The sequence below is a fragment of the Ambystoma mexicanum genome, chromosome 3p (genome assembly GCF_040938575.1).
Source record: "Ambystoma mexicanum isolate Mex_15411 chromosome 3p, UKY_AmexF1_1, whole genome shotgun sequence".
NCBI lineage: Eukaryota > Metazoa > Chordata > Amphibia > Caudata > Ambystomatidae > Ambystoma > Ambystoma mexicanum.
The window spans coordinates 1,116,613,974-1,116,902,331 of record NC_090925.1 but is presented as its reverse complement, the minus strand read 5'-3'; the positions used below and the strand labels follow the sequence as shown (position 1 = coordinate 1,116,902,331).

At 46.4% G+C, this 288,358-nt stretch overlaps 1 protein-coding gene across 2 annotated transcripts; it reads right to left on the bottom strand.

Moving 5' to 3' along the window:
* Positions 1-49,994: 49,994 nt before the first annotated feature.
* ZCCHC10 (zinc finger CCHC-type containing 10) lies at positions 49,995-262,351 on the bottom strand. 2 transcript variants are annotated; one of them, XM_069652486.1, is made up of 4 exons: positions 262,207-262,351; positions 161,949-162,110; positions 138,954-138,992; positions 49,995-55,591 (listed from the first exon to the last, which is right to left on the bottom strand). In XM_069652486.1, the coding sequence occupies exons 1-4, from the start codon at positions 262,245-262,247 to the stop codon at positions 55,321-55,323; spliced, it is 513 nt and encodes a 170-aa protein (XP_069508587.1). In that variant the 5' UTR covers positions 262,248-262,351; the 3' UTR covers positions 49,995-55,320. The 2 variants fall into 2 exon arrangements, with proteins under 2 accessions (XP_069508587.1, XP_069508588.1); XM_069652487.1 differs by lacking the exon at positions 262,207-262,351 and adding an exon at positions 259,755-259,798.
* Between the last annotated feature and the right edge of the window lie 26,007 nt (positions 262,352-288,358).

Here is a 288,358-nt window from a genome sequence, read left to right as displayed (position 1 = left end):
CCAACCGTTGTGCAGCGCAGCCTTCCTGGCCCTGTCGGCTGGCGCCGGAGCAGGATCTCTGTGGCCCCTCAGGATTAGTGTTGTTCCCTATGGGTGCCAGCACCACGTTGCCTGGGTCCCCGCCTAGCTTTCTCCTCCGTCTCCTGTGGCTCGCTCCTGCTGATACGAACTCTCCTCGGAGGGGGAGGGGTGCCCCTGCCCTGCCGCCGCTGTACTGTCACCCGCGGCGCCCACGCGGCCCCCCAGGCCCTGTCTGCTGGGCACTGTGATGACCTTGGAGTCCCCACGGACCTGGTGGGAATTTTGCCACCTCACACGGGTGCCGATCGGCGTACAGGTTGCCGCTGGGCTCTCTGTCCCTGCTTCTTCCTCCGCCCCCTGTTGCCTCGCTGTGCTGCGTGGGTCAGCTCTGGCAGCGATGCTCGGAGGGGGAGGGGCGCCCGTGTCTCATCGCTGCGGGGCAGCGTCTGCTCACTCCTGAGGGGCTATTTCCCCTTCTTTCAGTGCCGGCGGCCTCTGTATGTGATCGGCTGGATCATTTAGGTGCTGTTTCTCTTGGACAGCAGGGCTCAGTGAGGTGCTTTTGTGCGGCCCGGCAAGAGCGAGACTCAGTCGCGTCTCCCTGCGCCGGCGGCCATCTTGGAATCCATTTGCACTATTTCTAATCACATCTAGGCTGGGTTCCTTTGTCATCATATTTATTGAATTTGAAAAGTGGACACTTTTGCTATCACAATCTCTTGCAGACACAACTTTAGGCACTTCTCGCACCCTATCATCACTATCATATTCACACTTTCCACAATGTTTAACATGCCCATTATCCCTAACTGCCATGTGTTTAAGACCGGCATATTTGCCAGCCTTTCGATTACTCAATTGGGGATTTGCGGGACCCTTACTAGGATTCTCAATCACATTAGGCTTAGTAAGAGCCCACCTATCCATGGGGCCCTGCAATATCACAGTTTGTTTAGTCCCATCGGGTCCCAGATGAGTTACTACTTTCGCTTTAGTACCAATTACTACCCCATCACCCCGCACCATGCGTGACTCACTCCTCGCATAGTCACGGGGTAATACCGGTTTGAAGGTGTCCTTAACACTCACAGGAGGCTCATCTGCATACGTGGTTAAACATTTATTAGGTCTTTTAGTTTTCTGATTTCTCCATCATGGATATTTCGGCACATAGGGCATTAATAGCTTCCTCTTCCTTTTCTGCCGCTATGTTACCCGAATCTTGAGACCTCCAAGTTTTTACAGACTCATCCAGGGAAATGTGCTCATAACCCCCATCCAGATTATCCCCTGCACCAGACTCAATATTTACATCAAATCCACAATAATTTCCTTACCAACATCCTGAGTACTCACAGATCCATACTTTAAGTTACTCAGCATATTTTGCTTCAACTTGGGGGCAGAATCCCCCAAAACCTCAACCACATCAGTCAAGTTCTGCTGGATAATCCCTTGTTCAGAGGCCATGCTAGTACATCATTTCAATATCATCTCAATATGGCCATGATAATACTTATTTCACCATTGAATAGATCAACAATTTCCTGAACAGGAACAACCCACTCAGTCAATCTCTTAGTGTTCCCCTTTTCACCAATACTCCTTACCACGGTCTCTTCACCCAATTGCGTTAAATTCGGACTAGATGACAAATAACAGGACACATCAGCTGCCGTTTTTCTCTTGGCAGCTCCGTGTGAGTTCTGCTGGAAAATCATACACAAATTGGGTAAAGAACCATTATTATCAATACAGTGTGCTGAACCAGACATTGTACATGATATGTCCTTGTTTATACCAGTATTCAGATCAGAAATGAGGCACACATCCTCTTTTTGTTCCAGCTGCGCAGATGGAAATCCAGTAGATATATATCCATTTGAATCTTTATTAACCACTGGACTAACTGGCACCTTACTTAGTCCTGAAAAAGGCTATACTAATTTGGTTCACGGATTGTGGAGGATCCTTGTTCCCCATCTTACATTTTGGTAAATCCCTTATAGACTTCCGGGTATGCCCTGGGCTCCTCGAGCGTTTGCCCATTCTCTTTTCATCACTACGCAGCCCCACCGACTTCGAGATTGCGTTTCTATAGTGTATATGAGCTCTAGAGCACGTAGTTAACAAAAATGCAATTATACCCAATCCGTGTCACGTGGGCTTGTAGTAGTTTGTAGTTTGCACACAAAGTACAAAAATGTATATATCACAAATTTAAAAAGCTGTCATTATAACATAATCCTAAAATTTAATCAACCATATCAAAGATACCAGGAGGCAATTGTACCACTCACCAATCTCTGATAGAGAACTCGTTAAATATCTGCGTCTATCAGCAGATTCAGGGTACTGTGTAATACGCCCAGCACCTAGCACACAATACCCTATTACTCTGCTTTCACAGAGCTGTGATCAATAATGAGGCTCGAAGGTACGCAAATGTCAACAGTTACCTCTAAAAATAGGCTCAAATGTGTAACTCGCCCACTGACACCTATTTTCATATTTTCTTAATTTTCAAAAGCGCTATTAATAGAAAACGCTAGTTAGATCACAGCAGAACAATCAGTCACACAGGAATAATTATTCGTACAAAGACGATGAGTATGTCCAGAAGTCCCCCCTTCCAATCTGGATAGTAGTGGTACACAAAGCTGCTTACTAATTACACACCGCTAGCTCAGTTTATAAACCTCTGTGCCGTATAAAATGTCAATGTCCAAACAACAGGATTTAAAGTGTCACTGGTAATCTTTCACACAGCATGAAGCAATGGGCTTACTATGAGTAGAATAGAATCCTCGAGTCACAGATCTTTCTCACAGCGCTGTCCAAAACGTTGCCAAACACTTGCTCAAAACTTCTGCTATGCTTCGCACAGCTCTGGGATTTTATATATTTTGCTCCCCAGGCTTTTGTATTTTTTCATGAATATTCCATACCTAATTATGAAAATGTTCTTTAAGATGCTGGACGAAAAAATAGGCAAGCTGTTGTGGAATGCGGGGCGACAGAGTGTAGCGTTGCGAACATTAGTTGCCTAGTCAAGGACGCCCTTAATTACATTGAACAGAATAATCTCGACTTATGCGTTCTGACGGAGACTTGGGGCTCCAGAGCGGCTGGTCCTAGTCTCAAACTAACGATTCCGTCTGTCTATGTCATGATTCGTAAGGACAGATTGGAGGGTAGGGGGGGGGGATAGATCTTAGATGGAATTGATTCAATCTACATTAAAATCGGTATGAATGCAGAATCCACAGTTAATATCCTCCTTGTGTACCGTCCCCCTTCATTGAACATAAGATGGGCAGAGGCTCTTAACAATCTTGTGTTACCTCTCCTTTAACCTCTTTCACGTTTTATCCTACTGGGTTATAACAACCACTGGCTAAGGGAAACTGAAGACTTTTACGTTACTGAGTAACACCAATCCTTACTTGATCTAGGATTTATACAGCAAGTGACCGTACCTACCCATGTGCTTGGTCATACCTTGGACTGGCTGGCGGTCCTTATTGTTATTTGCAATAATGTTCTTATTATGCCCTGTTCGTGGTCAGACCATGCCTTTGTGCACTCAGTTACGTTCTGGATTGGGGGCAATTGTTGAATGAGCTGGCCCCTCTGTAAGGCATTTCCTGGGAAATGTGACAATTGTACTGGTGACGGGATGATAGGGGGTTGGGTGTGGCAACCAATGCAGGGAAAGGCTGTTACTACTGCCAAGCATTGGGGGTTATGGACGGTCGAGACGGGTGAGATCGGAGTGGTTCAGGGGACATGCAAAGGGGAGTGTCCCTTGTCTGATATTAGTGCTAGGAAGTGGAATTTGTTGAGGAGACTGTTATTGTTAATATTTATGAAACCTATGTCTGCATATGGTATGTTCGGTTTTCTTTTTTGGGAAAAATGGAATAGAGAAGTTTTTAAAAAACACAAGAATTCACAGTGGAAAGAGCCCACTGATCGCTGTCTAAGAAGCCACCTCTGGGAAACCACTCAGACCAATCATTGCAAACATCCAGAACTTTAAGAACAGAGAGAAGATATTGGCATTCTCTAGGGAAGGGAGGGTGGGGATTAAAAATGGCATCCGTAACTCTGGCTATCTCTCCAGAATATACAATCCAGATACAGAGGCACAGGAATCAGTTTGTTCCAAGAAAAAAAAGGCTGTGCCAACAAGATCTAAAGTACATGCTTCTGTGCCCAGCCAAACTAAAGGTCCTGTATAACAGGAATGCTCTTTCCTTTGATAACCCGGAGGAAATAAATCACTGGATGGACATCAATAAAATGACACCCAAGGTGGACAAGAGGCAGAACAAACGCTGAATAAGTATGCGCCCTGTTGCTGGACAGGGTGCTCTGGAGCCACAATGACTAATCACTCGGTCTTGAGAAGAAGCATGAGTAGGGCACTTGAACAGATGACACAAGCTCATACGAGCTGGTACTTCGGATTGCTTGATCGCTGGCTGGCGAGGCTCCCAGGTTACGTTTGTATTAGGATACCGGGGTATCCAACTGCCAAGTGCCACCGAAGCGGATAGGATGAGTGACAGATTGGCCAGAACGGAATGGGGCTGTTAGGGCGAGTAGTTTTTGTTGGTTTGCCCTTTAAGGATAAGAAAGTGCAGACAGATAATGAAGGACAGGTGGTCCTAATACATGTGTACTTGTACAACAGAGAAGTGTGCATAATCAATACATATGCCCCCAACCACAACGCTTCAGCCTTCTTTAGATTATATGCTAGGATAGCCCCCTTCAGAAGTGCCATGTCGATCTGGGGAGGGGACTTCAATTGTACAATAGACCCCAGACTGGATAGATCAGATAATAAACATACCAGACCGGCACCACCGGCTAAAGTGTGAGGAGGCTGCAGGAAGATCTGGAGTTAGTGAATGTCTGCAGGTTGAGAAATAGGGACGCTGGGGAGTATTTTTATCATTCTAGACTGGACAGCCTTTTTACATGAATAGATTACCTCTTGACAAGACAGGAATGGATAGTTGAATTTGCAAGGGCTACATATGAAGGAAGGACACTGTAGGACCACTCACCCCTATTTGGAAGTTGGGCAATGGGTATGACTCTTGTGAGGAATCTGATGATGTCATCACTCCTTTGCCGTGGGATAGCCTCTCCCCATGTGGCCAGGGGACGGCAGCCGCTACCTGATCCTAACCCTGAGGCAGCTATATGAGGGAGGACCACATGGCGGAAGGTGACCCTCAGGAGGATAACATTGCATCATCGGATGAAGGCACTTACCCACTTTTTCTTTTAGGTTTGTTCCCTCTGTATCCAAAGCTTTTATGGCTTATTGTAAAAGTTCCCGCACACTGCCCACAAAACCTGCTAAAAACCTCTTCCAGTATCATTTAGAAAGAAAACCTAGGAAAGCCCAACATTTCCATATATATAAGAATACTGAGATGAGGAAGCTGAAGGGAGAAATGCAGATACACGATGCAGAGGCTACAGAATGTGCTTTAGTAGTTAAGAGTGCTTGACAAGTGCTGGGAGAGTTAAAATGTGGAACCTGAATGAACACAATGAGAGCTACCTAGGGAAGCTGCGTCCAGCTTGAGTTCAATCGGGGCACGAATGAGCCACTGTGGTGCCAGCCATCTCAAGGCAGAAGGCTGCAGCAACCGATGTGCCGTGCTGGGATCCGCCCCAGAGAAAGAAGGCAAGATTGGTTGGGATCTGGAAAACAGCATCTCAGCCATAAGGAAAAAGGAAAGGGGCTCAACCACCAGGCAAAAGCCAAGAATGATGTGAAAACTGGTGAGTGAGGGCGATGGACACGCAAACTGGAGGTGGAGTCCCGAGACGCTGCTCCCTTTTTACCGTGAGGGAACAGAAGAGCGCTGCAGAAAGCCGGTCAGTCCTGGAGAGAGAAAGGAGAAAGAGAGGGACACTGGGGGGAAGAACGCTAAATAATTGCGAATGGAATGAAAGAGAATCATTTTGGGTGGCAAAGCCCAAGAGAGGTCAAGGGATGAGAAGAAAACCCCTCACCTCGTGAACCTTTGCAGAACCATATTAGTTGCAAGTCTAGGACCCGCATTCAAGGAAGACAAAGCCGAGAGAGGTCAAGGGGATTTGGGGGAGAAGAAAACCCTCACCTCGTGAACTTTTACAAAACCATACCAGTTACAAGTCTGGGACCCGTACACAAGGGGAGCAAAACCCGAGAGAAGTTAAGGGGAGAGAAAGAGAGCCCTTCACCTCGTGAACTTTTGCAAAACCACACGTGTGTGTCTAACGTGTACGATGTTGAAAGCCCAGGCAGGAGAGTACACCAGGCAAGCACAAGTCTGCAAGTGTGTATAAAGTGAACCAAGTTGAAAGTCCTGGCAGGAGAGTATACCAGGAAAACCCAAGTCTACAAGTATGTGTAAAGTGAAGCATATTAAAAGCCCTGGCAGGTGTGAGGGGTCAGAAATGAGAGGCGGACACAAAGTTGTAATGATTTCAACATTAGACGTCTTTGTGAAAAAAAGGGGGTTGGATAAAGGCCTTTCTGTGCCTATCCGAAAGAGAGTTTCCCTGCCCAGGAAACTAAAACTAAAGATCAGTCTGTCTCTCGTCGTCAAAATCATGTAAACTGCCCTTGTGTCCAAAGCTTATCTGACCCTCACACTAGAAATTAACTATAAAGTGCAAGGAAACATGTCTCTGATCTAGGTTTAGCAAAACGTATTCACATGTAGAGCAAATAGATAATTCCAACAGAATAGTCTCCTCCAATGAAGAGTCCTTGGATCGAGAGAGTGTTTCCCTTCCCCTGGATTATTCCAAACAGAGTTTCTGTCAAGAAGCAAAGGAAAAGGTGAGGGTGTGACCCCCTCCGCCGAATCACAGAAGCCGAATAGATCAACCCCCTCCCACCGTGGTTGGCACAGGCACCTGGATACTAACGTAACAGGGAACCATGTGACAGCCAATGGGGGGGAAGAGGGGTTAGGGAGAGGTTGTGTATAGGTAGGGGGTAGTAGGTACATCGGAAAAAGGATAAGGGAAACCTAGTTTGGATAGGGAATGGGGAGTTAGGGAAAATAAACATATATTACCTTGTTAACACTCCTGGCCTGTTCCTACTAGTAACTCAATTAGTATTAAGTACCTAACACACACTTCTGTGACATGAAACGTAAGCATATTGAGCATGAGCACATAGCACATTGGACATAAGCAAACATGAAGCTTCAGCATTAAACTTGGACTTCTTAACATAACGTCACATAAGATTCTTGCAGACTTGCACATATAAACAAGGTTTTGTAGCACACATAACACATATTAGCAAGAGAGCAAGCGTGATGTGAAACACAAGGGGTCTTCCCCTTCATAAAGGAACATAACACATGGCCCATAGAGCAAGCAAAATCAAAACAAGCTCAGCAGCACATTAACAGGTCCTCCCTGAACTGCATGTGCTGCCACAAAACTAAACTTGGCACCTCCGTGCTTAAAAGTAGAGTATTAAAGCGTGCATCCCTAACAGCGTGTGATGGGTTTCCCAGAACACGTAGTATCAGGCTTTGCACTCCAGACAACTCTCGCTCATCAGAGGAATGCAAGTCAAGCTGTCGTAGCCCCTTTGTATCTGAATGCTCGTCACTGCAAACGGCGCACGTTACACCCAAACCCCCTTCCACATAACGTATCTCACATTCAGCATCAAACACTTAACTGAATGTCCGGGCACCTCGCAAGGTGACCCGGACCCGAAGAAGTAGAACATTGAGTACACCGGACTGTCTCTGCGCTCACGGCCGCAGCCCGGGATGATGGTGTTAAGGCGTTCCTTCGGCGTCTCTCACCCTGTCCGTTTCCTTCATGCCAAACGCCATGACCATCCCTGCTGGGTTCTGCACGGGCAGCCGGCAGCATAAATAGAGCTGCCATTAATGACACCAGTTTGTTATGCGTGCAAAGTACTTGAACTACAAACCCTCCCAAAGGCTGATGGGAAGGGTAGATTTTTCCTCCAGCAGCCCCATTCACACATGTACTGCACGCCTCTTTCTGCCCCAAACCCAATTCCTTACAGTTTCCTTAAGGAGGGCTTGAATGTCTCTGCCATACAACAACTTCTCAAGGCTGGCAAAAGTGTCTCTTTTACATAACTGTTTCAAGGATGGCAAATGTGTCTCGTCTATACAACAACTTCTTAAGGACAATTTCCTGGTATACTCTCCTACCAGGAATCTTTCATTAGATTCTTTAGAAATCCTGTTATACTCCCAGGTATCTTTTCACACTGTCTTTTTCTTTCATACACTTTAAATGGATTAGCTGGTGTACTCTCCTACGAGGAATCACTTTCTGGGGTTTGTAGAGACCCTAGTATACTCTCCTGCTAGGTATTTCTGCCCCAAATGCTCCCTGTCTGATGTATTTCATTTATCAGGTCTTCTTTCAATGTTCCCCCTGTCTTTCAGTATAGCACAGTTGTATTGTTGCACTGTCTATACTTCATTGGCTTTAGATTCTACTTGTTCCAAATTTCCTCATATTAACATCTCATATATGGAGACATGTTCAAGTTTGTGTCTTTTAACTTCTTTAACAGTATTAATTTGCTTCTGGCAAAACTTGCTCCAACTTTCCTCATATTGACATCTCATACATGGAGACTTGAGCACATTTTTGCTTGTGCTAACATTTGCTCTAACTTTCTCCATATTGACATCTCATGCATGAGGATTTGTGCAAATGATGTCTTACTTGGTATTGAAAATGAGTTCTGAATTGTTCATATGCTTGTCGGTATACCCCGGCATCACTGGGCAGAATCATCAGTGTCTGATCACGTATCTGACCCATGGCACGTTGCTGTCGCAAAGTTTTCACTCGGGAAAGCATCTTCCGCTTTGCAGACCAGCTTTCAGCTCTGCCGCCAGCTCTGCATTCACTTGCTGGTGAAGCTTCTGCTGTGTGGCATGACTGCATCCTCGACACCGTCGCTGCTGCTCCTGATTCCTCAGCGGCAATCCCCCGGGGGCTTGCTGTGCTCCCCTGGGTCTTCTGCCATTCCCGTAGGTAATTCTTACAAGCGACAGCTTGAAAGCACCTTCCTTCTTCAGAACGGTCCGTTCCTGTGCGTCTGCCTTCATCTGCAATTCTGCCTCCCGCTTCGCCTGCTTGGCTTCTCTCTTCTCAGATTTCCAGTTGAAGGCGTAAGCCATTTTTAAATGTCCCACCCAGCTGAGCGTTATTGTAACAACTTGTCTGCGTGTTTGGCTCGGTTTTTTTTCCAATCCATATTAACTCCTCCCTCTTCCTCATCTCAGTACTTGATTTTTAGGCCTTTCAAAATTATATTGTTTAGGATTTTTGTTTAGAACAAAAACATCAGAGACAGGAGATGTTAAATGGGTATATGTATAGGAGGTATGAATGGTATTCCGCTCCGAGTGTTTTGCAGGAAGGGGTCTTTGGGTCCTACAATGGGAGGGATTTGTAAAGTGACAATCATCCGTTAAGAATTCAGGAATTATGCAGTCTTCCTCTCTGGGAAGGGAAGACTATTTCGTCTCTGCTGATGGGGTCACCACCTTTCCACAACAGCGGTCTCTTCCCCTTTTCCCTTTGAAAACCAACATATCCCCCCACCCCCCGAGCCTTCATGAGCTACTGTAAGACACCTTCCCACTTTTCAGTAATAGGACGAGGAAAAGGCGAACACCGATAGGTATAAGCTGGAGCAGAACACGCCAGGGATGAGAATTCTCGGATGATTGAATCCTACCCTGTGAGTGGTCAAGAAGCTCATACTTCGTATGGCAGAAGGCACGCATCGGAAGACAGAGAAGCGTGTAACTGTGATGAAAGTGCTCTTCGATTGTGACATGACATTTGAAGAGCCAAAGAGGCAGTTTGAAGCCCCGGTGGGAAACCAGAAGCAGCAGCAGTTTGCAGCGAGTTTCGCCATGCCGCCCAGCCACTTCAAAGAGGCCGGTGAGACACGCTGAGCCCCGAAATCCCAGACTGCTATGCACGCGAATGCTAAAAAGTAATGCTGCAGTATGGTTAAAATTATTCCCATTGTCTGATGAAGGAGCACTGTGAGTGAGCTGGTAATGCACTCCAGAAGGAGGTCAAGGTGACCTAGATTTGTGTTGAACTTTGGAAGATTGAAATCAGTACAAGTTGCTATGTTTAAATCTTGGGGAAGAGAACCAAGAGACTTGATGAACTGAAAATACGGTCTTGAGGACAGAGCCTCAAGACCCCTTTTTGTTTGAACTATGTGGCGTTGAACCTGGGGGAAGGGAGCACAGAGGATTGTGTGGAACTGTGTGCTTTGAACTTGAGAAAAGTAACCTTGAGACTTATGCATAACTTTCTTGAACTTGGGGAAAGGGCCCTGAAGAGGAAGCCAAGAGTTGGAAGAAGCTCAGAACTTTGTGTTGATCACCATTTCTTTTATTATTGACATCTGAACACATTGTTTGCGCATTAGTTGAGAGGGCAAGGATAGGTTTTGGACACAGACAGATTTTAAAGTTGAACTCTTTGATGCAGATTTTCCTTAGTTTTGTTCAGGTAGGGAAATCCCACCTTAGCATAGGTCAATGTAGGCCTTCTACCATCCTGATATTTGATTTAATAAAGCATGTTATTTTGAACTTTGAATCTGTTGTCTGTGTCTTACTTCATGATGCCTTCCCACAGTCCAAAGCTAAAGCTTGCAATTGTATAAAATAGACCACCCAAAGAAGTCCTGGCACAGGGATATGCCAGTTAAACCCATGAAATGAACAAAGTAAAGTTGAAGTGGAAAAAAAAGACAGGGGAGTGCACCATGTATCCTTTATAGTTGGAACTTATAGCTAAAACAGTTTTGGAATACACAGTCTTTTTGTTACTAACCAAGAAACCTCCAAGGAAGTTTTGTGCCTTTTGGAGTGTTGAGAAATCCAGAACAGCAACCTGGGGAAGGGATCCACATCCCAGAACTGTGAACATTATCCAACTTTTGTGTTGGAGTGCATTCATATTTCTTTTGAACTTGAGCATTTGTACACCTTTCAAGACTAGAGACATTACCCCTTTGCACATTAGAGTTACTTTAGAATGTAAGGGCACGGATAGGATTTCGGACACATGACAGTTTTGCTTTGGACATCTTGAAATTGGACAGACCCTTAGTTTTGGTAGAGGTAGGGAAATACCTCTTAGAACTAGGGGACAGTGAGGCATTTTCCAACCCCGTAGCATTTAATAAAAGTCTGTAACTACAAATTTGACTTCTCTGTTTCCACGTCTCATTCCTGGCTCTTAACACACACTTCAGGATTAATGAGGGTAGTGTGGGCAGCTGCAGTACCCTATGTGAGGCTGCAGTACCTTGTGTGAGGCATTCAAGGTGGTAGTGAGAGGTGAGGCAATCGCCAAAGTGCGAGGAGTTAAGCAGGAGCTGCTGGAGAGCCTCTGCAAATCGGAACTGAAGATTACACGTTACGAGAGTATATGTGAGAAGGATGAAATGGTGGCAGCAGAACTCCATGCACTCACACAGAACTGCTTGGAGGAATGGGAAAGACTGGGCTGAGATAACTATGCAAAGTACTCTGAAGGTTTACATGCTCAGGGAGACAAACCAGGAAGATTGTTAGGCTGGCTTTGCCGTCAGTAGACAAAGTGCACCATGATCAATGAGATGGTGGATGAGTCTGGAGAATTGTTGAGATCTCAGCGGGAGATTAATAGTTCAGAGGTTTTAGATTGTATAGCCAGGACATGGCACGGTACCTGAGAGACAGAGAAGATACTCTATCTCTGATCACGTTGCCCAGACTGGGGAATGCACATAGAGAAGCTTCAGGGGCACCACTTTCAAAGGAGAAATTACACGAGGTGATCAGAGCTTTACCGGCGGGGAAGACACCAGTGGGGATACGGACTGCTGGCGGAATGCTACAAAGAATGTATTGACATAGTGGTGTCAAGGCTGCTAGAAACCTTTGAGAAAGCATATGAGTGCGGGAAACTACCTAATATTATGCGCAAGTCCATAATTGTCCTTATACCAACGCCAAGTAAACCGACGCAGATGGTCAATTAGGACTGCAAAATCCTCACGGTACCCCTAGCGGAGAGGCTATGGACGGTCATTGGACAGCTAATACACCTGGATTAGACAAGATACATCCCGGGGAGAACCACATCCCCAAATTTGAGGAGATTACATATCGTAATTGATAGGACGAGATCATGGGATGACAGATGTGCAGTGATTTTGCTTGAGGCGATCAAGGCATATCGTAATTGATAGGACGAGATCATGGGATGACAGATGTGCAGTGAATTCGCTTGAGGCGATCAAGGCATTTGACTTGGTTAGATGGAGCTGGCTCTACGCTGCTCTAGAACATTTTAGTGAATGTGAAGCGTTACTTAGGGGGGACAAAGTACTTTATGTAGAAACTTCGGCTAGAGTGAGGACAAGCAAATATGCATCGTAATGATGGCACCTGCAGAAGGGCACTAAGCAAGGATGCCATCTGTCCCCTATGTTATTTATATTGGCACTCAAGCCCCTCAGTGTTCCTCACATCAGAATTTTGGATGTGTGACTGAAGGTGGATGGGGTGGACCACGTAGCCTCGCTATATGCAGATGACTTGGTACTGTATGTCTAGAACCCAGAGGACAACTAACCACATATCTTTCAGTAATTGGTTAATCTCACAGTGCTTTCGGGGATTACAGTTAGCAGGGATAAATCTTGCATATTTCCACTGGCGGGCTGGGCAGGCATGGAGGAGACAATTAGGGGGTAATATGATCTGTCGCGTTCTGGGAGAAACACCCTCTGTCGGGGATGGGGAGGATAGCACTGATTAAGATGGTGGTCCTTCCACGGCTACTGTATTACTTTATAAACGTTCCATACTATATAATGAGGTCTTTTTTAAAGAGCTAAGGGCTATATTGGGCCGATTCATCTGGAGTTCGTGGAGGTGCAAAATAGCTCTTGGGGCGTTACACAGGGATTATGCGAAAGGTGGTGTGAGGCTCCCACACCTACAATTGTATTACTTGGCATGGCAATTGCACAACATCGCATTGTGGCTCCTGGATGAGGATATGCAGGAAACTAATCTTTCACAGGCAGCCATAGAACCATACCTATGTAACAAATTTTGTATACCAGAAAAATTGTGCTTGTCCCTTACATTTAAGATTGTACTTTTAATGTACAGTTTGATCACACATTCTGTGATAATCCTTTCAAAGTGTTTCACAAGTACTTAGTGCAGAATATAAAAAAGGAAACAGTTATCAGTCTTGTGCTCCATTCATAACTTAACAATGTTCATGGTGTAAATCAAAAGGCTTAACACCTTAGCACAAATCCTCATACATGGGTGAGTGATTAGTTAACAATGCTCTATAATCACACCATCAAATAAAAACAAAGTTTGATCATATACACACAGGAGGAAAAGAGGGGGTAGGGAGGGTATAGACAGACATCAAGTGAAAATAAAAAATGAAGAAAAGAAAAAAAATGAAAATAACGATTATTAAATATCAAATGGTTGTAGCATATTCTCACAATATAATGCAATAGTATTCTATAGGCACCTCCATTCCAGTATCACATGAAAATTCCATCAGTGCACTAATTTCCCATAGTGACTTAGTCTCGGGAGGATCGCTCAGCAGCAATGTGCTCGCCTTGGAAGCAAGACGACACGGAGCAACACAGGTTCGATTCCCGGTCCGTGCTTAGAACCCTCTGGGTTTAAGCGCGTTATAAATAACCTATCATATCATGCTTTTTTTACGAGTACAGCTAGACACCCACACTTCAAAGTGAGTCGTGCTGCTGAACGTGAGATGTAAGTACTATTCCATGCTGACATTGAGTGGTTATCTGTGGTAGAGCCTTTCCACTTGTTTCTTTACCTGGAGGTGCAGTCACTGTAGTGGAACCAGCAGCAGGTACTTTTAAAAACCATTCTCAGCGCGGCGAGTGGTGCATTGAGTGGTTATCGGTGATTGACTGGGGTGATGGGGCTGAAGGGGAGAGTACCCCCCCCTTGTCTAGCCACTCCGACCTGAACACTTTTGCCAGTGCAACCTGCCACAGAACGGCATCGTAGATAGGAGGGGCGGGTCCACGCCACTTTGGATGCAATAGGTACCTCACTGGACGCTTTTCTGCTGTTATCCACCAATCTGGCGAAAGAACAAAGCGCAATGAAGTCAATCTTGACTCGGTGGGTGGGAATCACCCCAGCCTCTAGCCCAGGAGGCCTGTAGTACTGGTGCTAGATGAGCCCCTCACTTCAACAGCATCTATTTCATCGAGCAGCACTCAACCTTCACCTATTGATATATCTGAAGGAGTCAATCAGGCACCCAGTGTTATTGGTCCCACGATTGATTTGACAAGGCAAGCCCGTTCCTAGTCATGGCGCGGCCAAATAAACAGGGATTATTCAGATCTATTATCCTCCAGATACAGAGAATGAGAATGTCTTGCCTAAAGAACCGGGGAAGCCTAGCCTCAAAGTAACAAATCAAAGAGGACTGGTGACTCCCTGCCGTATGCTCCAAGGAAACCTATCCAGGACAACCTACAGCCTAAAGTCACAGTGAGATGGTCTCTCCTGTGCTCCTGAGGAAGTAGGAGGCACAAAAATCAAGACTGGGTTCACTACGGCCTCCAACTACGGTCACTAACATTCTATCTGACGGTACTAAAAGGTACGTTGATTTGCAAGGTCCATTGCAAAGATGGTTACTACTGGGCCAGGGAGCCAGCCAGCACCTTGTCAATTGTATCACATTCTGACCATGTATATACTTATCTGTTATTAACTGATATCCTTTGTAAATTAGCCACTGTATGTAAATGACTTATGCTATACTACTGTAAGAAATGGGCCCATATGCCTAAGGGGCTTGGTGCGCTATATAAATAAACACGATATACAATATAACCCTGGGCCAAGATGCATTACTGGGTGGAAGTACCCACGCCCCTTTGTTAGAATCTGTCATTGCTCCTGGGGCTAGGGCAACGGATAGCCCACGGGCCATCAACAGGATAGAACCAAAACTCAACGGCCCCAAATAAGTCAGCGAGCTGAAAGGTGTGCCAAAGGCTGGAAAAGAAGACAACAACAAGGTAGAGTCATACTATGACCAGACAGGTCTATACGGGAAGGGCATCAAACTGGAAGAACTTTCCCCATTGAACTCTCATCCATTCATGAACCACAGCTTTTTATTGAATCTTTTTCAGTATATATCAGCGCTCAGGAACATAACGAGCAGAGACATAACAAGGATTGTCCTGCCAAAAGTCCACAGTGCCACTAATTGGATGGTGGTGGAGTTTACCAATCCTGGGATTACAGCCTTACTGAGACTTCATCATCAGGACAGAAAACAACTGGGTTTACAATTAACAGTTTGTCAGAAAGCAAGTGACCCTGGACGCGATTCTGATTCGTTCTTACAAGCCTAAAAGAAAAAGAGTTTTTCACTTGTGCTGTATACCAGACAAATGTAAACGTCCAACTTCTGATGGCGGCCCCACTGTTAAGGGTCGTAAGCCGTCAATTTGGAGTCTGAACTCTTTTGATTGCCCGGGTTGGGGGGAGGGGGGGTAAGCATGAATACCAAAGAAGGGGTAATGCTGAGTTGGGCACCTTGAAACTCGCAGGGTTCCCACTCCTTTTTGCAAAATCCCAAGGGCCTCAAAATGGTAACTACTTACGATGTATTTTTATTACAGGAGACTTGGTGCACAGACAAATTGTATGTGGATGGATACAATGTTATATGCTCCTTGGCCAAGCAGAATCCTAGAAGGTGCCCAATGAGAAGCTTGGCCATAGGGGTGAAAGTCTCCCTAAATTTGGTACAGCTAGTGGTAGGCAATAAGTGTGAGGATGTCCTATCAGCAGGATTGGACGAGCTGGAATCCTCCAAGCCACAGCATTGATAATAAATCTATACAAGCCACCAAGAGTTAAGAATCCTGGTCCTATCAGCAGGAAAGTGACCACACTTAATGAACACATGTTTCCATCACAAGGGCGAGAGATACCACTGGATCCCCAGTGCAGGCAAGAGTATCTCGCTGGGTTTGAGGGAAGGATTCGCCCAAACATACTGCTGGAAACAACATCAAGAATCCTATAACTTATCCTACCTGAATACAGAGACGAACACTGGCCTAGATATCCAAAACACCTGGTAAAATGGAAGAATCCATTCCTGCATCTACTATGTGTCATTAGCCAGGAACTTTGGGGTAACTTCAGCCCTATCACCATGGTGAAATCCAATCTTAGTGATCACTCACTATTAACATGGAAGTGGACAATGGAGATGAGAAAAGAGCAATCAGGCAGGAAGCGATGCCCAAAAGTAACGGTTAATAATGCGGGCAATCAAATACATTGGGCTGATGAAAAGATCGAAAAGATGATTCCCTTCCTTAACGGCCATACTAAATTGATTATGAATAGGTTGGTTTCTTATGGTGGGAACTTTAAGGACACGTTGGGACATTTCTTTGACCACCTAAAAAATATGCAGTATAGTCGTGTTGAGGGATAGAGCGGTGCTTGCGCCCTTTGATACAGCCATACAACTACGAAAAAAGAACTATGTAAAGACCAGGCAGCAATCATGAAATAAGTCAACCTAACTGAATCAGCTTGAGTTGCCAACCTCACAGTGCTGTCCACCAAATACAAAAATTGGGTTCGGCAGCATCGTAACTTCCACCACAGTGCTAACAGGAAAAATATCTTCGACCTCCTGCACACAAATGATAACAGAGCGTTTTGGACTTTTTTTCCAGGTCCTACTTAGCAGGTTCCTCTGTTCAAGAATTGAACTCCATCCCTGAGGCTACCTGGCTTGCACACATGGGGTCACTGTTTTACGACCCTTCGATAGGTCACATTCTATGAATAATATACAGCACAGAGATTGGAGAGTGCTGCGATATTTCGAGGCCAAAGACATCGACATGGTAATAAAAAATCTAGAAACATTGCATGCCGTCGGAGTGACGCTATACCAAATGTGGTTTTTAAAGTGAATCCGCCAGCTTGGGCAGAAATTCTGCCTTTTTCATTTAAAAAGATCTTAACATCTGGCAAGATCCTGGGTAGTTGGAGGAAGTCTATTCTAATTGCAGTCTATAAGAGGGGAGACACAGGGGGCCCCTCCAACTACATGTTACTTACCATTCTCGATTTCTGCACCAAAATATTCGCAACGCTATCTTGAAACAATTAAAAGCTTCGGCTGAAACCACCAGCCGCTTGCATAGATGTCAAACTGGCCTTTGCAGGGCCCACAGTACTGTGCACAATAACTGCACTGTATACTTTTTGCTTCTGCTGGTAGACACAATCGCCCGTAATCAAAGGATTTATATGTGCTTTATATACTATTCAAGAGCTTTCTATACAGTCTCCAGAGTGAAGCTCTCGCACAAATTGTCCCAGTGGTGTCTGGACCCGGTCCTATTACACTTTGTCACGGCCCTGCATAGTTATAGAGAGGTAGCTGCTCGAATATCTTAGGAGGGGTACTTTCCAGAAAAATTCAAACCAATATAGGCTTGAAACAGGTGTGTGCGCTTGCACCACTGTTGTACAACCTATATACGTCAGACTTGGACACAAATTTGATGAGAATTAGAACCTTCCCTCTGAGAATTGCTAGTGAGCCGGTTCCTTGGTTAATGTATGCCAAAGACAGGATCCTTATGGATCGTACACAAATCGGCCTACAACGTGCCATTAAGGCATTGGGTGAATATGCCAGCATGAATGACTTTATCATAAACCCCTTAAAGACTAAGGTTTTGGTTCTGGTAGTAGGACAAAACACAGGACTCCTTTGCATGGGCATTACATGGTGTAAAGTTAGGTGTGGTCGATTGCTACACCTACTTAGGATTTCCCATCTGCTCTTTCCTGACCTGTGGGTACTTTGGTGAGTGCATCTCAGGACGGATACTTAAGGGGTGGCATTTGATAAGACAATTTGTGGCTGGTTCTGGCAACAACACAGAGGGGCTCATTAAAATATACCAGACAAGCATTATCCCAGCTTTGACACATGGCCTCGAATTACAATCAGAGGCTCATGTGGACTGGTTAGATAGGCTCAAGGGGAGGCTATTAAGAACGATCCTAAAGGTACCCAATGCTACGCCGGTTGAGGCCTTGCGACTTAAGCTAGGAGTGTGCTCGCTTCACGGACACTGGCTTCTCAAGAGATGCAAGTTGTGCTGTACACTAGGATTGAGCCCCCCAAACGACTCTAAGTCATTGAGACTGGTGGCCGCGAACCTATGTAGAGAACCTGCAAATACTTTTCTCAACTCGCTGTCAAAAACAGCTCTGGCCCATTGTGAAAATATTAGCTTTCAATTATCGCATCTCCTTGACATGCCGGACTATCTAAACTTAAGAAAAATACCTAGGAGTGGTATAGAGCTCTCTACCCAGAAACTAAGTACCGAAAGGCACTACCAGGGATATACGCAACAGGCATGTATAATAGATGGGCCCCACTCCTACCTTCTCAAGCCTTGTACGGTAAAGATGAAGGAATTCATCATATATCTCTGTCTAAACATGTGGAAGGAGGCTGTGAAGTACTTGCTGGCAGGTGTATAATGGGAGGAGTAAAAATAGAGTGAGTATTCTATCCACTCATTAGAAGATGTGTTCTGCCTGTTCGTTGACCGAGGTGATTTTGCACAAGTTAAGTTAATTTTAATCATGTTTTAGAATTTAAGGGTATGATTGTAATATGAAATTGTGGAAATTATGGAATTGTGGTTCTTTTCAATATTGTGATATAGTTTTGTGTTTACGGTTTTTGTTAACCAAAATGCACAATAAAAAAAACATTAAAAAAAATAACTATTGCATGCTCTACGATCATCTGGTTAGTATATTATCACTTTGTGCATTTATAATGTTCAATTCATGCCAAGTGTGAATTCCAGTGTCTCATTATGGGTTGTACTCACCCTATTAAATCAATGTGCCACGTGATTGGAGTAGTTTGGGCCTTTTAGGCCTGCTATCTTCAGTGTATATATTCTGAAGAATATATAAATAACAACATAATTAGGTACTATTAGGTATAACATGTGCCGTTGACTTCAGCTATTGTGTCTGTACTATGGATCCATACCGTTTACGCGCCATTGTTCCTGGTGAGATATCTTAAATTGAGGTTGTGATGCCGACTGATTGCGGCAATTGTGTCCAAGGTTAGCTGTAATTAGAAGTATATGGCCCATTGCAGTTATATTTGCCATACTTTACTGATGTCTGTCAAAGTAACAGTAGATGGTCTGGGTTACAGTAAAGAAGTTATTAGCCTTAATGCATTATGCTCACCTAGTTCCTGTATATGTGGATGTCCTGTCTGGAATCATCCCGCCATTGTTCTGCTTACCGCATGCCTTAATCTCGCGGTCACCATCTTGTTTATAGCCAATGTGTGACGTCACATATGCTGTATCGTGTTGATAAACATTAGTCTTCCACATTGCCTGCAATTCGTGGACATCCTAGTATCAACAAACACTGTTACATTAAAGGACTTGTTTCCATTGTTGTTTCAGTTGACTTTTAAGTGTATGATTATCAGTCCTGTTATATTAGGTGCTTTATTTTGATGATAAACTAATGTTGCTTTCCAATGTATTCCTATACATGTGCGTAATATCTTATTATTTTGATCTTGTCCATTCTGTTGTACTTGTTCTATATATGCACATGATAGTACTCAAAGCGTAGTTTGTTTCAAAGTTAGTTAGGTTAGGCAGGGTGTTCCTAGCATTTTCAAAATAGCGTATTTAAAGAACTCTATGGTACAGGTGTGTAGCTCCACTCATAATCTCTATTTGACCAATTCCATAATACAATATGGGCATCTAGATGGTATATCTACATTCTACTTTCAAGCAAACAAGCCAATTCAGATATTGAACATCTCATTCTTCATTAGTACATCATCTAGTAATATAGCTGCTTATTAGCATCTATTCAGTTTATCCTCAAAATTATGTTAAACATACAATATGAAGTTGGAAATCAGTTTGTTCACAAGTCATTCCACACGCATTTATTTAGTCCTAATTAGGAATAGTATTGCTTCGCTCTGATTAACATACATTTGAGATATATAGCTTAGAAGAGATTTTATTAACCAAGTGGAGAATGTCAAATTTGATCTTCACAGGAAAACATTCATTTCATGTTCTCTATTGAGACCAACAACAGTACATCGCAGTTTACAAATCAGTCTCGATTCCAATTGATTCAAAAGCAGTTTCTGATCACCTCTTCTTCTGTCACATGTAGCCCCGGGAGTCCAATCGATCTTATGTTGGTCTTGCCTCTCATTTGGTGATTCTCCGGCCAATGATTGGCTAGTGGTAGTCTAAAGTCCTGGTTGTTCATACTGGCCATGTGTTCTCTGATACGAACACCTAATTTACGAATCGTACTGCCCACATATATTTTCTGACAGATACAAATAAATAATAGCATATACTACATATTTAGTACTTGTGAAGGCATGATGAAGCAAGACACAGACAACAAAGTTCAAAATAAAATGGTTTATTAGATCAAATGTCAGGATGGTTGAAAGCCTAACTTGCCATATGCATAGGTTGGATTTCCCTACCTGAACAAAACTAAGGAAAGTCTGAGTCAGAAAGTTCAACTTAAAAGTATGTCTGTGTCCAAAACCTATCTTTGCCCTCACAACTAAAGCTAAACAATGTGTATGGTTGTCAATACTACTAGAAATTGTGATCAACACAACGTTCTGAGCCTCTTCCAGCACATAGCTTCCTTTTCAGCACCTCTTCCCCAAGTTCAAGTAAATTCCACAACTCCTTGAGGTTCCCTTCCCGAAGTTCAAGGCAATACAGTTCCACACAATACCCAGGGTTTCCTTCCCCAAGTTAAAGGCAACACAGTTCAAATGAAAAGAGGTCTTGAGGCTCTGTCCTCAAAACAGCATTGCAGTTCATCAAGTTTCAGAGTTCTCTTCCTCAAGACTTTAACGTAGCAACTGTTTCAGTCCTCCAATATTCAACACAAGTACAGGTTAATTTGACACAACTTTTAGATTGTATTAACAGCTCACTCGCAGTGCTTCTCCTTGGTTTGTTTCACAATGTCTTTGGCTTTCACAATGGAGGGATTCCTGGTCTAGGCGCAGTTGTCAGACCACACGGTCCACCCATCATAGGTCACGCAGCCAGGAACCTTAGGCTCTTCAGTCCACACAGGACTGAATCTATCTAGAATCTATCTTGGGGTGGGTTCTGCCCCTTTCTCCCTCCCTGTTCTGTCTCGCTCTGCTGCTGACCCTCCAGGGCTGTCGCACCCAGTGTGTTTGCTGCATCGCCGGGCCGGCCTGCAAGGCCTCCTCTCCCCTGCATCCCTCTGCAGCAATGTCTTCTCAGGTAAGTAGGGGCTGGGAAGGTGTCTGCCCACAAACACTCTGGCACCCTGTTTTTTTTTTTGGGGTCGGGCTCCCTCTGGGATGGACCCCTGACAGGGCCTGGATACACGCCCTGTCACAAGTGCTTCTCTATGTTCCTAAGCAAGGGCAGGACATTAGCAGGTGCTCAGAAAATGTTCAATGTCCTGGTCAATTGGTCTTTCAGATGCATATACATCAATGTAAAATTCCCTGAATTCCCCCAATTCATCAGAGTCTGACTCTAACAGGACCCCTTCCTTAATTCTGATTCAACCTATGTGCTTCAATGAGATAAACACCTTCAGTTTACATGCAGGTATTTTGCCTGCTCTGTTGCCCCATTCTTAGTATTTCTGTTTGGTTCTCAGTATAACATGATCTGCTATCTTCGTGCTAAATGTATTCAACCCAGTGCACATTTTTTGTAGCTAAGGAAAAGCCTTAGATGAGCCTACTCCTAAATCTTTTCTCCTGCTCATGAAGCTACTCCGTTAATGTATTTGGTTCTCGATGCCTCATATTATTATGCCACATCCCCTTATCCATAAGCAGGCCCCTTGTGTAGGCCTTAAACGCATCCCATTGAGTCCCCAGACCCATCTGTTCCAGAGGTTTATTTACGAAGAAATCAGATATCTCTGCCTCAACCTTTTTTCTCATGACACTGTCCCTCAGTAATCCTGGATCCATCTTCCACCAGTGGAGTCTCCTCTCATACACCAAAGAATCTAAAGCCATATATATTAGCGTGATCAGAAAATCCTGTATCGCCTATGTCTGCCTTATGCATGCCCAGAAGGCGGCTCCCCACAACAAAAACAATCAATTCTTCAGTAGACACAGTGCAAGTGAGAATAGAAAGAATAATCATTATCGTCAGGATGAGCATGTCTCCAGGAACCCACCTGACCCAAGTCCTCTAGCACCTTCAATGTAACATTGGAGGCCTGATTCAATACCCAGTAGGAGCTTTTTGATACATCCCAATTAGGATGATGCACCAGACTTGGGTCCCTTGCCAGAATTACATGACCCTTTGCAAATGCTATCAGCTCTGTGAGAGCAGAACACAAGAAGCTACTCTGTCTTTCATTTGGGTCATATATTATAGCCGTTACGTTCGCCCGTCACATAAAGATATCGACCCTCATTGTCTCTCTTAGTATCCGTCTGCAGAAAGGTCGCCTTGGAGAAAACATTTCCCTTGAAAAGATCAACAAATCCGCCCACCCCATCAATGACAAAACTTGCATGTGTAGTGTCAAGTACCTGATCACGTTGTAGTTGAGTTTGAGGTTGTGACGCTTCGGTCTTTGTCCTCCCTCGATTCTCCAGTTTTGTCGAGTGGCTAGTATGGCATAGGAGCTAACCCCCGAGCCCCTTCTGTTTAGGAAAGACAGAAAAGGAACCCAGAGGCTGACTGCCCATTCCACGGGACAGCGTCCCCAGATTAATGTGTTGTAGAGACTGCGCAGGTTGCTGGCCGGTAAAGCTGATTGAAAGTCAGGTAGCAAGGCACTGGTACCGATGATGCAGACGAAGAGTTAGCTATAAGGAGGCCAGGAGTAGCTGACCGACTGAGCGGGTATAACCAAGGCAAGGCAGGCCGTGAGGCACAGAGCTTCCGATTGGGAAAGGAAGATAGGAAAATAGACCAGGACAGGTCTGGGGAGATGTAAAGAAAGAGGCAGGATGGCTCGCAGAGGCAGACTGAAGCAAAGCAGGCAAACGTACAAAGGCCATGGAGACGCATTCGTACACCATTGTGCAGGTTTTAAATAGCCTGCTGCTCTTGCACTGCTTTAATCGCACCGGACGTCTTTACCATGGCAGCGCGTGACTAGGTAGGGCTGTCCTGTCCTCTTCTGCAAATTGAGGGCCACCACATCCTGTAAAATAAGCAATGACTGACCCTGAAACATGAGTTCCCATCTTTCTCGTGACGCTCTCAGCAGCTCTTCTTTTATGTTATATGCATTCAATTTCATAATGATTAACATGTAACTGTATCTCTTACCCTATGTATTCTGTACAACACTATCCCAGTCTTTACAATCTCAGAGAAAATCACCTCAAACATCCTGGAGTATCCATCCCTTGAGGTTTGCTCCATTCCTTTACACCTTCTATCCCCTGGTGTTCGTGGTGATGGCGGATTTCCACGTCTTCCATTGTGGCTACCCAGAGCTTCATATCTTGCTTTGCGTTTGTCAGTTCTCCCTGCAAACAAATGACATCCCGCGCCAGAAACTGAATGGAGGCCTCAGCACTACACATACAGGCATCTATGTGACAAAGGCCCTGAGACAGTTCGGACAATGTCACCTGTTCTCTTGTTTTAGGTTTTGGGCCAAGTAGTACTTCAGGTATTCCTGGAGGTCCTTCCTAGTAAAGGGTGCCGTGAGTAATGACCCTGCTTCATGGCTTTCTAGGTTCTGCTTCTGGTCTCTCCCTCTAACTGGTCCCACCATTTCTCGATGATACATAGTCTCTGAAGACCTTTTGGAAGATCTATGAGCAGAAATCAATTTATCTTGTTTTGAACCACTTCCAGCAGTAGTTGCTATCTCGTGCCCCAAAACACCTTTCAATAGTGTGCTACAGTGCAGCCGCAATTGGTTGCAGCGCAGCTATAGAAAGACATGAATCAGACATGTTTGTGCTGAAGGGCCTCCATATCAGACTCCCTCAGAACTGCTGAGCACCATGGACCGCAAAGAGACATTGGGCCTCATTACGAGTTTCAAGGTATCTAGGCGGTTAATCCACCCAGTTACCACCAAACTGTATTACTGTTACCACCACTTGGTCCTGTCATATTACCGCCAGATTACAAGTGGTGGTTTAAGTCCCCTTTCTTTTAGTCCATAGGACTAATGCGGCATTTTCGGCGGAATTACTGTGGCAGTGAATCCTTCAACTTTCCGTCCAACTAATAGTTGGGCGGTGCGGAAATGCGGCGCTATACAGTAATACTGCCACATTTAACCCACACTGCCCAACTTGTAATGAGGTCCATTGTACGCTACAGATGTTTTCATTATGAAAGGGGAGCTGCACAGCATCCTTCCCTGCTGCTTAAGCTTTGATGCAGTTGAAGAGTGTAGCACAGGAGCCCTCGGGTCCGGACACCAGACCAGGCATATTACTTTACCTCTGGATGGAAGACCCTCCTCTGACATGCCTTGATACGCTGCGCTGAGTTTGTGAACAGGAAAGGCCTTTGGATGAAATCCATAACCACAATGGAACGGAGTTGTTCGCAAAGAAGAATTAATGGAATTATTGTATGCGTAGGTGGGAGGGTCAGCTCAGAGCTGGGGGTAAACATGCCGAAAAAAATGCTGATTTTTGGTGCAATTACTGCACGGTAACACTGCTGGCAGTAATTGCGCAGAAAATTCCCCATTGGGTCCGTTTACCGCCCAACCCGTGGGTGGGCAGTAACGCAAATAAAGTTGAGCAGTGTCCCAATCGGCATACCGCCCAACTCGTGATGAGGCCCTAAGGCTGCTTTTAGCTCCTGCTTGTCCAATCTTAATTTTGATCCCTATTGCATTATGATATTGCCTAGCCTGAACTGCCCCTCTTAAGTGATGTTTCTTTTTTCCTCTTGAAATGTAAAGTCGATGGAAGCTTTTACGCATGATATATGCCATAGTAAGTTGAAGCATTTGCTACAGGGCATGTTTCCAGGTCCTGTCAAGGGAGGGGGGGTGCATCATTGCAGGACCCCTCCCAACCCCTACTTATCAGGACTTTCCATTCCCAGCCTGTGGACGGGAGCCACACAGTACACAGCCACAAATGCACAGTGGTGGACTGCTGAGTGGAGATAGAGACGCAAGGCCGGCTCTGCACCACAGGAACCAGCAGCCGAGCCATACACAGCGGCAGACCATCCCCAAATGAACATTGCAGGCGAGACCACCGGAAACGGCGGAAGGAGCACGCCCCCGCTGGTGAGTGTGGCCTCAGGAAAGGGACCTTGCTGCAGCGACACTGAGGAGGGAGATGGACAGCCCAGCACCGTTGCGGCCCTCCAGGGACCTACCTCCCTCATGGAGAGACCACAGCACAGAAAAACCCACTAAACCAGCGAGCTTCCTTTATTAAAATAAGGAGGCCTATTAGAAGGCCATAACAGGGGACAGCAGGCCCCAATGGACTCTGGTTGTACATGTCCTAAACGCAGTGCCACGTAGCTAAAAGGGGATGGGACATAAGTCCCTTTTAAAACTTTTTCAAGCCATTCCCTCACACGTAGATAAGAGGATTGGCTAGGGGAAATTAACCAATCCTAGGAGGGGGAGGGTAGTAAAAAGAGGAAACAGGAAGGAGTTCTAGTTGGTTAGAAGGGTGAGGTGGGAGGAGGAGAAGGAGGAATAAGAGCCCAGTAGGAGAACGAAGAGGAAGCATGTGGAGTTGGTTGGAGAGAGGGATACTGCAGAGTATGTGTATGAATGAGAGGAGAGTGGGGGTAGTGGTAATAGTAGAGATAGTAGTGAGGTAATCGTAGTGAGTGACTGTAGTAGAGTGGTAGTAAGAGGGGGTGTTAGTAGCAGAGGAGTGTTAGTAGTAGAGGAGTTTTAGCAGTGGAGGAGTGGTAGTAGTGGAGGAGCGTAGTATTAGAGGTGTGGTAGGACAGGATAACTGGAATTAGTGCAGAGAAGGTAGCAGTGAGAAGAGTGGTGTTAGGAGCACCAGAGGAGGAGGAGTAATAGTAAGTGGGAGAGAAAGTGACAACTAAGGATGGAGGTACGAGGTCGCAGTGGAAAATCAGAGGGACAGAAGGCTGGTATAGAGGAGAAAATAGGAGGAAGAACGAGTAGAAGAGCAAGTTGACAATGTGCGTGACTGGTGAGGGATTCCAACCGGGGCGAGAGCAAGGCACCGTGCCCTACTATAGAATACTAAGCAGGGCTAGAGTAGGCACAGTAGAAGACCACTAGGGAGTAAGCAAGCTAACGGCTCAGGGAATCCACTGCAGCCTTAATACAAAAGTGGAAGACAATAGGGGTTCGTAATCCAACAGGGGTCACATGCCAAGGCAAGGGTGGGGTTTTAACCTGATGAAAAATAAATAATACTTTATTGTGATACAATCCAGGAATTGGATTTTACACAACTCATATTTTTATACACATTTAAAACAAGCAAATCATACATATCAACTCAATTAAATTCTATATAGAAAAATATACATAAAATACATAAAATCACCTAACAGCAACCTAAATAATAAGAAATTGCACAGTCGTGAGAGTGCCCTATAGAAAGTAGATAAGAATAATATAGAACAGACGTACAATATGATATAGTATTATCAATCATTCATTCGTTCTATCATTGGATTCACTATCCCCAAATAACAGAAAGTCATAAGCCCATGTGTATCACTTTATTTCAGGAGTGGGAGAGTTATTATCACTGGAGTAAGGGCTTTATCTGATTCCATACCCTAAAAAGAGCTAGCTGTAGACTTAAGGCAACTGGGTTCAGGCATCCATACCAGAAAACTTAATCTTTTATCGCCTCATAATTATGAACCCATTTTTCATAAGCGTTCATATATATCAAACCAAGTTTTGAGCAAAGTGTAAAAACGTGCCGAGTTGTTTCAAGTACTCCAGATACCTGACAAATTCTACAGGTCCTGGACTCTCGGGGAATTTTTAACCTTGGCCCAATGATCGTGAGAACCGGGAGCTGGTTAGTTCTCAATTGCAGGAGAAATCGTCTAACTTCGGGCGCCGGGGATAAAAGTAGGTACACTTGGGGTCTTAGATATCTATGGATGACGTGGGAAACTGCCTCATAGCCTTTAAGTGTAACTAGGTGATCTGTCTTCATACACCAGTCCCACTTATTTAATTTATCTAGGAATTATCTTTTCTGGTGTTTAAATGGTAAATGTTTTAGCTTTTCATGAGGCCAGTCAATCTCCACAAACAATGATTCATTCAAATCTTTATATGAGCCGCCCCTAGGATGTTTTTCAAGGTCATAACTTTGTCCTGCCAACTTAAGCAATTTACATCGAGGATTTGCTAAGGCTTTCAGGTAGAAGGAACCTTGTGCTCGCAGTGCCATCCCTCTCAGGGAAATTAGTCCCAGTTCCAATCTCAGATATTGTACTGAGCAAGAGGGTCCTAAGCCAAAGACACTACGCCAATAGTGGCCCTCTAGTGTATTTAACCACGTCAAGTCTTGCATTGCTAAGGCCTCCAAGCCATATAGCACTGCAGGAACAAAACACTGCTGGTACAGCTTCATAATACCAGCCATACTAAAACCTGCAGCCCCCCTTAGCAAATCTGCAGGCCTGGAGGGTGAGCAATTTAGCTCTCCTTTTTTTATTTCTAATAATGCCTTCATAATCTGATAGCGCCTTAAAATCCAGCCCCAAATATGGGTATTGCTCCACCACAGCAATAGTTCCCAGATTGGTATCAATGCCAGACCGCCTTGGCCCTTTTCTTGCAATAGCCATTATTTTTGTTTTTTCCAGGTTTATGACCAATACCAGTTGTGCTGAATAGACCTGAAGTTCATTAAGTAGGTTCTTGATACCGGATAGAGTACGGTCAAATAGGATCAGGTCGTCTGCATATAGCATTCCCGTAATAGGAGTTTCCTTCAATTTCGGTGGGCAATTTGATTTAGATGCCATACGGTCTAGTAGGTCTGCTATGTATAGGTTATAAAGCATGGGTGCTGTTACGCATCCCTGCTTGACTCCTCTATTAGTGCAGATCTCCTCTGATACCTCCCCCCCCTGTCGTTAAGGCGAACCCTTAAAGAGGTGTTACTATGCAGGGCTATCAAGATGTTTAATATCCAGCTAGGGCACTCCATTTCTTTTAGCTTAAGCCACAATATGTCCCGCCCCACCAGGTCGAAGGCACTGGTGAAGTCTACAAAGACAATATATAATGTGGCATCTTTACAGCTCATGGTGTTATTAATCAGCTGATCTAACACCCTGATGTTATGGGTAGTGCCTGCCCCTGGCCTAAAGCCTGTTTGTGCATAGTGCAAGATCTGTCTTTCCATGACCAAATTTTCAATCTCTTTAAGGACCAAGGTGTTAAAGATTTTACTACTAACATCCAGCAAAGAGAGTTGACGGTAGTTGGCAGGTAAAGATCTCTCCCCCTTTTTATAGACTGGTATTAATACAGACTTCTTCCAAGAGGAAGGGATTTGGCAGGTTCTGCAGATCCTAGAATAGAGCGTAAGTAATATCTGCGCCCAGTTATGTGGGTCCTGCTTCAATACCGCATTGGCCAGGCCATTTGGTCCTGGGGCGTTTGAAGATTTTAAATTCAGAATCGTCTGTTTTATGCACCTATAACTAAGAGGGAGTGGCCAACTAGAAACCCCTGTACTGCTTTGAGTGTTGGTCATGTACTCTCTATGAAATTTATTGGAGATATATTCAACCCATTTTTCACCCGAAATAGGATTCAAGACCTTCAGCTTCTGTTCTCCCCCCGCACGTGTCAGTATTTGCCAAATCCTACGGCTATTTTTGCTACATAGGGCTTCAGCAAACTTTTGCCATTGGCTTCTCTTTTGGTACTAGCGATACCTTTTTAGCCAGCTACGATATTTGCGTTTTATCTCCAATGCCTCAAGGTTAAATGTATCCACCACACCATTAACAGTTTTATGTGCTCTTATTTCACTTAAGGCACGACGCATGAGGCGTTTCTGGTCTCTAATGTTTGCATCAAATATTTGTGTACCACCATTTTTCCAGCTCATCCTTTGAAGAGTGAGTGTGTTAAGTGGGTGAACCAGCTTTCAATTTCCTCTGGCTCTTATCCCGCATTAGTTGCTTAATGGTCTTATCGCTAGGGAATGTAATGGTAGTCATTTTTTCAATGGATCTTTTGGTCCATTGAATTTTGTTGCCCGCTTGGTTAGTTGTCAGCTCTCTGCAGGCGTCCACCTTAGTGCTATCCCCCCCACCCTCCATACATAATGTGAGGGTACCATGGTCACTAAAATCGTTCAACTTGATGTTTAGTTGCAGCACGTGTGGGAGGATACACTCTGACACGGCCATGTAGTCAAGGACTGCAGATTTTTCCCCCACTGACCAAGAATCTTTCCCTGGTATGTCCCCCCTTAGGCGGCAATTTAGTATAGTCAGGTTTCATTCTCTAAGGATATCAAGCCAGAGTCTCCCTTTGTTATTACTCTTGGGCCGGGACATATCACACATATTCTGGACGTATCTCTAAGTTCCACACCCTTCCAGATCAAGGCATTTCGCATTCAAATCTCCACAGAGTATGGTAGCTGACTTATTATCCCCCGTACACCAAGCGCTCAACAAGGTATCTAATATGTCCCCAATAGGTTCTGTATTCTGCTCACTTGGGGGATCATAAACATTAATAATCAGAACCTCATTAAAGCCTGCCCAACCTCCCGGCGGGTTTATTTGAATCGCCAGGACATTTCCTCCAGGGCTATCTTGGTAGATCAGTTTAGGGTTATATGAGGACTTAACACAAGTTAACAGTCCCCCTTTGGTCTTCCTCTATCTCCTTTTACTGCCATACATTGGAAGGTGACATAGCCATCAAATTCTATGGCAAAAGTTACCTAGGCTTCTTACAGTACGAATATATCAGCCGATAGTAGGGCATAGCGAGACAATCCCTCTCTTATCCAGTGGCTATGTCCCCTTGTATTCCAACTAATGATAGTAGAGGTTCATTCTCTTTTCTTCTGGGCAAACATTCCCTGTAACCACACCCACCCTTGTTCATCACTAAATTTTTGTGCCGCTTTTGTTGTCGTTGATACAGCAGCACTAGAGTTACAGGCGCAAGAGCATTTTTGGCACTTCTCTTCTCTTGAGACAGATGGTATAGGTACGTCTAGTTCATATCCCAAGTGTTCCAAAGACGACCGATTTGCCCTTAACATAGCGGCTGTCTCAGGTAAGCAGCAATGGACGGTTGTAACTTTTACTCCCTTTAAGCGCAACGGTTCAACAAAATCGACATTGCTGGTATTCAGTATTCTTAATGATGGTATTTTTGCAAAGAGGGCGAAGAGAGAGGATCTATTTAATTGAATGCCCGTTTTTCCTCCCTCAATAGGCGCTATGGTCACATTTTTGATGTCCAGTTTTTCAGGCCTCGTAGGATCCCCCCCCCCCACCCGGGCAAGGAGTTTTGGAAGAAATATCTTGGGGGGCCTCAGGTTCCCGTCTGGGTAAGGATATTGAGTTTTGGATAGCCGTGCCTGTTTCAGAGCAATTTGACAACTGGGCTTCCAAGTGCTGGCTAGGTTGCCCCGGTTGCTCATCTATTAGCCAGCTGGTTAAAGTGCCCACTGTTTGGGCTGATCTTTTCCTTCTTGCAGCCCGTTTCTGTTGTTTTTTAGATCGATTTTTAGCTGGTGGTCGAGGGGTAGAATTTTGTGGGGGGGGATTGGCGGGTTTATCCTCGCTTCTCTTTGCCTGTCTTTTCTGTTTTCTAGAGGGTTGGGCTCTGTTTTCCGGCACACCCTCGCCTGGAAGAGAGGGTCCCTGTTCCTCTTCGATCGAGGTTTCCTTATCTAAGGTTGGCGCTGGCATTGCCCTATCCCGTCCTTTTTCTGGGATGGCAGTGGTCGGGATTTCCCTCAGGTCGATACAGGGAATATTAGGTGTTTTAGTAGATGCACTCAGCAATTTGTAGAGCGCAAGCACCACTCTCCCCTGTGCTTTTTGATCTTCGTGAATCGTACCACAGAGTTTTAGCAGTATTTTAATGGCAAAGTTGAGAGTACCGTTTCCAGTTTGTGATGTATCATGGGTACTGTAGTCTGACTGTATCTGATCATGTAACGAATTTCCGGATTCAAAGGCCATGTTTGGGCTGGCCGATAGTCGCGGTACCTTTGGGGAAGGTGTAAGATTCATGTTTGGTAAGGAGGGGGGGTCTGTTTGGGAGGCCGAGGACACGAGAATAGGATGATCCTCGTCCCCTAAAAGGGTTTTTACAGATTCCTCCAATGTCGGGGTCATGGGCCCTTTTTCCTCAAGTGTATCGGGTATCATATCACTAGCTACAGGAGACACTGCCGCCTTTTCATCCATTTCTTTCCCCTCTTGTGTGCCCACCCGCTCCTGAAGGGCATAACATAGCTGTAGGAGAGAGTCATTATCTAGATCTAGCGGGCGGTAGCTGCCTTCTTCTATTTGCGAGGCATTCCCTTTTTTGGACCCAGTCGCAGGCCCTCCCTCTGTAGGTTTACAGGGAAAGTAAGCGTCCACAGGGCCCTTTTGGGGGGCCATCACTTTTCCTCCTGGGGCGTTGTTTTCCCCGTTTTCTCCCATGGGGTTTTTGTCCATATCTACGGAGGTTCCTTTGTTTGACCGTAACCCATATGGTTTTCTTCCCCTTACAGATGCCGTTTTATTTCGGCTAATTGCCTTTCCTGGCATCCTCACGTTTTTTCTGATTTATCCGAGCTGAAGAAGGGAGGAAAATAAGGGAGGATAAAGGAGGGAAAGAAGGAGGGAAGGGAGGGGGGAGGGGTAATCGGGATACAGCTCTTGACTTTTGCTCCACTTGGAGCCACCAAAAGACTGCAGATAAAAAAAGCTGTTTTTAGATAACGCTGCTACCTAGGGCTATGACAATATTATTGCCACACTCCCAGAGGCTTGCCAGAATATCCGGCAATTGCCAGCAAACGGTTGTTCGTCAGGCTACAAACGATAGTGCACAGAGGAGAAGAAAGGTTTGGCAGAGTCTTGCAAACTTTGTTTTTTGTAATATAGTACCTGTGCCTTTCAGTGTGCAGTCAGCTAGGTCGGGGCTTCCTCCTTACTCGCTCCCCGAGTAACACGAATAACACACTGCGCACACCGCGCGCTCCGCGTAGGAAGCCCTTTTTAAGGCTCCACCCTCTCCTGAGGGGAGCAACAACAAGTGTAGACAGACTCCGCAGCAAAGTCCTTGGGCACGAATAACACACTGCGCACACCGCGCGCTCCGCGTAGGAAGCCCTTTTTAAGGCTCCACCCTCTCCTGAGGGGAGCAACAACAAGTGTAGACAGACTCCGCAGCAAAGTCCTTGGGCACGAATCTCACGAATAACACACTGCGCACACACACATGGAAAATAAACAATGGAAGGTGAAATGTCTAATTCCAGTATTGCATGTCCAGGGAAAACATTTGTACTGGTTCTTGGAATTTAAAACATCCACACCGTTTAACATTTTCAAAAACACTATTGGAAGAAAATATCCTCTCTTGGTTTCGAGTGTGCATTGATTTTATGAAAGGCAAATGCCATTCGTCCTGTGAAATCTGGGTGGTTATGCAAAGCCAATTTAATGAAATGTGCATATTTCACCTTGTTATGCTAATTTCTGGTGACATCACATCCCATTGGGTTTTTTGATAAGTCCCCCTACTTTTATTTTTAGGACTTGACCGCTGCTCACGGTACTGAGCCGTGTTTAATATCCAGCTAACATCTGGGCGCTCCTAGTCAATCTGTCTCTAGAGCCTCTTTAAGTGCAGAAAGAAGAGGGGTTTGTCCATTTCTGCTTGGTCAGAATCTGGGAAACAGAGCTGGATCTAGGAGAAGCAGGAACACTGGGAACAGTAGAAGACCCAAAAGGAGCCAACGCCCTAGGGAAACCACTGTAACCATAAGACACAAGTGGAAGACAGTAGTGGTTGCCAATTTGGTAATATTTAAAAACGTATGTTAATTATTCCTCTGGAAGTCATAGCAGTCCTCGTCTTTAAGAATGTTAGTGGCTTCAAAAGGGGATTTCTTACTCCCAATATATAACTGGTTATTGTTAAGATGTATTTGTGAAGTCTGACCTGGTAGGCAGAGGTTCAGAAGGCCAGCCTAGTTTCTTGGAACAGGAACCTTGTGGACAAGCCAGGCCAATCAAGGTAGCATTGGCGGCAGTCAAGACTAGGTCTCAGGAGGTGAGAGTGATTGAAAGCCCACAATGAGCACACACAGTAAAGGACACTACAAATTACTCTCTGTCAGGTGTATATATCAAAAATACATATATCTTTTTTAAAGGCTTTTTAAATCAAACACAAAGCTAATATCAGCAGTAATAACTGAACCACCACAACACTACTATTAAACATATGTACTAAACATGGACTTACTTACATTTCAGAAAAAATGTTCTAAAACATATCATTGCTACAGCTCCTTAGCTTCTGACCTTAAGGATATGCCCGTGGCTCCAGCCCACTTGTATGCCCAAGCGATACACAAAGTATCTGACTAAGCATTGCGCATTTCCACACACCACTCATGCTTGTTCTTGTAACTACAAAAGCCATCTTATCTCCTCTGTATATTTCTGCACATTCTGTATACTCGACACCCTGTAATTGTTGTAAATGTTCATGTATAGTCAATGTATATTTGTAACTATGTAAGTTGTATATTTGTGTAAATTCAATGCATATTTGTAACACTGTAAGCCTCGCATCCTCTTACTGTTGCGCCCTTTTACCTACGGGTTTGGTGCGCATAACAAGTGAATAAACAAACAATATGTACAGTTACCAAGAGCCTAAAGGAATAGTGCACAGTAAGGGTCCACAACCTGTAAAGAAAAGGAGCATGCAGTATAAGTATGATTTAGGCAGTCCTTCACTTTTCAAAACTTAACTGAGAGGCAGTCCAATCCCTAAGATGAGAGGAGCCTCGTCCTCAGAAGTACTTTCGGTGCTGATGCACGCGATCATATGGTTGGGCCAAAACAGGGTCTCTTGCAGGTGCTGTAGCAGCTCAGGAAGGTGGGTGAGGCAGTGAAGAATTCGTTCCCACTATTAGAGGAGGGTCTCCCCAAGGGGGCCGAACAGACTACCTCGATAAAGAAGAGTGGCCCTCCGGGGGACACTCATGCGTAAAAATGGATGGGTGCACCAGGGGCCACTGGTAAGGGTTGCAAGTACTCACCAACCCTTGGCGCACTCCGGACCAAACTTTGGCAGCTGAGTCCACTTCGGTTGCAGGTTCAAATCCTGCAGTTGTGCGGTTCTGCAGCTTTCAGGGGCTGCGTTCCAGGGATGATTCTGTGGCAGGACAATGGCAATTTCTCTGCTCCTGATGAAGGGATTAGGCAAATTGCACTGCAGCGGGTATGAGGGCACAGGGGGGCACAGCAGCAAGGCACCACGCAGTTCCTCACCACAGCTGGGCGACACAGTGACCGCATATGCTCGGGTTCAGGCGTACTCTCCTAATTCCAGACCTATGAATGCTACGTGTACGAAACTTGGCAGGAGGGTGCCTTATATCCAGATCTTGCATTCTCCAAAAGTTTACGTGTGAACTCGAGCCAGCAGCGGTTCCAGTGCAAAGGTCCTGTGCAAGCTGGTCAGTTCACTGGCCGGTCCAGGACACTTTCGAGAAGGCTCACTTACAGGTTAAGTTGGAGGTGCCGAGAATAGTTAGTCCCATATTCCAATGGGTTCGAAGCGCCTTTGCCGACCCAAGTTCGATCAGAAACAGGGGGTCCAACGGGACGACAGCAGGCTCAGGGTGCCAAACTTTCGAGCGGTTCCTCGTCTCTGCTTCTTAGTTTCAGGATACGTAGCTCCTATCTTAAGTTCGATGAGAACTCAAGAGATCAACCTGGTATGGGAGTAAGGGGCCTTCTCTTATCCAAAATCTCCTTCGCGTCAAAACAAAAGAGGACCCACTGAGAGATCTGCTCACATACAGCCATCCTAGATGTGGACCAATCACGGACCATGGTGGTCCCAGTCATTCCCAGAACACCAGACATCCTGGCACCAAAGATGTGCATTGGAACTAGACAGTCCAGCCAACATCCTGGGGACACACACAAAAGGCATGCTGAAGCCAGAGAAAGCTTCGGTTTGCGTGGGGATCTGCTTGACCAAATAAGGATTTTCCTGGGTCTCCTCGACATGGGGAAGGCAAAGGGACAAGATGGCCAAAGGACCTTGTGGCATGGCCATCTTGGAGCCAGGCCACTGTCCTGGGCCAAACGCGGAATGGACCACACAAAAGGGTTATAAATATAAGAAATATTACAGCTGCCACCAGTTCTGTCCAAGGCATATTTGTACATCTACCGAAAAATCCTCTGAGGGTGTCTAGGGCCTTAACAATGAAACGAAGACCCCAGCGCACTGTACTGTAAGGTACTTTGTGCACTGTTTACATGTTGCTAAAACCTAGCAACAAAGTGAAAGACTAAGGGAAACAAAGTCTCCCAGTATGGACTGTCTTTAAGGGCATGTCAGTTTACCCATAATAAAGTGAGCGAAAACCCGGCGGAGTACAGCATAAGGCTGGGCTCCATTGGCAAAAGTTAGGCTAGGATGGTCAGACAACACAACTAGAGAGAAAATTACAAATACATGAAAATCTTTCCAAACATTTATGATGACTTTCACCCACACTGAGATAGTCATCATGGGAGAAGAAAAGCTCTTTCTGACAAGCAATTGCATATTCTGGTATTAATGATCTTTCCTTCCTTGAGGAAGGCAAATACTGCCACTCATCCCACCTTTTCCCCTGGAGCCCTTCGCCTTTCAGGTGATCCTCCCGGCTAATAGCAGGTTCAGGGTCAGGAAGCATCTGCCTTTCCCTGGCCACCTGGGATGAGACTTGCGGTAGGGTTTTTGTGAGGATTCCTTATAGGTTGCAGACCTCTTTAGTTTCCTTCTCTCGGGTCCCAGACACCTTTGGCTTCTCTTGCTTGGGTCCCACACCACTTTGGCTTCTTTGTCTCGTGACCCAGGCAGCCCTGGTCTTCCATGCTGCCAAAGACTGCCACGAAGAATATGGCTCTGGAGGCCATTCCGTATTGGATGTGGATCGCCAACCCGTTTCCCACTGGATTATAGTCTCTTTGGGATCCTAGAAAGCTTACCAGTTTCCCAATCCCCCTCTGGTTGCTCACCGGTCTGTCCCCTGTTCTGGGTCTCCTCCTGCTTGCGAGCTCTGCAGCGGCCTCATAGCGTCTTCCTGCTTCTGGGCGTTGCGTCCCAGGCAGGCCACGGTCTCCAGCTCCCACAATCAGCTGGCTTTTTGTCATCTTGCTTCCAGACATGACCAGACCATGGCAGCGCTCTCCTGAATGTCTTTGCTGATGGGTAAGTGTCTGTCCATGGCTGCCTTGTTTGGGTACTGACCACATGCTCTGCAGCTCCTGGTTCCTCCAGGGAGGATCTCTCACTGTGGTTGTATTTCAGTTGTGTCTTGGCCAATAGGAAGTCTATAAAGACTAGACCGCTCAGTATGGTTCATAGCGGTGCTCTTCATGCTTCCGCAGTCCCTCCTTACTTCAATACTGACCTTGAGGATTACCAGTGAGTCAGTTGGTTTCTTCCTCAATTCAGTATTCCCTACCTTACTGGTTTTAAGGAAACCAATAGGAATACTAAGGATCATGTTGCAGGGGGTTAAAGAGGAAGGTTGGTTAGTTAGGTGGGCTATAGGGATACCATGTTCTCCCCAGGTCGTCACTCAGCCCATAGGGGACTTTCCTCCCCATGAGATCCACCTGCTGAGTACCACCCCCAGTGGAACTAACGGGTAGCAGCCTCACCTCCCTGGCCTCATGGGCAGGGGCTCCCCTTAGGGGAGAAGTGACGACATCTGGGGATTCGGGTGATATACTGGCTTGGCCTTACAGTAGTGGAGAAGTTTAATATACTATCCAGAATGCATTGCTTCATCCGAGCACTCTCAATTACAAACCCTGAATCCTTTTTTGGGCACATTTAAAAAAAGGTCTTTGAATATCGTGTAGGAAGAAACCCTGTATATCTAGCAAATTATTAAAAACCTATAGAGAAAAGGGGGGGAATATAATTTCCAGACTTTACGGTTTATTATGATGTGCCCAGCTTTGGATTTTGTATAAATGGTCATATAGACACACTGACAAAATATGAGCCTTAATGTATCAGGCAGGCTTCAGCACATCAATAAAGGCAATCATGTTGCTTGCGTGAAAAGGTAGATCTAAAAGTATGCATGTCCGGTCAATGAAGAGCAAGGCAGGAAGGGGAAAGGTGGGTGTACAGGATTGATGGATGCTTCACCTTTAGTAGAAGATACTGAGAATTGAGTGAAAGAGTGAGTCAATATGAGCGTGTAGTCTGGTTGTAATTTCCTTAACACATTTAAATATACAAACAATGAGCATAAATCCAATTCAAAATGGAGGAGAAAAGCCGAATTGCTGTTTGGCTGAGGATTGCGAGGCAATTTAGAATCTTGGAAAAAAGACATTCTTAACTGCCTTTCATAAATTCCCTTTGAAAAAACAAGACGTTTTTGTTTTTGCTCTGCTTTGGGCTTAAGGCCTTTTGAACTTAAAACTGTATAAAAAAATATATATAGAAGTTGTTTCGTCTGCTGAAGTTCCTGCCTCCATTGGAAGGCAGGAATGGCGTATTCCTGATTTGTTTTTCTTCCTTTAAGAAATTATTTCGGACCTGAGTCGCGGTTAGCAGTTTCACGATAGGCTATTCGCCTGCAACTGTTTCAAAGAGATTTTCCAGAGTAGAAAGGCTCTGGCGAGAAGAATCATATGTCTAAAAGACATTAGAGGAAAGGACAGCGCCAAGTCTCGAGCGCACATCCACAAACAGAGAGCACGCTCTTCTCCGATGCGGTGACTGCGGGTGCACAAGCCCCTGTCATCTTTAAAGTGCATGGGCGCGTGTCATCTTTGAAGTGAGGGGATCAAAATGGCCAGAGTACAGAAACAAGCTGCAGTCAACCTCTCCCTTCAGTCAGATAAAAGTTGCAGTGACTTGAGGAATCGGTGAGTCACCTTTTGAAATTACACATACATCAATAAAATTGAATAATTAAGGCAGTGAAAATCCTTCTATGATTTCAAAACAACCAAAAAGTACAAGTTAAGGATATGCAACTATCTGAAGAAAAGAGATTATTTGTTAAAAACGTGTTATTTTAAAGGGCTTCTTAATATAGTGTGAGGTTGGCATCATGAAAGGAGACACAGACAACAAAGTATTCAAGTTTTACAACTTTTATGAACTCAAATGCTAGGATGGTAGAACGCCTAGTTTGCTCTATGATAAGGTGGGATTTCCCTACCTAAAGTAGACTAAGGATAATCGGATAATAGGTGTCTAAAAGTCCAAAACCAAATATCGGTCTGTGTCCAAACCTATGCTCGCCCTCACAATAACATAAGCAAAAATGTGCAAGGATGTTAACCTTAACAAAATAGTGTTCAAAACTCCATTCCAAAGTTTAACTTCCTTCTCCAAGCAGTACATCACATAAAGGAGTTCCAAATAGTTCACAAAACAGAAACAGTTCTTCTCATTGGGGTTTTCCCTTCCCTGTGTTTCAAAGATAGTTTGTATAGTAAAGGCAGTTCCCTTCTGAAATGGTTGACAAAACAAAGTATTTCTCTCCTTGAACAGTTCACACGTACTTTACTTTCCTTCATTCAATGCCGTACTCAAAATCGTCTCTGTGGCACTTTTATGTAGTTTGACATTCAAAGACCAAGGGAAAGCCACCCCATTTTGGAATAGGGGGGATGCGCACATCACTTTTCCTAGGGGACAGGGCAAGCGGGATGCCACTGGAGGTGCAACGCCTCCTTAGGAGACAAGGAATCAGAGAGAAAGTGTTTCATTCCACATCCCTCCCTTCACTTCAGAGCCCTAAGTATGTTTTAGTAATGTGGGGATTGAACAGGGCAGTAACGTACAGGGCCCTTTAAAAGTGCATAGCTTGGTTTCTGACTCGAACTTTTTGCCACCCTTTCAGCAAGAGTGGAACCAATGGATTCTGCCCTTTCATTCCAGGAGGAACATAAAGCTCCCTTGACTCAAATACAGGGTGTGAGAACTAGCCATAGAGCAATAAACGCCAGTAAGTGCAGCCACATAGCGAAGTGAGTCGCTTCCTCGCAGGAAGAGATTGGAGGAGGAACCACACCGTGGACGTGGTGGGCGGCTAGTGAGGAACCACACCGTCGATGTGGTGGGCGGCTAGTGAGGAACCACACTGTCGACGTGGTGGGCGGCTAGTCGAAGCCTGCAGAATGCTTCCGCTTGGTCGAAGGCTGTGAGCCCAGTGAGCTTGAAGCTGCCAAGGCAGAAGGAGGCCAAGCCAAGCCAGAAGCAACATCCTGGTGTCCCATCTAAGCAACGCCAAAAACCCACTAGTCCTAGAGCAGAGGATCTGATAAGGGAGGCCCTACCATGCAGAACGGAGCAAGGTTGGAAGCGCGAAACTGCACCACCCAACGAACACCATCACTGGAAAGAAGGTACGCAGCCACATACAAGGAAATGGTGGAGGGTGGTGAAGCCACAGCAGAGCCATAGCCGTGCCGAGTATCTGCTTGTCCTAAAAGAGGGTGAAGCAGACTATACCTGTAAGGCTGAGAATCTGTAACACTTTCTGTATGTGTCCTCCTTCCACTGAGGCTCAACACCACTGTAACAACTTTCTCGGGTACAACTGAAAGTTTGTTAAGGATTTCAGAGACTTTCGACAACGTTTTTCTTATAACACAGCAAATACGGAACCACTCCGCTACTTTGTATTACAGAATTTTAAAGTTCAACAATGGGATAGCCTTGGGGAAAGCTTGCGGTCAGAGTTATACTGGGAATTGCCTTTCAGTACACTCACCGGGCTCATGTGTAGGCTCCTTCAGATCCTGCTTGCCAACAATCAGGCTTCTAGTAATCAGGGGTTTCTATCCTACCCCTATGACACTCCCACACCTTGGCAGTGCCGTGGGAGAACGAGCATTCACTGAATTGATCAACAGATCTGCTGCATCAAAGAGAAGGACAATCGGATCCTTTCTAAAAAGACCGATATTTATACCCCAAGTTCCAGTAACTGAAAAGCACTGGACTATAAAAATTAAGAAGGAAACATAAAACTAGAAGACAGCACACACCAGGGCTTTAAAGTGTGTAGCAAAAGATACTCTCCTGAGGAGCCCTTTGATTTTAAAGGGGTGAAACACGTGTAGAGAGTTCTGAATATGAAAACCAATAAAGGATGTGCATATGTAAATGAAAGGAGTGGATTTAAGATTTTTTGGCTCTCACCACCAAAGTGCTTATGGTTTGGCGCAACCAGGATTATACTTGCACATGGAACCCATTCGTTGAATTGATAAAGGTGACGGCTCTTTCTCTTGCCACCAGCTCCAAGGAGATCCTGTTTCTCCTTCGCCAGGCCCTCTCAGACTTTCTGCATTCACAGACCTCGGTCTCTCGGCTTCTCGCAGGAAGCCCCCTTCAGCGTCTCAACTCTCTCTCCAGGCACGCTCCAGATTCAGGTCTCTCTGTTGCTCGTGTCTTGTTTTTCCCTTCTCCTTTTATACGCCTGCAACCGGCTTACAGATTGCAGGTGTGTTCTCTCAATTAGCCCTGCCTTACCCAGATTAAGAACATATAGCTGACCTTCATACCTTGCAGGCATCTTCTTCGTCCCAGTACCACCAAAGCGGTGAAAGTGGGTTTGTGTCATCACTCTCAGTTGTTTCTTCCTCGTCTCAGTACTGTTAGGTGTCCCAAGAGGGCAAAGATGGGGAGCCGACTTACAATAAACCATGTCTGGGAAGGTTAGGTTGGTCTTTACTAGGGAAAGGGGGATACCATTTCTTGCCTAAGGGTACCTCCCTCCCAAACCCCAAGGGACCTCCACCCAGGTGATCCTCCCTCGCTTCTCCACCCCCAGGGCTAGGACCCAAAAGCGATGACCTTTCCCTGGCCAGATGTGCAGAGGATCCAAAGGGAGTAGGGGTGAGAATAGCCTCAGGTTTCTCACAATAGCCATAGGGAAAGATAGTTGGGTACTTGGTGATCCAGTGCTTTGGATCCCTCATCAAGATGAGGTTAACAGATATCTTCTACATTACCAGAGTCTCCAAAGAAAAACGGAAAATACATTACCCATCTCCAGGCTAATCCGCAGAGATGGACAGGTATGAGTGGAAACCAAAGGGGTGGGGAAATATTCATAATATAGAAATATGTATGAAAACTGACTAGTGACTGTGTGGGTTTTACAGATCCTCAGATTACCATCATAGGGAGGACAGGAGCCAAACTGGAAGTAGCAAGTCTTTTATTTGATCCCTTTCCCCTCTCTCCAAGGGTCATGAGTGCATCTGGTAATTTGGACAGTTGCAGGCAGGACACCCATTGAGGGTCTCTGGGGAAAGCAATAGCTCCTGCAAGTTTACACAGAAACTGAAACCGGGTAAAGCATGGGATTAGGTGATGCACTTTGATGTACCCATTTCTTTACACAATGTATTAGAAGCACAACACCAACATTCCCCCAGTCCTGAGGGAGATATACTTTTGCAAAGAGACAACTAGGAGAATGTATTCTTTGATGGATGTAAGGAGGTAAAGACTTACCAAAAAAAACACAGTGATAAAGGATGGCATACATCTAGGTTAGAGACAAAGCGTGCAGGGTATCCCTACATATTATCCCCACCAAAAATATCACTGTAGATATGGTCGTCTGTAACGCCATAGGAGATATTTTGGGGGGGGATCATTTGTGGGAGTGAGGGTTGCGGGGGTGTCCCCCACACATTTACAAATAATGCAAGGGTTGCGGGGTGCCCCTGCAGGTTCCAGGCCTCAATATTGCCGCAAAAATATGGCAATATTTTTGTATCGCAATATTTTTGCGGGGATATTAACACATGGAGCCGCGTGTAGGGAACAAACCAATTGTGAGAATTTCAAGCAAATGCATTCAGGCATTACCCACATGATTAACTCACTTTATAAGAACTTTAAATAATCAGAGGAACAGAAGGACAGAGATGCACTAAAATTGGACAGGGCTCAGGGTAGACAGATCTTGGAGGATAAATGGTCACAGCTATGATAGGATTTAAAAATCAAAGCAACATGAGGAACATGAATAAACATTATCCACAACATACCTTTAACCCCAGGTAAGCTTTACAGAAAGCACCAGAACACCAACAAGATGTGTTGCTAGGGCTTGGGGGGAATTCCCGGCATATTTGGTGGTCATGCCTGAAGTAGACAGGATACAGTTGAGAGGCCATGGGCACAATTAAATCCATAATGGGCTTTCTCCATTCCAAATTACCCGGCTGTCGACATTCTGGGAACGGTATGACCAAAGGGGGGTGGAAATGTTTAGACCATCCATACTATTCTAGCCCAACTAGTAATAGCAGGATGGTGGCAACAAGGCAGAGACTACAGCCTACATAATATGGATCCTGAAGCTGTGGGAACGGATGGCAGCTGACCAAATAACATTTTCATTGACTACCTCTCATACACCATTCCTTAAAAGCTGGCAGCCTATATTAAGTCATCTCTCCACAGACCACCAACTACCGAGCTGCTTAGAGATGACACATTTTGACTCTCCTTTGCGGAGGGGGAAAGGAATTGTAATTTAAGGACGTCAGACTAAGGGGCCATGTCTTGTTGATTGACTTCAAATGTGTAGAATTAAGAGCATACCTGGAAACTGGACTGGTTGGGCCATGTGGGGTCTAGGGAGGTTAACTCATTGAGAACTTGATTTCTATTGTTTGTCTCAGTGTTTTATTTTTCTAAGTATTAAGTTGGCACAGTTTTCGAAAGTTGTCAAGTACACAGAGACTGGCAATGTTCTGAAGTCACTACAGTTGCTTTCTTTGTTTTGTGCTCTATTGCTTGGAAAATCCAATAAACAGGAATTCAAAATGCAATGTCACCAGCATTAGGGTGGTGAAAAACCAGGGACCCATTTTGGTATGGCACATAATCATGCCAGATTGCAGTTCTTGACTTTCTTTGGAATAAAATAAACTAACTTTCTAGGCAGATGAAATTGGTATTTCCAGAAAACCATGGTCTAACAAACAGGCCCTTAAACATATTCAAACTCAGCTAATCCAGAAAACTCTGCCGACAGGAAAGTTTGGTGGAAAATAAAAAGGTCCCCAACTTCTTTCTTGATTTATCCGAAAACACCTTTTGTTTTCCAGAAGGCTTGATATTAAAACATATGCATGCTTAAAATGGTCGCCAACACTAGAGAAGGAACAAGTTACTTACCTGTAACTGTTGTTCTCCAGCATGGGTCTGGCATGGATTCACATGCTCATGAATATTCCCCGTCGTCAGGCTGGGAATCCTCGGTAAAGAAAAAACCAGTATCAGTTTCGTTTCTGATCTGTCTTTCGTAGTAATAACCAATCACTGGTCTCTGCGTCATACTGACCACAGCCAATGACTGCCCTCTACCTAAGCACCGCCTCTGGCAGCCATCTTCAGATTTGGAAGCACGTGAAGTGGCAGTATGACCAAGTGAAGAGCCGCAGAGGGGTAGGCGGGAGGATTCGCATGTGAATCCATGCCAGACCCATGCTGGAGAACAACAGTTACAGGTAAGTAACTTGTTCCTTCTCCAGCATGGGGTCTGGCATGGATTCACATGCTCATGAATAAAGAATACATAGCAGTACACACATGCACAACCACGGGAGGTGGCAAAGGCTCAACATTAAGCAGTACATCAAACTCAACATTAAGCATCTTACCTCCTCACCAGGCTCACCTCAGGCGAACAGGCTGCGCAGCACTGCTTGGCCGACCCTGGACTCCTCCCTGGAATCCCGATCGACGCAGTAGAATTTCGTGAAGGTGTGCGTCGACCTCCACGTAGCAGCCCTGCATATGTCCAGCAGGGGCACACCAGAAAGGAACGCCGTGGTAGCTGCAATCGCTCTGGTGGAATGGGCTCTCGGACGGCCAGGCAGCGGTCGGTTTGCCAACCGATGACAGTACATGATACAGCCGGAGAGCCATCTGGAAATGGAAGCCTTCGAGAGAGCCTTCCCCTGATTGACAGGTCCAAAGTTCACAAAGAGTTGTGACGTCTTCCGAAAACACTTCGTGCGGTCCACGTAGAACTTCAGCGCTCTAGCCACATCCAGCGAGTGCAAAGTCCTCTCAGCCGGCGACGAAGGCGACGGGAAGAACACAGGCAGCACCAAGGGTTCGTTGAGATGGAAGTCCGACGGTACCTTGGGCATGAAGGAGGGGTGCGTCCTGAGCACTACCCTCGTGTCGTGAAAAGTCAAGTACGGGGCTTTGCAGGAAAGGGCCTGGATCTCTCCCACCCGTCGTGCGGAGGTGATGGCCACAAGAAACGCTGTTTTCCACGACAGAAACTTCAACGGGGCCGAGTGCAGAGGCTCGAACGGAGGTCCCATGAGCTTGGTCAGCACCACGTTGAGCTCCCACGCCGGGGCCGGAGCCTTCACCGGCGGGAACGATCTGAACAGTCCCTTCATGAACTCTTTCACCAGACGATGAGACCACAGGGACGTCCGCCCCGTGGTTCTGGTGTATCGGGAGATCGCAGCAAGATGAATCTTGATGGACGCGTGTGCCAGTCCAGCTTTGGCCAGCGTCAGCAGGTACGGCAGTACCTGGGGAGCTGTAATCCGTAGAGGGTTAATCTTCTGTGCGTGGCACCAGACAGAGAACCTCTTCCATTTGTGTCCGTAGCATTTAAGAGTCGAGGACGCCCTGGCCTTTGCAAGAACCTCTCTGCAGTCGGCCGGTATGTCGTATCCTCCAAACTCTAGCGCTGCAGGAGCCTGGCCTGCAAGTTCAGCAATTTCGGATCGTGGTGGAGGATGGCGCCTCCTTCCCTGGAGAGTAGATCCGCGTCCACCGGCAGCTTGATTGGCGGGGACGTTGACAAGTCCAGAAGGTCCGGGAACCATATCTGCCTCGGCCACGCAGGTGCGACGAGGATAATCCTGCACCGTGACCTCTTGAGCTGGTTGACCAGCCGGATTAGCAGTGGCAAAGGAGGTAACGCGTAGAGGAACAGGCCCTCCCAGGGGAACGAGAAAGCATCGCCCATGCTCCTCGCCTGGGGAAACCTGCTGGCGAATCTCCGGCACTTGGAGTTCGTCGCCGTCGCGAACAGGTCGATCTGGGGTGTGCCCCACCGTCGGAAGAGGCGATCCACTAGATCCTGCTGTAGTTCCCACTCGTGGCACGAGCGCAGCTCCCTGCTGAGTGAGTCGGCGATGGTGTTTTTTTTTTTTTTTTATCCCTGCCAGATGAAACGGCACCAGAAACATCCTTTGGGCGACGGCCCAATGCCACAGGTCCTGCGCTTCCTTGGACAGTGCTGGGGATCTGGTTCCGCCCTGTTTCCTGATGTAAAACATGGTGGTGGTGTTGTCGGTGAAGATCCTCACCACCTTGCCCTTGAGGGACGGAAGGAAGGACCTGAGGGCCCAGAACACTGCACGGAGCTCCAGGACGTTGATATGGAGGGACTTCTCCGTCGGGAGCCAGAGGCCTCTCGCGTGCAGATTTTCGGTGTGCGCTGCCCACCCTTCCAGGGAGGCATCCGTGGTCACTGTCTCCTGGTGGTCTGGGGTCCGGAAGTCCATGCCCGCCGTCAGATGCGCGGGTGCCCCACCACCGGACCGCTCGGCGGAAACTCTCGTCGAGTGTGATCCTCTCCTCGAAGCCGCCCGTCGTTTGGATCCAGCGCGCGTCCAGGAACTCCTGCAACGGGCGCATCCGGAGCCTGCACATGGGAATGAGGTAGATGCAAGAAGACATCATTCCGAGGAGGGACTTGATGGACCTCACCTTGGCCGCGTCGGAAGCCAACATCCGCTGTACCTTGCCCAGGATGGACCTGGTCCTTTCCTCCGACGGGGAGGCCAGAAGGGACACTGTGTCGAGCTTCGCTCCCAGAAACAGTGCGTTTTGCGCGGGTACCAGGTGGGACTTGGCGTAGTTCACGGAGAATCCCAGGTCCGAGAGAAGTTGGACGGTCCTTGCCGTGTGCTCCACGGCGAGCTCCCTCGTCTTGGCTCGGATGAGCCAGTCGTCCAGGTAGGGGTAGACGTGGATCCCCTCGCGGCGCAACTGCGCCGCCACCGGCGCAAGGCACTTGGTGAATACCCTGGGTGCCGACCGTAGTCCGAAGGGGAGGGCTTTGAACTGGTAGTGACGCCCTTGGACCACAAACCTGAGTAATTTTCGGTGCCCCTTTAGGATGGGAATATGGAAGTAGGCATCCTCCAAATCCAACGACGACAGGAAGTCTCCTTCCTCCAGCTGCCCCAGGACGTGCTGGAGGGTGACCATCCGGAACTTCTGCGCCTTGATGAACTTGTTCAGCCGTCGCAGGTCTAGGATGGGGCGCCATCCTCCCGTCTTCTTCTTCACGAGGAAGTATCTCGAGTAAACTCCGGAGCCCCGAAGCCTCTTTGGGACGAGTTTGATGACGCCCTTCCTGAGCATCGCCTTTACCTCCAGGAGAAGCTGAGGGACGCGAAGCTCTTTCCTGGCCACGGGGGGACGCGCGGGCACCTTCTTTGAAACTCGAGCGTGTGGCCCCGGGCTAAGGCGTCCAGCACCCAACGGTCGGTGGAGATGGACTCCCACACGCTGACGAAGCTCGCCAGCCGGCCTCCCACCGGGGTGCTTCGGTGGGGGCCCGACCCCACGGCCGGTTCAATCCTGTTTCGACGAGGCTTTGCCGCCTTGACCTCCTTGGCGACGACGGCGGGGTCCGCCAGACTTGCCTCGTCCTCTGTAGGCCTCCTGAGACGACGAGCGAGCCGCTTGACGGTAGGTGGAGAAACCGCCGCCGGAACCTTTGGAGGCGCCCTTGCCTCGGCTGCTCCGAAAGGGCGTCCGTCGTTGCTGCAGAACCCCAAGGGCCCGGGCCGTCTCAGTGTCCGCTTTAATGTCCTGGAGGGAATCGTCCACTGTTTTCCCAAACAGGTTGTTCCCATCGACCGGCATGTCCAGGACTCTGGTCTGTACGTCTTGACGGAAGTCCGTAGCCTTGAGCCATCCACGCCGCCTAAGGCACACGCCGTTACCCAACTGGCGAAACCCAGTGTCGGCGATGTCCGTCGCAATAGTGATGGCGTGGTGCGACGCCACCTCGCCTTCTTGTAGGATCTCCAGGGCATCCGCCCTCTTGTCGTCCGGTAGGAAGTCCAGCAGGGGAGCCAGTTTGTGCCATAACTCCCTGTCGTAGCGGGCCACGATAGCCAAGGCGTTGGCCGCTTTAATCGTCGTCGCTGCCGACGAGATGACCCTGCGTCCCATAGCGTCCAATTTCTTTCCCTCGCCGTCCGGTGGGGAAGTCGATGTGGAGGCTGCACCCCCCCCCCCCCGCTTTCTTCCTGGCCGCCGCGGAGACGACGGAGTCCGGGGTAGGCTGCGCCCGGAGGCACAGGGGGGCCGCGTCCGGGACCCGGTACTTCTTCTCGTACCGGTCTCTTCTAGCTGGCGTCGTGGAAGGGTTCTTGAGGAGGGCGAGGCCCTCATCCCAAATGTCGTCCAGTAGAGGCACCGCGAGGACCGTCTTCCTCTTGGCCTCGCGCCGTTGATAAAGGAATCCTTCCTTTTTCTTCTCCTCAGGGCAGAGCTGGAAAAGCTCGGATGCCCTGGCGATCATGGAGTGGAACGATCCAATCTCGTCGGGCCGAGAAGCCCTGGTGGGAGGTGACGACGGTAGATCCTCGTCGTATACCTCGTCGTCCGTACCCGTCGCTGCCGTGTCAGTCCCCGTATCATCCCCTCGGGTGGACGGGGAGGAGGGCTGGACGGGTCGCGACGGCTGAAAAGGAGGTGGAGGGTGAATCCTTCTTTTCTTGGGCGGGGGAGCACCAGAAGGTCCCGGTTCAGGATCCCCCGACGGGAGAGATTCCTCCGTCAGCAACGGTAGTCTCGTCCTTATCTCTGAACATAAGGACTGTATAGCCAACAAAATGGCCGCCGAGTTGTCTTGCGGCACTGGCAGAGGGGAATCCGACGGGCGATCAGGGGCCCCGTCGGCACCCTCGACGATGTCGTCGTCGCCTGCGTCGGGATCCATCCCGACAGGCCGGTCTTCTTCCACGCCAAGGCCGTGGCTTAAGACCTCAATCAGCTCTTCCTCTGAGGTTGAGGCCGAATCTACGACGACGCCCTGCCCCCCCCTTTTTCTTCCCCGCCGGGGGTTTCACGGGGGTCCTATCGATGGGCACAAAAGAGGACTCCCTCCGAGGTGGCAGGGAGACTGAGCCCCGAGGTCGCCACCACTGGTGTAGCCTCCACAGGCTGAGCCAGGGCCGCCGCGATAGTACCGATAGAGGGCTTGGCCGGATGGATTAAGGCCTTCACCAGCTTAGGTGCGCTCACCGCCTTATCCTTGATGGGGCCTTCGAGCTCGACCGGGGCCTCTCCAGGAGCTTCGCCGGGTGCTCGCCCTTCCTCTTACTCGACCCAGAGCGTTGGCTCGTGGCTGAAGGTGCCGGGGAGGGTGCGCCGTTCGGCGCTCCCGGTGCCAGCGGACTCGCGGTGCTTGGCCTTGTGTTGGACCCCCGTCGCCGGGGCGTCCTCAAAGGTCTTAGAAGACCGCTCGGATTTCTTCCTCTTCTTCTCGCCTGACGGGCTCTTCCCTTCCAGCCAGTTGGCGAGACGTTGATGGCGGTCCTTCATGGTCCGCTCCGACATGTTGCCGCAAAACGCACAGTCCTTCTCCACGTGCGTCTTGTCCTCATGTAAGCAGTAGAGACAAAAGGAGTGTTCGTCCTCCTTAAAGACGTTCTGCAGCTGGCATCCAGGGCAGATCCTGAACAGCTTTCCGGGCGTCGAGCTTCCCTTCTCCTGGGCCATGTCCGGGCCTGAGAAACTTCTGGAGTCCTCCAAAAGCGTAGCTCGACAAAATCTTCACCCTTGAGGGGCGCAGACGAATCCGACACGGGTCCCCGTTGATCGGATGGAGAGTCGGTGGAGCTTGAGGCTCTTTTGACTGAAAAAAACGAAGTTTTTGAGAAAAAAACGTGAAAAAATAGCACTAACGCTCGAGAGCAATAGCACGAGGATCCCAACACATGAACGTGCGGTAAAAATCTGAAGATGGCTGCCAGAGGCGGTGCTTAGGTAGAGGGCAGTCATTGGCTGTGGTCAGTATGACGCAGAGACCAGTGATTGGTTATTACTACGAAAGACAGATCAGAAACGAAACTGATACTGGTTTTTTCTTTACCGAGGATTCCCAGCCTGACGACGGGGAATATTCATGAGCATGTGAATCCATGCCAGACCCCATGCTGGAGAAAGGTGAATCAACAGTAAGGGAGGTGGTCAAAAAAGCATCAATCTCCCAAAGAGGCACACTGGTCCTAGAAAATAGACTGTAAAATTGGAGAATGAGCAGAGGGTCTCCAAGCAGGTAAGGGAAAGGCATGTCAAAACAGTACAGTGTTTATGCTAGTTTTCATGTTACATTCCTTTATAAAAACACAAGGGTGCAATTATCAAAATAATTCAGAGCAAGCAGTTCTACTTGAATAACTTTGTGAAGGCAAATACAAGCAGAGCGTGTTCAATAATTTATAGATGTTTATTGTTTTGGAAGGTACATTCTTTAGCACAAGTAGTTAAAGTGATTCTCTTTATTTACAATCTTTGAAAAGGTTTAACATAGAAATTAATATACAAATACTTAAAGGCAAACTCACAACATATATACACAAATGTGTGTGTGAATGTGTGTGTGAGAGAGAATGTGTAGATATATATATATATATATATATCTTCTGACACTTTGTAGGGAGTAAATATTTAATTTGTAAGTTATTCTACGCATTACTTTATTTAATACAAAATATAAAAATAGCTCCATAGTAATAGTTTTAAAGCCAAAACTAAATTCTTTCTAAGATGTTTACTTCTCGTTTACACACAAGTTCAGACTTTCAGCTCCTCCACCACAGAAAAAGGAAAAGTAGTTTGAGAGACATTCTCTTAGACTGCCCGCTACGTAGTTAATTACATTCAGTCCTAAACAGACCAAAGCAAGTTGTTTTCAACACTTGAACAGGCACCTGCAGGCATTCTCTCTACAGCTCAGAGTAGCTGTCCTAGAAAAGACAGATGCCATGGCAAGGCTTGAACAGTGTTGGTTGAAATATGGCCGTGGCATTGCAGCCGAAAGATCTTAGTCAGTGCCAATTTCATTTTTATAATATCTTGTATAGACATATAAAGAACAACAAAATGCCCACATTTCATTTACCATATTGTGGGGCACGATTCCTATCGGCGTAGACACTTATTAATAATTCTATCACAAAAACATAGGTTTTAAAATAAATGCTGGGCAACTTTGTTGTTCATAATAAATAAGACAAAGAAAAACTATATTATTGTACCTCAGTGTACATAAACATTTACAAAACATGGGTGGAGCATATTTTCCAAGGTTCATATATTCCAAACGTGACAATTATTTTCAGTGTGCAAATACTTAGTAAACAAATGGACCATTTTATCAAAGAAATAACATTAACCCCACTGTTGCTTAGGACGTGTGTTGACCTCCTGTACAAGCTATCTGTTGTACAGACATGGACAACCATATAATCTTGAAACTCTCTATGGGTGCTTGTAACGCGGTACAGACATATTTCACGACCACATATAAGTTTTAAAGATGTGGCTACGAACTGCTACACTCTAAAAAGGAAGTTCAAGTGAAACACAAATTGCCAAATCAAATTGGAGCTAAACCTATGAATACTGGGATGAGAAAAGAAAAACGAATAGCAAACACATGCTAGGAAAGGCTGCCAAATGACAGTGGTGTTCAAGATGTGTGTCTCTCTACTAGGTAAATGGGCCTTTTGAATGCATACAAACCTTTTTCCTGATACAGATTGACACATTCTGTATGCCCACTAGTGAACTTAGTGTAAACCTGTTAATTAAATAATTTGCAGAGTGGTCCCCTTTGATCCCGGATATTGGAAAGGTTAATTGATTCATAATTAAAAAAGACTATGAGAAACACACTTAACTATAATGGCCATGAGGTAGTTAACTTTAAAGTTTGTAACATTAAAGAATACCTGTAAGCAAAAGAGAAGTGATCAACTCAGAACAAACAGACGGAAAAAGTAGGGAACACCAATACAATTATTAGTAAAATAATAATGACAACTACGCTTTATGAAAATGGGAACGATAAACAGTTAAAAAAAAGGGGTTACATATACAGCAATATTAAGTAATGTGTTATTTATAAGAGTATCAGATTGTTTCAACAAATCTGAAGACCAATACCTCCCATTGCATGGGTGGAGAGGGTGTGGAGCATAATTGGTCCCAATAGCATATCTATACAAGAATGACAATCTAGATGCTCAAAACAACATGTTGCTGTTAACTGGTTTAGTGCACCTTCCATCCCCGGGGTCTCAGAATCCTTGGCAAAAAAATAAAGCTTTGTGGAGGGGTGAGGGTTTGGACAATGGATGCACAGAACCTGTTTTCTCCCAAAGGCCAAAAAGGACCAATTTCTATACCTTACATATACACCTCAAGGTCACACTAATGATTTTTTTCAAAATCAGGATGATCGTATAATAACTGATCTTTACCACATCAACTCTAAGAAATACTGCATCTATGGAAGTATTTTTTATTCACTCCACAATATGAGAAATAACATTCTCCAAGAATCTTTAGAAAGCCCAAACAAAATGCCACGCTATTGATTAAAAAAAGCAAATCAAAGCCTTTAACGTAGGATTTAAACAAATATAGAAGAAAACAAATATGCTGGATCGGGTCTAAAAGCGAGCAGATGCAGATATAACACCGTTTGGAAATAAATGTGCAAACGGAATATAATGCATTGTATTATTTATAAAAATATGGTCAAATGTGACCTTAGCATTTCACTAGAATACTCTAAAATAATGAAATGGTTATGAATGAAGCCAGTGAAGACAATACACCCTAACACTTTAAGAAACCTGTGTGGGGGCCATACTGAACGAAATGTTGATTAATTGCATATTTGAACCAACTCAAAGAAAATATTCAGAATTCATTCAGGCTCCAATTCTTGTGAATTAACTTTCATTCGTTGTCACATTTTCAGCAAATACAGGATTTGATTTGTTTACTTTAATTATTCAGTTAGGGTCTGATTTACAAAGCATTTTTCCCCATTGGAAAAAGCTTTTGTAAATCACGCCCCAAGTGGGTTCTTGCAATAGTTAATACAACGACAGTAACCGTAATACCAGTAGGCAAACAGAAAATCTTGTCTTTAGAGATATGACAATAAAAACATCGAAAAATAAAAACATATAGACTTTACATATTTGCAAACTTTGGCAATGAACGATGATATATAAAAAAAAAAAAAGGTTACTGGAGTATTAAGATTTGAATAACATTTATGCAATCCATTACCTGTTTATGAAACAGTAAAAAGACTATGCAGAATTCTAAGGACCATGATCTTGAAATTATCAAAATTAATGAATCATAATTAAAGACATCCTGAAATGCAAGGGGGCAGGTTAAATAAAAAAATCTTATCCTGAAAATAGACTAGACATATGTAAATGTACGTGGTTTACGAAATCTACCTAACCCACTAAAGGATCTATTAAGTGTTGCATGCTTAGCTACTGTGAAAAGTGATTTTCTTTGGATAATCGTGAATCTCTCGGTAGCTGTTGCAGAAGAATATGTTATAAAATTAGTTATGGTCCTATGACTGCAAATTACATAGGACAGACAGTTATGGCTAGCTGTTCAAATGGAAGGACTTGCATTGATGCGTCATAATGTATAGGGTCTTCATTGTGATAATACTGGCAGGTTATTGGAAAGGTTTTATACATATAATATTAATATACATACCAAATAGCAAAACCTTTTCAATTCCAAATGTGTGGCTCAAAAATACACATGCTAAACTAACTGAGACTGTAAAAGAAACAAAAACATCTTTCCCCTTTCCCAAATTATAAGCCTAGAGACAAATACATTATAACCACCCATATTGTACACATTGTGTAAAAACAGAGGATATTAGAACGTAATGACAAGTAGAATCACGGGATGAATGATGGATTGAGTTTCATGTCTTTATAACGAATACATAAATAACGAAAACTTTTTCAGTGAAAAATACAGAAGAAACGTTGAATTATTTTCTATTTTTAAATTTGGGCGAATGGGAGTGCCCCCCCATTTCCTCAGCTTTATTACCCTCCTAAATCCCCCAGCCTTTTTAATCCCTTATCCACCCCTCATATCTACTTAACAAAAATTCAACATTTTGTTTATTTATTTTTCGATTAAATAGCTATTTGTTATTTATTTTTGTAATAAACACAGTATACCAATGGATTGGTGTACATAATGAGTTAAAAAGAATATGAATACTGATTTGTAAAAAGTAATTGTTTTGCAATACACACATTTCTTTTAAATATAGTTACCATTTTCTGCTGAAAGCTATACAAAAAATAAATAGGACAAGTATAGATTTGTTTTATGAAACATACATTTTTTTCAGCATATCACGATATACTGAAATGGTAATCTGAAGGTCCCAACTTTCCCTACGTATACTAGATCTAAACAGGGAATATAAATTAATATGCTCCACCCATGTCAAAAACTGCATACACAAGAGGCAGTCATTGATTCAGAGTTCTAGGTTACTTGTAAACCTTTATTCATCATTTGCTTTTGATTCAGTCACTTCACTTACAAGAGCAACATCTCTGCGAAACCACTGGCCGACTAAGACATTGTTCTGCAACCTGCATCTATTCAGATGTTTTGGACTATGGCCTTCATGATCCCTGACCATTGAATAGGCTGGCCATGGCTGATGGGAGATGAAGTACAAAACATCTAAAGAGCCAAATGTTGCAGACCCCCAATCTAGAACATGAATGAAATGCAAGAGCTTACATTGATGAAGCACTGAGTGTGGAACAAGTCTATACCCAAGGCGGATTACAGATTACATAAAAGGATGTGGGGAAACTATTTTGGGGGGCAAATGCATACGCTTTCCAGACCTTGTGTGCACATATTTTTTATTCTGCATCTCAAATCCCATTCGTCAAAGGAATGGCTGTATCCACATTTCATATGCTGAAACCCATCTTTAGTGTTTATAACTTCTGCACACACCACTGTAGGTAATTGGAAAAACTAAACAATTTTACTAGTCTTCCATTTGGCAGCTCATTTTTATTGAAGTTTAAGGTTTTAAAAAGGCACAGGAATGGAACTTCCCTTTTCACTGAGAAATTTGTCACTTTTATCTCACTGGGTGTTCAGCACAATCTGAACAGAGGAAGCAGAGGACATTCACAAGATGTAACTTGTCAATATTTAGAGTAAAAAATAACATATTTACACTAAAACGTTGCTATTGATATCTGATCTAATGCATTTTAAAATAGCAGAAATCCAGGAAGTAAAGCCAGGCAAATGACCCACTGGATGAAAACAAAAGACTATGTATGCAGTTTTGTCATGTATACAACCATAAAATCAAGTCACTTTGGCGGGGGAACTGCACAAAGGATTTAGATCGGCAGCCATGTGGAAAAAGGTGGTTAAAAATCCTTAGCCTCATTGAGCAAAATGGATTACCAATATAGAAAAAAGGTTGGTATCTAATGCCTGTAACACCATTTGAATTGTAGGACATTTTTCAAACACTTAAGTCATTGAGCTTCAAGTTGCGAAGTAGATTTCCCTCGCAGGCAAACAACCTAGTAAACCAGTACATTGTCACTGGATTCATATTATTGTCTTTTACAAAAAGTTCCAAAGTTAGCAGTTTCGGCTATCAGTCCTCTTAAGAAAGTTGAATGCCAAATGACTATTTCTTTTTTTTCTTTTCTGGTGGCTCGTCCTCTGAACTACTGTCACTGCTAGTGCTGCTGCTAGAGGAGCTGGAATCAGTTTCAGATTCAGAGGAAGAGGAGGAGCTGCTCGAAGATGGTGAGGACGAGGAGCTGGAAGAGTCTTCATCACTGTCACTGTCATCTGAAGAAGTACTAGAAGAGTCTTCACTCTCTGATGAGGAATCGCTGCCTGTGCTGGCACTGCTGCTGCTGCTATTGCTACTGGAACTGGTCACACTCTTCGACCTGTTAACAAAAATGACAGTTTGTTCGTGCAAGATATTTTTGTGTGCTTATATGCCACGGTAACCACTACAGATCAAGAAATTCACTGAATGCAAAAAAAACCCCACTACTTTATCTTGAACTTGCACAGAGTTAGAGCACAAAATATAGCTTACCAGTGTTAGTACGCATATCAATGCAAGAACGTTCAGCAATATGCAGAGCAGGCATTACCAAACCATTTGCCTAACCAAATGTACATTTTGGAAAATACACAAATATCATGGAGATTATTGGCCACTTAAATTACTGGCAGGAAATCCTGACCAAAACTAAATATGTTAATTGACACACATACTTTTGCACGGCTTTGCTGATTTAGTACAATCTAAATAAGCAAAGGTTGACAGAATCCAGTTTCTGAAACACTGTAGACACTGGGCAGTCTTTCCTACTTGGCCAGGAGCACGGTCAGTGCAGCACATGATTTTGAGACTCTTAGTCCTGGTCTAAACCCCTGTCCCTGTGCAGGGTTTAAAATGCGCTACTGGGTTAGCTCCAAGTTATAGCGATGAAGTATTTTTCGGTATTTGTAGTGCGTGTGCTAAATGAGCCAGAAAACATGGTGCCGATGTGCAGCCATCTTGTATATTCACTTCAATGTACTGCAAGAAAACAGTAATGAAAGCCTACGTTTTCCTGGGCTCAGCTAGCAAACATGTATTTCTGCTGCAGAGACAAGGTCACATTTATGCCAGATGACCGAGCTGGGGATAATAGTTATTGCATTGTCTGCTGAAGGACAAGCTAGAAAGGGAGTCTGAGCACTCTGCAGGTGCAGTGTTAAGAGGCAGTGGGAATGACAGCAAGGAGGGAAGATGTTTTTTTTCCACTTCTAACTGGAATATTCCACTCTGTTTATGCCTCATGATTATTGTCTGCTCTTCGGCGGAGGGCAGTATGATAATCCAGGAGGGGCAGGGATCGAAAGAAGCCCCCATAAGAGACAAGGGTTTTTTCCCCTTGGGATAGAGAGTTAGAAGTTGGACCCCGTGTGTTACAGTCTCACTGGATGGGAGGACGCTCCGCTCCAGATTCCGTTAGCACAATCAATCTCTTAGCCTACCTGCTGTGAGACTAAGCAGTGTTGTTGTGGCTGAGGTGAAGGGGTCTCCTGTAGCGATCTTAACGATAAATTATTTTCTTCCTTTTGTTCATATGTAACCGATATGTTTATTCTTTCTGTTTGTATGTTATGATTGAATAAAGGGCCTATAACGCGCCATTTTTTATAACTATCACTGATGTGTTATGTGCAGTGCTGTGCCTATCTGAGCCCAGTGATTACTTTTGCAAAGGTCTGGAGAACGCAAGTACGGATCTCCACAAGAGACCACGATAAAGCAAACAGTATTTAAATTGTGGCTTTCAGAGACTGTATGAAAGTTGTAGCCTACCTGGTTGAGCGGAAGAACAGTTGACATGGCACATGTAACGGCAGAAACCCATTGGAACTATGTTATTTAGCAGGCTAAGCCGATCCATCATCATTACAATGATTGAGCGCTTTAAAAAAAGTTGTTTTTGCAAAGAGTGTTTAAGTGTTAGGAAAAGCATGCACCGTACATGATAATTTACAAAATAAATGAAACTACTGCATTTCACCCGTCCCTCCCCAATACAAAGTAATCAAATCAAAATGCCTACCCCTAGTACAAAGAGGACGTGACTACTTCAGCTCAAAATCCCCAAACTCAAGCAAGTATGAGTGTGTTAAACAGGCTGACTTCCAAGTCTATGTAATCAAAACCAAAACGCAACAAAAACAAAACAAAGAAATAGATGTATCCCACAAATTAACTTAGAAGATGTCAGCTCAAAATATTTCTATTTTAAACCAGAAGTACTCACAAATATTCTGGGGGTACAAAAAGTTTGGAATGGTGTTTGATCAAGAAGTACATTGGCCATTTGCCACTGTCCTACAGCATCCCCTATTTAAGGGACGTTGGAAACCAACCCAATGATTGGGTTGTTAATTATTAGTGGATTGTTTGAAAACAATGTTTAAAAAAGTTCCTTTTCAGAGTAGCTGTGGAAGGGCAAGAACTTTATAAGTGTGCTTACAACCCCATCACAAGGATTTTCTAGCAAAAATAACACTAACTGGCATAAGCATTGTAACATTGGTTAAATATGGTAAGATTGAAGGACCACCTTTTGGAGAGTTTTTGGGACTGTCTCCCAAGAAACTTTTGTGGAAAACAAAAGGCAAATGGTGATTTGAAAAGTGCACTGGATGTGTAATATTGAACAAATGCAATTTTAAAATGTATTATAAGTCTGTGGAAGGAGGAGACCGACACACAGGTGGTATGATTTTGGGCAGTTTATACCAAAAGAAAGAAAGAAAGAAACCCAACTATCCTAGCCTAACGGGGCGAGTGGGGCAGGGAGGGGTTTCCTGCCTCAACAAAAACAAAGGAGTTGTCACAATGTCCGTAACTAAAAAGTCCACTGTCACATGTCCAAATCCTACTTCTATCCGTTGCATTTATAAATGAACTAAACTGTATCAGTCTCTTCTTAGTCCAGAAGAATGTCTCCCTTCTTCTGGACGAAGACAGTTCACAAGTAGGGGGAATGTCTGACCTTTCTCATGCCCTTGGTGAATCCCTCCAGTGACTGACTTGGACAGACCTGGTATTCAACCTTACCAGGTACTGCGACAAAGAAGAGGGCTTGTTGGAGGTCCATGTCCTCATGCATGGTTGGGTCCTTCACTCCTGGGTATGCTCGACTGGTTCTTCACAGTATCCCCGGTACACTCCCATGCCAGAAATAAAGTCTTTCCTCCAGAGGGTCCTTGATCCTGTCTTTACGCATTCTAATCTTTGGGTCCCATGCCCTTTCACATTGGTTTCTCGGGTCCCAGTCCCCTGTTTCTGCATTTCTCTCTCTCGGGTCCCAGACCCCTTTGTATAGGCTTTCTTGCATCTTTTTTTTAATAAACTCTGTTTTTATAAGAAAATGCTAATAAACAAGGATACCAAACAATAAAAACTTGCACAATGTGGATTCCCCAAACCCTCCTTCCCCACTGCATCCTACTCCTTCACCCACCCCACGTCTCTGTTGCCTTCCCAGTGATCCATGATGCCTCTGATCATATGGTGCACCCCCTTACCCTGCAAAGTCCTCCCATTTCCCTCTGCTCCGGTATGTTATCTTTTCCATACTGCGGGAGTGCCCCATGCTCACCTCCCAGTTCATCATTATCTGCATGTCTCCGGAAGCCCCACCTGACCACCAGGTCTCCCTTGACCACCACTGCCATCAGCCTACTATCCCACCTATTCCCTGCTGGTGTGTAGGAGTAACATTTTGGGATCTTTGGGGACTCCTCTACCCAATACCCTTGTCAACTGTTGAGGGCTGTGTCCCAAAGGGCCGAGATCAGCCTACAGTTCGTCCCATAGCAAATGATAAAACGTTCCTTTAGTTTCCCCACATTTAAGGCACGTGTCCGTCTCGGCTCCACCGATCTTGTGGAGCCAATCTCTCGAGTAGTACACCTTGTGCAAGATTTTGTATTAGATCAGCCTCATCCGGGAGGGCACATTTATTTTTCAAAGTGCCATCATTGCCTCCACCCATTCCTCACTCTTAAGGGTGCCCAGGTCCCCTTCAACTGAGTTAATGGGGGTGGCTTCTTGCATTCCGATTCTTTTTCCATTCTCCCCTTTTCTCAGCTAGCCTGTTATCTGAGTGTTTTATGTGCTTAGCGCTACACTCTATCTTTGCCCTGTAGAGGAATGACGCAACTTTTCATCTTCATGAGGGTAACAAATTAAGTGATATTTAATTGAATAAAAGGAAAAGCATGCCTTTTACAGCACCACCAAACAGCAAACAACTGCAAAAGCATGGATCAAGTTGAAAACAAGTCACTACTCGTTATGTTATTACACATTCTTTTCCCATCCACATCTTACTTTTAGGCTCACTGCTCCTCCATTTCAATTATCATTCACTAATTCCTTATCGTTGTTTATTTCTAACTTAGTTTCTTTCCAGCTTTAAAATTGTTCCACTCCCCCACCCCCAAAACCGCTCCAAGCAATTTCGTTTGTGCACTCTCCCTTTCCAAGTATTTTTTCTTTCCTCCTCTTTGTTCCGGTCACACTTCCTCTTCCGTAAATCACTCATTCTTATATTGGGTTTGCACTCCCGCTCCCCCCTTCTTTTCTCCCTCCTTTTGTTTTCCTCCTCTGTTTGCCTGGCTTTCTTCCCCTTTATTTTCTCCCCATTTTCATTATGTCTTGTACCATCACTTCCTTGTTTTCCCTTTTGTTTCTTCTTAGCTGCTTCCATTGACTGATACAGGTGAATCGAACCAGAGGCTATTTATAACCTGCTAGAACAGTTCAACGATTTATTGAGCAAGCAAGGAGCTAAAATGTGGCACATCTCTGGTGTGCCTGAAAAGGCAGGGGAGGCTGGGCAGTGGTGATGCGAGGGGGCTAGAGAAAAAGCACTGTACTGCTTCAAAGAGCCCCGGGCTACATGGGAAACCATGCACTCAAAAACACAGGAAGCGCAGACCTACTATCAAATGCTCACAATTCACATTTTTCACTAGAGTAATATAAAACGCCATCACCATAACTGCTTAAGACCTTTCAACGAGTACCAACTTGTATCCATTTCACCCCAACTAACGGAATAAAATCTACATCAACAGTAATTTCCCTTTGCCAAGGATAACATCAAACCAATAGAATCACAATTAAAATCCAGACTTCTCCAACTTAAACTTCCTTCTCCATTTCACTGAACATTCCCAGTAGTCCTCAAACTAAGTCAATTTCTTTTGGCTCAGTCAGTCTGGCAGCCTTGTGCTGCTGTGCTGCGGTGGATCTGAAACCAGAAGAGAAACAATGGCGAGCATTGTTGGTAAGAGCCATAGTAGGAGACGTGTCCTGCACAGCTGCATATGGGCAACATGCGGGTTACTTCATCTTGGGCCCTACCAGCTGTTACCTGAGGCAGAACTGGACCTGGAGCTCTCTTCTCCTTTCCTGGCAAGGTCATAACCTCAACCCTGTCACACCTGGGAGAACAGTGCTAATCAAATATGTACACCTGAGCCAAAGAATCAATGAAGGAATATCAAGCGATATGACCGCAAGTCGGGAGGAGGAAAGAGCATGTGGCAGCAGGTCAATGGGGCAAGGCACATATTTATCAAGATCACGCCTTACTTTGTGGTGAACAGGCACATCAGTGAGTTGTTTGCAGCATTTTATTCTCTGGGCAGCCGCTGTGACCAAGAAGATGGAACTAGGTGCTTGGCTCTGGCCAGGGAATGCAGAGCCAATTGGCAGGCGAAAAATCCCTTTGTAGGGGAAAAAACCTGCACATGAAATAACAGCCAAGGAGGTCCTTAGAGAATACACTTCGAAATGGTAGAAAATGGTGGCAGTCCCAGGAAGTAAATGTCAGAGCACAGAAAAAACGAGCAAGTAAGAAGTAGGCAGGAAGTAGAAGGGGATTACAGACTGAAAGAGGAAAAAGGCAAGGAACAGAAGAATATCCAGTAAAGGCTTACCAGAGGGTAAGGTAAGTATCATGCAGCAACGGAGAACAAAGCTGCAACATACTGATCGTTGGGCTGGATGCCAACATATAGTGTTGAATGGTTCTGTGTGTTCCAGGTCTGTGACGTCATGACGCCACAGTGCATGTGCGGCGTATGGCCATACTGGAATGGGCGAACGAGACGCCAACGTCGCCATAGAGACTAATGTTGGACAGCTGGGTTGCAGCGGTGAATCATGACAATATTTGGCTTGGGGAGGCAACCAGGGGACGTACAGGTTATAGCAGCCTGTCAGCGCTCCCCTCCCGTGAGGACTCTGAAAAGTAACTGGCGGCCCCACTTTTCGCCCCTCCTCCCCACCCAGGAGCAGGCAACTCCCCACCAAGACGTCCGGAGACTCCACAGGCCCTGGGGGTCAACAACCTGTGGAAAGTCTGAATCAGGCCTGCAGCGGCGAAGGAGAAAACAAAGTGCTTTTGAGCCCAGGAAGGCGGGGAGCGCATTCTTCTGCCTCTCAGGCTCACCTCGAGATCCCAGCCACACAGTCTACCTCAGTGGAGAGAGGACCAGGCGTGGACATCAGCTGAGGGAGTTGAGTGCCCTCACCCTGAACCCCTCCTCCCCCCAGAGCGCCATGGGAACAAAGCTGCATACCGCAAGGCCTGCGGCGTGGATCCAGTGGGACACCTTGTCACACCCGCCACCCCCCTGTGAACGGACCGGGACGGATAGCCCAGGACCAGAGGGGGGACTGGGCCCCCACCCAGCCCAGTGCAGGCTCAGCATAGAGACCGAGGCAAACCCGGGGGAGCCCCTGCACCCCATGTGGGAACCCACAGTGATAGTGAAACCTTGGGGAGTCCGGACACCGCGGTGGGCAATGGTCCACCAGCAAGACCACACAGAGGAGTCCCAGGCACAGCCCACGCTGGGGCCTGGATCCCGTGAGTTGAGAGCTACTGCAGGGGTCAGAAGCAGACACCAAGCAGGGGACCGGGGCAGCAGCGGAGGGGCCCAGCCTCCCTATCTCGACCAGACATTACGCCACCCATGGTGGCGCAGCTCCCCAGAGAAAATAAAAGGTACAAAAGGAGCCCACGCGTGAATAACGTTCCCATCAGGACGCCGCTGCGAGGGATACTGACGGGCCTCTGGAGAAGGGAGTCAGGACCACCATCACTACCGCCCGGGGAGGACAAAGCGAGTTGGGAAGTGTGGGCCCCCTTATCCAGGGGCGTGTGCTCACCTCCCAGCCCAGACAGGTAATAGTGCACATAAGGTGCTACCCCCTCCCTGGGATGCACACCAAAGGATCAAAAGTAGGGGCGCAAGCATGGGGGGGCACCCAAGAACACAGAGGAGGTAGCAACCCGGCCGCAGCAAATTGGAAAGCCTTCCTGGCACAAGAATGGAGAAGCACCAGTCAAAGACCATGGGGCAACCACTCATCCTCAAGGACACAGGTGTGAAAGAGAAGTAGCACCTGGACGCAAGATTGAGACTAGCCTATTTTGAATATATCCCGAGAACAAGCAGAGGGGGGAATTGCCACAAGGGACACCAGGTTGGTGGTCGAGGAGGAATCGGAGGCCACCAAAAAAGACGTGGCAGCACTAATGGAGGAAAATCAGGCGCATGAGAGCCGACATTGTGGGTAGGGTCGACAAAATGACCCTAAGAATCGATAAAATGGCGGAAAGACTGGAGGAGGTAGAGCATAACCAGTCCTCCCTAGACCCTTTGGAGACCCAGATGGACCTGCGTCTCGTGGAGGTGGAGAGGAGGAGATTGTGCTCAAAATGGACGAACTCAAAAATCGTGAAGGGTGCAATAATCTTGGAATTTTCAGGATTCCTGACAAAGAGGGAGAGACAAAGAAGGACTTGGAGAACCCTCTATGAAATCACAAAACTTATCTTTGACAATGACACAATTGACAAGGCCAAGATAGAGAGGATCCAGAGGGCTGGGGTCGCGCCTGGAAGCCCTACATCGGTCCTTGTTCACTTCCACAACTACAGTGACAAACTCAAAATCCTGGAAAAAGTGAGGAAAAAGGACCCGGTCCTGGATGGTTCAACGAAGGTCACAGTTTTTCAGGATCCGTCATCACCGACCCTCTCCAAAAGAAGGCTTTGCTTATCCCTTACCAAGGGCTACATGAAAAAGGTGTCGGATACAGATGGGGGTTCCTGTTCTAAATCACCTTTGAAATGGATGGGTACAAATGTCACGGAGGAGGACATTCACAGGGTTACCAGGAAGCTCATGGGAGACACTGAAACCCCACATACATCAAAGGACAAGCATCAGAAGAGGAACCTTGGCAAACAAAGAGCTCGAGAAGGAGACTTATTCCAGGCTCCCAGAAGTTCCGGAAACTAACCCCCCCCCTCTCCCACCTCCAGGGGGTGGAGAGGGCCATGTCTTTACCATTAACTAGTCAAGGCGGGGGAGCAACATTTAGCGACACCCAGGCTAGGAGGTCCCATCTATGACCTTAGTTATAGTTTGTAGAAACCCACTCATGTTGAATTGTTGGGGATGGAGTGGGATGGGGATGAGAAGTTAGGGGAGTTGTACTAGATGTTTTGTTTTTGAGAAACCGTTAGATGGGGCAAGGAGGAAGGGCTGTAGAACAAGAGGTTTGAGTGAAAGGGATCCGACTCAGCGGGTGCCGTAGGGGGTTTGATGATGAGAATCCCGCTGAAACCGGTCGACACTGGTTGGACTGGGTTACTAATCCAACCCACTAGATCCACAATAACCTGGTAGAGATCTGGGATATAGGACAGACTTTTTAACAAAGCTAGTGGAATACTGCCACTAGAAGGTGATTGCTCCACCATATTTTTTGATAAGACACACGAAGGGCCAGCAACATTATTAAAAGTTAACGGCTGCCTGACCTTAGTGTGCAGCTTTTTAGTACAGGAAAGTAGTGAGCCAGGCTAGGAAGAGCATTACTCATTCTCCCTTTTTCCCCTTTTTCTTTGCCCGGATAGGCGACACACCAGCGCCTGACTAGCGATATTATACCATAAGGGACAGCAAGCTTGTCTTCTGGACAGGGACATCTAGCTAACAGCAGGGACTCAAGCGGAACGTTTAATAATTTTTTAAATAAATAACAATTGGTTCTGCTCGTGATGTGATGATATGAATAGGGAAGGAGACAGAATCCGAATACCCTTGAGACTTCAATTGTATTGATTGACACAGTCAGACAAGGCAGACATGAAAGTTAAGAGGACCTGCAAAGACCAGGCTATCTAGAGTTCTAGGAATCACTGGTGGGGTATGGGATGCGAGACATATGGTGCCACTTCCACCATGGCAAAGGGGCTATACCTTTTACTCACACCCACATGGGACATACACCAGTATAGACTATATCTATATTTCTGGAGACCTTTGGGAAGTAGCACAGGACTCTGCAATCACCCTAATCTCCTTGTCAGACCATGATATGGTGACGGTAGACCTACACTGGATGGGATTGACCCCCCAGAGGTGCAAAACGGAGGTGTAACGATTCACTCTGGAAGGACCCGGTGTTCCATTTGGAGACGGGTAAGGAAATCGCAGAATATTTAGAGACTAATCACGCAGGGAAGGTAGAGAAAAGAATTGTGTGGGAAGCAGTGAAGGCGACCTGGAGAGGAATCATGATTAGGGAAGGGGCAAGTAAGAAGAGGGAATGGTCTCTAGTTGAAAGCAGACAGAGCAGAGATTAAAGAAAAGGACACATCATCACACAAATTGTCGGAGACGAGAGGAATGCATACTCGAGGCAAGAGAGAAGAGGGAGGAACTGCGCTTCCTAGAAGAAGGGAAAATAACCTGTCATTTACATTTTCTGAAACAGAAATTCTATGAGAAAGGGGACAAAAAGCACACTCCTGGCGGCGAGACCGAGGGGACAGAGGGCAGAAAGATGGGTTGCAGAAATCAAAGGGGGACAAAGGAATCCTCGGGGGGATGGGATTTTGGAGGCCTTCACAGCCTTCTATGATAAACTATACGAATCAGAGGTTGAACCAGATGCAGGGAATGTAGATGGGTACTTGGCTGGTATTCGATTGCCCAAACTTTCCAAGGTTGACACTAATGTACTGGAGGACCCCATAACTGAATTTGAAATAAAAAACGCATTGGTGAGATTACCCCTGGGAAAGGCCCTGGGTGAGGATGAGTTCTCTGCACGGTTTTATAAGAAATTTCTCTCTGTTTTACTACCGTTTATGACGGAACTGTTCAACGACATACTGGACACCGGAAGGGCCCCGGAGTCATTCGTCAGGGCACTCATTACAGTGATCCATAAGGAGGGTAGGGATCCCCGAGACACCAAGATATATACTCGGGTTTTGGTAACTAGATTAGAAGGGTACATGCCGGGGCTGATCCACCCGGACGAGGCAGGCTTCATTAAGGGTCGACAGGGAGCGGACACAATGAGGAAAAGCATACACCTAATTCATGCAGCCCAGAATGGTCGGGGACCCGTCCCTTCTCTTATTGGAAGCTGAGAAGGCATTTGATAAGGTAGAGTGGGGATTTCTCAAGACAGTCCTCGTGAAGTTTGGTATAGGGGAAAGGTTCCTCCGAGGAATAATGGCACTCTATGCATCCCCCAAAGCATGTGTTATGGTTAATGGTGGGTACTCACGCTGGTTTAAACTGGGTCGGGGAACTAGGCAGGGTTACCCCCTCTTCCCGACACTGTACGCACTCTTGATAGAACCTCTCGCCCAGAAAATCAGAGCTGACCCATTGGTGGTGGGAATCTTGGTAGGGGGGTGGAATTCAAAGTAGCACTGTATGCAGACGACATGCTTCTAAACATAAAGAACCCTCTGAACTCCAAACCCCCACTGATTCAACTGATGTTGCAATACAGTTCTATGGCGGGACTAAAAGTCAATAGATCCAAGTTGGTTCTCTTCCCCTTAGACTGGGACAGGGACGGGGACGGGGAATTAGGGAGGTTCACACTATTAGAGATACAGGTCAGCCTGGACACGATGAAATACTTGGGTATAAACATCTCGAGGGATATCAGGGACTTATTCAAGGCAAACCTCCTCCCCCTGATTGCCAAAATAAAGGAGGACTTCTTAAAATGGCAGAAACAAATGGCCATTTAATCTATATCTGATAGACATTGATCGTATTTGGCGTCAAATACTTCGTTTCCCTGCGAAGATTGCCCATTTAAAACGAAATTGGTTGGCTTATGCGGATGACATTTTGTTATTCGACAAAACGTCTTTTGGACTTCAAAATAAATTGCAAGCTTTTGCTTCCTTCGCACATGATCACAATCTGCACCCTACTGTAGCAAAGTCAAAGATCCTAGTATTCTCGGGTGGGAAAAAACTGCCACGTTACAACTGGACCATTAACAATATTGCGCTGGAAAGAATTGCATCTCTAAAATACTTGGGCTTAGATGTTACAAATACCTTCTCTAAAAAACACTGGTATGAGTCCTTAGTAGTAAAAATGCATCCTCTGAAGTCTCAATTAAAGATTATATTTCATAAATACTGCGAATATTCATTAAGTCCTGCCATTCAATTTTATGTGTTAAAAATTGAAGCGGTTTTGTTGTATGGGTTGGATTTATGTCTTCATGACATTGACCAGATTCTTAACACTTTGCAAGCACGATTATGGAAGCAAACCTTGGGTCTGGCAAAATCAGTACCTAATGCATGTGTTTGGATACAACTGGGTTTATCAGGTTTATCTTCGTGTTTTCTGTAGCATCAGATGAACACATTTGCCAAAATGCCAGATCCCCCTAGGAACATTACTAAAGAAGATATTATACGTGTTGGCTATGCCAAAAAGAAAACTATATCAAATGGATTGGGTGGACTCCCAAGAGGAAATTGGCTCCTATGATTTATATCAGGAATTCGCACATCATTCACATAAAAGGTTACCAAGACTAATGTACATTGAGTGCTTCCCTGATGCCCTAATACGTGATATATATGCGATTTCCTATGAACCAGTTGCATACGTTAGAACGAATTAAACATTGGACATCTGCTGTTGGTGAGGGATGTAGATTCTGTAATGTGAAGTCTCAACCAGAATCCATTAAGCACCTGCTTATCTATTGCAGCTATTTTGACAAAGAAAGAATTGTATGTTTGGGGGAAAGGAATGTTATTAATGCCAATTTCTCGAGGGAATTTCTTTGGTCAAAATGTATGAATAACACCTTTAAATCATTCATGTGTGCATTGGGACGATTTCTGTTTAAAATCGAAGCAGAACTGCTAGAAAAAATGAATTGCGTTGTAACTGAATGACTTTAAACATACAGGTCTTAGAGGCGGGGAGGGCTTCAAATTGTAAATTTGAGCTTCTAAACCAATTCTTTTTGTTTCTTTGTCTTATCATTGTTGTTTTATCTTTAATTTTGGCTATGTTGAGTAGATCGCAACGTTCTACATGCTAAAGACAAAATATTTGATTTAAGTTGTGGGTTTTTTGATATTTGTATCTCATATTAATTTGCATTTGTACTTTTATTCTTTTTCCTACATATTTTATGGTGTGAAAAGTTTCTTGGAAACTGAAACACACGGTATTAAAAAAAAAGCCTCGTTAACCAAAAATCTAACAATAGCAAATCTCTTCTCCTTGTTGAAATTAACAAGTTACTCTCTTACCTGGTAACGTTCTTTCGATGGGATGGTCCGACGACGTATTCCATATCTATGACAGTAATCACCACAGCTGTGCTGCTTCGGAAAATCTTTCTGCGTCCTGCGTCGATGACGTCGATACGCCGCCCTCGAGGACCTCCTCCGACGGCCGATGTCACTGGATGTTATAAGTAGGACGCACGACGCCCTTAGCCTCAGTTGTAGTTTTTTCCCCAGAACGTGTGGCACCAGTCTTCTGCCAGTCTGACCACACAAAGCCTTACGGAAACGTAAGCTGCAATCGCATAAGGAATTCTGTAGCGGGGAAGGCAAGGAGGGAGCGATATGGAATATGTCGTCTGACCATCCCATCGAAAGAACGTTACCAGGTAAGAGAGTAACTTGTTCTTCGAGGGGATTGGGTCCTCCGACGTATTCCATATCTATGACAGACTCCCAAAGCAGTACCAATGCAAGGAGGTGGGAAAATAATTTAGAAAATAGAAATTTAGAATGCCCAGTCAAATTGCGGAGTAGAGGACTGCCTTGCCAAAGGCCAGATCCTGCCCCCGGATGGAATCGAGGGACAGTGATATACAAAAGTATGTACCGAAGCCCACGAGGCTGCATCACAGATGTTACGAATAGGAACACCCCTCTATAGGGCAGTAGAGGCAGCCATACCCCTGGTAGAATGTGCCCGTAAGCCGACCGATGGGTCCTTACCCACAAAGCGGTAACACTCAGATAGCCAAAATAATCCAGCGAGACAAAGTCTGTTTCGTCACAGCCTGTCCCAGCTTTCCAGCGTAACCAATGAAGAGTTGATCGTCCACTCTGACCCGGGACATGCGTGAAATATAAAAGCTTAACACTCTCCTAGGATCAAGCCTATGGAGCCTCTCCCATTCCTTGCGAGGATGTGGAGGAGGATAAAACGCTGGAAGAACAACCTTCTGGCCTAAATGAAATTCCGACACCACTTTCGGAAGAAAGGACAGACGAACTCTACAACCCTGTCCTTATGTAACACAGTGAAGGGTGGCTTAACTGAAAGTGCCTGTAACTCACTCACTCTGCGAGCGGAAGTGACCGCAACCAAAAATACAGTTTTAAGAGTTAACAGTCTCACAGGGCATGAATGCAAAGGCTCATACAGAGCACCCATCAGAAACTTGAGAACAAGGTTCAAATCCCAACCGGGCACCTGGAAAGGTGACTGAAGGAACACATTAGTGAGCCCTTTCAGAAACTGAGAAATTAAAGGAATTTTAAAATAGGAACACTTCAGACAAGCGCTTAAATATGGACAGCGCTGCCAGGTAACCTTTAACGGTACCCACTTGCAGGCCCCTGTGGGCCAAAGAAAGCAAAAAAGACAGAACTACAGGAATGTCATATGAAAAAGGATCCACATTCTTGACCCTGCACCAGTCACAGAATTTACGGCAACGGTACAGGGACTTTGTTGCTGGCCGTCTGGCCGAGAGCAACACCTCCATCACGTCTTCAGGGAGGTCCCAATTCTTATACCTCAACCTTTCAGAAACCAAACGTGAAGGTTGAGGGATCTGACCTCTGGATGGAGAACCTGACCCCTCTCCCGTGAGAGCAGATCGTCTCGGTAGGGAAGACGACGTGGAGGGCAGAATGACAAGTCGAGAAGGTCCGGGTACCACGTCCTCCGGGCACACGCCGGAGCAATGAGGATCAACCGGGAACCGAACCTCCGTAACCTCCGCAGTACTTGCGGGATGACGGGGACTGGAGGAAACGCATACAGCAGTGGGAATGACCACTCCACGACAAACGCGTCTCCTAAGGCTCCTTTCGTAGGAAATTCCCGTGAGCAGAACCTCTCGCACTTCCGGTTGACACTGGAGGCGGAGAGATCCACTTGAGGGGTCCCCCAAAGGGCGAAGATCTCCAGGAGAATCTCCCGAGCCAACTCCCACTCGTGAGAGATCGCGCTCTGCCTGCTCAGAACATCCGCCGTCTCGTTTTCGTCTCCGGCCAGATGAACTGCCAAGATCAAAACTTCCTGCTGGATTGCCCAGAACCAGAGCTGCATCGCCTCCCTGCACAGAGGAAGTGACCCTTCCCCCACCTTTTTGTTGAGGTAGTGCATGGCCATCGTGTTGTCTGTCAGGATCAGGACATTCTTCCCTCACACAGTCAGCAGAAAAGCCTTCAGGGCTAGCCTGACGGCCTTCAGCTCCAACAGATTGATATGGAGTCTGGACTCCGACGGAGACCAACGACCGCTGATTGTCAACTCGTTGGCATGAGCTCCCCATCCTGCGATGGATGCATCCGTCACGATCGTCACCTCCGGCCAGGGTAGCCAAAATGGAGCCCCGTTCATCAGATTGTCTTCGACGGCCCACCACAGAAGGTCCTGGGCGACCGAGGACGGCACCTGAACAGGGTCCAACATCCTGCCGGAGGACTGAGACCAGTGGAGCTTGAGTGCCCATTGCAAAGATCTCATCCGCAACCTGGCACCAGAAGAATGCAGGATGCCATGAGGCCGAGCAATCTCAAGAACTCCAACGCTGGGAGACTCTGGGCAAGCTGAAACTTGTGCACCATCTGCTGAATGTGATGAGCCCTCACCTGGGGAGGAAAACACTGCCCCAGGGACGTGTCGAGCACTGCTCCGATGTACTGGAGCCTCTGAGTTGGTGTCAAATGGGACTTCTTTAAGTTGAGGGAGAAGCCCAGCTTGTGGAGGGAGTGGCAGGTGACTGACAGATGATCCAGGACTTGCTCGGGAGAGCGCGCCCTGATCAACCAATCGTCCAGGTAGGGGTAGACGTGAATCCCACCTTTCCTGAGGTGCGCTGCCACCACTACCATGAGCTTGGTGAAGACCCTCGGGGCAGAGGTCAACCCGAAAGGCAGGACCCGAAACTGAAAGGGCGAGTCGCCAACCGCGAACCTCAGGTACTTGTGCTTTGGATGTATCAGCACATGAAAATAAGCGTCCTTGAGGTCGAGAGACACCAACCAGTCCTGAAGTTGAAGGGCCTGGAGGACTTCAGAGAGAGTAACCATCTTGAACTTGTCCTTCCTGAGGAGTTTGTTCAAACTGTGCAAGTCCATGGTGGGTCTCAATCCCCCATCTTTCTTGGAAATCAAAAAATAAGGGGAATACCACCCCTTGTTCCTCTCCGCTACAGGCACCAGTCCTATGGCACCTTTATCCAGCAGGGATTGAATTTCCTGCTCAAGGAGTGGATCTGAACTCTTCAAAGAGAGATTCCCCGGTGGATTGTCGTGAGGCCTCTGCCGGAAAGGAAGACAGTAGCCGTGGGCTATGATCTCCAGAACCCACACATCTGAAGTAATGGCACGCCACTCTACAAGATGCTGCGCCAGCCTTCCCCCAACCGGCGAACCATGGGACATGGCTTCATTACTGAGCTGAAGCGGCTGCGGCGTTGCCTGAGGGCAAAGAGGCAACTGCCCGAGTGGCCTTGGCACTTCGAGTACCTTGTTTTCCACCTCTGTCACTCCTACGGTGGCCCCTTTGACTGGCAGCTCCTCTCGCTTTACCAAAGGATGAGTAATAACGAAAGGAACCTCCCCTCCATTGCTGTCCCCTAGGACGAAAAGGCAGAGGTTGTCGACCTGCAGCGCCCAACGACTTTGCTGCAGCTTTCGAGGTCTGCAACCTCTTAAGACTCTCATCAGCCTTGCTGCCAAAAAGATGTTCCCCGTCAAAGGGCATGTTGAGGAGCCGGGCCTGCACATCAGGAGCAAAACCCGACTTCTGCAACCACGCAAACCTGCGTATCGCGGTGCTCGCCGCCATGGACCGGCTGACGCACTCTGCCATGTCCAAACCCGACTGAACGGCCTCACACATGGCATCCTTGCCATCCTGAACCATGGCAAGGAAACCATCCCGTTCGTCCCCTTCGGGAATATGTTCAGCCGCTAAGGAAACAGTTCCACAGAGTGTGCGTGAAACGTGACAAGGCACATACGGAGTTGGCCGCCTGAAGCGCCATACCCCCTGAAGAAAACACTTTCTTCGCCCAGCCGTCAAAACGCTTGTCGTCCCTATCAGGAGGGATGGTAGGATACGACGCCTGCTTTGCCGGAGCCGTAGCCGCCTGCACCACCAAACTCTCCGGAGTGGGGTGCTTGGACAAGTAGCAGGGGTTGCTACTGGCTGGGCGGTATTTTCGTGGCAAAGACTTGCCCACTGCCGGGAGACTCTCCAGAGCAGTCCAAGCCGCCGCCACCCTCCTCTGTAGAGCCCTATGAAACGGCAGTACCGGGTCAGTTGGTGGACCAAGGTCGGGTCAGTTGGTGGACCAAGGTCGAGGATATCCGTAAGGTCATCCTGAAGAAACTCCCCCGGGGGAGCAGACCATACCAAGTACTCGGTGACCCTCGATTTAAGGCGCCGGTACGAGGAGTCAGCATGAGTGCCAGGCTCAGGACTACAAAACTCCACCTCCGGAGAGGTGTCCAGCCCACTAGCATCATGCAGGGACTGCTTCAGGTCCTCAAATTGGCTATGGCCTGAGAGAATCTCGTCTGTCACCGTATTAGGAACCATGCCATCATCAGAGCCCTCATCCACCTCTGAAATAAACTCAAGGTGGCAGTAAGAAGGCACAGAATGTGAACCAAAGCCATGCTTGACCTTGGCCAGAGCCTTTCTAGGGGGTTCCACCGAGCCTCGGGGTACCCCCGTCGACACAGCCTCGAAAGGTGTTGAGGGCGTTGAGGGCATTGAGTGAATCGGCGTTGATGCCGAACGCGAAGCCGACAGCATCGATGGCGTCGACACAGGCCTCGAGGTCGGAGCCCAGAGCGTGTCGGTCGACAGCCTGGACACTGATGGCGTCGATGACGACTTCGGAGGCAGGGCCTCGAAAGAGTCCGTCGACGACCTCGGCGTCGACGTCTTCCTCGAAGACATCACAGGTTCACATGGTCTCGAGCGCGTCGAGGACCGGGAACTGGACAGGGCATGACGAGAACGATTCCCCTTGTCTGAGCGGGACCTCTCCCGCGAATCGTGCCGACCACCCGAGCCCAAAGGCGTGCAAGCTGTGTCTCTCGACAGATCACGACCGATCCCACTCGGAGGTGCGGACGGACCGGTGCCCTGCGATTCAAAAATCGCTAACATTTTCTTCCCGAAGGAAGCCCATTCCTCTGGCGTCGCCTGCTTGGTAGGGTATGCGACCCGCCGACGGGCGGAGTCCTCTAAAGAGGACGGGGAAGGCGACCGATGACAGTGCTTCCGGGAGTGCCTCGAAGAGGCAGAGGAGTGGTGGGACCGACTCCAGGACCGAGACCCACTGGACTTCGGACGACGACGCGGAGAGTCGCCTCTTGAATCATCCGTCGAAAGCCCTGCAGACCTCCACTTCCGTGGCTTAGACACCTTACCTACCGATAACAACTTCTTGCGCTCCCGCAAGGCTTTAGACGTGAGCGACTAGCAGTCGACACAGTCATCCGTGTTATGGGCCTCCCCGAGGCACCAGAGGCAGGCGTTGTGCGAGTCCGTAACCGACATCTTGGACCCACAGTCCCTGCACTTCTTAAATCCCGGACGCGGGGTGGAAGACATCCTTCACGAAGAAGAAACTACACAAAACTAACAGGTTTGAAGAACCGAGAAACAACCGAAACTCCAAAGAGTCGAGGCTTGCCAAGATTCCCGAAGCGAACACGTTCGCGGAAAAAAACGGAACTGAGGCTACGGGCGTCATGCGTCCTACTTATAACATCCAGTGACGTCGGCCGTCGTAGGAGGTCCTCGAGGGCGGCGTATCGACGTCATCGACGCAGGACGCAGAAAGATTTTCCGAAGCAGCACAGCTGTGCTGATTACGGTCATAGATATGGAATACGTCGGAGGACCCAATCCCCTCGAAAAGGGCTTTTGTGGGAAACCCGACTATATCCTCAAACCTACTCCCCTTGGATACTCTTCTCAGGTGGCCTGGGAAAGTGCATTGCTTTTGGATTCTGAACGTGGGGGTGGAGATGCAAGGGAGGATCACCTGGGTGGGGGGTCCTTGGGGATTGGGGAGAGGATATCCACAGGCGAGATATGGTATCCCCTGTTCCCTATTGACGACCAGCATAAACCTCCCCTGGCCTTTATGGGCTATTATAACACCTTTCCCCACAATTTCCATCATTTAACACACTATGATACTCAGACGAGGAAGAGGCCTGTAGAGTATTGTCAAGATCACGCTTGAATTATGGTCAGGCATCTGGACTAAGTGACCACCACCTGTGGCCACTTAGAAAGCCCAGCGGATATGAAAATGCAGGTTTTTCCGATAGAAGAAGTCACACAGTGGGCTGTAACATGGAGCAGGCCGGAGCTGGAAGCTGGTTAGCCGGAGAGACGGGAGCGGGCTACGCGAGTCCCAGGAAGCCCTATAAGACGGGGAACAGAGAGGCAGGCTCAGAGAAGGTTGGGAAGTCCTTTGCAGTCTCCATTTTGGGCGCAAGTAGGAGATGTGGGGTGCCGAAGAACTCTGGTTGTCGGATAGCAGAGGGAGCTCAAGCAAAATTCTCCCCGAATTCCACGAGAGAGAAGCAGAGGCCATGGAAGCGGGAAAGGCACTGCAAGAAAAGGAACACAGCCAAAGGGAGCTGCATTGTGAACCAGTGAGTGCAGATGGAAAAACACTCATACCAGGGTGCTCCGAAAACCGGCAATAAGTAGTTCTTGAATGTCGAACATTGTGGAAACTGTCATAAGTATTTCTGAATGCTGAAGCAAGTGCTCATAAGCCTAAAAGGACGTGAAGATAGTTTCAAGGGTGAAGCAAGTCTCTTTTTGACTACTGGATGAATTGAAAGCCTTATTGAATACCGTACAGAATTAAACCAACATGAAAGAAGGATTGAGTAAGTATTTCTGAATGCCGCAAAGAAACAAAACAAATTATGAGAATGTTCTGGAATTAAATAAGAGCAACGTGGTACAAGTGGTGAATACCACAGAGCAAGTTTACTGAAATAAAATAAAAGTGTTGGAAAAGCAAATAAAATCTCAAGAAGGATGTGAGGCACAAGCCAAGGGGGTCAAGGAACTAGAGGTTGAATGAACATCTCTATTGGAAAGGGCCAAAGAGGTTCCCAAGCATAACCAAGTGAATGGTGATCAAGCTAATCACGATAAAGCGTTGGAAGAGGATAATTCTGATGCAAGAAGTACTTTTAACTGTCGAGGGAGAGAAGTATACAATTGTGCAAAAGCTGAACAAGAGGGTTATCATTTGCATGACCTATGATGGGTGGACCGTGTCATCTGTTAACTGCGCCTAGACCGAGGGAATCCCTGCATGGGAATAAAATTAAAGAATCACAGCCAAGAAAGGGTTATCGGATGCGTGACCTGTAATGGGTGGAATGTGTGGTCTGTCAACGATGCTTAGTGCCCTGCATGAAAAGCAAGTAAAGAGAAGAATCAAGAGGGTGAATATCAAGCAGTAAGTCAATTAAAATATGAAAAGACTTGTAACAGAAGTGCATTGGTGAACCAGAGAAATCCCCCTTGCTAATAGGATTGTGGAGGACCCCAATCCTTAGGGAACTGTTTAACGTAAGCTGTGACATTTCTGTCTTTAACTTGGGGAAGAGAACCCTGAGAGTTTTGTGGAACGGTGTTGAACCTGGAAAGGGGAAGCTGAAAAGTAAGCCATGAGCTGGAAGAAGCGAAGAACTTTGTCTGAAACACTTGTATTGCTGAAATCGCTACACATTGTTCAGCTTTAGTCCTTCCTGACATTTAAGTTAAATAAAGTACGTTTCTTTGAACTTTTAATCTGTTGTCTGTGTCCTGCTTCTTGATGCCTTCACACTTTCCACTGCCTCAAAATAGCACCAATGGTATCCCAGCCACAATTCTTTGCCACCACTTCCAATAATCCAAGAAGACTTGCCACAGTTGAAAAGAAATACAACTTCAATAAATGTTAGTGAAACACAATTCTTTGTTAATAGTTATTATGTCACTAGTTACAAGATTAGGATTCACAGTATATATCTTTGTGAGGATGACTTCACAGTGCTGCTGCTTCCACTTCAACAACTTCACTTCAACTAAGGTTTACCATGAGACCATTCTCCTTTGTCTCATAGTCCTCCACTTTGATTGGGCTAATTAAGTCTTGCATCTACTGACAACCAGATATAACAGAACAGCTTTAGTACTTTGTTTATTTTCATAATGCGCACCAAACCCTCAGGTAGCAGGGCTCAACAGTTACAAAACTATTTAGAGCTTGGTTCAAACAGGCTTTGTGATTCAAACAGGGTTGTGTTCTGACAAGAATTATTCTAAGGCACTTCCACACCTTCAAGTAGGCAAGGCACTCTTCCTCTGAATATCTTTCTTCAAAAGGAGCAACCTATTTGCCTCTCTTGTCCGTCTGCCACAACAACACATTACTTTTATGACCCACTTCTCTCTGTTGCTTATAGTCATTGACAATACAGGTTGGGTCAACTTCAAACAATAGGTATGAGCAGCAAGTTCCCCTTCCCCCAACTTTGCCTTCATCTTTCTGCCAAATGTTATCCAAATCATTACCCAGAAGCCTTGATGCCACCCTCTTGGCTTCAGGTAATGCTTGCACAGTTGTATCTTAGGGCAATGTTGAACTTCTATTAGGATCACAACTGTAGATAAAATGTTTAAACACTTTACTTCTTTTATGGTTAGTTACGTTTGTGTTAATAAAGATGCAATGTTCACTCTACTCTTGGAAATAGAAATAGGCGAAGTGTCGAAGACAAGTGTTAGGTGAAAGTGATAACCGCGTTTGGATCCCTATGTGTGATCACAAGACTTTGTTATTAACTTTGACTTTTCCTTATGTTTGCTGCAAGAACATAATTGCTGCTGGCCCTTTAAGGAGGAAGGCTTTCCTATATATCCACGGACCCGCCCGAAGCGTGTGCGCAAAGTGTTGAAGCCAAGTGTTAGGTGTTCAGTGTGAGGCGTGCAGAGGCGGCACTATTTTTCACCTGCAGACGGCTAGCTCTTGTAGCGTCTTGTGTGCTACTTAGCTCCTCATCTACAATTACTGTGGAAAATAGGTGAGAACTACCTAATTGACTTGGACTTTGTGTGAATCAGGATTCTTCTAAGTCAGTGGAACAGTTTGATAATTAGACAGTCGGTGACTGTTGGCAAAGGCCTTTGAGCTGACCATTTGCGTTTGAATTGGTTCTGAACTTGCTATGATTACTTTTGATTTGACTTCTCTAAGAGCCTGTGGAACTGTTTGGCAAATAAACAGGCGGTGACTGTGAGTAAAGACCTTGGAGCCGACTGTCAGTAGTTCATTGAAATTAGTTACGTTCCAATTGGAACTACTTGCGACAGACTGCAACCTGCATCTGTGTCCTCAAATATGGATCGTATTGGAAATTATAAATGAACTGTCTAGCGAGTATAAAGTCTGGACAAATGACGTGCTTTTTAGAATGCAGTTTCATGACTGCATAGTGTAACTAGTTGACAAGTGATAACAATATAGATAATAGAGAAAGTTAAAGGTTAGCACAGGTTATTGTATGTACGGTAATTGCAGGGCTGGAAGTACTTGAGTTGACTGCCAGTGCTGTGTGCCGAGTGACCTATGCTGTATGGATTACTATTAGAAGTGTTTCTTTTCTTACCGAATTTTGCAATAGCTAAAAGATATTTTCCAAATCGATTCTTCTGCTAAAAAGTGTGTCAACTATAGTTTCTTGAGACCCTAGTAGCAATTCTTGTTCAATTTTAAACCTGCTTGTCTGCTATTACACATGCATGTAAAGAGCCATCTAGCTATCAAAGCTCAGTCTCGAGGATGATGTTATCAAAGGCATAAATAGCATGTGCAGCGCCCGTTGGCTTCAGTTCTGTTTTTTCAAGTAATTCTCAAGTAGAACGGAAGGAGCGAAAGCTGCAATAACATGGGAAATTCTACTGAGGGGTAGGTTGGGAGTGGCGATGAAGAATACGTGGAAGGAACATCTAGTCGAAAGAAGGTTATCAGGGGTAAGTAACCTGTTCTTCGAATGGATTGTTTCCTCCCACGTATGCCTCATCTATGATAGACTCATAAAGCGGTGTTCGTTTTGGTGGAGGGAGTAAGAATTTTGCCATCAATGGTTTCCATTAACAGAATAGAGGACAGCTTTCCCAAATCTTCCATCCTGACTTAAGGTAGAACCAAGGCAGTGATGATTATTAAAAGAGTATTGTAAGCGGATTCCAAGATGGCCGCCGGAGCAGGGAGACGTGAGTGAGTCTCGCTCCCGCCGGGCCACACAGCATCACCACACAAAGCAACGAACTGGAGGGTGTCGGCTCCAACACTATGCACCCAGCATCCCTTAGAGACACGGGATGTACACGCGAGGTTTTTTCCCTGCGGCTCGAACTTCGCCGACGCTGCGCAAGGGAGCGCCCCTCCCCCACCGCAACTCAGTGTTGTCCCGGCCTGGAGCTTGGGGCTGCGACGCATCAAGGCAGTGGAGCAAGGCGAAGTGGCCCCCGTGACACACAGCGGAGGCAAGCAATACGCTCCGAGCAGGACACAAGCCGGGAGTCCACGCACTGCAGAGCCCGTCGGGGCGAACGCTGAGTCGGCCGCCCGCGGGGGCGGACCTCGCGCCTTCCGACACATAACTGATCCGGAGGAGGGAGAGGCGGAGAGGCCGGCGAAGATACGATCACACGCTGAGGCGCGGGGCACCAGCGGAAGTCCCTGGTACAGCGGACCATAAGGTGAGGCCTCCCCGCCCCCTCCCACCGGAACATTCCCCACGGCCCTGGCTAAGCGGCAGACGGACCAGGGGAGCTGGGGGTGGCTAGTCAAAACCCCATACACGGCCACGCTCGGAAGCAGGCATCAGTGGAGGGCCGGCAAAAATAATTACAATGAAGGGAACTCATACCCCCCCACCCTCACATAAAGCATAAACGGGGGCTGGTCAGTGGACAGAGGTACGGAAGAGAGGGACAGGCCCTCTGGACCTCTCCCCCCCCGCCACTACCAACAACTACCAGCAGCCAAAAAATGGGTGTGAAGCACGCAGCAGGACATAAGGGCCACCACACTAGGGAGCGCCACAGAGCCACCCACCACTGGGTGGAAGACCAGGGTGCGTTCTGCGGCTCCCAGCGGGGGCCATGTCTAGAGCAAAAGGGAAGGGAGGGGGAGCCCAACAAAACCCGCAGCCTTCCAAACAGGACACCAGCATCATACAGAGGTGGGCAGCGGAGACACCAGTGGCGACCAGAGGTAGATCGCAGGAAGACCCAACCTTGCCGACACCGAACGCAGGCCACACCACCTCCAGCAACCTGCCCCCAACAAAAGAGGATATGCGTGCCTGGTTCGTAGAGCTCCAAGATAAGCTCATGTCGACAGTGCAGGATCAATTTGCAGCAATCAAGCACGGCATGCAGCAGGTAATCCAAGAAGTCAAACACAACATAACCAGCCTGGAAGAAAGGACAGACACCTTGGAAAAAATAGTGCAAAATGCAGAAGAGGAGGCCCTACAAAATAGCGAAACACAGGAACATTTAGTCCGTCTGACCCACAATCTGGAAATACAATGTGAAGACCTAGAAAATAGGTCACGCAGATCGAATATTCGCATAAAAAACATGCCAGAATCGGTCTTTGACAAGGACCTAAGGAATGTGGTGCAGGATGTCTTCAGGGATATCATAGAGGAACAAGACACAGATGTTATTGGGATTGACTGCATTCATAGAGTGGGCCCGAAACGCACTGGGGCACCAGGGGAGAGACCCAGGGATGTGTTGGTGGCTCTATCTTCTTACCCGCAAAAAGAACTCATATTACGGAGAGCGAGGCAGCTAGATCAAATCAGGATGAACGGGGTGGATATTCAGCTATTTCAAGACCTTTCCGCAGTGATTCCTAAAGAGAAGAGAAATGGCCCCAATTATCCGGGAACTATCTGGTCACAAGAGAGATGAAATATAAATGGACGTTCCCTTTTGGTCTGGTGTTCGACTGGGATGGAAAGCAAAGGAGGGTATCCACCAAGGAAGAGGGGCTAAGCATCATGGACATTCAGACAGGGGAGGCAGAAACCAGAAATGAGAAATCGAAGGGGGAACAGCAAAACAGACCCAGAGGGTGGGAAAGGGTCCACCAGAAAAGGAAGCGATTTGGAAAGGGAAACGATACGTCAAACACAACTGAATAGAGGACATGACTCTGCATAGCCAAAAAGGTTCAGGGTCCCGTGGCTGAACACTGTTTGCAGAACAGAACCCTATGAAGGATTTGTACTTAACAGATTCCGTTGGCCCGGTGAGGTATGGGAACGACTCACATCAAGGCCAAGGGATGGTGCGGGTTTATAACTCCCCGCAAAGTTAGCTTCGAGACTACAGAGGGCAGGGAGCGAGTGGCGTAACGCCAGAGCAACCTTAGGTACCCGGGCCCTCCTCGGGAGCAAAGTTGGACTAAAGTTAATGGTTGGGGGGTCAGTAGGGCAATTCGGGGGGAGGGGTGGGAGGGAGGAACATCCGGAAGAGAAAAGGGAATATAAAGCTCGGGCAAAAGGAGCACCCAGAAATGCTAGCTGAAATGGGGAAGATATGACTCGTAGCCTGGAATGTAAGGGGCTTGAACTCCCCAGTGAAGAGGAAAAAAGTGGAAAACATGCTAAGGAAGGAGAAGGCGGACGTGCTACTGTTCCAGGAGACTCACATCAAAGCCCAGGATAGGGGGAAATTACGCCTCAGAGGCTACGATATAATTGCACAATCCAACGCAACTGAGAAACGGGCGGGGGTGATGATTGCAGTTAAAGGGAGCCTGGAAGCAACGGTGATAGACAAACAATCTGATAAGGAAGGAAGATTCGCCTTTGTCAATATTAAACTACACAACGCCACGCTGACATTGGCATCTATATACGCCCCAAACACGGGCCAAGACAGCTTCCTGAGAGACACTATGGGGAGACTTGAGGGGTACGCGAAAGGTGAGATAATCATAGGAGGAGACTTTAATATGGCCTGGCACCCTCAGATAGACCGGAGCGCGGGTGGACCCCACCACCAGGGTGCCCCATCTGAGCGCCTCAAACGACGAATGGAAGGTATGGCACTATGTGATGCATGGAAGGAACAGAAAGGTCAAACCAAGGGATACACCCACTACTCGCACGTACACAATACAATGTCAAGAATTGACTACTTCTGGGTGTCAGTGGGGACCCTGGGTAAGATCCGAGACATGGAGATAAGCCCCATTTCTTTGTCAGACCATGCACCCCTCTGGATGGAATTGTCGACCCCACGGAAAGGGAAGGGGATATGGAGATGGAGATGGAAGCTCCCGCAGGAGGTGTTAGCAGATCCAGTGATGGGAGAATCCATAAGAGACAAGATCGCTGAATTTTTCAAACACAATGATACAGGGGAGGTCTCCCTGGGCACAGTATGGGAGGCGTTCAAGGCGGTAATCAGGGGTCAATTGATAGCCCTGAAAGCAACGAGGGACAAACAAAGACTGCTATGGGAAAGTGAACTGGAAAAGAAACTGTCAGATATCCGTGAAGAACTACTGACAAACCAAACCCCACCAGAGGCTTAAAGAGGACATTGAAACACACAGAGGGACAACCTGAACTCCTCCGTAACAAAAAGGTGCAGAGAAGCCTGCTATACCTCAGAGACAGTACATAAAAACCAACAAGGCAGACCGATACCTAGCTCGATTACTCTCCTCGAAGCAAAAATCAATGACCATCCGGAACATCAAAAATGCACAAGGTGACTTGCTGACGCGCACCGAAGATATTGGGGACACATTTAGGGAGCTCTATCAGAATCTATATGCAACAGAGCACCCAGACGAAGCAGACTAAAATAGATTTCTGGCGTCAATTCCCTTCTGGAAAATATCAGAAGAAGCCAGATCGCAACTAGATGCCCAGATAACAGAAAGTGAAGTGAAGAAGGCTATAAAGGATCTTCCACTCAACAAAGCACCAGGCCCGGATGGCTTTACAGCCACATTCTATAAAAAATATGAAGACCTCCTCACACCCATCCTTACAAGATCACTAAACTCCTTTAGAGACAGTGGGAATGTTACCCCATCCATGAATGAGGCTAAAGTATTGGTATTCCACAAACGAGCGAAAGACCCCTCCCTCCCGAGCTCGTACAGACCCATAGCCCTGATAAATCTAGATTAAAAAATATATACGAAAATCCTGGCAGCCAGGCTATCCCCGCTGCTACCCTCCTTAATTAACCCAGATCAATCGGGATTCATTCCAGGGAGGCAGAAACATGAGAAGGCTAATACACTTAATAGAAAAAATAAGCATGTCTCGCACCCCAGCAGTGCTACTGTCACTAGATGCCGAAAAGGCTTTTGACCGTGTAGAATGGTCCATGCTCTTCAACACGCTGGCACGCATGGGATTTGGGGACCTATATATTAACATGATCAATGCCAATTACTCCTCCCTCTCGGTAAGAATAGCGGTAAATGGGGAAATCACAGAGAGGGTGAAGATCTCTAGGGTCACGAAACAGGGCTGCCCGCTTTCCCTGCTCCTATACGCACTGTTCCTGGAACCACTGTTAATTAAAATAAGGGAATCGGACCAAATCAGGGGGATCGAGATGGCGGGTAGACAACATAAGGTAATCGCCTATGCGGATGACATGTTACTAGCACTCGAAAACCCCAAGCTCTCTATCCCGGGGCAATTCAACTACTCGAGTCATTTGGGAACATATCGGGCCTAAAAATAACCAAGTGGAAATCGGAAATCCTAAGCTTAGATGGGAGTAGACATACACTGAACAGGGAAGCAGGGCTATGGGGCTTAAAAGTAGCGGAGGAAAGTATCAAATACTTGGGCATAACTCACACACACACAAGGTTGGGGCATTATACAAAAGGTACTACCTCCCCACTCCTCTCTAGAGTTAAAAAAGATCTTGAGCGGTGGTGCCCTCTAAATATCTCATGGTGGGGAAGGATCCAATTGATAAAAATGAACATCCTTCCCAAAATGCTGTATTACTTTCAATCCCTCACGATTTTGATCTCTAAATCCTTCTTCAGAACACTGGCAAAGACAGTCTCCTCGTTCATATGGAAAGGGAAACCCCCAAGAGTAGCCAGAACAGTTCTCACTTCTCACATTAGGGAAGGGGGACTAGCGCTCCCACACTTCAGGAACTACTACCATGCGGTGCAATTATGGATCCTGAAAGAATGGCTGGGGGACGACCAGCGAACGATCTGGGTGACCGAGGACAGGGCGGTTGCTAGGACACCGCTGGAAGACCTCTTATGGAAACTAAAGCAGCACAGGCATCTAAACTTGCGCATCAGTGAGATCATGAGGGCCACGCTGAATGCCTGGGATGAGCACACAAGAAAGGGGAACATTAGCATGGCAACTGCCCCGTTCACTCCAATCTGCAGGAACCCGCAATTTCCACCGGGGCTAGAGCACGGCGCATTTGAGAACTGGGAGGAAGCAGGATGTAGGAAAATCGGGGAAATGTACATGGATAAGGAAGTGAGATCCTTCGCTGACTAAGTCATTTTGGAACCTCACAAATGTGGATAGATACACATACGAACAGCTCAGACACTGGCTGACAACACCCGAGATTGCACAGGTGGCGACCAGGGAACTTACCGCCTTTGAAAAATTTCTCCTTACCAACTCAGGAGACAGAAAACTAGTCTCCACTCTCTACAAGTTCATAAATACACAGGAAGAAGACATTAAATGGGCATACATGAAAAAATGGGAAAAAGACACTGGGAGAGGATATCACAACACAACAGTGGCAGTTGCTATGGGCCGACATCCCCAAACTAACACGAGCAGCCCAGACCAGAGAAATGTGGATCAAAATAGTAACACAATGGCACTATACCCCAGAGAGGCTAAAAAGCATGTACCAGCACACGTCAAACCTTTGCTGGAGGGGCTGTACAGACACAGGCACGTGGAGACACATTTGGTGGGACTGCCCAAAGGTTAAAGGCTTCTGGTCTGAAGTAATATGTGAATTGAAAAAGATGTTTCCAGAAGCGGATCAATTCGACGAGAAGATCTGGCTTTGTGGACTTAAGGGGCAACATGCCAAAACACTCACTAAGGCGCAATGGAGAAGTCTTATGGGCCTGGTCATCGCGGCATGGGCCACAATTGCACAGGGGTGGAACAAACAAGACCCTCCTATGCTATTTACTTGGTTACAAAAGGTATGGTCCCAAATGTCCATGGAAAAGATTACACATAATCTACTAGGAACGCAAGGCTCCTTCACAAAAGAATAGGGAGGAGTACTAGACTATCTCCAATCAGACTATATGGCCCAATGGTGCCCGCACTCCATTAGAATTACGACTTGTTCACCTCATAATCGATCCCGGGGACATTAGACAATGATATCTCTTCCAGATGGGGGTGGGTTGGGAGGTGGGGGGGGAAGTTAGGGAGACTGTTTATTCTCTGTAATTTGACTACTAATGAAACCAATAAAAATAGTTTTTTTTTTTAAAAAAAGAGTATTGTAGACCAAGTAACTGCATCACAAATATTTTTAATAGGAATACCTCTTTGCAGAGCAGAGGACGTAGCCATGCCCCTAGTGAAATGGGCTCTCAAGCCTTCTGGGGGATCCTTGCTGGCCAGACTGTAGCATTCGGAAATAGCTAGAATAATACATCTCAATAAGGTCTGCTTTGTTACAGCCTGTCCCAGTATATCACCCATGTAACCTATGAATAGTTGGTCATCCAGACGAAGTTTTGACAACCTTGAAATGTAGAAGCTCGGAGCCCTTAGTGGGTCGAGCCTGTGCAACCTCTCCTCCTCCTTGCCAGCATTGGGTGGAGGGTAGAAAGTGGGTAACAATCTTTTGGCCTAAATGAAAGTCTGAAATGACCTTAGGTAGGAATGAAGACTTGACCCTCAGGATGACATTGTCCTTATGAAATACTGTAAACGGTGGTTTAGAGGATAGTGCCTGTAACTCACTTACTCTACGGGCTGATGTTAGTGCTACTAACAAGATGGTCCTGAACGTTAGTAGCCTTAAAGGACGTGAATGAAGTGGTTCAAATGGTGCACACAAGAATAACACCAGATTAAGGACCCAAACGAGAACCTGAAAGGGAGATGGAGGGGACTCATTAGTGAGCCACTTCAGAAATTGTTATCACCTAAGGTACTTAAAGTATGAAGTGTCCTTAGACGAGCGCTTGAAGATGGAAAGCGCTGCCAAATAACCTTTAATGGTTCCAACCTGGAGCCCCAGATTGGCCTCGTACAGCAGAAAGGATAAAACCTCCAGTGTCTTGCAAAGGGTCCTCATTCTTGTCCCTGCATCAGCTGCATTTGTTCCAACGGGAGCGGTACAAAGACTTCATTTCGAAAGCAAAATCTCCATTACGTCATCCGGGAGGTCCCAATCCTTGTACCTCAACCTCTCAGAAACCATGCGTGAAGGCTGAGTGTTGTGACCTCTAGATGGAGAACACAACTCTCCTATAGCGAGAGAAGGTCCTCTCTTTGTGGAAGACTTTTTGGAGGGCAGATGGACATGCCCAGAAGGTCCGGTTAGCACGTCTTCCTGGCCCAATCCGGGGCAATTAGGATCATGGATTTCCCAAACGTTCTCAACCTCCTGAACACGTGAGGGGAAACTCCCAGTCCACCACAAACGTGTCTCCTAGATATCATCTTGGGGGAAATGACCTGAAGAAGTACAGTTTGCATTTCCTGTTGACAATGGTCGCAAAACGATCCAGTTGAGGGGTTCCCCAAAGGGTGAAGATCTCATGAAGGAATTGATGAGCTAGTTCCCACTCGTGGGAGACTGCTCTGCCTGCTCAGAGCATCTGCTGAAGTGGTGTTCTCTCCGGTAGGTGAACTGCCAACAGAGAGATTCCTTCTTGAATTGGCCAGAACCACAGCTGCATTGCCTCTGTGCACAGTGGTAGTGACCCTACGCCTCCTCTCTTGTTGAGGTAGTACATGGTCACAGTGTTATCCGTCCTTATCAGGACATTCTTTCACCCGTACAGAGGCCAGAAAAGCCTTCAGTGCAAGTCTGATTGCTCTCAGCTCCAAAAGATTGATGTGTAGTTTGGACTCCGACGATGGAGACCAACTGTATTACCCAAATTGTTGGGTGGGGAGTTGTGGGGGGTTTCCCCCCACATATATGTTACAATTGACCTTCACAATTCGGTCAATTGTGAAAAGGTCAATTGTAATTCGAACAGTTGTAAAACGAACAATTCGTATACAACCAGACCAACGGCCGCTGATCAGGTACTGGAGATGGATTGGCACATGAAAATAAGCATCCTGAAGGTCCAATGAAACCATCCAATCCGGATGTTGGAGGACCTGAAGAATCTGAGTGTGACGATCTTGAACTTGTCCTTCCTGAGGAACTTGTTCAAGCATCTCAAGTCCAAGACTTGACTCAGTCCTCCGTCCTTCTTGGGGATTATGAAATATAGAGAATACCATCTTTTGTTCCTCTCTGGCTCTACAGCAACTTTCTCTAGCAAGGTCAAAATTTCCCGCACAAGTAACAACTTGGGGAGTATGACCATTTTCAGCACAGCTACCCGGCCAATAAGAGAGATGGGAAGTTTAGCCCAAAAGCGAAGTTTAGTGGCCATTGTATCTAAAAGTAAATCATGGTTATTCAAAAGTAGGGAGGCCTTGTTTCCCGATACCATCACACCCAGGTACCTTATCCCATCGGGGGACCATTTTAAACTGTGTGTATTTATCGGACATCTGGTGGCCGGAGTTAAGGGAAAGATCTACGACTTGGAGCGGTTGGTTTTGTATCCTGAATATTCTGCAAATTCATGCACTGTTTCCAATACAGGCCCCAGGTGTGTGTCTGGTTCTCGGACATATAATAGGGCATCATCTGCATATAGGGAAATGGACTGGGTCAAGCCCGACATCCGTATGCCTCTCTGGTTTTGACGTTCTCTAATTGATGCTGCCACCGGTTCCAGAGTGAGAGCAAACAATATCGGGGAAAACGGGCAGCCCTGTCTCCTGCCCCTTCCCAGCTCGAACCATTCCGACATGGTGCGATTAGTCAATACTCTAGCCCCGGGATTAGTATATATTAGCCTAACGCTCTGACGTAAGTATGGACCTAGTCCAAATTTCTCGAGCACCCTGAACAGGTAGTTCCACGACACTGAATCAAACGCCCTTTCGGCATCTAGCGACATGGCCAATGCCTGGGCCTCCGGATTAATCTGAGCCATTATACCAAACAACCTACGGAGATTCAGAGCCATGGACCTGATAGGAATAAACCTGCACTGGTCCAGATGCACCAACTGGGGCATATGGGGTAGGAGTCTCGTGGCCAAGATCTTAGCAAAACATTTTGCGTCACAATTTATGAGGGATAGGGGCCTGTATGAGGACATCTCGTTTGACGGGCGTCTGGGTTTAAGGAGCACTGTTATTATAGTCTCTCTCATAGACGACGGGAGCGTCCCCGATTCCAGGGCCTCCTCCCACACGGATAGGAGCAACGGGGCCAACTCTTCACTAAGTTCTTGGTATAGTTCAGCCCCCAGGCCGTCCGAGCCGGGTGCCTTCCCGTTAGCTAGTGATTTTATCGCTTCCTTTATTTCATCAACCGTTATGGCCTGATCAAGCAACAGTTTATGTTCTGTTGACAATCTTGGAAGCGTGATATTATCCAAGTATTCTCCGACCTCTAGTGGTGTTTTCAGATCGTGGTTAGCATACAGATCTGTATAGAATTGGGTGAATTCTTTATTTATATCTTCCTCATTTGTTGTTACCGTGCCATCCACCGCCATTATACTAGAAATTCTGACATGGTATCTTTCGGCCTTCAACAAGTTGGCTAGAGTATGACCTGCTCCGTTTCCTTCGCCATATCTGCGCGCCCTAACCGGGGTTGCCATGTACAGCAGCTCTCTGGTGGCCAGTCTGTTCAATTCTTGTAGATTATTGTTAATTTCTGCCAGGACATTATCTTTATGTGCGGTCGTATACTGCATTTCTAGTTCGCCCAGCCGTCGTTCTATTTCTGCCAATTCCACCCTGACCACCCTCAGTAGCCCCGTGGACTTGGAGATCAATATCCCCCTCATCCAAACCTTAAATGCCTCCCATAAGGTTGCACTTATATTCACTGATTCCTTGTTTGTTTCAAGGAAGAGTTCCACCTCTATGTGTATTGCTTCTGCTACCGTGGGGTCCCTCAGAATGTCTGGTGGCATACGCCATCTCCTGGCCGGGGGCTTTATATTTTCCAGTGTTATGTCGAAAAGGATAGGGGAGTGGTCCGATAGAGTACAGGGGAGCACCTCACTGCTGTCCACTTGGTTCATAAGGGACGCAGATATTAGCCAGTAATCTATGCGGGACTCTGTATCATGCACTGAGGAGTAGAAGGAGTATTGTCTTTTATGAGGGTGGAGAGTTCTCCATGCGTCCACTAGTGTGAGTTGCGATAGGATTTGGTGTAGGACAATAGTGGTTTTGGTGGGGTTTCTGTGTCTGGAGGTGGAGCGGTCTAGTGTGTCATTTAGAATTGCATTAAAGTCCCCCCACCCCATACCACATGCTCGTCACTAGTGAAGCCTATCTCTTGTATGACACTCGTGTAGAAGTCTGGATCATCAACGTTTGGGCCATATGGGTTCACCAATATTATTTCTTCCCCTGCTATGTTTCCCCATACTATCACATATCGACCCAGTGGGTCTATTTTACTTTTATCATGTTGAAACCCAACTGAGGGGTGGACCAGGGTGATCACTCCCCTCGCCTGTGAGGAGTATTCAGTATAGTATCTTTGTAGGCCCCATCCTTTCAAAAGTTCAGTGTTAACTTTCTGTAGCGCATGCGTTTCTTGTAACATTACTATCTGGGGGTGATGTCGATTGACATAGGTCCCCACCTTTTTTAACTTGGTCCGATTGTTCAGGCCACGTACGTTCCATGTGAGGAGCTTTAGCCTCGTCCCTCGGGCCGTTACATTAGGATTAGCCATGTCTGTATACCCACATCACTCTCCATAGGTCCTTATTTCTCATAAAAGCTTCCTGTACTGCACTGTCCCCACATTTTTTGAAAACTTGTAGGACTCTTCCAACTGAGTCCCAACATTCCAACTCTCCCCAGTCATTCCCATATCGCTCAACGGAGCTAAACATTCTACAACATTTTAATCCCCCACCCACATCATCTACCCCAATTTGACAATGCTGCCCCGCAAAAAACATTCCCTTAAACAGGTGGAACTTTCCTGAGGGTCACTAGTTGCAGCCATCTGGCGCGCTCGAGACTGAGGCTCACAGCCCGAAAAACAACAGCCTTTGTTCAGTTCATCTCCGTTGCATAACTTCCGATTTTTGTCGGGTGGCAGGCGGTCAAGCCTTAACCCCACTCTTCACTCTGTTGGGTCTCGTCTTTCGCCCCTCGGTTATGAACTTGCATTTTGGTTTGTCACTCGGTCTCCTGGGGGTAATGGGATGGAAGTCTGTACATATGACATGGCATCGGTGGGGTTCTCGAAGAAGTGGGCTCTTCTCCCATGTTGTATTCTCATTTTCGCCGGGAAGATAAGAGCATAGGGCACATTTCGCATGCGTAGCTGTCTTTTCACCCCTTTGTAGGATCGCCTTTGCATTTGCACGTTGGTCTGGGTATATGTGAATTTTGTTCTCTTCATAATATAATCTTCCTTTTTCTCTCGACAGCCGGAGTATAGTGTCTCTGTCCTTGTAACTAAGGAGGTTGGCAATTATAGTTCGAGGGGGAGCTCCTGGTTTCGGGTGCGGTGCTAGGGTGGGGTGAGCTCTTTCAATCAGAAAGTGATCCGAGAAGGAGTCAGCTCCCAGGATGTCTTTCAACAGGGACTCCACTTGTCTCTCCATGGGACCCTTGCCAAAATTTTCCGATACCCCAACAATCCGGAAGTTGTTTCTCCGGGATCTCGATTCAAGGTCCTCACACTTGTTTTGAGTTTCGTGTAATTCTGTTTGGAGGTAAGCTATACCTCGACTGTGTTGTGATATTGTGTCCTCGCTTGCACTTATCCTGTTTTCCGCCTCCGTAATACGCATGCTTTCTTTTTCCACACGTGCCTTCAGGGATCCGATCGTCGCCACTATGTCATCCAGTTTTACGTTCACCGCCATGAATCCGTTCTGTACCAGCGTTGCCAGGCGCTCCATTGGGTCAGTCTCCTGGCCATCAGATATCAATGGTTCTCCCCCAGCTGCCCCCTGCGGTTGTGAGCTGGTGAAGGTGTCCATTGGGCCAATCTTTTTCCCACCTGCCCCCTTCCTCTCGGTGCGGCCCATGTGTTGCGGCTTCCAAGAAAGGATGGACTGTTCTCCCACGTAATTTTGCCCAGAGCCCCGCTATGTGGCACAGGTGTGGAGAGGGGGTATTCCTTTATGTATCCGCCCTTACCATCTGGTGCACTACCAATGTACAGGAATTAATTTTGCAATCCTGTGCTGGTGGGAGCCATCCTCCCAAACACCACTCCGGATCATATGTTAAGCGGCTTTATCGGGGGCCCAGCTATGTTCAGGAGTAACACGGAAGTTCCGTCCCGGCCGCGCGGTCTAGGGCCTGTGGTCACGGGTGTTTGTTGCACTCTTAAGGATATATATCCCTTCACCTGGGTGTGTTTTGATGGGCCTTTACGATGCGTTGATATAGGGCAATGATCTGATATAACCCAAGGTACTGCAGGGCTGCGGCTGCCGTCACCCTTTCAAGATTTATTGCCCCTGTCTCTGCGGGGGCGAGGTTTAGTGGGCCCAGTCCACAGTTAAGGCACACAATGTAGGGCCCCTCTTCGTTATAGCTACAGCAATCCGCTTCCCTATCCTTTAATGCGGAGCTCTCTCAACAGCCTGCAGCGACTTACTTGAAGGATGTGGGGGGGTGGCTCTGGCCCCACTCGCTGCCCAGGCCGACCCGCGTTCACTGGCAAAGACCGCGGCCAACCGCAAGCTCTGCCGCGAGGAGACGCAGGTCAGGGGACGGGTCCAGCAGCAGCCACAGCCCCCTCGGCAGGGGAGCCGCACACGGCCTCCACGGGGCTGCGGATAACACTGCGAAGAGCCGCAGGGCGTGAGCGGGGCAGAGCGGCTGCTGCGTCTCCGCAGCAGAGAGGCAGTCCACAGCGCCCGAGCCCCTCCACTCGCCTCCACAGGCTCCCGTCTCCCTTCACAGGACTCGAGGGGCAGCCGCAGGCAAGGCCACAACTGTCTCCGGGCAGTCAGTCACCCGGCCCCCCCCTCTTCGCGGCCAGGATGTCGTAAGTTGCATGCGCTCCTCCTCCACCTCAGTTTGCTGCCAGGTGTCTACGGAGCCCACAGGCGGCCCCACAGACCTCCACCAGTCGCTGATACCGCAGAACAGGATATTTCTGCACCTTGGTCCCAATTTTTCACAGTATTTTCCCAGTATGTGCGCTGGAACCTCTGCCACCGGAATGTGGCTTCCAATAGAGCCTGGGACGCTCCTGACAGGATTTTTTTAAAAAACGGATTGTGTCCGAGCTGGAGCACTTGCACTAGGTGGCCATCTCTGATGTGCGCAACAGCGCCCCCCAGAGGTAGCGTTTGCTGCCTGCACCACCAGACTTTCTGGGGTATGGTGCTTCGACAAGTAGCTGGGGTCACTACTTGAAGGGCGGTATTTCCTTGTCAGGTTCTTATTGACTGCCGGATTGGACTCCGGTGCTTCACAATTGGCACTTAAAGGGTAAAATGGGATCCCTTTGAGCACCTTTGTCCAGGATATCTGTACGGTCATCCTGTTCGAGTGGGAGGGCAGGTCTGCTCCATCCCAGATAAGCCACTGCCTTGGTCATCAACTGCCTGTAAGAAGCATCTGCATGCTCATCTGACTCAAGCTTTCCAAATTCCAATTCCGGTGAAGTGTCCACTCCACTGGCTGTCTGTACATTTTCATGTAGGTTTTTCAATCTGGATTCCACTGATATGAAACTTTCCTCGGTAAAGGAGAAAAGGTTTTCTATATCTCATGTAAAGGCGGTGAAGGCTTGAAGCCAGAGGCCAGTGGAGCCGCCAATGTCTTCGATGAAGACGTTTGACTTCGATGGCATCGCTAGTGCCGATTACCTCGACTTGTCTTTCGACTTATGGCTCAAAGGATCCCTCAATGATTTCTCATTGCATCGAGGCCTCAGCGGCTCTCGGTGGGAATCTAGCCTTTGTCCCGGGCTCGAGGGATTTGGCTCAAGCCCTTTTCTTACCGGCTTCAGAAGGCACGGTAGGAGCATGGCCTGCCTGCTTCGAGGGTTTCTGGCTCTCCAATATCTTAAGCAATTCTTGCCTGAATGATTCCCATTCTGCTGCAGTGGAGGCCTTAGTGGGACAGGATTTTGTCTTCTGAGGGGAGGAGTCGGTTCGAGGACATCTAAGTAGGCAATTTGTGGTGCCTCTTCTTCGACTTCCTCGGCGAGTGGTGGGAGCCACTCCCTGACCTGTACCTTTTTGCTTTTTTCGTCGAGGAGAGTCGCCTCTCGCTTCATCAGAAGAAGGCTTTTTTTCAACAGGGTAGTCGAAGGGCATTTCTTAGGGAATTTACCTACCACCAATTTCCCCTTATGCTCCTTAAGAGCTTTCACAGTAATCAATTGCCACTTTGAATAGGCCAAGGTCTTGTGCTCCACACTGAGACACCACAAGCATACACAATGCGGATCAGTCAGCAACATCTTGGCATGGCAGTCTTGACACTTTTTAAACCAGTTCTTCGGGGTAGTCGTGTCAAAGGCGTAGACATTTTCAGATATTTCTCGAGGAAATTTCAGAAGCGCTGTAGTTCTCGAAGCGTAAGCTTACTCAGAAAAGTGGAACTGAAGCCAATGGGTGCTGCGCTATATATGCCTTTGATTACATCATCCTGGAGGAGCCTCGTGTCAACTGCATCGACGCACAGCCCCCTCTGCTGAAAAAGTTTTGCTGAAGCAGCTGAAGCTGGATGTTGGAGATATAGCAAAGATGTGGAAGACGTGGTAGGACACAATCCAATTCGAAGGGCTTGATTGATGAAGTGGTGTCTGGAAATTTTGTGGCTGCTAAATCGAAGACTGGAAAACGGGCTGTGCAACCCCTATAATGCCACAAAAAATAACCAGGTGCAGGGTCCACCACTGAGGTCAGGTGTCTTGCCCCCATAAAAGTAAAACTTATGAAAGGGAGTAGACAATTTAACAGACCATAGTCTGCTTGCATGTGTGGGAAATGTGGGTTGCTTAAATCATGTTAGTGTGGATGCAACAGCTGAGGTCTCTCATCTGGTCTCCAATCATTAATTACCAGATCTGAAAATGTAGCTCTATTGGATCTGGGAGAGCCACTATCTGCCATAAATTCTGAAGGCACGCCTGATTCCCCTCTCAATTGATGGAATTCATGTATTTGAGTAATTTGGCACAGGGACCTGAGGGACCCGAGTGTAACGTCATGCACAATACATTATATGTTGACGACCAAATCAAACCATTGTAAGGAAGGCATAGTATCCAACAGTGACACAAGTGATCACAGTTGAAGGGTGTTTATTGAACTTCAATTGGGTTTGAAAAAAAGCTCATCTAATCCTAAATCTAAAGATGGGAGCATGATATGACCATCAAATAATAATAACGCAGTACTATTAGAGTCTTGTCAAAATAAAACGGTCTATTCTAATACACCTATTGCCAATCCTTAGTTCTCAATACAAATAGTGTGGGAAACAATGTTATGTAAAAGAATGTTTTCAAGAAATGGTATGTCATGATATTCAAGCCGTTGGCTTCCTAATGTTTTGAGCATGGGACAAGGCGGCACACCCGAGCTTAGCACACTCTCTGTCTTCTCTAGCACGGGGATGCAGTTCAAAGCCTCAACATCAGGGCCTACTGTGCCAAAGTCTCTATGCCATTCAAAGTCCCTTATTTCAGAGGGCCTGATGCAACACAACATACATTAAAGTTCCATTCTTTTTAGGATTTCACATGTACAACTCCTCAGGTGATTTACTTTTCACCCTGGGTCCCTCTCCGCCGGACTCAGACCCACTTTAACACAAAACCTTCAATTGGTCCCCCTCCACGGGCACAGACCAACGTGATCTACTTTTACAAACTTTCTTTACTTTTACAAAATCGAAGACTTTCGACTGTGAGCAGGATTTTTGCCCGACCCGTTGCAGGGCCACTTTGACTTACAATTACTCGTTCTACTCTTGATAGAACTTTTTTCCCACTTTCACTTTTGCCACTTCTCAGCTGGATACCTTACAGAGACCTTTGAGAACCCACGTGGTGCCGGACCACTCTGTCAAAGGTACTGTATCTTGCTTTTAAAGTTCAATCACTCATCAGCAGTTCAACTTTACTTGTGTCTCTTATCACACGCGTTTTAACAATGTTCGTTCCAGCACTCGCCATACAATGTTGCTGCTTGCAACCTTGGCTTCAACATAGACCAGTCTTGTATCTGTCTCCCCCAACTCACTGGCTGGATTTCATGATGCTGCTTTGTTCTTGGAGGAAAGGACAGTACCACGGCAGCTGCTGCTTCTCCCCGCCTTGATTATTGACGTGGGAGGGCCCCAGGTATCTGATACACAATGCAGGATTCTTCAGGCTGGTTTCCTGGTCTTAACGCTTTCTAATCTCGAGGGCTCGTGAAAGTAACGGCCTCTTGTCGTAAAGGTCAAGAGAATTGCCCTCCTTGCAATCCCCTCCTGTTTTGCCATCTTTCTTCTCTCATTCAGCTCCCGTCTTGAAACTGCTGTTTGCTCGTGTGCTCCACCTTTTATCCTTGTGGGGAAGCTTACTGGAAGTCAGATGTATGTGATGGTCAGTAATTGCCTGACCTCGCCGGACCATTGTATTGTGACACGTCAGGTATACCGCACGGGTGTTAGTCTGTTTTCTCCCATAGCGGCTGTCCGTGTGAAAAGTGTTTATGTTGTAAAAGGGGGTCGGGGAGTAAGAGTTCCTAAATATCCTAACTGGTAGCATGGGGTAAAGGTGTTACAGGGTAGAAGATACCGCATCTCACCATCCAGAGTCCCCGCTCCACGAAGACCCCTAACCCAGGTGATCCTCCCACACTGGTCCATCCCCAGGAACTAGATCCATAAGCGATGGTCGTGTCCCGACCACCTGGTTGACAGATCCCTGGGGAAAGTGGGTGAGACACCTGTTTTCTCACACTATCCTCTCCCTCTTTCTCTGTGCTAAATTCTATTTTAAGTGCTTCTGTTAAATTACATGAAAACATTTGTGATAAGGTACTAATCCTTAGTAAATTAAATGTAAAAATGTACATCCTTAGTAATTCATCTGTTCGAAATCCTGTAAAAAAATATGTAATCTTGGATAAACCGGTTGGAGTGGAGAAGGGCTATTGGGAAGTAGGTCCCCCCGGTTTATCAGATTGTGTACAAAATTAACCCATACTGATTGCGAATACTGTTTGTATCTGCCGAGGTGCAACTGAAGAAAGCTCTAAGAAAATAAAAATGGAAGAAGAAACCAACCAACCAAATAACAGAACATTTCTAAGTAATCTTCACTTGACGAAAACTGAGGCCAATTTGAATAAGGCTCCTGTTAGTAACGGTGATGACATGGGAAGAGATATGGCGATCTATTTGATGGAAGAACACTTAGTGTTAGACATGGACAGCCGGGAAACAACAGAGAGCCGAGCAAGCTATGCAATTAGCTGGGCCAACTGCCAAATGCAGTAAACTGGGCGACGCCGATAATATTCCTCAAGAGGGGGTAACGAACATACAGCAATATCATGTCATAACTAAGACTCCTCCTAATGTTTTAGAAGGCCGTATCGCATCAAAACCGACTAAAGCAACCCATTCGGAGGGAGTTGATTTGCCTAATAGTGTTGTGATAGGGAGCCCGGTGAATGTATTGCCTATCTCTAATGATCTAACTAAGCAATTGTCTCAAGTGTCTGCAAGGGAGTGCTGGGCCGATGTTAGGAAAGATTTCCATTACATGTGTAATTTTCCCTCCATTTGTGTACCCCCCAACTTTTTGCTGATGTTAAACACCATAGTCTGACTTTGCCAGAGAAGCACAGCACTACCCTGGCCTTTTCGCTCATTTTATTATGGGGAAACTGTTACGCTCACCTGGTCTCTGCAGAGGTGTTGGGGCACAGTTGCAGCCCTCCTGGGGGTGAGGTCGCTCGAGTCCGACTTCGTCTGCACTTATGTGGTGACTGGTGGTTATAGGTGATGCTGCTCAGAACTGCTCCTGCGTGGAGAATAGGGGGCATGAGTATGCCAGCTTGTGCGCCTGATCCCCTTCTCCCAAACCGTGATACCTGTGGGATTAGCTGTCCCTGGAAAGCTCACCTGTTGATTAGTTTTGGCGAGCACTCCGTCCTGCTGCTTCTGGAAGGGGCACTTGTACGATCTGGACCAAGTTCCTTCACTGGTCCCTTGCACGTGGTAGTCCAGTGCTGCTGTGACTAAGCTACTATACTTCAGGTAAGTGTTCCTGTTTGCCTTTGTCTTTCCTCGTCTGTTTTTGTTGTATTGTAAAGTTTGTTGTCTTGTATTGCTGTCCGTTCCGCTTTTGAGGTTTGCTCTTTTGCTTTCTTTCCTTGCAGGTGATGTTCCCAGCCCGGCAGAAGCTACGGCGCTAGAGGTGGCAGCAGGAGGGAACAAGGAATGAAGCTGCAGCGGTACAGTAGCTGGTAAATTGTTAACTAGGGGGCGCGCTGGGTTCAAATGCGGCCCTACGACGGATGTTCTAACCTTGTCTTTCTTCTTCTTCACAGGGTCTGAGTTGGTGGATGCGGAACGCGGTGCTGCGGCGTCGGGATCAAGATCACTGGATTTCAGGAGATGAGTCTGCAGATGAAGCGATGAAGCGCTGGTTTCCTGGAGGTGAGTATGCAGGAGAATGCCTGCTTTCAAAGGTAAATAAACTGGTCCAAGCGGCGGTGAGCGTCACATTGCACGCGAGTGCACAGTAACACGAAGCACCATCCTTAAGGATGGAGCAGCTTACATAGCTGAGCTTCTGAAGCCACGCCCACCAGGTTTAGCCTGCCTGCCACACCCGATGAGTCAGCACATGAAGACCAGGCCTAGGGAGCCACACCCAATGAGTCAGCACATGAGGATGTTCTCTGGAATAAAGGCTTTCAGCTCCTGGAAAGTTCTTGTAAAATAAAAGCACTCCTGCACTGAAATAAAGTGTTCCTGCTCACATCTCTATATGAGCCTGGCGCCAAAGGCACCAGGACTGAGTCCAGCCAGGGCCCCTGTGTTTATGGGTCCCAAAGGGACATACGTGAGTCAAGTGACCCATTTCCCCATCACTAGATGGTGTGGTTTTTGTGTTCCGAGGCCTGTGGCCATGACAGCAACTGACATGCCCTTAAAGACGGACAGTACTGGGAGACTGTTTCCCTGAGTCCTTGTCAATGTTGCAACTTTTCTGAAACATGTTACAAGTGCACAACGTACATTCCAGTATAAAGCACTTGGGTCTTCCTGTCATTTCTAAAAGCCCTAGATACTCTACAAGGATTTTTTTTAGGAGAAGTGCAGATGTGCCTTGGACAAGGCTGGCGGCAGCTTATCTTTTTATGTATTTTTAACCCTTTCCTGCCAGGTAAACCATGGTTACTGCGTTTGGCACACATAGGTGGCCTGGCGCCAATATGGCCATGCAACGAGGTTCTTCATCATGTCCTTTGGCCATCTTGCCCTATAACGCTCACCTGGTCTCCACGGGGACGTCACTGAGCCTGTTCTGACCTCTTACGACCTCGAACCCTTCCCTGGAGGCTATTCGACTGGAGGCTAGGCCTGAAACACAGGATTGGTAGAGTTTAACTTCCTATTGTCTGTCTGCTTGAATCCTTTTTTCCCCCCGGGGTCCAACCCTTGCTTTGATCCACAGCTCACCTTGTTTTCTTGGATAGTGTACTCTCTGTCCTGCTTTCAGCGCAGGGGCGCGTTGATTGATGAGGGCTTGTTGCTGCCCAGTTACTTCACTGGCAAGAGTCCGACAGGTAAGTATAATGAGTCTTTTGAACAGTTCTCTAACTTCGTTCCTTTCCTTCCTTAGATGATAGCCGGCATCCGGGGATGGCGGCGTGCTGCTGAGCTGAGTAGCGCTGAAGGTGAGTGAGAGCGCGATGCACCCCTTTAGTATTTGTATTGAACTGAATTCTTTTGCTGTGTCTTTTAGGTGCTGCGATGTTTTCAGCGTGGATGCCGGTTATGAAGAACAAATACGGTTAGTAAGTGCGGTATGCAGCGCCTCTAGATGTTTGCACGCTAACCTGGAGTGTCTTTTCCCTCTTGCAGATGGATGAGAAGTTCCGGAGACAGAGTTCCCCCCGAGCGGATGGGATTCAGGTAAGCGTTTGAAGCTTGTACAGTCTTTAAAAATAAGCGAAGATTTGCAGAATGCTTACTAATGCCTTTTTTCGGTTCTTTTCCCTTTTCCTTAGGAAGCGGCGTGCCTGGATGGGAATGACACCGCCGGAGTTGCCCGCAGAACAGAAGGAGTGATCAATAATGGGCAGAAGAGCCGCAAGGTAAGGCTGTTCCTAACCTTGTTCTTGTTCTTGCAGGAGCTGAGCGCAGAAGAAAGATGCAGGCCTACTGGAGACCGATCTGAACACCGAGTGTCACGCTGCAGGCGCAGAAAACGCAAAGCATGTTTCTCAGCCTGGGTGTGGCTTAAATAGTCTCTGGGTATCCCAGGTGTCTCTGGGTTGAACCACACCCAAAAGACTAGACTGCACATGCAGTTCTGGGAACCAAAATATGTGGGGGCATCCATCTTGTCCCCATCAATGCACTAAAAGTCCAATCCCCAATGTTATCCTATGGGAGTGAGTAAGTCTGGTGCCACAAGCGCCAAGTCTGACTCCAAGTGGGTCTTTGGAGGGATGGAGTAGCCCTTGAAGGCCATGTAGGCGATTGTGGCCTGGCTCCAGCCTGACACCTTGGAGGGCTGGGGACATGAGGGGCAGGAATCATGACATGCCCCTGGGTCAGTCCTTATTTGGGCATGCATTCTCCCGGGGGGGATGGTGGGGAAGAGAGTGAGAGAGTAGTATATATATATATATATATATATATATATATATATATATATATATATATATATATATATATATATATATATATAGGATACATTACTCACCGTAATCGTATTTCTGATGCTTGTATCTGCTTAGATTCACATGCTGTGCATAGGCCGACATCTAGTGGAAGCTGCGGAGTATTACAGTTTGTTTTTCGAAGATCGAAAATGGGCGTCGACACAGGGCGTGCCAGTAATACTATCCCTAGTGTGACGTCCACTGTACCCATGATCCCTCACGCGTCTAGGATCCCCAGATTGTGTTTTTCCTGACATGAGGTAGCATGAGGAGTAGCGTGAGTACAGATAATCCAAGCAGATAGGTAGAAAGGTAGGACTACAAGGAACCATGCGCCTTCTCTCAGAGGGGAGGAAGGGTGGGTCGCATGTGAATCTAAGCAGATACAAGCATCAGAAATACGATTACGGTGAGTAATGTATCCCTTCTGAGGCTTGTGGAATCTGCTTAGATCACATGCTGTGCATAGATTAGCGAGCAGTACCTGAAGAAGGAGGTGGGGTGTGAGAAGGGTCATGAGCAAATAAATGTCTTAGAACCGCTTGTCCCACTTGTGTATCTGTCTTGGAATGAGTGTCAATGCAGTAGTGCTGAGTAAAAGTGTGAATAGAGCTCCAAGTAGCTGCTTTGCAAATGGTGTCAAGGGGTACATTTGCAATGAAAGCCAGAGTGGCCCCAATACCTCTTGTAGAGTGGGCCCTAGGCGTGAAAGGCAGAGTCTTTTCAGCGAGTGAGTAACACAGCTGGATACAGTTAACAATCCACTTAGAGATGGCACCCTTAGAGACGCGATCCCCCTCTCTGCCTGTAGCTACGGAGACAAACAGCTGATCTGTTTTTCGTAACGGTCTGGTCTTGTTTACATAGTAGAGGACCGCCCTACGCACATCTAGTGTGTGTAGTTTCACCTCAGCCGAGCTTTGTGGGTTTTGGAAGAAAGCCGGAAGCTCGATGGACTGGTTTACGTGGAATTTAGAGATAAATTTAGGTGAGAACCTAGGGTGTGTGCGTAAAACCAGTTTGTCCTTGTGGACAGTAAAGAAGGGATTCTGCACTGACAGAGCCTGGATTTCACTGACCCTTCTTATAGAAGTAATGGCTACTAAGAAGGCTGTTTTATAAGTCAGATGTTTGAGACTACTTTTATGCATGGGCTCGAAGGGCGGGCCCATGAGTTTAGATAGCACCACGTTCAGGTCCCATCCTGGTGGTGGGTTGGAAATTGGAGGATGAAGTCTCTTTACTCCTTCCATGAAAGCTTTAACCACTGGTATTTTCCACCACGATACCTTGTTATGGGAGGTGGTGTAGGCTGATAGAGCTGCCAGGTGCACCTTGAGTGAGTTAAAAACCAGACCTGCATCTAGCAGGTGGAGCATGTATGTAACAATAGTGGAAGGAGTGCATTCAATTGGGTTGATTTGTTTATTCTGGCACCAAATAACAAATCTCCTCCATTTGTCAAAGTAGCAGTGCCTTGTGTTTGGTTTCCTAGATTCTTTTAGGATGTCCATACATCTTTGTGGTAGATTGAGATGTCCAAACTCTATGACCTCAGGAGCCATGCTGCGAGGTTCATTGAGTTGGGTTGAGGATGCACTGTTTGACCCTGGTGCTGGGACAGAAGGTTGTACCAGGTTGGAAGTCTGATGGGTTCGCACACCGCCATCCTGCGTAAGTGTGGGAACCAAGGTTGTCTTGCCCACATGGGAGCAATTAGGACGAGCGTCATCGACTCTCTGTTCATTTTGTTGACCACCTTCCTGATGAGAGGAGTTGGTGGAAAAGCGTACGCAAACATCCCTGACCAGTTCATCCACAGGGCGTTCCCCTGGGAGTCTGGTTGGGGGAACCTGGATGCAAATCCTGGGCATTGTCTGTTTTCGCTTGTGGCGAATAAGTCTATAGTGGGGCAACCCCACTGAGAGAAGATGTCTTCTACGACCTCTTTGTGTAGAACCCATTCGTGTTCCTCTGGGAGGGAGTCTCTGCTTAAAGCATCCGCTAGGGAATTGAGTTCCCCTGGAACATGTTGTGCTGACAGGAAGATGTTCCGTCTGAGTGCCCATATCCAGATTTTCTGGGCAAGCTTGGACAGATTTGGTGAACGAGTCCCTCCTTGCTTGTTCAGGTAGAACATGGCTGTTGTGCTGTCCGTCCGGATTTGCACTGCCAGGTTGAGCAGGTAGGGCTCGAATGCTAGAAGTGCTCTGAATACTGCCAGAAGTTCTAGCAGGTTGATGTGGTTCCTGGCTACTGAGGGAGACCAAAGACCTTGGGCTGTGTGGAGGAGATGGTGAGCTCCCCACCCAGTGAGGCATGCATCGGTAGTGACTATTGCCTGTACCTCGGGATCGTGAAAAGGTTTCCCCTGAGCAAGATTTACTCTTGTCCACCAGTGAAGGCTTTGTACCAATGTTGGCGAAACGACCACTAGATCGTCCCACTGACCCCTTGCCTGAGACCACTGTTTCGCCAACCATTCCTGCATGGGACGCATGCGCAGTCGTGCGTGGGGGACCAGGTAAATGCATGAAGCCAACATGCCCAGCAAACGCATTGCCCTGCGTACCGTTATTTGGCGACCGGCCTGATATTGCGGAATTTGCAGTAGTATATTCCGAATTCTTTCCTCTGAAGGAAACGTTAACCCTCTTTGAGTATCCAGGATAGCTCCTAGGAACTGTTTGGAGGTGCTTGGCACTAGGCTTGATTTCTTCTCGTTGATTGAGAAGCCTAATTCGTGAAGGAGGTCGATAGTCCTTTGAATGTTTGTCCTGCAAATCACTGGGGTTTCCCCCGTTATGAGCCAGTCGTCCAGATAAGGGTATACTGGGATAGCTTTCCTGCGTAGGTGTGCAGCCGCCACCGCCAGTACCTTGGTGAATACCCTTGGTGCCGAAGCTATCCCGAAGGGCAGCACTTTGAACTGATAGTGTTGACTGTCCACCTTGAAGCGTAGGTACTTTCTGTGCGCTGGGAGCATGGAAATATGAAAATAGGCATCTTTCATATCCAAAGTTGCCATGTAATCCCCCTTTTTTAGGAGGGGGATTACCTCTTGTAGTGTAGTCATACGAAACTTTTGGGGCTTGACATACTTGTTGGCAGGCCGCAAGTCCAATACTGGGCGCATTGTTAAGTCTTTCTTTGGAACAAGGAAGTAAGTTGAATAAATACCCTTGTTTACCTGGTGGCTTGGGACGATTTCTATCGCGTCCTTTTGGAGCAGATTGTAGATCTCCTCGAGGAGGATCTTCTGATGTTCTAAAGAGTGGACTTTTTGTCTTGGAGGATGGTTTTGGGGACGTTGCAGTAGTTCTATACAGTACCCATTGGATACCGTTGACAGCACCCACCTGTCGGATGTTATGCCTTCCCATGCCTGGGTGAAGCTGGATATTCGTCCCCCTACTGGGGTTGTATGGGAAGGGACCCTGAAATGAGCGTCACTGCTTTGGTGGAGGCGTGCCGCCTCCTTTACTGGGGCTGCCTCTGCCTCTACCACGTCCTCTTCTACTAGCCCTACCATACCCCTGGGTAGACTGTTGTGAGTTGGTGTTCCACTGTGTACCCTGGGTGTGGGAATAGCTATTTCCTCTATTGGAATTTTGGCCGCGGGGGCGACGAAAATTGCCGTTCCCTCTTTGGTTAGGTGGTTTTGTAGTTAACTGGCCAAGGGATTTGAGGGTGTCGAATTCCTCCTTAGCGTTTTTTAGAGCGTCCTCGACTGCCTTTCCAAACAGGAGATCACTTTCCACTGGTTTGTCTAAGAGTGCAGCTTGTGTTTCTGCTTTGAATCCCGACTGCCTCAACCAAGCATGTCTTTTGATGACAGTCCCCTCTGCTATAATTCTACCCGCATTGTCTGCGGCGTCCAAAGTTGCTTTTAAAATGCAGCCTGAGACGTTTCTTCCCTCTGCACAAATGCGAGATAGCTGGCTCTTAAGGGGTTCGGGAGCGGAATCTATTAGTGCTGCCACTTCTTCCCACTGATGGCAGTTGTAGCTGGCCAACAGTGTGGTGGAATTCGCGATTCTGGTTTGGTAGGCTGCCGTGGAAGCTACTTTTCTACCAAAACCATAGAGTTTCTTACTTTCCTTGTCAGGGGGAGCCTCAGAGGAAGATAATGGGGTTCCAGCTCTCTTGCGGGTGTTAGTTACGACTAGAGAGTCTGGCTTAAGTTGACCTCTAATATATAGAGGGTCCGACTGGGCTGCTTTAAACAGCTTCTCTACTCTCGGGTTTACAGGTCTTGTCAGGTTTGGGTTGATAAGGGATGGTGCTATTCTGCGTTGAATAGATTTCAGGATGGGAATGGTCTGGGCTACTGTAGTGATAAGCTGCTAGGCGCTTGCAGTAACCTGCATTTGCACTAACCCACTGAGCTATCTTGTGTGTATTAGAGCCTATTCGAAGCGTGGAGGAAAATGCTGACATCAACCAGGACTCTCAAACTGGGTGAGCCTGCATGCTTGCAAGGGGTTAATTGCAAAGGCCTTTTTTGAAGACATAAAACATCGTGCTTTAGCAAGAGGCTCCATGCAGTTCGTGGGAGCCAGGCATTGCTTTGCCCGTCTTCGCTCTGCAAGTCAGGTGCACTGATAAGACAAGAATGCAAAGAAACAGTGCCCGAAGCCTGGGAGCCAAGACTGGCTGTTTCCAGTCTTGTAACTTTCCAAGCAAAAAACATGTTTACTGCCAGGAGGGAAGAGCCTAGAAGCTTCTCGAAGAGCTGACACGTCATGATGATTGACGTGCAGCTCCTAATAAGAGAACTATACTTGGACCAGGGAGGGGGGACTCATCCTGGACTGTTGGAAAGACGTGCGTATCAAGGACAGTGCCTGGACGACCAGCTGTGCGCTATCAGGGCCGAGGCTCCTAACATCACATCCCTGCTCTGGTGTAGGACTGTGGGGGCTTGGCCAGTCCTCCCCTCCTCTGCTGAGGAGTGCCGGGCACCAGATAGCGGCGAGGGTCCTGGATGTGATCAGATCGTATCTTCATCTACATTTCATTAGGAGCGTAAGACCAAATAATTGCATATTCATCTGTGATTGATAATTGGCATTATATAGCTTGCACTCTCTATTTCCACATTATTATAAATTGCTGCTTAGTTTTCATTAGTCATTGTAGATAATAAATGCAAGCATCATATTCTGTGTGATTGGCTTTTTTCCAGACTGAGTTCATCGTGCTTCTTAAACCTTATTTGTGTGGGAAGGTAATTAGGAGTGATTTACTTTGCACAAAGGGCTGGATCCCAGGGAGGTGCGGGTACTGTTTATCACTACAGCTACTGTCTTCCTTTCCCCTATTAGTTCCTCCGCGAAGTCCCTCTCTTCTTGGACACCTTGTGTGTCTATGTGGAAGTGGTTAGCTGCCCGAGAGAGCAGTTCATTCAGGAGGGGCTGATTATCTATTGGGGAATCAGACACTGGGGCTTCCCTTTCGACTGGTGAGTCCATTCTGAAAATATCTGGGCTATTTTCTGGCTCATCCTCGTCTTCGTCCTCCCCGTAATAATCAGACACTGCGAGATCTTCTGGCGTCTCAAATTCCTGACCCTCTATAAGGGAAGAGTCTCCTTGGCCTGTAGGGAAAAGGCAGGAATAGGGTTGGACCTCAAAGGGGTCTGAAGCCTTTAATGGTGTCTCGACCCGGGGCCTTTTATTTGAAGGGATAGGGTCCCTTGAACCTGAGGGAGAAGATTCCTGAGGGTTTAAAGCTAGGAGTTGGTCAGGGTGCCTTTCGAAGAAATTTGCCAAGGAAGACATCCTTGACATTACTCTGTCAATGTCCTCGCATGACCAGAGTTCGGAGCTTGGGGTGACATTGCTGGAACTTTCTATGGACTGTCCCTGAGAAGACTTGGACGGGGAAGTCAGTTCTCTTGTTGTGGAGGATTGCAAGGGTTGTTTCCGTTGCTGCTTACCCCCTTCCCCGTGGGTGGAAGTGTGTTTACCATTTCCCTTATCTTTCGACGCCTGGCGTCGAGGATCGGAGGTGGAATGCCTGTGTTTCGAACTAGGCTTCGAAACTGGGCCCTCCTTACTTCCAAGTGATGTACCCTTTTCCTGGGGTGCAGGCTGGGGATGGAAGTCGTGTTCGTCTCCGGACGAGTGATCTTCCGTGATGTTAATGGGCGAGGCACTATGTGCAAGTGTGGAGGCTTGCCTGACGTCGTGCGGCGACCTCGACCGGGACCGCCCAGAGGACGTCCTTTCGGACCGCTCCTTCTGTGCCTCTTTTCGAGGTTTCGACGACGTCGAATCTCGGGTGGCTTTTTTGTGTTTAGCGTGTGTATGTGTAACGCTTTTGTCGCCGGGGGACTTCCCCATAGTCGCCGGGACGGACGACCTTCCGAGGCCAGGGGACGTGCGTTAGGCTGTCTTTCGACGCCTTGGTGCCCTCGCCGTCCGAAAGTCCGGCGTCGCTGCCGTCGCTGAAGGTACCCTCCGCCTCCATAGCTGCTAGCTTGGCGTGGTGGGCCCAACGCTTGGTGGAGCGGTCCTTAAGAGTTTTGGTCTTAAACCTACTACAGGCCCTGCAACCCGCCTCGGGGTGGTCTCTGGGCAGGCAAAGATTGCACGTAGCGTGCTTATCTACCCAAGGGTATTTCTTATTACACTTGGGGCAAAACTGAAAGGGCGTACCCTCCATACGCGCCTGTGGGCAGCGGGCAAGTGTGTGTAGGTAAGAAGGTGTCTATATGATTATATATATAACCGAGTGTGGAAGTGTACCACCCCCCACTCTCCCTACTTGTAGGGCCGAGGCCAGCGGCCCAGGCCCGAGCCGAGGCGGAAGCCTCAAGGCCCAATCCGTCGGGTATTCGACGTTGATCTCCTCCCCGGTTCGGCGTCGAGATGTTGATCGACGTAAGGGTGACAAAACGGGGCAAATTAGAATTAGTTTTGAGTGCAAATATGGCAAAGCCAGGGAACTCCGATGAAGTGCTTCCGACCAGAATGGCGGAAAAAAACAATCTGGGGATCCTAGACGCGTGAGGGATCATGGGTACAGTGGACGTCACACTAGGGATAGTATTACTGGCACGCCCTGTGTCGACGCCCGTTTTCGATCTTCGAAAAACAAACTGTAATACTCCGCAGCTTCCACTAGATGTCGGCCTATGCACAGCATGTGATCTAAGCAGATTCCACAAGCCTCAGAAATATATATATATATATATATATATATATCTCACTGAACGATGGATAGTATCCAAGTATCCTGAAACTAAGTAGCCGAGTCGAGGAACCGCTGGTGACCCACTGGAAGGTTTGGCGCGGTCTCCTCTTTATCTGGGCATCCTAGAAGGTCTGCAAAGACGATTTCCCCCATTGGAATAGTGGAAGAAAGGGGGGGTCTGGGAATCTCTCTACCAGCACGAACACAGACCAATGACCTGTTCTTGGGTGAATAACCCCTGGGAGAGACTCTACCAAGTCTTTAGCTCACTGTCCCTTTCACAGAGAAGAAATGTCACCGCATATCAGCCTTTGTCCTGCCCAGGGCAGTCCAGCGCCGAAATGCTAGGCAATTCTCCTCTGAACAAGAGTACATCAGTAACCCCATACACGTGTTTCAGCCTTGTTGGGCATCATCAGTGAGGTGAAACTGTTGCCTCTCTAAGAACAGTGAACAAGGGTCCACGTCTGGATCGCCCCGTTAACTTAGGGTGAAACCCAAAGTTAATTTATGCAAAACAAAGGGGGTCTGGGAATCTCTCTACCTGGAATAGTGGGACCAACTATTCTCAGCACCTTCAACAAACCCTGCAAGTAAGCCTTCTCGTAAGAGTCCCTGGGCCAACAAGCGGGCTGACCAGCTTGCGCAGGACCTTTGCTGTGAAACCACCGCCATTTGAAGGAGGCCCTTGAAACTTGGTACAACGCAAGCTCTGTGTTCACAGTACTCTCACATCAAATTTCATACACTCGGAGTTCCCAGGTCTGGAGTCAAAGGAAAGCGGCCAAACCAAAGTGCACGCGGTTACTGTGTTGCCCAGCCGTGGTGACTAACTTTCTTTTTTAAACATATTTATTTTAAACCAATACAAAGGTGACAGTGGTAAAAAAAAAAAGTAATTAACATTTTGTGTACAACCCCTTACAACAGTCCGCCAACAATGTGCCAACGTTTCACATGCCCAGGGCCTCGCTTTAGCCTTGCCCCCCGCCCCCGGTATCTCCCCTCCCTGATGCCGGTATCTCCCCTCCCTGATGTCGACCTCTCCCCTCATGGTCCCGGGGGATCCCGCCCTCGGGAGGTCTCCCTCCAAACCAAGGACCCTTCTGACCCCAGAGGGCATATTAGTCAGAGCCGGAAAGTTCTGATCATAGTCCAGGAACGGTGCCCAAATATATATTTGTTTTTTTAAACAGTGTAGGAGGCCTACTTTGGCTGCCAAGACTTTTTCCACTATCTATCAGTATGTCCCACATTTTCAGTCACCAAAGAGAGATAAATGGCCCCTCGGTTGTCTTCCAGGTGCGGCCCACTGTGATTCTTCCGGCCAAGAGACATTGAGTCAGTAGCTTGGCTCGCTTACCAGATCTTGGGTATATTCCCGTGACCGGTGCCCCCAGCAGGACCGGTTCTGGTTCTAACAGGTCCGCCACCTGGGTGATGTTTTCAATGGTGGACAAGCATTCACTCCAGAAAGTTTTTACCTTGGGGCATAACCAGCACATGTGAAAGTAGAAGCCTGTGTCTGCAGAGACGCCAACAGCAGGGGCCCAGGGCCTGATTTATACGGTGAAGCCTGGGGGAGCGGGGGGGGGGGGTAGTACCAACGCAGGAGCACCTTATGTGTGCATTCACTGTTGCTAATGCAAAAGGACGAAGAATGTGTCCGTGCCCAAATGTCTACCCAAGCCCAACCCTCCAGGGGGTGTCATAAGTCTGCATCCAATTGCACCATATGCCGGGCCCTTGTGGAAAGGAAGTCACCCTGTAGAAGTTTATAAATGGCAGAGATTTTCCCCCGTGGCGGGAGATTTTGTAGGGTGAGCTCGAGGGAAATGGGGGTGCGTGTTGCCACTTGGAGAGTTAGAGGGTTGGAGCACCAGTGCCGCAGTTGAATATAGGGGAATCTGTCCGCTTCAGTGAGTTGGAAGGCTGCCTTACATTGCTCAAATGAGCGAGGCTGGACCCCTCCTCCCCTCCCCCCGAAAGGTTGTGCCAGGGTTTCCAGACCATCCACAATCTAATTCTTAAAGTTTAGGGTGTGGTACCCTGGGGAAAAGGCTGGATTATGGCAAATTGCGCAGGAGGGGCCCAGCCCCCTCGGAAAGCCCCTGCGCCTGAAGGCCCAGTCCCATGTACTCAGGGTACATGTGGTGGAAGACAATAGTTTTTTCCAGTGCTGGCGAAGTGGGGGTGAGATATGTGCGAGGAAGCGCAAAGGAAGCGCCATGAGGGATTGTGTGGTGACAAACTTTGCAAACTCATTGCAGCTGTGCTCCTCTGTGCCCTGAAGCCTGCTACAGCGGAACTGGCCTGATCCATCCACTAGGAGCGGAGAAATCGCCACTGTCCCGTTAGTGAATCTACGCTGTAACTTCGTCGCTGAAAGCAGCAGAGCTGCGATAATGCTGCATTTGAACCTGCAACCGAAGTGGACTAGACTGCCGAAGTTTGGTCCGGAGTGCGCCAGTGAGTAATTGCAACCCTAACTGGTGGCCCCTAGCACATCCATCCATTTTTATGCATTAGTGGCCCCTGAGGGCCCCTCTCCGTTCCACTGCTAGTGCAAACTAGCGAACTATTCCCAACTCTTGGAACCTGCTATGCCCTGTTGGGGAGACCCTCCACGAATAGTGGGGACTTATTCTGCATCACCTCACCCACCTTCCTGAGCTGCTACAGACCCTTCAAGAGACCCTGTTTTGCCCATTTGCATTACCGCGTTCGCCAGCATTGCAAGTACATTTGAGCAATGGGCTCCCCTCTTCTTAGGGACTGGACTGCCTTTCAGTTAGGATTGTGTTTGATGCCGAACTGCCTAAAGACTATTTGCACGACCTGCTTCCTTCCCTTTCTAGGTTGTAGACCCATTTCGTGCATTAACCCTTTAGGCCCCTTGGTCTTGTATAGATGTACTTTAGTAGGACTGTGTTGGTTTAAAAGTATTACTGTAAATGACTATTGTGTTGAAACTCAAAGGCCTTGAATAAATGTATTTGTATTTTTGATATATATATATATACCTGACTGGGAGTTATTTGAGGTATTTTAGTCACCCTCACCCCTCCTGAGACCTAGTCTTGACTGCTGCCAATGCTACCCTGATTGGTCTGGCTTGCCCAGAAGGTTACCCCGTTCCAAGAAACTAGACTGGCCTTCTGAACCTCTGCCCATCAGGTCAGAGTTCAGAAATCCGGATTAGCAGAGGAAATATTTAAATTACTGAAAAAATCTGTTTGAACAAATATAAGAGAAGGAAGGAGTGGGACAATATCAGAAAAACAGGGGGGCTTTAACGCACATATGCTAGAAGCTGTAATCCAAAACACATCACCTAAAATTGGAGAAACAAGATTGCCTGGATCAATTGATTTGGCATGGGTAGAAAAAGAAAGAGGCCGGAGGAGAATATCTGTAGGTATAGGCGTAATCTTGAACACACATTACTTGGAACAAGCTGGAAAAAATTATGGCCGCCTTCTCAGCATTTTTAGAGGAGAGGAAAAAAGAAAATCAATGTAGAGGTAATATGCCTGAATCAGTGGCCCACTGTTCCAAGACTGTGGTCATACCTCAGCTAGGAGGGGGTCAGAAGGATTGCATGAAACCTAAAAAAAAACTGTAAACAGCAACTCGGTAGTGAAGAAAGATTGTTCAAATAAGATCTTATACTTTTAATTAGACCCAGAACTTAGCTCTTCGATTGTAGTGAATCGCTCCAACATTCTGAAGCTTCTGGATAAAGTCCCAACGCTAGATATAGTGTCCACCTGTGATATCGATCATATCAGTTTTGTTGATGAAGGAAGAACTTACTTAGTAGAAATTCTCCTAAAATTAGTATTTGGTAAAAGGACCATACTGTAAGTAGGAGACGAATTGGAAAAATTGGGTTGCCAAGTCCATACTTACAGGAAGCATACCGATGCACCATCTAAGGAACCGAGCAGTAGTCCGAAATCCGTCTCAGGTACGCTATTAGATAGTGAAACCTGTACAAATGAACTAAAAGCCATGCAAAATATTCAGAAGAACAGGAAGGATGGGCCTGGTTGCTTGGCATTTTACAGCGAGAGACAGCTAAGAATAGCATACCTGTGAAAAGCCTCTAACAAAAATGCAACTTAAAATAATAACTTGCAACACTAGAGGCCATAAAAGCTTCTGGTGCCATGAGCAGGAAAATACATTTTTTACAACAAACAAGAAACCTGGCTTCGGAAAGAAATTAGTATTGACGGTTTCACCACTCTGCAGCAAGAGGCCACCGAATATTATGACGGAAGGCCTTCTGGCGGCCTCTTAATTGCAATGAGAATTTCTCATACTAGGAACGTTATCATAATCTTTAATAGTGTTCCATGTATACTTGCGGGACAAGTAGACCTCATCCTCCAAGGGACTTGTACCAGTGTTATAATCTATATTGGAAACCGGTGTCAATAGTCCTAGATATTATTTAGGGAGAACATCTCTGCAATCATAGGTGAGTGGTCATCCACTAATGATGCAAATATAATTTTGGCTAGTGATATTAACACAATTGATTAAAAAAATCCTCTTCCATAAAGGCAGAAACATTTAATTCCTGGTTTCTTGAATGGGATCTGCCCGTTACTAATGGAAACATAGTGGGTGATTTAGTACTTCACACCCTATGGAAAAGTGGTTCCAGTTCAACTGTTATTGATTACATGATCATGTCTAGACCTTTATTTGAAATATATATTAATTTAAGGGTGAAAGAAACCTCATTAAGTGATCATAATACGTTGATAGGAATGTTGCCCATTGAAATTACAACAACATTGGGACATAATGGCAGTAACTTGGTCAATCTCGGAAAAAAATGTATTACAGATTATCGGAAAGGGGCGCCTCTCATTAGAAAACTAGAGAACGTTGTTTCTACTAGTGAGAAGGAAGAACTGCAGGTATGATGCACTAGTCAGGAGTTCAAAACTTTCTTGTGGGATACAGAGGAACCAGCGTGCCGTAGTACTTTAGTACTGACACAAACACAGGTTCGACAAAGTATTGTATAGGCAGCAGCTAAGGCAGTTAAGACTGTCCATTTAAGATATTAACTCCTATAAACTGTGTACAAAACCAGTGGAAAGAAAGTACAGAAATTGGCTTCAAACTCATAGGCAGAACTCATTTCGAAAAGATGGAGAAAGAATGCCAAGTACTCTGATTGAAAAGGATACCCGTATCTTTTGGAGTTTAATTAAGGAACTAATTCACAAAAGGATTTCCAAAGTTGTTCAGTTAGTGAGAGTAGTGGGTGCACACATTGGAATAGTATGAATGCCACATATATTAAAAGGGTGGGTCTATGTCAGGAAAAAACATAGAAAATAATTTTTCAAATGACTCGATATTGCACGTGTGATAGCTCGTGCTTCTAGTTCTAGAGCGGCAGGCCGTAATGGGCACACCAATGCTATTCTAAAAATGAATAAAGATGTGTAAGTGGAGCTGCTGTTCTTATTATTTGAAGATATGATGTCTAGACGAAAACTGCCTGAGACACGAAAACACTCTATTGTCATTACAATATTTAAGAATGGTAGTCAGCTGGATCCAACGAATTACCGGCCGATCGCCCTTCTAGATGCAGATAGTAAGATAATCCCAGCTCTTGTCTTGGAAAAGTTGGAGGAGTGGATTGCTGATAGGAAGATCCGCTCTAAAAACCAAATAGGGTTTGGTAAAAATATGGGGATGGCATTAAATGATTTAGTGATGACTACAATGCAAGACATTGTGTGTTCCAATGGAGAGGTGTCTTTGTACGCAGCTTTAATGGACTTTGCTGAGGCGTTCGATACTATTAACCGGCAGATCTTGTGGCAAAAATGAAGGTGATGGGGCATTCTTTATTCCCTTTTGGCCATTTTTGAAAATATACATTCATATAATCAAATTCAAATTAGATTCAATGCTGAAGGACATCTCTGATCCAATCAATATTATGAAAGGCCTCAGACAAGGATGTATATTGGCGCCATGCCTTTTTAATTCGTATTTAGCTGATCTGCACAAAACTTTAGATGAAGCATCATTCAGGAGCCCCAAAATGGGTGTAGTACATATCAGTTGGATAGCATTCGCAGATGATGTTGTGTTAGATTGTACCCCGATTGGCCTCCAGAGGCTATTAAATGTTTTGGCTAAGTATTCACAATGTAATGAATTGTTAATCAATTGAAGTCCAATATGATCCATTTTGTTACGTTCCCTAAGAGAATCGAGAAATTCAAATGGCATATGGACAAAGTCACAACTGAATCAATAAAAAACTCTACCTATCTAGGCTTCAGTTTAACAGCCCGGCCGGATATATCTCATCAGACTAAGATAACAGAAAATAGAACGGATCAGTTAACATATCAAGTGATGTAGATCTACTCCAAGTTCTGTACGTTTCATATAAAGCTACTAATACGATTTAAAGTTGGGAAAGTAATCTCAAAATGACTATATGATTCAGAAGTAGAACCTGCCTTTCATGGGATGTCATGGTACAGGACTGAAGGCAGAATCTGAAGAAAATTGCATCATTGCGCTTTGAACTTGGTCTCCAATCACTACGCTCTTAGTTCAAATGGCGGGTCACCTGAGAGTAAAGAAAACATTTTTCCAATTAAAGCTACCCAGCATGAAGATCTACAGACCAGCAAATGTATGTTAAAAATAGAACAACTTGTGAATTCTATTCTCTTTATCTATGGGAAATCACTTGAAGATTTAAAGGTAAATCCTAAACAAGTAAAACGTAGTGTTCGAGAAAAAGACTGGATGGATACCATTGATTGGACCAGAAATTACCATTTACATTCTACCTTCTCTTGGGTAGATAAACAGTCAGGTATGCTGGCAAAATATCTTGAACAATACCTACCTCCTTTTTAGTGTGAGCAATTTTTAATATTTTTTTTAAATATTCTGCCAACTGGAGAAGTTTTATCAGCTAGATTAATTAATACTGTTTTAACTCAGGATAAATGTGTTTTTTGTCAAATATTAGGGGCACAGACTTTGCAGCAAATCATGGTAAAATCTATATGATTGTCAAAAATCTGAACTAAATATCTGAGCTGCTTCTTTACGAAGTGTATTTATGGACACTGACGATATGTAGGAAAGAATAAATGTGGGAAATTAAGAGTTCTTAACAGAGATCGTTAGGAGACAGATATTGGACTTATGAGCAAAGTGAATATGAGTTTTAGTACTTAAATTTTGATGTATGATGTATTGCAATTAATTTTGTTTGTCTTTTTAATGAAGCTTGTTTTGATAAATTGTACAAAAATGAATGTTTTAATTTGTTAAAGATCAATGTTTGATCATAACACAATACATTAAAAAAAATTAGGCACATGCAAGCACTTCTTTATAAGGTTTACAATGTTTAAAGTGTTTGACAATCGTATTTCTGCAGCATTTGCTCTTCACACGATTTAAAAGAGAAATTACCAATCACACGCAAGTGCTACTTTTCCATTGTCCCATTGTAAAAAGTTAAACTAACAACTTCAGCGTGCTTCTGCTTTTACGAGAGTGAAGATTGGACTGGATACTGTTGCCGGCAGTGCTTGCGCAAGAAACCAGAATGACAGGTTTGACTCACTGGCTTCTGTGATCCTTGTACTGCGGGTTTAACAACTTCCATTGCTTTGGGTACAGCTTCTACTGCTTCTGACTTCACAGGGACACAAACCCTTCCTCTCTGAAGGCGTCTTCGTTGGGGCCACTCAATCAAGAAGCCCTTCTCACTCCTGAGACCCACGGCTTTACAGCAGCTCCTCGGTCTCCGACACACTTCTGCCACGGCAATCTCCACAATTAGGCTCACATGGGGAAAGGTAGTCTTCCTGCACGCCTACCGGGGGTATATGGGACTTGTAGCCCCCAACAACACATTTAGTTCTTTTAAGTGACGGCTTGATTTTAAGGGGAGATTTACTTGATTCATTTAAAGATGAACCATTAGAATGTGTTACAGGAGAAGACAATTTACTTAAGGCTATATTTCTAGATTATTTTCCATATAACTTTGGGAGCAAGGAGCGCGTTTATCCTGAAATACCTTTAATGGTCTTTCTGTAGGAAAGGCTTGCTCAGTGTTTATGGTATTTGTGCCCAGAGCCACAGATCTTATATGTGGTTCAGGGACATAATAATGGCAATAAGCCATTACCTGTTTTGGTAACCTTGAAAGGTTTTCTCTTTCAAAGGACAAATACTTTGTCTCAGCCCATAAGATCTCCTCACCACCCTGGGCCCCGTCTCCTCCCAGGTGATCCTCCCGCAGCACACCATCTCCAAGGTAAATAGGCGCCTGCCTTTCCCTGGCCACCTGGGAGGAGACTTTATGCAGGTTTCAGTGAGGGTTTTGTGGGAATTATCAAAGTACCCATCAGTACTCACATTGATGTAAAGGTATTTGTTGCTGTGGGGTTCGTTTGATGCTCTCTATGATTGATTTGCTCATTCATGGAACATTTTGGTGGCAGGTGGAGATTGGTATAAGGTATTTTTTTTTCTCATTTACTTCCCTTCTCCTTGTGATGTTGTGTTTTGTCTTCGTGGTGTTTTGTGTGTGTAAGGCTAGACATTTGGTGAGGTTCATTTAGCTGACTTTTGAATAGTTGATTTTATTGCAAGATTTGGTTTAATTGGTTTGTTCGTGTTTTCATTTGAATTGAGTGCTTTATTGTTTGTTTCAGCCTATGTGGAACTGATGTATTGTAAACCTAATAAACAGAAGTTATAAAAAAAAAATACTAAAGAAAATCGGATTAATTAAATCTTTTATCACTAATAAAAGGGGGTTATTCTGTATAAGAGTATTATTACAACTAGTATTTTGTATGGTTTGGATGCTTTTAAAGAAAGGGAAATAAAATGGCTTCATTGACTTGAAGGTAAAATCACTAGAGGTAATTTGGGATTACCCAACTGTGTTCCAGTTGTTACGAACTAGGATTCCCTTACCTCCTAGGAGACTGGCGCAAAGTGCTTTTTACATGAAAAATATGGCTGAGGATGTGAATACCTTTTCGCTATTGAAACTTTTTGCACTGATGATGAAGGGAACGTCAAAAAAATCAAATACTTTTAGTAAATCTGAAGCTAAAGTGGTAGATTTTCATAGTGAGATTGGTTCTGTTACTGAGAAGCCTCAATCTTAGTATTGCAGTATTGCACGAGAGAGCTTTAAGTTGAAGGCTTATCAGTGGTATAGAGGCATGCTACTGGAACAATTATCACTGAAAACTAAACACTAGGCTTACACCAGACAGGGTTTTTCTTTTTCGCATCCTTTTAGTTATTTAATCAAATCACAATGTGCCTTATTAAGGAATCTTATTATGCAGATCAGATTTCATTTGTTTTAAACCTCTGAAATGTTAGGCTCATCGGCTAATATTCCGTATGACTGAAGTGTATGTAGGTTTTGCCCTTCTGAAGTGGAAACAGACATGTATTAACGAACTGCACAAAATTAAGTGCCTTGTATAAGAAGGGATATGCATTATTTATTACTGACTCGAGTCATATAAAGCTAGATCAGTTTTGGAGCACTTTATGTTCAGGAGAATCACTAGTGATTACATCTGTGGCATTTCCTATCTGGAAAGAGTTTGAAATGTCTTATTTTTTTATTTATTTTTTTAATACATTTGTTACACGCCCAGACCCTGGGATATCACGGCGTGGTTACAGACATCTTAATAATTAGTCTTACAGTAAAGGAAAGGCTTGTAGAAGGAAAACAGGAAGCATGTCAAGGAGGCATACGAGTCATACATTACATCGGTACATACATCATACAGGTTAGGTACAATCCGGGTTGCTGATTAAAAAGCTAATCATTGGGCTGGTGCAGGTGAGAGACGGGTATTAGTATTGGTTGAATAACCAGGTTTTCAATTGATTTTTGAAGCTGGGGAATGTGGTGTCTTTTTTTATGTGGATAGGGAGAGAGTTCCAGTTATGTGGTGCTAGTACACGGAAACTGCTTCCCCCCCGCTCTGGTGTTTTTGTAGCGGGAAATCATTAGGTAGTGGTTGTCATTAGAACGTAGTGTTCTGATGCTTTCTTGTTTCTGTACTACATTAATCAGATACATGGGTGCTTTTTTAGTCAGGCATTTGTGTGTAATACATAGGGTTTTGAAGATTATTCTTGCTTCAATTGGTAACCAATGTGCATTTTTCCTAATCTGTGAGATGTGCTCAGATTTTTTTATTCATAATGCTGCTCTTAGAACTTTGTTTTGCATAAGTTGCAATTTACTGATGTTAGCCTTAGAGCTACCTAGCAGTAGTACATTGCAGTAATCCAATTTAGATAATACCAGCGCTCTGGCTAATGTAAGGCAGTTGGTTGGGGTCAGGAATTGGCGGCTTAATGCAATCAGTTTGGACGTGTATGCTGTGGATGAAGAGAGGGTGCTGATGTGTTTGGTCACTGTGAGGTTAGCGTCTAGGTGGACCCCTAAAGTTTTGACTTGCTTGAGAACTGGGATTGGAGATCCGTCTATGTTGATGGTGGTGTAGTCCGGGTGAAGTGAGGCGATTTTAGTTGGGGATCCCACAATGAGAATTTCAGTTTTCTCATCATTGAGACAGAGACTGTTCAATGCCATCCAGTTTTGGATGATTGTGTATATTGTGTTAATGACTATGGTGTCTTGGTCATAGTTGCCTGTGATGGGTATGAGGATCTGGGTGTCATCTGCAAAATTGGTGTAGATGACACCCATATTGTCAAGGGCAGAGAAGAGGAGCTTGGTATAAGCATTGTAAAGTCTAGGGGAGAGGCATGAGCCCTGGGGAACTCCTATGGGTACTGGTATTGGGTCGGCAGCTTCCTTGCCTATGGCCACTCTGGAGGTACGTTCAGCCAGGAAGGATTTCACCCACTTTGTGGCATCGTTAGAGACATTAAAGTCATTGGCTAGGAGAATGCAGAGTTTACCTGAATCTCTAATAGTGTCCATCTGGATTTTAAGGTCTAGGAGTGCCATTTCCGTACTATGGTTGGGCCTGAAGCCCGATTGTCTGATTCCTAGCAGCTGGTTCTGTTCAAGGTGTGCTTGAATTTGTGTATAAGCTATTTTGTCGATAATTTTGAGTAGGAAAGGGAACGTTGTTATAGGCCGGTAATTTGTGGGTACTGTGGGGTCTAATGATGGTTTTTTGAGGAGTGGGGTGACCCATGCTTTTTTGATGCTGGCTAGGACTGAATTTGTGTTGAAGGAGGAGTTGACAAAGTTGGTAATGATAGGGGCGAGTGTGCTTGCGCAGTCCTTCACTAGTTTAGCTGGGACACTATCGCCTTTGCAGTTGCAAGCTTTGAGTTGGGTGATGGTGTTGAGTACAGTTTCTTGGGAGACTGGACTGAAGTGGAAGGGAGGCTTGGGTTTATCGCGGGAGGTAGGTGGGGTGGGGTTTGTGTCTATAGGGTTTTTGTCAGCTAGGAGCTGTCTTTTAGTGGTAATTTTATTTTGTAGTAAAGTAATTTTTGCGGATAAAGCGTCTTGAATGGTGGTGCACCATTCTTTACTGGCCTTTTCTGAAGTGGAGTTGGGTATAGGATTTTCTAATTCTCTGATGATAGAGAAGAGTTCTTTGGCATCAGACGAGGCATTGTTTATACGTGTATTGTAAGCATTGGCTTTGTGGGATATGATTGCTGACTTGTAAATTTTATTGGAGTCCTTGTAGGCTTTTGCAGAATCAGGGGTGGGCTGTTTGTTATGGGCGTGTTCGAGAGAACGTTTGATTCTTCTTAAGGAGGCTAGTTCGTCATTAAACCAAAAGTGGGCCTTTTTATCAGTGAGGCAGGTTTTACTTTTGATCGGTGCTACTTCATCAATTGTGAGGGTGAGGCAATTGTGGTAGTAGTCTGAAATAACACTGGGATCTTCACTAGTGACTACGTTGGAGAGGAGGTTTTTTTTAAGGTTCTTTGTTTAACAAACTTAGAATAGGCTAGTGGTATAGATTTTATAATGCTATAATTACTAGTTTTGTGTGTGATTATAGTGATGCATGTATTCATGTTTTATAATTATGTGTTAAAGGTTTGCAATAAGCCAAATGCAACTTTTTTTTTTTTAAATAAACAATTATTGCAAAACTGATGAACTTGAGGAATTACAGGAATGTGCTCCATATACTGAGAAAAAAGCATGGAGTAGAGTTGGCTGTACTCTTCACAATGATAAGCTATGGCAATTGCAGGAATTATATTGCACGTGTGCTTCACAGGAATCGCACACGTTGCAAAGATGGAGGTATGGTGGCAAAAATACGAAAGCTTCCAAGTTTCCCTACCTAAAAACAAACTAACTAGGGTGCTTGTCAGTCATCATTGAGTCCAAAAGAAAGATCTGCCCTCTGTCCAAAATGAACATTCTGTCCCTACCACTAGAAAAACTAACTAAGGCACAAGAGAAGGACTCCCTTCTCCTGTGGTCTGCTTTTCAGCACAGACACTTTGGTAACTTATTCGTAGATAGTCGGCAACTACTTTAGTACTTACGGTTCGGAAATGGGGCTCTTCAATTTCTCCATTGTGTCCTTGATAGCTTGGTTCCCCCTTCCGAGATTATTCTTCTTTCTCTCTTTGTTCATCACACTTGCCACTTTTTCTCTATACAATGTCCAGTCTTTTCCCTGGCAGGGCCAGATGGAAATAGTCCCAAAAGGATTTTCTCTTTCCTCTAACACTTGACAGCTACTGGGACGAGTATGTGGGTTCCAACAACGATTCACACTTCTTTATCCTTACTGGGACTAGTATGAATGTTCCAGTAATGATTCTCTATTGTTCTTTCCTTATTAGTGTTTTTGGTGACCACCCTTAAGGTAAGAGGTGCCCGAGTCTGTCCATATCTGTTTAGACCCAAAATAGTTCAAACATCAGCATTCTGAATGCTTGATTCCTTCCTCTTCTCCTGCTTGTGAGAGACGGGCCTCAACGACCGGTGGGGGGTGTCTGTACTTCCGCTCCCTATATGGTGGAGGAGATGCACAGGAGACCCCAGCCAATATTCTCCATTCGGTAGCAATGGTCGAGCAATCAAGGCCTAGCTTCTCAGGAGGTGATGCAGGCTGGTTCTTAAGTACAGTGTATCCCCCAAGCCCCCACAAAGGAATATCCACACTCTGTATTGGTTAGAACACAGTCTTTATATAATCAATAGTTAAGGTTATGTACATTTATCATGATAACTCACTTTGTACTCTGGCAAAATCTACAATGACAAATATTTACAATCCTAAAGTGGTACCACCCTAGTGCATGAACAATACTGTACAATGTCACACAGACCAATAGAGTGAAACCAGCAATAGAGAGAGGAGAGAAAATCAGATGGTTGAGCAATAGGCAGAATGCTGGCCCCTACTACTGGACGCAGTTCTGTGTGGAGATCCCCCCCCACCTGGGCAACCTGTAAATGAAGATATAGCACAAGCCCAGTCCATATATTGCTCTGCAGGTCTTATTCTCTCCTATAATGTTTTTACCCCCCCAATGTACCTGGTGGAGTCGGGCTCCTTGAAGAGACGTCGAGGAACTCGTTGTTCGGCGACGGGGGATCGACGGCCCTTCTTGAATGCCTTCTCTTTCAAGCGGGAGGCACGGGGCGTCGAACGTCCGTCGACAAACAAGGTAGAACGATGTCGAAGAGGCAGCAGCTTCGTCCGAGCGGTGCTCGTCGGCGTCGGAGCGTCAGCGTCCTGCAAGGCGGAGGTGTGCGGGGCACCTCTATGACAATAGTTCTGGACAGCAAAGATTGTAGAGACGGAAGCCTAGCAAGGGCGTCTAGTCGTCCGAGTCTTTGAGGTTGTCGGGTGGCGGGAAACCCACCGGCAGGTTTCTCCTCGGCGCGTTGGTCGTCCTCGACTTTCTCCGGCAGGATAAGCGGTCGACGATGCGGTCGAGAGAGTCCTTCGATTGAATGTTCTTAGGCAAAGGAGCGGACGGCTCCAGTCGTCGGCGGCACGGCGTCAAGTGGTTCCCACGGCTGGGCAACACAACTTCGACGGGCCTCCAGCGGTTTCACAAACCTGCGAACCCTGGTCGACGGCAATGGACTTCGACGGCGTCGATGTCCGGGTGCTTCACTTCGATCTCCTCAGCGGTCCCGTCTCGGGTCGACAGCCTTTCGAGGGTCTGTCTTCCAGGGCGCTTCGGCGAAGATGGAGCGGTGCTCGATGGTCCCTCGGAGCACGGGAAGAGGGCGCCTTACCAGGTCCTCTCTCGGGTCAGCCCTCGACGATCTCGTCAGCCTTCGGATCGGTCGAAGCAAATGCCACAGCAAGTCTTCTTCTTCCAGCCGGACGTCGAGGATCAGCAGTTCCAGTTACTCGTAGAGTGGAGACTCAGCTCCCTGGCTGCTTCAGGAGCACAATGGTCGCTTCTCAACAAAAGGTCCCTTCTGAACACTTTTCCAGTGGTGAGAGGTCCCCAGATATACTATCATCTCTCTCATCCACGCTGCTGGCACACACTCAGCAGCCAATCATACTGCAGGGCATTCATGCAGTCATTCAGCCAATCAGGCACACAGTGCATTCAGGCCACACTCCTCCCTTCCAGACACTCATAACAGGGAATGTGGATTGGGACAAGGACCCAGCCATTCAACACTACACACTGCATTCAGGCCAGTTTCGGGCAGGGCTGTCTCAGTCTTTGTCTCTCATGCCAGAAACCAGACAACCACAACAAGAAGTGTATATTGGTCACACACTCCATTCACCCAGGTCCCACCCACAGGAGGTACCCACAACATACAGACACTGGGAAGGCTCCATCTAGTCTAGCTGGGCCTTCACAACAATACCATACATGGAACTTCCACCCAACAGCCAGTCAGGGGGAAGGGACAGAGACAGGGCTTCCCAGGACTTTGGGAAAACAAGATAACAGGCAATAGAAAGAAAGAGGCCACAGGGGCCATCTTGTTTTCTATTAGGAATCAACTGATCCCAATGGCAGGGCCTGGGTATCCCAAAATGGAGGACACCCGGAGCACCTGTCAAACTCAGCACGGAGCTGCCACCAGCCCATACCCTGCTCTGGGGTCACCCACAGGTGCCCAAAAACATACACTAGGGGCACAGGGTTGTACCCCTACCCATAGGTGCCATAAGGGTATCCCATGGGTTAGTTCACCAAACCAAAAGAGAGCTGCACTGCCAGGAGTCCCACATGGACTCCGGGGCAGAAAACATGACAGAACACACGGTAAAAACAGAAAAAGGACAAGGATTCAGAGGCCCTGTCCCTCAGATGCATTTCCAGCATCACACTGCTTCTGTACTGGCCCCAGCTCTCTCTCAGGTCACAGCCCTACTTCTGATTGGCCGTCGAATAGCCTGGTCTACTGATTGGCTACACCTTGTTCTTAACACACCCTCCCAGGGCAGCCCTCTGCCCATGCAAACCCTGTGGCAAAGGGCGGCTCCAACAGAGGCGGCTCCAGATTGTGTGTGCAGGTGTCAGCAGGGGAAGCCAGTGGCCAGCCGTCAACCAGCATCTACATTCAAGGTAGGAGTGGCCGGGTTGGGGAGTAGAGAAATCACTCTACCCTGGAAGCTCTATCACTTAGCAAACTAGCCTACACTGTGATAGTACTGTGAATGTAGGCCTGCACCACACTGTGATAGTGTTGTGGATGTTGGTCTGCACCGCACCATAGGGAGTTGTTCAGACTGACTTGAATCACATCCAGAAAGTTCCACACTGTGATAGTACTGTGAATATTACCCTGCGCCGCCTCCTACTGTCTGAAGCCTAGGTCTCTCTCCCGCTCTCCAGGAGCCTTAATTCTAGACGTTCTAACTACTGCCCGCCACTCTTTGAAACCTGGGCCTTCCCCCCGTTATCTAGGTGTCACAAATCTAGCTGCTCTAAATACTGCCTGCTACTGTTTGTAACCTGGGCCTCTCTCGCGGTCTAGATCTCTAAAATCGAGGCGATTAAGTACTGCCGGCCACTCTTTGACAGCCAGGTCTCCAACCCAAAACCCAGGTCTGTCAGTCCTAAAATGTCCTAAAGACAATTAGCCATCTGTGATTCCCAGGCCCCTGTATTGATAACTAGGCATAGCAAATGTAGGCGTTTAATTACTGTCTGCCCATATGTGAATACTAGCCTCCCTCCCTTTTGCAAGTGTACCGTATCTTGGTACTCGACCACTGCCTGCCACTCTAGGAAGCCAGGGCCTCCCCCCTGTCGACTAGATTTCAAGGAATCAAGGCACCCAAAAAGAAATCTTCAAAATCATAAACAAAATAAAAAATTAAACTGGCTGCAACAACATGCCAATACCATTGAAGAAACTATGCAATGACCTAGCAGACCACTTTCAAAACAAAATCATTACCATCCAACAGACCATACAAAACAGACCATACGAACAAACTACAGAACCCACCTACCCCGACGAGGAATCCCCAAACAAACTCCGAAGCTTCCACGAAATATCAGTGGAGACTTTCGCCAAACTGGTAAATCAAAGCAACAAAACAGGTTCCCCTGCGGATCCCTGCCCCCTGGACATATACAAATGAATCCTCAAACAAGGAACACCCATGGAATACCATAGGAATGTCTTCAACATTTCAATCTCAACAGGGAAAGTGCCACAATCCTTCAAATCAGGCTGCTACTCAAATATACAGCAGGAAATGAAGATGGCCTCGCTAATTACAGACCCATCTCCAACAGCCAATATCCAGCTAAACTCCTTGAAACTTAAATATATAGAACAACCCAAGAATTTGTAGAAGAGCACCGCTTACTAGACCAGGAACAAGTAGCTTTCAGACCAATGAGAAAAAAACGGAATTGGCACCCCTCTCAATATGGGATGACCGAAAAGCAAACGCAGACTCAGACAAGAATACTGCATTGATACTTCTAGGCCTGTTTGCGGCATTCAACACAGTTAACCACGACATCCTCATAATGAGATTGGAAGAACTTGGAATCACTGACCGCGCTCTACTGTGGATCAAATACTTCTTAAACAGAACAAAGACCATATGGATGAAACCTTTCAAATCCAACCCAAGAGAATCCTCATGCGGAGTACCACAAGGATCATCCTTCTCCCTGTTATTATTCAACATCTACCGGTCTCAACTAATCAAGATAATCAAAAGACACAGCCTCATCTGCTACAACTACGCTTATGATACACAAATAGTCTACAAAATACAAGACACTCATGAAGAAAACACAACATTAGATAACTGCCTTCGTGAAATATACAACTGGATGAACCAACTACCTCAAACTCAACCTAGGCAAAACAGAAATAATGATCATCACAAAAAACTGAGAAGACAACCACTACATACCTTGGCCAAGGGAAATAGGTACAGCCCCTGCCCCATTGTTCACAGTAATAAACCTGGAAGTCCTAACGGGCAACAAACTTACTCTGGAGCCACAAGTGAACGCTCTAATCAAGAAATGCTTCTTTCTCCTGCGAATGGTAAAAATGATCGTACCATTCCTGCCATTCGCCAACAAAACATTTACCGTCATCGCTCTCGTCATGTCCAGAGTAGACTATGCCAACAGCCTGTTTCTGGGTAAGCATGAACGACTTCTAAAAAAATTACGCATACAAATTGCGGCGGCCAGACTGGTCCTCAAATTACCCTGAAGAGAACACATCACACCAGCGCTGAAAGCACTACATTGGCTATCAATAAAACTGCAAATCAAGTTCAAATCAATGTGCATCACGCACAGAACAATCGACAACCAAGGTGCAGAGTTCCTGAGAGACAAATTAAGCCTACATCGCCCACCAAGGATCCTCCGATCAAGCAACGACATCCGCTTGGAACCAAAACCCTACAACAAAAGAAAATTCAGAGGATCTTCTTTCTCTCAGCTCGCACCGAAAACCTGAAAAGATTTACCAAAGAACATACGTAACTCAAGAAATCACTTACTATTCAGAAAACTCCTCAAATCCTGGCTCTTCAACTCATAACTAGAAGAAGGTCTACAAGGGGATATAGAGAGCTGAAACTATGATGAGCAAAGAAATAGATCCCGGATCCCCTAAGCTATCGTCTATAAACAGAATCTAAGGAAGACAATCCACATCATACCAATTTACCAACTGGGAGACAGATAGGATGAAACTATGGATTAAACACAGCTACATTGGGAGGAAAGGACACGGACGATTTATCAATAGCACCCTTCCCCAATTACACACAAGCACTAATAGACCATAAATGGAAATAGACAGCAAGGGAGTAGGTGACTACTAACTTACAACACCAATACTAGAGGGGGGGACTAGACACACCCTGTCCCATTACACTAAGTGCAATACACCACAGCCAGGAACGTACCACGCCATCACTCATAACAATTAGATGGACAAGAAAAAAAAGTGGAAATCAAGCCCATCTACAAGACAACTGAATACATAGAACAAGATATGTAAGAACTAGGATATATAACCCACTAACCCTAAACTCAATTCTCTGCATACCTAATACACCCAAAATTCCACACAATTATCTTCTCGCTCAGCAAACAGCACGCACTTCACCACACCGCAACAACAAATAAACCGCACCAACATCACACAAGGTCTTGCATCGTTCCGATACTCACACCAAAGCTCAGCGCATGGTGAAAACCAAACTAAAGCCGCCAACAGCAACTTCTCTCACTTTCCTACTCCCTCTTCACCCGACTAACCTAACCCACCTTCTTGTTTACAGATCCACCTAAGCACCTGGGGACCAATTCCGTTAGACGGTGAGCGGTATAAATACCTTTAACATTTAACATTAGTACAAACATTTAACATTAGTACAGGTATCAGGGTTCAAATAATAATTCTCAGCTTTCTCCGTTTTTTGTCTTCACTGAGATGAGTACGAGCATTTTCATATAACTTCCCAGTATTCTTTGGTGATCTTAACTTCGGGTCGGCACTAGGACAAGTATGCTACTTCCATTCATTAAATTTGGTATCCCTCCCGGGTCTCCCGCCTTCCTCTTGGGGTTAGCGCCACAAGGCTTGTCTTCAGGATGGGATCCTTTCCTTTTTTCATCATGTCGGCTTTGTGGACACGGACACACAGTGAATGGGTCTGTGGTCTCTGCGCCGTTGTTGGACTTAACAGTCCACCGCTTCGTGGTCACGCCGCCAACCAGGCTTAGGTTGCTAGTCGGAGGTTTCCTTCCTTCTCTTGCTGGTGTCTGCCGTGCCGGCTTTGCACGCCAGCTTCCTTCCATGCCCAGAAGCTGCATGTCTGGGTCTCGCTCATATCTCCTCACACACCTGAAACTCCCAAGTTTCTGTCTCTTCAAACAGGACGACGACTTGAGGACAGATTGTTGGGTCTTCCCCGGCAGAATGTCAAAGTTCTTCTTCACTGTTTCCGGAGTACTCTGCATTACTCACACTTCCCAGTATTACATAAATATTCTTCCTCATGTTAATTTAATGTTTCGACTTCAAAATAGCGTTGTCTTCTTGTAGAAGCTGTTTGGAATGGGAGTCCTTGTCCCCATTGAGGGAGTCTCTCCCGGTGAGGTTACCGCTTGCCTCTATCCCTAGGAAGGGTATTGCGTAGCAGGCTAACTTCCCTAGCCTCACAGGGAAAGGCTCCACCGTGGGGAGAAGTGACAATCCCGCGATTCATCACACTTCCCTTTAAACATCTGTTATATATCTGGCCTAAACTGGGACCACAAGTGTCATCAGGCATGGCCGAACAAGAACTCTGCGTAACACCCACAGGATTTGCGGCAGATGGGTAACGGGAGCATAACAAGCCCTTCTTTGGGAATGAGGACACATTTCCTAGATTGCCTGGGTGTCTGCCCCTGTTGGCAAGTTTCAGACACCTGGCATTGTCTGATATGGCAAAGAGATCAACTGAGGGTTTGCCCCATGTGTTGAAGCCATAATCAATCCGATCCTTCTTTTGAGCAGTTGGTGAAAATCGATGTAGGTCACATGGCCCAAGCCCCGCCGACCTTCTTAGGCCTGCCTCTTCCTTTCTACTCTCAACGGTTATATCAAGGGCCTCTCTCACCCAGGCGTCCGAAGTAAAGGGAAGACTAAGAAAAGGGCCATTCCTGTTTCAACTTGTTCATACCTGGAGGACCCAGAGTCTGAACTCCTGCTCAGACAACAGGTAAGTACGCACTGACATGCATTTTCTCCTTCCATCCCCATAGGCTATCCCCACCAACACCAGGCAACGCCTATGTCAAAGACCTCGGCCCTCCTACAAGGCATGGACTCCACAATGCAGCAACCTCACCCACATTAGCCTCAAGCCCATCAGCATCCGCTCACCATCCACAACACAGAAGTTGATATTCATCAGCGTCTGCTCAGCTATCAACCGTACAGCAGACATTGCCAACCTCATCCCTACACACAACTGTGACACCATCTTCATCACCAAGACCTGGCTGACACCCACCTCCACACATATCCTAGACGTCCTTGTCCCGGACAGCTACAGCATCCAACACAGAGACTGGCCAAACGAGACAGGCAGCGGCCTTGCGGTCATCCACAAGACCTTGTGGCCCTGCACCAGACTGGACGTCGACAATATTAACTTGTTTGAAGTCCTCTTCTGCCACTTCCTACTCTCCCCGACGGATAGGGTCACCTTCCATCTCATCTACAGACCACCCAAACCCAACACCGCCTTCATCAGACACTTCATCAACATGGTCACCACCATGCCCCTCATACAGGCCAACAACATCTTGCTAGGCAACGTCAACCCCCCCAGGCAACAAGGCCACCAAACTGATGAAGGAAGCTCTCCTCGGCCTTCTCAATAGCCTCAGCCTCACATAGCACACGAAACACCCAACGCATGAGAAAGATAACATCCTCGACCTAATCATCACTGCACTGACTTCCCTCCTCTACAGATCTACTTTGTCGCTTCACTGGTCTGACCACACCTTTCAACATCATGCGCACCACCCCAGTCAAGCACTCCCAGCAGAAACCCATCAGGCAAACCCTCAGGTCCTTCAAGTACTTCCCGGGGAAAGACCTTGCCAACCTTCATCTCACAAGTACTGAACACCCCTAAACGAACTGCGACTCTACTAGAAGCACTCAACGCAATCCCCTCTACTCCATCGACCGAACACACCTCTGAAACAACGCCCATGCAAACCAAAACAGTCAGCACCCTGGTACATGCAAGAACTCAACCTCAGCAAGAGAGTCATCAGAAAACCTGGCACCACTCCATGACCGCATCCAAACTGGCGCTCGTCAAGGAACTCTGAGCAACCGGCTGACAACTAATCAAGACAGCCAAGGTCTCCTACTATCATAACACCATAGCAGAAGGAGACAACAAAAGAAGAGCCCTCTTCAAAGCGGTTAAGCACTGCGTCAACCTGCTACTTGACTCCACGATGCAAGACTCCATTGAAAAATACACTGCCATCAACACCTTCTTCATCGATAAAATCAGCAAGATTTGCCAGCACAAACACGAGCTCTGCAAACACAGACTCACCTCACACCCCTCCTTGCGAAATCAGCACACCCTGGACAACATTCAAGAAACACTCTACAGAGGGCCTGGTGGACACCCTGGCAGCCCTCAAAGCCACATCGTATACAAACAACATCCTCCCAGAATCCATCCTCAAGACCCTCCAAGCAGAAGCTCTTGTACCCTACCTGCAGATCATAAACAGCTCCCTAAATCAATGCACCTTCTGATCGACCCTAAAGACAGGATAAATCCTCCTTCTACTAAAGAAACCTACTCTGGATCCAGAAAACCTAGTTAATTATCGTACCAGCACCCATCTTCCCTTCCTAGGTAAGATCATGGAGAAAGCAGTAGCTGCGCAAATGCAGCAACACATCGACATCAACAATCTCCCCCAAACCTATCAATCCAGGTTCATACCCAGATGTAGCATGGAGACGGCAACCATAAAGGTGGTCGATGACGCCCTTAACATCCTTGACAACGGCCACCCCTGCCTCCTGGTTCTACTTGACCTCCCGGACAATTTTATAAAGTAGACCACCCTGAACCGGCGCATGTAGATCAGCGACCTTGTCCTACACTCATTCAAGCCCTACCTCGCCAACCGCCAGAAGTTTCTTCAGATGGACTCCTCTAGATCGCAAATGTTACCAGTCACCTGTAGAGTCCCACAGGGTTCCATCCTCTCCCCAGGGATCTTCAATCTATACATGGAGCCACTGGGAGTCCCCCCAGCCACACACAACATCCACATTCACATCCACCAATACGCCAACATATATCTATACCTCAAGATTCAATCCATCAAGGACATCCACAGGCCCAAAACCTGCCTCTCGCTGATCTAGTCTTGAATGTCCAGTGCATACTTGCAGCTCAACCCCTCCAAGACAAATTCCTACTCCTCACCAACAACACCACACACCCAAATATACAGACCTCGCTAATAACCATGTACCCTAAGGGCTTCACACCCAAGCTCATCTCCTGCGTGGATCTATGCGATTACTGCAACCAATTAACTACGACCACTGAAAATGTTGACTTTTTTGGAATTTTGACCCTCTTTCCAATATATATGGGATACATTACTCACCGTAATCGTATTTCTGGTGCCTGTATCTGCTTAGATTCACATGCTGTGCATAGGCCGAAATCTAGTGTAAACTGCAGAGTATTACAGTTGTTTTCGAAACTCGAAAAGGGACGTCGACTGGGTGTGCTAGTAATACTATACCTAGTGTGACATCCACTACACCCATGATCCCTAACGCGTCGAGGTCCTTCAGATTCTTATCTTTCCGACATGAGGTATAATGAGGTGTAGCATGAGTACAGTTGTATCCAAGCAGATACATATCAGACAAGCTCATTAGCATCCATGCGCCTTCTCTCTAAGGGGAGAACGGGTGGGCGGGCGCATATGAATCCAAGCAGATACAAGCATCTGAAATACGATTACGGTGAGTAATGTATCCCTTCGGAGGCTGTGGAATCTGCTTGGATCACATGCTGTGCATAGATTAGCAAGCAGTGTTAGAAGAAGGTGGCGGGATGTGAGAAGGTTCATGAGCGAACCGCTTGTCCCACCTGTGTATCTGTCATGGAATGATTGTCAATGCAGTAGCGCATAGTGAAAGTGGTATTGAGCTCCATGTAGCTGCTTTGCAAATGCTGTGTAGAGGGACATTTGCAACGAAAGCCAGAGGGGCTCCTGTGCGCCTTATGGATGAGTTCTGGGTGTAAAAGGCAGTGTCTCGTTTGATAGGGAATAGCACAGTTGTATACATCCGACTATCCAAATAGAAATGGCATTCTTTGAAATGTGGTCATCTTCTCTGCCTGGCACTATGGAGACAAATAGTTAATCTGTTTTTCTTAGCGATCTGGTCTTGTCCACATAGTAGAGGGCCGCCCTCCTCACATCTAGTGTGTGGAGTTTTACCTCAGCGGAGCTGTGGGTTCCTGGAAGAAAGCCGGTAGCTCAATAGACTGGTTTATGTGGAATTTAGAAGTGAACTTAGGGGAGAACCTAGGGTGCGTACGTAAAACCAGCTTGTCTTTGTGTGGAACAAAGAATGGACCCTGCACTGACAATGCTTGAATTTCACTAACTCTTCTAAGTGATAGCCACTAAGAAGTCAGGTGTGAGACTAGACTTGTGAATCGGCTCGAAAGGGGGTCCCATGAGCTTAGAAAGTACAACATTGAGATCCCATCCTGGCAGCGGGTTCGAGATTGGAGGGAAGAGTCTCTTTACTCCCTCCATGAATGCTTTGATGACCGGCAGCTTCCACCATGAGACATTATTGTGGGAAGTGTTATAGGCTGGCAAAGCTGCCAGGTAGACCTTTAAGGAGTTGAATACTAACCCTGCATCTAGCAAGTGGAGCATATAAGTTAGAATGTGGGAAGGAGTACATTCTATGGGGTTAATTTGTTTAGACTGGCACCAAATTACAAATCTCCTCCACTTGTCAAAATAACAGTGCCTAGTGTTAGGCTTTCTTGATTCTCTTAAGATCTCCATACATCTTTGTGGCAGTTTAAGATGTCCAAACTCTATGACCTCAGGAGCCATGCTGCCAAGTTCATTGAGTGAGGGTGCACCGTTAGTCCCCCGTGCCGAAAGAGCAGATTGTACGGGCACGGGAGTTTGATGGGATCGTACATCGCCAGTTTGCGCAGATGTGGATATCAGGGTAGTCTTGCCCACATAGGAGCAACTAGGATGAGCGTCACCTGTTCCTTGTGGATGTTGTTCACCGCCTTCCTCATTAGAGGTGTTGGCGGAAAAGTATAAGCAAATTTCCCTGACCAGTTCATCCATAGGGCGTTCCCCTTGGAGCCTGGCTGAGGGAACCTGGACATTGTTTGTTTTTGCTTGTAGCGAATAAGTCTATTGTGGGGAAACCCCATCAAGAGAAGAGGCCTTCTACTAGTCCTTCGTCTAGTTGCCACTCGTGTTCTTCTGGTAGGGGAGCTTTGCTCAATAAGTCTGCGAGAGAGTGGAGTTCACCTGGAACGTACTCTGACGATGGGAATATTTTCTGTTTAAGGGCCTATTTCTGAATTTGTGGCGCAAGCCTGTACAGATTTGGAGAACGTGTGACCCCCTGTTTGTTGATGTTAAACATTGCTGTAGTGCTGTCTGTCAGAATTTGCACAGATTGGTACGCTAGGTGAGATTCGAACGCCTGAAGGGCTTTGAATATTGCCAGTAGTTCTAGCAGATTGATGTGGTTCTGTGCTGCCACGTCAGACCACAGACCCTGAGCTGTGTAGTGAAGGTAGTGAGCCCCCCCCACCAGCAAGTGAGGCATCCGTCGTGACAATCGCTTGTACTTCCGGAACGTTGAAGGGTTTCCCCTTCAGCAGATTCTCTTATCCACCAGCAAAGATTTTGTACTAGAGTTGGCGAAACGACCACTAGATCGTCCCACTGACCACGCAGTCGCGCGTGAGGAACCAGGTAAATGCAAGATGCCATCATGCCTAGCAAATGCATAGCTTTGCACACCCTTATCTGGCGGCCAGCCTGATAATGTGGTATTTGCAGTAACATATTTTGGACTCTTTCCTCTGATGGAAAGACCAACGCCTCGTGTGTCTATGACAGCTCCTAGGAACTGTTTGGTTGTGCTTGGCACTAGGCTTGACCTTTTCTCGTTGATGGAAAAGCCCAATTGGAAGAGTAGGTTGATCGTTCTCTGAATGTTTGGTCTGCAAATCAGGGCGGACTCCCCAGTAATCAGCCAGTCGTTCAGGTAAGGGTACACTGGGATTGCCTCCCTGTGCAGGTGTGCTGCCACCACCGGCAGTACCTTCGTAAATACCCTTAGAGCAGATGCTATTCTGAAGGGTAGCACTTTGAATTGGTAGTGCTGGTTCACTATTTTGAAACGCAAGAATCTTCTGTGCGCTGGGAACATTGAAATATGAAAATAGGCATCTTTCATATCCAGTGTTGCCATATAATAACTCTTTTTTAGTAGCGGGATTACCTCTTGTAGCATAGCCATGCAAAACTTTTGTGGCTTGACATATTAGTTTGCAGGGTGCAAATCTAATACTGGGCGCATAGTTAGATCTTTCTTTGGCACAAAGAAGTAAGTTGAATAAATACCCTTGTTTACCTGGTTGGCCGGGACGACTTCGATGGCAAACTTTAGTAGAAGCGTGGTGACTTCCTCAAGGAGGATATGCTGGTGTTCCTTGGAATCAGTCTTTTGTCGTGGGGGATGGTTCCGGGGTTGCTCGAGGAGGTCTATGCAGTATCCGCCTGTTACAGTGGACAGCACCCTGTGGTCTGTGGTGATTGCCTGGCATACGTGGGTGAAGGTAGATAAGCACCCTCCTACTGGAGAGCCGTGGGAGGGCACCTGGAGCGAATAGTCACTGCTTTTGAGATGGAGTGCCACCTCGGGAGGAGATGCCTCTATCATGTTCACAGGATCTACGAACTCCCCTTTGGGTAATTCTGGGAGGACTGACCCCGATTGCTTCCCCAGGCAGTACCTTGGCTTTGGCTATAAGTGGAACCCCTCTGTGAATTTTGGCCGTGTGAGCGTCGAAAATTCACGTTTCCCCTCTTGCCAGTAGGTTTATTGGTCAGTTGGCCCAATGATTTAAGAGTATCGTATTCTTCTTTGGCCGTCTTTAAGGAGTCTTCGACAGCCTTGCCAAAGAGCACATTCGACTCAACTGGCACGTTGATGAGGGTAGCTTGCGTCTCTGGTTTAAAACCCGATTGGCGCAACCAAGCGGGACGCTTGATAATAGTTCCTTCTGCTATTATCCTGCCTGCGTTGTCCGCGGCATCAAGAGTGGTTTTTAATAAGTAGCTTGATACTGCTCTGCCCTCTGCGGCCACCTGGGCAAGCTGAGACTTAAGTGGTTCCGGGGCCGATGATATTAAAGCAGAGACCTCATCCCACTTGTGGCAGTTGTAATTGACCAACAGGGTAGAATTGATAGCAATCCTAGTCTTGAATGCCGTGGAGGAGGCCAATTTTCTGCCCATACTGTTAAGTCTCTTGCTTTCCTTGTCAGGCGGGGCCTCAGAGGAAGGTAGTGGATTACCAGCCCCCTTCCTTGTTGTAGTTACAACTAATGAATCGGGCTTCAGTTTCCCTCTGATATACAGTGGGTCAGAAGGGGCAGGTCTAAACAGTTTCTCTATGCAGGGGTTGACGGCCCGCGAAAAAATAGGGGTCTCCAGCGATGGCTGTATCTTTTGCTGAACGGACTTGAGGAGAGGGATAAACTGCGTAACAGCTTTCTTATCTCCTAGGATTTCTTCTACAAAATCCTTATCTTGTTGTACCTCCCGAGTTTCTATCTGAAAATGCTCTGCCGCCTTGACGAGCACTTCATTTAGAAGGGGTTGGTTGTCAATGGGCGAGTCCATGACCGGGGGATCCTGATCAACAGGCGAGTCCATGGGATACATATTTGCCCTCAGGGTCTTCATCATCCCCGTAATAAGGGTCTGCTGCCTCTTGAATAGAGAGGTCTTCATGGTCGGAGTCCGGGTCATAGAGATCAATGACTGTGCCTTGCACTGGATTCTCGGAGCGAAGCCTCTTAGCAGGGGGTTGAGGAGGGATCTGTGACCCAGAGGGTGCTGTAGTGGGGGGAGTGGAGTGGAAACTTATGAAATAGGCAGGGTCCTTTTCATAGAAGTTGGCCATGAAGGACATCCTCCTCATGACCCTGTCTATATCCTCAGCCGACCATTGTGGGAACTAGGGATGACCAATGGTTACGAAGGGAGCCCTAAATCTTCATCTGTTGTAGCACGTAATACAGGTTCTTTGGGCCTAGCCTCTTGAGATTTCTCCTTATGAGGGCTGGGCCTAGCCTCCTGAGATTTCTCCCTATGAGGGGGTTTTATCCCTATGAGGGGTCTTTTCCCTATGAGGGGTCTTAGAGGTCTTTTTCTTGGACTCTTTCTCCCGACCCTGGCCCCCTGAAGTGCGTTTCCCCGACTGTTTGGGGCCTACTATCTGACTTGATGCAGAACGTTGAATTTCGGTTGCGGGCTGAACCGGAGCCTCGTCCGCGGATGATAGGCCCTCATGGGAGTTTATCGCGCGACATCCATACCGTCCTTTGACGGCCAGGACCTGTCATGGGGCGATCTCGAATGAAAAGACTCTTTTTGTGTTTTGAACTGTGTTGCTTGGAACTTGTGGAAGGGAGCCACGAGTATGGTTTAAAGCTGTATTATCTTGAGAATTTTTGTGGAACTGTTTTACACTTGGGGAAGGCAGCTGAAAGAAAGCTGTGAGCTGGACGAAGCTCAGAACTTTATTTTGAACACTGTTTCTTTGGCTACTGACATCCCTGACATCCCTACACAATGTATTGATTTAGTTGTGAGGGAAAGTATAGGTTTTGGACAGAGACAGATTTTTAAGTTGAATTCTTTGACTCAGACTTTCCTTGGTTTCACTCAGGTAGGGAAATCCCACCTTAGTATAGGACAAGTTAGGCCTTCAACCAACCTGGCATTTAAGTTTATACATATGTTATGTTTGAACTTTAAGTCTTACAGAGCGAGCGTGTGTGTGTTTTTATAAGAATTGGTACTTCCTCCAGATAAAGGTCTCTGTGGGCCATTGTAGAGGTCCTGCCCATCTCCACAGTTCCACCCATTCGCATTTACTCATGCACTGGTTTAGCTAGTGTAATGGGTGTGCAAAGACAGCCTGGGGTGGGGTGGGAGTAGGCTTGCGCGAAGAGATTGTTTAAAGGTACTTAGATGGATTGCCAGTGTTTAAGCAAATCAGCGTTGTCATTGACCCCCTCATCAATAGGCAACATCTATGGGCTATAGCTCTGTCGTGAGATTTTAGTAGTTTGGAGTCACTAGGTAAAAAGAGGTACAAGATCCCAATTTTTCAGATTAACGTTTTTCAGACAGACTGGCTTTATTTTGTCAACTATTTGCACTTTTTGTGCTCACAGTATGCATGCAGTGTGCGAGTAAATGCGAATGTCTGGACTGTGGGGATGGGTGGAGCCTCTACGTTGGCCCACAGAGACCTTTATTTGGATAAAGTACAAAGTACAAATTATGCCCTAGATTATTGTATGATGTGACGAATCCCCGGAATCTGTCCCTTTTCCTCAAGGCGCCCCCCCACCCCCCATCCTCTCCACGTGGCTAGGGAGGTGAGCTGGCTCCGCAACACCCTCCCTAGAGGTCGATGCAAGTGGGACCTCACCAGGAGAGACTTCCCTTTAGGGACAAGGACTCCCTAAGAAAGCTTCCAACAGCACCTCCAGTAAATGCATCCAGTAAAGAAATGTATGAAGAAAATATGAGTATGCCTTATTGCCATCAGAAAACTGATTACTCCCTTAAAAGAAAGAACACTGTTTACTGGGAGGAGGAGGACCACCTGTGGAGGAGGAGAGAATGCAAAACAGACAGGAATATGAGACTGCGTTGGGGGAAGGGACACAGCTATATAAGAAGGGAGAGGGGAGGAGATTGGAGAAGGAGAGATTAAGTCGCAAGTTACGAATTTGCTGGCTAGCTTACATAGAGGTAAGGCTGAACGTGCTTGTTAGGGAGAATTCTCTGTTAAGGCTAATTTCCCAAACCTAGTGAGTCCTTTGACTTTGTAATGTGTTTTATTCGCTATGGGGTCTTTTACTCCATAGGGTCTCATGTATTTTTGGTAAGTGTGTTACACAGCACCCTCAGTGCAGTAACACAGGGGTGTTATAGTGACCCCCAAACATAGACTCCATACCCTGGGACTGACTACTGTCTCACCGGGTATGTAAAGTCACCATTGACTTTACTAGTCTTAAATTGTGAACAGAAAAAGTACAAACCATCATATTGTGGAAGTACTGGTAGGGGTAATTAGATTGCCCCTGGGTCTGTTTTTCAAGGGGCCAATGTGCAGTCCCCCCTTGTCGAGTTTCTGGCTGGTGGCAGTGGTTACCACGCAAAATATTCCACTGGAATATTTCCTATGGGATTTTCCCATTCATTTTAAACGTACCACTATTTTGGTGCAATGTTAAAGATACCGCCGGGTTATTTATTTAATATTTATTCCCCGGTTGGGTCTTTTTGCCAGGACTCGGTTTTAAAATGGCGTTTGTGTTCGCCTCTGTAACTCCAACCCAAGTCGAGCCCTTTGTTCCACTTTTTGGTGGGCTTCTGCACAGAAGCCTCCAAAAGTGGTGCCACTCTGTCTGGGTCTACAGGATGTGTGGGAGGGGGGTTTAGGCACCCTGGACTGAGTTGCCTCGGCAACTCAAGTCGCACTCTTGTGTGATTGGCCCAGTGGTGAGCCGCCCGGCTCACCACTTAGCATGTTTGAGTGACAGCTAGGGCTGATGAATGGGGGTTTTCTGCATAAAAGCAGGGCTTTGGGGACTGAAACTTCAGAAGTCGCCAAAGGGCCAAAGAATCCGAAGAGGGAGAAGCTGAGCCGACCTGCAACGACGACACCACCGGTGGAGCCCTGCTGAACTGCCTCACCACTTCCCGACGACAGAGAAGATCTTCATCCCGGAGAGTCTTCTTCCTCTGAACAGGTGGGGATAACCAGTTCGCCCTCTTTTTCGGCTTCCTGGATCGTCTCGTGGTCGAATCACCCGTGCCAAGCACCCCTGCCAAGCACCCCAGCGGCTGGATAGCCACGCTTCACCACTACCGGAATAAAAGGGTAGTACCTTTTAACCGGGAAACTCTGCGGCTGGTTTCTTCCCTGGCAGTGCAACGACCTCCAGCTTTCCTCCACGTCGAGATCTTCTCTTCCCCTGAACGAACCACCGACTTGCACCAGCTGCCAGGAACAACTGCCCCCGCTGGGGCTTTCTCACCATTTCAGGTATTGTGTCCTGCCTGGTCTCCCTTGCAACAGATTGTTCAAGGTGTCCCGTAAATCCTTGACTCTCGATCCTTGGGTGACTTGGGACCTGCTAACTAACTTTTCATGAACTGATCCATTCCTTTTTGAACTATCCGCAAAGACTTTTAAAAGTATTATTCAACTGTGTGATCTTGGACACATTCTGCCTTGCTCGCTCCAAGAGTGGGCCTGGCCTATGAACTTTATTGCTCTAACAGTAGACTCTGCCTTTTCTGACTTGCTGTGGTTCTTTTAAAAAGTGCTGGTATTGTGCTGTCCTAATTCTACCTTTTGCCTCCCTTTTTAACTAACTTACTGGAGTGCCATCTTAGGTTAAGCGCTCACCTCTGTCTGCAAATAAGTGGTGTTTTAACAAAGACTTGTTCAGTAAGTAATCAGGGATGTATGTATATATTGATAGTGACTGTGTTTGAACTTGCTTGCCATATTAGTGTATTTTATAAGTGTGTTTTTAAATAAATAATTATATACTTTTATACCCAAGCTCTTTTCAGTATTCACTTGTGCTACTGTATCTTTGTACCTATTTTGTATACTCTATATACTGTCTAACTCTTCTTGAGAGAAGTCTGGCTGCTCAGCCACAGCTACCAGGTAAATCTGGGTGGCACAGACTGCTACCAATTGGGTTTCCTGCCAACACCTGTAGTCCTAAGCCTTTTGCAGTGGTCCCTAAGGGAACTGCGCAGGTTTCTGCCCAACAGTGCTGTGTTGTGTTGCCCAGTGGAAGCAAACTGCATAAGTCGACCCGCAGTGTTGGCAAACCAGAAAGAGGGGAGAAACCATTGCGGGTGCAAGGCATCCTTACTCAGAGAATTGAGTGGTGGTGTGACCACAACAGAGCATTCGTGGATCAGAGGCTCACTGACCAAAGCTGATTCCACTCCGCTAATGTTAAAGCGGAACCTACCGGCATACGGGATACTGAAGAACCCGTTTGTGCAGCAACATGAAAAAAAGCAGCAGAAGAATCTAGAGAGGCCAACCTGACAAACCGGAGAGCAGGTCTGCTCTGAACAATAAACCCAGTGAAGTTATCCCTGAACAGTGCAGGTAACTGGGAAAGCAGGAGTCCCAAGAGGGGTACAGAGAATCATTACTGGTAAACTCTTCCTCGTTCCAGTCAAGATAAAGCATTGACATTTAAAGAAGAGAATACGAATCATTATTGGAGTGCACATAATTTTCCTAGTAAACATGTATTAATGACATTTGATTAAGTGAATGAGAATCATTATGGGGATACACATACTATCAATACAAAATAAGAGTGAACATGCCTCAAGACTGGAATATTCATATCGGAACAGAACCAAAGATGGTCTAATTAAAAGAAGAGAGGTATCATAAAAAAGAAAAAAAATGAAGATAAGGCTGAAACAGAGAATAAAAGGAAAGACCAAAAAGAAACCGGAGACTGAATTATATACCAAAGACCAGAGACCCAAGAGGAGAGCCCTAAGTATTTAATAACATTACCTTGGGAAAAGAGAAGGATAACTAGAAGTAAAATAAGTCAAGAAAGGCACAAGGAAGAAACAGAATAGTCAACAAAGAAAGAAGTATCAGAAGTTGAATAACCCTGTGACTGAACTGTATAAATTGATAACACAGACACCCACACCCCACACCCTTTTTTGAGTTGGGTTGTTGGCACCCGCTGCAAGAGCGAGAGGAGCAAACAGTGCAATATGCGTATATTGGAATACAAACATCTAGGGCAAAATTGGTACTTCACGGATGAAGTACCAAATTGGGCCTACATTTTTGAATTCAGAGATTATATTCTCTAAGGGCCAATGTAGAAGCTCTGCACATCTCGACAGTGCAGCCATGCGTGCATGTAGTGTGTGAACATATGCAAATGGCTGGACTGTAGAGAAGGGCACAGCCTCTTCCTTGGCCCACAGAGAACCTCACTCAGATGAAGTGCCAATTCTGCCCTAGATTTCTGTACGTATACACATTCTATATAAAATATTGAAATGTGTTTCAAACACATTATGTATATATTTTTAATACTGAATAAGCCTTTGAAGACCCATAGACTTCAAAGTGGGCAGTTACCCAAACAACTTAATAAAGGGAAGCAACACCTTATTCTGGGAACTTAAACACACACTACTAAACAAAAAGCATACAGGTGAAATGCTGCAGTTAACTTCTTCAATACCTTTTCTTCATCTTTTTTTCTGCGGTGCTTTCTCCTATGCTGGTGGAAAAAAGAAACAAATGATAAATAACATTAAATATCTTCAAGCAAAGATTATATTTGCTAAATGACAGCAAAAGAGAGAGAGACAATGTCCGAAATCTGACTCTTTTTTGTATGTAATCTTAAGGGTTCAAAATTCAGATTGGATAAGCAGGAGTTAAAAGTTGCTCCTCAGTAGCCCTCATTAACCAGTGACCAGGAGCTACCAATGTGGAATGAGAAGCCAGTAGCATTCCCCAAAGCTAACTATCACATAAGACGCTAATATATAGTTTTGTCCATTATTAAGTACTTGTAAAGCTTTAAACGTTGTACAGAAGTGTCTTAATGCTTATTTGTAGATTGTCCAAATGCACAAAATTAAATTCACCTAGTTCCGTTTGTTCAGCATAAGTTGCTCTATGGAGCCAAAGGTTTCTCCTGGTGGCCGTTGGTGCCAAGCTCACCAGGCTCTACTACGCTACAAGCAGGAGCTAAATAGCTCCCAGCTCCTCTCAATTTTGAACCCTGAATCTTTATTTTAAAATGTTCACAGATAAAATAAAAGTAAATAATGTTCACAGATAAAATAAAAGTCACAGCAACATAAACAATTGCCAAAATAAGCATGTGCTATGGTAGCTTTGAATAATATATGCATCTAAAAGAACCTTACCACAGCTTCCACAAACCTTCTAACCTTCCCACCAAGAGGAGAGTACTAAAGACAAAAACATGTTCTTAATAAATACGAAAAAGGGTCTTTGGTACCAGAAAATGTTCCCTTTTGTGCTGCGCAAAGATTGGAGGGTCATTAAGGAAGGCTTTGGACAATGTGGTTAGGACATAACGTACTGTGTAGCATCACCAACTGAATAATAGCTCAACTCATTTAACAGACAATCAGCTCTCAGGCTTGTTTTGCAAGAGAAGTCTCCGATTGAGCAACTTAACGTTCCAAAAAGGGACACCAGACTGAGAGAAGCAACTTTAAATCTCTTTACAAGGCGAATGACTGTTTTTCACTAATTATTATTGTACATTTTGTTCCGAATGCCAATCTGTCATTTCTGGGATGTGCATGGATTTCAATACCACCCTATCAATATCATTGCTGCCTTCAGTTAATTACTTGGCAATCAAGTCGCCTGATCTTTGAGTAAGCAGGAATGTTGCTTGGACTGTTCATACAACAAATATATTGCTGCGTCCTTCAGAAGGTGTGCGCACCTAACCTTCTTTCATCTTTCCAAGAATCACCACCCATTATTTCTGCAGTTCGGGGTATTGCCACCAGAAGTGCAATAAACCGGCAGTCTGCAACCAAAGATGCTAGTCTCTGTCTTATCACTCATTTCGAGTAACCATTGAGATTGCCATGATTTTCATCCTACACCGCTTGCCGGAGCCTAACCTTCAACCTAGAGGCCAGCCTGCAAAATCGCACCTATCTGACACATATGCTGCCTGATGTAGCCCCTGTAACATGAGGCGAGGCTTTGCCAGTCTGTATACACACACCTTTTTATATCTGTAACCATAGGTTAACTCTTGCACTTCACCAATGTACCATGCACTTTCTGTAACTAGCGCCTAGATGCCTAGGGGCTTTGTGCGCTGAAATAAATGGATAAATAAATAGAGGCAGTCAAAACACCCACCTGAGGCTATAGCAGGTTTTGCACTAGACTAACCCCTAATTTTCAGCTGTTTTACCAATTTCATGCCTAACTGTGAATGTTAGATCCACATTTGCTCACATTTACATGGGACTATTTTTGATTCTTTAACAGGCTTACCTTTGCTGCCATTACTGAATGGGATCTCTTCAGAAGCCTGTGAACTACTGAATTCTTGGGGGCAGTGTATTGATCTTGGGCTTAGCAAAGGCCCGTGAAACCTCAAATGCCACTTCCTTTTCTTCCTTCCTTTTTCCTGGTTGGCCCTTTGGGTTTATCATCTCAACCTACTATGTTCTGAGGCGAAGCCATCACTGCTCTCGTCCCTCTGCGCCAGAATGATTCATGGTTTTCGTTACTCGCAATGTGGCCCTCGAGATGTTTTGGACTACAACTTCAATGACGATTCATCTGGAGGGCCTCATAATGAGTACCCATGGTCTATCCTATCAGCAAGTTTTTGATGTCTGCTCACACCAGGATTATCTTTGTTTTTTTTTTTTACTTCGGACACTAAAATATATGGTCCATTTTAAAGCTCTATATCTAGCTTGTATAGTAATGTTCACATTTCTTGTTAAAACACTGTCCAGCTTTGATACCTCTTTCGAGGTGAGCCTCTTTGAATGTGCCATCCTTTACAACAACAAATATAGTACAATACAACACAATACAATACTGCTATACCAACCAAAAGGCTCTGAAGACAGTTGGACTTCTCCACTTTGTATCACTACTGTTAGGCAGAATCCTGTGCAATTCCCTTAGGGAGCACTACAGAAGATTAAGACTAGAGGTATATGCAATAAATCCACTTTGGTATCAGTCAGGTTTAGTTGGTAGCTGTGGCTAAGCAGTCAGACTTATCTCAAGGGAGAGATGTGCAGTATTCAGGGTTTACACATTAGGACTACAATACTATGGAACAAGGAAACACTGACCAAAGCTTTGTGTCAAAAAGAATATATATATTTATTTTACACACTCTGATGTTCACACACAAATCACTATTATAAAAGCAAGTTAAATCCATCAAGAAAAGGATACACAACTCTCTATTTAAATTGTAGACAAGGCAAGTTTGAGCAAGAGTGAAAACTGAGCAAAACCGCACAGTGTAAACCCAGCAGAAATGGCACTCTAACAATTTCTCAAAAGGGAGGGAAAGGACAAGTTATACATAAATATACTCTTAAACACACCAGCAATACTTCCCAATAAGATTGTGAACAAGTTAGGCAAGGCAGTACTTTAGCATGTATAATACTGGAGGTGAAAACCGAGCAAAATGGCACTTCACAACTTTAAAAAGAGGGAAGGAAAAAATGGTTATAAAAGTTAGGTGCACCAACACATTTCTAGGTGAGAAGCAATCTAGAGAAGGCAGTTGTAACAGATTTAGCCAGAGGAAGTAGGCCTGTGCTAGAGTCAGTGGTACAGGGCAAAGTGTTCTTGTAGCTGCAGTCAAGTCTGTGTTAAACTATTTGAAAAGGCGGTTGCAGAAGGTGAAAGACAATGTTAGATGATAGGGGCGGCCAACCCAGTAGGTAAGTAAAGGATTTAAAACACCTTTAGCAGTACCCAACGAAAAGGGAGGCCTGGCAGAACAATGTACCTTAAAAGTGGAAGAGGCTCCTGTGGTGGCGGTAGTTCCTGGCAGTTCCTGCAGTTCAGGAGATCCAGCAGAGGAAGAGAGGCACTTGTCGTGGAGGAAGGTTCGAGTAACTGCACTGCACTGCCCAGGGATGAACAGGGATGAAACCAGCCGCGGTGCTGCCAAAACAAATAAAAAGGTATGCTCCTTTAAATCGCGGTCCGGGTGGACTGGTGCCTGGCTATCCGGTCTCCTAGTGCTTGGCACTGGCGATTCGACCAAGGCAGGTCCTGGAAGGCGATTGGCAAACTGGTTGGCCCCACCAGCTCAAAGGAAGAAGACTCTTGCAGGTGAAGATCTTCTCGAGTCGTCAGAGAAAAGCGGTGAGGATCTGCAGCAGGGCTTCACCGGTGGTTGAGTCATTGCAGATGTCTTTGGCTTTGCTCCTCTTCGGCTTCTTAGTTCCAGTGGCAAAGTCTTGTCCTCCAGTCCTCAGGACCCTGCTTTTATGCAGCAAGACCCCCATTCATACAGCCTAGCTGTCACTCACACAGTGGGGTGGCTCTCCTGGCGGGAGAACCCCCCAGCCTATCAGGGCAGAGTGCGACTTGGGTTGCATAGGCAATCCTGGCCAGGGTGCCTATTCCCCCTCCCACACATGCTGTCTACCCCAGACTCAGTGGCGCCTAGAAGAGGGCTTCTGTGCAGAAGCTCACCAAAAGGACGAACAAAGGATCCCTGACCTGGGTTAGTACTATAGAGAAAGACACGAGAAAGAAATTAAATCGAAGTTCTGGCAATAAAAACCTACCAGAGCAAAGTTAATATTAAAATAAACCGGTGGTATGTTAGAGGCTGTCAGTAAATGTGGTAGCCTCGAACAATGGGAAAATCCCATAAGGAAATATTTGCGGTCGAATATTTACGGTAGTAACCACTGCCACCAGCCAGAAACTTTTGAGAGAGGGACTGTAAGAACTCCCTCGAAAATGAACACTAGGGAGAAACTATTAACCCTTCCCAGTACCTCCATAGTAAGATGGGCTGTACTGGTTTTGTTCATAAGAATTAACTAATAAAGTCAATGGGGACTTTACATGCCCTTGGTGACAGTAGTCAGTCCCAGGGTATGGAGTCTATGTTTGGGGGTCGCTACGACACCTTTGTGGTACAGCATGGAGGGTGCTGTGTACCACACATGTAAAAAGATGATTCCTATGAGGGTGAAAAAAAAACAGACCATAAGCACACAAGATAGCCTTAAACACGCACTAGCAATCTGTCTAAGAGTGGGAAAAAAAAAGAGTCTCACTCTTAGCAGGAGAAAAAAATAAACCCCTCAAATCCAGCAAAGCTGCTGGGGGACTCTATGGTAAGGGGAATTAGCCATAGAATGAGAATTCTCCCTAACAACTACCCAGAACACCTGATAGTTTCACAGTCATATGACAAAATTGTTGTGGGCCTACCCTCAGAACATCTAGAAACCAATTCTTATTACCCTTGTGTAAATGAGTAACATTAAATACCACTGATAACGTACCTACACTGTATTATTAAAACAGACATTTTCACTTGCCTCTGTATACTCAAACAGAACGCCTAAAAAGAATGCTCTCTTATTTAGCACTTCTATATATTTATTCTCTTGCTGTGATAATGAGCATTAAAATAGTGTAGTCAGTGCTCCCACCCCCAGACCCGGGCTGCAGCCACACAACCCCTTACTCCACTAGAGCTAACAGTGAGCGACCTGCCGGCCCGGGGAAAGATCTCAACCCTCTATACGCTGCTACAGGATGACCCCTTTAGTTCCAGGCCCTCCTATATGTCTCAATGGGAGACGACCTTGGACACGCCATAGAAGACCACACGTGGGTGGACATCTGGTCCAGAACGCGCACAGCTTCCCGCTGCATTACCAACCGGGAGTGCGCCCTTAAATTGCTCCTGCGGTGGTATTAGCCCCACTCCCCCTCCGCCTCCATCACTTCCAACAGACCCTGGACCCTCACCGCTGGCGTCTCTGCGGCCTCCCAGGATCATACTTTCATATGTGGTGGACCTGCCCCAGAGTAAAGGAGTTCTGGACTCACTGCCTAGCCACTATAAAAGGACGTCACCCAGGTGGCCATTCCGCTCACGCCTGAGCAAGTCCTCCTGGGGATCCTGCTACCAGACGTATACCCGAGATCAGGGAGGAGAGCTGCCCTAGTATCCCAGTTCTTGCTGGCAGCCAAAATCACGGTGGCCCGCACTTGGAAATCCACGGATGAACACTTGATGACCATCTGCTGGGTCAAACTCTGGGACATTCTGATCGCTGAGAAGGTCACGGCAGCTAAAGCAGGACTGCTCGATCGATTTATGTTGAGTTATAAATAAACACATTTTTTAAAAAATAGTGTAGTCAAACAAATAGTCCCGAATATTACCAATAATTTAGTTGCAAATACTCTTCGCATCCTACACTTTTACGATTGCCTTCTCAAAAGCTAAACCATGTAGCCAACCAATGTGTGTAGCCACCTAAAATGTCATAGTAAAGCTAAAAATATGTTCACAGCAGTGCCGAGAGGTCTGGTGAGCCAGTAGGAAGTGGAAGTTATTCCAACCACTGTAAACCCGTTAAACAGAAAGGGTTTGAAAAAACAAAACATCAGATCACCATGGTTTCTAAGGGCAATGGCCTAAAAAATAATCTAAAACCATGGATTAAAAATAAAGGTAAAATAATTGAAATGCACTACTGGATTCCTCCCTTCCATCTATACTGCATGGGTCTGCAATTTGGGTCTCTCCAGATGTTTTGTTCAATTACTCCCATGACCGCTCACCATTGATTATGCTGCATGGGTCTGATGGGATCTGTAGTCCAAAACATATGCCGAGCCACAGGCAGCATGCCCCTGCACTAATGCAAATGCATAAGGCGGTTCTACTTATCTTGCCTATGGAAACTGCAAGGAGGAACATAGGTTTTGAAATGAAATGTGCTTTGCCAAGTCTTGACACATACCACGTGTTAGCGTTTCTCCAAATATCAGAGGCCAGTTAAAAGCCTAGAAAAATACATCATGGCTACCTTTGGTTTTTAAAGACAATGGAAAAGAAAGGTATGTGTAAAAAAGCCATATGTGAAAAATGGGTAACAAAGGATTTATTTAAGCTTCAAAATATAGAAGAAAAGATTTAAATTGATATTTTTACTAGTTCGGCTACTTTTTAGGACTAGAGATAACCTGTAATCTCTTCTTGTATTAGAATACAAGAATGTATAAGAATAGCTGTTGCTGCTTCTTACCCGAGCTTTCAGTCCCCTCACAGAGGTGAGAGGACTGAAAGCTTGGGGCAGCTCTACTCGCAAATTCCGCCTGCATATAATCTGCTCGTCAATGCATTCAGCAAGCTGCGTCAAAGCACTGCCTTTCAGGGCTTACATTTACAGGGTCAATTCAGGCTAATCTAAACATCACGTTTTGTGCCTGCCAATCCTGGTCTTGTAGTGTTAATGTGTAATTTTTCCTTTATTATTTCCCGAGACTGGGCAGTTGTGAGAGGGGGTTCAGGAAATCAGACAAGACCTTCTACACATGCACCTGACGGAAGAGATGATATACCCCCCTCTAGCCTACAAACAACATCTGGGATTTCATAGGGGATGAGGCACAGCACATATCCAATGTAAAGGCTACCCAAATAAACCATAGAAGAGAATGCATGTCATCAGCCTAGACTCGGAGCAAGTCGGGTTACAGGCTCATGACCTTGTCAATCTGATTCGATCAACTATAAAGCAACACTAAAAGCATAAGTACATTAGAAAAGTAGATCAGTAAGACCATTATAAAATAAAATAGGCCTCCATTACAAATTCCACTCCCTGTCTCTTAGGGGGAGTAGGGGGGGGTGCCCAAGGGAGCAGGTGATGCCACCCGCTATGCAATGCTGGCCCAGAGACACTAAGAGGATGCCCTGCAGTGGCAGGCCACCACACTATTGCACCCCCTCATCTGAGTGGCAGGTAGCACAGTCTCCAGCGTGCTTTATTTGCACTGGGGACTGTGGTGCCTGCCTCTGAGCAGGGGCGTCTCCCCCGCAACACATTTGACTTTTTGTTTGTTACAGAGCTATTTGGACTGTGCAACCAATGTAGCACGTTGTAATGAGTGGCAGTATGGTGTCAGCCCCACCGCCTCTCATTTTTGCACTAATAGTGTGGACGCTCTGACAGTCAGACATTGCAAAGACGAGGGCCATCAGTCCTCCCTATGGCAGCACTGGTGCATGCGAAGGCTGTGAGCAGTTACGCGTGTGTGTGTTTTTATGCATGCGTGCATGCAAGGAGTTATTTGAATGTTGTGTCAATGCGTGGGTGCAAGTGTGAGTGTGTGCGCGCCAGCAACCACCTCCAAATGTACAGGTGTAGGGGCATGGAATTTTGTGGTTGCTTGATGCATGGTAAAGAAGCTTTATTGTGCATCAAGGGTAAAGCAAACTTGTTAAGTGTTATTAAGTGGCTAGAATGGCCTACATTCATAAAATGTAGGCCAGTCTAGCCACATAACACTTCTCATGCTTGGTCGGGCACATTGGTAAAACATTTAACCTGCATCAGTGGCATGGTATCACAAGTATGACACTGACAAAAAAGGTACAATTTGTAAAACCTTTATTGAAGTTTCAATGGGGTTGGAGAAAACCCTACTTTGCCCAATAGCTAGGATGGGAGTAGTGTCGACCATCAAATAATAAATAAAACTGTACTAGTTGAGTCAGTCAAATCAAAACTGGCCTATACTAGCAAACCCAATGCCTGCCCTGTATCTCATGCAAAAAGTGTGAAAAGGAGAATATGTATGCAAAGGAAAGTCAGTGTTCAAATATAAATAATAAATGTGGCCGAGTCAGCTCACCTCCCCATGTTGGACAGCACGGAGTAAGGTGGTCCCTGTAGGCACGATGACACTCTGGCAGTTCAAATCGTGGATCGAGGCCCGCCTTATCTTCCACGTTAAAGTCTTACTGTCCAATTTCCAAAACATAGTCAACCATAAAGTTCACGTCAGCCCTCCTGTGTCGGGCACAGACCCCTTAAAGCAAATGTGCACGTTGGTCTCCCTCAGCCGGGCTCAGACCTTTCACAGCAAAACAAAACACTTGCAGGGGTTCCCTTCCTCAAGCTTAATTCACCTCCTTTAGGAGTTCCCTTTCCCTAACTTATTACACTTCCGGACACCCTCAGTCGGGCCGGACCGCTTCCTGATGCCGAAGACTTTCAAATGTGCGTGGCTTTTTCTACAGACCTCCGCAGGACCACTTGGACTTTGTAGTTTTCAAATTCACACTCATCTGTTATTTGCCCCAGTGCTTCCTAGTCTGGGTAGTACACGGTCTTATGCATCAAAGTTAAACGTTCACCTTTAACTTTCCTCTTCTCTCTGGGTTAATTCTGATCACCTTGTTTTTAGAGTTCATTCACTTTATCGCTACAAGCGTTTCACCTTTCATAGAGACTTTCGAGTGGGCTACTTCCTTTTGCCAGTCCACTCCGTTACTCAGTATCGCTGACTTTACAGCTATTGTTACTTCAAGGTTCATTCTCAGGTCTGCCTTTCTTTGCGTTTCAGCCACATGTGTTCAGCCTTCAATTGTGCAACATAACGTTGCCACTTCACAGGGTAGCATGGATTATGGGAGAGATGGTTTCTGGATAAGATAGATTCAACGGGAGGAAGAGGAGTAAATGTATTACAGCCTACAAAAGCCTCAGGTGCGTTGTCGTCCTTCTTCCCCCAGTACGATACCGCTGCTGACCTAGTGTATTCCTCCAAGCACAACCCCGGGTGATCTTCTACCCCGGTGATCCTCCCTCGCTCGTCCACCCCCAGGGTTGGGATTCGAGAGCGCCAGCTCTTCCCTGACAACATGAATAAGGGATTCTCAAGGTCCACTCGGGGGAATACCCTCAGGTTTCTCACAGATGTCTGGAGAGATATTCAGGAGCAATAGCAGATGGTCTACTTTTTTTCCAGCTCCTTACTGGTATTAGCTTTTGACAGTTTTCCAAGATGGTATTCTTGCGTGCTGAATGGAAAGGTAGCACAGGTTCTTTTAGCGCTACTCGAGTTGGAATCTCGCAGGCCTTATGACTCAGGTTTTTAAGCACGCAGGTCAAAGCCTTTGATGATTTTGTTGCTGGCTTTTGAGGGTGCAGTGGAATTGGTAGCCTTTTTCGGGTCATTAGAGGAACTACGAGTAGTCGCTTTTGAAAAGACGTCCATCATTTTCTGACTGAACTTCTCCCAATCGGCTGCCGAGGCCGTCTCATCTGGGAAACATGCTTGTCTCTTGTCGGCGGGGAGTCAGAAGACGAAGAACAATGGTGTCCCTTTGATTTCCTTCAAGAAGACGCGGACGAAGAATGACGCAAATCTCTTCAGGACATCGAACGCTTAGAGTGTTTTGAGAGTTTTGTATGCCTTTCAGATGATTTGTCCCATGAACTCTCACCGTCAGAAGATTTCCTCTTCGAAGGAGTAGACAGAGATTTTGAGACTGCCCAACCTAGGGCGAGTTTGTTGTTCCCATCTTTGAAGGCCTTGCTAGTCATCGACTGACGGGAGCCGCACTCACTTTGTGCTCCTTACCAAGGCACCAGAGGCATATCCTCTGTGGATCTGTGATCAACATTTTCGAATAACAGTCTGCACACCTCTTAAAACCAGTCTTCGGAGTAGACATACTCGGAAGAATTCAAATAGGTAAAAGAATCGCTAAGGCGAGTCGAAATGTTCCCAAGTGTGCTTCACGTCAGAGTGCGGGAATGGAAGGCACAGAGGGACGACTTGACGCTGCACAACGCCCTCTGCTGTTAAAAAAGTTTGCAAGCAGGATCTCAGTCTATCAAAGATGAGGAATCCATGGGAGGACACATCCATTAGAATGTATACTATCACCCTCCTACAAGTGAGTGCCCTCCCCTCTCCACTCAGTCCAGTCAATACAATAGTCCTCGAGTTCTTGGTTCACCACCCCACATTTTCCACTGTTAAGGATTTCAATCAGGCGCCACACACATTGGTCTCGGTCTAGCATGCAGCGCACGATTGAAATGCTTAGGTTTTTATGTTAGATTCAATATTGAGATGGTACATCACTCATATTACACCCCCTTTTCAAATACCCTGGGTCACAATGTACCATGAACCAGGCTGGTTGGTCAAATATATATTTATTTGAAAATTAAAAAGAAAACATACACTTTTAATATGGGGCAGCAATCACCAATGGGGTGATAACAATAGGACTGTAAGCAATGCACTAGTTTAACCTTTATTGACAAATCTACAAAACACCAGGGAATAGGAGCACTTTTGAGTTTAGGTAAGATAGCACTTGAGTTAGAATTTCCCCCTGCAATGTTTACTCAACCCGCAAATAATACATTCTAAATGGATAAACAGAAGCAGCAGGTAATCAGGAATGACCAACAAGAAACAGAATTGAAATCCGACCTTCCTCCCCAAACAAGAGAGAAAAACAGATTTTAAACCCTGGCAATGCTAAAATTGACACTCGGAAATGGATGAATAAAATAACGAATGTGTGTAAAAACCTTGAAACAAATACAGTTCCTCACTACAGCGACATTGTAAAGGTGCAAACAATCACAAGCAATGGATTATCCAGACATACAGTTCGAAAATGAGTGGCAGGGTTTTAAAACATGTTTTTTTGATTGATTGATATTTTATTTCTATCGCGCTCGTACACAAGTGTTTCAGAGCGTGACAAGGCAAGGCAGGGGAAAAGGGGAGAACAAAACATCAATCTTACTAGGCCCAGTGACATTGAGAATGTGCAAGTGCATGGGAGAGGGGGAGGGGAAAAGTGCATGGAAGGAGGGAGAAGTGGAAAGTGCGAAGCAGAGGAGAAACAGATAACAATAAATAAATAATAAAGGCAACAAACAGTGGTAATGCAGCCAGCAATTTGCAAGTGCTAGGTTTAAGGTAGCAGACAGGGTAGGTCTGATAAGTGCAGGAAGAAAAAGGGGGTCTGTAGGGGTACAGATACAGATCCCAGTGCAAGGAGTGGCCCGGAGGCAGTGCGGGAGGGTGGCAGGGTGAGCAGGTACCTGGGCCCGAAGGACAGAGGGTGGCCAGGTGCACAGTGCAAAGAGAGAACAGATCAGCAGGGGAGAGGGGGAGCGAAGGCAGAAGAAAAGAGGAAGGTCTTGAGGTGCTTCCGGAACCGGATATGGTTCTCCTCAAGTTTTAGAGTGGCAAGGAGGCTGTTCCAGAGGGAGGCCCCAGCCGAAGACAGAGATCTATCCCCAGCTCGTTTCTTTGAAAAACGACTGACCCTGAGGGAGTTGGAGGTAGAGGAGCGAAGAGCTCGAGAGGGGAGGTATTTGCGGAGGGATAGCTGAAGGTATTTGGACCCAGGCCCCAGAAAGCCTTGTGGACAATGCAGAGGGTTTTGAATTTAATCCTTGCATCCACTGGGAGCCAGTGGAGAGATTTCAGAGCTGGAGAGATACGATCCCAGGGCTTGAGGCAAGGACAAGTCTCGCAGTTCTGTTCTGGATTAGTTGCAGAGGGCGGAGAGTAGAGGCAGGTAGATTTAGAAAGCGGCTGTTACAATAGTCCAAGCTAGAGAGAACCAGAGCTTGGGATACCATGAGCTTCTGGGGGAAGGAGAGGAAAGGCAGAGTACCTGTGAGGAGGTGCAGTCGGAAATTTGACTTTTTAGAGACCTCAGAGATGTGGGGGGAGAAAGAAAGGCTTGAGTCAAAGATGACCCCGAGGTTCTTAGCCTCGCAGGTGGGGGTAGGAGGAGGGCCAAGGGAGGCCGGCCAGAGAGTGAGAGTAAAGGATGGTGAAGGTGTGCCGATGAGGAGGATCTCTGTCTTGCTGGCATTCAGACAAAGATCATTGGCGGAACACCAATCTTGAATGGCAGTTAGGCAATCAGAGATGGGAGAGGAGGTGACAGAGGGCAACCTGAAAATGAGTTGAGTGTCGTCAGCGTAGCACTGGAAATTTGAGCAGAAAGTGGCAATGCAGTGGCCGAAAGTTGCCAGGTATTGGTTGAAAAGCCAGGGCGAGAGGTTAGACCCCTGGGGAACACCACAGGTAGAGAGGAAGATAGATGAAAAGAAAGACCCAAGTTGGACCTGGGAGGGTCGATCTGAGAGGAAAGAGGTCAGCCAAGCCAGAGCCTGATCAGTGTTACCCAGGTTTTCACAGAGAATGTCGAGCAGGATGGTATGGTTGACCGTGCCAAAGGCAGAAGAGAGATCGCAGAGGATGAGGACAGAGGGAATGTTAGAGTCAAGGTTGGAGAGCAGATCTTCACGGATGTTTAGGAGAGCAGTTTCCGTGCTTCTGGCAGCTCGGAAGCCAGACTGGTGGTCATGGAGACCGCCAACAGAATTGGAATGAAGGTTAAGCTGAAAGATGGCCAACTTTTCCAGGAGTTTGCAAGAAAGGGAGTAATGGAAATTGGGCGATAGTTAGCAGGACAAGAAGGATCAGCTGTGGGTTTCTTGAGAAGAGGATGCACAAAGGAGTGTGTCATGTACGGGCGTGCAAGCAGTGTTAAGAAACGGCTGCATAGCCCTTTAATGACGCTGCAACCAGGTGCCTGGAAGTTGGCATGGCAACGCTAGCGTCCTCTCAGTGTTTCCTACGGCCGACGCCGGAATCCGCGTAACGCTGTCATGTGACCTTTCCTTTTTAGGCACCGCCTTCACTTCGTATCGGTGCTTCTGATTGAGAATTGGTGGCGCCTTGTACCTTGTGCTTTGTATCCTGTTCCGTTGAACCCCTGTTGCAGTACCCTTCCTCCTCCCCATTCCCTCCTGTGTTCCTGATTGCCTCGTTTCCCCGACCCGGACCGTTACCTGGCTTTGATTCTGGACTACCTTGTTCTTGTATGCTGCCTGTATCGTGCTTCGACCTCGGACTGTTCACGGACCTCTTTGCCTTCGCCCATTTGTTTTGGTTGCTCTTCGTTTGTCTTCTGGATCCTCACTCACCTGGATTGCGTCTGGGGAATTTTTGGGATTGTTGAAACTTGAAACTTGGACTTCCTGGCTACGTACACTAACTCAAAACTGCCAAGTGTGTATTAGGCGTCCTCGTGCCGGCGGGATAGGTGGTTGGGCTTTTCTTGGACTCTGGATTGTGGATTTCAGATTTGGGTTTGTTTCCCTGCCTTTTTCCACCTGACTCTCCCCGGCGTTGATCAAGACAAAAGCACGGTACGCCATAGTCTCGCATGGGAAGGGGCTTGTTTTTGGAATTTGACAAACACGTATTGCATTCTTGATCTGTTGTTTTCGGGTCTGGTCAGAAGGGCGGTTGGTTATACATTCTGTGTTGTGTTAACCCCTCACTTGCAGATCCAACGCCTGTCCTCGGCCACTTGTACCACCCTGGCTTCACCGATAACAACTCCTGCGGCACGTGTCATCATCTGAGTCGTCTGGGTCTCATCTGGCATCCTTTCTTTCCTCTGATTGATCGCTCTGGTTGTCTATTCCTGGAGCCAGAGGGTTCCATCAGGAGGAAGAACTCATCGGCTACACGACGTGGGCAACTCGCATCTGACAGAGTGCTTCAGAGGGGAGGGGAAGGATCCCGAGGCAAAGGAGTGGTTGCAAAAATCAGCACGGACCAGAGCGAGGGTGTCAATGTGGTCAATGACACGTTGGAAACTTTGCAAACTTTGCAATTCCCACCTGAAATTACCAAAACGTTTTTTTAATATAAACGGGTAAAATATTGCAAATCGCAATGCAGTTTTTGATTTGGGGTGTAGCTATGGATCATAGGTACAATATGGAAGTGAAATTAGGTGTCTAGCTGGTAAACTGAGTCATGCAAGATCTAGACAGGTGTGTTTTGAGTCAAATGGAGCTGTGAAAAAGGAAAAGAAATCAGTTTTGACAAGACCAGTTTTACTCTACGCTAGAGCACTCAGGCTAGGCTACCAAAGAGGGGCACAGTAAGCTCTGGGGTTGATCCGCAAATTCAACCCTAGCTCCCCAGCGCCCGCCCTGGCGGAACCAGTCCGATCACTCGAAATAGGATTAATAGTTCAGGATTTACACAACAAATTACTAAAGAGATGGCGCTAGCACTAGAAATCAATGGCAGGGTTGCAAAAATGATTCTGACGGTATTACAAGTTATTGTTACGCTCATCTAGTATCCGTGGGGACGCTACCCAGCCCTGGTTGGATGATTTGCACTCTCGAACCCTCTCCCGGTCCCTTGGTAAGGCCTCTGGTTAAAGATGGGTCTGCAATATAGGAGAGCTGGATTCAATACCAGATTGTCTTTATGTTTTCCCACCTCCCTTGGCCTCAACTCACCTTAATATTGTAAAAGGTGGATTCTCCGTCCTGCTCCTCGTGGCAGGGGCGCGTAGATGTGGGGGGCGAGCAGCGGCCAAGTTACTTCACTGGTGCAAGCCCCCTGTGGGAATCCAGGGCTGCTGCGACTCTGTAGGTTTGCTGCTTTACAGTCTTTATATGCAGTTCTTATGTTCCTCTTAGTTCAAATAATTATGTCTTGCTTCTTTCCTTTTAGGTATGGAAAGGTATTTTGGTGTTGTCATGCAGTTTGAAGATGAGCATGGGCCGGTAGGCGAAAGTGCGCGATGCTGTCCGGTGAGTAATGCGCGGTGCTGTTTCGCCTTTTATATTGCTAACCTGTGTCTTTTCTCTCCTTGCAGGTCGCGATGTTCCTTGCCGAGCGCCGTGATGTTCCAGCAATGATACTGACCAGGAGATGACTACCCAGGTAAGAATTGTGTGGCTTTCTTTGTTCGGGAGGAAACGTGAGTAAACGCTTATTAATGCTGGCTTTTTTCCTCCTCTTTCCAGGTTATGGTATTCCGGGATGCATGCGGTGCCGGATGATGGAGTTCATACCTTCAGGTGGGTTGAACTGAAGTCGGGGATGGATTGAAGACAGGATACTATTCGAGGTAAGTTTCATAGTGTTCTTTCTCTCTCTGCAGGTCCTTGGTTTCAGGTAAGCTGGCACCAAAGAACTGGACACAGTGAGCGTTACGCTGCCCACAGCAGTTACAGTCCCTTGTAACTGAGCTATGTGTGTGCCTCCATGTTGGTTGAACCCCCCCGCCCCCCAAGTTAAATAGTTCCAAGTAAATAGTCCCATTCGAATGTTGGTCTTCATGATGGTTATGAGCCTGGTGCCAAAGGCGCCAGGACTGACTCCAAGAGAGTCTTGGATAAGGTTTTAAGGCCTTTGACCTTGCCCTAACTGGAGGGCAGACTTGCCAGTGAGGGCCAAGGTTAAGGGTCATGACAGTTATTAGGGTAAGGATAGGATGACTTGGAGAGGGGAACTAAGGACAAGGCAAGGTATACTATGGTTTTCTATGGTTCCTATTGATACTCACAGTCTACTTTAGTTTAGGATTTTGGAACAGTCAGTGTTCGGGTCACCACACGGATCTGGTCTAACAAAGGACAAAATCAGCAGGACAGGATCAGCTGGACAGAGACTGATTTCCGGGTAGCACTTCTGGACTGGCAATTCTGGTCACTGGATAATATAGGTCATTAGGGTAGCAGGATGGCAGCAGCATGCAGCGAGTGGCAGCAAGCCGATCAGGATGCCAACGGTACCACAGTTTCCCCTTGTTAATAGGAAATTTAGTGGGTTTGTTTATATTGTAGGCCTTGCTGGGAATGGGATCAGCACTGCTTGTGTTTTGCAGTGGACCCCGGAGTAGGGTCAGCATTGTTTTGGCCTTGTAGTTGGGATCTGGAGTCTGGATGGATGGAACAGGAATGCAGCGCGAGACATCGGGAAGAGTCTCCCTGGTCTTGTCAGGGACCCTTATTTATAATGCCTAATGACATTATCCAAGTATATGACTGGGACAGGCTTCACTAAAACACACCCCTAACAAAGGGCTTGAACAAGGGTGTTAGTCTCCGACTCGCTCTCAGTTGGTTGGATTTCCAAGGGAATGATGTCAGATTTATGAGGCGAGGTTCACAATGTCCAAAAACTCCCACATTTACTTTACTTAAAATCTGATTTTGCCAAAAACATACATTTACACAATTGCAATCTCTCTGCAAATTATACACACAGGTTACATGTTATGTGCAGCACAGATCAGCCCAATCCTCAGGTCCGTGGGACCTTGTTTCGACTTTGATACATTTGGGTAATTGTAAACATGAAAGATTTGGCCTAGAAGTCCGTAACTTTATACACAGATGCGCATTATCCCTATGGATGTATGTACAGCATTTTATGTTTGCAACATTAATACTTTCCTTGAGAATCCGTCATATTTTGTAACTTCTGTTTCCCATGCAGCAAGGAGTTCTACCAAGTTTTAAAAGAAAGCCCATCAAATTATATTTGAAACTGCAAACTTTTAACATTTTTACTAATCCTTGCTGCAGAAATAAAAGTCTTTAAAGTTTCTTTATAAAATAGTCTTTGGCACCAAAAGGCAGTTCCTTTGTTGGGTCATTTTATTTTCTTTTCTCCCACTGCTGCCAACTGTCATTTCTTTCAAGGCAAAGTGGGGGTTTCTCATCTTAATTGAAGGTTTTATTGCCCCTTCGCACGACAGGCGAGTGTCCCAGGACTGCTATTGTCCCAGCCTGGAGCACAGACGAATGTCTAACGAGCGTGTGAAATTTCTTTGTCCTGGCCCATTCAAAGTTTTTCAAGCTGGCAATTATCAGTTTTATGTCCTGGACGTTTATGGTGTGTCCCCCTTCCTTGGGGAAGTTTCATGGCTGGCAACTGGAATAACAGGTTTTTCTGAGAGCTTGCAAATTTAGCCCATGTATTTTAAACTCTTTAATTTCTTACTTTGGGTCCTGAATTAAAACAAACCTGTGAAGGAAGATAGCCCATGTGTGTATTATCACTACTAACATAATCCCTTTACATTGCCAAGTAAGCAGGCTTTCATTCACAATTTATTTTTAAACAGGCCAAATTTTTCTTCAGTCAGCAAAGCCCCTTTTTCCACATGTGTTAAAACAGCTAGCATTTCATTCTTTAAATTCAGTTTGGCAGCTCCCTCAGATGCCCATACGGTCTTCGCCGCTGTAGTCATTTCCTTGAATGCAGGAGTTTTATCTAAAGAATAGATACATTTACACTTGACCTGGCTCAGAGAGTTAAAGTCTCTTTGAACTGCTGAGCCTGGATACATTTGGAAAGAAATAAACGCGTGTTCCCGTGCAAATGACAGTGAAGTTGCTTATTGATTTCTCTCAGAGTTGGTTTGACTGGGACTGTCATTCAGGAATTATGACTGGTTTTGGTGAATCACAGTGAAATATCCTGGGCATGGCAGGGCCTTTTTAATCATAGTGGTTTTAGAATGAACAGATGGAATTAGCGTCAAAGCAGCATGTTTAAAGGGTGAAAATGTTCCATTTTGAAGGGGATTTTTGGCTTTTGCAGCAATGGCAGACTTTCATTTTCACTTGATTCCATTTACAGGTTTCAGAACGCACTGGCATACTTTTTCAGTGTGTCCCCTTGTTTCATCTTGCCTGAAGTGCGCTAGGCAGGATGGTGCAGCCATCTTTTTGTTGCTACCAAAACGCAGTTGAGCTCCTGGTGCGCACATGAGCTGGCGCAGCCATGTTGCTGTTTAATGCACCATGCGGCTTAGTGATGTTGAGCAATGCCGTTGAGTAGGTCACTATATCCCACAGCACCTTGTTGACAATCGTCAAGGAAGGCACAGCAATATCACACTTGGCTGAAAAGACCTCCAGAGATCACTGAAGCAACTCTAAGTTTGAAAGGTGATTAAGGACCCGGCAGACAAGCAGCCTACTTCATCAAATGCCACTACCAACTGTCCCCAGCACATTCTCCAAAAGAATCTCAGTGATGTGCAAATCAGTGGCATTTTACTTCTAGTTCTGTGGGTGTACAGGAGCCTCTGAGGATTGCAGTGAAGTGATCACACTGACTTCATTACATCTACGAGGGTGTGGTACCCCACGGTCAAGAACAGCAGCTGTAAGTTGCAAGACAGGTATGGTATCAAGAGATGACACAGACAGATAGGTAGATTTTCAAAAACCTTTATTTCAGTGGTCAGGCTCGGGAAATGCCTAACTTGCCCTAACTCCAAGGTGGGAATGTTCCATAACGAAAGGTAAACTAAAGGAAGTCTAAGTCGTTCAATCAAAAGTAAAACTCTCTGCGTCAAAACCTGTTTGCCCACATTTCTACAGAATAACCGGGTGTATGGGATTTGGCCAACTCAATTATGTTCAAATTAAAGTCAGGGTAACAATGGAACCCTTCCATAGCTCCCTTCCCCAAGTTCAAGGCACGCAGGTAATCTTCAAACTTAAAGTTAGTGTACCAATGGAGCTCTTCTGCAGCCCCCTTACCAGAGTTCAAAGCACTCAGGTTTAGAAAGTTCCACAGGGTCCCAGGATTCACTCAGCAACTCAGAATGGTTTGACAAAAGTTTCAAATACCTTCTTTTGTTAGGATACGCCTCTGCAACAGGTCTTTCGGGATTCCCTCACCCTAAGATAGGCCCCCAGATTGTTAACAAATCCTCAGTTGGATCAAGGTTACTTCTTGGTAAACACAAAAGTTCAATTCACAAAGTCTTACTATCAAAATGTCACTCTTCCCCCTTGGTTCCTGGTGGGACTCCCTTCCCCACTGTGAACCAAGTCCTTTTGTTTTGCCACCTTTGCACTTCTGGCAGCTTTCTTTCGCAGCTAAGACTCCCCTGGTTGTGGCGCAGCTGTCAGACCGCACGGTCCACCTACCGCAGGTCGCGCAACCAGGTGTCTTACTTTGTCAGTTTATTCTATTCTCCACTGTTCTCCTTCTCCTCCCAATGCTTAACACTCTTGTATCGGAGGAAAGTGCCTTTTACTTTGCTTTTTGAAGTTCGCTCCCACTTTTTGCACAGCTCCCCTTTTCTTGGAGCTCTGTTTTGCTCATTTTTCAGCACTGCCATCAGCTCCCCTTTTCTCACAGGAGCTTCCACTTTAATGACAGAGTCTTTCGACAACATGCACTCCTGCACGCGACCACTCGGTTATTTTGTTTCCCACTTCCATTGTCCAATTGGTTCGCTTCACTTAAGCTAGGAGCTTTTCCCTTAGCATGCCACCTGCACGCGCTCGCTTGGTTACATTGTAATTTTAGCAATCTTTACTTGCGTACCGGGTTTCTCTCATTCAATGAAATGCACCAGTCATGCGGTTGCTCTGGCTGGCTTCTGCTTATACGGCTGATGTGCAGGGGTGGAGACCCCTGCACCTCAGACACTCCTTGACTCTCTCTCTTGCAGCCCAGGGGAACGAGTGACCTTTTCGATATTGTCAGAATCAACTCGCCTCCCAACCTTGCACTTCTGCTCCTTGGAGACACGGCTCCCTCGCCATGCTTCCTCCTCCCAGTCTTGCTCTGCAGGGGCAAGCGTCGCAGCGTCCCGCTCTCCGCCTTCGGGTCCTGGGATACTCAACTGTGTCTTCTATCCAACCTCCTACTCGCTCCAACCATTGAGTGCCCAGGTGCTCTTTATACGGTCTTGAAAACATTACAGGCTGCAGGAGTGCATGATGAAAGTCAATTGGCCGACTCTGCCTAGCCTTGTTAAGGGCACACAGAAATTAGAGAGGTTGATGTGCCGTGATCTGCATCATCTTCTCAGGACTACAATGGTGTTTCTCATAGGGAGTCTGTACTCCTCTTCTTCATCCCAGTACTTAAGTATTGTTTTGGGGGAAAAAGAGTACAATGGGTCCGAATACATCCTATGAAGGCTGAGGGTGGTTGGGTAGGTCCCCATCAAGAAAGGGGGGCTACCATGTCTCACCCTCGGGTATTCCCTACCCAATCCCTGAGGACCCTCTACCTAGGTGATCCTCCCTCACTTGTCCACCACCAGGGTTGGGATCCAAAAGCGATGGCCTGCCTCTGGATACCTGTGTAGTAGATCCCCGGGGAGTGGGTTGGAAAGACCTTTAGGTTTTTCACAGTGTAATGAAAGCATATGCCTGGACATAGACCAAATATCGAAGAATTCTTCTTCTGAATGAAAATAAAGCAGGGATCCATGAAGAGGAATCATGGGCCAAGATAGGGACAGAGTACACCAGAGACACAGGCATGTCACTATCCAGAAAGAAGGCTGCTGGGTCAGAAGGGCCAAACTTATGTGAATAAACCTACAAGAAAGGGACTAAATGTCCCATAATCACTCTTTCCCAACAGAAGAAAGACCGGCCTAGATAAATGTACTTACATATTTGGAATCAAGAAGATAATGGGGAACACCACAGTAACCGACAGAATTGTTTTCCATCCCCAAAGGGGGCAGTGTTTTTGCGAACACACATCCCTTACCAGTTAGATATCCACAGTGGCAGTAAAAAGCCCAGTTCTCGCTCATAAAAAGTTAATAGAAACAAAGAGCTCCACTTCCTGCAGATGTTAGTAGGAACAGTCTGGAGAAGAGACCGCAAGTTTCTCTCACAATTGCCAGCACAAGGGAGACAATCTCCTGCAGCCACTCCCGCCATTTCAAGCAAGAGTAAGGATAGCAGCACTGGATAAAATAAAGATTATTTTTCAAAATCCCCACACGAGTAATGCTCAATACACATACTCAAATGTCTGGCACAGGAGGTCATCAAAACAAAATTCAGAGAAGGAAACCAATAGCTACTTTGCAGCCGGCCAGAAACATAAAAATGGAATCCAAGATGGCAGCTTCCTCATATAAAGACTCCCCCCATGAACGCAGGGGTACAATGAATTAGTGCCATGGTGCATGACCAGAGCGGGAATGTTGCGAATCCTCTAGCCAATCAGCAGTAAACTAGACAGTCCAAGCACTAAATAAAAGGGCCAGCACCCATGACAAGTGCATAAGGGAGTTTTATAGTTTCGAGAAGGCAAGCTGCTGGTGTTAAAGAAGAAGACTGCAGGAGCATAGAGGAAGTCTGGGAAGGCTATAAAGCATTGAGTTAAAGGACAGATAGCAAAGCATTGAGTTAAAGGACAGATAGCAAGGCCCAGAAAGGAGTGGAAGATGGTTGGACAATGTCGTAAATCCAGGAGAGGAGTAGTGCACTTTACCTCCAGTAGAAGGGAGGTTGATTGTATGAACCACATAAGAGAGACTGACAGTAAATCCCAGAGACTGGAGGAGATCTAGGGATAAAACAGTACAGAAAAGGAAAGAGATTGAAGAAGACACCAAAAGACAGGTGACCAGAGAACCGACCACATGTCTGGATTATTGGGTTAGGAGCTGCTGTTTTCTGCAGTGATTCACTTCTTCCATTTGATGTCACAAATATGTCACAATAGTGACAAAATGAATTATGGTAACTGCAGATATAACAGAATGACAGAACAGAAGAGAGAAACAAAGTTTTCTGTTTAGGAGCTTTCATTGCAACCTTTTAGCTTGTTGGCATCCGATGGAGGTCTAGAACTCTGCATCATCTACATGTCAATGGGCCACATTTGAAGACAGTCCAACGTTAGGATATCGTACATGGCAAGTTCCAAAAGTAAGGCTGCCCACTACTTATTGCATTAACTGTGGTCTTTAGCCAAGAAACAAGTGCAAGAAGAGAAGGAATGTAGGTTCCTTGGTGGGAGTAATGAAGAATGACAATCTTTTGTCACTGATAATTTAAGTAGTATGCATTTGGCCAGGGGAAGAGAGTCTATGTGGTGGCTTACTACAGTTATGTAATGAGGGTGGGAAACTGGATTTGGACAAGGAAACCATGCTGTGGGTTTACAAAATCCTCCCCGACTAGAGATCCCAGGAGTAGGTTGGTTTCCATTGCCTACGGAGATCAGTCAGGCATTCAAATTTCCAAAGGGAGACGCAAGCACAGTTCGCCTTACGAGAATGAGGTGGTCAAGCGTATGGTTGGAGAGCACAATGCCTATTCGTGAAGTGAGAAGTCAAAAATTGTTGAAAGACAATTCAGTGTTCAGCTGGCGGAGTCCATGTTTTTTTCAGGACAACACAACTAGTGTCAACAAGGATGGTAAACAATCCCAACTCTAAGCACAAACAGTAAATACTAAACCCTCACACATACAAATGACCACCTATTGCCACACAAATCAACAGCATGATTTTCCTGCCAATAGAAGATGTGAGGAGCTTATTGATGTCAGACCACCATACCAGAACTACTTACTTCTCTGACCCCACAAACTTACAACCATGATATTCGGCACCTGCCCACCATCCCCTGCCTGCACATTTCACCTCACCTAGCTCAATGATGTATACCATGACATCCTTCTCACAATCCAGATCAGTGATCACTCAAGATGGTCAACAGTGCCACAAACTCAAGTGAATTGCAGAGGTGTGCCATATAAATCCTATGTACCATAGCATGATCTTAATTGAAAGACGAATGGCAAAAAAAAAAAAAAAAAAAAAAGTACAATAGTTATTTTGTAGCCTTGATAACAATGAAAACACAACTGAGAAGTTAAGTTATACAAAAATAAAACATACTCTGCTATAGCTGAATACTTGTAAACTTTCTTTGGAAACCAGATGAAGGGTACACATGGTATTCAGTACAGCAATAACTGTAAGTAGCTGCTACATGATTTTGTCTATCAACACTTGACAACCTCACTTTACCTTTGTTGAAGGACTAATCTAGCTTCTTTTTCTTTAAGTGTTTTTTTAAGTTCTGTCGTTCTTGACGGTCTGTAGAGATATTTCCTTTTCCCCGTGCATTCGTACGACCAGTGGCCCAATTCCAAACATTTTTGGCATCGTACATTCTGTTTGTTTGCTTCCCTGCAATGAAAATACAGAACATTTAGAGCACATAATCATAAGGCTTCTCCAACTGAAGGACGTTAGAATTTAGATATAAAAACGATAGTGTCACAGCAACAACACTATGCTGATGGTAGGAGTGGTCGGAGCATTTGGAGCGGAAGGGGAAAGAAATGTTTTCCACTAACCTTTGACCGAATACATTAGAGGCCCCAACTTAAACTATAGTTAACAAAAACTGAATACTATACCCGTCCCTATAGTTTCATCACCTCCTGCCCCGCTGCAATCCCACACCCTCCTATGCTCGATGTAGCCCACGTTACTGCTGCTCAGGCTTCACTGTGGCCTGTCTTCAGAGGGCGCAAACATCATTTGGACTAATGCATTCCATGCTGTGATATTGTTGCTGACCTCTCTGTGTCCCCTGTACACCGCCCTGTGCCAAACCACTGTTTCTGCCTCCACCCATTTCCTCAGGTCTCCCCACCATGCCTCCATACGGGGAGGTTCCGCTCACTTCCAAACGAGTGTTATCCTGCACTTAGCCAAAATGCAGATGAGATCTTTCATTTTTGTTATATGTGCATCCGCGCACCGCCTTGGGAACATCCCCAGCAAGCACGCCTCCAGTGGCCATTCATGCATTTCTATCCCTCCCCTTGAGGCCTTATCTGCAATGTCCTGCCAGACCCCCCTCTCCCCCCGACCACCCAGCATAACCAGAACCTGTGAAGCATATCTACTGACTCAATTGTGCATCCTGGGCCTCTCTGTTCCCACGGAAACCCGTGAAATGGCATGTAGGGTCATGTATGCTCGGTGTGTAACTCGTAACTGTATTTGTTTAAATCTGGCATGTATACAGCATCACCCTAGCACCTTCCCCGCCCGTAAAGGCTCCGCCTACACCCTCCTCCCACTTGGCCCACATTCCTTCTGGTTTACTGAGAGAATCCAATATCATGTCATAGAGCCTGGAGATTACATGCCCCGCACCCTCTCCGTTAGGTCAAAGAGGGAGTCTTGCATAGCGTCCCCCGCAATTCTTCTAGATGTCCGGCCATCTGGCTGTGGCAATTTGAATCACCCTATGGTATATCATGGCTCTCACTCAGTTCAGGGAAGCTCAGCAGAACACCGTCCTGGCACAGGTCCCCCAGAGTTATTACCCCATTCGGCTCCAAGTGGTGTCTAATGCTGCAGACCTCCTCCCAGTTCCTCCCACAGATTGCTGCCAGAGGTATATTAGCAGAGTACCGGTATTGCCTGCCCAACATCTTCCATAGTCTTTGCCACAATTTCCGTCCCAGGGCCACTAGTGCACGCTTCACCACCAGGCCAGCGCCCTCCACCCAGGGCACTTCCCTCAGATAAAACGGTGTGACTTCATCCCGCAACAGACCATTGTCTAAGGAGACTGTCTGCCAGCCAGATCATAATGAACTGCAGCGGACCAGCATGGTAATATGCTTCGAAATGCGGCAGCCTGATTACCCAATCCCTGTAGTCCCTTCTCAGTGCACCCAGCGATATTCAGCACCTCTCCCCAAACCCCCAAAACCACCCCTGCCCCCCATACATCCTACCGAGTCGAGTTTGCGAAAGAACAATCCTGGGATCTCAGAGTATGTTCACAAAGTGACACAACAGGCGCAGCAGCACCACTATTTTGAGTAGCGCCGTACAACCCATCATTGATAGAGGGAGCCTCTGCCAGAACTCAATACGTTTCTCAACTCTGCAGAGCGCCTTCATTGGATTTGTCTCGTGCTCCCTCCTAAGATCATGGTAGAGGTCCACCCCCAAATACAGAAGGTGTCAACAGTCTCCTTAAATTTCAGTGCTGCCAGGCTCGCGAGCAGGAATAGCCTCAACTTCTCTTTGCTTACGGTTATACTAGATAACCCTGCAAAGCCACGCAGTGCTTCTAGTATGTATGGCAGATTGATTTCCAGATTCTGAACATAGAGCAACATATCATCCTGGTAGAGCGCAAGCATGTGCATGTCGCCCTCTATCGGTATGCCTGCTTCCTTGAAGTCCATCCTGAGGAAGGCCGCAAGGGGTTGCGCAATGCCAGGATGAACACCATGGGGGAGTGCGGGCACCCCTACTTGGACCCCTTACTCAATTTCCATGCCTCTGAGACATGTCTTCAGGTTCTTACTCGGGCCAATGGTTTCTTATACAACAAGTGCACCCATTGTGTGAAGCGCGGCCCTACTCCAAAGCACCACAGCGCTGTGTGCAGCCAGTCCCACCTAACAGAGTTGAATGTCTTTATCGCGTCCAGCAAAGCCACGGCATATTCCACTTCCACCCCCTTGGTTTTGTCTATTACGTGGTGCAGCCAACGCAGGTTCCAGGATGTGTTCCTTCCAGGCACATAGACCGTTTGATTGGGTTGTATCAAAGTGCCAATTACATGCCTCAGTCTGTTCGCCAATATTGCAGCAAGAATTTTACAGTCTTGGTTTATCATTGAAAGTGGTCTGTACGAGACACACTCAAGCAGCGGCTTGCCTGGCTTAAGTATCAGCACTATGATAAACTCCTGGAGGCTCGCCAGCAGCAAGCCTACCTCTAATGCCTCCTCTAGCATCTGCAGTAGGTTCAGCACAAGGTCTCCTGTGAACTCAGTAGAATTCCGCTGGGAACATGTTCGCGCCCAGCGTTTTACCAGAGGGCACCGAGATTATGGCTGCCTGCAGCTTCTCTACATTGAACGGTGCATCTAGTATGTCTGCCTGTTCCTGCTCCAAATGGGACAGTTCAATCTCCATCCAAACCTCTTCTAGGTCCCTGGCACAGCCCTCCTCACCAGCGTTATATAAGCGCCGGTAGAAGCAGCTGAAAATGGCATTAATCTTGGTCTGGGCCCTCCATTCCTACCCGCGCTCATCTTTAATGGAATTAATCATACTCCTCCTCTCCTCTGCACGGCACAGCCAGGCCAGCAGTCTTCCGGGTTTAACCCCACTTTCGTGGAGTCTCTCTATGTATTTGTAGTAGTCCTATTTGCGCAGTCGTTCCCAAGCAGCGATGCAGACCTGCCTTAGCTCAATTAGCTTTTTATCGCACCATGACAATGGTCCCCCCATGCCTGCCAGTGCCTCCTCCATCTGCGCCTCCGTGCTAGAAATTAGCAGAACGTCCTTCCGTATTCCACCCATCTTCCCGACTGCCTCCCCCACATTACCACCTTAAAGGATTCCCAAACAGTCCTCGCACTGTCCACACTCCTTGCATTATGATTGAAAAATTCCTCTAGCTTTTCCCCCATATGGACTTTAAACTGTTCAACGAGCAGCACTTCTGCTCTGAATTTCCACATCGGGGATGGGGTGTGTACATGCCGCTCTCGGCCACGTCACAATGAGTGGTGCATGGTCCGAGAGGACTCTTGCCCTGTAGTAAGCAGCCACAAATTCACCCAAGGTTTCAGTGCCCGTAAACATGTAATCTATACGTGTGTGCACCCCATGCAGACTTGAATAATAGGTGTAGCCCCTCCTAGTCCCATGTAGCTGCCACCATATATCAGACAATCCCAGCTCCTGCAGTAATGTCTCCAGCGTCATAGGCGGTGGCACCCGTTTTTTGCACCTGCCATCCGACCCATCTAGTACCGGGTCCAGGGTACAATTAAACTCCCATTCCCAATGCACAGGGCTGTATGGCGCTAGTTGGGGACCTAATGACCCAAAATAACCTGTGGCGTCATGGTTAGGAGCATACGTGTTGATTATGCAAATCTCTCTCTGTTCCAAGAACCCATACACAATAGTCAACCTGCCTTTTTTAATCACACTTACGTTCCAGTGCCTGAAAGGCACTGAGGGGGCCACCCACACAAGGGTGCCCGGAGCATACGCTGAATACAGTGATCCATGTACTAGTCCTCCCCACTTCTTAGCGATTGTGGCCGGCCTGACCGCACTGAGATGCGTCTCTTGCAGGACGGCCACTTACACCCCCGTACTGATCAAGTATGTATGTACCCAGTTGTGCATGACATGGCTGTTAAGCCCTCTCAGGTTCCTGGAGATGTCTTTGATGTTGGTCATCTCAATCATGCAGTCCCCATCCCTCCTGGGCGTCCCAACTCGCACCCTCCCAGTCTGCCACCTCGCCCGCACCCTCACTTCAAGTCGGGACCAACAGTATACCCCTGCCCAGCTCTGAGACTGCCTTCGGCCCTCTCCCTCATCCCCTAACCAACCCCAATCTGGTGTCCTCCCATATATGTGTATGCAGTGCATCTGCGCCAGAAGACAGGTCGCAGGACGGATACGCAAGCTATTCAACCCAACATAATGTCCCCTAAACAACCCCAACAAATACCCAACGGCTCCTAGGCCGTTCAGGCTCAGTCGCTTCTCACATTTAATCAGTGTTTAACCCCGCCCTGCCGGTCTCACATGCAGTAGCAGGCTGCCTCTTCTTGGCACTCCTGAAATGAAACTAGAGTTAAAGACAGGGGCGTACAGCACCTGCCAGTGAACCGCTTACCCAGCAGTCCCAAAGCCAACTTGTCCTCTCCCCACCTTTCCAATGAGGTGCACGGTCTCTTCCTCCCGCCATATGTTAGATGCTTGTCGCCCTACTGCATGTTCCAGAGGGGCCAGGCAGGCCGCTTCATCACTGCTCCTCATGGGGCTGTTTACGAGCGCCACCAGAGGGGCGCAGTTTCTATCGCGCCCATCCATGCCTACGGCCCATCCGTGCTGTCAAGACGTGGGAGGTGTCAATGTACAGTACTTTTAGCTTAGCAGGATATATTAGCATGTACTTCAAGCCCACAGGCTCGCTTTTGTGCGTCCACAAGCTGCCCTCTGCACCATCGTTGTGTAATCAGGATACACTGTGATCTTAGCAGACCCGCTTTCGATGATTCCTCCTTGTCTGGAGAATGCCAAGATTGCTTCCCTGTCTCTGTAGTTTAAGAGCTTCGCAAATCAGCAGTCTCAGGGGTGCCTCGGTGGGGGTCTTCTAGCCAAGGACCTGTGGGTCCGTTCCACCGTGAAGCCTTGCGACAGGGTGCCTGCCCAAACTTCCTGCATCAGCATATTTTCCACATATGTCATAGGGTCCCTGCCATCCGTCACCTCAGGCAGGCCTAGTATAGTATACTTATATTGTTCCGCCGTGCCCTTCCTTCAGTGTCCTCAGCTCTATTTTCCAGCGCTGCCACCTTCAATTTTAGGTCCTGCACCTTCGACAGGGCCCTCGCTATATATTGCTCGTTATCGTCAGCCTGTGTATCCACCGACTGCACCCTGTCCGTCAGTGCCTGGGCGTCCTGGCGCAGCAACCCCACATATATCCGGACCTCATCTATTCCCCTGTCCAGAGTAGTTTGTAGCATCGCAATGGCTTTCAGGATTAGGTTCTCCTCTGCTTTTGCACCAAACTGCGTAGTGCAGCCTTCCTTCGGGGCCTCTCTGCCTCCCTCCCCTTTGCGTGTGAATGCTTTCATCCTAGTTTGTCTAGTTTTTCCCTTGTTGCCTGTCCAGCAGTGTTCTGTCCTGGTGGCACCCTACCAGCTACCGTCCGCACACCCAGTTTCACCCTTAAGGTGTGATTTGTTTGTTGCCTCGGTCCAGGCAAGTCCTGCGAGATATGTTGCCCCCTGCTGGGGGAGTGTTTCCCAATGTTCCACAGTGTCCCTGGCGCAGTACAGTTTGTTATGGGTAGACTCCCAGCAATGCCCGGTCACTTCCTCGTGGCACTTCCTCCCCTTCAGGCTACTATGTCAGTGTCGTCCTTAGTATGCTAGGCGTCCCTAGCTGTGCAGGCGCTCCCCTGTGGCCGTGCCCTGTCCGATGTCGCAGGCCATCCTTTGGTTCTCAGGCGTCAGTTTGCCTGTGGCCGGGCGTCTCTTCCTGCTCTCCCTGCTCCCGTCCAGCTACTTTCACTGTTCCATCTTGCTAGGCTTGCCCCATCTGTGGCAATCTCTGCTGCAATGTCGCCCTCTAGATTCAGTGTGGCCACCCTCTGCTTATGGCATGTTTGGGCAAGTGCAGGCACTGTTGCTGCACACTTCTCCCTTTCCCTTCTGCCTCTGATTCAAGGGTGAATTGGGCAGAAGGGATAGGTCTTTCCTGCAATTATTCAGCTTCAATTAATCTTCCTGCGCATTGGATTATTGTGGAACGCTCTTGTGTGGATCAAACAAGGCATTATTGATGTTTGGGTATTGGAGTGACCAATGGCTTGGTGATGGGCTCAAGAGCGCATTTTCTTCTTTAGGCTTCCCAAGCCAGACTTAATGCTATCCCCCCTCCTCACTGGCCTTTCCCCCCCAGCCCCCGCGGGTGCCCAGGCGCTCCTGTGCTTCGTGTGTGTGTGTGGTTACCCCTGCCCGGAATCCCCTGCCTTCTCACGGTCTGCACCTGTGGGCTGTCGCTTCCATAAGCACTCTGGCTGAGACGGGCTTTGATTCTGTGCCACGTTTCTTCCCCTGATCATGTTCGCCCTGCAGAGCTAAAGGGATCTAGTGTCCCTCCCACCGCTACCTGCTGCTGCACCTCCTCTTACTACCACTGTCCACGCTGCACAGACATCATCCCCTCCACTTCACTCGCTGCCGCCACCCGGGGCTATCTGCGCTCTTCCTCTTTGTGTGCGGCAGGGCCAGCTCCTCACTTGGACCCTCCCTCAGCTCAGCAGACTGCCCACTCGCCTGTGCCTCCCAGCCGGCTGCTTCCCACTGGGCGCCCTGCTCCGCTGCTCCACTTTTGCAGCTGCCGTGCACTGGCGGTTTTGGTCGCAGCACTCTCTCCTGGCTCTCTCCTCACCCCTGCTCGGCGCTCGCTGTTGCTGCGATCCGCAGACCGCCGCCTCACTCCATGCACCAGTGGATTCCCAGGCATTCGAGAAGCTTCCCAGCATTCGCTTCACCTCCAAGTGGCTGGCGCCATTTTCTTGCTACTGGCTCTGCACTCACAGGTCTCGCTTTCTCAGCACCTTAGCGTCCCGCGATTTCTTCGTCCCCCCTCTGCAGTGGTTAGCGAAAGTAATTTAGTGTTTTCAGCTGCGCTTCGACGTTTCTTACATGGCAGAGCTTATCTGTATTAACGGATCCGGCGGAAGCTCTGGGCCCACGTCTTTAAAGCATTGCTTCTGGACATGCCCCTTGCATTATTACGTTTTCCATAAACTCAGAAAGCTTCACCCATGCAAGGACATCACAAAACTATATGCTTCTTTTTTTGCCATTCACCTACAATGGAACTGGGGCATAATGCATAAAAACCTTGAAATCCAATTTGCTAACCTCAAGATATTAATTTTTTGGGAGGGAGAATATGTTTATTAGATGTTATAACAAGGTATGCAACATCATACCAACAACAATTTGAAACAGTATTTTTGTATTGTATAAACGCATAACAAGCAAACTAAATAAATCTCAGCAGATTATGGATAGCAAAAGGATTCACGTCTGGGAGAAACAGCCAACAGACAATTTTAAAAGTCAAGTACGCAAATGAAAGTCATATAGACTACAATACAATGTCACAATTTTTGCTTGTTTTCGTCCCTCGGGGGCATGATTTAGGGTCCCTTCCCTATTAGACTTGCGTTCTGGACCTTTCAATATCAGAGCGGTCGTGATTTGGAAACTCAAACCATATTTTCGCATTCCTCTCATCTTCGGGGCCCATTCCGGGTTTTGGGCGGCCAGTGCGCTTTTTTTATTCAAAAGACTATACGTCCCAGAATTCCTTTCCCACTGCTTTATCTTCACCTTAGCAGAACAAGGTAGGGTGGAGGTTAAACACCACGTGTGGCTGGCTAGCAAGCATCACACCTGAGGCACGCACACATTAGTTAGCCAGCTTTAAATGCACCAGTTTGCTTTTATGTTCAGCATTGGCCACTGTTGCAGTGTTCCTGGTTCTTTATTATTAGTTTCTAGTTCCTTTTTCTGGATCAGTGGATTTCGAATTTAGTGTGCTTATTAGTATTTTCTAATTCCTGAAATCCTCTTCTGGCTTCCTCACTTTTGCAGTCATGTTGTTGCTGTGCATCTCAGTTTGTCTCAGTTTTATATTTCTTTGAACTTGCTCTGTTCTGCAGTGTAAACGTTATCCTTTTCACAACCCTCATTGAGAGAATTCTTATTTTTCTACCCTTTTCCTTCCCTTTCATTGACGGGAGGAGGAAGATGTTAGGCTTGTCATTTAGTCTACTGTGCTGCGGTTCTTTGACTTCTTCTAGGAATCTGTTCCTGGTTTTTCCTTACACTTCTCTCTTATTTTCCAGTTAATTGTCAGGTGTGATGTGCTGTGGTGTACAGCGGTTGCCAGTCAATTCGTCGAAAAAAATTGGTCGACCAGACAAATGGTCGAAGCAAATTGGTCGAAAACCATTTCGTCGAAATTTTTTTTTTTCTATTTTAACCCTTTTTTTTTTTTTTGGGGGGGGGGTCCCCCCCAACCCCCTTTTTTTCTCTAAAAACCCCTTTTTTAACTAAACGAAAACCCAAAAAATAAATATATAAATAAATAAAAAATTTCGACGAAATGGTTTTCGACCAAATTGCGTCGACCAGTTTTTTTTCGACGAGTTGACTGGACACCGTGTACAGCTCCAATGTAAATGCCACATTTTCATCACTATCCTGTAAGCACCATCTCTGCCTGACCCTTGCCAAGAGTCTTATGTATTAAGATGTCCTCCTGTTGCCGTTATAGCCTTACTGGATCCCTGGTTGATCTGCAGGGTTTGTGGGCTTCAGCAATTTTCCAGGTAAGGTTTCTAGTCATCGCGGGTAGTGTCTAGGTTGCCTTATAAAATATCTTCATGTTAGCCCACATATAGGGTAAAGTTGTATTATATAGCACTTTTCTGCCAATGCTGGCCTCTCTACACATGGCTATTTAATAAAGGGGGGCATGATGTGTTAGATAGCAGGAAGGCAGATGCAGACACCTGCGGTGTTGATGGATGCAGGCCAGAAGTACTCTTTGGCTGTGTACCGATATGAAAATCGCTATGTTGTTTGTTGACATAACATGTCCACAAATGTTGAAATATGCACATGTATTTACAGATAAAACATCTATTCCAATGCCTGAGGCCAGCACATCAAGTACTTTGACTCCAAATTCTAGCATCACCAGAAGATCCTCCATCTGTACTGTGAGGGGCCAGAAATGAGAGACTGACAAGTAGACAACGTTTTCTCACAAGTAGCCAATTTATTGAACAGTAAGGGTGACAAACACCTAACTCTCCCTCGCCGAACACATCCAAAAACAAGAAAACTGACCTATGGTCCAAATACATTCATAAAAGGGTCATTTGACTGTTCAAAATCCACAACATAACATTTAAATGCATACAGAGAAAATATAAATATAAACATACATCCTTGTATCCAGGGTTGAACCCCCTTCCACTGGATCAGTTCAGAGTATTTTTTTTATTTTTTTTTTTATTTGTATGTGTTCATTTAGAACTTTACAAAGAACTGAAGAAAAGACAAGAAAATGACTTTCACTGAAGTAGCCCAGAAAGAGTCCAGAGGTTTCATGAGGGATGGGGCTGTTTGGACTCTATCCTCTGCATGGTGAGTTGCAGAATTTTGGTTGGAGCTAGTAACCAGCAGTTTCGGTCCCCACCTATCAGTCTGTTCCAACACGTTGCTTCATCCCATCCGTATTCTTCTGGGCTAAAGTGCTTTATGTAGGCTGATCTTAAATCTAGGGTTGTTGGGCATGAGATCAGTAGGTGCCTGATGGATTCGGTTTCGACGTTGCACAGGCGGCATGTATTGGAGTCAGAAAGGCCTCGAATGTTCAGGATCTCATTTGTTTCCAGTAAATTTAGCCGGATTCTTAACATGTAATTTCTTGCTCTCCTGTTAGGAAATTTCCGGAGATATTTCATCGGCTCATTTAATTTGGAGAGCATGATGGGAAGGTGGAGAAGGAGTTTGTTTTTGTTGACTAGGTCTTGGGTCTGTATCCAGTCTAATTCTTTCAGTTTCTTATAAACTCTCAGAGGGTTTGTAATGAGATCGGCTTCCGTGCACGTCACTGATTTTAAGGTGGACGTAATTTTGTTTTTCCAGGTTTTTAGCATTGTAACTTTGCCGCTTTGTAGTTCTGTATTCAGTAGGCCAAATATTTGGTCAGTGTCAGCCGTAATGCATTTCCTAAATAGCCTAAGTGAGTTTAGGGTTGCTGTTGCTCTTAGTGACAGTAGGCTAAGTTCCTGGCGAATTGCAGCAATGGGTGTTGACTTTGGAAGGTTCAAAACTGATTTCCAGAACTTACTCTCCAGTTTTTGCCAAATTCTTTCAGGAATTGTTGGCATGGCCTCTGTTCCATAGGTAATTGAGGGAACGACTTTTTTCTTGTAGAAGTCTATTACAGGAATGCACGAAAATTTACCGAATTTTGTATCTATTGCTTTTGCTTGTGAGGCTAGTTTCCCCAACTTTGTTTCCAAAGCGAGCTGCATAGATGTTTCGTTTTTTGAGGAGTCAATCTGGACACCTAGGTATTTATAATCAGGTACCGGCTCGATCTCTTTGCCCTCTAAGTACCATTTGAATTTTTCGGAGGATTTGTTGTTCTTCCGTCCTCCTCCCAGAATCATTATTTTTGTTTTTTCTCGATTTATTTTTAGATGATTTTCGGCTGTGTATCTCAGGAGGTTTGTTAGTTGTCTCTGGAGGCCGATCTGGGTCTGATCCAGGAGGATTAGATCGTCAGCATACAAAAGGTAACTTATTTTTGCGGATGCAAGGGATGGCGGAAACGTGTGCTTCAGGTCTACAGAATCGCCGTAATCTCCGAGGTATGCAAGGAACAGGGCGGGTGCTAGCGGGCATCCCTGTTTTACCCCTTGCCCGGTCTGGATTTCGTCTGACAGGTCGCCTCTTCGGGAGAGTCGAACCCTGAGGGAGGTATCCGTATGGAGAGCTTTGATTGGTTGGAATATTTCTTGAGGGCAATTCCAGCTCTCCAGTTTGTCCCATAGGCGGTGTCTGTCGACGAGGTCGAAAGCCTGCGTTAGATCGATGAAGGCGATAAAAATCCGTGATTTTTTTTCCCAGGCTTTGCTTTTTAGGGTGCTGATCGCTAAGATGTTCGCCGTCGTTCCCGTATTTTTCTTAAAGCCCAATTGGTAGTTGTCATTACAAGGGGCTTTTTCGGCCCAAGATTGAAAACGGTTCAAGAGTAAGCTTCCGAAGACTTTACCGATGCAGTCCAACAGGGCAATAGGGCGATAGTTTCGGGGGTCGGTGATGTCCCCCTTTTTATAGATCGGGACGATGATAGCTTTTGTCCAGGACGGCGGCAGAGATTGCTGCTCAGAACATTTCTGAAAGATTGAGGCTAGCAAAGTTGCCCATTCCTTGTAGTTGTTTTTCAGATCGATGTTTGAGATCCCATCTGGACCCGCAGCTCTAGAGGTCTTCAGTTTTTTTATATGATTGCTAATTTCTTCTCGATCGTTTAGTTGAATCCAGGCTGACTTCTGGGCTGTGTGATCCCGACAGGTGATTTGAGCGGGAGCTTGGAAGACCGAGGAAAAGTGCGTGATCCATTTGTGCTCAGGCATGGCATTGATTGTGGAGTTGTTCATTGAAGGCACTGTGGCTTTCAACAGGGACCAGAATTCTTTCGCTTTGTTACCATTGATGGCTGTTAGCATTTTTTCAGCGTCTTGTTGGTATAGACGGTAACGGTGTTCTTTCACCCATGATTTGTAGATTGAAGTTGCCGCTTTTAATTTTTCTTTGTTTAGCGGGTCGTTTCCTAATTGTCTTTTAAGTTTTCGCAACTCCCTTCGTTTTGCCACCAGGGTGGCATCGTAGGCATGCTTTGGGAGTGCATGGGCAGGGGTTTTCTGTTTTGAGTTAATTCGGTATTTTAACAGCAAAGGTACGTAGTCAAGATTCTTTGCGCCCTTGGGTCTGTCTTCCTCGGTGTAGTTTGCCAGCAGAGTTTTAACCGCTCGGGTCGTCAGGTTTAATCGGTTTCCACGGGCGTTTGGTTCTACTTCCATAGAGTAGAGTTTAGGCGCCTTGTGATAATTTGCCAGCGACATTGTCAGCTGGTTATGGTCGCTTGCTGTAGTCTGTCAAACTTCAAAAGATTGAACTTTGTTCAAAAGCGGTCTCGAAACATAGATATAATCTATGGTCGCTTTTAGTGGGCCTTGTTCCCAAGTTGGCAGACGGTTATTGTTTGGGAAGGCGAAGTTTAGGTTTTCGAATTTTCTAGAGGACATCAAGGAAGACCATAGGAGACCTCTTTTCAGTGCTGTTGTAGTTTGCGAGGATGCATCCAATGTTCGCACTTCTCTGGGGCAATTGGCATTCAGGTCGCCACAGATGATGATTGAAAAGACCTGACGTGTTGCTTGAATGTCATCAATCAGGTTTTCCATCATTAAGAGGTAAGACTGATGATTTATTGCCGCCGGGTTCCAATAAGTGTTTATCACCACTATTTGCAGCGGTTTGGAGAGGGGCTTTTCAGACCATTCGCATAATACTGCTAAGATTGACAGATTTGCTTGGAGGGTTGACTTGAGGGTCAACCCAATTCCCTGTCGACAGGCCAGAAGAAGACCTGAAGTCGGCCGGCCTAGGGCTCCTTTGTTGGCTGGGGCCAGGATTGTGTCGTACCCATCCATAGCTGGATTATTTCTGAGCCAGGTCTCTTGGAGGCAAATAATGTCAAATGAAGCTAGGTTTGCATCGCCCGTTGTGGTGAGATGTAAGTGGCCTCTCGTATTCCATGAGCAGAAATTTAGTGAAGGTATAAGCCGGCTGACGTTCCGTTTGCCCTTGGGCTCTACTGAGAGACCTGCGGATTGCTATTTGGATTTGGACCCTTGTGATAGGGCCTTTGGGAGCCAGGCCCACAGCTCCTGTAGTTTTGCGGTTGATTTTTGGACTGTAGAGGCGGTTTCTGTTTGAGCTCTGTAGGTTGACCTATTGGTTTCCGCCATAGACACAGTCTTAGTCGAATTTAGACGATCTACTTTTGGATGTTCCGGCTTCGGGGACGTCTCTTCTGTGGACTCGTTTGCCTTGTCGCACCTAGGGGTGACGGGTTTAGGTTCTCGATGGCTCTCAGGTAGCTTTGAGAATGAATTTACCACTGTTCGAGTTAGCCCTGGAAGCCTTTGTGGCTCCACTTTTTGCTCTTTCCCCGAAGTTTTGGACTTTCGGGTCGATTTTTTTCCTGGGTTGGTTTTTTCCATGTTTTGAGGCTCTCTTTTCACTGTATAACCTAGCGCCGCCAGGTCGCTTGATGCATCCTCAATTTTCGACCTTATATACTTCGAAGTTGGATGAATATAAGCTTTTGCTCTTTCGTTTGAATGATATGGATCAATGATTTTTAAATCTGAGGACTTGATCTTCCGGAGGGACGGTATCAGGCTAAATAGCGTGAGGATCCCACGTCTGTTCAGAATAATATCATCGTCATTTTCAGCGTGTTGTTCAAGCTTGATCGGGGACTCTCCTGTAGGGTCCGGTCTTTTCCGATGTTGTTCGGACCTTGAAATAAAGTGGGGCCGCAAGTGTTGCCCCCTCTTGTCGGATTTTCTTGATTCTGAGTGTGTGTTTTCTTTGGACTTTTGATAAGGGTCCCGAAATTGTCGTGCATCCTGTGTGCTAGAATGGTTGCTAGAGGTTAGCTTTTTTCGAGTTGGCCCCTCGCAAACTGGAGGACATGTGAATGACACCACTCTAGAGCTCGTTGGACTACAAGAGGTGGCAGGTTTCCGACGATGGAGGAGTTTCCTGCGCTCTTCCAAGGTGATGAAATGATATGGAGAGTCCTCTTCTAACAGTTCTTTTGGGTTTTCTTTTTTTGCGACTTGATCTACTTTAATTGAAGTAGACTGCTGCTTTAATGGTTTAGGTGTTTTCTCATATTTTTCAGATGGTAGATCTTCCATGTCTTCAAGATGTTGGGAGATATTCATCAGAACCTCGTCTTCTAGGAAGTTTTCTAGTGATCTAGGAGAGGCTTTTTGGGTTTGTTGAAGTGCGGTCAAGCTCCGGGCCGAGGTTTTTGTTTTTTCTTTCTGTTTTACTGGCCCAGAGTTTAGTCGCAGTGCTAAGGATTGATTCTGTGTTTCGGATTTCCCTCCACTGGGGTTGGTTTTTTTTGTTTCCCGTCTCATGCCTATGAACAAAGGGTAAGAGAGATCAGGCTCGCTCGCTGGCTTGTTCAGTGGCAGCGGGACGTTTGCCGTTTCTTCTGTGATATCAATCACCTCTTGTTGTTCCGGGCTTGATGGACCAGCGGCCAGTTGGTTATTGATGAGAGTGCTGGGTGATGACGTTGAATGTTCGACTGGGGAAATTTGAACTCTCAGTTTTGTCCCTATGTCGGGTGGAGTAGGAGGGTTTTCCATTCCTTTGTGGCCGATTTCTATGGCTTGCTTTAAGGTTTTGAATTTTTCATCTAAGGCGGTGATGAAACCTTCCAGAAAACTTAACTTCTTAAGCATTGTGGCTTGAATAGCTGAGTTGTCTTTCAGATTTTCGTTTATGCTTTCATACAATTTAGTAAACGGGTTCATTGCAATGGTGATAGCTGACATTATTGGGAGAAGGTCTCTCTTGTGCTGCGATGCCGGCTCCGTTATAGGACCCTGGGGAGGGGGGCCTTGTTTTGGAGCGGGCGAAAGTATACTGGACTCGTTTAGAATCCGTCTTACTGTGGGTGAAGAGGGAAGGTCCGGGAGGCCACCACTGAGTCGCCCAGGAAGGTGTAGGTTTGAGGGGAAGGCGGGAAGTGAGCCCGCTTGCCTGTTGCGAGTCAGCCGTTCCTTTGTTTGGCTGATCGCAACAGCTTTATTTGGGAGCATTTCAGACACATGGTCAGGTTGAGGGAAAGTTTGCTTTCGTGGTTCAGAAGGTGGGTCTTGCGAGGGCTGGGGTCCTGTCTGCTCTATGGTTTCTAGTGGGGTAATTGAGTTGAGGTGGTTTGACAGTGAGGGTTCTTCACTGGCTAACTGTCTGGTTTTGCAAGTGGCTGATGCCAGATTTTCCCTAAGTAAGGCTGGTAGCGTCATATCGTCGAACTTTTCAGAGTGGACGGTAACTTGGACAAGGTCCGTAGGTTGTTTCGGTGTGGTTTTCCTCTTGGGTGTGACCTGGGGACCCGGTGTTTGATGTAAGGGTGGGGCTGTTGTTTGCTGGTTTCGCCTGTGAGGCTTGTTTTAAAGGAGATGCGGGTTGAATGTCGTTTGCGAGATTTTGATGTTGAACACAGGTATTTAATCGGGACGAATATTTTTCTCGCTTTTTCTGGTGGTTGGCACGTTTTTATTGCCTCCAGTATTTCCTCATCAGTGAGGTCCGCTTGCCTCAAGTGCTGCTCTGGCGCAAAAGCATGGAAGAAGTCTGTTACGAGAGTGGCTACCGATGGTTTTGTTGGTTTCGGGCCCCGGTGATTTTTTATTTTTTGACCATTTTTTTGGTTTTTTGACGTAAGTGGTTTGGTTGAACTTTTTAGAGTTTTTTTTGTAGTTTTTGATGGGACTTTCTTCCAAATGGAAATTGCATTTGCTGTGTCCGAAGGTTCCGTCTCTTTTCTAGTGCGTTTTTTTTTGTTTTTCGAGACCTCCGGGGGCGCGGGCAGTGGTTGCGGAGGTGCTTCCGGAGCTGGGACCTGCTCTTCAGTTCCTGTGTTTCCTGGGGCTATGTGCTCGACTGCTGAGTCGCAGGAAAAAGTGTTCAATGACTTGCTTAGGAGCACTTGGGGTTTTAATTGTGTTGATGTCTTGTTGGCTTGGTTGTCCTTGATTTCTCCTTGGCTTTCAGAGCTTCTAGGCTCTACTGAGGGGTCCATTTGGCCATTTCGTGTTGGCCGAGATGATTGAACGTCTTCTTCGGCAATGGGTGTGTCCCTTTGGCCTTCAAGCCCTCCCCACTGTGCGTCACGTCCTGCCGTGGGGTTGGCGCTGGAAGTCGGCCCCGCCCCCAGAAAGACCCGCGGGTGCTCAGCCTCGCTAGGGGCCATTTCCGGGGGGGCCGTTGCCGGGGCCGTTGCCGCGGGGGCCGGGCTTCGCTCGTCCTCCAGGACACTTTGCGGCATGCGATCCGCGCTCCCCGCCAAAGCGAGCCCCTCCCCCCGCACCCGGTCCTCGGTCCTCCCTCCGGAGGCCATCGGGTCCCGGGGCTGTAGGGGTGGGAGTCGCAGGCGAGACCGCGGTTTGCAGCCGCTGTTTTCCGCCGTGGCCAGTGCAGTTGTTTGCCGACGCGGGCCATGAGGCACCGACAAGTCGCCCTCGGGATCCAGGCTCGGCAGGACCAGGGCCGGGAGCACGTCCTCAAAGGTCCGCCGGAGCGGGTCCTCCGTCTCCCCTGGGCCCAACTCTTGGTGAGTAGTTTCTAAATTTGTGCTTGAAGTACTGGGCCCGGATCTTTCTAAGGAGTCCTGTTTCCAACGGGCGTTTACAGTTGAACCTGTTAAGGTTTTTAAGTGTTTGTGAGATTTTCCCGGCGTAAGATGAGATTGTACGCTGTATTGTTGTAGGTTCTTTTCAACAGTGGGGCGTGAGTGCGCACTTCGAAGCTGGCGACCCTCTTGTGTGACCTTTGAGTCGCGGTCCGTGGTTTTGGCTATGGGGGTGGAATTTACTGGTGGTGCCGCTGTTTCCATTGTTTCAGACGTGCACAGACTGCCGCAGACTGCAACTCTACAGCCAAATCTGCGGCCGCTCCGCGGCTGGGTGGGGATTTTATAGGTCCTCCCACGTATACGAGTAGACACGGTAGAGAGACTCCTGTCTCTGGAGAAAAGGTTTGGAGTGACTGCCGCAGACTGCAACTCTACAGCCAACTCAGTTCAGAGTATTTCCAATTTAAAGTCAAGATTAAGCAAGTTCTTTCAGTAGTTAAGTTCCAATCAAAGTATGACACAATGTCTTGTTCCTTCAATAGATTCTTTGGTTGGCAACACAATTGTCCTATTGTGCAATAGGCTTAATCATTCTCCACGATAATGTTCAAAGTGTCAACGGTATTGTTGTTTGATAAATTAATGACTTCTTTATTTACAAACACTCTTTGGTCAGGATGGTTTCACTTTAGTTCAACAAGAACACCATCTCTGTTGTACTCTCTTTCAGTCACAAACTCCAACCACACTGCAGTACTTCAACTTCATCCTCCTCTTCTCGCCTCCCAGGACAAAAACATCTACAACTACTATCAGTACCTAGTGGTGAGGTTTGCTCGAGGCTTTCCACACTTTAATACTAAAATGGGAAAGTTACATCGACACTGGTTTCAAATATGTTTCACTTGCTCTCAGCAATGCAGAGCATACTTCTGTAAGGAACTCAGGGTGGCAACAGTAAAGACAGACACGTGATCACAGTTCAAGGGTGTTTATAAAACTGTATAGGTAGGTTGGAGAAATGCCTAGTCTAAACCTAAGTCTAAGATGGGAGTAAGCTACAACCATCAAATAATAAGGCAGTCCCAGTGGCGTCTTGACAAATAAAAGGGCCTATACTAAAAAAAAAAACGATTGCCAAACCTTACAACTAAACACAAAAAGAGTGTGGGATAAGGTTCGCAAGAAAGAAAGAAGTGTTCACAAATGATAAGTCAGGATGCATTAGCCAGGGTCTCCCTTCCTCACATATGAGTACGGGACAAGGTGGGATTCGGAGCACAGCACACGCTCTAGCTTCCCCAGCACGAGACAACAGTTTCGCTCTCAGCCGTCAGGATCCTTGGTGGTTAAGTCTCTTTTCTACAAAAAGTCTCTTGCCTCCAAGGACCTGATGTGTTCCAAAATTATAAACAAAAGTTCCTTTCTGCGTGTACTTGGGCGATGCATTTTTCACCCCTGGATCCCCCCTTTTCCGGGCTCAGATCCACAAACAGTTCCTTTCTACAAAAATCATAAACAAAAGTTATTTTCTAATTACACTTGGGTGATGATTTTTCACCACATTCAAAAGATTTCTCTGTTGTAGTCGCCATGTCGGTGGGTGATGGTTTTCCACCCCTGGGTCCCCCCTCTTCCAGGCGAAGACCCTTCGCGACTGTCAGCCTCCATCTGTCAGGTTCACTAAGGCTCCTGTCAACTGAAGTTCACTTATGGCATTCACAAATCTTGATGTCTTTTTAAACACTTTGCTGGGACATCCCTCTGCCGTGCTCACCTTTGTCAACACACTGTTCATTGGGAATTTAGGATTATCCCCTTTCCATCAGCATGCCTCCGTCAGGTTTACTCTGGCAAAAGTGGCAAATCGCACAGTTCCTTCTACTTTCTTATGATGCAGGATTCACTACCCTTAACTTTACGATAATCTTCTGCTCAAAGACTTTCGACTGTACACAGGATTTTGCTAGACCACGTTGACCCCTTTTTCGCGCCTTTCCCAAGGCCTTTCTGGTAATGGTAGTTTCAACAATAGAGTAATCATCCAGAGCTTCTCGTGTGAGCACCTGCGTGGTGCCGGACCCCTATGAAGCTGGTTTTCCCCCTCTCGTATTAACAGTTCTTTGTATTTTCCTCAATTAGCCGTTTGTTACTTTTGTTCAACACTGTTTCGTTTCTTATCAACTCTCCCCTTGACTCATCAGCTGTCATTAACAACTTAGCTTTTCTGGTCTCTGGAGTCAAGGACGGTTCCATGGTAGCAGGCGTCTCTCCTGGCTTGGTTATCAGCAGAGGAGGGCCCTGTGTACCATGGACATCTGCTGCAACACATGCTGGCTATTGTTCACGGTTTTAAGAATCCTTCCACAGAGGTTTCACAGGGCAAGGTCGGTTTTCACCTTGTAACCCTTATGGTTCTCACCGCCTTTCTCCTCCTCTTGAACTGCCGTGCTTGGATATCTCTCGCCGTGCGGTCTGCCTTGCTCATATTGTGCTCTCATGCTCCACCTTTTATCCCTTGGGAGAAGGGAAAGGGCCGTCAGGTGCGAGTGATTCTGGTCAATTGCTTGACCCTGTGTTGGGACATGTTGGGTAAACGGCTCTGGTTTTAATTCGTTGTCTTTCGTGGTGTACTAAAGTGTTTGTGTCGGAAGGGGGATGGGGAGGGGGAAGAGTGCCCGAATATCCTACGTGGTAGGATGTGAAAAAGGTGTTATAAGAAGTGGGGTTGGTAAACTCAGAAGGGTGAGATTGGTAGGGTTTAGGAAACAAAGGGAATGACCGGGATAATTATCGTGAAATGAACAGGGGGGGCGGGGATTGTGGGAAAAGTAGTTTCTGGGTGTATCAGGGTTTGGGATCCTATGGGATTTGTTATGTATTCAGGTGTTGTGGGATTTGGGCCAAAGAGTTGTATAGGGAGGAAGAGAGACGGATGTGGTACATACAACCTACAAAGGTCTCAGGGATCTCGTCTTCTCCTTCTCCACTATAATACCGCGTCTCAACTGGGGTATTTCCCCCGAGCATAACCCTGTGTTCCCCTACCCAGATGATCATCAATCGTTTGTCTACCCCTAGGGTTGGGATTTGAGACAGCCAGTTCCTCCCTGGCGACATGAATAAGGGATTCACAGATCTACTTGGGAGAATACCCTCAGGTTTCTCACACTTCTCTCCCCCTTGACAACTTATCACAAGGAGGAATTCTGTTCTGCCAACTTTGCCTTCCTTAGCTTGCCTTTTGTCTTAGGCAATACTTGTTACAATCTCCTTCTAACAGTAATCTTTAACACTGTACAGCACCTTTACCTTGTTGGAATATTATTCTATTTTGGCTTTGGTATTGATGGTTACAATATTTTGTTTTACTGTGTTTAAACCAATGTTTCTTTTCACCTTTGTAAAGAATTGTCCCCTCTTAGCTTGGACCATAGTGGTTACAATGGTTCTCTTCACTTTCCTTCTTACAGCGATAATTGTACCCAAAGTGCCTCACTTCATTAACTCGGTACTCAAAATCTGTCTTATTACCAGTTCAGTATTCAAAAGCACTATGCTGTATCAGCAGTCGGGTTAGGATCGCCCCGGGGTCACCTATGCAAGGCAACCCACCGGTCCTCTTACGCATCTCCTCCGAACCCGCTGTCTGAATTCCTGTTTTTGTCAGGGAAACCCCTCTCTTGATAGCTCCGGTCAGGTTTCCTTCTCTCGCGCCTTTCGCAGATGGAGCTGCTTTTGCTCAAAGTACGCTCCGGGGAACGCCAAACCTCGGAGCAGTGCATAGAGCGTAGAGAGCGTCTCTCCCTCTCCGGACAGTTTATTTAGTGCCTCCCGCTGTGCACAATCTGCACTTCACAGGACTCTCGACTTCTGTTACAGCTATACCACAGCGTCCCGCTTTCACATCAGCTGCGACCTCGTCTCCTGCACTGCATTCAAACTGCTGCTTCGGCTGCCATAAATGACTCCTGCTTCGCCTTCACTTCATTATGGCCTGCACCTGAATAGGTTTTAAACATTTAAAATTCCCTCATCAGAACAACTAGACTGAACATTGCAGTTCTGCACCTCTGAGCCCCTCTTCCTCGTCCCAGTACTTTTGGCATTATTCTTAGTTCGTTAAACTCAGTTTAAATGATGTATCAGATATATAGTGAGGGGAGGATTTTGAGTAAATGAATAGTGGCTTTTTAACTTCATAATTCGGATATAATAAAGTATTATGATAATTAGAAGTGGAATTAATTCCTTGATTTCTGTCTCCATATTTCTCATAAGGGTTCTCACACTTCATGTTCAGAGGAAGTTTGAATGGGGATATTGTACGATAACAACAAAATAATCAGGCACCAGAGAACCCTTACTCTCGTAATTTCCGTGACAGACTTCTCACAGTCCCCCGATTGCCTTCTCCTCCCATGTGATCCCACCCGGCTAATACCACCCCCAGATCAGGTAGCGGCTGCCTTCCCCTAGCCACATGGGAGGAGACTTTAGGCTGGAAGTCTGTGGGGCGTCTCCAGGATTCATCATAATAATTTAGCATTTATATCATAGTACACTTCTTAATTCTATCGTCAACTGGGGGGTGCGGCAGGGGGCGGTGGAATGTTCCATTTCCATTACACACATTTCTCCATAGGCTATAATGGTAGTTACACATCCTCCAGATCGGTGTAAGCTCACTCCTGCAGCTTAGGCTGACAACACATGGAGAACATACAAAATCAGCCAGGAGGCTTAAATGTTACATCATACACCACATAAATTCCAAACTACTAATTTTATATTGCACCTAAAGACACAAACATTTGCAGTTACAACTGACAGAAGGCAATGCCAAACAACCACTTATGTGACAACACAACAAGAAGCACCATAACAATTTCTTACAAAAGTAGCCCAATTAAACACCAGGATAAAAAGAATTCTAAAGAAATATGAATAATTTTAGCAATTAAAATCAAAACTTGTGTTACTATAACACCATACCAGATGCCTACAACAAAAGCAGAGCCCTCTTCAAAGCGGTAGCAGACCATACCATAGAACACTCCATCAAAAAATCCACCGTCATCAACACCTTCATTGCCAAAATCAGCAGGATTCACCAGCACATAGACATCAGATCTGCATCCACAGACCCACCTCACGTCCCGCCTCGCAAAATCTCCAAACCCTGGACAACATTCAAGACACTCCCTAAAGAGGACCTGGTAGAAACTCTGGCCATCCTCAAAGCCAAATCTTATACAGATGACATCCTCCCAGCATCTGTCCTCAAGACCCTCCCTGCAGAAGCTCTCCTCACATACTGTCCTGATACATTCTGGTTTCACCATCACAGTCTTGTGGACACTGCTGATTTGACTTTTATGGACTTCATTCATTCATGGTGCGTCACCCTTTCTCAACTCTCATGCTGAACTTCTTTTGCATCTTGTACTCATGGTGGCCCTGAATCATGCTGTTCCAATCTTCATCTTGTATCCTGGCTTGCAACATTATGTGTTACTACTGACTTCTGCAATTGTATTCACTCTCCCCTCTTGCTTCTCCGCTCTTTTGAATGCTAACTCTCTGTTCTCTCCTCCTTTCCCTTCTCCTATCTCCTCCCCTTACTTTCTTCTATGCACTTACTCTATCAAAATTGTCCCTGGACCTAGTATGATAGCAACCTCGTCTGTCTCCTCCTTCCTCCCCTTACTGGTTTGTTCCTCCCCAACCCCCCTCCAGTACTATCTGAAATGTCTCAGGCCTAATATGATAGTCGCTTGTTTTGTTCCTCCCCTACCTTTCTGCACCCCTCTCCCTCACCTCTTGTTTTTTTTCTGGCTCTACCAGAAATGTTGTCAGGCCTAGTACGGTAGTCGCCTGTCTGTTTCCATTTCCTTCCCACTCTCCCCCTCCCTTCCTTCCTTATCTATCTTTTAGCTCTTGCACTATCTGAAATGTCGTCAGTCCGAGTACGATAGTTAATTTCACATCCTTACTGTTCATGGCCTGTAAGAATGTTATTGTTTTTTCCCTTGTTCCCTCCCTTGCCTTGAAGCGCTTTGAAACACATTGTGTATAGACGCTATATAAATAAACTATCATATCATATCATATCATGCCTGGAGATCATCAACAGCTCCGTAACTCAAGGCTCCTTCCCATCAACTCTACAGATAGGACAAATTCTCCTTCTACTAAAGAAACCCGCTCTGGATCCCGACAAGCTAGGTAACGCTCAACCAATCTTACCTAGGTAAGACGATAAAGACAGCGGTACCCATGCAACTGCAGCAACACATCAACATTGACAATCTCCTCCAAACCCATCAACCTGGGTTCAGGCCCAGATGCAGCATGGAGACAGCAACCATACAGGTGGTCGATGACACCCGCAACATTCCTGACTGCCACCTCTGCCTCCTGGTTCTACTCGATCGCTCGTCCGCTTTCGACACAGGAGACCATCAGGCTATCACAGGCACCCTAAATTGGCGCAAGGGGCTCAGCGACCTTGTCCTACGCTGGTTCAAGTCCTACACCGCCAACCACCAGCAGTTTGTTCAGATGGACTCCTCTAGATCGCCAATGCTACCCTGTCATCTGTGGAGTCCCCCCAGTGATCTTCACTCTATACATGGAGCCGCTGGGAGCCCTCCTAACCACACACAACAACCACCAATACGCTGACGACACACAGGTATACCTAAAGATAGACTACATCAAGGACATCTACAGGCTCGAAACCAGCCTCTCGCTGATCCAGTCTTGGATGTCCTGTGCATAATTCAACCACTCAGGAACAAATTCCTACTCCTCAACAACACCACCGAACTCTGAGACATACAGACCTGGCTATCAACCATGAACGCTGAGGGCTTCACACCCGAGCTCATCTTCTGAACCAAGTCCCTCGGGTTCCACATCGACAAACACCTCTTCTTTAAGATGCACATAGCTAAGAAAACTCAGACAGCTTGGTATTAGCTCTCCCTCTTGTGGAAAGTCAAGACCTTCATCCCTCCAGACAGCTTTAGATCCACCGTTCGAGCACTGGTCCTTTGCCACTTAGATGGGGGAAATGCCCTCCGCAAAGGCCTCCTGTCGTGTTTCCATGTGTCCCTGAGAAGTGTCCTAACGCGGGTGCATACCTCATCAAGGGTCTACGCAGATACGACCACATCACCCCGGCCCTCATCGACCTTCACTGGCTCCCACTGCATGCATGAATCACCTTCAAGACTTGCTGCATCATCTATAAGACAGTCTCCCTCCAATCACCCAGCTACCTCGCAGAGAAACTGAGCATCTCTGCCGGACAGCGCACCACCAGAAGCCAGGACACGTGGAGACTTGAAATCTGCACCTGCAAAAAAGAAAGGGCCAGAAAACAAGCCTTCTCTGTCTACGCTACCCCAAGACTATTGTGGGGACTCAGGAATGAAACACGGAAACAGAAAGGTTAGGTTTGTGGTCATAAACTTTTATTAAATGAAAAAGGGATTGGAAAAGGCCTTGCTATCCCCAACCTGGGAGGGGTTTCCCTACCTCAACCAAAACTAATGGGTCCGGATGGTCTTTGATTCTCAAAGTGCACAAATGTTTGAATCCAACAAAAAGGGATATATTCAACCAAAAGGTTCCAAGTTGACAAGGTTCACAGCTCCAGGGAATGGCTCTCTTTCCCAAATTCCTTTATATCAAAATGTAAAGTTCCAATAAAGAATAACCAAGTTCCTTGTAACCTGAGAGGATAACTCTTCTCTTGGTGTGTTCACAGTACCTGGGGAATTGACTCGCTTCCACAGACTTCTCTTCACATTCAAGATACTTCAAAAATCCTAAGGGCCTATGACTTTCTTAGGATTGTCCTTTGGCTTTATTACAATGTTGGTGTGGGTCCCAGACTCAAAGATCACCCGGTATACTCCCCTGCCAGGCTTTTTTCCACATTTACAAATATCCACAATCTCTGAGATTCTCTTTTCAGACACACTTGACTTTGCCCGGTATATTCTCCTGCCAGATATTTTAACCAGGTAAAGCCTAGCGGGTGCAAGAAAGTGAAAGACTGTATCCAAGACCTGGCAGGACTTTCATGTAGTCTTTCAAAAGCTTGGATTGTAATTTCTTTACATACATTTGGCTTTTGCCTCGTATACTTTCCTGCCAGGACTTGCAAGCAGTTACCTAACCTTTGTATTCACTGGGTATTAACCTTGTTTAACACAGTTCATTTCAATATTTTGCTTCTTTTAGATATGGGTTTGCACTGTCACGCGGGTTGGCTTCCTGCACTCCGGTTCACCCTTTCTCCGTCTGCATTCACTTTCAAGCCGCTTTCCACAGCGTGCTTTCCCTCAGCGTTCTGACCAGTGTCAGCACAGACTGCGGTACAACACAGCCTCTGCAGCTCCCTCCCGCATCTATCAGCTGTCGCAGACTTAAACTTCCTGAGATGGTTGAACAACTTCCAAAAGACTAGACCACTGTGTTGTTCATCTTCATTGTTCTTTCTCGCTTTCTCATCTCAGTTATTGTTACATTGTCCCTTGTATGATGTTGAGGAAGCTGATGTTGGACCCACTGGGAGTAATCATTACTGCTCCCTGCCTCTTCCTCATCTTCATTTCAGTTGTTGGCATGCCATTCCTTGTGTGATATTGGGGAATACTTGAAGTAGGTTTGGCCAGTGGTTGAGGGGAGAGTTATAATATCCCATGAGGGCATGAGGAATGGATGGAACATCCCTAAAAGGGAATGGGAGGTATGAGACTTCCTTTAATGATGTCATGTTATTCCCCTGTGGAACGCCTCCCCCATGTGGTCCTCCCTCATATAGCCGCCCGCAGGATCAGATTAGGTAGTGGCTGCCGTCCCCTGGCAACATGGGGTGAAGCCACCCCTGGGAAAGAAGTGATGACATCATCAGATTCATCACCTTATGGAAACCTCCTCCCTGTCGGCATCAGACTCGCCCCCACACTCCAACAACTAAGAAAATAACTCAAGACCCACCTCTTCAAGGAGTCTCTCCTCCCCAACACATCACCCCGACGCTAGATGCCTTCTGCCCCTCTCCTCCCCTCCATCCTGTACAGCTATTCCCCGCCTCTGTGCCCCTTTGTATCCTACCCCTGCTGTATATCTGTTCCGTTACCTCTGAAAACAGCTCCTTTATGCATCTGTACTGTTGTATACCTCTGTAAAGCGCTCCATTGCTTCTCAATGGTAGGTCAGTGCTCCAATACCATAATAATGAAAATAATAACTATGCTTACGGGAAATTATATTAGTAATGAACTGCATAACTGCTGTTCCTAACTTACATATATACTAAGTACGTTAACATGACTGCAAACAGTTTGTAAAATATGATTGTAGGGCAGTGTTCTTCAATCTGTGGGTCACGCCCCCCTGGTGGAGCTTGGAGCCATGCCTGGGAGGGTGTCGCAAAACCCACTGCTGAAGAACAATTAACTGCCACTGAGCAAGTACAGCTGAGCGGCAAGTGGCGCCTTTGTCCCAGGGTCTCGTAATTGAGCTTTGTGATGAGGGAAGGAAGGCAGGGAGCTGAGGTGCGAGTTTCAGGAAATAAACACAGAATGGACACGCACCCACGCTGTGTTGATTTCCTTTGTCTTTGGAGTCCAAAGCGCTAATATGGACACAGACACTATGGCCTCTACATTCTCTCTTACACCAGGAATAGTTGTGTCTGGCGTTTTCAGAGGACTTGTGTGAGAGGAAGGGAGAGAAAGAAAAAAGGTGAGTGAGAGGGAACAGGAGGCGAGAGATGCATAATTGGAAGGGAAGGAAGTTTGAGGGGGAAGGAGGAAGAAAATAGGGAAAGAAGGAATAAAAGAGGAAAAGGAGGAAGAAAAGGGCACGTTCAAGGAAAGAAAAAAGCGAGACATAACAGGAAGGTTTGACAAGACAGAATAAAAGGAGGAAAAGAGGGTAAAAATGAGGAATTGGAGAGCAAGATAAAACGGGGACGAAGAGGCAGAAATGGCACGAGTGAAGCAGAGAGACCATAAGGACAGGCAAGTAGGGGGGGTGCACACAAAATGAGAAAGAAATATAATTAGGAGACATGTAGAGAGCTTAAAGCTGGAGGGAAGACAGAGAGGAGGCAACATTTAAAGGAGTGAAAGAAGATAAAGTACAGGAGGAGAAGAGCAAGAGAAGACATAGTACACAAAGATAACAGTTAGAAGGTGAGCAACTGAAAACTACCACATGGAAGGGGAAAGACAAAGAAAGGGAGGGAGAACAGATAACATGAGGGAGAGAAGGAGAAGATACAGTTCAAGAGTGGCAGAGAGCGGGGGCGTGGCTTGTAGCGCCATCGATGCGGTCGCTCCTTTGAAGCCGCCTGTGGGAGACCCGCCGCTGCCACGAATATCAAGCGGTTCCCATGAAGTTACGCGATCACTGATGCTACCCAAGGTGATCAGAACCTTTGAGGCACATCTGGGTCGAGGATGACTGTTTAAGGCGTGAGCGTTATGCCCAAATTCGGCCACCAAATCCAGCACCCGACACCCTCTGCAAAAAGCAAGATGTCGGGCGCCCAGGAACCCGGGAGAGTGAGGCGGACAGCGATGTGAGGAGTAAGCGAAAAGCTGAGAAGTGGGTGAGGAGGGACACACTGACACTCGCCAGCGCACAAGCAGCAGCAGACCCAGCGGCAGAGGACTGCCCGGGGCGAGTTTCCAGCTCCGATTTTCACGCAGGCCGCACGGCAGCCGCGGCGGCGACCGCGGAGGAACTCCTGCCGGGGGCCCTCCCATTCTCGGAAATCCGGCGGGGACTGATGGCCTGAGGCGGACTGCTCCCTGCCTCTCCCTCTCTTCCCCCGCATTGATCCAGGCCCCGGGGACGGTGGCGCCGGTAGCCGGACTCCACCAAAGCCCGGACGAGGGAGCCCATATTACGGGAGAGCGGAAGCGATATCCCGCCCCCGGGAAAGCACAGGCGCCGCACCTTGCCTCCGGCCAGCGGACACTCCAGCAGCAGGGCGGCCCTACACTCTTCCCCCCCAGGGGAACCAGCATTGTGGGTGCAAGGCACCAGGAGGCACCAGGTCCCCCCCGCCCACACCATCGGGCCCTAGCCCCAAGAGCTTCAAGAGGCGGAGACTGCCTCAGAGAAATGCACAGGGGCCCCACGGCAGACCTAACCCGCCTCATTAGCGTCACCAGCGACGGCCTAAGGTCCTGCTACACCATCAAGCACCTTAATCAAAGACCCAAGAACTGGCCCCTTCACCGCTGACCGCCTGCAAACCTTCCCTGCCCCTGGGGACGACCAACTACAACTGAGGAAGCAGCCCCATTGCCGCAGACCACCAGCATCTTCCATCACCGAAGACTGCCGGAGGCGGGCCGAATCCACACTCACCCAGGCCAACACAACACACAGCATATGCTAGTCTCCTCCAGCTAGGGCCCAACCTACAACGGACTCCCACTCCCCACGTGCTTCCTGGGGTGCCCCGGCCCATAGATCCACTCAGCGAGCTGATTCAGCTCAGATCAACGCGACTGACCCCCAGCGTACCTCCACGCAAAAAGCCCCACAATAGCCAACACCGGAAATACACAACTGACCAGCCTAACAACACGCAGGAACCTGCCGGACTTGAGCCATTGGGGTGCCCACTCAGTCAGTTCCCCCACTAGGCCTCCTTTACAATCTTAGTGCCCCCTGGGGGATACCTCGACCTTCTCGGACGCGGCCCCCTCATACAGCCACCATGTCTAAACAAACGAAGGTCAGCAGGAGCGCGGACATAACCACTATGTTCACCACAGCAGACAAAGGCAAAAAGCAAGACCCTCCCAAACTTACCCCGCAGAAACATCTAGAAGAAAGAGAGGCCCTCGCCACCAAGGGGGACCTGGTGGCCTTCATGGCGGACATTAAATCTGAATTCCGCTCCTGCCTGTCAGAGCTAACCACCAAAGTATAACAGACAGACCAATGGGTACCGGAGGTGGAGCAGAGACTAGGGGAGATTAAGGAGCGTTCACAGGACCACTCAGCCACCCTGGGGTACATCCAGCGATCAACACCCTACAAGGAAAATATGAGATCCTAGAATTTAAGCAAGGGGACCTCGAGAACAGGGCGTGCCGCAATAATCTCCGAATCCGAGGCGTGCCATCCTCGGTCCCTGACAATAAGCTACCGGAATATATAGGGGACTTCTTCCAGGCCCTGCTCCCGGATCTGGACAAATCCCAACTGCTGCTAGACCGAACCCACAGACTGCGCCCACACTGGGGAGTAGACTCGGACCCTCCCCCCGATGTGATGTTTGTTTGTTTATTTATTTATTGTGCGCACCGGACCCTGAGGTAGCAGGGCGCAAGAGACGAGGAGGTTTACAGCTTGGTTACAGACGTTACAAGTTACAAAGCAGGCAAAGAGGACATTTCTTGACTCTGCAAGGTGAGACAAGTACAAGTGCAGATAAGGCGCAGCCAAGCAGTCGAATCTATGACTAGCGTTTACAAAAAAGCAGGTCATTGCGTGTCAGGTGAAGTAAGAGTGGAGGTGCAAGGGGGAGAGTGCCATTTATATCGCATTCTCGGTGAGTCATTTTATGGTATTCTTTCTGAAGTTCTTGAACGTTTGTTCAGATCTAAGTGCAGAAGGTAGGGTGTTCCATAATTGAGCTGCCTTGACTGGGAATCTGGATCCTCCAATAGTGGTTAGTATATATTGCAGGGAAAGCTGTGGAAAACTGTATTGGGCATGGCTTTATCTATTCCAAATGTAACGATATGCCATGAACTGAATTTATTACCTCTGTCAGTAAAACACAATTGGAGATGTATCACAAACTACTCTAAAATGCTTAACCCGCCCAAGAACACATTATATTCCGAATTGAACAAAATCTTGGGCGACTCATATATAAAATCGTTACATATTGAAACTATAAAAATTACCAATATTCTCTCAAAAATTCATGAGACTCCTGATTCCATTAGCATGTGGCTACCGAGTCAAAAAAAAAAATACCAAAGATTCTTTTGGAGCATGATGATGGACAAAATGGGTACCTATCCATCATTCGATGAATACAACCTTTTTCGAGGCAAATGGGAATGTAGACTAAAATATCTAATACAGTTTCCTTCTGCGTTTGCAAGGAAAATCTATATGCGTTTCAGATTAAATCAATTTCGCACACGTCAACGTACACAAAATTGGGCCGTTGGTCCCAAGAGTCCTGATGCGACTTTTTGTCGCTTTTGCGAAAATGTTGATACACCCGAAACGCTTAAACATCTGGTGATTTATTGCTCTTACTTTGAGTTCTGGCGTATTCAAATATTTGATAGTTCCTTTTCTTGTTCAGCTATTTCAAGGGAATCTCTTTGGAGACGTTGCATGGAAGGCTACAGTCAAAACCTGATTCTTAAATTGATAAACTTACTTGTAATTATTGAAGCCAAAATGGTAGAAGTATTGACAACTGATTGAATAACCTTCGGGAAACGGTTTAGAAACTATTTTGGCTAAAGATTTGTTTTATTTATATACTAGTGACTATTATCCTATTTAACCTGCGTCATCTGATTATTGTATTGTTCTGAAAATGAGCATAGATTGCTATGCCTTTGTTCATTTATTTTGTGGTTGTTCATTTATATTGTTTATTTATATTGGGTTTCTTTAATTTTGTAATCATCATGTGCGTTGAATGTTCTTAAAAAGTTTAGAAACTGTTTGTTCGAACTGTAAGGTGATTCATTAAGTGCCGATGAAACACTTATGTGTAACCTGTATATGTGAATGTGTTTACTCTACTATTTTATGTCATTTTTTTAGTCCTTGTTTATTTTTTAAACAATTTTTTAATGCATATTATGTATTGTAAAGAATTAACTGTAAAGGTTTTCTCCTTAAATAAACCAAATACATGAAAAAAAAAAAAAAAAAAGAAAATAGTGGTTAGTTTAAATCTGGGCACTATGAGGCAGTTGGGGCTGACTGTCCTTTTAGTTCTAGTGGGATTTTTTTGTTAAAGTGTTCTGTAAGGTAGCGGGGGGCTTTGTTATTTAAGCATTTGTGGATGAGGGAGGGAGATTTAAGATTGATTTTTTCTTGGGTGGAGAGCCATTTGTGTTTACGTCTTATTTCTGAGATATGTGCTCTTCTAGGGATACTTAGGGCCGCTCTAAGTGCATTATTTTGGAGCACTTGAATCCTATTGATGATTTGTTTAGTTGTCCCTATGTAAAGGGCGTTACAATAGTCTAATCTTGATAAGATGAGGGCTCTGGCTAGGATAAGACAGCTGTCATCTGATAAGAATCGTTTCCCGGCTCGTATTAATTTACATGTATAGGCCGTGGATGAGGCCAGTGAGTTCACCTGTTTGGTTAAGGATAGTGTCGAGTCAAGGTAAAAACCAAGGGTTTTTACTTCTCTAGCGACCTTGATAGTGTTGCCATCGATGATGAAGGTTGAGTAGTTTTGGTTGAGTTTGGAGATGCGGGCTGTGGTGCCCAGGATGATGAGCTCTGTTTTGTCATTGTTCAAGCATAGGCCATAGTTAGGCATCTATGCTTGAACGATGCTATAGACTCTGTTCACCAAAGCCAGATCTTCAACGTAATCCCCAGTAAGTGGTAGGAGAATCTGGGTATCGTCTGCGTAGTTGGTATAGGTGATACCCAGATTGTCGAGATCGTCAAAGAGTGGCTTGGTGAAGATATTATAAAGTGTTGGCGAGACACAGGATCCCTGGGGCACTCCGCAGGTGATAGGTATCGGGTCTGCTGCCGCTGCGGGGGAGAACACCCTCATGGTCCTGTCACTAAGGAATGACTGTATCCAGGCTATAGCCTCTCCTGAGAAGTGGGCCGCCGAGTCCAAGTGATTACATAGGACTCTTTGGTCCACCAAATCAAAGGCGGCTGAGAGGTCTAGAAGGAGGAGGAGAGCTAATTTGCCCTCGTCTCTGAGTGAGTCTATTTGGGCCTTTAAGTCAATAAGGGCAGTCTCTGTGCCATGTTGCGGTCGGAAACCGGATTGGCGGGTGCCAAGGGGATGGTTCATCTCAAGCAAGTTCTGTATTTGGGAGTACGCTACCTTGTCTAATATTTTTAGTAAGAAAGGCACCGTGGCAATGGGTCTATAATTTGTGGGAATGTTGAGGTCCAATGTTTGTTTTTTCAGAAGGGGGAGTACCCAGGATTCCTTTAGGTTGCGTGGGATGGTGCCCGTAGTGAAGGAGGCATTAATACGTTTTGTGATGAAGGGGGCTAGATCTTTAGCCGCGTCCTTGATCAGTTGTGCGGGGCATTGGTCACCTTTGCAGTTAGACGGTTTAAGAGTCAGAATAGTCTTCTCTACCTCAATCACTGAGACCTTGGAGAAATGGAATTGGGTAGATTCTTTGGGTTTGGGAGTTTAGTCCAAAGGAGGTTGGGTAGGTAATGAGGCTTTCTTTAGGACAATTTTAGTTTGGAGGTTGGTCACTTTGTTGGTTAGTGCCAGTGGTATGTCTGTACACCAGGTATTATCTTTAATGGAGTGATCCTGTACTGCGATAGGAGTTTCCAATTCTTTTAGGATGGAGTACAGCTTCTTCATACTGGAGTTGGCTTGGGTGATCCTGTTGTTATAAGTTTCTTGTGATCACCAGGGTCCACTTCTTTACGACTAAAGAAGCCCATCTCAGCGATTAGCCGAACGGGAGATGACCTCTCGTTTCAGGGCACCCCACTTCAGATATATCAGGATCTCTCATTACTCACCCTACAGAAACGAAGGGCACTCCGCCCCCTAGCACTCTTTCTCCAAGATCAACGGGTGCGGTACAGATGGTTATTCCCAACGGCGCTACAGTTCTCATACAAAGGCACTGTTAGACGAATCAGCCAATTGGAAGACGCAAACAAAATCATGCATCCAACCTCACCCGGGGAGGCCTCCTCACCGAATCTAGAGGGGTCTGGGAACCCTGAACCACCCCCCTCCCCGAAGCCCAGACGAGCATCATGGTCGAAGATACGGCGAAACCACAGGAGGAAATAGCATGGGACGGAACGCGCCTCATAGCTCTGGGCAGCATCAGCCTCGGCTCGATGGTCCTCACCCACTATGGAACCACCAGCTCATTCCAAATATACAGTTCTCTTTGACGGTGGCGGCGGGCCATACCCATGGTTCATGCCCACTCCGAGGAAAGTTCCAACTTTGAATCCTTGGAAACCCACGGTACTCTACACCTTGATTTGTTCTCTGGCCCAGTTGGCCAACGGTGCGTCCACACACACAATGTCGGCCCACATGCTGGTTAAAGTTACGCCCCCCCCGTTGGGAGCACATGTTAAAACCCCAAGTGCAGGATGATACTCTACTAACTCTCAACAGTAATGGCAGCTGACCCACCCCCGCTCAACCCCCCCCTCTCCCTCAACCCTACTGGCAGAGAATGACCTGTTGGCAGACTACCAAACCCTAAGCCTCCTCTCCCTAAACGTCAATGGGCTGAACTCCCCTGCTAAACGAAAAGCAATTCTGCTAAAACTTCAGGATGAAGAGGCGGCAGTGGCCATGCTTCAAGACGCACCTGCTACAGACAGATGTTGGCCGGCTCCGCTCCCGAGGGTATCCCCTCCAATTCTTCGCCTCAGGGGAGGGAACTAAAAAAGGGGGCACCGCGATCCTCTTTAGAAAGGACCTAAACCCGCAGATATTGGAAACAAAAGCATGTTCAGAAGGCCGATTTGTAGCAGTCAAGTGCCTTCTGCTGGGAGACCTATATACTTTCATCTCAATATACGCGTCCAACATTGGACTATCGCATTTTTACGACTCTCTTGGTTCCTCCCTCTCACGCTTTATAGAATGCCAAACGAAAATCGGAGGCGACTTCAACGGCATTCCAGACCTCACAAGAGACAAATCGCATCCCCCGACTCAGAGCAACTTCACCCAGGTGCTGAGCCTCCTCCAGATGTTCCAACCTTTAGAGGTAGTGGACGCATGGCGGGTACTCCACCCCACCGAAAAAGACTTCTTTTATTCAGGCGTCCACCGGACCTTCTCAAAGATCGACCTCCTCCCAACCTCTCCCCAAACTCTGGCTTTCGTCAAGGAGGTGTCCATCGGCACGAGAGCCCTATCCGACCATGCCCCAGTGATCTTGGAGTTCCGGGCACAGAACCCTAAACCTAACAGCCCACGTAGATGGGCTTTAAACGACCCTATCCTCAATGATATGGCAACAAGGGACAAGATCGCGAAATCCATCAAGAACTTCTTTGAAGAAAACCCAGCCTCCGACACCTCAGTGGCGAACAACTGGGATGCTATGAAAGCAGGAATCAGAGGCACCCTGATCGCCCAAGGAGCGGCCTACCATAAGAACAGGCGACAGACCCCGATAGCCTTGGAGGAAGAGCTGGGGGCCGCAGAGGAAGCCCAAAAGAAAAAAGGCTGGTCCCCTAGGACACAGAGGGCCATGCGTATTGCCAGGAAGAAATTGGAAGCCCACTATGCGGAACAAACCGCCCTACTCATGGCCAAGGCCAAACAATCATACTACGCGAAGAACAATAAGGCAAATAAAATCCTAGTGGCCAAGCTGGCCAAACTAAGACGAACCAATACGATCGGAGGCCTGCGTGACCCCGAGGGGGTTGTCCAATACTCGGAACCCAAAAAACAACAACTAGCGGTGAACCACCTCACCAAGGTCATGTCGGCCACCCCAAGGAACCAACCGCAACAAATGGAATACCTGCGTGAAGCTTTGCTGCCTCGACTTCCCAACATAACAAGAGAAGAGCTGGAGGCGCCCTTCACGAAGGAAGAGATAGGGGATGCCATTAAATCACTCAAAACATGAGCCCCGGGCCCAGACAGATTCTCGGCCAGGTTCTATAAATTATTTAAACCCCAGCTGGTCCCCCCCCCCCTTGTAACACTCTTCAATTCCTTCAGGGAAACAGGATCTGTAACCCCCTCGATGCAGGAATCAACCACTATCCTCTTCCCCAAACCTGGGAAAGACCCGAGGGACCTGGCATCATACAGGCCGATTGCACTATTGAACATTGACGCAAATCTATATTCTAAAATTCTGGTGAACCGCCTGAGTCGCGTCTTACCAGAGATCATCCAGCTAGACCAGGCAGGTTTCTTCCTACACCGGGCGGCAGGAGATAACATCCGGAGAACCCTAAACCTGGTGGACCTTGTTACCCGGAACTCCCAGAAACTGGTCCTGATGGCCCTAGACGCGACCAAGGCATTCAACAGGGTGGACTGGACATTTATGAAATACATCTTGGGGGCCTTCGGCTTTGGGTCAACATTCCAAACAATGGTCCTGGCTAACTATACAGGCCCGAAGACACTCGTGAGAATTAACGGACATAACTCGGCCCCGATCCCCCTCACCTGCGGGACTAGACGGGGCTGTCCGCTGTAGCCACTGCTCTTCGCTCTGACCATGGAGCCCTTCGCCCAAAGAATTAGGCAAAACAACCAGATCAAAGGCCCACAGGTCGGCCCCTCGCAACATAAAATCACCCTCTATGCCGATGACGTTTTACTCGTGCTCTCAGAAGCCAGCTCATCCATGCGACATGCGCTAAAAGAAATAGCCAGCTATGCAGAGGTATCCGGCCCTAAGCATCGGCCTCACCCCAGGAGAGCGGGAACCACTGGCTAAGATGTGCCCAATCACGTGGGAAAGAGGGCGATCCCCTACCTAGGGGTCTATATCCCAGCGGACCCGAAAGACACATACAAAGCGAACTTTCCCTGGCTTCTCAGAGAACTGGAAGGTGACCTGAAATGCTGGGCGACCCAAGAGATCTCGTTGCTGGGACGCATAACAGCGTGCAAGATGAACCTCCTCCCGAGGTTCCTTTACGTCTGTGCCTCCCTTCCAGTGGTGATCCCCAGCCCTCCGAGACCTACAGAGGAAGATGCTGAAATTCATCTGGAGAGTTAAGAAGGCGAGAATACCCCTAAAGACACTACTGGGGGGCTCCAAATTGGGAGGACTGGGAGTCCCGGACCTACAGGCCTACAGGGTGGCAGCCCAATTAGCACAGGTCCACGCGTGGCAAACAATTACGAACCGCCCCAGATGGGTGGAGTTGAACCAGTCACGAATGCCTCTACCCCTACGATTCTTGCCACACATCCCGCCCCTCCTCAGAACGCACTGGGGAGACCTCCTCCTGGCAACCAGTCACACTCTAAATTCTTGGGATTGGGCACTGAAACGGAAGGGGGTTCCAAGAGGACTGAGCCCACAATCCCCGATCTTCCATAACCCGGCTTTTTTCATCCGGGGCGAACCCCCGCAATTTCCAAAACTGGATAAACAGCGGCCTTGAAACTATAGACCAGCTGTACATGGGTGAGGCACCCCTCACATTTGAGCAATGTAAAGAAAAGTTCCAACTCCAGGAAAGGGACAGATACACTTATATCCAACTGCGTGACTGGTGTGCACACCCCCAAACTCGGCAGGCGGCAACGCGGCCTCCCACTGCCCTGGAACTAAGACTCAGGGACCTTCCGGCCCATCGGAGGGTGTCCACCCTATACAGGCGGTTTTTGGGGGACTTCCTGAGCACGAGAACGCGCTGCATGGCCCAATGGGAAGCAGACTTGGGTCACCCAATAGAAGACCAGACCTGGGTAGACATCTGGACCCGGACGCACGCCTCATCCACCTGCATCACCAACAGGAAAAGTGCCTACAAAATCATGCTACAGTGGTATTACCCGCCTCTCAGGCTTCATCACATAAACCCCCAAGTGGACCACCTCTGCTGGAGAGGGTGCAGCCACCCAGGCTCCTTTTTCCACATGTGGTGGACTTGTCCAAAGGTCCAGCAGTTCTGGAAGGCATGCCTGGGGACCATCACACAAATCACTGGGTCTGCAATCCCGCTAGAACCGGAGCCTGTCCTGTTGGGAGTGCCGATCCCCACGATCTACCCACGTGCCGGGAACAGAGCAAAACTGCTAACCCAATGCCTACTAGCCGTGAAAACGACGCTGGCCCACGCCTGGAAGTCCCCAGAAGGCCCCCTCATGGCCCAGTGGTGGACGAAACTCTGGGACATTCTGATTGCGGAAAAGGTAACGGAGGCAAACGCAGGTGCCCTCCACAGGTTCCAAAACATCTGGGCCCCTGTACTGGAATACGACCAGCGATTCTCAGCCCTGACCTATAAACCCATTAACGCACGCTGGACCCTGAGGGACCAAGAAAACCCCGAAGGTCTCACAGACGCTGGGACGTGAGACTGATGGCTTTAGAAGTGGGAATCCGGGCCTGGGGGCTGAAGGGGAGGAGGGGAAGAGAGCATGAAAATGTCTGGGGGTTAACATGCCTAAATGATTGCGCAAGTTGTTATGTAATTGTCACCCTGCCTTGATTTAAAATAAACAAAGTTAAAAAAAAAAGAGTGGCAGAGAGCCAAGTGACAGAACAAGAATTGAAGAAAGGCAAGAGACGGAATGCAAGAGAGGGGGCAAAATAAAAAAGACAAAATGGAAGACAGACAAGAGACAGAACAAGAGGAATGGGGGGGTGAAACAACAGGTGGTCATGGAAAGAGCAGGAGAAAGAGGGGAGGCACACAGAGGGACAAAGGAGACACAAATAGGCGCATGTATCAAGGAGAATGAAATGGCAGCATTTGAGAGGATGAGAACGGCGAGTGTGTAAGAGGGACTATGAGTAAGCAAGAGAAAGAGCAAAGGAAGGAGGTAGAACAGGTGTAAGAGAATGAATGGAGGGAGAAAAGGGGTGCCAGAGTAACAGATAGAATGAATGGAGAAGGAATAGGGAGAGGCAAAGGGGAGAAACAGACAAGGAGGCAGTGGCAATGAATTAAAAGTAAATTGCCAAGATAATGGGGTGATGGTGTGCACATTACACTGTAAATCACATGCTTAGTAACTAGATGTTTGATGCTCTCTGGTTCAGACTGACCTATGCTAACCCCCACTCCACAGTTCCATAATGAAACAACCTGGGATATAAGGTTTCTCGCACAGTCTCTGACCCAACCCTGCTGCAAAATAAGCAACCCACTCACGCTTCCTCATTTGAAAGGGCTACTCTTCCATGACCATTTCGCATCTACCAACAAACGAAATGACCAATAATGGCTTCAGTGGAACCACTTTTAAAAACAGATCACATTTACTCTCCTGGGTGGCTGGACAGGTATAAGAATGAGAGTTGTTTTTCTCTTTCCACGCGCCTTGCTCCCAGCTATCCCCATGAAGTCCCCTCTACCCATGACCCTTCCCACAGCCCCAATCACTAGCGCGGTATCAATTTCAAAACTTCATTTTCAAGGAGGGCTTGGCATACAAAAGTTTGAAGACCACTGCAGTAGGGGATGGAAAAAGCAGACAAGATGATTAAATACTATAAAACTCAACAGCAACAAACATTAAAACATTACAGCTAGTCGTGTCAGCATCAGCTTTAACTGAAACTCGGAGTAATCCTGCGGGCCATTCATTACGCAACAACAGATTATGTCTCACCACAAGCAAATGTTAAAAGGATAGCGATTAATTTAAAAAAACGAAATTAAACAACCATTAAACTATACCCCCAAAAATAAGCATTTTGCAATCTTTAAAAAAAAAACACTCCAAAAGCACAAACATCACTGACATTCAAACTTCTTTGCATGCCATCGCCAAACTTCTTAGCTCGCATTACCCACAACCTCTGCAGTAGACACGAGTATCCACACGACAACTTCAGTAGAAACAACTGCACATATGATGAGCTCTTCAACAAACCGAAAAAGCAAATCCGCCAACAGAATCTCCCTATAAAACATTTCTTTTTAAAAGAGCGCTACAGCAGACTGCTACACTTGAAGTGGGTTGGTGCAGGGGTTTTCTAAGGCGAGTTTACATCTGGTCTACTGTTCCTGCTCGTATGACCTGAGAAGTGAATCCAAAGTACAGACTATATGACATTAAGATTGCTCCCCACCCAAAAATGGCCCTAAATCCACCATCACTGCATACCAAACTAATCCCTGTGAAGGAGGGTCCACCTAATAAAAAGAAATTGAAGCTGTAAAATCAATCACAGACTTCTGAAGGAATGAGAGCACATTATAAACACAGTGGGGCCCATCAGATATAACTTTGGGGGTCATTTAGACAGAGGTCTGTGGTACCCACAGCACTGGAATCTTCTGATTATTTATCTGGTGTCTCTGCATTGTTTAGCTCCTCCACTTTGTCTCAGCTCAACATAACTGAAAACTCATTGGTAATCGAGGAGCATTGTTCAAATGAGGAGCTAAACTATGTTGAATATACCTCTTTCACATTTAAGTGGCACAATGGTTAATAAATCCGTTACCCATGTTGCCTCATCTCAGAACTCAAGATGTCTCTCATGTGGTTTCAAACTCTACTGCAGCTTTGAATTTCATCCTGAACTCCCATGTCAGATTTTATGATAATATAAACATTGGGGTGAAACATCATTGTACACTACTGAATGATATTGAGAAAGTTATCAAGACAGGTGACACATAAGTAATCTCAGTTTAGGACCGGACATACCATCCACTGCATTACATACACAGAACAAAGCATACTAATTTACCTTCTAGATGAGGAAGCGGTTTCAATTAAAATAAAATGCAAATGATACAGGGGAGTGCCCAGCACCCAAGGCCAGTCCTCCACTTTCAATAGATCCTGATGGTGGTAAAGAACAGCAAGGGAGGAAGTATGCAAAAGAAGAGAAAAAAACGGCCACACAAAACCAAGAATATCAAGCAACAGAATCCAAAACTGCACTCGAGGAAATATTATAGGGACCTGCATTTACCATCTAGACTCACTGAAAGCAATGAGGAAACAATTTATTTTTATTTTTTTAATACTTTACTTTTGTATTTTATACAACCAAACAAATACAAGGTGAAGTCCGATTCCCCCAGATAGCCTGCCAAACCTGGATACACATTCAGTAAAAATCCACAATTTAAGCATTCTTCAGGTTACAGACATCATAGGTCTGCAGTTGAAATCAAGTATTGGACATATGGGTCCCACACCTCTGGAGGGTGGGCGTGCAGTGGCAAGATCTGTATGAAAGCAGTTTCAACATCATGGCAGTAGGCGATGTCCTGTAGCCACTTTTGTACCCTGGGAGGACGGCCCTTTCCCCAGGCGATAGCCACCCTTCTACGCGCTAGTACCAACAATAATCCTGCCAAACGTCTCCTTGTGGTTTGCAAGGCTCTAGTGCATTCCAGGACAGTCAGAGTGGGGTCTGGTTCTAAAGATTCGCCAATGATCGAGGAGCTTATGGCCAGCGCCTCAGCCCAGAAATCATGGACACTCCCTCGCCAGGTGAAGAAAACCTGCTGGGGTAAATCCACATCTTCCGCAAGCTTCTGGGGTATTAGGGTGATATCTGTGAAGCTTGGCCGGGGTGCGATAGCTTTGGTGTAGAAAATTGAAATGTATTTGCTTGTATCTGGAATTCAGAGATACCTCCTGGGTCTAGTTCAGTACGTACCCCTAGTCTTCGTCGTTTATGGGTGCCCCCAGTGGTTTCCCATCGTTTCTGTGAGGCGTCTCTTTCCCATGGTAACTCTGAGACCAGCCCCCCCGTATATCCGCAAGACCAAGCGGCCCTCCCCCTGTGATTGAATCACCCCTTTCAGTAGTGGCCAGACTGAGGGTTGCTCCGGCAATGATGTGTGGATTCCCCTAAGTGCAAGGCGAAGATGAAAATATACAAAAATGTCCAACGCCGAGTTACCTCCCTTTTCTTTTGCCTGTTGGATTGTGAGGAACTCCCCCCCCCCCTCCGCAAATAATCCCCAAGAGTCTGAATTCCTAGTTTATTTGCCAACTGGAGGTACACCTGTTTGTTAGTGAGGGGGAAGGGCCTGGGATGTGGCGTGCTGGGGCCAGGGGAAAGTACAGAATGGATATGCCAACCTTCCCTGCCATTTTCAGTCAGATAGCGCATGTGATCTTCACTAAGTTCAGGGTTCTGGGAGTCACCCGGGTCTCCCCGATAAGCATTGCTCATAGTAGGTGCGGCGCAGCTAGAGCCCTCTCACCTGCACATGGAGGCGAATAGAGTGCATTGCATACCAGTGACCCAGGAAGTGTGCCTGAGCTGCCTAATAGTTGCACTCAAGATCAGGTAGAGCCAGGCCTCCCAGCGCTTTTGTCAATGTCGTATAGGCCACCATTGCTGTCCTCCCAGCCCACACTAGGTCGGGGATAAGTCCTCGCAGAAGTCTAAAGAAGCTGCTCAGCAGCAGCAGCAGAGGGACAATGAGGAATAGGGGATAACAACCATTTTAATAATTGAGATTCAACCGAGTAGTGTCAGGGGAAGCGTCCGCCATCTGCCCACGATCCCTTGGAAGCTCTCCACCGCCTTACCATAGTTAACGTGAAATAATGCCCCCCGGCGTCCCCAGATATATAACTCCTGTGGTCTCCCATCTAAGACCGAACTCTTCTCTGAACTCTGTGGTGCACTCGGTGAGAGGGAACGCCACTGATTTCTTATGCTTTATTTTCAGGCCTGAAAAACCACTGAAGCATATTACCTCCCTCATTACGGAGTCTAGGTTATCCTGTGGGTTGCTAATATAGAGGGCCACATCATCCGCGTATAGTGATATGACTAGTCTATGCAGGCCGAGGCTGTGCCCCCTCTGGATGTGTCGCTCCCCAAGGATCGCTGCCAACGGTTCCATCACCAGGGCAAATAATAACAGGGACAGAGAGCATCCCTGTCGGGTACCCCTCCCCATCTCAAAGCCGGCCAACCTCGCCCGCCCCACTACAATTTCTGCCGATGGGTTGGTATATAGTAGGGACACCAATTAAGTGGGGGACCTAGGCCCAGTTTACAGAGTACCGCAAATAGGAAAGGCCATTCGATTGAGTCAAAGGCCTTTTCCATGTACAAAAATACTGTAAGCAACCACCTGGGAGGTGCTGTCCAGCACCTCCATTATTCCAACTAGGTGAAGGAGGCAGAATGTTGTATTCCTTCCGGGGATAAATCCTGCCCGATCCGCCAGTACCAATCCAGGCATCAGCAGGAGCAGTCGGTTTGCAAGGATCTTGACCAGTATCTTATTGTCAACATTGATCATGGAAATAGGTCGGTAAGAGCGATCCCGCCATAAACGACTCCTCACATACCCGGAAGAGAATCGGGGCTAGTATAGGGGAATACGCCTTATAAAATTACCCCCCCTTAGACCATCAGGTCCCGTTGATTTCGATCCTGGGAGCTCCTTGATTACCGCTAGGATTTCCTCCAGGGAGATTGTGCGCTCGAGGGGTTTGCGAAGGTGCTCCTCTACACAGTATAGTTCTGGCTGGTCGAGATAGCACTGCAGTGCCTCGGACTCTGGTGGGTTCCCAGAGCTATATCATTCTGCATAAAATGTCTGAAACACCACTGTGATTTACCTTGGGGGTTCCTTACACAGTCAAAGGATTCTGGTAGCTGTAGTGAAAAAGATTCTTTCAGTTCAGGTGACCAGCACCCCTCCAAAGCACAAGTCCTAACCCTGTTAATACTGAGTACCTGATTTGCAGCAAGGGATCTAACCCTGTTAATACTGAGTACCTGATTTGGAGCAGAAGGGATCTAACCCTGTGAATATTTGTCCATTTTGGGATCTGACCCAGCTACTTATTTTTTGCAACAGGTTCAATTGACCAGGACCGGGAGTGCGTGCCTCACCCACCTTCTTTTTTGTATTGAATGCTATGGGAGTCCCGGGCTCCAGAGGCAGCGCCACGGGGTGCCTGTGCCCCACTTTGGAGAATCATAAAGATGGTTCTCTCCCCTCCCCCAAATTTGGGAAGGACTTGTGCTTTGGAGGGGTGTCGGTTGCTGGTCACCTGAACTGAAAGAATCTTTTTCACTACAGCTACCAGAATCCTTTGAGTCTAATTAGACACACATGCTCAACAGCCTCCCTGATGATTATTTGAGATAAGAAAGCGCTAGGAGGAGAACAACTACAGACCACAGAACTGCAGCTGAGGGATCTAACCCTGTTAATACTGAGTACCTGATTTGCAGCAAGGGATCTAACCCTGTTAATACTGAGTACCTGATTTGCAGCAGAAGGGATCTAACCCTGTGAATATTTGTCCATTTTGGGATCTGACCCAGCTACTTATTTTTTGCAACAGGTTTGATTGACCAGGACCGGGAGTGCGCGCCTCACCCACCTTCTTTTTTGTATTGAATGCTATGGGAGTCCCGGGCTCCAGAGGCAGCGCCACGGGGTGCCTGTGCCCCACTTTGGAGAATCATAAAGATGGTTCTCTCCCCTCCCCCAAATTTGGGAAGGACTTGTGCTTTGGAGGGGTGTCGGTTGCTGGTCACCTGAACAGAAAAAAACGTTTTCACTACAGCTACCAGAATCCTTTGAGTCTAATTAGACACACCTGCTCAACAGCCTCCCTGATGATTATTTGAGATAAGAAAGCGCTAGGAGGAGAACAACTACAGACCACAGAACTGCAGCTGAGGGATCTAACCCTGTTATTACTGAGTACCTGATTTGCAGCAAGGGATCTAACCCTGTTAATACTGAGTACCTGATTTGCAGCAGAAGGGATCTAACCCTGTGAATATTTGTCCATTTTGGGATGTGACCCAGCTACTTATTTTTTGCAACAGGTTCAATTGACCAGGACCGGGAGTGCGCGCCTCACCCACCTTCTTTTTTGTACTGAATGCTATGGGAGTCCCGGGCTCCAGAGGCAGCGCCACGCGGTGACTGTGCCCCACTTTGGAGAATCATAAAGATGGTTCTCTCCCCTCCCCCAAATTTGGGAAGGACTTGTGCTTTGGAGGGGTGTCGGTTGTTGGTCACCTGAACAGAAAAAAACGTTTTCACTACAGCTACCAGAATCCTTTGAGTCTAATTAGACACACCTGCTCAACAGCCTCCCTGATGATTATTTGAGATAAGAAAGCGCTAGGAGGAGAACAACTACAGACCACAGAACTGCAGCTGAGGGATCTAACCCTGTTATTACTGAGTACCTGATTTGCAGCAAGGGATCTAACCCTGTTAATACTGAGTACCTGATTTGCAGCAGAAGGGATCTAACCCTGTGAATATTTGTCCATTTTGGGATGTGACCCAGCTACTTATTTTTTGCAACAGGTTCAATTGACCAGGACCGGGAGTGCGCGCCTCACCCACCTTCTTTTTTGTACCATTTGTGGATGAAAACAACTTTCTCCAGAAACAACAATCTGGCTTTAGAGGATCTCGCAGCACTGAAACTGCTCCGCTTGAGCTTCAAACCAGAATGTTTAATATTCTGGACAATGGAAAGGCCAGCATGCTAATAATAATACTACCAAAGGCTGCTCAAAAGTATTAGACCAGTTTTGCGCGAATAAAACTGTGCCACCATTGCTAGAGCCACAATTCTTTCCAGGCGGGATTACGCAAATGCACTCCTGATTGGAGCCAACAGGGGCAGCATTGCACAACACCAGACTATCCAAAACAACGAGGTAAGAAACATTAAAATGAAATCAAGAAGAGAGCATATCTCTGAGGACAGAAAGTCACTTCACTGGTTAGCCTTAGAAGACCTTATCGCGTTCAAATCAATGACCATTGTCCATCACTGCCTCCATGGTTCGGCTCCAGAATACCTGAAAGAGCAAATAGCTCTATATAAACCAGGCCGGTCCTTGAGATCAGACACTCAAGGCTTGACGAGACCACCACGTGTTAAAAAAAAAATCAAATCAAATCAAATCTTGGACGCTCATTTGCAGCAAAAGCAGCTTTAAAATGGACTGGGCTCCCCTGTACTCTAAAGACTAGAGCCAAACTACCAAATCTTCAGAACGAAGATGAAAACGCTTCTATTCAAGTAAATGATTAGCTCATTGTAAAAATTCTTATGAAGCTGCTGTCCTGTCTTCTCTTGTAGGTCTGTGTCTCTGTGTTTGTGCCCTGATGCTTGCGGTATTCGGCGTGGTACAAAACAACATTTTTTTAAAAAATACTGCAATCAGGCAAAACTTGACCCTCTTGCTGCTCAGAGTGGCAACAACTGTAGCATAGGAGGAGTGGGATGAAAAGTACCTGTGGCATCCCCAATTAGCTCCCCACTTAAACTCAGAGGAGGGGGGGGGGATGAGGTGGGTTTCTTGAATAAAGGCCACGTCCATCAGGTGGCGTCTAAGGTATTTTGCAACCGTCCGGATTTTATCCCCCGCCCCCTAATATTTCAAGTCGCTATTGAGAACCCCAGTGACGCCTAATGTATCTGATCTTGTTGGGGGTACCCCTCCCCATCCATTTTCCCCTTGGACTTGCATAATGTTGCCATCATGGGCGGATGTAGTGACGGGACGCACTGATGAGAATCGGACTCCGAAGAACCTGAATAAACTAGAACCTCCCCCCTTACTCCCTTTGGTTCCCAATACCCTGCCCTCCCCAGTGTCTCTCGTCTCCCCACCCATCCTTGTCCCTTCCAGTCTCCCACCCCCACAGACAACCCCCAACCCGTCCGTTAGTCCCACCCCTACCTCCCATAACCATCAGCCAAAACTTTGCTGTGCGCAGGGCGCTAGTGCCCAGCAAAGCGTGTGAGGCTCCTCCACCTATTGGTGGTGCATGAACAACTGAGGCAAAATATCGAAAGTTGCAGTGTCAATCAGGTTACTAGTGGCACACAAATAAAAACATCCTTCCTGCCATGTGAACTAAGTTTCTTCATTCCGGGTCTCTCCGGTCGGACCGTTCCCAGTCGCCTGCTCGGGGGCCTTCGGTTGTTGCGGGGGGGAGTGTCTGACAATCACGTCCAGAAACGCACTCGCCACCTCTGGTGAAGTAAAGAATTGTGTTCTCCCCCCGTGCTCGATCCGAAGCTTCGCAGGGAACAACAGAGTATTGAATGCTTTGGTCTAAAACGCCGTCGCTTGACCCCTGTGAAGGATCTCCTTGAGGCCTGCAAAAGAAATCTGGATGAATATGAATCTTGTCACCGTTGTATTGCAATTCTTCTTTGGTTCTGGCCAGTCGCAGGATTGTGTCCCGAACTCTGCAGTTGAGGAGGCGTGCGATTATAGTGCAGGGTGCCGTTCTGGGTATTGGTCGGGCTACCGGTATGAGGTGGGCTCTTTCCACTACGAACAACAGGGATAGCTCTGGTCCTCCAAAAAGTTCTCTGCACACAGTCTCCAAAAATGTCTCCATGTTATGCTGGTCTTGCCGCTTTCGGACTCCCAATAAGCGTATGTTGTTTCTGCGTGTCCTCCGTTTTAAGTCTTCGTTCTTAGCCGCAACCGCTTTGACATGCACCTCGAGGGACGAGACTCTGGCCGCCAATGAGATTGATCCATCCTCCAACCTAGACACTGAGTTCCACCTCATCCATGTTTGCTTAGCTGGTGTTGAAGGAGGCCAACTTTGGAGGAGAGCGAGTCCAATTTAGAATCAAGCCCCCCTGAGGTCCCCAACATCCACCTCCGGAATGTCCGCAGCCCCCTCCGCCATCTCTTCTGCAGACATGGGGGCCTCTACCAGCTGCTGCGGTCTGGGTGTCCTAGAGGGCATGCCACCCTCAAAAGTTGAGTTTTTGTTGGGTTTTGTCCGATTTGCCCATCGTGCTGGGGGAGTCCCTGTAGTCGAGTGGAGGGGGGTGAGGTGGGGAGGCAAGAGGATCTGCCTGGGACATCTCAGCAGGTACTCAGAATATCTGCTCCTATGCCCAGACCGTGTAGCTTATAATACTCACCCAGTGGCCAGGGGAGGAGGCACTAAGTCAGGCTTCAACCGGAGATATGGGGGGGTTCATTCTGTGCCTGAGGGCCGTGCACAGTATTGGCGAGCTACCATTTATCGGGCCAGTCTTTGGTGGGGATGGGGGTCTGGCGCCCAAGGCAGCGCCGCCCCCGGGGCCGCTCACTGATGCAAGCTGTGTTTGTCCAGTCTTTCCAGGGGCCACCTAGGCTCCTATCCACCCAGCTCCATAACTAGTTCCACCCCCCGCCCCCAACCGAGGTGAGCACCCGCCGGTCTTCAGGCAGCACCTCCCAACAGTGCGGCCAGTCCTAGGGGGCCAGCGATAGCGCCAAACTCCACCACCAGGGTCCTTCAAGCATGCCCCCACAGGGTCCATGTTAACAGCACAGCGGCAGCGGCATCCAAACTGCCTCTGGGCAGAAGGGGCTAGCCAAGAATCTGTGCAGCACTGTTCACACAGCTGAAAGGGTAGCAGCCGCACCACCAGTCTCAGAATCCTGTTACACGTGGTCTCCCGATTATGTCAGCCACTGGGGCCGCTCTTCCGCCAGGTCGGGAGGTCTCAGGACAGGCTTCCAGCTACTTTGTTTTCTCCTTCCCGCTCACCTTGTTTTTGGATCATGGGGCAACTGCAGTTAGCTCACAATAGCTCACAGGCTGGCACAGGATCATGGGCTGTTTCCAACCAGGTCGGGCCACTCCGACTCAGGTCCCCCGCTGTCTGACCTCAGTGCGGCCCTCGAAGCCAACGCCATCGCCCTCTCGTAGTCACCCCGCAGTCAGGTCGGGAGATCCTCCGGTGCTTGCAGGGTCTGGCTTGCCGTGTCCACTATGTCCCGCAGGGCCACCGATCAAGGGGGAGATGTGCCAGGTCCGGGTCCCAGTCCTGCAGTCTCTCCTGGCTCAGCACCGCTGGTTCAGGGTCTGTTGCGCGGCGAGAGCAGGCTCCCAACTGCTTATGCTTGCAACGCCTCAGGTCGCAGCCGCGTGCCTGCAGCAGTCAGTGTCAGCTACTGCTCTGTTAGTGTGTCAACACCGGGCCTCGCATGCTCCCAGCTGCGCATGCTGTCTGGATTTCGCCGACTGAGCAGGGAGGCGGATGACAGGCTCCCTGCTGCTGCTCCTTTCAGGCCAAGTCCCCTCTCTGCCTGGGTTCTCCATCTCGCCTCCTCCCCTTCTCACGAAAGGGGGATATTGTTCATCTGGACTCCTCAGTAGAGGGGAGGGGTGGAGAGAAGATGGGCCTCCATGTCGTCAAGAGCCCTTCATCTTGCTCTCTCCCTGCGTTTAGATCACAGGGCTGGCACAGTTTCCCTCATCAGCCCGATGCCATGCCAGTCTGATGCCACCCTCAGACCGGAGCAGAATCGCAGGCCCCTCGCTCTGCCGGACCCACATTTATCTGGTCGCGTCACCCTTAGGCACCTCTCCGCTCCAGCCACTGCCGGCCCCAGGGCAGGACCACCAGGCGATCCTAGTCAGCTCCTCCTCTAGCCAACGGGCCAGTCGTATTCATTTCATGGGTTGAGCCGGTGCTGGCGTCGCAATCAATTAACAGGCGCACAGAGGAACCTACAGCATGCACAACCACACCTTGCTTGAGGAGTCTGCTGCCTCAGAAGTCGTTATTATTCCAGTATTTATCAGAGCTCCCCACAGAGCTCACAGAGAGTCCTTCATCTTGGTTGGGCTCTCTATCTAAAATCGACACCCAACAAAGTGCCCAAAAGGAAAGAAAAAGGGTAAAAAGAAGCAAACTCCCTTGGCAAGAGGGAATACATTGATTGTTACGTTTTTATCTAGGTATACAGAAGACTCAAGGGCCCATCTCACTTGATAGCGCTGTTCAGATTGTAGTGGTGCATTCAGGTTTATCCTCACCAAGCCCTTCACCAGTGGTGGAGATCGAGTCTGCACCCTGACCTGTTCGCCCCATAGTGGGCTTTAAATCTTACTTATTCTTTGCTAAACACAGGATACTTCAGATGTTGTGAAAAGGTTTTCTGGTGGGGATACACATAACGACTTATCAAGTAAGAGTCCATCTTCTATTAGCCTAAATGCCTTGTATAAGTCATCTGTGGGTCTGTAAGCAACCACGAAAAAGCTTACAAAATAATACTGAATAATTCCAACATTTTGTCTTTGTTGCACAAAGTTCCTAATTGGCGCTCAATAACAACCAAAGGTTGAGACCTCGTGGAATTCATTGACCCAAATAGAAATTATGTGGTATGGTTACACATTCAGTCACGATTGATACTTCAACTGCAGTTCACTGAATCTTTTGCTTCAGGGATATCTATTGTTTGATCCTAATCTTTATAGATGTTCAAGAATTGATAACTAGGTGAATCAAAGAGATCCCAAAGCCGGTTTCACATTTTTTTGTAAAGATGGTCTGCAGATACTGTGTTTGAATATTGTTCCCAATAGTCGAAAAATGCCCATAAATAATTACTCTTGTTCTAAAGCTTCAATAGCCCACCATTGGTCCTGGCTACCTAATATCGTTTAACCCTCAGAGATTAGGATGCAACAAGTAAACATTGATCTTTAGTAACTACCACCGGAAAGTCCTTTTGCAAGGCTTCAATAATATTTTAAATATAGTTCTCTTACTCCTAAATTCACAAATTAGGACACTATTTTTATAAGAAGTACATACTTTGCCGAACCTCAATGACTTATCTATTTTTACAACCTGCATTAATAGGTTGACCTCTTGCTGTAGGTTGCAAATATTTTATTTTTAAACTTAAAGGGATTCATAATAATTTTAGAAGGTGCATTTGCACTTTTAGAGGACTCTTTGAAGGGCATCTTTGCACTAAAGAACTTAAACCCTCTATATCTATGCCTCAAGGATCTTTCAATCAATCAATATATATTACAACCATATGCAACAAAAAAGGTAGAAGATTACATTATTTGTATTAGTGAAGCCCTGCAAACGTGGATAGGGGAAGGTGCTGGTTAAGAGTTGATTTTGGGAGGTGATATTAATTTATATTGTCCTTATAATGCTTTTCATGAAATTAGGTCCAGGAAATTGACAGCCTCAGGCTTGATGCGATCAGACAAATTTATTACCTGGGGGATGTGTAGACTTAATGCAAATATATTAGGCAATATCGCGACTAGATCTACTTATACCCGTTGCTAGGTTTCTCAAAAATAGATTTTCTATTAGTCTCCTAACCACTCTTCTCAACGTGCTATGAGTTTGGCACTCAATCCGTTATCAGCACTTTTCAAGATTCCCAGTTAAAATGTAATTACATGTAAGAGTCCTATGCAACTCAGGGTAAACAAGAGTGGTAACAGTTTGCGGTGGAATCCTGTTACCACCAATATATTCAATTTAGACCTTTCATATTTTTTGGCTCTGCCTAAAATGGGGATAGTGCTACATTTCGCCTGTTCATTTTTCAACCTTTTGTCTAGAACGTACAACACTAACTGGATATTCCATATCTAAGGGAATTGAAATGGGATTAAATAATGCGTGCAAAAGTGACCAAATCATACAGGAGAAGAAAACGGAGCACATATAGAATATGAGAACCATTAAGAAAGAATAGTGTCCAATCAGATAAAATCTGGCTAGTTAAACAACAGACAATAATTAAAAAATTGCTTTAAAGCATACAGGTTTAGTTTTTGCCAAAATGATGGTGAGGAAGTGTTTAGGATCCTAAATAAAACCTAGTCAGGCAGTTTTTGGCAGATCATTAATAATGAATTTGTCTATAAAAAAAAGGTGTATAAAAAAACATCAGGGATGTTTGATGGAAAGAATGTTTCAAGGAACTATATAAATGTATATAAAAACCAAAACAAAGCCTTTTATTAAGGGCAACTTCAACACCATGGTAACTATCCTATGACGAGTAAGACATTGGGCCCAATTCACAGAGCATTTTCCAATGGGGTTTTGCATTATAAAATAATTCTGTGAATTACGCCCATTGTATTTATCATCAAAAGGGCAAAATCATCAAGAGCTTGTGGCCCCAATAGGCTCGCGAATACAACTCTAAACGAAAATCTGGAATTATGGGCTAAATATCTTGACCTGCTCTTTGGCCAAATTATTGAGTCTCAAATGATTCCGGATTCATGGCACCATTTGCATATGGTCACCATACACGCAAATGGTGATAGGTTGTAGTCTAAAAATAACAGTTGATTGGATGTAGAGAGCAAAATCTTTGCAAAATGGTATTATGAGAGTTAGAATCTTGGGCCTTGAAACATCGGAAGCGTAAAGAATAGAATGGTTTTCAGGAAAAAACAAAAATTTCAAGCTCTATGCGTTTCGGGGGAACACCCCTTCTTCAGGAGCACAATAGTCTGTAATCACATATATACACAAAAATATCAGTCAACCCATTCTTCAACAGAATTTCAAAAATCAGTGCGAGTATTATCACTAGACAAAATTCAAAAAAGTCACTGTATTCTACAAGTGCCTAGTTCTTATTACAATGCACTCTCTCTTCATGCATAGTGTATCCTAATGTACATATGGTGTGACTCCAAAAAGAAAAACTAAGAGAGAAATACTAGGAAAATTAATTCCTGTGATGTACCTCTACAGAGGGCGTGCTCAACACAATATGGAGAGTAAGCTTAATCAAAGATGTGCGCCTCACACAGTGTATCAATTCGGAGTGTGCACGGATCCCCACCAAGGGGAGTTCCATGAACAATGATTTTTCAAAGTAGTTAGTAATCAATTGGATCAAAGGGTACCCTATGGAGAATATAAAGAATAAACAGTTTGAGTGAGATATTCCAACTCTACTTTCCCAAAGCTGAGATTGAGTAGAGAAACGCTTAACCAATTCCCATATGGGTACTGATGATAAAAGTAAATCTTCATGAACACATTTGGAGGGAGGATAATGACAGCGGTAAACACGCTGTAAATGAAACTGGAGCACCTTTAGTCAATTTCACAGTAATCGTAACGTCTCTTTTCAAGATCTAGTGTACCAAGTGTGAAGTCCAAGAAGCACAAGTCTTGGAGTGCTGAAAGAACCATTACACAGACACGTACAATCAGTGCTGGTATATGCAAAATAGATCACCAAAATATTATACTTAAAAGCTCAATCCACAGAATTTACCTCTTGGGCTTATTATGGAGATTAATCCTCAATCAGCGAGTCCGGGTACCCCCACGTCAATATTTAACTTTCAGGCAGACACTAATGTGTGCACCCCTTTCATGTACAAAGTGTAAATCCACTAAACACTCATATGGGTATGCTGAGGAACTAAAGAAACATTTGCCAAAATAACATGTTACTGCTGGCTAGACAAAATACACCAAAGCTTAGAGCGTACACGTGAACATGAAAATGTACGATCACATTACCTAATCTCGCTCTTCAACTCCAACTGGACTAGTTACTTCCAAATGCACACGCGCCGCATCTGTGTAATGCCTGTGTGCTGCCCAAACTCTATAAATCTTCCGGGATGTAAGCTTTCACGTGACCAGGTCACCTGACTTGGAAACGTCCCAACGCTGACACTAGTAACAAATCTAGATCGGTGTTTCATGTATAAGGTATACAATACTGAAACTCATACCACGCCAAGTATACGGTAACAAGATTAAAAAAAAACAATCAATATTGAATACATGAAAAAAATGACCTGAAAAGACTAACAAAGGATATGGAAAAAAGACTGAATTACCCACAAAAAAATATAATCCACCTAAATCCTAAAGGATCTAAAGGAATACAATCAAATAAATAGTGACTGCTAAATAAACATGAATATTAGCCATGGAAATGGATAAATCAAGAATGGCGATAGATATAAAGAAAAGACTCAAGTCCCAAGGGAAAATTCGACCTGAAGTACCTAATAACAGTGAAAACATTAAGGACAATCTAGAGAGATAGAGTACATTCAAATATCACTTAACAATAGATAGACAAGCGTAAAGATATGAATGAAACCAAGTAGGGAAATACCTACACGGAAATTCCAAATACCAATACAATGATATATATTACTGGAAAGAGGAAATCTATAAATGTCCAAAGCTGCGTAGTGGAGGATCAAAATTAAAAATGTGAGTGAGGAGTCACAAAACTCACATGTAGTTCAAATACACAAGCATTCAACCAGAACCAGTCCAAACGAAATAAACCGAAAACATGTCCAGATAAAAATAATTAAAATGTCAAACAAGTGATACATATCCTAAATGAATCAATTAAGGGAAAACTCCTAATTTAGGCCATTAGGGGATACAGTATCAAAGAAATCGATCCAAAACATCTCTCTTTATGCAAGAGTCCTCATATAATCACCACCTCTATAGGGTCTCTTAACCACCTCCAAAATGTTAAATCTTAGCTGTGCGATGGTGTGACGGGCCACGGTAAAGTGGCTAGCCAAAGGGGATTTCTCGTTCTTACAGCGGATATTCAATTTATGCTCCTCCATCTCTACCGGGCCGATCGGGCTGTTTGGCCAATGTACATTAGACCACATGAGCATTTAATACTGTAAATAACCCCAGTAGATCTGCAGGTAGCACAGTCTTTCAATTTGATCTTCCTGCCAGTCTTCGGATGTACAATGTATTCACCTTTCACCACATCATTACAGTGACCATGTCGAACGGGGGAATGTCGTGGGGTAGAATAGACCAATGTTTTTGTACAATTCTTCGGATATGAAAACTGTCTACATTATTTAGAGATATGAAGAATCGAGGCCGTCTCTTTCTTGGGCTTAGGAGTAAGGAGTTGTTCCCTTGTGATAGGCAAAGCCCTAGTGTGTGCTTCTTCAACAATTTCTTTAGGGTACCCTCTAGAGGTAAACTTATCTTTTAATGCTCTGCATTCACTCTGTAGGTCATCAGTATCTGTAATTATTATTTTAAGACGTAGGATATGGTTGTATGGTGAGCTTGCCATCATTGGTTTCGGATGAAACCTCGCACAGTGCAATAGATTATTTACATCTGTCAGTTTGTGAAAAAGGGATGTTTTGATCTGGTTCTTAACAATTTCCAACTGGACATCAAGAAAATGTAATTTAGGGTCACCAATTTCTAAGGTAAATTTAATGCATGAGTGTACGTTGTTAAGACAACTAAAAAACTCTTCCAGTTCACTCTTGGAGCCACACCAGACTCCAGAAATGTCATCAATGTACCTTTTCCAAACAATGATCTTTGTAGACCACTCAGATTTATGTAATACAAACTGTTTCTCAAACCAATACATGCAGATGTTCGCATACGCTGGGGCCATTGCTGACCCCATGGATGTTCCAGACACTTGTGCAAAATAATCTTGTTGATACCTGAAATAACTATTGTGTAAGATGATTGTAATAAATTCAACCACTAACTCTGGTTCACATTTCACGTTACTTGATTGCAACAATATCCACTCAACTGCCTCAATCCCCTCCTGGTGTGGGATCGAGGTGTATAGGCTGCATACATCCATAGAAAATAAAATGCATTCTGACGACAAACAGGAAATCTCATTCACATTTAGGAGAAAGTCAGTAGTGTCTCTCAAATAGGTCGGTATCAATTAAACCAAGGGTTGTAAAATCCTGTCCGCATATTTGGATAATTGATCTAAAATGCTGTCCGTACCAGTGACAATTGGCCTTAATGGGGGATGGTGTCTGTCTTTATGGAATTTTGGTAGTCCATATAGGACAGGGATTATGGGATAATTTGAGTAGAAAGGATCTCATTTTGACATTGATCTAATCATTGTCGAAAGCTTTATCAACACAATCTTCAATAACTGCCCTGATTTGTGGGGTTGGGTCTCTACCCAACTGGAGGTAGTGTTATCATTAAGCATATCCCCTACATTGGGTGTGATAAAAAATAGAATCCATCACCACAACCGCACCGCCCTTGTCCGCCGGTTTAATTGTTAGCGCAAGATCTTTCGCCAACGATTCTATTTCCTTTAGTTGAAAATCCTGAAGGTTAAATGGAGTCCTTAATCTTCTTCAAATAATTTTCGACTTTGAATTTGAACATGTTTGTCATAGGGTTATCAACTAGTGGGTCGAACAAACTCTTGGGTTTCATCTCAAATTGATCATCAATATCCTCACCTACTGTGTCCACCATTTGTGTTGCAAAAAATAGTTTAAGTTTAATGTTACGCAACAATAGATGGAGATTAACTTTCTCTTCAAACAAAGTAGAGTTAGTGGTTGGAACAAATTAAAGACCTTTATTAAGGATGTCTAGTTGGTTCACAGTTAAAGTATGTACATGTGTGTCAACAGTACCCAGCTGACTGGAAACATGGTTCCTGGATTGTACACCATGTACAGTACTTTCCAGAATTCCCTGATCTCGTGGGACTGAAGGTGTGGCATGGGCAGTTTCGTAGGTTGTGGAAGGGGTTGGCAGGTGCCGATCCAACTAGAGAGTATGTCTCAGTCAATACCTGCCACCCAGGGCAGGTTTAGAAATTCAGATTCAAAGTGCAGCAGCTAAGCTCAGCTCCTGGGAATCGGGCATCACCGTTCACTGGCGAACCAGGAGCTAGTCCCAACACCCTGCAAATCTAACTTCCACATGAGATGCACACTAACTTTTTGCCCACAATATATACTCTATTATATTTAAATGTGTCCAAGATGTGTCATAATTCTTCTGCACTTATATTCTAAAGCATTAAAAGTTAATGTCACATATGCATGTGTGTAATCCACCAGTTGGCCTGGAGAGTCAAAAGTAGCTAGTCGCAATTGCTGGTTTTAAGATAACCAGTCTCTCACAGGGTAGAAGCAGGAGCGAAATAGCTCCAACTCCCAGCAATCTCTATTGGTTGAGAAGGCCCTGTGGGAGGAAGCGTGGGCGTGGCTGAGGCTTTCATAAGGTGTGATCTGCACCTGTCTGGGTTTAGAACAACGTGCAGTTTCTGTCAGCAACATCACCTGGCTCCTCTGCTATTGTAAAGTTTACTAATGCATGTTCAAACACCCTTCCCTCCCTTTCCCCCTATATTTGCAGAAAAGACCTAATTTGTTTGAACTAAAATCAGGAGTAGGTCCCGTACACGCCAGATCCGTGAAACACAATAGGCAGTATTAACCCCCCACAACACACAGCTTTAGTCCAGCCGCCCCCGCCCCCCGTATCGTTATTGTCGCCCCCCCCCAACAAACCTAAGTTAGAATTGAATCCCTGCCTGTCTCAACTCAACCTTCAGCCCCCAGCCCACATTGGTGTCAACAGGCACGATTAGGCAGAGACTCCCCCACCCAACAATTTTGATGCATGACGGTCAAGGGCGGGCCCGAAGACTTCCGGGACCTGGGCGTCAAAAGGTGTGTGGAGCGCCCCTTTAGTTGCATAAATAGTGACATCAGTGATATTACAGAAAAATATATTATAGAATGAGTCTTCAAAATGTAATGGTATCATGGGAAGTTAAATTAAAAACACGACATGATTAAGGCAGGAGAGAAATAAACGGACGTCCAGTAAATGAATTCTCGCTATTAATATATACTTATATGGAAATATCAGGAGAGAGGCGTTTTTGAAGTAGCAGACAGTGTGAGGTGGCTACCTTAAATAGACTTAATTTTGGCAGATAAGGCACAGTGAGATAAAGGGTTTAGCCAGTAGCACACACTTTGGTTAAGTTGAGAAGCCAGGATTTGAGACCAGTCTGCAATTCAGAAATTTGAACACATGTATTCCCAAATGTAATTGGTTGAAATATTGTATAATATTTATAAAAGGTATTTTTGAAACCTTTGTTTGAAAACACCATCTGACTGTGGAAGGCATTGCAGAAATACGGAGATTGTGTTTTGCTAACTGAAGTTAACTGCCGTTTTTGCAGGCATTTCCCAATTGTTTTTATTTTCATTGTGTATATATTTAGCCACATTGTCCAAATTAGCAATATTCTTTTATTTCAGAAGTTAGAGATAAAGATTATTTTGGCTGTCAAAAGAAATAAACTCCAAGAAGTTCCAAGGGTGTCATGTCAGGGGAGGCATTGGCCCTGGGGCAGTCGGGTAAGTTTGTGTCTACTGCAGAATTACCTTAAGGCGTGGTAGAGCCTATTTATCTGGTATATCTTTAGCCAGGGAAGTAAGCAATTTTTCAGGCCTTCAAATGTTAATAGAACACCGCTCAAGTCCTAAACATTTTTTTTAAAAATAAAAAAGAAGTGGGTGGGCTCAATAATATATGCATAGGCGCAGAGTGCATGGGGGCAGATGGCATAGTTGCACCAGTTCTCCTTGCCATGCTCATCTAAATCACTAGTTATGGCAGGGTTTCTGGGCCTTCTCTTGCTGGGTTCAGGCTTGGTGGAGCATTAGCAGGCATTTTGCAAAATTACAAGGGCAAATAGTCACAATTCAGTTGCCTTATCATTTGTCCGCTCACCACCACCTTTGGCTTTCAACAATGCTCGGTTTTTATAAAGATTGGGATCAGCGAACCAATAAACATAGTTGGGTAGACTCAGAATAGGCCTAGCAAAATATCCCTGAATTCTAGATTTATGGGACTCTGAGGCCTCTCTTTGATTATGATTAACGGCTAAAAATGACTTCACCACTGATATTAACCCTTCTTTACTCCCGCCAGTTCTAATGCTGAAGCACTCCGCCAAGTCAAGAGAGTTAAATGTGTCACGCACGTAATTGAGCCAAGTGGATAAAAAAGTGATGTCCGAATCCAGGATATTGTTCACAGCCAATCTGGTTAAAGTCAAGCTAGGAGTGCCACATAAACATAAAACATAGCTAGTAGATCAGAGGCTGTAATTGATTATGATCTGAAATATGCGGAAAGCTGCATTCTTGATTTACCAAGTAGCCCAGAATGCCCAGATTCACTCCCATGATTGTTCTGAGGAAACAATTCTCTTTTCTTTCAGGAAGGACAGCATGCAAATGCCCCCAGATTGCTGCACCCTGCATGGCCACCGGCAGCGATTTTGTTCTATAAATTTGTGTAATATGATCCATCGGGAGGCCCCCTACTTTATGACCATATCTAATTATAGACCCATTTATTTGAGCAAATTTAATTATCGCTTGGGTGCCAATGTGGTGGTGCCATTTTAGTCCTTTTGTCAAATCGACCCTCAAATACGAGAATGAATTAACCCATTCCAATCTACAACCATCAATCCATATTGGGATGTTAGTTTTATTAATGGGACCACACCACATTACTATGAATTTATTTGCGTCCATTTTTAGGTCTCTTACTAACATAAACTCCTGAAAAGATAAAGCCACAGTTTGGAGACCCTTTTTGGTTCTAGTAATAAGGACCACATCATATGCATACATTAAAACCGGATTGAGCTTACCACCTATTTTAGGGACGTCACTCGTTGACCCAGACAACATGGAAGATAAATAATTTATATATAGATTAAAAAGTAAAAGGAGTTAGCACACAGCCTCGTCTCACGCCCCACGTTGCACTGGTTGGATCCGAACGTTGCCCTAGAGTGTTAAGATACACTCTCCTTTAGCCTGGATGAGATAGTAGGTAGCTTATTTGGTTGTTGCAAAAAACCCATCCAAATCTTTCTGCTCCTGGTGCAGCATATTGGCGATGTTCTCTGTTCACAAGCGCATGAAAAATGAGGGGGATTTAGAGCTTTGACAGTGGGCTCATAGATCTGACAGGCCAGAATAGGAGACAGCCATGTATCATGAAGATGACAAACACTTTGCCTATAGTCTTGTTATACCTCTATGCCCCCTGGCTGCCAGGGCATCGCCACAGCTCAGAATGCTCTAAGGAAAAAAGGGTCACATTGATCAATGGCATTAATTACTCCAGATAAAGCGGTGTCTCCAGATGCTTGCATTGGGTCAGTGATAGTGTGGTCTATAGCTGGAATTTGAAAAGGTTCAATGTTAGTGTTTGGACATGCAATCATTTGGGGGGAGATTAGGTGTTGCCACTGTGGAAGAGAAACTTTCCCCTACTAATCCCCTGCACAGCCACTGTCAAAAGGCATACATTAGTGCTGTTATTAATAGACTTTGGTCTCCCTACCGAGGGACATGACACTATGTTCAGCGAAGCATTGAGTGATCCCCAAGCAGTTTTCCATATACAGGCGGTCAATCTAATGCTCCAAGGCCCTATCATGGGGGCGTAGCCAGGGGGAACCCCGGCGACGTGCCTGCTGTAGGCTCCATCGCATGGCTCCGTAAAACCCCTGTAAAGCAGACATATTGTCTGGAATAAACCCCCCTACTGTGATGTGCAGCTCCCCTGACCTCAGCAACCATGTCGTAAGATTATCTGAAGGATGGTAGTGGCGGTTCAGCTGCAGGGCCCGATGTGGCTATCAATGCGCCACGTGGTTCTAGGCAGTGCATACGACCGCCCGTACTGGAGCCTGTAGGCAACAGCTGCTGTGGCCGTCTGTGTACACAGGCAAAGAGTGAGATTCCTGAATGGGGGCTCTGTGCACACAGGACCACTGGTGTGCAGTGTCCCGGGCAGCCTCTACCCGAAAGACCTTAGCGGCCTGTTGGGTGCGGCGCCTGGTGAGAAGATGGGGTCGCTCAGCTGCATGCCTGGGTGTTCCCCTATGAAGTGAGGACCCGGCAACCACGCACGCATCTGTATCAGAGAACCTGGGTGGGCTGGTGATAGTGGCACATTGATAGAATACAGTGGTCTCCTGAGCACTCTGTAAGATCCTACGTCCAAGGATACTAGTTGGGGACCCCTGTGGCAGCTGTCACTGAAGGGGGCAACCTTCATCACTGGGAACCTGGGCCGGCTGGCGATATTGGGGAACTTACTTTAATACTGCGGTCCTGAACTGCATTTAAGAATGTGCCACCATAGGAAGGCATCTCAGCTGGGGCTGGCAAAAAAGGGAACCTCGGGTGGACTGGAGGAATACTGTGGGCCTGAAACACCGACCAGCGCTTGCAATAATGGCTAAGTCTGGTATAAGGCCAAAAGGAAGTGACATCAAATCACTATCAGGCATGCAAGATAAGGAGATGGGGCTCAAGAGGTTTGCGATGAGGTCCACCCCCCTTCCTGGGACAGCCCATGCAAATGCTAAATTCACCAAGTAGGACCTTATGGAAATGCTTTCCACCCCGAAATAGGATCCACAATGGAGATCAAGTCTAGGAAAGAGAAGCTGGTCAGAACTATTGCAGATCTCAACTCGCACCAGCTAGGGCTGGAATTGCAGGTAAATGATGTTGAAAATCCGCTATGCGAGTAGGCGTCCATACCATGCGGTGCTAACAAACAGGGTGATGGGCATTGAGAAACAGCTAGAAGTAATTTGAGCCAAACAGGAGGATCTGGAAAACAGATCACAGAGAAACAATGTCTGCATACGCAGTGCTCCTTGACACATACAAGACCAGGACAAGACAGAAGACGTCTGTGACCTGTTCCGATTCTTATTGGACCTCCCAGGAACCACAGACATGGAGCTGAATAGAACACACTGTGTTTACTCTTCGATGCAACAACCATTTAACCTGTTACCAGATGTGCTCCCAAGAGTCCATTACTTCCAGCTGAATGAGGGGATCATGATGGCAGCACAAAATAAAGAGCCAGTGGAATTCCAGGAGGGGGGGTGAAGCCCTGCTTGTATAAGGACCTCTCGCCTCGGACACTCCCAAATAGGAGGAGGCTACATATAGTCACAGCCTGGCTACAATCACGACTTCCCTTGTAAACTACTATTTGAATATTAGAATCAATGATAAGCTATTAGTTCGGAGGAGGAGGAGGAGGTGGCTGAATTAGTGGACGCTACCCGGACTCCAATCTAAACGGTGAGGGGATGGAAGCCAGTTCAGAGCCCAGAAGCAGCAACATGAAACCTAGAAGAAGGAGAAGCTTGAAGGCATCACCACCAGACAGATGGGGCCAGCCTGGGGTGACCATTTCCTGATAACTCCAACTACTATACGCCCGGTGGTTGGTCCGTTGGCTGGAAGTTACTTGTATTCTTCACAGGGCGTCAGTTTTAGTTTACGCTAACATGCGGCCAGGGGTGGCGCACACATGTTATTTAATGTTGCATGGTTTGGGGTGTCAAGGGGGATAAAAGGTGTGCCACAAAGGAATTGCACCCATTTACAAGTCATTACAAATGTGTTGGGAATTGCTTGTAGTGTTCTGGTGCAATTCCATTTTTCGTCAGAGGGTTATTTTTTTTAGTCACACAAAAGGTTTTTGTAGTCAATATTCAACGAGACTCCTTGAAAGGTACTCTCCTAGTTACCGCATTAGCTCGCTTGGTGGGTTTTTGGTCTTGTTGTTACTCTCTTGGCTGGGTCTCAGGTTTCCTTGCTTGTGCGCACTGAGGCCTTTGGGCATGTTGCACCCTATAAGAATTATCCAATAATAATAGAATGTAACATGATGGCATCCCCCGACCCTGGATGTGCGGGTCTTAACTCACCGGTAAAACGCAAGGCATTGTTACATAGACTTTCCTCTATGGATGTAGTCCTGGTCTTCTTCATCATTTATTCAACAAGTAGTCAATAGCAATACATCACAACACGCAATAACGTCACATATATAAAATAAAAACGACAATTCATTTGATAGATAACATGGCAATTCATCGTAAATAAGAGTAAGAATCAATGAAAGTACAATTAATATACAATTAATTTAAAATCATGACCTTAAAATAATACTTTGTTCTGCCAAAATTTGTTATAGAGTAAACTCCCCAGTTTGTATTTTATTTATTTTACCAGTTGGCTCAGTCATACAAAAAAATACATCATTGATGTTGTTAGCTGCCCGACACAGTAAGACTGCCTCCGTAGGGCTAGTAATACAAGCTTTCCCAAATAATAGTAGCAAATACAGTCTTCTCAAATCAGCAAATTTAACACAAAAACAGCAAGAAATGCATTGTAGAATCAGAGCTTAGGTTACAAAGCGGGCAGCTTTGTTAATATTGACCTTTCCAGTAACTAATAAATTTAGCAGTCTTAAGAGTACCTGTTCTAAACTCCAAAAACAGTCTACGTTTTTGGAAATGGCATGCTTCCGGTACATCCTCTGACAAACTGGCCTGCCGCCTGCTCCAAAGGCAATACCGGCTCTCCGTCCGCACCAAGAAGAGAGTCCACATCCAAGCCTGCGTCTCCGTGGCATTTAACAACTCGGCTGAACTCTTTCAAATCTGCAAGGAGCTGGCCAATCCTGCTATAGTCTCTACCTCTCCTGTCCCCTCCCAGGTCCTCTGCACAGCCCTGGCTTCTCATTTCATCTTTAAAACTCAGGACTTCCTGTCCTCTCTCTCTCTCTTCCTCTTCCCCTCCTCCCCCTCCCTCTACTCCCCCCTGCTCTTTCTCTAGCCCATCTTCGGCCACCTCTCCTCCCTCCTTCTCTGCCTTTCCAATGTTCTCCTCAGACAAGGTTTCTAGACAAGTCCGATCTATGAAAGTCTCGTCAAAACAGGTTCACCACTGTTCCTCCAAAACCATCAAGGGCCACATTGACACCCTGGCTTCTGCTCTGGCTGACATCTGCAACCACTCCTTCGCCACTGGAGTCTTCCCCTCCCCCTGAAGCACTCCTTTGTGCACCCTCAAAGAAACCCTCTGCCGACCCTTCCTGCACGGCTAACTATCGCCCAATCACCATCACTCCTTTCCTAGGCAAACTCCTGGAAAAGCTGGCCATCTCCCAGCTTAATCTTCACTCTGAATCTGTTAGTTGTCTCCATGACCATCATTCTGCTTTCAGAGCTGCCAGAAGCACGGAAACTGCTCGACTGAATATACGTGGAGACCTGCTCCCCAACCTTAAAACACCCTGTGTCCTCATCTAACTTGATCTCTCTACTGTCTTTGACACGGTCAACCATGCCATCCTGCTCAACCGTCTCTGTGATAACCTGGGTATCACCGATAAGGCCCTTGCTTGGCTGACCTCCATCCTCTACGATCGACCCTCCCAGGTCCAACATGGGTCCTTCCTCTCCTCCATCTCTATTTCTACCTGTGGTGTTCCCCAGGGTTCTAACTTCTCTCCCTGGCTGTTCAACTAATACCTGGCACTTCTTGTCCACCGCATTGACGCTTCTCTGCTCAATGTTTCAGTGCTATGCGTATGACACTCATTTTCAGGCTCCATTCTGCCACCTCTTCTCGCTCTCTCATCTCGGATGGTCTGTCCGCCATCCAGGAGTGGTGTGCCGCCAATGATCTCTGCCTTAATGCTGGGAAGACGGAGATACCCCTCATCGGCACACCTGCCCCCTCCTTCCCCGTCACTCTGTGGCTGGCCTCTCTTGGCCCTCTTTCTGCTCCCAACTGTGAGGCTAAAAACTTCAGGGTCATCTTCGACCCCACACTTTCCTTCTCTCCTCACATCTCGAACGTCTCTAAGAAGTCACACTATCAGCTGCACCTCCTCAGAGGTATTCTTCCTTTGCTCTCCTTCCCCCAGAAACTCACTGTCTCCAGAGCTCTGGTCCTCTCTAGGCTGGACTACTGCAACAGCCTCTTTCTTAATGTGCCTGCCTCTACTATCTGCATTCTGCAACTCATCCAAAACAGGACTGCAAGACTTGTCCTTGGCCTCAAGACCAGGGATCGTATCTCTCCAGGACTGAAATCTCTGCACTGGCTCCGAGTGGCGGCAAGGATTATGTTAAAAACCCTCTGCATTGTCCACAAGGCCTTCTGGGCCTGGGGCCTCAATACCTTCAACTCTCTCTTCCTAAATATCTTCCTTCTCGAGCTCTTCGCTCATCCGCCTCCAACTCCCTCAGGGTTAGTCTCTTCTCCAAGCAGCGGGTTGGTGGTATATCTCTTTCTTCTGCTGGGGCCTCCTTCTGGAACAGCCTCCCTGTCTCTCTGAAAATTGGAGAACCATCTCCGGTTCCGGAAGCACCTCAAGACCTTCCGCTTTGCTTCTGCTTTCTCTCCTCCTCTCCCCTGCTGATCTCCTGGCTGAATCTGAAACTGGTTATCTGGCTACCCTCTGATCTCGGCCCAGGTCCCCTCCCCACCAGTTGCACACTTGCACTGTCCCCTGGTAACCCTTGCACTCAGTGACTGTTTCTGTATCCCTACAGCCCCTACTAGCACTTGACACCTGATGTCTGCACTTACCCGAGCACTTGCCACCTGCTGGCCACACTTTTATTTACTATTTTATGTCCCCATTTATTTTACTGTTATCCCATGTACTGCACTGCCCCCCTCCTTTTCCCCCGCACGTTTCCCGATCCCCTGCACTTGCGATCTCAATATCACCTGGCCTAGTAGGATCGCTGTCTCCGTCATCCCTCCGTTTCCCCTCCCTTGCCTCGTCATGCCTTGAAACACTTGTGTATAGGCACGTTACAAATGCCATACCATACATGCATAGGCCAGCGATATTAGGTCAAAATAGCTCTCAAAGCCATGCTCGGTTTGAAGGCTCAAATAATTATTGCCTAGCCTTTAGTTTTAGGCAACCATCAATAAAAGTTTCACAATTTGCCAACCTTGCTGCAGACTTCACTTTTCTCACGAAAGTAGTTATATTCGCTGGTTCATCCCAAATAGCTTCTAAACCCACACGTTTCAGCTGATTTTTTAACATATTGTACCAGTGGCCGTGACCCCCTGCACAAGCACAATGACTTTAGTATAGCTGGGGTTGTATGTCGGAAACTTGTTAGGTCCGGAGATGTCTGAAAAATAAATAATAATAAAATCGGCTTCCATGCTAACTCAATGTTAATTGAATCGAAATTCCATCTACAGGAATAAATTCAGGAAACTCTTCAGACGCAACAGATTTTTTAAGATCTTATTCTCAATATTCTCAAGTTCATGTCCATTGCAATACCCCCACAGTTTGCCACCAAACTATGCAGATGAATATTTTAAATGTTAAGGGCTAGGGGAACCGCCCTTGACCATATTTAACATAACATTTCCTCATGCCCCCACTTTTTCTAGCCAGGACAGCCTTTGATTTATTCAACTGCTGTGACCAAGTACCACCTTCTGCAAATCTGTCCCACAAATAGTCACAGCATGGGACTTGTTCCAATTCAACCCCTTCAATATTTACAGAGCATGCACAAGGTTTGGTTTTTGTTTGTCTAAAAACCATAATCTTCGTTTTCGGCTTAACTTCAAACCAAGGCGAAAGCAGTTAAGGACAAAACAGTTAAAACTGCGTCCAAGCCCCTACCCCCATTGGAGAAGTTGACAATAATACAGCGTCATCTGCAAAACATGCTGGGAGGACGTTGTTACCAATTTTTGCGGGATCAAAATACACTCTTCTAGTAGGGCCAAAGCAACTTCATTAATGAAGAGGGAAAACAGGAGCGGCGCAACGACACAACCTTGGTGTACACCTCTATCCACCTTAAATTCTTCAGTACATTCTCCGGCTGTTTCCCACCTCAACACTGCTGTATTTTTACTATACAATTGCTGTATTAGGTTACCAAATCTACAGGTACACCCAGCTTGATCAAAACATGCCATAACTGGTCCTTAGGGACCGAGTTGAAGGTGGTCTGGAGGTCCACAAACACAGCATAAACTCGCATTCTCGTTAAGGCAGTATATTTTTGGAGAACCAAAAACAAGCAAAAGAACTGATCTATGGTGCCTACCCCTATACGAAAACCAGCCTGGAGATAGGAAACTAAATCGTTTGAGATCACCCATTGTTGCAGGTTATCTAAAATCACATTGGCATATAATTTGCCTGCACACTTTTTTTTGTATATGGGCACGATCAAGGCTTTACGCCAAGATTCTGGGACTTGCTTCAACTTAATAAATCGATGTAAAATGTTTTAGCAACACCGGTGCCCAGACATCTATCTAGCATTTCATCATATCAACAGGGATCCCGTCAGGACCTGGGGCTTTAAACATTTTTGCATTCAAGATAGCACATTTCACCTGGTTTAACGTTACGGCAAGGGTAGGACTGATACACTCAAGATCCTCCATCACATCCCCAGTCCTCCGTACATCCTTCGCGGTCTGATCCCAACCATACAACCCTGTAAAATGGCTCAATCAATGTTCAGAAGGAATAACTGAGTAGAAGTTGTCGTGAGTTTTCTTGTTGTCCGAGACAAGGGACCAGAAGGTTTAGAATCTCGCGCTACAGCTGCTTCCTTAAGTTCCCACTCAAGTTTATGATACTCTTCTTTTTTCCCTATAATATTTGCCTATATGAGGTTCTGAAGGAGTGGAATTCCTCCTTATCAACCTTACCATCTTTGGCAAGGCAATGGAGTAGTGTTCTCTTTGATGATCTAAAAAGCATCATCAAACCAGGGGCAAATTTCTTTCTTGTTCTTTTTAGTAAAACGTTTGGCTTAATAAAGTAGGGACTAAAACCCTTGACTAAGTGGTAATATGATACCATAACCTCCCTCTCGCCAGCTCGAGCTTCACTAATACTGGTCTTTTTGCAGGAGACCCACCTGCTGGCGGGAGATGAAAGGCGTCTCTGTAATAGATTGTACCCAAGAGCGTATTTCGCCACCAGCAGCCTTAAAAAGCAGGGGGGGGGGGGGTCGCCATCATGGTCCACAGAGGCTTGCCCTTGAGGGTGTAGCGAGACCAGAGGTGGGAGATTCCTACTGATCAGAACGCTGATGAGAGATCGCAAGATTACCTTATCGGTCATACATGGCCCTAATTAGAAACAGGCCGAGTTTCTTGCAGGATTCTCAGATGCCATAGCTAAATTTCCTGAAGGTGAAATTATCCTGTGGTGGGGGAGAAGGCGGTGGGGGGGGGATTTCAATTGTGTCAAACCAAGTCACAGACAAATCACTGGCCCCTACTCTCAATGACAAGCAAAACATTTATGCCATGACGACATTATAGATGAAACAACTTGTTGATAGAGGTGTGGCGCTTCTTCCACCTAGGAGAAGGAGTACACCTTCTACTCGGCTGTCCATAAAGGCTTCTCTAGGCTGCATATGTTTTTGGTCTCCAACATCCCAGCAGTTAAGGGGATAGACATTCTGCCGAAGGCTCATTCAGATCCCTCCCCCCTTAGACTCGAACTAGACTTGGTCCAGACCACCCCACAGCATAAGCTCCCCTGGAAGCTGAATGACTCCATACAGACTGATCTAGCTCTGAGAGCTCACATAGAAGAGGCTAAAAGGTACTATTTCCAAGTAGATGATTACAGGGAACTAGACATTTCAACGATATAGGACGCTGGGAAGGCAGTGATTCAGAGGGTCATTATAGAACAATCAGTGGCTTGGGGTTGAGGGTCCACAAACAGCAGCAGGCCAGGCTGGAAGGAATAGTCCAAGATAAAGAAAAAGAACCTATAGAGAAGGAAAATCGGCGGTCCCAATCTTCATATAGCTCGGCCAGCCATAGACATAGAAGCACATCTGATGGGGAAAGCTGCCCAGTCGATACAACAAAACAGTACTTTTTTTTTGTTGAAATTTTAATCAAAAAATTGATTTTTTTTTACAACCTCTTCAGATTGTTCGTTCTCCTTTGTAAACATCTTGTTGCTCTTGTTGCGCTTCAAAGACTTTTGATGTTGAATACTAAAGGGAGGAGGGAGCAGTAGGGGGAAAAAGTGCTAAGTGCTTTTGTTTCGTTTAAGTTCTAGTTTTTCCACTAGTTGTTGGAGGATCTTGAAGGTCCCTAGTTGCCAAGACGTTCTGTCTCCGCTTATTATCCTTTCCCACCATGTTCATCGGTTATTGAGGATTGTCGAAGAAAATATTTCATGTAGGCAGCCTTATCTCCATCGTACTTGGGCAAGTCAGTAATAAGTGGTGAATAGTCGTCTCCTTCTCTTTGTCGCAGAATCTGCAGATGTTAGTCAGAGATTGATCTCTAATGTGGCGTATTTCGTTGGTATCAAGAAGGTTTAATCTTGCTCTCATTATAAGATTTTGTGCCGATCAACTAGGACATTTTTTGATGTAATTCTGAAGTACATTTAGTTTCTTCCATATTGGAGGCAAATGAGAAGCAAGTTTGTTGTTGGAAGCTGCAGTGAGAGTGCGGGTACAGTTCATCTCTTACTTTTTTGGTTATCCTTGTTGGGTTATTGATCAAATCCTCTTCTGTACATTCAATAGTTTTTAGTAAATCCTGATTTTCTTTTTTCCATAGTTTGAGCATTTTGAAGCTGGACGCTTGGATTTCTTTAAAAACTAGACCGTGGAGAAAGGAACAATTTAGAAGAACGCATTTTCTGTAAAGCATCAGCGTGTTACAGTCAACTGTGCCCTGAAGAGATAGCAAACTAAGTTCTCGATGTATCAGTGCAACAGGAGTTGAGTTTGGTAGGCCGAGAACCGTCCTCCAAAAGTAAGCCTCCAGTTTAGGCCAGAGAGCTTTGGGTAGGCACGGCATCGCCTCAGAGCCGTAGGTCATAGTAGGAACCACTTTTAATTTGTAGAAGTTTAAGAGTGGAATGGTTGAACTTCCTGACTTTTTCAATTGTCGTTTGTCTAGGGACCAGTTGAATTTTCCCAGCTTCTTGGTAGAGCGTTCGATCACCATAATTTTAGTCTTGTTGATGTTGATTTCTAAGTTGTTTTCAACACAGAATTGGTATACATTGGCAAGTTGGCACTGGAGGCCTATAGGGGTCAGATCTAGTAGGATAAAATCGTCAGCATATAGTAGTCTGGTGATGTTTTTTGCGCCAGTTTAGGAGGAAAAGATCTGATCAAGACCTCTGAATGTTGATAGCCCCCATTTAAGCCAGGAAATGTTCCGGGGCCAACGGGCAACCCTGTTTGACGCCTCTTTTTGTCTCGATTTGGGCAGATAAACATCCATGTTGGTTTATCCTCACTTTGATGTTGATGTCAGTGTGAAGTACTTTGATGGGATTAAGGATGTCACTTGGACAACCCCAAACAGCCAGTTTTTCCCAGAGTCTGGTACAACTGACTCGGTCGAAGGCCTTGAAGAAGTCTATAAACGCCATAAATATTTTAGGGCTGCCCTCCTTCACTTTACTTTTTAAGATGGTCAATAAAAAGATGTTGATTGCTGTTCCCAGTGTTTTTTTGAAGCCCGTTTGAAAATTGTCATTGCATGGGGCTTGCGAGGCCCAAGTATGAAATTTTTTCAGAAGTAGTGATCTGAAGACTTTTCCTATAGGGTTCAATAAGGCGATGGGGCGATAGTTTATAGGGTCTTGTTCGTCTCCTTTTTTGTATATGGGGACCACTATTGCAGATAGCCATGATGGGGGGAACAGATTGAGTAGCCGCACATCTCAAACACTGATCTTATAAACTTGGCCCATTCATCAGGGTACAGTGTTAAGTCAAAATTTGTGATACCGTCAGGGCCTGGTGCCTGAGATTTTTTCAATTTTTTAAGGATATCTAGGATGTCGTCTAGGTCATCCAGTTTAATCCAGTGGTCAGTCTGGTTTGACAGTTTAAGACCGACCCTAGTCGTCTGCGACGGACTGGGCTCAAGTTGATTTGCAATGGGTAGTTGAAAAAGCGATCTAAAGTATATTGCCCAGGTAGCTTCGCTAATGCCGTTCGTAATTTCCGGTCCATTTGGTGAAGATGTTTTGTTCAACAATGACCAGAATTCCTTTGAGTTATTGGAGCAGATTGTTTTCAGTATGGCTTCCGCGTCTTGTTGGTGTAGCTTCCATCTATACGATCTTACCCAGGCTTTGCATTTTTTAGTAGCTTCTTTAACTACTAGTTTTTCTTCTGCCATAGGAAGGCTTGCTGCCCTTTTGGTTTTTCTGAAGGCGCTACGTTTCTGGAGCAAAGGTTTGTCATATGAGTGGGTGGACTTTTTGAGGGTTTTTGTTGGATTTGCCCTCAGCATTCTGTATGGAGTCAGCAGGGGACAGTAATCGACAGGGTTGGTGGTGGGGACCAGTCTTGGATTTGTGTAAATGTTTGTAAGGTCTCTTATGCTGTGAGCTGTAAAGCGTAGTCTGGATCCCTGCGGGTTTTGCTCTAGTCCAACCTCCATCTTGTCATAATTAGCATAGGATGACTTCCAAGTAGTTAGCAAGATGTTGTGGTCGCTAGATAAAGTATGGAGGACGTCAAAGGAGGTCGTTGAAGACAGGATGGACTCCGAAACGAAGATGTAATCGATAGTTGAAGATTTCCCATTGACCCAAGTTGAAAGGCGGTTGTTTTTATATACCATATCAAGTTTGTCGAAGTTTCTTGAGTTCATCAGGTTAAGACAAAGTTCGCCCTGTTGTTCAGCGGGCGATGTTTTCTTAGAATTTTTTTGATTGCAGAAGGCATTCAGATCCCCACATATTATAATGTGGTAGGTGTTATGGGTGGATCGTACTTCATCAATCGTATTTTCGATTAATTCTAGTAAATTCGTTTGGTCAATCGCAGCGGGGTTCCAGTAAACGTTGAGAACTGCTATGGAGATATTCTGTTGGTGTGCTCCATCTGTTGATAAAGGTGACCAGGTTAGCAAAAGTGCAAGTAGAGAGTAGTTTGAAACAATAGTGTCGGATATTGTGAGGCCTCTATCCATTCAGCATGCAGTAAGTAGGCCCGAAGACGGTCGGGCTACTGAACCTTTTGATGCCGGGGCCAGGCGAAGTTCGAAGCCGTCAAGCAAAGGCGTTTAGTCAGCCAAGTTTCCTGAAAGCACCACAAATCGAAGGAACCCAAGTTAACGTCACTGTACGAAGTTAAGTGCTTATAGCCCCTGGTGTTCCAGGATCCAAGCTTTAGGTCCAGAGGGGCGATCTTTCGTGGGTCCGTCGAATCTAGAAGGGAAGTCCTAATCTTGAGCTGCTATTTTGAACGATGCGTTGCCAGCGCTTTTGGGAGCCACGCCCAAAAGCTGGACGAGGTTGTGTTTTTGGTGTGGGGCGCTGGAGGGATGGAGTTTTCTGGGTGAATAGTTTTAGTAAACTTCCTGTGGTGATTTTGCCGTTCTTTACAGAAACCAGTACTTTCATTCCAGAGGTAACCAGGCTAATAAATTGTTGGCAGCTAAGCTGAAGAAGGCGGCCACTCGCAATTACATTGGGGCCTTGAAGATAGTAGATGGGAAACAGATTGTTACAGAGGTGGCAAAGTTGCAGCTTGTGGAAGAATTCTTCCGTAGGATCTCCGCTATACATCAAGGGAAATCAAGCTCACATTCAGGTCTTTATCCATCAAGCAAATCCTCCCCAAGTCCCCGAAGAGGTGAGGGAGACAATGGAAGGTGAGATAACCATTCAAAAAGTATCCCAATCAATTCACTCCCTCCCAACAGGCAAAGCACCCGACCCCAGATGGCTTCACTAACTAGTTTTATAAAACGTTTGCGGGCCCTCTAATACAACAACTCACTAAATTGTTTAACTCTTTCTCAAACTCAGGGAAGGTATCGGACTCTATGGCGGAGTCAGCTGCAACCTTGCTGCTGAAGCCTGAAAGGAATCCTGAGGTGTGTACATCACAACGCCCCATCGACCACCTAAATGCTGATGCAAAATTTTTACAGTAAAAGCTTGGCTACCAGATTTGGGGAGGTTCTCCAACAGATCATTTAAGTGACCAAACTGGCTTTATTAAAAATAGGGGTGCCCATGATAATATCCGAAGGGTGGTTAATGTAATCTCCTTAGCCCCTCGAATTCCGGGCGGCTTGCCCTCCTTTCCTTAGAACACTCGGGACTTCGACAGCATGACATGGGATTACCTAGAGGCTATTTTGGCTGTATATGGATTTGGCCCATCCTTCACTAGATTGATTATGGCAAATTTCCAAATTCTATCTACCAGAACTAAGGTTAACGCTGTTTGGTTACAAGCAAAAAGATAGAGTTGAACTGCTCTATCAAAAAACCGGTGCGCTCAGTTGGCCCTAAAATAGGGCTGCACATTAGATATAGACCAATTGCCAAAAATTAATAAATACATTGTCAGCATTAATTAAATGTATCAAAGAAATGTTTATTCACATCTCCTTTGGTAGTTCTTGGTTAGAAAGTCACTCAAATGAATATTTCTGTATCATATTCCATGAGGCTGTGCTAATATCAGGCTAGGATTATATGTACATATGCCAATGCATTTCGGTTGTAAAAAACCTTCATCAGGGCGGTACATTCAATCAATAATCTGTTCACATATATCAATACATTAACAATCATTACAATAGTGATTCCAAACACATACCAGATCCACGTGTTCCATAATGAGGATGATATGCAAAAAAAGAGAGAAATTCTAAGTCAATAACTACACATCAAAATGCGTAAATTGCTATCATAGCATAAGTTAGGCAGAACTAAATAAAAAAATGTTGTTCGTACCTATATATCCAAATGGCTCGTGTTCGTATTACCATCCAGTGGAAAAGACAACAACTTATAAATTAAGTTCCTGCAAAACCACAGGAAGGTTAATCAGTAACAAGTAGTTTAACAATTAAGGTCATGTATACCGAGAAGGGAGTGAAGTAAAGTCAGCCTTACCGTGCAGCAACGCTGAGTCAATGTCAGCCGCATTCGCACAGGTGCGCGCGCAAATGTCAGTCTGGGAATTTAAACGTTCCCATGGTGACCACAACGGCGTCGTGTCAGTGCGCGTACGCCTTGGGTCCCACCACCGTGGCGTCACGGGAGGCGGGACTCATCACCATGGAAACGTGATCCATAGAACGGATACTTACTCATGCGGATGTTTCAATCTTTGTTACTTAGGCGCACAACATTCTCGTGTATCTGAGCAGTAAAGCGAACAGCATAATTGTCTGTGTAAACAGCTGTCACATAGGTATGTAGCAATATATGAAAATACATAGTAAACAAAACAACAAATTAGCTCAATCAGTGCAATTATATAAAAATCGTTCTCATGATGCATATACTGGTGATGCATATCTTGGTCAAGTAATGAAAAAAGTATCAAATGGAACATAAAAAATGTGTAACCACATATGACAGAAGTTAGTGAACAGAAATGCAGTTCAATGTTCTGTAATCAAATGAAAACTGTCAGTAAATATCTTCATAAAAACAGCCCACTGTATCATTGGAAATCCATCACAGCAAATTTCAAGGAAAAAATCTTAAAGGAATTAGAGATAACACATATAGTTTATTTCTTCGTTGATCCACTTAGGTGCCAGGGTCCCCAAACGATCAATCCAGTAAGTTTCACGTTGATCAAGTTTCTTTTTTAAATTTTCATATTTGTTATACCTTTGTACCACTTCTAGGATAACAAATTTAATCTGTGCCAAACTGTGGCGTTTCTCACACCAGTGTCTGGCTACTGCCGAGGTAACTGTTCGATTCCTAATGCAAGATCTATGCTCATTCCAGCGTATCTTCGCTGTACGTTGTGTTTGTCCGATGTAAAAATGCCCACAGGGGCATTTGATACCATAGATGGCATTTTGGGTGTCACATGTGGCAAAATCCTTTAATTGGATCTTTTCTCCAGAATGCGGATGGTTGATGGTTGGTCCTTTCATGATGTACTGACAATTGCTGCAATTAAGGCAAGGGAATGTGCCAGTAGGGTCTGTGAGTTTCTTCTTGCGTGGAGGTTTGGTGTTCACCAACTTGTCTTTCAGATTCTGACTGCGTTGATATGCGAAGGTTGGGAATTCCCTGAACAGATGCTCTATTCTTTGATCACAAGTTATCGTGTTCCAGTTTTTCTTGGTTATTTGTTTAATTCGATTGCTTTGTCTGGAAAATTTAGATACAAAGACTAGAGGAGGTGCTGATTTGTTTTTAGTTTGAGGTTTTAATAATTCCTTTCTGTCTTGTGCCGCTGTGCGGACTGTCGCCGCCTCTCTTTCAACTTCAGAGTAGCCTCTCTCCAAAAACTTGTCTCCCATGTCTTTCACCGCTTTTTCATAATCAGTAGGGTCACTAACTATTCTTTTGACACTTAGCATTTGGCTGTAGGGAAGATTTTTGATTAAGCTTGGTTGATGAAAACTGAGTCTTTGTAAAAGGTTATTGCGATCAGTACTTTTTCTGAAAATGGTTGTTTGATACCCATGGTCTGTGATCCTTATTTCAACATCCAAAAAATGTATGATTTCTTTAGAATGTTCATCAGTGAATTGTATCCTGGGGTCAATGCCGTTTAGATAGTTGAAAAATTCTAGCAGTTCGGTTTCTGTACCTGTCCAGATGCCAAAATTGTCATCTATATACCTGATCCACAATCCTATGTTGTTATTCCATTGGATTTTTTTCAGAACAAAGACGGTTTCAAATTTATACATGAATGCGTTGGCATATGCAGGTGCCATTGTCGCCCCCATTGCAGTACCAGCTATTTGGAGAAAAAAATGAGTTTTTGTATTGGAAATAGGAGTTGTTACCGATAAATTCTAGTAATGCCATTATAAACTCCTTCTAAGCTGGTATGTCTTCTTCTTGCAAAAGTAGCCATTCCACCGCTTCTCGACCCTTATCGTGGGGCACTCTGTATAGACTCTTGACGTATATAGACTCTTGACGTCTATGGTAAAACAAATGTTATTGAAGTTGAATGGTATGGATTCAAGTTGCTGCACGGTAAGGCTGACTTTACTTCACTCCCTTCTCGGTATACATGACCTTAATTGTTAAACTACTTGTTACTGATTAACCTTCCTGTGGTTTTGCAGGAACTTTATAAGTTGTTGTCTTTTCCACTGGATGGTAATACGAACACGAGCCATTTGGATATATAGGTACGAACAACATTTTTTTATTTAGTTCTGCCTAACTTACGCTATGATAGCAACTTACGCATTTTGATGTGTAGTTATTGACTTAGAATTTCTCTCTTTTTTTGCATATCATCCTCATTATGGAACACTTGGATCTGGTATGTGTTTGGAATCACTATTGTAATGATTGTTAATGTATTGATATATGTGAACAGATTATTGATTGAATGTACCGCCCTGATGAAGGTTTTTTACAACCGAAATGCATTGGCATATGTACATATAATCCTAGCCTGATATTGGCCAGCCTCATGGAATATGATACAAAAATATTCATTTGAGTGACTTTCTAACCAAGAACTACCGAAGGAGATGTGAATAAACATTTCTTTGATACATTTAATTAATGCTGACAATTTATTTATTAATTTTTGGCAATTGGTCCATATCTAATGTGCAGCCCTATTTTAGGGCCAACTGAGAGCACCGGTTGTTTGATAGAGCAGTTCAACTATCTTTTTGCTTGTAATTTTTTGGTCCCTATGCCATAGGACCTTTTTATAACCGGATGCCCCAGGCTAAAGTTTATCAATTAAAATCAACTGTGAATAAAATTTAATTGACAGTATTTTTGTAGTGCCCACCTTTTCACTTAGTTTTGTAACGCTGTTTGGTTGCCATTACTACCAATAGACAGGGGCACGAGGCAGGGTTGCCCCTGTCCCCCTTAGTCTTTGAACTGGCAATAGAACCTCTGGCACAAATGATACGCAGTTATCCCCGCATCTCAGAGCCAACTTATGGGGGACTGCACAAAGAGGCATTATATACCGATGAGATCATCTGCATTGTCCAAAACCCTCTAGTATCCAATCTGGCACTTCTTGAATTGCTGGAGAGATTCACCTTGATATCAGGCTTTGGCATTAACCATGGGAAGTCAGTGGGGCTGGCGATAACCAAACCTCCTGATGTCCAACACGCCCTACAAACCGCTTTCCCTTTTAGATGGGCTGACTGCGAAATTCCATACCTGATGGTTCGTATCACCAAAATACCAAACACCCTCCTGGGGCAAACATTCCTGCACTGTGTAAAGAGGCCAAATATACGCTCCAGTGGTGGGAGATGCATGAGATCTTGTGGTTCGGGCGAGTCAGCGCAGTCAAGATGACCTTACTTCTGAGACTCCTATACATCTTCCAGGCCTTGCCAATCGATATCCCAGAGCGAGACTTACTGGAAATACAGAAGGCAGTGGGGCAACTCATTTGGCTGGGCAGACCACTAAGAATTCCTCATAAACTACTTCTTAGACCGAGAGAGCTGGGGGCCTGGGTGTCCCATCAATTCAGTGTCATTTTCAGGGCAGCAAAGGTTGCCCCAATGTTAGACTGAGCATCAGAAGACAGTGAGCCAAAAAGGAAGGCACTTAATAGGTTGGGTTACCTTTTGCCTAGGCCCACCTCCTGTTCCTCCATAAATCTGTGAGGGACACCCAGCAGGGCTTCTTAGAATCCACTAGCTCTACTTTGTGCCATTGGGATAAAGTTTGCTCTCAACTAAGTTTTAAATCAGGATTGGGGGCTCTTTCCCCAGTGCTGCAGAATACGGAATTCTCCCTGGATTTAGAAAGGAGGGTATTCGCACAATGGGAATCCCTCTAGGTTTTAAGGTTGAGATACCTATATAAGGAGGGAACACATCTTACTTTTATAGAATGTAAGGAAAGGTTAAACCTACCCAAGACACAGCGATTCCGATATTTTCAACCCCGTCACTGGGTGTCAAAAAACCAGGCTAAAAAAGCTGGATGCCAACCGCCTAAAGGAATTGAACTTAGGGTGTTGGAGTGTCAAGAAGCACGTAAAATATCTACATGCTACCGATTGCTAGAAAATGCTTCACTGGAAGAGAAACAAGTTACTTACCCTGGTAACGTTCTTCCAACTGGATGTTCCGCTCACGTATTCCACATCTTTGATATACTCCGATATCCTGCTTGCAGCTCAGAAACCTTTCTCAGCAGAGAGCGCTGTGCATCGTCGATCTGGTGTCATTCGAAGGGCTCTGTTCTCCTTGCATAGGACGTCAGCGCTAGTATATAAGGCACACACCGCACCCATTGTCTCAGTTCGTGTTTTTCCTCTCACCAGCACAGCAGTCTCGAAGATGAGAAATACATGGGAGGAACTTCAACACAAATAATCTTTTATTTCATTGCGTGCATAAGTAAGGTAATTTCTCTCACCGCATGATGTTATGAACACTTTCAGGAGAATAAAGATGAATGTGTTAATCCAGTAATAACTAACAATTCCACAAGTCAAAATTATTATAGTATATCATGCAATACTTTTTCTGGGACTCTTTGCCCTTTCCCATTCTTTTCTTCCCATAAAGGCTTTCGCCCTCATTACGAGTGTGGCGGTCTGGGAAAAATGCTGGTGAAACTGCCAGTAATACTGGATCCGGCATTTTTACTGGACAAGCACACTTGAGTTTGCCGTTAGGGGGAGTAAACAAACGGCAGGCCTGATCTGCAGTGTGTTCAGGCCCCTACCGGCAAAGAATTGCCCCCATTACGGGTATACCATTAGTGCCAGTGATGGAGGCAAACCCATTCCGTGCAGCCTTTTAGCACTCCATAGAATGTGAACTGACTGCTGTTGCAGCACCCCTAATATCCAGGTAATACCAGGATATCGGGCACTGGTAACGGTAAGCAAAGTTTTGGTTACCAGCAAACTCGTAATGAGGGCCTTTGGTTTGTGAAAACCACCTTTCCACATTAGCACTGGACACGGGCAAGGCCAAAATATCCAACACAAACTGAAAGATAGCAGGCTTTGAGAACTCACAATTTGGATGCGTTAGTCACTTGGTGATTTATTTGAAAGATTGAAGGCCCAGACGCTGTCCCTGCGAGATATGTACTTTAAACAATTACACACAAAAAGATACCTACTGTGATACAAACACACAAATCAATAACGAAAATGGCATAATCTTATGCAAAGTCCATTAAAGTGCAACACAACAAACCAGTTCCACACCAAAAAGGCTGGTTAGAAACATCAAATAAAGTGGTGTCTGTGCGCCCCCAGGAACCTTCCTTCTGCACCCCCAGCATCGAACCCATACATTTCCAGCACCGACTCCTCTGTCCCCCAAGCATCCAGGCCCGGATGAAGACGGTTGGGACCCTGTGCTTAGAGAGAATATAGTCCGAGGCACCCATAGGGTGCATATATTACAATGGTGACAAAGATACGTTTAAAAGCCGCCAATTCTCTCAAGAACCCAGATGTGGAGGAACCTGTGTTAGAAGGCAATGAGACAATAACACTTCCCATGGGAAGACAAAAACAGAGCATCCTCTCCTCTTGAAAAATGCATTCCCCTACCCCTTTATTTTACTAGCAGATAGCCACTGGTGCTTGACCATCCTAGAGTTCCTTGAGAAAGTACAAACTTATGCCGGTCCAATGTTGAATGCATTGGCAGACATGTAGCTCCAGCCTTAATCATTTTCTCGTGTCCCTTCCTGTTCGCAAATGGAACCCGGGGGGGGACTGTGAAGGATAGACCTAATATTGTAAGCTCATTAATGGAATTTTGAGAGCGGGACATCTAATCAGATTCCTAAGCACTCAGTCTGTAACTACTGTGCTTCAGAAGAATCTGTCAGAACACAGTTCACCCAAACCTCTACCAGTGAGTAGAGGAGTAACAGCTGCAAGGCGAGAGAGCGGTTGTCTGCACTAAAGTTTATGCTCATCCACCAAACTGCTATGGAGAAAAGTGCAGTTGGTTCTGGTTTCATCTTGCAACAGTTTATGATGTGCAATGCTTTTGTATATTATTTTTTTCACCAGTAGCATTTCACTTGTTTTCTTTGCCACACAAAATTATGCTACAATTACTGAAAAACTTGAACGCTACAACTGGATACAGTAGAACACATTTCAAACCAGTGAACAGGATTTTCTACCAGGGTTCATAATTCTGTGGCTCATTTTCTCCTTTCTTTCCCTATTTTAAAATTGCTGTTTTGCGTGTTCCAATAGCCCTGTCTGCTTATATGCCAACAGCCTGCTCGTTCCGCGGAAGTAGCTATCACCAAAGGTCAGAGGGGGGCAGGGCAGGAGGTTGCTCCTCCCAAAGATGGAGATCAGGGTTGCTAGAACAGAGGCCCTATGGCTAGGGACCGCGTCAGGGCCTTTCAACCTTAAGGAGGAAACGATAGCCTCGACCTGCTGGAGCATTTGTAGTTAATTTGTAAGCTATGGGCATAGCATAAAAATGAACTACAAATGCGTGTGCAGGTCGAGGCGGTTGTTTTCTCCTAAAGGATTAAAGGCCCCAACACCGTCCCTAGCTGTGGGGTCTCTGTTCTAGCACCTTGAACAGAGCCTGAAGGCATTTCTCCTACAGCAACTACACATGCGTGCCCTGCAGAGTACACAGGCACAGCAGCTGCAGCAGAGTCGTGGGGGCTCTGTTCTATCAATGCGAACAGAGCCCCCACAGCGTTTCTCCTGCAGGGGGTACTTCGTTACCTTGATGCCAAGGCAACACGCCGTGGGTCATGCAGGAACCACTAGTCCCTGTTGACAAGTCAAGTCAAAAGGGAAGAGAGATTTGTGAGACGCCATCCAAAATATCAATCACAGCTCAGTACAAATTACACGCTATAAAATTGCTCCACAGATGGCAATACGACCCATACAGGCTGTCCAAAATGTTCCAGACCTCCAGCCCCAGATGCTGGCAACAATGTGGTATGGATGCCGACTACTGGCACATGTGGAACTGCCCCAAAGTCTGCATCTATTGGCAAGAAGTCCTGGGATGAATCAAACAGCTGGATGGCATAGAGAGGGAATTGTCACCCCTCCTGATTCTTTTTGGCCTCGAAGAAGAAGATGACTAACTGATTAGGGTAAAATGTCTAGTATCCCCCCCTGTTACTCGCGGCGAGAGCAGCCCTCGTTATAAAGTGGAAATCCTCACGCCTACCTGATAAAAAGGACTGGATACAGATTTCCACAAACATTTATACAATGGAAAAAATAACGGCAATACTGCATGACAAGGCCGCACGACAAGAGGAAGCCTGCTGCGGCTTTACTGAACAATATATCACACGCCCAGCCACGGATGACTCAACGCAGCAAAGAAATTAGCACCCAACCTATGCCAACATTGGCAGAACGTCGAACGACTCACTGCCAGCAACCCATGCCTGTCACAGACCATACTGGAGATCTATGACCTAGGGACGATTAAAGATGAACGTCACGCAGCCCACTACGATTCAGCACAGCAATGCCACGAACAAAGGAGACTCGAGAACCGGGAGGGATGGTGGGGGGAGGGAGGCAGGGCTTTCACTTTCCTCTTATTGGAACGACGAACGTCAATGTTGTTAAGTATTGTTAAGGTGGACCGGAACAATTTCTTGATATAGCAGTTAATGCATAATATATACCCACCTGTATGTATGTTCACATGCAATGTCAAAATTAATAAAATTTAAATTGAAAAAACAAAAAGTAGGGAAGAGACCCGATCACTCAAGTTAAGGCTGGCTGGAAGCCTGCTACTGGCATCTTGGTGTCAGAGAAGCTGCCTGCAGTGCACACAAATCACCCCACCCCACCCCACTGCACCCCCCCTCCGATCAGAATGTTGATCACGAAACGATTAAGTCATTAATGGCCCATCATTAGCAATTTCGTGCACTACACAATGGGAGGGGCTGCTCTTGGCTCCATAGAGAAGCTAGCTGTTTTGTTCTTTGTTAATGAAGCAGTACAGCAAGGGCCGGCGGCCTTGAAGTGAACAGCTGACACAGTGAGGCACACAGCTTCACTAAAACCAGTGTTTTCCGGATTCCCCCGAAGAAGCAAAGGATAGCAACGCAGGAGGCTTTGTAGTGTTTTTCGGATTATACCGAAAAACGGAAATCCTAATTATAATCCACAGAGACAGCTTTTGTTTAGGACCTGCCTGTCCCATTCTGTTGCGTGTGTAACCAACAAAAAGTTTCTTGCCTAGTCTTATCTTAGAAACCCTGTTAATAAAGCAGCTTAGAGCTCTTCTAGGGACAAGTCTGTGTAACATCTCCTCCTATTTAGATGGATGAGGAGGGTAGGAATCCAGTAAAAATTGTTTGCGATAAATTCAATTTGGACACTATTTTTTGTAGAAAAGAAGAATAAACCCTCAAAACTACCTTGTCTTTGTGGAAGACCGCGAATGGTGGTTTAGAAGAGAAGGCCTGAAGCTCGCTCACTCTGCGAGCTGTAACGCTCACCTGATCCCACGGAGGCGCTGGCCTGGTTCGGGCTGCTGTGACCTCTTCTAAGGAGATGCGCAGGGTTCGGAAGACGGACTGGACCGAGCCCCCAAATCTGGCTTGTCTGGCTCGCAGAAGTATCCTTCTGTAGGCGAAAATAGGGGATTAACTGTCTGCGGGGTAATGCAATCGGCCTCCCACTTTCCCCTCTCACCCTCCTGTGATTCCCCGTAGCGTCTCACCTTAGGGTCTGGAAGGACAAGCTCTCCATCCTGCTTCTGATGCAGGGGCGCGTTGGTATCCAGTTACTTCACTGGATTTTCAGATTGGTGAGAACCAAACTTGCTTGGCTTCCAGGTAAGTTTTTTGATAAGAAGTTCCCCTTGTGTCCATGCATTAATGTACTAATGCTAGTGTCTTTTTCCCCATAGGGGCCGGGGTACGGAATGCCGGGGAACAGGCACCGCCCCGAGATGAGAGGTGAAATCCTTGTAGAAATCAGTTAAGTCTTTAATGAGCGTTTTTGGTAATGTCTTTTCATTCGCTCATTAACGCTGATGTCTATTTTTCCCCTTAGGGGCCGGGGTCCGGAAATGCCAGGATGCGGCGCTGACCCGAAATGAAGAGGGAATGAATCAACACGTAAGTCTTAACATGGAGATTTAGCTTTCCTTATTCCCTTCTCTCCCTCACCTTTTGTTCTTGCCTTTTTCTCTCTAGGCGCTGGGGCGTGACTGCGAATCCGGATGATCGCTGCTGCACATGGAGGCGCCCTGTAAAGGTGAGTGGAATGCGGCGCTGCAGCGATCGACGCGATGAGCTTTTAAATAAAAGTCTTCCTTTTCAGGATTGTCGGTGAGATGTCTCCGGGATGCGGATTTAGCAGGCAAGGACTTTTCCTTCTTCTGTTCTCTTCTTCTCTTCCTTTGCAGGTGATCCAGGATGCTGGCAGGCGTGGCAGAAGTCAGGATGCAGGAGCAGACACGGTGAGCGTCCAGCTGCTAGATGCAGAACAACGCGAAGCACATGTGGCTGTTTGGGTGGGGCTTAAATAGCCTTGGAAGAAGTTCCAGGTATGTATCCTTCCTCCAATCAGGTATGTATCCTTCCCCGACCACGCCCGGATGGTAAATTAGTCCCACAGGTTAAGTAGTTCCTTTCAGGCCTCAAGGAGGCCGGGATCCTGCAGCATGGTCTGCATCAGGTAAGTGCACCCAAGCACTCCCATAATGAGCCTGGCGCCATAGGCGCCAGGACACTGTCCAAAGGGCCCCTATATGGGGTTGCTGGGTCTTTCCTTGGGGACTGGATGTCCGCTTTCGGGGACACAGGGCTTGAACCGGCTCCCCAGGAGCGGGCATCATGACACGAGCAGAGGTAATGGCCATCAAGAATACTATTTTCAAAGACACCATCCTATGTGGACAAGAACTTAATAGTTCGAATGGGGAACCCATCAGGAAGCTTAAAACCAGGTTGAGATCCCAGTCCAGAACAACGAGTGAAACCTGCAGGAAGTTGTTGGTTAATCATTTTAAAAAACTGGATGACAATAGGAATCTTGAAGTAGGAACCTTGTTCAGGAAAGTGCTTGAAAATGGACAACGCAGTCACATAGCCCTTGGCCATAGCAACCTGTAGCCCCTGATGGGTTAGATGTAGGAGAAAAGACAAAATGGATGGTGTGTTACAAGAAAATGGATCAATTCCTTTATCTCTACACCACCTGCAAAACTTATTCCAATGGCAGCGATATAGAGATTTAGTTGCTGGTCTTTTGGCCGAAAGCAACACCTCCATGACGTCTTCCGAAGGTCCCAATCTATGTACCTCAACCTCTCAGAAACCATGTGTGGAGGTTGAGGGTCCTAATCCCTGGATGAAGAATGTGACCTCCCTTTTGCAAGAGGAGATCCTCCCTTTGTGGAAGACTAATTGGAGGGCAGATGGACATTTCCAGAACTACCGGGTACCACGTTCTCTTGGCCCAGTACGGGGCAATCAGGATCATGGATTTCCGAAACTTCCTCAGCCTCCTGAGAACATGAGGAATGACGGGGAAAGGCAGAAATGTGTACAGCAGTGGAAATTCCCAGTCCACTACGAACACATCCCCTACAGCGCCTCTCTGAGGAAATTCCAAGGAGCAGAACAAGTCGCACTTCCTGTTGACACTGGACACGAACAGATCTACTTGAGGGTTTCCCCAAAAGGCGAAGATCACTTGAACTTGCGGAGCTAGCTCTCACTCGTGGGAGACAGTGCTCTGCCTGCTCACAGTGTCCGCCGCCATGTTTTCCCTCACCTGCCAGATGAACTGCCGACACAGAGATCCCTTCTTGCAGTACCCAAAACCAGAGCTGCATCGCCTCTCTGCACAGTGGTACACTACACCCCCTCTCTTGTTGAGGTAATGCATGGCCACTGTGTTGTCCATAATTATCAGGACATTCTTTCCCTGTACAGAGGGCAGAAAGGCCATCAGCACTAGCCTGATTGCCCACCGCTCTAAACGGTTGATATGCAGTTGGGACTCCAGAGACCAGCGTAGCTGACATCAAACCGTTGGTGTGACCGTCCCCAACCTGAGAGTGAGGCGTCGGGCCACTGTAAGCTCCGGCCACGCACACATTCTCCTTGATGGCCCACTCCAGGAGATCCTGCACAACCCTGCTCAGGATCGTACCAGATCCGTCATCCTGCCAGAGAATTGTGACCACTGAGTCCTGAGGGCCCACTGAAGGGACCTCATCCTCCGGGTGGGCCTCTGGCACCAGAAAGATGCAGGATGTCATGAGACCGAGCAACATCAGGAAATATGTGGGTAGTCATTACCTCAGGTGGCAAAGCTTTCCCCAAGGAGGAGTATAGGACTGTGCCAATGAGCTGCAGCTTTCGGGAAGGTGTCATGTGGGACTTCTTGAAGTTGAGGGAGAAGACAGTCTGAAGAGCGCGACAGGTGCTGTCCAGATGTTCCAGAGCCTCCTCAGGTGAACGGGCTCTTATCAGTCAATCGTCCAGGGAGGGGTAGATGTGAATCCCCCCTCCCTAGATTCACTGCCACCACCACCATCAGCTTGGTGAATACCCTCGGGCGCAGGTCAGTTTGAATGGCAGTACCCTAAACGGATAGTGAGAACTGCCAACAGAGACTCTCAGGTATTTTCTGTGCTTGAGATGAATCGGCACAGGAAAACAAGCATCCTGAAGATCCAATGACACCATCCAATCCTGGAGCTGATGGGCCTGGAGGATCTGCCAAAGAGTGACTATCTTGAACTTGTCCTTCCTAAGGAACTTTTTCAAGCATCTCAAGTCCAAGATGGGTCGCAACCCTCTGTCCTTTTTCAGGATCAGAAAATAAGGGAGAGTACCAGCCTTGATTTCTTTCCACAACAGGTTGCACTCTTCTCCAATAGTGTCTGAACTTCCTATAGGAGGAGCGGATCTGGTACTTTCAAGGACCGGCCTCTTGGGGGGACGGTTTGGAGGTCTTTTCAGAAAGAAGCGGCAATAGCAATGGGGGACAGTTTGTAGAGCCCAAGCATCTGTTGTAATGCTTCGCCATTCCTTCAGTTGCTGGGCTAACCTTCCTTCCACTGCAGACAAATGCTTTAAGTCTTCAAAGCGGCTTTGGGGTACTGACCGGTGCGGAAGGCACAGAGGCTGTAGCAGCTCCTCTGCCCGACTAACCTCGGCTGCCCCGTGGTTGTCTTCTCTGTCCCCTGCGCATAAACTGACCTCTTGCTTTCCCAACTGAGCAGTAGTATCGAAATGAATTATTTCTCCATCTCACATAAGAAAACGGAGTTGGTCGACTCTGTTGGGGTTGTCTAATGGCCAGACTCAGACTTTGCTGCTGCTTTAGACGACTGCAATTTCTTAAGGCTTTCATCATCTGCTTTTGTTCCAAACAAATAAGACCCTTCAAATGGCATATCCAACAGTCTGGATTGCACGTCAGAGGCAAATCCTGATTCTCTTAGCCAGGCAAAGCATCTAAGCACTGTACCAGCAGCCATAGAACGGCTTATACAGTCCGCAGTGTCCAGATCTGACTGCAAGGACTGACACATAGCAACTTTCCCTTCTTGAATAATGCTCATAAAACCATCCCCTTCACCCTCTGGGATGTGCTCCAATGCCATGGCAATTACCTCCCACAAAGTGTAGGTAAACTTTACCAGTGCACCAGTTGCATTGGCTGCCTTCAGTGCTATACTCCCTAAAGACAAAAAAAAAAAAAGAAAGAAAAAAATAAACTCCCTTTCCAATAGCATCAAGCCTTTTATTGCATCTGTCTGGAGAATTCATGGGATAGGCTGCTCCCTTAGAAGCGGCAGTCGCAGCTTGAACAACGAGGCTTTGAGGACATGGATGTTTCAAAAGAAACTCTGGATGCACTGATGAGGGTCTGTATTTCTTAGTGAAGTCCTTGTGGATGATGAATCAGTCTGGGATGTTCTGGAGCTTGATGCCAGGAAAAGCAAAATGAACTGTAAAAAGGTTAAGGAGGTGGCACACATCCTTTATGGCTTGGAGCTTAGAACTTGCAATGGGAGAGCTACGAATGATCAGCCAGCACGACCCACCTTTGTGGCTGGGGACAAGACTGCCCATATTATTGGTTGATTCTAACAAAAGACTGGGGGATGGGAAATTTACTCTCAGTCCTAAAATGACATTGAATGATCACTGACCTCTCTCCCTAGCGCTCAATACAAAAAGTTGGGTGTTATTGCCAACTACCGACAAGAGTAAGAAGGTGCGTTGAGAAATATATGCAAAACAAAAGAGGTTATGGCTGGAAAGTTTAAAATGAATCTTAACCTCTGGCATTGCTCTGTGCAACCCTCCAGACCATCGTTCTTTGCCCGAGAAGCCATTATGAAAGTGAAAAGACCATATGCAAATCAGGCTTGGTCCCACACCAAAAGGAGCAGTCCAGCCCAACTGCTTGGTCACATTCCTTCTCGCGAGACCACAAGCATCTCGAGACATGTTTTGGCCTTGTAGGGATCAGTTGAGGAGTAGCTTGGGTCTGTAGGCTCAGCAGGCACAGGACCCACCTCTGGGCATACCCATCCCACTCGATGTGGCAATACAAAACTAAAAACGTGATTGATGGAAGGTTTAGAATTAATCTTAACCTCTGGCATTGCTCTGGGTAACCCTACAGACCATCCCTATTTTCCTGGAAAGTCATTACAAAAGGGGAAAGACCATATGCAAATCGGGCTTGGTCCTACCCCAAATATATGGCCATGGAAAATCTAGCATTTGCTGGACTTATATTGAAGCTACTTCTGCACTGCCAAACATTTATGGACAATTTTACTCAGTCTAGAACAACTCTTAGATGAAACAGGTTGATTCAAGAGCAATCATATAACTATATTAAGACATGGCTGGGGAAATCAGTCCATTGATCACTAAGGATAGGACATGTATAGAAAAACATGCAATCAAAGCCACGCATTGGTATGATAAAGAAGGCAGAGGAAATAAAAACAATTCTTACTGAAGTTAAGCATCCACAAGTGCCTGTTAAGTAGTAGTCGAGAGCCAGAAAGCAGGTGCAAATAAAATGCCTTCATTCAGGATTACAGCATACACATTTGTCCGTGCAAATTGAAAACAACCAAAACAAAGTTCACTGAAAAAATGTTACACGCGTTTTGTTTTCCGCTCAGCGTTGCTCTTTGCAGTTGTGACGCGAGTATGGAACTCCTCGGTTGCGGGTGCTCACCGTCCAAATAAACCTAGTGGAACCTGGCAGTGTATTCGCTGCACTCCCTGCAGTCCTCCAATGTGTTTTCCCAATTGCTCTCATCTTGGTTGATGCAACCCCTCCCCGATACCTGCTGCACTCTTCCTGACCACCGCCATGCCAACTGCTCAACCAACTGTTCTCCCGGTCTCTCCCGCCAACCTCGGCTCCCTGCCTCTGTGGGTGGTTTCCATCTGTGAACATAAGGTAGGTGTTGTCCGGTTACTGTTTTTGTTATCCGGGACGTTTTGCTTTTTATACTTAGGGGTTTTAACCCTGTTGTAGAGTGCGGCATTATGGGATCTGCAGTCCTCTTTTTGTAACACTGCGTTGTCTCCGGGAATGACGTCAGCTCGAAATACTTTGTTGCCTCAGTAATTGCGTTTAGATAGGCGTTGCCTTTCACATTTTCCGCCGAAAAAGGTTTAAAGACAATACTGCATTCTGTGTAAGCATTTATAGCCGGATTTTCGTGTGTTGTCTCCCAATCGTTCCCATGTTGTCACCACTCCTGGGTAGTGACTGTTCCGGGGGTTCAGGCACTCTGGTACTTCCCGGACCTGCCTGGCTTGTTTGTTTGTTTGTTCTGTAGGTTTCGGCTACTCTACTTGGCGGGCGGCCTGGTACCCCTCAGGTCCATCCTCACAGGAACAGGATACGCCATCCAAGGTGAAAATATAAGGCCGTAATAGCGAACAAAAAAAGAGAATGCAAAGCCGACATCTAGCAGGCATTCATGCAAGTGGCTTATAGCCATTTTAGTACGTTTTGGAAACTTACCACTCTAGGTAACAAAGCCTGCACTAAAAACATATAGTGGGGGGGGGAAATATCTCGAAATACCCCTGTTATCAGCATTTCTTAGATCTATGCAAGGAAACAAGGTCACCCTTTAAGATGCCTAATAGTACACCCGAGAGTTTACCCCAGGCAGTAGCATGTGTACCTTTTAATATTCACTCTGAATGAAATTAAGCAATTTCCAGTCAAAGGGCTGGGAAGGCCCCTGGACCTGACAAAATACTGATTATCTTTTTAGGTCAGATAACCGGATTTGGACACCGGTACTTCTGTGCCCCTTTACTCCAGCGGCATCAGAGTCCATGGGTCCAGCATCATGGACCAAAGCAGAAATAGTACCACTTTATAAAAAAGGGAGGCAGGAAGGACCCCACAAATTACCGGCCCATATTGCTGCTGGATGGGGACGGAAAAATATATGCAAAGGCAGTGCTGTACCGCTAGACTGATTGAATGGAGGCACAGGTTTTGAGACACCTGCAGGCAGGGTTCCGAATAGATAAAAGTACAGTCAACCAGGCATTTAGGCTCTTTGTGCTGCTCGAAAAATAAGCTGTACTAAAGACGACATTTTTATATGTCGTTTTTATAGATCTTAAGATAGCCTTCGATAGTTAATCTCTGGGAAGCACTGAACAATGCGCAAAGGCCCAATCCAACATTCAATGCTATTCAAATTGTATATTCTCAAAATACTGCTAATGTTAGATGGATTCTCTCAGGTGATACTACCACGTTCTTGGATATGGAAACAGGCGTCAGACAAGGCTGTGTTTTAGCATCAACGTTATTTTGCATTTAGTTTAACAGAATAATTGATTGCATTACAGTCATGGACTAGGAAGCTCCAACATTGGATAAAGACAAGATTACACTTTTGGTTTCGGCAGACGCTGCTGAACAGACATCTCTGAACTCGATGGGGATTAAAAATAAACTCCACGCCTTCTACATGGAGTGCAAACGTAGTGGTCCGACTATCAGTATGAGATAAGAGTAAGGCAATGGTCATCCTCCCAACATAAAACCACCACGTATGTACCCTAGATAATGGGGGCTTAGAACACGTATATATGTACGAATATGTAGGTGTTTGTTTTGCAGGAAATACTAAATGGTTGGAGCAGGTTGAGAAAGCAAATTGTATTCTTGAAAGGACAGCAATTCGATCCTAAAATTATATAATGTGCATGGTAACAGGGCGCTTGCAGCAGCAAAGACATTTACAACATTACATCAATCTACACTTCTGAGATTTGGGGTGACACCAAGTGCCCAAAAATGAATATCACAGAAAACAAATTCATGAAAAAGTTGCTACATCTTCCACCAAGCACAGCTAATGTTCCAGTGAGGCACGAGTTAGATCTTAGAGGTAATCAGACCAGTTTTATAATGGGCTAGAGTGTGGTATTCATCAACCCTGGAAACATACAAGGAAGTTTTATGCAACCTTCTATCACAGGATGATGGTCGTGCTCTACCATGGTGCATGCATGTGAAGAAACACCTTAGAACTCTGGGATTTCACATTTATGGTATAAACCTACTAGCTGTTCCACAGACACGAAGAAGATATTTAAATCAGCTTATCATAATTCAAGGTACAAGCTTCTTGTATAGTGTAGTAACCACACCATGGCCCGCTCTTATGCTCAATGTAAATTAATTTGGGTTTGAGGCTTACTTAGATGAGATGGCCCCTACGTACACTGAGACAGGCATGGTATCAAAAGTAGACACAGGCACAAGTAATAGAGTTCCAAAACCTTTATTGGGTTGGTAGGGATGGGAACATACCTAACTGGCCCAAACTCCAAGGTGAGAGTAGTCTCGACCATAAATAAAATAAAGGAAGACCAAGTCTGTCAAATCGAAAACAAAGTGGCTGGCTGTGTCAAACCTATACTTGCCCTCACTTCTCTAGAATGACAATGTGCACGGCGCTGGATAAAGTCAAATAGTGTTCAACGTAAAACAGGATGGTACTGGAGCTTTTCCACAGCTCCCTTCCCCAAGTTCAAGACACTCTGGTGCAGCAGAGTTATCAAAGTCTCAAACAAAGTTCACAAAATCTTCTACAACATAGGTGTGCTTCTCTGAGCTCCTTTTCCCAGACTCAAAGCCCCTTCGGTACACACCCCTTCAATGGCCCTTTCAGGCTTCCCTCTCCTAAGATTAGTCCCTCTTGGTTTCACAAAGTTCAGTTTCAAACGTCAAAGTATTTAAATCTTCAAGCTTAAAGTTCTTCTTTTTAAAGTACATATCCTTTAGGGGTTCCCTTCCCCCATATATCACAAAGCTCTCTCAACTTGGATTTATAATTCACTTTTCGGTGGGGTCTCCCTGGGTCATGGTGCAGTTGTCAGACCGCACGCTCTGACCGCACTACAGGTTGCGCAACCCGGGGCTTAGCTTCACCCCGTCTTTGGCAATTTCAACTTCATCTCCTTGTTCAGCTTCCAACTTAACACTTCTATACTTTACTTTTCCTTCAACTAGCTCTTCATGGGGATTTTGCTCCCTTTTTCTTTCTCGCTTGCCTCCCATGCTGATGCCCTCCTATTGTGCAGGTGTGTATTGGTGTTGTCAAATGCTGGACTCTGCCTGATCTTATTGTTGGTAGTGTGGTGTAGTAAGCCTCTGTATTCATCTTCCTCCTCACATTACTATAGGGACTGTTCCCATAGGTTATCTTTCCTACTATGGGATGCCTCTTCTTCGTCTCAGTACGTGTTGGAATTGGGGAGGGGGAGAAAGGATAGGATTTACAACATCCCATAACGGCTGAGAGAGATATTAGGATGATTGATAATTGGGCAAAGGGGAATTTCATGTCTCAGTACCGGTAAATGTTACATGTGGGAAAATGAGGGGAGATGTTTTACTGCAGCGTAAAGAGGTTGTTGGAGGGGTAAGGGTAGATTTGCCGTCGGAAAGGAAAAGGGGGATACCGTGTCTCACCCATGGATACATCACACCCAATCCCCTCCACCCAGGTGCTCCTCCCCTGCTATATGTGTGGGTTTACCAATTTCTTGGTCAAAGCCTATAGCATTCAAAGCAGCTAACAGCAACATGGCTTGATTATCCAGAGAATCATTAGCCCAGAGATTAAAATCACCTAGTATGACAACTGGAGAATTAGGCTAAATAATGATGTTAAGTAAGTCCATTAATTGTTCCTCGAATCTAGGCATGTTAACTGGTGGTCTATTTAACACCAGGCGAGTTAATGACATATTGGGATTGGGTTTTAATTTCAAAAGTAAAGTGTTGCAGCCCTCTAAAGAGAGGTGGCTAATGACATGACAATCTAGATAATCTTTAATCAAAAATGCAACCCTACCTCTTCGAGAACCCAAACGGTCTGAACAAAAAAGCTGATAACGGGAAAAGGAAGCCAGCAAAGCAGCCTATGGGATAGTGTCATTCAGCCAGGTCTCGGTAACGGCAAGTACATCAGATTTAGATTCATTAAAGTCCTCAACCCCATGTAGCACCAGTGAACAAGTATTCAAAAGTGCCATATTCAAGTCTGAGGAATGCATATTACTGTCAGAGGACAAGTATCGAATAAACATTTACCAAGTCGTACCGAAGCAACAACAAACACTGAGTACAACAACCAATGCAGAACCACCAGCCCCACGCCCAACACGGACCGGCAAGCCCAAACGCTCCAGGCGCTAGGACGCCTGCGTACTAAATAAGTAGTCACCAGGACTACAGAAATGCAGCAAGTTGTAGTTCCTAATGCAGCAATGGAGGCAGACCGCAGAACAATTCAGTAAATATAAATAAAATGAGTGACTAGGTAAATATATAAAAGGTTTAAAATACAACTTAAAATACAACTTAGCAGAGTATGGGGCACACACTAAAATCAGTACTAATTTAAAATCCCCATTAATGATGAACACAAAGTTTTAGCAATTCAAATAGATGTGCACACTATAATAAGTGCAAGTACGGCAAAACTTGTTTCTCAGCTGCCTTTCTATATTTTAGAAGGAGTCTGTGTATGCAGAGGTCAGTTTATTGGGTCAGTAACTACAGCAGAGGTGAGCGTTCTCAGACAAAAAGTGAACTATGACAATTATACCAAATTAGTTTTACTACCCAACGGGTTCATGAGGTGGCACTGGCAGGCAGCTGTAGGATGGATGAACTAGAAGAGATTTTTAACAAAGATGATGGCTCTTTGTCTGATGAGGATATTGGATTCTAGGAACAGCAAGATGGCGACAAGGAGGTGCTCAAACCAGTACCAGGTAATATGTGAATATGTTACAGGAGAGAGTTGGTCCAATACCTGCTTTCCCATGCCATGGAGATTACAGATTTTTTTCATAACGCAAGAGTAGGTTCTCAATCATTGTGGTATGACACTGTCAGTAAAAAACGTAGTTCAGGCTTTGGTTAGGTTATGATAAACGCTACTCTAGGAATCATGATATTTTCCATGCCTTTATCTGATTTGCAGGTGATCACATAGTTCCCTAACTTTACTTTATTTTATTTGAAAATGCAGAGCCAACAAACGACCTTTTGGGTGCATAGGACTAGAGTCCGTAAAGATGTTTCAAGACAACGCATACATAAAGGCTGGAACTAGCTAAACTAAGCTGCTTGAGAATCCTTATCTAAACAAAAAGGTTTTCAATTTTTTCTTGAAACTCTCCAAGGACATTCATCTTCTAAGGTCAAAAGCATGCCATTCCAACTCATAGGTACTGCTACCCAGAAATCACCACTTTTGACCAAGGCCAATTTGGCTCTTGGCACTTCTAATAACATAATATAGTTTGATCTAAGGACACTCATCTCCTTTTTTCTGTTTAGTATCTGCAAAGTATGCTGGGTACTGCCCTGATAAACATGAATGATGGTGAGTAGACTAAACTCAATCCTGGCCTCTACCAGTAGCCAATGAAGACATCTCTTGGCATTCGAGACAGGATCAAATTTCTTCAATCCCATTATCGCTCTGACACTGCTATTTTGTACTACTTGCAACCTAGCCACTTCTCCCTTCCCAAACCCCACCAATAAGCTGCTGCAGTAATCGATCTTGGATCCAATGATTGCTCTAGCCATTGTCTTGCAGCCGTTTTGTGAGAGGTAAGGTTACATGTGGGAGAGACGACTGATGTAGTACGCAGCCGAGGAGACCACGCTACTCACCTGAGCCTTCAGGGCAAGGGATTGGTCCAAAATGACCCCCAGTGTTTTTATCTTATCCTTAGTTGGTATTATGCAATCTGCAATGAGGAAATGTGTATATTCTATACTGAGATTTTTCAGTCTTGCAGTGGAGCCTATAATCATGAGTTCCGTTTTATCATGGTTAAGCCCCAGACCACTCATGCACATCCAGTCTTGAATGAGATTGTGCATCTCATTAACCACTCTCGCATCTTCCTCTCCGTCAAAGGAATAACACATTGGGCATCATCCACGTAATTGTAAAAGCAAATCTTCTTGTCCTCTAACATCTAGAATAGTGGTGTTGTAAAGATATTATACAAGACTGGCGATAGACTGGCAACATGCGGCACTCCATCTCTAAGTGGAACTGGCTGGGCCTCTGCCGTATTGCTGCAGACTCTCATAGTTCTGTTTCCCAACTGCTTGTAATCTGTTTAGAAGTAGTGGATGGTCCACTAAATCGAAAGCAGCCGACAAGTCTTGTGTCATCAGCATCATGGTATGTCCTTCATTTATTTTAGATCCAAGAGAGCAGATTCTGTGCTGAAACCTAGTTGAAAACCTGCCAGTTTCTCAAAATCGTGTGATTCCTCAGGTGTTCCAACACATATATGCTACTCTTAATATTTAAAGCAATAAAGGTCAATTAGTCATGGGTCTAAAATTAGTTGGAACAGTAGGATAATGGGCCTGTTTAGAATGTTTCTTTTTTTATTTTTATTTATTTATTTATTTTTTTTAGAGAGGGGTAATCCAGGCTCCCTTCAGACGAATGGGGACATGCTCTTCATTCAAAGAGGCCTTAATAATGTTAGTAATCTTGCTAATCAGTGGTTCTGAGCATGCCTTAATAGCTGTCGCTGGAAAAATGTTCCCTTTACACAGCAATGGATTCAGTTTATTCAAAATAATCCTCAGTGAAATGCTCCTAAAATTTAAAGGTGGAGACACCAGATGACCTCTAGTCTTATCCTCTACCTCTTATTCCATGTTTGTTAGTTGTGATTGCTAGCTCTTTTTCGGTTTGCACTCTAAGAACAGTAGCTTTCATGTTTTCCACTTTATCCACCATGGCATTCTGGATCCATGAGCACCATTCAATATCTTTGGGAGCCATGTCATGCGGGGAGTTCTTCAGTTTCTCCAATTCCTTTAGAATTTTAAAGATGTTCTTAAACTCATGTTGCGCATCAGCAATCTGAGTCATAGGTGTCTTTATTTGCTTGAATAACCACGAGTTTATAGTTTTGTGCAGAAAAAGAATAACTGTATTTATCTTGCTCAGTCTGTGAGGCTTTCCAGCAACTTTAATTTTGTCATAAACCTTTCCAATTGCAGAGCTGCAAGATCACTTTTATCCACTTTCCAGAGGATGAAGTCTGCCAATATAATCAATTTGGAAAAAAGGTTTCAACTGCGATAAAATCAGACTATTCAGATGGAGGATAAAGTCTGACATTGTGCTGGGGGCAAGGTAACAAGCATCATATTCAGGGTAGAGGCAGCATTGGTCCTTACCTTAATACATAATGATTCACACCCTATGGGGCCATCCACCTGTCTCCCAAATAGCTAAGCTATCCCTGAAGATGAACGCTACCCCTCCACCCCCTTGATTCGACCCGTTTACCGTATGGCCTAGTCTGTTGAAGTAGCAAGAAGCATGGATAATCCGGCTGCCTCATGTAGCCAGGTTTCAGTCAAGGCACAGATATATATGTCATGGTCTATAATGTATTCGGATACTTCTAGAGTGTGCTTCACCAGAGACCTTGTATTAAGTAATTGGACTCAAAGCTTACTATTCAAGTTGTACAGTTGAGGTTTAGTCAACACTTCCTGCGTCCTTATCATATTCCCCTCTTTTGTGCTTCCAAGACTCCCCCTCCTGCGCCGGCCTCTTTCTGTAATCCGAACTTAGAACATCAGTGTTTTGCCACATGTCTACTACTGGGATCTGAATAATAGTATTATCAGGGGTCCTCGTCAGCCTGCCAACAGTAGGCTTGTTCTATGTTTTCCTGGAACAAAACCAACCACGGGTGTTATGGTCTTAAGGTATCTATCCCTGATCTTTGTATGTCTAGCCTTAGATCTGGAGCACCTGAGCATTGTGAGTGCCTCTATTCTGCAGTTTCTCCTGGGCCGCCTGCAGTGCTTCCAAAGGATGCATCATAACAGCAGCACTTGCCACCCAAAACAAGAAACCCTCCTGGTGTCAGGCCGCCAGCAGACACCGCTGACGTGTCCGGCAGAGACCAGCTTACTGCAGTCGTGTCGGCACAGCTCCACTTGGAGTTGTAGTTCCTCAACCCGACAATTCAGGAAATGCTCCGCAGCAGTGTACTCAAATTAAGCAGATTTAACGTACCGCTAATGATTCAGATCGAAATGTTTTTCTAATTAAAAAACAAGATGTGTTTGCAAATTGAGACCGAGGTGTATTTTCAGGATAAAAACAATACAAATTTATAAAATTCCCAAAAGCTCGCAACAATTTCAAAAGAATCCTAATAAAATGTCCACTATCAGAATTCAAGCTAAAGCGTTCTGAATGCGAACCAACAGCATATAATTCATGCAAGGCAACTACTTTGAAGGTGCCCAGATCCAATTACAGCAGCAGTTCTGAAGAAATGTTTGCCAAAAGGGGTAAGAAGGAAACTTTTGACAGAGGGTGGTGCAAGTACAGCCCTTGAGGAAAGGGGATATATCAGAGCCCCAGGTTAAATGACTGTTTGGATCACTTAGAACGAGTGGCAGGACTTATTAATCGGGCACAGTTGGCAGACGCCAACACCGGGGAGAGTCATGTCATTGGGACTCTTTACACAATTACCCAAGACAACTTGGTCACACTGATGAAAGGCGCCATTACGAAAGGGTACAAAACGGAATCAGACATTGCCTGTGAAGAAGTGCAAAATGATCTCAACAGCCTGCTTCTCAACAACAAAGAATTCGTTTTGTATAAGAGCTGGCCAATAATTCTCAATAATAAAGCTGGGACTCTACAACACCGATGGCCCTGGAGAGACCAGTGCCAGTACGGTGGCTGCTCCTGTGAGAAACAAGCCTGAACCTTTAAAGCACAGGGGCATGTAAAAGGACTGTGGGCCCCGACCAGCAAGACTGTTCCTGGTCCATGGGAAGGCTGCAAATGGGATTGGGTGACCCACAGAGACTTGTGGGAATTTCGACAACCTGAAAGTCCGGCCTGGAAGTTAAGTTCTGCCACAGGGACAACTGCAGATATGTTCCAGTTGAAGATTAAGGCCTTTTCAACCTCCCCAGCTGCAATGTTTTAGCAAGTTATAAAGCGGACAGGTGTTTTTAGTGGGTAATAGGGTTGATGGTATGATGTGTCATCAGAGGTTATTCTGCATGGTAATTTGCTGCTTTATAAAAAGAGTATTTCTGTGTGGGACTGGTTGATACCAACTTAGTCTTGCAGACACAAAGGCACCAGTTTGATGTCTTCTGGCCCGCAATTTTTAAACGAAAATATAAAAAATGCTTTATGTGATTTTTCCGTTTATCTCTCCGGTATCTTTTTACTGCGCCATGCCGCCTTCGGTGACAACGTGCAACATAAGTATTTGATTGATTGAAGGCGAGTAACACTCCACAAGGAAATACAGTTGAGGTGGCTTAAAGTGTTGCCAAAGCAGTTTGTTAAGTAGTTGCAATTAATTGCTGAGGTCAGAAGGATTACTTACAAGGGTTAGAAGATATATATATTAAGGATAAAAAAAAATCTTTCTAGATTGCTCATCAAACTGCCATCTTATGTACTTCCCAAGATGTCAAGTTTGGCAGGTAACGAAATGGCTGAGAAACCTCATCTCACCACTACTGTGTTTTTGACTCTTTACTCGATCTTCTTCCTAGGGATAGTATTCTGCTGCCAAGGCTGGACGAACGTGCTGGAAGACTTAAGTTGCAGGGTTCCTCAAAGTTTCTTTACTCATGTGATCAGGAAAATATATAGAGCCTGGACTTGGAGGGTGAAGTAGGTTAGTTAGGTCGGATTGCTGAGGTTGCTATGCTGCTTTCTTTGACTTGCAATCCAATCGATAAAATCACCAGTTTGCCATCTCCGAAATGCAAGTGTTTCGGACTGGTTTTCTTCCACACATAAATGCCAGTTCTCCACATGCAAACAGAACACCGCACTTTACTAGCCAAACCATTGCTATCACTCAACAAGGGCTAGTGGCAAGTGCATATTTTGAGCCCTGCTTTGACAAGGCTCGAAATTAACATTTGATAAGCACTGCTAAAAGCAGCCTCTGGGTATCTGAGGAACTAGCACACAGCGTTCTGCAAATCTAGCTTCCACATAAGATGCAAACATCATATTGTCCATTATTTATGACCCCCCTTATGTTTTACATGTCATATGAATCTATCCTAATGTTTATTTACAGATTCTCCCAAGTCACAGAGTTAATTTCACATGTGTGTGATTGTTCGGCATCCCTTGGCCTGGGGATCCAAAAGGAGCTCCTGATAGCTTTTGGTGTCAAGCTAACCAGGCTTTTCTAGGATACACGCAGGAGATAAACAGCTCCCTTCAATTTCGAATCCTGTTTGAACGTTATTTATTATGTCTAATATAGAAAAACAAGGAATAGAATAAACAAGGAATAGAATTTTCACTGCCATGATTCGGCTTAATGTGGAAGGAAGGATACCTTGCCTTTCTCTGTCCTTTTCCCCATATGTCTTAACGTTCATATTGACCCATAACACAGTCTATTCTTAAATTGGCCACTTTTTGGTCTCCAGGCTCGTTTGGTGGGAGACATTAAATCTGCCCCTCTTCCTCTATTTACAGTTCTTTTCAAGATGTTTTGTTGTGCAAATGTTAGGCCGCAACAGTCAGGTACGAAGGGGAAAAAAAAAGGAGGGGGACTGGAGAAGCTTGTAAGAAGAGGAGACACCTTTAGAACTGTAAGTACTGAGACATAGAAGAGCAGGACTGGGGGATGGGGTGTAATGAAGATTACCTGTAAGAAATGACGAGCATTTACGGACAGCATATTGCCCATGCTTCAAGGAGTTTGGTTGAGCACATCTCAAGTCCATCAAACAGCCACACACTATATATCTTTCTTAAAAGTTACTTTCAGTAAATACTTCCTGCTCCTAAAGATTCCATTGGATTTATCCTCAGAATGTTCTGATCCACAATCAACGTGCGCCAAACTGTCTTTCTCTTTACTCTTTTTCTACTTGCCCTATTCCCATATCCCTTTTTGCCTCATCCTTTGCATATTATGGTCTGGATACCCATTGTGGGGGGGACACAATGGTGCATCTTCCAGATAATCTTGAAGGCAGTAAAAGCGTTTTAATTTAACATTTTAAACTCACCAAACTTGTGAAGTCCGTTTGGGCAAAATATGTGGTTTACAAAGTGTACGAAAAAAAAAATATGTGTCACTGTCAGTTATAAATGCATGCAGCACAACACACACTACAACGTTGGATTACAAAGGTTTAATAATTAGTCCCCTGACAAAACATCTTGTCTGCTCAGACTCTCTTCAATTTTCGCAATTTATACCAATTACAATTTCAATCTATATGAACGATCACAGTCACTAAAAATTCAATATCAGAAAAACGATGGGTCCTTACCAGTTGCCCAACACCAGCACAAAGGGCATTTTCAGATGAAAGCGTAAATGTATTCTGTCTGTGAAATCAACCCAGGGAGTTGTAACTTGGGATACCGAAATACTGCCAGACTAAGTATGCAGGTGCTGTAACTACAATTCATTAAGACAATTCCCCAAACATGTATGCAACACGACAAATCTAAAAATTTCCAGCATATTTTTGACATATTTTGGACCCAGAGAGGGATGTAGAGCCGACATTGAGATTCTGCGAGTGAACGCAAAAGGGACTTTGAGAGAAATTAAGGAGACAGGTGCCCATATTCAACATCAGGATGTACAGCGACTTATGCCACGCAAGTTGTGGGGCACTGCTGAACTCATTTCAAAAGGGACACAGTGTGACCTTACGAGGAACACTGCAAGCAAAGTGACATCCGAAGAGCATGGGATGGTGAGCATATGTACATCAATAGGCAATAATACATGCCAACATACACCATTCCATTCGGGAGATGCAAGTCAATTCTTGACTTGAACTTTACATTCTGGAATTTACAGATATGGATCCCCCCGGCCCATTATACATTTCAGGACCAGAATCCCCAGAATGCCAAGAAAAACAATAAAATGGCTGAATTAACAACTCCGAACTGCAATTGGGAATGTTGGCATGCAGGACTGTGGGGCCCAAAGAACTCTAGTCCCATGCACAGAGCACTGTAGGGAACCACTCATAATACTGTGGGGCCCACGCTTCCACCATTTTGGGGCCCATAAACACGTGTAAGACTTTACACTATGCATATACAGAAAATTCTGATATTTTTAGGGGGGGGCTTTACTCCGAAATAAAGATTTGCATGACTCTGCGGTCAGCGCATTAAAATAAAAAGGGCAAATGACCTGAGAATCAAAGGTTTGGCCAGAAATAAAATCCCAGATATGCAAGTCTGTAAAGTTGTCGTGGGGGCGGTCAGAGATACATGGTCATTTAATCTTCCAGATGCAAAACAATCCCTTTTCCCACAACTGGCCTTATGGAGCGCTGCTGCTCTTCAAACAATCACAAAGCTTTGACCTCCTGCGACTCCCGGGTGTCCCAGAATAAATAATAACCAGGTCTGGTTGCCATGAAATGTAAGTCATTGAGTATGTTCACAAACCTTTATGTAGGAGCCCAATCAAAATTAAAGATAATTGCCGAAAATTATTTAAAAAGGCTTGCATTGGGGAACAGAGCAGAAGATGATTTACTATTTGGCTGGATGCTTGTCCAGAGAGTTGGGTTTACTTTATTACTACACAATAGCACATCGAGATTGGCTGAAAGGAGGTGAATAACAATAGGAATCTTCAGAGTGCAGTCAATAACTATTGGTTTTACTGTTACACGACACCTAATCCATGCTCATGTTAAACCTGCTTCAGTATAAACAAGTTTGTAATTTAAATGCTTGACTTATGATAATTATTTAAATATTACAAAAGAAAAAACATCTAATTTAGTAACTCACTTTGACTATTTACCTTACCCACTATTACTATAACGTTTTTACTTGACGGGAAAACTCCAAAACATGTATGTGCCAATAGCCATATAGACCTTTGGAAGGGTCATTATCACATGGGATAATGAACCCGCTCTCTCGGTCGATAATCGTACATTAAGCAATGATGTGAAGAAAGTCATTCATAGTGAACACAATACCCCAAACCAGGATACAAGGCAGTGTAATCCCAACACTTGCCAAGGATTATTGCGTTCCTCATCCAAGGATATACGGCACATCTTGCAACTCATACATCGCACCTGTAAATTTATCAGTCGAACAAAAGGGGTAACTCAAAAGTGCAATGCTGTTCACACTGCCACTGAGTGACAAGTTGAAAGGCACTTAAACTAATGCACGTTACCCGCGAACTCGCTGTCAAAAGTTGTCAGTATGAAAACGAACTACGTAAACAAACTAGTAAATTAATGTACTGAAAAGACAAGGGACAGCAGAAATACAACTTGCTTTGTCTGCATTTCCTAGCCATCTGAAATGATCGTGGTCCGTGGGTGATTTGCTTAGAGACGTACAAACATCCCAAATAAATAAACGAACAAATAAAGACAATAGGCGATAACTCGGCCAGAATGGGGACAGCCCACCAATTATGAGTGCAGCACTTAAGCCGCTCATCTGTCACCAATACTTGCTGTAAGCCCTAACCTGAGGGCTCGAAGGAACACATTAATAACCCTTCTCTATTTGGTCAGGGAGGATCTTTTCTCAAGTAAATGTTTATTGACAGCTCCGACCCCATCCCCCTTTCATATGTATCGCTGGATGGTCCCGGCTACAACCTATCCTTTTAACAGTCATTGCCCTGTTGCTGGATAGATCTAACCTTTTTTCTCCAACCCATTTGAACTGCTACCCTCCCCCGCTGTCAGCCCCGCCTCCCCAGTCCCCTTCACTTACGCCTGCCTCCGAGCGATAAGACGGTGCATGGGAGTAGCCATCTTGAATCCGCCCGGAAACGCTACTAGGCCGGCGCTCAGTTGCGCACTGCTGCATTCTGGGACAGGTATTGGAGTGTCATAGAGGAGGCGCCAAGACTGGCTAGATCGTAGTCTTGACAGTAAACGTGACTCTGAGCTGTTCTTCGAAAGCAAGCGTTTTACCTATAGCTGACAAGTAATACGCTCTGTCTTACCCTACAACGCAACTGTTCAAACATTAGTCACGAAACACATGTCCAAAGAATCGAGAGAAGAACACTGATTCCAAATGATGGAGTTTCCTCCGAAAAGGTTCACAGATCTACTTAAAATGAGGAATTTATAATGAAAATAAGGAATATTTTAAATGTAATCTCTAGATGAGTGCCGTTAAAACTAGGGCTACCTAGTAATGCTCTGATTACACATAGTTTTCTCTTTTCCTCATTACCGTCCACAAATGATGTGAAGTCAGGCAACCTGTCTTCCTCTAAATATTCTCCCTGATAACCCGTCCAATTTTTCATTTTTATAAGTGCGCTACCCCCCTCCTCTGCGCATGGCATAACAGGGTGGTCTTACTTCTTACCCACACTCCTTGTATATTATACCCAAAGAATCAGGGTGATCATGGGCCATAGAGGGTGAGGGAGGCAGGATTTAGATGACAAGGAAGAGAGTGATTAGGTTAATAAAGATTACAGATAAGTATTCAGATTCTATGTCAAGACTTGTAGGCTAGGATTTTGCTCAACTCAACTCTTTACTTCTCAGCAGCCAACCAATTACATTTACATAAACCAAACTATCAAATGAACTACACTATCCATGATGATAGGAGAACTTTGAAGTTTGCGTTCTATTGGTTAAACAGTACCAAGTGATCACAACTGTCCAGTCACGTCTTAACAGTCCGTTTAAACATCCCCATCTTCCTTTTATCCTTCTCTTTCTTTGCTGCTCAAACAGCTGTTATAAGTACAATTTTGACTTCCTTTGAATTTATACTGAATGGACAGTGTAATTATGCCTTTGAATTTATAGTAATTTGAATGTGTAGTTACTGATACCCGTGCGAGCGAGTGAGCGGGCGCATAGGGCGAACAGGGCTTGGTGGAACAAATCCGCAGGTAGCTAATGCGATGGGGTGGAGGCTCTGGCATTAGAGGTCAGTAGGAGGCATTACCTCCACATCCACTCTTTCTCGTCCCAGTACTTACCTCACGAGGCCCCAGCCTCCGACACTGGACCTTCTTTTATTTCTATTATCCCCTATAACTTCTCCCCTTCAACCACGTCACCCAGTTTAATTTTTCCTGCCTCCGGCAAGTTGGACTATTCCTGGTTCGGGGCTGTGGGGAACAACGATTGCTGACCCCCTTGTGGGGCTGTGTGGCTGGTCCTTTGGCTCCCTCAGGTGCAGCGCTGCTCTTGAGGTCCCGGTTGAGCGGGATTGCCTCGCTCGTTCTTTGCTGGGCTCCGGAGCGTGGGCATTACGACGCAGGTCCTGCAGGACCCGTGGTACGGTAAGAAGGTGGGGGGATCCCAATAGCTCAACAGGTAGAGCATGTGGCCACCAGTAACAACATGCATTTAAGCCACCTCTCAGGCATTTGTAAAAGTTTCTTCTCCTGCTGGTGGGGCCAAGCTTTGGTACAAGGCTGCACCGGCCGTCAATAGTCTCTCCCCTTCTCACCTGTTTCTCTTTGCTTGAGACCTTCTTGGATGTGTTCTTTCGCACGGTCTGGGATTTATACAGGCCCGTGTGCAGGTCTTCGGATTCCAGCGTGAGGATTGCAAGTCCTATGCCAAGTAGCGTTCAAATATCCAGGACCGGGAATCAGGAAGGAGACAGTATCTAAGGTCGGAGTCACGGAACACCGTGACCCGAGCACCGGAGAATTCCAGGAAGAAAAGCACGGAAGAGGGGTAGTTCAAGGAAAGGGAATGAAAAAAGGGGAGTAATCAAGGAAATGGAAAAACGGGACTCGGAAGGAGACCCCGAGCGAACTCCGACAACACACGTCTGAACACACTAAGCGGTAGCGTTGAGACGCGCAGAGCCGCGGGGGCGCGACTGATTTGTAGGAAGTTGTACGTAGCACGTAAAGGCTGGTAAGCCACGTTTTTATTCACCGGCCATGTTGGAAGGATTACAGAATTCAGTCCTCTATGGGTCAGGGACCACAATGTCTGGAATGGACGTAATCGGCGGTTCATGACAGCATGCCTCCTCTGAAGCCCCGCACCACCGGGTTTGCCTGGGTGGATGAGATGATATCTTCGCATCAGCCGGGGGGCATTCATGTTTGAGACGGGTTCCCAAGTGCGCTCACTGGGAGGATAACCTTTCCATTCGACCAAATACTGTAGTTGACCTCTTCGGTACGTGGAGTCACAAATTCTAGAAACCTCATATTCCAGTTGGTTATTGACAATCACTGGGGCAGATCTTGGAGCAGTTTGAGAGGACTGCACATATGGTTTTAACAGAGAAGTGTGGAAGACTGGATGAATCCTTTTCCATGACTCTGGTAGTCGGAGCCAGAAGGCTACTGGATTAACAAGTTCCTTTATAGAAAAAGGTCCATAATACCTGGGAGCCAATTTATTGGGTCGTAGGTGACGAGGAAGGAGTTTTGAGGATAGCCAAACCTTATTGTCTATTGAATAGGAAGGACCAGGCCTTCTTTTGGAATCTGCATATAGTTTAATATCTCTTCGGGCCTTTTCCAGGTGTTCCTTTGCTTCTTTGTGTACAGTGATCAGAGTTTCAATCCATGAATCGACCGCAGGAACTGGGGTAGGATGTGGGAGAATGGATGGTAGAACTGAAGGGTGAAATCCTTGGCTACAGAAGAAGGGGCTGGTCTTGATAGCTGAATGATCCGAATTGTTGTAAGCGAATTCGGCCACAGGTATCAAAAGTGACCAGTCGTCCTGGACTTTGGTTTGTGAAGCAGCGAAGATACTGTTCCAGGGTTTGGTTTACTCGTTCAGTTGCTCCATTGGTCTGTGGATGATAGCCCGAGGACAAGGCACGTTGGATCCCCAATATCCGACATAGTTGTTTCCAAAACTGGGATATGTACTGGGGCCCTCTGTTGGATATGATCTTGGAAGGTAGCGCATGAAGGCGGAATATGTGTTCTAGAAAAATCCCAGCTAGTTCAGATGAGGATGGTAGTTTTTATAGAGGTGTAAAATGAGCCATATGTGTGAAGAAGTCAATGGTAACCATTATAGTCGTGTAGCCTCTGGAAGAAGGTAATTCCACGATAAAATCTGTGGCAATGATTTCCCAGGGTTTTGTTGGTATTGCTAGTTGGTGTAGAAGGCTTGCTGGCTTTCTATTGTCATGCTTATTCTGATTACAGACTGTACAGGCCTGGACATAGTTTTTTATATCATCCTTCATCTTTGGCTACTAGAATTGTCTTTGTATAAGACGGAGGGTGTTGGAGATTCCACGGTGTCCTGAATGGAGGGTATCATGGCATAGGTTTGTGATCTTTTGTCTCAACCCTGGAGTGGGAATGGCTAGCCGAGTATCCTTGAATAGGTAGCCGTCTTTTATCTTGAGATTCCACCGATTGTCTCTTTTAAGCTCCTTCCAGAGTTCGGAGGACTGAGTTTGGGCTCGAATATCCTCCAGGAGGGTAACGGCTTGAGCTACGAATATTGTGTTGGGAAACTTCTTGGCAAAGGTCCGGTCCTCAAGGGTTTCATAATCAGGGCATCTGGATAAGGCATCGGCTATGATGTTATGTGTTCCAGGAAAGTGTTGGATTTGAAATTAGTATTGGGTAAAAAAGAAGGCCCAGCGGGTTTGACAGCTGTTTCTGCACTCCAAGGACTGTAGGACTTGAAGATTCCGATGGCCCGTACGGACTTGTACCGGGTATTTGGCTCCCAGAAGGAGATGGCGCCAGTCAGTGAAAGCTTGTCGAATAGCTAGCAGCTCCTTCTCCAGGACGGAATAATCAGTTTCACTGGGAGTCAAGGTGCGGGAGAGATAGGCAATGGGGTGTTCTTTCTTGTCGTCAAGTTCCTGTTTCAGAACTGCTCCGATGGCGTAGTTGGACGCATCAGTCTCAAAAAGGAAAGGACGGTCTGTGTCGGGTTGAACCAGGATGGGTGCTTGTGTAAACTCTGACTTCAACTGTTGAAAGGCAGAATCTTGAGCTGAGGACCACTGAAAGGGAGTGTCTTCCTTTGATAGTGCGACAATGGGATGTACAATCTCAGAAAATGCGGGTGTGAATTTCCTGTAAAAATTAGCGAGCCCCAGGAAGGATTGAATTTGTTTCACAGTGGTAGGAACAGGCCAAGACAGGATGGAATCAACCTTGGAAGAATCCATTCCAATCCCCTTCGGGCTAAGTATAAATCCAAGATAGTGAATGGTTGATACATGGAAAAGGCATTTTTCAGGTTTGGCCTGGAGCTTATGTTCTCGTAAACGTTGTAAAACTGCCTTAACGTGTTCTTCATATTCCCGAGGTTCCTTGGAGTAAATCAATATGTTGTCTAGGTATACAATGACGAAGAGGAACAACATGTCAGAGAAGACCCGATCCATGAAACGTTGGAAAATTGCGGGGACATTAGCAAGTCCAAAGGGCATAACCAAATATTCAAAATGGCCAAAAGGTGCTCTGAAGGCTGTTTTCCATTCATCACCTTCGTTCATACGAATAAGATGATAGGCACCCCTGAGATCTAGTTTTGTGAAGATGACTGCACCTCTCACAGCTTCCAGAATGTCCGAAATAAGAGGCAATGGGTAACGGTCCTTGAGCGTGCATTGGTTAAGGCCACGGTAATCCAAACATGGTCTAAGCTCCTTGGAATCCTTCTTAGGAATGAAGAAGAGGGAAGCTCCTGCTGGGGACTTGGATGGTCGAATAGTTCCATTTGCCAAGTTGGTGTCCAGATATTCCCGGAGGGCCCTTTTTTCAGGTTCGGATAGAATGAACATTCTTACGAAGGGAATCACTGCTGATGGCTCAGTGTCAATGGCACAATCCTCAGGTCTGTGGGGTGGAAGAGACTGAACAATAGCTGTTGAGAACATGTCTGAGAACGCCTGGTAAGTCTGGGCGATCCGGATAATTTTGGAGACAGTAACTGGGAATTGCTGGGTTTCTTGGGAGTCTTCTAAGGGACTTGGTAAGGTGGTAAGTGACAAACAATGGGACATGCAATGTTCTGAACCAAGAAACAAGGAGCCCGCTGCCCAATTGATGTAGGGGCTGTGTTTCTGAAGCCAGGGCATGCCTAGAACCATGGGGTAGTGGGCAGATCTTATGATGTCAAATCTAATCCTATCTTGGTGGTGATTTATTGAAAGAAGAATCTCTTTGGCTTGGTGGGTTATGGGTCCTGAAGACAAGGGTCTCCCATCAATGGCTTCAACAGGTTGCATTGTCTTTCGTGTTTCGTGTGAAACGTTATGACGGATGACCCAATCATGATCTATGAATATGCCCATGGCTCCGCAGTCCACTAAAGCCAGGATGAGGTAGGATTCTTTCTTAGAAGGTGACATGAATGCCTGTAGAATCACAAGATTGCTCTGTCCTGGAGAGTTCAAGGAAGGAATTGGTGAGGAGCAGACATCTTTCTTCCCAAACTGTGCCCCACTTAAGATCGGGAGCTGGTGTTTCCCAGACGCCGAGGTGGAGCAATAGGGCACTCTCTCACAAGGTGTTTATCAGAGGCACAGTACATGCACAGTCCGGTATGAATCCAACGCATCCTTTCTTGTGGGGTTATGGGTCCTTGGAAGGCTCCTAGTTGCATGGGTTCTGGGTCCGGGTTGGAGATGCAGTGGTTTCCGGTTTGTATGGGTGATCCGTAGCAGCCTTTTGGGATATTGGCTTAGAATTCCTTTTTTCTGCCTTTCTTTCCTGGATCCGGAAATCTATTTGTAGGGAGAGGTCCATGAGAGCTTGGAAAGAGCTTGGGCGGCTACCCTGGCTAACTCGTCCTTTATCTCTTCATTTAGGCCTCTTCGAAAGAGGATGAAGCTGGCTTCTTGGGACCAATCGGCCTCTTTTGCTAATTGTTTAAAGCGGGTCACATATGTGACCATATCCTGGGACCCTTGTTGAAATTCAAGCAGTCTTTCTTGAGCACCGTAAACAAGTTCTAGGCGATAAAACATGTCCTTTAGGGCTTCCACGAACCCATCATAATCATCCAGGAGTGCGTCGCCCTTATTGACTATGGGGGTTGCCCAGGTCAGGGCATTGCCCGTGAGATGTGATATCATGAATCCCACCTTTGCTCTTGGGGTGGAAAAGTCGTATGGCTTGAAGGTAAAATGTACCAAACATGAATCTAGGAAGGGACGGAGGGTTTTTGAAGAGCCATCGTATTTGTCCACTACTCCTCCCAATAAGACACTTTCTTTGGCTGCAGAGTCGCGAGATAATACTAGCTGCTTCAAAGCGGCGTTCTCTGCCTTAAGGTTCTGGACTTCAGTGGTTAGTTCCTGCATACCTCGCATGAGGTCTTGAACCCCGGCTTCCATCTCTGTATTTGTATCAGTTTTAGGGCGTCTCAATCTGTCACAAGTCTCTCCCCTTCTCACGTCTCACGCAAGTCCGACGCCAAGTAGCATTCAAATATCCATGACCGGGAACCAGGAAGGAGACAGTATGTAAGGTCGGAGGCACAGAACGCTGTGACCCGAGCACCGGAGAGTTCCAGGAAGAAAAGCACGGAAGAGGGGTAGTTCAAGTAGTTCAAGGAAAGGGAATGGAAAAAGGGGAGTAATCAAGGAAATGGAAAAACAGGACTCGGAAGGAGACCCCGAGCAAACTCCGACAACACACGTCTGAACACACTAAGCAGTAGCGTTGAGACGCGCAGAGCCGCGGGGGCATGACTGATTTGTAGGAAGTTGTACATAGCGCGTAAAGGCTGGTAAACCATGTTTTGTATTCAACGGCCATGTTGGAAGGATTACAGAATTCAGTCATCTATGGGTCAGGAACCACGATGTCGGAAACGGACGTAATCGGCTGTTCATGACACCGGCTCCTTTGAAGTTGTTTCTCGACGTCCTTGTATTATAACGTTCCTCTCCGGAGGCGGGTGTGCTCCGCCTCTGTCAGTGCATGCTTCGCTCTCTATGGGTAATGGAACGGTTCCCATGGAGATAGAGTGTTTGAACTTTGCCATTGGTGGGAGTTCTCCTGGCCTACGGTTTTAAACGTTTAGTTGGCAAGGTCGTGTTCTGTTTTCTCTTTGCACACCATGGGTAAGCATTCTGAAAAGCTCAGGCACCTTGTCCTGTCTTCTTCCTCAACTTCCTCTTCACCTCACCCATGCAGGAGGAGGAAGAAGAAGTCAAAACGTTTTTCCTTGACCAGGAAGGAATTGAAGAGCCTGCTAAAGATCATGCTGGAGGGAAACACAGCCATGCGCATGGCCACATGCAAGGGCGTCTGTCTTCCTTATCTTCTGGCTCTGAGGCCTCGGCTTCTTCCTGTTTCTCATCGGCTGATGCAGAAGGGAAATATCTGGACAGGGAAGGAGTGGATGAGGTGCTTGCTTAAGTCTGGGACTGCTTGGGGTTCTCTGAGCCCCTGGTTCCGGTGGAAAGGGCTGACCCTACCATTCACCAGTATAGGCATACCCCAAGGATGGGGTTGCCATTGGTTTCGGATATCCGGGATAAAACCCTTGGGGAATGGTGTGATCCAGAAGAGATTGCGATGCCCCGCTTTATGGCCAAACTGAGACGTTGCTGTCAGATCCAGTTGAGGTGGATGATATCCTCTCCAGCCTGGTGGGTCAATCCTCTATGTCGGCCGAGGAGGCAGCTATCTGGGATCCGGTGGACAGTAGGGTTAATTCCAGCCTGAAGAAGGTTCATGCTGGGGCACACCTGGCCCCCAGGGCAAATATCTATGGTTCCTACACTGTACTCATTGGTTTAAGAAAATTGAAAAAGGCTGTGGATGGCGGTTCTGATTGTGCTATGTTGTTATCCGAGATGCAGAGATAAGTTGAACTTTTGTCCGATCTGTCATTGATGGGGTGCATTGCTCGCCCATTGCCATGGGGGCTGGTGTATCGGCCCGGCTGTATGTGCATCTGCGAGATTGGAAAACAGAAGGTTCTCAGAAGGCGGCTGCCCTAAAAATTCCTTATGATGGATCCAAACTTTTGGGTGACTCTCTTGAAGATAAAGTGCATAAAGTGTTTAGGGCTGACAAGCATGCGGTCAAGTTGCGGCACTAAGCCTTCCTCAACGGCCAAGAAGTCTTCCTCTGGTGGGGGTACTGATCTGGAAGGTCTTTTCCTTGCCCTTCCTCTCAATCTTTTCGGAGATTAAGGGGGTTCGGGGTCTTCCACGCTCTTTACGTCCTGGTCCAGTAAAGAAATCCTGACGGTTTGGACAGGCCAGTGGGTGGGTGTCTCTTGCAGTTTTGTCCAGTATGGGACAGTTGGTGCTCAGATTCCTTGGTTCTGGACACCATTCGGAGAGGTTATCTAGTGAACTTTCTGTCTCCTCCTGTCATGCTGGCATTGTTCGTACTGAGGTTGGCCATGGAAACTGCTCTATCTGAACTGTTGCTGCAGGCGGCCATCATGACCGTCCCTTTCCCGTTTCGAGAACAGGTTTTCTACTTGGGGCTGTCCCTGGTCCCCAAACCTTCAGGGAAGTATCGCCTGATTTTGGTCCACAAGGCACTGAACTGCTTCGTCCAAAAGGAATGCTTCAAGATGGAGACATTGCAGAACATTCTCCCGATGTTGTACAGGGGGGACTGGATGGCATCTCTGGCTCTCCAGGATGCATATTATCACGTGGCTCTCCGCCCCTGTCACATGAAGTTCTTCCATTTTGCAGTGGGGTCCTGACACTTTCAGTTCCGAGTGCTCCCGTTCTGGTTGCGTTCAGCCCACAGAGTGTTCACCAAGATGGTGGCTCCACTGGTGGCGCATTTGCACCTTAGGGTCATTCAGATTTTTCCCTAACCTGGACGATTGGTTGGTCAAGGCAGCCCTCCGGCGGATGGTCCTGACTCCGCTGCAGTTGGTCTGCCAGGAATTGCGGGAATGGGGGTTTCTGAAAAACGAGCAGAAGTCTCAGCTGGAGCCCTCTCAGGATCTAGTTTTCATTGGGCCTCAGATTTGCACCAGGATAGGGAGGGTGTTTCTGTCCCAGGAGAGGGTCCATCGCTTGCTGGCTGTTCCAGGCAGGATTCCCAGGAGGCAGTATGTCTCGGCTCCCCTATTGCTCAAGTTGCAGGGGCACATGGCATCTTGTGTGTTTCTGGTTCCTGGGGCGCGTCTTCATTTGAGTCCTATGGTATCTTATCTTCTCTCCCACTGGGTCCCGACATCTCAGGCTTACGAGGCCTTGATCCCGGTGTCCCCGGCTCTGAGGGTCTCCCTGCAGTGGTGGATGGAGGTTCTGAATCTCTGGGCAGGAGTTTCCATTGTCCTTCCTCTTGTGACCAGTCTTACTACAGATGTTATTGGAAGAGGGTGGGGGGGCCACCTTGGGGGTCCTCTCGGGCCAGGGGTTGTGGGATCCGGGGGAGAGCCGCCGGTCATCCAATTGGAGAGAGCTGTGTGCCATTCTCCGGGCTCTGATGTACTTCAAAGTTTTTCTGGAGGGCCAGGCAGTTTTGGTCCGGACGGACAATACAACGGCCTTGGCATATGCCAACTGCCAGGGGGGTTCCGGCCACTCCTTGAATGCTCTGGCTGCTCAGATAGGTTCATGGGGGGAATCTCATCTGGTGTCCCTGGTGGCCTCACATGTCAGGTGGGTGGACAATGTTCGAGCAGATCTTCTCAGCTGTCGGTTTCCCTCCTCTGCGGAATTGGTTCTATCAGACTGGGTTTTTGCAGAGATATGTGTCAGATTCGGGTCCCCCATTCTAGATCTGTTTGCCTCTCCGGATTCGGCAAGGGTTCCCCTCTTCTGCTCATGGTTTCAGGCCGAGGGGGAATGGTGGGTGGACGCCCTCTCAGTGCAGTGGCCTCAGGGTCTCCTTTATGCATTCCCGCCTCTTCCCCTTCTTCCCCGGGTGGTTCAGCGCAACAGAGTGTCAAGGTTGACTGTGTTGTTGGTTGCGCCTTTATGCCCCCCACAGAGTTGGTTCTCCTCTCTGTTGGAGCTTCAGTCCCAGGAGCCTTTGTTGATTCCGAAGTGGCCATGTCCCCCGCAGAGGGGACTGGTGTTTGGAGTCCGATGGATCAATGAGCAGTGTGTCTATTGCACGGTCTAGGTTGATGTCTCAGGGGCTTTCAGGTCCTATTGTAGAGTCTATCATGAATGCTAATCAACCCTCTACTCTGAAGGCGTATGGCAGGCATTGGGGCCATTGCCGGGACTGGTGTGGGCGGCTGGGATCCCTCCCCTAAGTTCTGGTCTGCCTGCTATTCTCCAATTCCTCTAGGAGGGGTTCACAAGGGCCTGGCGGTTTCCACACTTCGCTCCCAATGGGCATCCATAAAATTCCTCTTCGAGGACTCTGATGGGCACCTGGATGGGGAGGTGTTGGTGGGGAAGTTGCTCCGGGGTCTTTCTTCTTCCCGTCCTTGTACTTATAAAGGGCTTCCCCCTTGGGATCTCTGTCTTGTCTTGAGGTTCCTTCAAGGGCATCCTTTTGAGCCCATTTCGGAGATTGACATAAAACATCTTACTCTGAGGACTGCTTTTATTATCGCCATCACTTCAGCCCGTAGGCTTGGGGAGATTGGGGCTCTATTATGTCACCCCCCTTTCCTGAGGGTGCTACCAGACTCGGTGGTGTTGAGGTGTGATCCGAAGTTCCTCCCTAAATTTGTGTCTTGGTTTTCACACCTCTCAGGATCTGGTTCTCCCTGCCTTTTTTTAGGATCCGCAAATGCCAGAGGAGGTGGCCTGGCAGCCCAATGATGTGCGGCGGGCGGTGTTGGAATATTTGGCTAAGACTGCCCCTTTCCGCCAATCTGATAGTCTAATGGTTACTTTTGGCCCGGCTGGTGCTGGCTGCAAGGCCTCAGTGGTTTCCATTAGCCGGTGGATCCGTGTTGTGATCTCCATGGCCTATGTGGCTTCTGGCCTGCCTGTTCCTGCGCACATTTAGGGGCGGTCCACCAGGGGGATGGCGAATTCCTGGGCCGATGCAAGGGGGGTTTCTCTACAGGAGATTTGTAGGGCTGCCACCTGGGCAGATCAAAGCACTTTCATCAACCACTATAGGTTGAATGTCTCCCACTCGGGGGTTGGTTCCTTCGGGGTTGGGGTTTTGTCAGTGGGGATGTGAATTTAGAGTTATTAAAGGTGTGTGGTTTTCTGCAGTTTTTGGCTCTGTGTCTCATTGGGACCTTTTCCCGGTTGCTGCTATGGTATACCTCATGAGGTAAGTACTGGGACAAGGAAGAATTGGATCTGGAGGTGATGCTCTGATTACTTAATGGTACTCTTCATCATTCCTAGTCCTACTCATCCTCGTCACAGTACTGACGACCCTCCTCTCCCTTCCTGAGGGGAAGGTCCCATGCTCCGGCTTGGTTATGTAACCTGGGTGGTGTGGTTGGAGGGGAGGAGTTATAGGGGATAATAGAAATAAAAGAAGGTTCTGTGTCGGAGGCAGGGGCCTCATGAGGTAAGTACAGTGACAAGGAAGAGTAGGACTAGGAGTAATGAAGATCATCAGTAAGAAATCAGAGCAGTACCACACGGAAGTGTGTGCCGGGCGCAGCAAGACCGTGAGAGTTTCTGGCGCCTCAGAAAAACCTCTGTGTGGCAGGCGTGTATAGATTTAGCAACGTTTGAATCCCGGAGAGCGACCAAGAGGAATATATTCCAATCAGCACAAATGTATCATATCAACGAGGCGAACAAGTGCAGAACTTGGAGCCCGTTAAGGTTACCAGCCATCTCCTGTTGATGAAGGCGCACCGCAGTCTAAGGAAATAGACTGCAGACCGCAGGAAAAGCGCAGACAGGCACAGTCCCAGGAAAAACAGATAAAAACTGCCTGAAATCGGCTAGGAGGTCCCAGTCACTTAAACAGCTCCCAAATTGGATGGGCACAGTCCCAGGTAAGACTGCTGACTTTTAAACAGACCTGCCTAGCTACAATTGAGAACAGAGTGATGGGGTAGCCCAGGCAAACTGCACATTTATAGATTGAAAACCCGGCACAGACATGAGCGTGAGTGGAGAGTACTCAGAAGGGGACTTGGAGGATCCACATGTAACTGGCATCAGAATCAGCCAGGCTGTGCAGAAAGTCATGAATGCCGTTAGGGGCCACTCGCGTGAAGGCAGGGGCATTGTGGAAGATCTTGTAGCTTTCTCTCAGGGCATGGCAGAATTGAGAAGAGAAGCTTGGGGAGGCAAAGGGGGAAGGAAAAAGACCCGCAGGGTACGTAGCGCACAGACCCGCCCCTCGACCCCAGCCCTGGGTTCACCGCGTAAAAGAAAAGGTGGCAAGAGCAAGGCAAGGTCTAGGGCCAGACACGGCCAGGAAAGCTCAGAGGATACCTCTGAGCAAGCAGACAGCATCAGCAGCGAAGAATCAGATGATAGGAGCGCACAGGAGTCTGAGGACTCTTCATCGAGTGACGCCAGAAAACACAGGAGCAAGAAGGGCAAGCCTGAGGAGCCCTAGGGTGACGAATTCGACGTTGATGCCCTGGTGCACCCAAGGTCATCGGAGTGGGACCCTGCAGAGAACATTACGGCGTATCTAAAAAATAAAAGGCTCAGAGCTCCCCTGAGTAAGATGAGGGCGTAATTCCCTAGGTCCAGAGTTCCGGATGGGGTAGCCAAGACACCCGAAATTGATGACTGCATGCTGACTTTCATGGGAAGGTACGGCAAGGACATCAAAAAAGGTATTGATCACTCCTGGAGGTCGTGCCAAGACAAACTTCTTGACATGGTGAGGCCCATCACGACAATATGGCAACTGGCAGAGGAGGCTAAACAGAGAAAGGAAGCTATCGATCCAGAAGTCGTCTCATGCTGGGCTCAAAGGGCAATATGTCTACTGGGCAATGCAAATAGCTCCATTGCAAGAGAAAGCAGACTGTCTATTCTCATGAAGATAGACTCTAAGTTGGGCGCCATCAGAATCAGCGGCAGCTGCCAAGAGCAAACTATTTGGGGAGACGTTCATCAAGGACATGGCAAAGTTTGCCAGCACATACGCCACAGTGGATAAAGCGCAGGCATCCATGAAGAAGATCTATGGGAGGAAGATTTTCGACAGGGCTGGCAGAGGCAAGAGGGCGCTCGTCCAGCCGGTACCCCTACTACAGGTCCTCCGGACACAGAGCTCACTGGAAGGAACAAGAAGAAAGGTGAGCAAACCCCTTCTTCCCATCGAGGTGAAGGAGCAGGGGCAGAGGCTGGAGAAGAAGCGGCAAGCAGCAGCAGCAAAACAATACAGGTGAGAGAAAGAGAGCGGGCAGGTGTGCAAAAAATGCAGGGATTTCCCTGGTGGGGGAGAGAGTGGCACTGCATATGCAAAGATGGTTAGCATTATCCTCGGATACCTGGGTCTTGCAGACAGTTTAAGGTTTTCTCTTAGAATTGTGGCAGGAACCTGTGCAGGGTTTCCCTCTGAGACCAATCAAGTTCAGCAGAGAAGACGAGACATTGCTAGACAGCGAGATAGAGCAGCTGAGACTAAAAAAGGCCATAAGTCCGGCAGTGAGAAACCAGGGAGGATTCTTAAGCAACATGTTTCTAGTGAAGGGCAGATGCAAGGTCAGGCCAGTGATCAACCTCAGAGCACTGAATTCATTCTTGGTGTGCAGACACTTCAAGATAGAAGGAATTCACCTACTGAGGGACATACCTCAGAAGAGAGACTGGCTGGCTCGGATAGACCACAGAGATGCTTACCTGATGGTGCCAATCCATCAAAGTCAGCATCGGCTACTGCAGTTCCTCTGGAGGGAACAGAGATGGGAGTTTGTATGTCTCCCATTCGGGCTGGCCTCAGCCCCTTGATGCTTTACCAAACTGAATAAGCCAGTAGTGGGGCACCTCAGAGAGCAGGGGGTCATATTGATTATTTACCTGGACTATATATGCATCATGTGCCAGAACAGGGAACTGATCTCGTATCAGGGTAGCCGATCCAAGTTGCCCACGTGGTGTAGACGATGAATTCTAGCCTGCGATGTAACCCTGTGTCTGGATAAAACAAACCAACACCAGGGATCAATTACTTGGAAGAATGGACCCAGACGCAATGCGAAGAACCTCTTCTTGAAAGGAGACGATCTTCCAGGTAACCCCTTGTTTTACAATCAATCAACACCAAGAAATACTGCAGAGATTCTGTCACAACAAACAAACAAGAGGTCTTAATACTTACAGAAAACCCAGAAGGAATGCACAGACATGAATTTAGGAGTAAGGACAGACACTCTTACCATAGGAGTAATGATCTTCAAAAAAGATGCAAGTGCTCCCTGCAAGAACACCCGGTGCACAGGTGACTAGGACTGTTCCCGCCGGCACGCGGACGCCTGGGGGCAGGAAGTCCAGTAGGCAACACCCAATGGCACGAGGACGCTCCCCCCTTCACCCTACATGAATACTCCTGCAGTCTCTAGTTCGTTTTAGGGCGAGGGGAGGAGAAGAACACCAGCGGTCTTTTCGGGACACTTGCAAGAGCGTGGATCCAGGAAGGCAATCCAATGAAGTCCGAGTCAGCAACACGGGGTCTTTCCGAGGACAGAGCGTGAAGCAAAGGCAGTCCAGGAGGAGTCCGGGTCGGCAACAGGGGATCTTTCCGATGACACAACGTGGAGTAAAGGCAGTCCAAAAGAAGTCTGGGTCGGCAACAGGGATCTTTCCGATGACACAACGTGAAGCAAAGGCAGTCCAAATGGAGTCCGGGTCGGCAACAGGGGATCCTTCCAATGATAGAACGTGAGACCAAGGTAAAGCAAAAGACAGTTCCGGGAGGTCAGCCAGGGGAAGGACTAAGGCAGAACAAGAGAGGAACAGGTAGGTAAGGAACGGGGAGAGAGCGCTCAAGGGAGGACGTGGAGTCAAAACACCAAACACAGAAGGGCTAGGAACTTGGCAAGGAACACCAGGAAAAGCGAGATAACAACAGGTTACAATATCCAGGATACGTAGCGTACTTCAGCAAATTCAGAAGCAACGAACAACTCAGACGGCATAGTTTTATCAAGCCGAAGTCCCATGACCTAGTGTGCGTCTGACGTACGGATTCAGCGTGCTTGCCCCAATCGCCTTGGCAACCGCCAACGCGACCAAGCCGAAGGGTAAGCCTTCCGATATTCGGTGCAACAGGACGTTGACCTTCGTTTTGCGGTGTGGTGGGGAAAATAAAGCCGCAACAGTGGGGTATGGTGCAACGGGTGCATTCTAGCATGTCTCTGTTGTCTATGTGATGGGGACGGCATTTGTCCTTTGTAATTCCGGCCAGACCCAACCTGATTCCTGACATCTCGCAACAAGTCAAGACTAGGACAGACTTGTTACAACAACTAGTGTTCTTGATAAAATGGGAGAAATCAGAACTAGTACCATCCCAGTTGATGGAATTCCTGGGGTTCACTCTGGAAACGATACAGGGCACACTAAGCTTGCCGTTAGAGAAGGTGAACTCTATCAAAAGGGACATAAAGAGCATGATGGCAAGGGAGATGATATCCTTGAGGGGGATAGTCAGGCTGGTAGGGTGACTGTCATCCTCGATTCAAGCCATTTTCCCAGGACCACTCCATTACCAAGCGTTGCAACGACTAAAGATAGAACACATCAGCAGGGCTTTAAGTGAGGTAAGAAATCGAGGGGGGGCCCTCCTTTGGGGACGTGGCTTGTGGGAGGGGCGTGGCCTAAGAAGTACGCAAATCGTAGGGTATACACACAAATATATATAAATGTTTTATATTTGTGTGCGTACCTTACTATGGTTTGTGTACTATGCAAGCCATCTTTTCTAAACATAGAAATATGTAACATAGTTCTACGTTTATAAAAGATGGCTTGCAAAGTACACAAACCATAGTAAGGTACGCACACAAATATATAACATTTATATATATTTGTGTGCATACCCTACGGTTTGACTAGTTTTCAGGCCATCTCTTTTTAACATTTCGGGTTTATAAAAGATGGCTTTGAAAGTACACAATTCAAGCCATCTTTTATAAAGCTTTGACTACGGACAAAATTGTCTGTCGGCAAAGCTTTATAAAAGATGGCTTGAAATGTGTACTTTAAAAAAGCCATCTTTTATAAACCTCGAAATATGTTGAGGAATCCCCAGGTTCGCCGAGGGTTAAAGACGCCTCGGCGACCTGGGGAAACAAAGGGACAGTAACTGCCTCTGGTGACCTCTCGCGCGAGGGGTCACCAGATGCAGTTACTATGACTGACGGAAGTGGCAGCCAGTCACAGCGTCGCTGTGGCTGGCTGGCTGCCACTTCTGTGAGCTTGCCTGACTTCATTGCAGGCGCATCTCCGATCGCGGCTGCGGCCGCGACGGGATAATGCATCCCGCGATTCCCGCCAATGTTGCTTTAGGACGGGGGCCCCGGCTGGGCCCGGGCTCAGTCCCACTTTTTGGAGACTGCCGGGGCCTGGCCCCGGCAGGCCCTGGCCCACTTTAAGCACTGCATATCAGATAGGGGCTGTCGTACAATCAGGAAGTCCCGTTCTCACGTGAGGCAAGGACAGGACTAGAGTAGTGGTATCATCACATGGAGGACTGGAATGGCAGGACGATATTTGGCTCCTCCCCGGACCTCATGATAGGGTCGGACAGCAGTCGATGGGGCTAGGGAGCCCGGTGCGGTGAAATGTCTACTGGAGGAAGATGATCAGAGGAGGAGTTAAACCTCCACATCAATTGTCTTAAACTGCTAGCGGGTTAATTTGCAATGCGCTGCTAGACACAGGAAGGCACGAGATGCGCCATCCTCCTCAAAATGGACAATGGGCCTCATTACGAGTTTGGAGGTAGCCTTGCTGGTTTTACCGGCAAGGCTACCTCCATACCGGCATGAAAATCTGGCACCCGCGAATGGGCAATTGCCGGGGTATTCCAGCCCCGCCGGACCCGCTACTTGCCCTTTCATGGGTGCCGGTGCCGGTATATGCCCATTCCCATTTCAGCCCCATAGGGCTCAATGGGAATGGGGATGCCTGTAGCACCGACGCCTGAGTTTGCTGGTCCGGTAACGATACCGGCAAGCATACTGGTAATGTTGTTACCAGACCGGCAACCTCGTAATGAGGCCCAATGTCTCCTTGTTCAGATTCATCAACCGACTGGGAGGGGACAAGATCCAAGATGCTAGCAGAACTAGCCAAGGACTTCTGGCATCTATGCCTTCAGAGGAGAGTCAGCATAACAGCAGAGCACTTACCGGGGGCACAGAACCAGATATCAGACTGGAATTCCAGATGCATGAAAGACTCCAGCGATTGGCAGCTGGAGTCGTCAGTGTTCCAGGAGATTATGAGACTGAGACGGAGAGGGCCATGTCAGATGGACCTGTTCGCTTTGAGATTGTCCAAGTTTTACAGCTGGAGACCAGACCCAGAAGCATGGGGGTCGGACGTCTTTCTCCAGGTTTGGGGACCAGCAACAGATTATGCGTTCCCGCCGTTCGCTATGATAGCACAAACGGTAGCTCAGGTCAGGAGACAGAGAGTGAGAGTAGTACTGATGACACCCGATTGAAGAGGTCAGGCTTGGTTCCCAGACCTGCTGGAAATGTCTCAGATTCGGTTAGAATACTTTGATCAACAGTACCCGTATCGTTAGCCCCCTCCTCACCTGAGTCTGTGTGGACATCCGATGATTCGTTTGACGAAAGCTCCAGCCTTCTTTCTCTCCAGGAGCTGTTGGTCTTCTTCTTTGTTTTCTTCTCCTTTGGTTTGCAGAAATAAGGACGGCTCCTCTGGAGGCCACTTTGCCTATAAGGCAATTTGCCTGGCAGTGGGGACTCCGGGGAGCCCACCCCACACCAGGGAAAAGCCTTGCTGAAAAACCCTGGTAAACTCCTTTGGATATTGGTTGTATAGAGCTGTGTGTTCCAGTACCAGCAGCAATGCTGATTGCTTGGATGTGTCGGACTGCAGATCCCAGCATGCAGTGTTGCAGAGTAGATTGTAGAGGGCTGCTGAACCGGCGGGCTCTGCTGAAAAGCGGACAGCCGTAGCGAAACCAAGTCCATGGGTGCTTCATGTAGAACACTGAAGAGCTGAATACTCGTGAGAGGGCACAAAGAAAGGACATGGGAAGGCAGAAGGAGGTAATGTTCCGTACCGAACTTGGACACGGACGGAAGGAAATGAAGGAGAGCAGCAGAGGAGGAAAGGGAAACAATAAGGCAAGCAGGAAGGGATAATTGGAGAAATAATGCCACAGACAACAGGAAGAAAGATACCGCGGCAGCGGTTGTGGCAGAAAAAACAAGGGCTCTGCCTGAGATCGGAGAGAGCACATTTACTGGGTGAAAAAATACTCTGGAGCGTAGTGTCGTCCCAAATCACTGGAAGTTGCAATGCATGCGCGTTTGTGACTTCCGGGTATTTAAAGGAGGACGGAGAGACTAGAACGCGCACAGCGTTCAGACTGTATAGTCCTATCTCCATCTCGTCCAAAGCTTCCACGGCCAGCGAATCATGACAAAATGTCTTATGTCACTCCAATTATACTGGCTATAGTACTGGGCCTGGCAGGGGAGCGTCACCTACTCGTTCAGACAGGGAGGTTGAGCCTTGAGCCTGATTACCAAGGATCTGTCAGTGTAGGCTACTCCTTGACTTTTAGCAGGTCCAATACAGATCAAGTACCCTATTTACCATTCCTCCCCTGTCTAGAAATATCACACCTGTCATCTGGACAGCCTACAACATCAACATGTCTACAACATCAATGTCTACAACATTGTCTCAGGAGGAGAGCTCAGGGGCAAATCACTTACCTTAGAAGCAAGGCGACACGGAGCAACACAGGTTCGATCCCTGTGTCCGGGCTTAGAAACCCCTGGGTATTAAGCACGTTATAAATAACCAATTGTATTCTTATATAGCATACACTTCTCATTTTTGGTAATCTCAGCTCATGTGTGTAGTGCTTGTGCTTTAGTTAACCAAGGGAATGATCTAGAAATATCTTAATGTTCTTTAGTGTATCATTGGATGTTCCTTGCATTTGCCTGTGCTACACCAAAACAAAGTCTCTCTACAAAAGGGCCCCAGTGCTCTGCTCTTGGCAGCTACATGAATGTCACTCTAAAAATAATTAATCAGTGTAACACGACATGCTTGGTCCATAGAAGCAAAGACAGAGCTAATGCTACTGTACTGCACTGAACTGTTACAGCAAGCAGGAACCAACAGTCTCCCACACCCAAGAATTCAATACTGTCTGCATCTTATAAATGTGTTTGTAATGTACTTGCACTCTGGTATATCTAAACATTGATTGAGGTGGGGGTATCATATGTTGATGTATGTTTATATAGATAAACAAGCTAGTTTCATACTGTCAGGTTAGCAGCATGGCTCAGACGTGTGCCGTGTCACACCTCATGGCATTTGCCATGGCGCTTGGGTTCCTGGTGTGCACCATACGTACCAGCATCTACTACATGCCTAGTGCAACCACATGTCGTGAAGCGCCCTGCAGAAGCATGGCGATGACGTCACACGCTACATGGAAGTATGGCACTGAACACCTGTGTCCCGCAATAAAGGAACCGGCAAACTGACAGACACCACTCCTCAACATTGCCTGTGAGAAGCACTTTCTAATTACGTATTTATGTACCTGTTTATTTTCTGTTGTGACCTTGGTTCTGAACCTGGACTTCTCTGGATAACCGCTGTTGGTTTTTGTAATTTGTATCCTTTGCTCATCTGGTACCTGAACTTTTGCAAGCCCCTGAATTTGTATTTGTGTCTTCACTTTGGATTGTCTGTGTGGAACTTTGGACTGTTTTGGATATATGTGGAACTCTGAGAGACAACCAGGATTTTGGTATGCTACCCTAACTTTGTAGTAACTGGACTTTGGGTTCCCTAGCTGTGCCGATGTTCACCCGGGGGAGACGCCCCACCACCTGTTCTCCTCCCTTATTTCTTCCCTACTGTCCCCTAACCTTTTCTAGGAGCTGCACCCTGTTTTTCTTGTTCTTGTTCTTCTCTCTTGCCTTTCTCCGCTCTCTCTTCATCGGCCTTGCACAGTATTATCCCTCTTCCTGAATTGCTCCTTTCCTGGTGCTGTAAGGAACTCATGGTGGCAACAGTAAAGACAGACACAAGTGATCACAGTTCAAGGGTGTTTATTGAACTTTATAATGGGTGAGATAAATGCCTAATCTAAAACGAAATCTAAGATGGGAGCAAGATACAACCATAAATAATAATAAGGCAGTCCTGTCAAATAAAACGGGCCTATAATAAAAAAAAGATTGCCAATCCTTACTACTAGTTACAAAAGAGTGTGGGTTAATGTTCAGCAGAAAAGAAGCAGGTGTTCACAAAATGGTAAGTTAGGACAGTATGGCTACGTCTCCCCTACCGACGTTTGAGGCACGGGACAAGTTGGGACTCTCGAGCACAGCGCACTCCTGGGCACTCTATAGCACAAGGTTCACAGTGTCTTTCCTGCAAAAGTCTCTTGCCTTAGAAGGTTTGCTGATTAGAAGTGACAAACAAACACAAGTTCTGTCAGTGTTCTTGCATTTTGGGCGATTGTTCTTCACCCCAATTTCACAATGACAAACAAACAAAAGTTCTCTTGGTGATTTTGTACCTTGGGCGATTGCTCTTCGCCCCTAGGATCTCCCTCCACAGGGCTCGGATCCTCCTTGTAAAAAATGGTCCCCGCTCCGTCGGGTTCACTATGGCTTTTCTTCAACACAGTTCATGGATTTCTAATAACATTTGTATTGCTCAGTTATATCAGAAAACAGGGTTTCTTTCTCTTTAGCTTTCTTTCAGCGTCCCTCTGTCGGATTCTTATTTTTTTTTAATTTGTTTTGGTTTCTTACAAAAAACCTTTACAAAATAATTGAACAGATTAGAAGAAAAACAAGTACAGTACATTAAAACGTCTACACAAAATGTATGAGTAACTGGTAGAAATAAAATATATACAGAATCTACCATAAACCTTTAGTAACTTTCATTACATTTACTGCTATCAATTTGTGAAAAGAAAACTTTTTGATTATTGCGCAGACAACGAAATTGGTTTTAGAGTTGTCGTTTTTTCTCTTTTTTTGCAAATGAGGATTAAACCTCACACTGTAGATAAAAATCATACAATTGCTAATTTTAGGGATACAAATTTTCCATGGAGCATGTTCTACCAAATTACCTCTGGAAACACCAATTGTACATTGGCCACAAATTCACCAAAATATTTGAGTTTTTGTATCAGATAGAAATTCACATTGCAAAAGCAAATGTCTGATGGTTTCCTTGACAGTGTTATTCTTGCGAAATCAACAGGGAACGTGCCCCCACCCCCGTGCAATCTCAAATCTCAATGATTTCTCCTGTTTGTAGCACGTTGAAACGGAATCTCATAATAGCATGTCTTCACTCTCTATCTGGGAATCAATGCAGATATGGTCCAAAGATCCAATTAGATAACAAATGCCTGTATAAGGATGTATTTTCTACTTTCTGGTTACAGCCCAGTCTGAGTACTGTAATACCCTTTTCACTTTTTTTGGATTACGGACCAGTAGTTCAACATTTACACCAAGGTTATCCAATGACTTTCTGCAGCATTCATATATGGATAACAATAGCTAGGAATTTAAGTTTCCAGCACTCCATTTTTGCCTTAAGATTGAATATAAAATGTTATCCGTAGCCAGGATCAACTTTCTAAATAGCAAAATCTTTCTCCATTCAACAATGCTTAACAGTGACTGCAACTCCAACTCATATCTAACAGCTACCAATGGAATGCACTTAGGGAGACAGTATAACAAATTCCTCCATATTCTGGATTCAATCCTATGGAATTTGTGTGGTAAGCAAACATGAATAAATTCAAGTCCATAAGTTAACTTTGGAATTATCTTTAGGTTGTAAAACCGAATCAATGGCTGCAATGAGAATCTACAATACTTTCAGGGTAATTCATAGAATTGCGCACAAAAGTGGCGCACGCGGCTGGCGCACAGTGTGCACGTGCGAATGTCTGCGCCAGCCGCGTGCGCTAAAATCGATATCCGCGCACATCATATTCATGGATTTTAGCCTCCAAAACCAGCCGTGGCGCAGAGTGGCGCAGCGACCCTGCAGCAGCGCCAGTTATGCCCCCAAGAACGCCCTTGCGCAAGGAAAAGCCATCAAAATTCCCAATTCAGCGCAAAGGGCTGCGCTAACCCTGGTCCAGTATACAGGGCTGGCAAACAGCAAACGCCGAGCGGGGAACGTGTATTACTGGGATGCGCGGGAAGTTCCACACGCGATTTCAGCAGGGTACGTGTATTTCTGGGGTGCGGGGAAGTTCTACACGCAATTACAGCAGGGTACGTGTATTACAGGGATGCGCGGGAAGTTCCACACGCGATTTCACAGCAGGGTACGTGTATTTCTGGGGTGCGGGGAAGTTTTACATGCAATTTCAGCAGGGTACGTGTATTACAGGGGTGCGCGGGAAGTTCCACACGCGATTTCAGCAGGGTACGTGTATTTCTGGGGTGCGGGGAAGTTCTACATGCGATTTCAGCAGGGTACGTGTATTACAGGGGTGCGCGGGAAGTTCCACACGCGATTTCAGCAGGGTACATGTATTTCTGGGGTGCGGGGAAGTTTTACACGCTATTTCAGCAGGGTACGTGTATTACAGGGGTGCGCGGGAAGTTCCACATGCGATTTCAGCAGGGTATGTGTATTTCTGGGGTGCGGGGAAGTTTTACATGCGATTCCAGCAGGGTACGTGTATTACAGGGGTGCCCGGGAAGTTCCACACGTGATTTCAGCAGGGTACGTGTATTTCGGGGTTGCGGGGAAGTTTAACACGCGATTTCAGCAGGGTACATGTATTACAGGGGTGCTCGGGAAGTTCCACGTGCGATTTCAGCAGGGTACGTGTATTTCTTGGGTGCAGGGAAGTTTAACACGTGATTTCAGCAGGGTACATGTATTACAGGGATGCGCGGGAAGTTCCACACGCGATTTCAGCAGGGTACGTGTATTTCTGGGATGCAGGGAAGTTTAACACGTGCTTTCAGCAGGGTACGTGTATTACAGGGGTGTGCAGGAAGTTCCACACGCGATTTCAGCAGGGTACGTGTATTTCTGGGGTGCGGGGAAGTTTTACACGTGATTTCAGCAGGGTACGTGTATTACAGGGGTGCGCGGGAAGTTCCACACGCGATTTCAGCAGGGTACGTGTATTTCTGGGGTGCGGGGAAGTTCTACACGCAATTACAGCAGGGTACGTGTATTACAGGGGTGCGTGGGAAGTTCCACATGCGATTTCAACAGGGTACGTGTATTTCTGGGGTGCGGGGAAGTTTTACATGCAATTACAGCAGGGTACGTGTATTACAGGGGTGCGCGGGAAGTTCCACACGCGATTTCAGCAGGGTATGTGTATTTCTGGGGTGCGGGGAAGTTCTACATGCGATTTCAGCAGGGTACGTATATTACAGGGGTGCGTGGGAAGTCCCACACACGATTTCCGCAGGGTACGTGTATTTCTGGGGTGCGGGGAAGTTTAACACGTGATTTCAGCAGGGTACGTGTATTACAGGGGTGCGCGGGAAGTTCCACACGCGATTTCAGCAGGGTACGTGTATTTCTGGGGTGCGGGGAAGTTTTACACGCGATTTCAGCAGGGTACGTGTATTACAGGGGTGCGCGGGAAGTTCCACATGCGATTTCAGCAGGGTACGTGTATTTCGGGGTTGCGGGAAAGTTTAACACGCGATTTCAGCAGGGTACGTGTATTACAGGGGTGCTCGGGAAGTTCCAGACGCGATTTCAGCAGGGTACGTGTATATCTGGGGTGCGGGGAAGTTCTACATGCGATTTCAGCAGGGTACATGTATTACAGGGGTGCGTGGGAAGTTCCACACGCGATTTCAGCAGGGTGCGTGTATTTCTGGGGTGCGGGGAAGTTTTACAGGCTATTTCAGCAGGGTACGTGTATTACAGGGGTGCGCGGGAAGTTCCACAAGCGATTTCAGCAGGGTACGTGTATTACTGGGGTGCGGGCAAGTTTCACATGCGGTAGGCCCTGTGCGAGTGGGGTACGTGTATTTCGGGGGTGCAGGGGAGTCCTACATGTGAATTAGCAGTGTGGGTCCTCCCAGGTGTTCCCTCTACACCCTCCACGGCCCCTGCAGGCAGACCACACCACAGGGGACTACCCTGCACCCCTGGTCATGTCCCGCAGGCAGCCCATCCACCATGGGCATGCCCCCCCAGCCAAGCCACATGTCACCTTGCACTAGTGATCACCAACGCATTACCCCCTTGCACCCCCACCCCACAACAGTGCAGGGCACCTGCCAGCAGGCCCCCACTCATGTCCCCTTGCACCCCCACCCCCCAGCACTGAGGGGCACCTGCCAGCAGGCCCCCACTCATGTCCCCTTGCACATCCACCCCCCAGCAGTGCGGGGCACCTGCCAGCAGGCCCCCACTCATGTCCCCTTGCACCCCCACCCCCCAGCACTGAGGGGCACCTGCCAGCAGGCCCCCACTCATGTCCCCTTGCACACCCACCCCCATTAGTGCGGGGCACCTGCCAGCAGGCCCCCACTCATGTCCCCTTGCACCCCCACTCCCCAGCACGGAGGGGTCACCTGCCAACAGGCCCCCACACATGTCCCCTGCACCCCCAACCCCAGCAGTGCGGGGCACCTGCCAGCAGGCCCCGACACATGTCCCCCAGCCAACACGTCATCACAATCTAGATCCCTGGCCCTTATGGCCAGCCTCCACATGCCAAAGACCCACCCAAGTATTGCATCCACCCACACAGAAATGCAAATTACATGATACAACCCCAATGGCAAGTATGTAAATGAACACATGTCCATCACACACACACAATGGGTGCAAGTGAATGTCAAAACCCATATCATGACATGCATGAAACCAATGAGATGATACCACAAATGGTAGTATAAAAAAAATATATTAAAGATAACATGAACGTAAATCAAATTAAACACACAACAATGGAAATAACAAAAGACATGGTCCATGTCTGATAAATAATGAAAATCAAGAAAACATAAGCAAAAGAAATCCCAAAAGAAATGTTGTCCAAAGTCACAGTTCAAAAAGTCAAATCCAAGGGAAAATAAAAAGTAAAAACCATTGCTCCATGGAGAACACAAAAAAATATCAAAAAAGATGAATCCAATGTAAAACTATGTACAATTGAAGAATCCAGGGTTCATGAGCCCAATTTAAGAAAGGAAACCTACCAAAAACTACTACCTAATAAAAAAAAAACTATATACAAAAATGTGGTCCATTGTCCAAGCGATCCAAAATAAAGAAAAAACCAAAGGAAACCTAATACTAACTATTTACAAGGGCAGCGAGTAAGACCAACGGCTCACATGTTGATGTTCCGGGCCAGGGCATCATCAAACTCCTGCTCGATGTCCCAGAGGTGGTCCTCTTCCATGGCCCGAGGGTTTGCAGGAACGATGACATCTGGAACTCCAGGTCCCTGTGAATGGCCTCGAGGCACTAGGCCCACCTCAGGGCCCTACGCATGGAGTTCTCCGCCCTGACCATCTTGAGCCGTGCCTCTTCCGCCTGCTGCCGCTCCGCATCTATCGCATGGCCCAACTGCTGCCACACGGAAGACACTTCCCGTCCAGGGTCCTCCTGCCCTCCGGCCGATGCCTGCCCCTCCGATAATGAAGGCCCCGAGCCATCCTGGCTCCCACCTTGTTGCTGCTGCTGCTGTGCCGCTGCCTGTGCCCTGGCTCCTGCTGCCTGCACATCCTCCCCTGCTGGATGTCCGACTCCCGACTGTGGCGGAGATGTGTCCTCCACCAGCCTGGCCGCAGGGTAAAAGGCAGCTCCAGAGGGCACCCAGTTGACACATGGGTGGGAGATGGCACGGAGGACGACTGGCGCATAGGGGGTTCAGTTGAGGAGG

Coding starts and splice junctions, on each gene's coding strand:
- ZCCHC10 (XM_069652486.1), bottom strand. CDS start 262,247: ATGGCTACTCCCATGCACCGTCTTATCGCTCGGAGGCAGGC. Junction 162,111..262,206: donor CTTATCGCTCGGAGGCAGGC/GTAAGTGAAGGG, acceptor TTTTCATTGCAG/GGAAGCAAACAAACAGAATG. Junction 55,592..138,953: donor GAAAAAAAGATGAAGAAAAG/GTATTGAAGAAG, acceptor TTTTGTTAACAG/GTCGAAGAGTGTGACCAGTT.